Source organism: Nomascus leucogenys, chromosome 7b (assembly GCF_006542625.1).
Source record: "Nomascus leucogenys isolate Asia chromosome 7b, Asia_NLE_v1, whole genome shotgun sequence".
NCBI classification, from domain to species: Eukaryota; Metazoa; Chordata; class Mammalia; order Primates; family Hylobatidae; genus Nomascus; species Nomascus leucogenys.
This window is the reverse complement of record NC_044387.1, coordinates 36,991,701-37,228,340: the sequence shown is the minus strand read 5'-3', so window position 1 is coordinate 37,228,340 and position 236,640 is coordinate 36,991,701. Positions and strand designations below refer to the sequence as shown.

Here is a 236,640-nt window from a genome sequence, read left to right as displayed (position 1 = left end):
ACTCCTCGCCCCGCTCCCGCAGGCTCCAAAAAACTGTTGGCTTAGAATTAAAAAAAAAAAAAAAAAAAAAAAGTCACTGGAGCTGGATGTTTTAGTATTTTGCCTTTCAGTTGTTTCTGACTATGCTACCAAAGTTTGTCAAGGAAAAGGAAGCCCGTAAAGAAGGCAACATTTTATTTTCTGACATGATCATGTTTCATTGTGAAAAAGCAATGCTGTCTCATATATAATGTACCCTGAAGAAAACTTGAACAAAATTCAAATGTTTATTGTTAAAACCTAGGGTTCAATTAGGAACTGAATTAATTCACTGCTAGCTTTAAATAAGCCATCTTTAGCCGGGCGAGGTGGCTCACACCTGTAATCCCAGCAGTTTGGGAGGCCTAGACAGGCGGATCACATGAGGCCAGGAGTTCAAGAACGGCGTCGCCAACACGGTGAAACCCCCCCTTTACTAAAAATACAAAAAGCCGGGGGAGTGTTGAAGCGCGCCTGTAATTCCAGCTACTTGGGAGGCTGAGCCAAGAGAATCGCTTGAACCTGGGAGCAGAGGTTGCAGTGAGCTGAGATCGTGCCACTGCACTCCAGCCTGGGCGACAGAGGGAGACGTTGTCTCAAGAAAAAAAAAAAAATCCATCTTTAATTTTTGTGGGTCGTTTTATTGTTTTTTTGTTTCACTCTTATTAATGAAATATTTGATTTTACTTCAGAGAGAATTGGGTAAAAGAAATGATATTAAGAGTCCAGGGGTGTATTTGTCAAATCTTTATTCAAGATGTTTTTATTCCAATTGTTTTTACCCATTTTTTTTTTTACTAATACTTTTCTGGCTCCAAAAGCATAGTTAAATCTATACTTGTGGGAAGACAATGAAAGATAAAATATGTATCTGGAGTAATCTGTTTGTTCATTTTAGTGAGGGTTGGCAGAGTTCACCAATCACAGATTTTTGAAATAATAGGTGACAGTTCTATCAGGGGTCAGCCCTTTTTCTTTCTGACTGTCTCTTCCACCTCAGGTTACACACCTGATGGCCCAGGGAAGGCTCATTTTAGGACTGTGGGGAGGCTGTTTGGACCCTGCTCCCGTCCCTTCCCACATTGACCCCTACAATCATTGCTTCCATGCTTCCTAGGGGTCCAGAAGCAGACCCAATTTCCATGCATCTACATACCTTGCAGACAGGAAAATAATGAGAGAGAAGTGAATAAAACAGAAGACTGTTAGATCTGAGCTCCAGAGAGGAGCATAGCCTCAGGCAGTCTGGCCTCTCCTCCACTTCCCTGTACTCTGAGGCCACTTAACATTTAACAGACTATAAAATTGACATACACAAAGTGGAGTTACCCACAGAAAATTCCACATCCGGATTTCATCGTTCATCGTTCAAGTTTTAAAACATACTTTTCTTAGAAAATATAAGGGCATTTATGTAATTATGATCTGAGGGCCTCAGCATGGGTTTTGCCTTCTATTTGACAAGAGAAGTGTGTCTTAAGTAGCTCTCTTCTTGACATGTTAGTCCCCTCCTCTGCTAATATTTTCTCTTCCTCTCCTCTTTCATTTCTCCTTGCTGCTACCAACATACAGATGTTTAGAATTTCCAATTCCCAGTTCAGTCCCTGAAATGCATTTCTCCCTCTTCTACCTGTCACATCACAGCGTGTGTGGAGTTGGGGGGAGTTAAGAGTACAGGGGTTTGCAGGAAGAAATCTTTTCCTTCTACCTGTATTAAGGCACTACTTAGTCAAAGCTCCCTCCCAGGATTTTCATCACCCTCTATTATAGATAACAATGCCAAAGGAGAGGGGAGGCAATTCCATCTTGTTACAACTGTAAGAATCCTCGTCATGTGCAGTGGCTTAAGCCTATAATCCCAGCAGCTTGGGAGGCCGAGGTGGGAGGAGTGCTTGAGCTCAAGAGTTCAATACCAGCCTGGGAAACATAGTGGGACTCCGTCTCTCTAAAAAACATTTTTTTAACTACAAGGAGGCTGAGGCAGGAGAATTGCTTGAGCTCAGGAGTTTAAGGTTGCAGGGAGATGTGATCACGCCACTGCACTCCAGCTTGGATAGCAGACTGAGACCCTGCCAAAAAAAAAAAAAAATCCCCCAGCTGATCCTCTGCTTTCCCTTCCTTTCAGCAGCAACAAAGGAGCAAGGAAAGGGACAAAAAGAAACAAATGACATCTTGCAGGCATTCCTCATCTCAAGACTTGGAAGTCCCAGGGAGGCCCCCATAATGGGACTCTGTCACCTCCATCACCTCTGATTTCATCAATCCTCTGTCATTGATTTGGGACCCAAGAATTCAACTCTCCTTTGCCACACAGCCTATTCTGGTAAGGCCTAGATCCAGAACAACAACTGGAAACCTAGGGAAGTGAAGGGAAGAGTTGCCCTGCACACACAATGGCAGGGAGGGTGGGCAGTCGTGGGGGTGAGGGTGCGGTGCACATACATCTGCATATCTGTACTTTCCCACAGCAACTATGTTATACATGAACATTTGGTTTTGTGGTAGTTTAGGGGATCATCTTACTTCACCTGAGTGATGGGCTGAATAGTTCTTGTGTAGTTTGATTTGGAAACATAGCTGATATGTATATTATTTTTAGAGAGTTCCAAAAACCAATATACAAAATAACTTTTGGAAAAGGCCCATTTACAATTTAGATAATGCCTGTATTCAGAAAAGCTAAGAACTTTTAAACAGATGGCTAAGAACAGTATTTACTTTGACAATTCCAATGGCAAAAAAAATTGTCAAAAGAACACTGAGCATTGCTCTTTCACATCAAAGGAAAAAAAAGTCAAATAATATGAGGGACTGTCTAGGGACTGCAGGGGACTCAAAATTATAGAACATTGTCCAGCCTATAGAGAGGTGAAAAGAAAATTAGATGACAATATAATATTTTATGCAAAATTCAAAAAAAATAAGAGAAACATCCAGAAAATAAATGATGAATTGCCAAATGAATGGCACAAGGCTTTGGGGTCAGAAGTCCCTGTTAGTAGGCAGTCTCTGGCAATACAGGGAAAGTCTCTACCTATGCCTTGCATTAGTCACACTCTTCTCTGCCCGCCCCAAACCATGAAGACATCTGAGGGCCAATGATTGCAACAGTAGTACCATAGGAGTCATTTGATCTTGATTTTTCTCATGGTTTAAGGTTGAATTTCATAAACAGAACAAAATTATTTTTAAGTTTAGATTGATGTTTAAAATTCACGTAAACTTGATATAATTCCTATGCAGAAATTAGTTCTACAGACTCATTTTCAGGGTTACCCAAATTATATATACTAATAGGTAAGGAGTGTGTGTGTGTGTGTGTGTGTGTCTGTGTGCCTCACACTATATAGTTCCTAAACTTGGTTACTTTGGCCTTGGCATCAAACCTGTGCTTGATCTGCACGCTAATCAGTACGGAAATTCAGACGAGTTTCCTTACCTCCTAAGCCCAAGGCTCCTCATCTGTGAAAAGGGGAGAGTGACAGTACTTGCATGCTAGATCTCTGTGAGGGGTAATTGAGATAATGCATGTAAACTGTTGAACAGCGTACTCCATATTGTACGGTGGAATAGCATCAGTAACTGCCATTGAATTCTTAACCCCTCAAACTAAGTCACCCAGTGAAAATCTACATCAGTGATGCAGGAAATTTGTCTAGATTTTCCCTCCCCATCATGCTCTGCCTCGTACTGCACCTCAGCAATTTCCCCTTTAAGATTGATGGCAGTCATGAGGCTGCTGTAGCTCTGCTCACTTGAGCGCTTGTTCTCTTTGTATGTTCTCTCTCTTCCTCTCCACAAGTTTTGTCCTTGAAAGCCAATGAAATACTAAGTATCTCAAGTTAAAACACTTTTCCAGAGAAGTTTGCCTAAGTATAATGAGTGGCTTTCATATCCCTCAGCCTTCTAGTTGCAAGTGGGCTGTGATCACAGAGGAAAAGAGTAAACAGATTGAAAGAAACACAGCACCAGAACTGCTTGCCAATGATCTGAGAATCACAGAATCTTAGTGTGGAAAAGGGCTTAAAGCTCCAACTTTCTGTCAAATGCAGGAATCCTTCCAGAACTTTCTGACAAACGGACATCCATCTATTTCTTTCTTTCTTTTTTCTTTCTTTTTTTTTTCTTTCTTTTTGAAATGGAGTCTTATTCTGTCACCCAGGCTAGAGTGCAGTGGCATGATCTCGGCTTACTGCAACCTCTGCCTCCCAGGTGCAAGTGATTCTCCTGCCTCAGCCCCTGAGTAGCTGCGATTACAGGCATGCACCACCACTCCTGGCTAATATTTGTATTTTTAGTAGAGGCCGGGTTTCACCATGTTGACTGACTAATCTCGAACTCCTGACCTCAACTAATTCGCCTGTCTTGGCCTCCCAAAGTGCTAGGATTACAGCCGTAAGCCACCATGCCCGGCCCCATCTATTTCTTTGAAACTAATCATGGGAGAAATTCCTACTTGGGAGCCTGCATACTCTTATCTCTAGAAAATCCAAATTGTTCAGAAAATCTTCCCTTCCACAAAGCCAGAAGTTCCCTACAGGTAGAAACCTACTTTATCTAGCTGTAATTCTGTTTCTATCCTCCTACTGATTTGGGGGAATAGAGGTTATTGGAGTGTGCAGTAACAGTTGTGGAATCCACCCCACCTGGGTTCAAATCCCTGTTAAATTATGCATTAACTTCTTGGCCTCCAGGGGATGCCAAAGACTCTTTTCTTCCCCATTTCTCTCTATCCTCAAGAAAGAGGAGATGTGTTGACTTGGGGGAGGGCAGATCCAAGAGCAGTAATTAGTCCACATTACTAGGGTCCATTAGTAGTATTATCATGTGAGGTATAAATAAGTCTGTATATGGCTGGGAGCAGTGGCTCATGCCTGTAATTCCAGCATTTTGGGAGGCCAAGGTAGGAGGATCATTTGTGCCCAGGCATTCAAGACCAGCCCAGGCAACATAGCAAGACCCTATCTCTATAAAAAATAAAAATAAATAAATCTGCATAAGCATAAGTAATCAATTTCCTATTTTCTCTCCTTTTGCTTATTGTGTTTTTCTTTATCATTGGAATCATAAGAACCATAAAGCTGAGGTTTGGGTAACAGTTGTAGTAAAAGGTAGGAAAAGGTGCTGTTTAGCTATTTGGCCTAGATACTAGTAAACTGCTTTGCGGTTTGGGGGCAAAATTCCAGTTAATTTTAAAAGCTTGCATTTGGCTAAGCTTGTCCTCTACATATAGATGTCTCCCGGGGAATTCACTGGGAGTGGAGAGGCATGAAGATCGTGTCAGAAGTGTTTAAACCAGAGCAACTCCATCTTGAATAGGGGCTGGTTTCTTGGAGGACGAGACCTGCATTCCCTAGAGGTTAGGCATTCTTAGTCACAGGATGAGACAGGAGGTCAGCAGGACTGGCTCCAAAAGATGCAGGTCACAAAGACCCAGCTGATAAAACGAGATGTGATAAAGAAGCCAGTGAAAATCCACCAACAGCAAGATGGCGATGAAAGCAACCTCTGGTCATCCTGGCTGCTCATTATACGCCAATTATAATGCATTAGCGTGCTAAAAGACACTCCCACCAGTGCCATGGTAGTTTGCAATGTCCAAAAGTTACCCTGTGTAGTCTAAAAAGGGGAGAAACCCTCAGTTTCAGGCACTCCCAACCCATTTCCCAGAAAACATAGGAATAACCCACCCTTTGTTTAGCGAATAATCAAGGAATGCCCATAAGTATACTTAAGCAGCCCATGCTGCTGCTCTACCTGTGGAATAACCACCCTGTTATTCCTTTACTTTTCTTAATAAACTTGCTTTCACTTTACTTTGTTGGCTCACTCTTGAATTCCTTCCTACATAAAGCCAAGAACTCACATGGCCTCCCAGTTTTGGGGTTCACCCTGTGACAACATGATTTCAGGATCCTAGCTTCCCAGTAATCTATCAGTTACTGATAACCTCTCAAAATACAGTTTGCCATCCATAATATGGAGGTAACAATTCTACTCTACAAGATTAAAAATATTATGTTGGACACTAAGCAAATGACTATCACTTAAGTATGTGAAAACAATTATCAGGGCTTTTCTGCTTTTTCTAGACTAAATATACTATTTTTCCTTCTACCACTTCTTATTTTGATGCCTTGTGCTGGAACCCTTTCTCTGGTTAAGCCCAAGTGCAGCAATATCCTCATTAAACTGTAGCTCATAGAATGAAAAAACAATACTTTAGATATTATTTGACCACAGCAGATTTCAAGTGAATAAAAATGTTCCTCTTGTTTCAAATATCATACTATGATTATATTAACTTGTTTACAGCCACATAACATTTGATTCTTATACAATAAGCACAACGTTACTTAAATTCTTGTCAGCCTGAAAATTGTCAACAGCCCTGTTCAAACTGTGAAATCTTCCCTAACCAAATTCTTCTCTCAAAATATGTGTTAACCTGGCACGCTATACACACAGAATTTCACAATCATAATCACATTAATCCAGAGCTGTCTTCATTATAAGCTCTTTAATGGAAAGAATTATGCATTCCACAGTGATTGGTCCTTAACTGGCAGCCAATGAACAGTCATTGAACAAATGAGGTTTTTAAGTAAAGTGCAAATGAGTCTTTTCCTTTTTTTTTTTTATAATATGGTAGTGTAGTGTCTACAAAAGACATCACAAACCAGAAGCCAGCAAAATGCATATGCCATCCAGATATGTTTTATGTGCTACCAACTCATTTTATTTTTTTTATTTTTTTATTTTTTTTGAGACCAAGTTTCACTCTTCTTGTCCAGGCGCAAGTACAATGGCATGATCTCGGCTCACTGTAACTTTCGCCTCCTGGCTTCAAGTGATTCTCCTGCCTCAGCCTCCTAAGCAGCTGGGATTACAGGTGCCAGCCACCACGCCTGGCTAATTTTGTATTTTTAGTAGAGATGGGTTTCACCATGTTGGCCAGGCTTTTCTTGAGCTCCTAACCTCAGGTGATCCATTTGCCTCGACCTCCCAAAGTGCTAGGATTACAGGCATAAGCCACAGTGCCCAGCCCCAACTCATTTTAAAAATTAAATTTCATTCATGAGTTTAAGATGAGTAGCTCACACATAAAATTATTGATTTCTAGCTTCTCTTATGTAACTGTTAGAATACTTTTGGCTGCAAGTAAAATAAACCTCAAGCTGCCTTACAATAAGGTTTTTTAAGGACCATATAGGTCTCATAAAATAGGAAGCATCAAATTCCCCAGGGTTAATTCCTTCAATGTCTAACTAACTATGCTCTTGAGGTCCCAGGCTCCTTGTCTTCTTCTGCCTGCTCATCTTACTGTTAGCTTCACCTTCATACTGCCAGCAGATGGCAAGACATCATATTCAGATAGAGCCTGTGTTTAGAGGAAGAAGAGAGACTTGTTATTTCTGTACCTCCTTTTTAGGAGCAAAGAAATCTTTCCCAGAAGCCTCCTTGGAGATTTTTCCTCTAATGCTGTTGACCAGAATTGGGTCACATACTTGTTTAATAAACATTCTCTGGCAGGGAGGATAAACATCCTAGGATCAGCTTGGACTAATTATCTGGGGTATAATGGATGCTTGGGAAGAGATTAATCCAACCTGTGTGTACTACCTTGAAAAATCAAAAGATCTGGCAACACTGCAATCCAAATTCTCACATGGCAACAAATGTCTGGAGCTGTTTCTACCCTTACAGAGACCTAGAAAATGGTCCTCAGTTCCCCATGGTCCCCACTTGCCTGGCCTTTGTAACCATTTGAGTTTTACCACACCTAGTTTATACTTCTTTATCTGGCAGGAATTTTATGCTACGTTATAATGTTTCATGGGTATTTTAGTCTATGGATTTTTCACAGTAAATGATGTGTAGGTAATTGTGTGAGTTATCTATAGCACATAACAAATTGTTCCACAACTCAGTGTTTTAAAACAACAAGCGTTTATTATCTCACAGAGTCCTGAGGATCAGAGATATGGGAGTGGCTAATCTGCAGCTCAGGGTTATGAAGTTGCAGTAAAAATGCTATTGGGACTGCAGTCATCTGAAGGCTTGACTGAGATAGAGGAACTGTTTCCCAGATCACTCATGTGGCTGTTGGCTGGAGGCCTCAGTTCCTTATTGCATGGACTTCTCCAAGGTGGTGCTTAAAACGTAACGTTAGCTTCCCCATTGCAAATGATCCAAAAGAACAAGCAAGACAGAAGACACAAAGACTTTCATAACTTAATCTCAGAAATGGTATATCATCACTTCTATTACTCACACAGTAAATTAGCCCTGGTACAGGGCAGGAGAAGACTATGAAATGATGTCAATTCTAGGAGATAGGGATTGTTGGGGGCCATCTTTGAGGCTGGTTAACAGTTATGTTCTGCAAAATTGCTCTAAAACAGAGAATTTAAAAATACTGTGTTTATAATGTGGCCATATGTATTTTCTAAATGCTAAATAAGTAAGTGCATTTTCAATGAAACAAGCATTTTAAACAAAACATAGGGTCAGTTCCAAGCAAAAGTGTTTTAATTTCCCTACAATTGCATCGCCCACTATACTTTATGAGTAGGCTCATTCTTGGTCTATTATTTTTCTCGTTAGAAGAAAGCAAAAGATTTTATCCATGAATTTAGGTATCCAGACTCACAGTAGGACTCCAGAGTGTACCAGCTTCCTGATAAGACTTAATATGTCAATCAGCCTCGAGTTATTAATATCTTAATAGAGACAAAAGAATGCATGAAACTGACAAGGGAACTATAGGATTTCAGGCACCCTCTGAACTGAGTCCCGAGGAGCAGAAATTTAGGTAAGAAAGATGCTTCCTGGAAAGCTATCACTTGTAAGGCCTCTCATATTACAATACGGCTAAAGACAAAGAATTGTAAAACAAAACCAAAACAACCATGGTTTAATTTGACAAAAAGATTACCAAAGTTTTTCAGTTAAATTATATTCACTATCTGCAAAACAAACAACTCTGAGTATTTTGTAATGCATCAGAATTTCCTGTCCAATAAATTAAGCTACACACATTTCTATTGCCTCCCAATACACTCTCAGCCAAACAAAAAACCCCAAAGCATCAAAAAGTTTATATGCATGATGCAGCTATAACAACTAGAAACAAAATTTGCTGGTACAGCTAAATCAGAAAGAATTTCTCCCCCTACCCTTTCATAAAACAGCTACATTGTGAAGGACATATGTCCTCATTTTGGTGCTGAAAGATTGACACAGTTTTGAAACAGAGACTCATTGGCAGTATTAACAGCTGAGCTGTGTAATAAAACAAACTCAGGGCATTAAAAATATGACGCTACCCTAGACTAGTCTTTATTTTTAGAAGGCTTAGAAACCTCTACCCAGTGTAAAAGGCTTTTTCGTATGACTTAATGTTCTTTGCTATCGAATGGTCATTTAAAAGATGAAATGTGGTCATTAAACAAGTAAGACAGTATTTGGCACATAGCATTAGTTAGTTATGTTGCAGCCCACAGCTGAGGCTGAGCAGACAACTTTATATAAGTCGCTAGGTTCCATCAGGATTCTAAAATAAGACATGGTAACGGTTAGACTTTGTTCTGTGAAACAATGCCTATTAATGCAATGCATATGTCTTGTGGAATGTTCGTCTTCAGAAATATTTTAAGTAAATTATTTCAGAGAATCAACAATAACTTTGGATAACATTAACCTTTGGACCTTAATTAGCTCAAGGCATATAATGATTAAAGCAGAAGGAGACGACCTGTTAAAAAATAGATCTCTAGAAGGGAGGAATTTAAAATGTTTAAACATTGAAAACACACAAAAAACAGATAAATGACATGAGTTTAAGAAGACAAACATCATGATTTTCATTTTTGATTGTGATACACAGTGTCTTTGGAAGCTATGATTTTATACTTTATAATTTTCTATATTGTTTTATTTTCTAAATATGTTTGATAAAGATCTTTAAAGAGAGAGTGCAAGCAGAGTAAAAATATCTTTAATGTACACCCATCTAGTAGCATCCATTTGATTACTTAAAGATATACTGACTTATTCATAATAAAGAAGAATTTTTCTCAAGTGGTTGGATGGATTTGTGTTGACTGTAAGTAAGCTTTTGAGGGAGATATTGGATCTTATTCATTTCCAGATCCTCATTTAGTAAAAGCTGCTCAATAAATATTTTTCACTGATTCTATCTCCAGTCTCTTACGTAGTTCTCTTTATGGTCAGTGGATTAGATTATCTTTGTGAGATGGCTGGCTGGAGGTAAATGCATAGAATGCAGTGAATACGGGGTTACAAGGTTGTTGTTACTGTTTCCTGCAAATTTAATAGATTTTACGGGAAATGTTAATAAAAACTTACTTTGTTTAGAATATTTTGCTAAAAATATACATTTTTCACTACACTTTCTTTCTAATTCTCTCAGAAAATGGATTGGATTATCCATTCCAGAGGCTTTGAACTAGATGGACTGTAACCCACACAATTTATAAAAGCATCTGGATATGAATTTGGAGCAACAATAATTTTTAAAGTGCTTTAAGCAGTCAGACATATGCTAAATCAATCAGGCAACACGCAACCACCTACATCTCTCTTTTGCAAATACAGAACACTGGGATTTTACTGTTTTTCATATAGCTTCACTCTAGCCCATGGGGCTCATGAAGTTGCAGTATATTAAACAATCTAAAAACATTTCTGCATGCAGTATAAATTACTGTATTTAAATCGGCAAAAATAAAGCATATGCTATAATCAGGAAAAATAAATGAATAGATCAGATACTTTTGGGAAGTTAAAAAACTGATAGAAGAGATGTAATTAACGATACTGTTTTATTTCAAACAGAAACTCTCATTATCTACACTTGATGATTCATAAGCCTAAGTTACTCTGAGGAGGTTGAGAATATTTACCTTTGCTTGCTTTTTATTTGCAAGGATTAAAGCCAGATTATTTTTTCTTTTTGTATACCTAAGTATCTAGCAAGGTTTGTTCCAAACTACACTATGTTGTTAATGCCAAATCAAATTTTAGGTGAAATAAAAAGGGACAAACTATAAAGAAGAATTATAAACAGTAAATCTAATAAATAAACATTAAATTTTATTTTTTTATTTTTTATTTTTTGAGATGGAGTTTCATTCTTGTTGCCCAGGCTGGAGTGCAATGGCGCGATCTTGGCTCACCGCAATCTCCGCCTCCTGGTTTCAAGCGATTCTCCTGCCTCAGCCTCCCGAGTAGCTGGGATTACAGGCATGCACCATCATGCCCAGCTAATTTTGTATCTTTAGTAGAGACAGGGTTTCTCCATGTTGGTTAGGCTGGACTCGAACTCCTGACCTCAGGTGATCCGCCTGCCTTGGCCTCCCAAAGTTCTGGGATTACAGGCCTGAGTCACCATGCCCGGCCATAAACATTAAATTTTAAAATCTATCCTTATTCTTTCAGATTTGACTGTTTGTTGAACTCTAGCTCATGTTCAAAGCTTGCTTTAACAGCATACAAACTATAGACAGGGGAAGAGTCAAAGCGAATATCTTGACAATTTAGGTAAAATAATAAGAGTTGGCATTAAGTGAACACTTACTCTGTTCAAGACCCCACAATAAGCATATCGTCAATCATATCAATCATTCATTTTATGTATGTTCACTAATTCTTCCCAAAGCCTATAATATAGGCAGACAGGCATTATTATCCAACGGGGAAAAAATAATAATAAAAGAAAAGAAAACTGAAGCTCAGAGAGTTTAATCAACTTGCCTAAATCTATACAGGTAGTAAGTGATTAAGATGAGATACGCAGGCAGGACCATAACCACTTCATTGCAGAACAGAAAATAAGCTTCTTTTTCTTTTTTTCTTTTCTTTTTTTTTTTTTTTGAAACAGAGTTTCGCTCTGTTGCCCAGGATGGAGTACAGTGGCCTGATCTTGGCTCACTGCAACCTCCACCTCCCGGGTTCAAGTGATTCTCCTGCCTCAGCCTCCTGAGTAGCTGAGACTACAGGTACCCGCCACCATGCCCAGCTAATTTTTGTATTTTTAGTAGAGAAGGGGTTTCACCATGTTGGCCAGGCTGATCTTGAACTCCTGACCTCAGGTAATCCACCTGCCTTGGCCTCTCAAAGTGCTAGGATTACAGGTAAGCCACTGTGCCCAGCCAATAAGCTTTATTTGCAACTAAATTATCCTAATCGTTATCTTCAACTATAAAATTCAGTACAGATGCTCAATTCATGATTTCTCAAAAGCAAAGATGAAGATCCTAGTAGACTTCATTAATCTACAAAGTTATATTAGACTGAAGTCTTACATCGGGTTTTAGGAATTGTAGCCATGCAGCCATCCAATTTAGAAAAGTAGATTTAAAGAACTTAAAATCTTCAGGTCTCTGGTGACTGAGTTTATCAGGCAAGTTTTCACACTTGAGCACCAGCTGAATATAAAGATCTGGACTTTGAAAAGCTGAAAAACCAAATGGGAATATTATAGCTAATGAGGGTCCACCACTTGCCACTGAGCTGAATGCCTGACCTGGTTATGATTTTGTCACATAGGTGAGTTTCTGTGGCATAATTTGGCAGTTACCAACCCAAGCTATGGGCTCACATAGCTTGGGTTCAAATTCATCTCAGCTGCTTATAATCAATTTGAGCATTTTGGCAAGTTATATAACTGCATTGAGCCTTTTAAAATTGTTATAAGAATTAAATGGGATAATTTTTGTATATTTTGGTATAACACTTACTTTAGGTCTGACTTTTTTTTTTTTTTGAAATGGAGTTTTGCTCTTGTTGCCCAGGCTGGAGTGCAGTGGCACCATCTCGGCTCACTGCAACCTCTGCCTCCTGGGTTCAAGCGATTCTTCTGTCTCAGCCTCCTGAGAAGCTGGGATTACAGGTGTGCGCCACCACACCCGGCTAATTTTTTGTATTTTTAGTAGAGACAGGGTTTCACCATGTTGGCCAGGCTGGTCTCTTACTCCTGACCTCAAGTGATCCACCCACCTTGGCCTCCCAAATGCTGAGATTACAGGCGTGAGCTACCATACCCAGCCAGGTCTGACTTTTCAAAAAAAAAAATATATATATATACAGAAGTATTAATTTAAGGAGAAAGTGAGAAATATTTAGTTCATACACTGCTCTTATTGAAAATAATAGGTTGGACACAGTGGCTTACGTCTGTAATCCCAGCACTTTGGGAGGCTGAGGCAGAAGGATCACTTGAGGCCAGGAGTTGGAGACCATCCTGGGCAACAAGGTAAGACCCCATCTCTACAAAAAAAAAATTTGTTTTTAAATAGCTGGGGTTGGTGGTCCATGCCTGTAGTCCCAACTACTCAGGATACTAAGGCAGAAAGATTGCTTGCGCCCAGGAGTTCAAGACTGCAGTGAGCTATTATTGTGCCACTGCACTCCAGCCTGGGGGACAGAATGAGACCATATCTCTTGAAAGAAAGAAAGAAAATAACAAAAATAGTTATTTGAAAACTACTGGCCACTAACACACAATTTAAAAGAAATTTTGTATATATTATGTTATATTATGTAACGTAGCAATTAAGGACTGGCGTTCAAGAGGAGTCAGAAAAAGTTTGTGTTCAAAATTTAACTCTGCTTCTTACTTAACTCGGATGACATCAGGCAAGTTACTTAACTTCCTTTAGCTCAGTTTACTTGTCTATAAAATAAGGATAACTCTAATACTTCAGCAGTATTTTTTTTAATTTTAATTTTTTTGTACAGACAGGGTCTCCCTATGTAGCCCAGGCTGGTCTCAAACTCCTGGTTTCAAATGATCCTCCCACCTTGGACTCTCGACCCACTGGGATTACAGGTGTGAGCAACTGTACCCAGCTGGTAATCATTATTTGATGAATAAATAATGAAATAACAGCATGGTACCTGGCATATAATACACTTTAGATAAATGTCTGTTAATAATGTTAATAAAATTATTATTGTTAAGGTATAAGTACAAAATAAGAAATCTAAAGCTCAAGTAAAGGGAAGTGAAAAGAAATTTGGCTTTTTCTCCCTGTTGCTTGCAATTCGATTTGGCCACACACTGGGCCACTAGACTGTCTTCTGAGAAAAGAGGTAGGAGAGGGAAATGTTAGACATGGTTTAATGAAGTCACATGTTCGAGGACAGTTGAGACTCAGCCTGCCCAGGAGCTGGGTAAACATTAGGCTCTCTGGCCTCAAGTAGTTGGTGCTTAAGAGCAGGCATAACAATCTTCTGCCAAGGGAAAACATTGATCAATAAACATAAACGTTACCTGAAAGAGTTCTTAACATTTCAGTGATTACTTTGTTAAGAAAGAAAAAACAAAGATTGTTTGTTTCAGAAATTTTTAAGGTGCCCAGCCTAGGCTTCTGTGTGAATTCCTGAATAATAACAGGCCAAAAGAATTCAAGGCTGGGTGCAATGGCTCATACCTGTAATCCCAACACCTTGGGAAGACAGGGTGGGAGGATGGCTCAAGGCCAGCTGTTGGAGACCATCCTGGGCAACATAGTGAGACCTCTCATCTACAAAAAATTTTTAAAAATTAGCCAGGTGTGGTGGTGCACCTCTGCAGTCCTAGCTAGTTGGGAGGCTGAGGTAGGAGGATTACTTGAGCCCAGGAAGCCAAGACTGCAGTGAGCTGTCATCACGCCACTGTACTCCAGCCTGGACAACAGAATGAAACCCTGTCTCCTAAAAAAATAAAATTAAAATAAAAAAAAGAATTCAAGAAAATTCCTCTTCCTTAATCACAGATGGATAATGCTTCTAGGGCTTCCATGCAGGCTATAGTTAGCCTCAAATGATTTTATTCTTCCTTCTTTCCCCAAGCATCCAACATCACAAGCTCTCTTTGAAATATAACCTTGATCTTTAGCAGGTTTCTAACCATTAACTTTCTATCAGAAGAAGGGAATATTACAATAAAGGTGATCATTCAAAAGATGGATTTACTTATTTTTTCTTAACATTAAATTATTCTTTATATTTATTGTTATATTTAAATAAGGAGATACTATGTTGCCTAGTGGATAGCACATAGATTGGCAATCAATGGACATTATGTCAAATTCTACTTGGCTATTTTATACCTCAGACTTGCGGTTTTTGATTGAGTTGCATCTGTAGATGACAATGTCACCTCATAGTAATGTTTTGCAGAGATGCTTAAAAAAATGCTGTTTGCTACTTCATATGCACTCAACAGGTGGTATGTTTTTTGTTCCTTTTTTTTTTTTGGTATAAGAGGCAGGAGAATTGCTTGAACTGGGGAGGCAGAGGCTGCAGTAAGCCGAGTTTGTGCCACTGCACTCTAGCCTGGGCAACGGAGCGAGATTTCGTCTCAAAAAGAAAAGAAAAAAAGAAGAAAAGATCAATGCTCATTCAATATTATTAGAGGATTCAATGTTTGTTCCTTTCCAAAGCGTGTGTCAAGAAGCAGTTTTGCAATCCAGACTGAAATGAAACTAGTCAGGAAAAGTTGTTAAAAACCCTTGAGAACACACTAACCTTTAGAAAAAAAAACTCACCCAGTGTTTATTTGGGACCCTGAAGTCCAGTAAATAATGTGTACTTAATTAAAATCTCAGCTTCTTTGGGAAGGAAGTGAACTTTCTTTGTCGTTCAAATTGGTAGGCAAAGGAATTTAGACCAAATTAAAGTGTCGTTGAGCCTTCAAAATACAAAACAAACGAAATAATACTTCTAAGGACTAAATTATATGCTGATTTTTTTGTCTTCCCACACTGACATTTTAACTCTTTTACTGTATTAAAAATATAAAGTGGCCAGGCGCAGTGGCTCACGCTTGTAATCCCAGCACTTTGGGAAGCCGAGGCAGGCGGATTGCCTGAGCTCAGGAGTTCGAGACCAGCCTGGGCAACATGCTGAAATCCCATCTCTACTAAAATACAAAAAGTTAGCTGGGTGTGGTGGCGTATGCCTGTAGTCCCAGCTACTCAGGAGGCTGAGGCAGAAGAATTGCTTGAATCCAAGAGACGGAGGTTGCAGTGAGCTGAGATCGCGCCACTGCACTCCAGCCTGGGCTACAGAGCGCAACACTGTCTCCAAAAAAAAAAAAGAAAAGAAAAAAGAAAAACTATAAAGCATTTAGGCCATTGAACTTTATCTGTGATGCAGTTTCGTAAATATTTCTTGAAGGAATAAGTAAATGAATCAGTGATTGTCTTTACTCTGTTCTCCACCTATCTAAATCTTATTAATCAAGCTCCATTTTTTCCCCTATAAATGTCCTTCCAGAGGATTCCAGCCCAAAATGTAGATTAAAACAAGTGCCCTCATTTTCAAAAGTACTAGACTACCTTTTAGAATTCACTAACTCTCTGCCCTAAGTTTCAGTTGCTAGTCAACTCTGACCCAAATGATCACCTCTGAGTTTAGGTTAGACCCAATCAATTACCTTCTCATAATCAGTTCTCAGAGACTATTCAACGAGTACGTAATCTCAAAGCATTAGTCCCAAAATTGAACTCGGGACTCTTAAGGGTGCCACCATGCTATTCCAGACAGCCAATTTTAGGAGGAAGAACAGTGTAATCCCTGACTTTTCATGCAAGTCTGCTCAAGACACTGAGGAACCCCATCCAGGCCCATTCTAGTCCTGGCTGTCAACAGACATCAAACCAAAGTAAGCCCTATGTAAAACAGATATTTTTAAAAAGTGGCCAGGAGCAGTGGCTCACACCTGTAATCCCAGCACTTTGGGAGGCTGAGGCGGGTGGATCACCTGATGTCAGGAGTTCGAGACCAGCCTGACCAACATAGTGAAACCCTGTCTCTACTAAAAATACAAAATTAGCTGGGCATGGTGGCGCATGCCTGTAATCTCAGCTACTTGGGAGGCTGAGGCAGGAGAATCGTTTGAACCTGGGAGGCAGAGGTTGCAGTGAGCTGAGATGGTGCCATTGCACTCCAGCCTGGGCAACAACAGCGAAACTCTGTCTGAAAAAAAAAAAAGAAATCTGTACTTCTTGCTTTTCCATAGTCTTCACTTTGGTTACTCTTGCCCTCTCTAAGAGTGTGCTTCCTGAATCAGATCCCAGGGCCTACTTTCCTAGGTGTGGTGCTTTCTAGAGACTCCTACTTAGAAGGCAGCCTTAGGAGTACAATCGTTGAGTTACAATCTTTCCTGTTTCTGTAATTCCCTCAGTGCAAACACTTTATTGTGGACCATATCAGGTTCTTGGTATTTTCAAATAGTACCAGTGAATCTGATAAATTCCATTGTGCTACGCTAAAATAACCTTCAGGGCCTCTTCCCTATCTCAGAAAGTCTTAATGATGGTTTTTTAATGATACTTTGGTTTGCCATCCAACGGAATGAGAGAAGAGGTTAAAATTCTAGACCAGGTGAGAGGTGAAGGTGAACAGGTTGAGACAGATACTTTCTATGAGTAGCTTGCTGAGGAGCTTGATTCTTCTGAGTATGTGGCCAACAGCTTTTTCCCAGCTTTCCAGTGCCTGCTAAAGAATGAGCTTGGCCGGGCACGGTGGCTCACGCCTGTAATCCCAGCACTTTGGGAGGCCAATGCAGGTAGATCACAAGGTCAGGAGTTCCTGACCAGCCTGACCAACATGATGAAACCCTATCTCTACTAAAAATACAAAAATTAGCTGGGCGTGGCGGTGTGTGCCTGTAATCCTAGCTACTCGGGAGGCTGAGGCAGGAGAATCACTTGAACCCTGGAGGTGGAGGTTGCAGTGAGCTGAGATTGCACCATTGCACTCCAGCCTGGGCATCAGACATCTCAAAAACAAACAAACAAGAAAACAGAATGAATTTGAGCAAGTCATTTGGGGAAAAGGAAAGTTTTCCACTCGATGTTTGTTATTTTCTATGGTGATTTCTAAACATCTCCATTCCCTATTGTCCTTCCCTCTTTTTCTCAGCCATTTTTCCTCCTGAATGCTCTTTGTCTCTTCCCACACCCATTTCAGTGGTATTTTTTTCTGCACAGCTTACTAAGCCTTAAGTTCTCCCACTTCCTTTGTTTCTATCTTCCTCTTCCATGTACATGTTCTATCATTCTTTAAGATTCTTCTTTTTTTTGAGATGGAGTCTCGTTCTATTGCCCAGGCTGGATGGGGTGTGCAGTGGCGTAATCTCGGCTCACTGTAAACTCCGCCTCTTGGGTTCGAGCAATTCTCCAACCTCCGCCTTCCGAGTAGCTAGGATTACAGGCGTCCACCACAATGCCCAGCTAATTTTTTTTGTATCTTTAGTAGAGACAGGGTTTCACCATGTTGGCCAGGCTATTCTTGAACTCCTGACCTCAAGTGATCCACGTGCCTCGGCCTCCCAAAGTGCTAGGATTACAGGCATGAGCCACTGCACCCAGCCTCAAAATTCTTCTTTTGAAATCTGTTACTTGCATAATGGACATGCCAGCTCTGAAATTTTCCTCTTGGGACTGGAATAAAGGGAAAAACGGGAAAAAAGATGAAAGAAGCATTAGCTCTGTTTCTCATCTTCCTCTGTGGGACTAAAGAGAGAGAGAAACCAGGCTCTCCCTCTCTGTGAAAAACGCAAGAACCTTGGAGGTTTCTTCATCTCCCTTGACAGATTGAAGCCTTAAATATCTGTCTAAAGTCATTAGACTCTTAAAGTGTTTACATTTTATTTATGCACTATTCTGTTAATATTATCATTACTATGATTGATCATATTAAGAGAAACAATGCTATTTCCCTTTTTATGATATTTAATCTTCTCGAATCTGGTATAATTTGTTGATATCATTAAAACAGAATAGTGTTAAAATGTCAACATGTTAAAAGACTCATAAAATGATTACATATTTCAGTGAGGCATCCAATTGATATTTTAACATTGTAGACATAATAAAAGAGTTCCTATGACAATTATTTATCACAAGATAACTTTTGCCACAAACTCATAAGAAAATTCATGATATCAGCTTTCAGAGAGAAAAAATACCTTGAAATTTAAATTCTAAAATACATGAGTTGTGATTGTGAGATTTTATCTCAGTTTTTCTAGAAAGCATGCAAAAATGAAGCATTTTTACCACTGTGACATTATAGTCACTTGTCTGCTGAAATTACAATGAAGAAGTCTTTTGTCTTAATCTATAATGAGTTCTGTAGAATGGCTGCATATTTTCTCAAGCTGTTGAGCATCAGCTTGTTGCTAAAGAGATTTACGTTACTGTCTAGTGAGGTTTAGTTAGTGTGATAATGAGGGCACAAGGGAAATTTTCAAAAAACAGTTGGGTTTTAAATAAATAATGTGAATTTAGCTACAAAGAGGCATAGATCACAAATATCAAAAGATAAGAGCTACTACTGTGTCCTAACAGCACACTGGTTAAAGGTAGTAGGAAATGAATTAACATAAATGTGAAATAATTCAACCTAGAATACCAAAATGGTACTCAAATTTCCCCACTTAAGATATCATATAGAGGGCTGGGTGTGGTGGCTCACATCTATAATCCCAGCACTTTGGGAGACTGAGGAGGGCAGATCATCTGAGGTCAGGAGTTCAGGACTAGGGCTAACAGGTGAAATCCTGTTTCTACTAAAAATACAAAAAATTAGCTGGGCATGGTGGCGTGCACCTGTAATCCCAGCTATTCAGGAGGCTGAGGCAGGAGAATCGCTTGAACCCGGGAGGTGGAGGTTGCAGTGAGCTGAGATCGCGCTGTTGCACTCCAGGTTGGGCAACAAGAGCCAAACTCTGTCTCAAAAAAAAAAAAAGATATCACATAGGATGTGATATGTTATCACTTAATTAAGGTATCACATAGAATGATAGAGAATTGCATATTTTAGAAAAGTACTGACTATAAATATATAAATAAATAATTCTAGTGGAAAAATCATCAAGCGTATCCTGACCAATGGCTCAAAGTCTGGTTTTGTTTTTGTGCTATTTGGATAGTAACAGTGGCCATTGCTTGATTAATTACTGGCAATGATAAATCAACTTAATATATGTTACCTCACTCAATCAACCCAGTAACCTGTACAAGACAGACATTTTCACATAAGCATACTGAGGTTTAGTGAGGTTGAATAATGTGCTGCGTCTTAAAAGGTGAAACCAGGACTGAAGCACTTGTCCTTCACCACTAGGACACCTGTATGCAGGGAAACTTACAGGCAGTGAGATGGTCACAAGATTTCTGCCCATCTTCGAACAGATGCATACAGTACTTTGTGAACTCACTAGTGAAAAGCTAAATGAAAGCAAAAATATGAGTGCACTGAGGTTTAAAATAAACCTAAACAAAGCCAATGGATTTCATAGTCTGAGCTTTGTCTGGTTTCCTGATTGGTGATGAAATATAGTTGAACTTATGAGCCTCTCAGAAAAATGGAGACATTTGTGGGGGAAAATATGCAAAACATGATAATCCTTTGGACTGTTGTTCTCATAAAATATAGACATCTCTCTCAGACAGCAACAACATTAGCCATGACCTACACATTCTTTTTAAAATACATCATTGAGTCCGTTTAAAGGTACAAAATGTGTTACTCAGTGCACAAATAGAATAACAGTTGTTCAAACCAAATTAAGGGCTCCCCTCAGATATCTCTTTTATTGACAGTATATTGGTACACAGGAACTACAGCCATTAAATAAGTACTGTATTCTCAACCTAGAAGATTTGGTGGGAAATAACTTCTGAAATTGATGTTGAACAGAACAAGTGGCTTTCTAGTTAATGTTTACAGATAGTTTGGTTCTTCCTGAATGACTTGTGAGTTTTATCACATTCCTGCAATTACTTGTTTACATCTTTCTGTTTTACTAAACTGCGAACCACTGGAGTGTGGGCTCTGGGTGTGATTCCTCTTTGTATACCCAGATTATAAAAATAATTCATAAGTTTATAGTGATACTAAAAAAGAAAAAAAGGGAGAAAGTGAAGCTACTCTTCAGAGAAGAATGTTAGATAACGAACATAGAAAAGATGATAGAATTAGTAAATCACCATTTTCCAGACACCAACATAATACCATTCAGAAAAGTATCATTAATAGATGCTAAAACTATTGAGTGGTTAAAATACTGTTGGAGAATGAGATATTTACTGTCAAAGAATCAACCACACATTCATTATAAACTATTCAGGAATAAACATTTCCTTTACAACTGGAAAAAGATAGTAGACACCTAAATCGAGTGACAATAATTAATATTAACAATAACTGGAGAGATTCCTTCTTCCTCTTCTCCTTTGATATGTTTTGGCTGTGTCCCCACCCAGATCTCATCTTGAGTTCTAGCTCTCACAATTCTGATGTGTCACAGGAGGGACCCAGTGGGAGTTAATTGAATCATGGGGGGCAGGTCTTTCCTGTGCTGTTCTGGTGATAATGAATAAGCCTCATGAGATCTGATGGTTTTATAAAGGGGATTTCCCCTGCCCAAGCTCTCTCTTGCCTGCCACAATATAAGACATCCCTTGCTCTTCTGCTATGATTGTGAGGCCTCTCCAGCCACGTGGAACTGCAAGTCAATTAAATGTCTTTCGTTTTTAAATTACCCAGTTTCAGATACGTATTTATTAGCAACATGAGAACAGACTAATACATCTTGACAGAGCTTTCTTCACGTGCCAGGCTTGGTGTGCCTGAAGCTATGTTTTCTAAATGGACTTTTCTGCTGCTTCTTTCCTATGTTGTCCTCCTTGTTTTCTTCTTCTTCCTTCTTCATCAGGCTGAGATACTTCAAATAGGAAGGCCCAGGAATTTGGTTACATATAAAGAAAATTGGAAATAATGGGAGCAAAGGAAAAAGGAGTACTAATATAGAAAAAGGAAATGCTGGAATTAATTCTGTGCTGTTGGATTGGAACTGGAGATATCTGTGTAAACTCATTGTTTCAAACAAATTGATAGCTTAAAGTATAGATAGATATGGATATAGAAATAGATAAAATAACAGAAACAAGGTCGGGCACTGTGACTCATGCCTGTAATCCCAGCACTTTGGGAGGCCAAAGCAGGTGGATTTGTTGAGCTCAGGAGTTCAAGACCAGCCTGTGCAACATGGCAAGACCTTGCATCTACAAAATATTTGAAAGTTAGCAGGGTGTGGCGGTGCACATCTACAGTCCCAGCTACTCAGGAGGCTGAGGTGGGAGGATCGTTTGAGCCTGGGAGGATAGTTTGAGGCCAGGAAGTTGAGACTGCAGTGAGCTGTGATCATGCCACTGCACTGGGCGACAGAGTGAGGCCTTATCTTAAAAAACAAAAACAGCAACAACAACAACAACAACAACAACAAAAGCCAAAGGAAACAACCAAAAAAATAGAAACAGGAATAAACGTATGTATGTGTGGTTGTACATACAGCTGTATGTCCAAATATGTACACATAGATTTCATAACTCAATACCCTGAGAAGTCCAAGAAGTAAAGAAATCACTTTAGCAACAAGCATACCTAGTGCCTAGATCTAGTTTTCTAGAAATAATTCCACTAGAAGGAACCTTGTTCTTCTCCAAGGGGGTCCTTGGAGAAATGGCTGATCCCAGGGATAGAGCAGGCATGCCTTGTTGGGCTAGAGAATAAGGAAAGAGCAAAGAATAATGGGGACATATCAAAAGGACACAGAAACCAGTTGGAAGGGGCTTCACTGGCCAAGGGTGAGACAATTCAAGCAGCAAAATAAAGGGGGTGAAATCTGACTTCAATTTCCCTGAGTAGCTGGTGTATGATAGGGTAGGATAGACAACTCTAAAAGGACCAAACCACAGCTGTCCTCCTCAAGCAGCTCTGGCAGAGCTTCAGCCTCTTAAGCACAGAGGCCTCATGCTGCTCTCCAACAGCTAGAATAGTGGAGATGTGCTTGAGGCAGAAGAGGAAACTAGAAGAGATGGCATCAGGAAGTGAGGTCCAAAACAAACAAATAAATAATGATGGTAATGGATGAAAACTCTTTGAGTAAAGTAGAAAGCCATGAATCTATAATGAGGTTAACTAACTAATTAGGTTCACTGGCACAAAGCATAATCTCAACAGTGTTGTCGAATGTCACAGTCCATATTCAGGCAAGAATAATAAAAAAAATACTAAAACTGATGGGTGAATGTATTAGTCTGTTCTCATGCTGCTAATAAAGACATACCCAAGACTGGGTAATTTATAAAGGAAAGAGGTTTAATTGACACACAGTTCCACATGGCTGGGGAGGCCTGACAATCATGATGGAAAGCAAAAGAGGACCAAAGGCATGTCTTACATGGTGGCAAGAAAAAGACCATGTGCGGGAGAACTCCCCTTTATAAAACTATCAGATCTCATGAGACTTATTCACTATCATGAGAACAGCACAAGAAAAACTGCCCCCATGGCTTAATTACCTCCCACCAGGTCCCTCCTGCAACACATGGAGATTATAGGAGCCACAATTCAAGATGAGATTTGGGTGGGGACACAGCCAAATCATATCAGTGAAGTATCATGAGGAACAGGATATTCACATAGCCTCAGAGCGTTTTGTTAATTACTTATTAATTAATAACGACAACATATTTAACCAATTTTCAAGTAGAGAAAACTGGAAGACACCATCTTAACCAAGTTTTCAAAGTTAACATCATCAGATAAAGGACAAATTGATACCTTGTGGGTCTTGATATGATGCACTGAGGAGACCACATCATTTATGTGGTATTTCTGTCAAAAATGCACAAATCATGAGAAATCAGACAAAACCAATTTGGGGGACTTTCTACAAAGTAACTGTTCAAAAGTAACAAGAGCAGAAAAGAGAAAGACAGGAAATGTTTCAGACTGAAGGGATCTAAAAAAGCACGTCAACTAAATGTGTCATGTGATCCTGGATTACATCTAGGACCTATGATGGACATCATTGGACGATCGGTAAAATTTGAATGGGGCCTATGGATTAGACGGTAATTTACAATGCTAATTTCCTGGTCCTAGTGTGATTTCGTAGTAGATTGTCCTTGTATACACGAAACAAACACGGAAATATTAAGAGATAACATGGTATAATGTCTGCAACTTATTCTCAAATGGCTCAGAAATATTATCAGACGATCTGGGTGATAAAAACAAAGGGGAAACTTTTGTTTGAGATGTCAAAACACATATCTATATAATTTATGATTTCAAAAGGTAACCACAATGGAAGCTGATATTTAGGACTGAATGAAAATGAATTTACTTATGCAAATTTGTAGAATATAGCTATGATGGTAGTCGAAAGGAATTATAGCACTTGAAATACTTATATTAGAAAAAAATATATATGTCATTTGTGACAACATGGATGAACCTGGAGGACATAAGTTAGGTGAAATAATTCAGGTTCAGAAAGATAAATGCCATATGATCCCATCTGTGAAACATGAAAAAGTGAAACTTTATCAGAACAAGGTGTAAAATGGTGATTATCAGACTTGGGAATAAGGGAACTGGGGAGATGTTGATCAAAGGACACAAAATTTCAGTTAGACAGGAGGAATAAATTCAAGAGATCTATAAAAAATAGCACATCATGGTGACTGCAGTTAATAACAATATATTGTATATTTGAAATGTGCTGCTGGGAACAGTGGCTCACACTTGTGATCCCAGCCCTTTGGGAGGCCAAGGTGGGCAGATCATTTGAGGTCAGGAGTTCGAGACCAGCCTGGCCAACATGGTGAAACCCCTCTTACTAAAAATACAAAAATTAGCCAGGCATGATGGTGTATGCCTGCAATCCCAGCTACTTGGGAGGCTGAGGCAGGAGAATTGCTTGAACCCAGGAGGTGGAGGTTGCAGTGAGCTGAGATTGCACCACTGCACTCAAGCCTGGGCAACCGAGCAAGATTCCATCTCAAAAATAAATAAACAAATAAATAAACAAGAAATGTGCTAAGAGAGTAAATTTTGTGTCCTCACCATAAGAAAATAAGTATGTGAGATAATTCATATGCTAAATAGCTTGAATTTGCCATTTCACAATGTATGCATATACCAAAACATCATGTTGTATACCATAACCACACAATTTTTATTTGTGAATTAAAATAAATAAATGAACTTTTTGAAAGAAAATAAGAACATAAATAGGACAAAATGATATTATGTACTTTCCAGTAATGTCATTTGAGAAAGACATTATATCATCATTGTAATATTTTTGGCAAAAATATTTCAACGGATTCTAATCATGAGGAAACAATCAGACAAATTGAAACTGTGGGACATGCTATCAAACACCTGGCCCAAATGCTTCAAAAATGTCAGTCTCATGGAAGTCAAAGAAAAATAACAAAAACAAAAACAGAATACTCCTAGAATAAAAGCTAGAGGAACTCATGATCTAAATGCAATGCCTGTCTGGTCCTTGTTTTGCCCTGGATTTTTTTTTTAAAGCTATAAATGTTAATGCTATTATTTAGACAATTGGGGACACTTGAACATAACGTAATAGTACTACATAGTAGTACACAACAGGTGATGTGTCATGACATCAGCAATGATAAACAGATAATAAATCTGACAAATGTTAATACTTGGAAAATCTAGGGGATGAGTACTATGATAGTTGGATGTTCATTGTATTGTGAGGTTATTTTCAACGTTGCTTGAGGTTTTACATTGAAGAAGCATTTGTTAAGCACTATGTGCTGGAAATACAAATAAACAAGACCCTTCCCCAAGGAAATCCCTGTTTTATGAAAGATGTGACATGATGAAATTGCTGTAGTCTATGCTGATAGGTGCATGAATACAGACGTAAAAAAATGCACATTGAATGGAGAGTAAATTTTGTTAATAAAAACATCTGAAATAAAGCTTAGAAAATTAAAATTCTCATATGCCATAGTCCAGAGATAATTATTGTTAACACTTACATATGTTCTGTCTTTCCTCTCCCTTCCTCTCCCTTCTCTTCTCTTGCTCTCTACTCCTGGGAGATGGGAGTAGTAAATGGAAGTCACATGGAATTTTCAGTTCTGTTCTCTGACTTTTTCACTCATTATATCATTGCAGAGTATTTTCCTTGCCATTAACATTTTTTTGAAAGTTCCATTTTGGCTGCACGATATTTAATTATACTCACCCATTGTTAAAGATTTTGACCATTTCCAAATATTCTCTATTATAAATGATTATAATAAGGAAATGATTCATAAAAAGGGGGTTTGGATAGCAAGAGAAAATGCTGGTCATAGTATGAAAGTAAGTAAATTTTTAATATATTCCTTTTGATATATTCCTTTCACTCATTTTATAACAGGAGATGCTACCCCTTATCTAATTTTCCAGTTAGTTTATATAATGATTTTGCTGAAGTAGCTCATAGTGGTATCTTATATTGAAGTAACAATACAGCAATATCAGGTTATATGTTAATATTAAATATTTGTAATGTGAAATTATAATTCTTCATTTGATTTTTCTACTTCTGAAAGAAGTTTTAATATAAAATGCAATTTAAAGGAAACACTTTATTGTATTAAAAATAATTTTCCTTATTTAATATCCCTCTCCCTTTAACCTTCCCCCTTAAACTTCTCTGTGGATTTTATTATCTCTAGAAATGAAAATGTCTTTGGGCATTTATATAGCTGAAAGATAAAATGCCTAACACACTAACAGTTAAAGATAATTTTTCACCTACTCTGTTGAGGAAAAAATTTCAGTGTTGGGTTATTTAGTTTTTGTTTGTGAGACAGTCTTGTTCTGTTGCCCAGGCTGGAGTGCAGTGGGGGTGATCATGGCTCACTGCAGCCTCAGCCTCTTGGGCTCAAGCAATCCTCCCATGTCAGCCTCTCAAGCAGCTGGGACCACAGGCACACACCATCACATTCAGCTGTTTCTTTTTTTTTGTATACACTGGTCTCCCTATGTTGTCCAGACTGGTCTCAAACTCCTGGCCTCCCAATGTGTTGCGACTACAGGCGTGAGCCATTGCACTGGGCTACAGTGTTGTTTGGAGAAGTTTAAAGGGGAAAGGCACTCTCACATACCATTTATGGGAGTGCAATTTGATATAACTTTTTTGTAGGATAATATATTTAAAATGCTAATATGCATAACCATGTTTTTATCCTTATTTTAAGGTCTTAAAAACATATACAGACAACTTTTAATTGTCCTTGGGAGAGAGAGACTAATATATAGACTAATATAGCTAACGGAAACATTAAAATCCACTGACAGTCACTTTACACAGGCACTTCAGTCCCCTCTTTCCTCAAAGATTTTATTAAATCCTCTAATAAATAGCAAAATGATGGACAACATGATCCCCTGCTTCCCTCTATCTCCAGACTACTCTTGGCAGATGTATTAGTGATTAGTGAAATAGCTAAATAGCCACAGTGAGACAAAGTAAAGGCCAAATGCTTGTATAATCCCCAAACAGGATAGGTAGCCACTGAATAATTAAGGTTTGACTATGCAGTAGATATAAATTATGCCTAACAAATCCCTTCTGCTCAGCCCTTTCATTATATAGTACAAAATGGATTGTATAGAGTAAGTCTTTCCACAAATGGTTCATAGCAGAGGATGTTTCAATGAGGATTCTAAATTAGTTAAATGGTCTAAGTACAGAGGAGACAAAAAGGATAATCAGAAACATGCTAAATTGTTGGCCAGTACTAAAGTCTCTAATATCTCTTCGGAGACTCCTTTATGTTATCATTATTCCTATAAAGAAATGGTAACAAATCAAATAGATTATATCCACAGAAGGCATTTTACAATCGTACAAGTGTCCCTAAATGGCAACTTAACTGGAAATAAATAAAAATTTTACCTTATATGGTTATAACCCACAATTTTCTTAATGAGCAGAGCTGCCTATTGGGTTTTTATAGCTAGTCTTTCCCACTTTCAAACTCTGAAGACATGAAATGTTCTTTTGGTTATAGCCCAGAAGCTTTTTTGTACTCTAAATGTACCAAAAATATTTTTATTTATGTGTGTGTGCACACTGTGTATCTCAACACAAATGTGACGGGTCCTCCAGTGATGGGTCAGGAAGCTTGGAAAGTAAAGCTACCTTACGTGCTAAGGTCTATTTCTTCCAATGTATGACAGTTGTTTACATTTAAGATCTTAAAAGGTTAAGTGAAGCATCAGTATTGTCCTCTCGATGTTACTCTTTATATTTAGATTAATGTCTTTTATATTGAAATGCAATTGCCACTTATTTTATCAAGATCATAGAGTCTGAAAATACTTCTTTTTCTCCTTAACCTATTATTATATTATTTTAGTTGTTATATTAAAATTCAACTCCTTGATTTAGTGTTATTTATACACTTTATAATGTAATCAATTACATCCAATCTATAAGTAGCAGCAGGATTACTGACAACATTCAGCACAAGCAATGAGGTTGATTTTTAGATTTTAGATACTAGGTTGGCTGCTAAATAAAAACAGCAGTTTTGGCCAGGTGCGGTGGCTCACACCTATAATCCCAGCACTTTGGGAAGCCGAGGTGGGAGTTTGAGACCAGCATGAGATCAGGAGTTTGAGACCAGCCTGGCAAACATGGAGAAAACCTGTCTCTACTAAAAATACAAAAATTAGCCAGGTTGGGTGACAAGCGCCTGTAATCCCAGCTACTCCGGAGGCTGAGGCAGGAAAATGGCTTGAACCTGTGAGGCAGAGGTTGCAGTGAACCTAGATTGTGCCACAGCACTCCAGCCTGGGCTACGAAGTGAGATTCTGTGAAAAAATAAATAAAAATTTAAAAAAACCCAGCAGTTTTAAATTGCCAAGTTAATGATGTATCCTTTTAACTCATTTCCTTTTATTTCACTAGGTCTAGTTTTTTTTATTTTTTTAAATAATTAATTAATTAATTTTTTAAAAATAGAGACAGGAGTCTCATTGCCCAGGCTGGTCTCAAACTCCTAGAGTCAAGAGATCCTCCCACCTTGGCCTCCCAAAGTGCTGGGATTACAGGTGTGAGCCACCATGCCTGGCCTAGGTCCAGTTTTATTTATTTTTTCTTAAAAATTGATTATGCTATATTATCTTTGCTCTCCTGTTGGTAGACTCAAGATAAAAATACAACAAACATTTAATAAGAGTCAACTACTCATCTTGCCTAGGGTAGGAAAAATTTCATGAAGTTCAGTCCTGGAAATGCCATTATAAAGTGGAAATGTGTGAAGCAGACTGTGTTCCAATTGGTAGATACAATATTGTAAGTGGATTATTAATGACTCATCAAAGAACTTGGCATTTAAAAATCTAGAAATGTATTATGAATATCTAACAATTAAAAAATTTATCTCAAACCCATAAAATTGAGCTGTAAGTTATGAAATTATAGATTAGATTGCTAGAAGGTACTTGTCAACTAATCTAATTTAATATCTTCATTTTACAAATGAGGAAACCAAGCTACAGATAAGTTAAATAATTTTTTTTTTTTTGAGACAGAGTCACACTCTGTCACCCAGGCTGGAGTGCAGTGGCACGATCTTACCTCACTGCAACCACTGCCTCCTGGGTTCAAGCGATTCTCCTGCCTCAGCCTCCCAAGTAGCTGGGATTACAAGTGCATGCCACCACACTCAGCTAATTTTTTGTATTTTTAGTACAGATGGGGTTTCGCCATGATGGCCAGGCTGGTCTCGAATTCCAGACCTCAAGTGATCCACCCGCCTCAGCTTCCCAAAGTGCTGGGATTACAGGCATGAGCCACTGCACCTGGCCGAAGTTAAATAATTGTAATCAAAATCATACAATTATATTGTAGCAAAGATGGGGCTACAAACTAACATATGAAATTCTCAGTTTGATGCTCATTTTAGTGCCACATATTGACCTCCTTATATGAGTAGTGTATATTTGTAGTCTAAAATCCATTAGCCTCAAAAATGAATGGAAGAATCTGTAAATAGGTAGATGCTGATTCTAAAGATGCCCTATAACACAGTAATTATTATATTACTAAAGCATATTAGTAATTATTTTGATTACTAATGTCTTAAAATTTATTTTCTCTTTCTTTCTCTTTCTCTCCCTTCCTTTCTTCCTTCCCTTCCCCTTCCTTCCTTCCTTTTCTTTTTCTTTTCTCTTTTCTTTATCCTTCCTTCCCTCCTTCCTTCCCTCCTTCCTTCCCTCCTTCCTTCCTTCCTTCCTGCCTGCCTGCCTGCCTTCCTTCCTTCCTTCGTTCCTTCCTTCCTTTCTCTTTCTTTCTTTCTCTCTCTGTCTCTTTCTTTCTGTCTCTCTCTCTCTTTCTTTCTTTTTCAGAGACAGAGTCTTGCTTTGTCACCCAGGATAGAGTACACTGACACAATCGTGCTCATTGTGACCTTCAACTCCTGGGCTCAATTGATCGTCTCGTCTCAGCCTCCCAAGTAGCTAGGACTACAGGTGCACACCACCACACCCGAATTAAAAAAAAAAATTGTAGAAATGAGGTTTCACTATGTTGCCCAGACTAGTCTTCAATTCCTGACCTCAGGTAATCCTCCCATCTCAGGCTTCCAAAGTGCTTGGATTAAAGATGTAAGATACTGCATCTAGCCTCATCTTAAAATCTAAAACTACTTCTTTCTCAGTAATCTCCTTGGAGCAAGGTGTAATACATTTTTCAGCCAATCATTCCTTTTTCACAATAATAGCCTTTGCAACATCTTAGAGGAATCAACAAATATTTATTGAGCATCTTTTAATTTTGAACCAGGGACTGTTCTAGGCAGTTGGGATGCAGTGGTTGAACCAGACAGAGAAGGTTCCTGTTATTACAGAGCTTACATTCTAATATGTGTGCATGCACACGTTTGTGTGTGTGTACATGCATGTAGTAGTCATAGGGAGCAAACAAAATGAAATAAGAAAATATCACTGACATTGTTTCAATGCTTGCCCCCTCCAAATGTCATGTTGAAATGTGTTCCCCAATGTTGCAGCTGGAGCCTACTGGAAGGTGTTTGGGTCATGGGGGTGGATCTCTTATGAATGGCTTGGTGCCCTCCCCATGGTAATTAGTGATTTCACATTCTATTAGTTCACACGAGAGCTGGTTGTTTAAAAGAGCCTGGCATCTCCTCCTCTCTCTCTTGCTCCCTCTCTTGCCATGTGATACACTGGCTGCCTGTTTGCCTTCTGCCATGATGGTAAGCTTCCTGAAGCTTTGCCAGAAGCTGAGCACATGCTGGTGCCATGCTTGTACAGCCCGCAGAACTGTGAGCCAAATAAACTTCTTTTTATAAATTACCCAGTCTAAGGTATTCCTTTATAGCGATGCAAAATGGGCTAATGGAATCACAAAGTAATAAAGGCTCTGAGGAATAAAAGGGTGATGGAGAATAACTGCAAGCTACTCTAGTGTGGAAAATAAAGGTTTCCTGAGGAATTGAATACTAAAGTAAAGAATGACTGTAATCCCAGCACTTTAAGAGGCTGAGGTGAGAGGATCACTTCAGGCCAGGAGTTCAAAACCAGCTGGGTAACATAGCGAGACCCCTGTCTCTATTAAATAAATAAATAAATAAATAAATAAATAAATAAATAAATAATTGGGCTGGGCATGGTCACTCATGCCTGTAATCCCAGCAATTTGGGAGGCCGAGGCAGGTGGATCACCTGAGGTTGGGAGTTTGAGACCAGCCTGATCAACATGGAGAAACCCCATGTCTACTAAAAATACTCAATTAGCCGGGTGTGGTGGCGCACGCCTGTAATCCCAGCTACTTGGGAGGCTGAGGCAGGAGAATCACCTGAATCTGGGAGGCAGAGGTTGCAGTGAGCCAAGATCACGCCATTGCACTCCAGCCTGGGTAAAAAGAGCAAAACTCTGTCTCAATAAATAAATAAACAAGCCGGGCATGGTGGTGCAAACCTGTAGTCCTAGCTACTTGGGAGGCTGAGGTAGGAGGATCACTTGTGCCCAGGAGTTTAAAGTTAAAGTGAGCTATGATCATGCTACTGCACTCCAGCCTGGGTGACAGAGTAAGACACTGTCAAAGAAAGAGAGAAAGAGAAAGAGAAAGAAAGAAAAGAAAGAAAGAAAAGAAAGAAAAGAAAAAGAAAGAAAGAAAGAAAAAGAAAGAGAGAAAGAAAGAAAGAAAGAAAGAAAGAAAGAAAGAGAGAGAGAGAAAGGAAGGAACGAGCCAACTAGAAAATAGCTGTTAAAGAACACCCCAAGCAAAGAAGAAAGCTAATGTAAAGATAGGGGATAAAGTTGGCCCACTCAAGAAACGGTAAAAGAAAGAAATAATACTGATTAAAACAGAGATAAATAAAATAGAATAGGCCAGGAATGATGGGTCATGCTTAATCCCAACACTTTAGGAGGCTGAGGTGGGAGGATTGCTTGAACCCAGGAGTTTGAGACCAGCTTGGGCAACATAGACCCCTGTCTCTATAAAGAAATAAGTAAATAAAAATTAGCTGGGTGTGGGGTGTGGTGGCACACACTTGTAATCCAAGCTTCTTGGGAGGCTAAGGTGGGAGGATCGGTTGAGCCCAAAAGGTCAAGGGTGCGGTGAACCATGATCATGCCACTGTACTCCAGCCTGGGTGACAGAGCAAGACCCTATCTCAAATAAACAAACAAACATAAATAAATAAATAAAATAACATAGAAAGACAATAGAGAAAATAAATAAAACCCAAAGTTGTTTCTTCAAAAAGATTAACAAAATGAGAAATGATTAGGGTGACAAAGAAAAAAACAGAGAAGACTCAAATTACTAAAATCAGAAATGAAAATGGAGGCATACCAATTTTACAGAAATAAAGAGATTATAAAAGAATGAAACATGAAGACTGAAACACAAAGAAATAGAAAATCTGAATAGACTCATCACTAGTAAGAAGATTGAATTAGTAATCAAAAACCTCCCAACAACAACAAAAAAAGCCCTGAACCTGAAGTTTGCCACCTCCACTGGCAAATTCTATCAAACATTTAAAGAAGAACCAACAACAATCCTTCTTCAGCTCTTCCAAAAAAACTAAAGAAACATCTTCTAATTCATTCTGTGAGGCCAACAACACCCTAATACCAAAGCCAGACAAAAACTACAAGAAAAGTACAGACCAATATCCCTTATGAACACTGTTGCAAAAATTATCAACAAAATACTAGCAAACAGAATTCAACAGCATATTAAAAGGATTATACACCATGACCAAGTAGAATTTATTCCTAGAATGCAAGGATGGTTCAACATATGAGAATTAATTAACATAATTAATTAACATTAATTATTTAACATTAATTAGCATTAATTATTTAACATTAATTATCATTAATTAACATTAATTAACATTAACAGAATGAAGGAGAAAACCCACATGATCATCTTAATTGATGCAGAAAAAAGCATTTTACAAAATTTAATACCCTTTCATGATAAAAATGTACAACAGGCCGGGCGTGGTGGCTCATGCTTGTAATCCCAGCACTTTGGGAGGCCGAGGTGGGTGGATCGCGAGGTCAGGAGATCGAGAGCACGGTGAAATCCCGTCTCTACTAAAAATACAAAAAATTATCCAGGCGTGGTGGTGGGCGCCTGTAGTCCCAGCTACTCAGAGAGGCTGAGGCAGGAGAATGGCATGAACCCGGGAGGCGGAGCTTGCAGTGAGCCAAGATTGTGCCACTGCACTCCAGCCTGGGTGACAGAGCGAGACTCCGTCTCAAAAAAAAAAAAAAAAATGTACAACAAACCAGAAATAGAAAAAAAGCCACCTCCATGTAAAAACTATATATGAAAACCCCACAGCTAACATAATACTCAGTTTGCCTTTTCATGGTAGTAGTTTTGAATGAAGTTTTAAAACAAATAAGATTTTCCCAATATTGTTCTATTCCACTTGCATTCTGTTGGTCAAATCTCATCAAACATACAACCCTGATCCAAAGGGAGGGAGCTGAAAATTTACATGACAAAGGATGTGGATACAGGGGTATAAAAAGTTGTGGGGATTTGGCAATATATCACAGCCATCTTCATGTTTGTAATGGATATTTTTTTTTCAGGCCACACACCATATATTCAGCCTATTTTCACCAGTTGTATTCCAATTTCTTTTTGGTGAACTATTTCTTCCCCAGTCTATGCACTCTTAGTAAATTAAGGTATTTTGTGCTCCTATGTAATCTAAGCTAGGGGTGGCAGAGCAGGACCAGAACTAGATTAAGGCAAGTGCTAATTGTGCCGAGCAGGACAAGAACTAGGTTAAGGCAAGTGAAGTTCTTAGGGTGCAAAATTTAAGGAGCACATGCATTTATATAACATTGAGTGTATTAATCGTTTTTTTCTTTTTTGAGACAGGGTCTCACTCTGTCACCCAGGCTGGAGTGCAGTGGCACCATCTCGGCTCACTGCAACCTCCACCTCCCCAGTTCAAGCCATTTTCCTGCCTCAGCCTCCTGAGTAGCTGGGATTACAGGTATGCAACAGCGTGACTGGTTTATTTTTGTATTTTTAGTAGAGATGGGGTTTCACCATGTTGGCCAGGCTGGTCTCGAACTCCTGACCTCAAATGATCTGCCCACCTCAGCCTCCCAAAGTGCTGGGATTACAGGTGTGAGTCGTCACACCCAGCCAGTATTAGTCTATTTTCATACTGCTATAAAGAAATACCCAAGACTGGGTAATTTATAAAGGAAAGAGGTTTAATTGACTCACAGTTCTGCATGGCTGGGGAGGCCTCAGGAAACTTACAATCATGGCAGAAGGTGTAGGGAAAGCAAGGCATGTATTACATGGCGGCAGGAGAGAAGAGAGCAGGGGGGATCTGCCAAACACTTTTTAAAACCACCAGATCTCATGAGAACTCATTCACTATCATAAGCACAGCATGGGGTAAACTGCCCCCATAATCCAATCACCTCCCACCAGGTCCCTCCCTTGACACGTGGGGATTACAATTCAAGATGAGATTTGAGTGGGGACACAGAAACAAACCTTATCTCTGCAAGTATCTCCTTAAATTTTGCACCTTAGGCAATATATTTGCTTCATCCTAGTCTTTGCTGTGGTCCCCAGCATTCACTCTCCTCTCCCATTTTTTAGCAGTAGAATATTTTCAAGTTTTAGTTTGGAGACCACATTTCTAACTTTACTTCCAGATCTGTGTATGTGTGTCTAGCATTCAGGAAATGGGAAATGAACAGAAATATTATATTCAACTTCTAGGTGGCAGCATCTTTTAAAAGAATTAAGCTGCTTATCCACTAAGCTCTGTATCCCCATTTCACGTGAGCCGTCTATGGTTATCTGGCTAGTCGACAGTCCCTAAGGGATGACAGTACATTGAAACAAAAGGGACCACATGGTCTTTGAATGACATGGTGGGACAGATTATCTGCCTTGAACTGTAATCTGGAGTGTTACATGAGAGATAAGTAAATTTATGTTTATTTTTGATCCACTGTATTTTGGAGTGTTCGTTGCTTTAAAACACAAAGTCAATCAGTCTTCTGGGTTTTTAATCTTAAACTCAGTGAAACCAAGACAGAAAAAGCAGTTGGAGCTAATTCCAGTAGCAGCTTATTGACAAGATATTTTAGGGATTTCTGTAGCCTGGACGATCTACACTATAGCTATATTTTAACTCCTGTTCAATCCTGAACTTGTTTTAGAAATGTTTCATTAATTTTGTGACTTCTCTGTTATCTTTTCTACGAATACAATTTGCTGAATTTTGCCAGAATTAATTGTGTTACTTGTAACAATAATCACATTCATACTTTCCCATATTTTGGAATATTTTCTAATGATAGATTTGCTAGCATTGGGATTATTGAGTCAACATTCTTGACAGTTTTTCTAGACTTTGATATAAATACCTGTCTATGTGATTCCAGAGGTCAAACTAAATTTAAAAAATATTCTTTTTACTTGCAGGAGATGACAAAAGTAAAGTAATTGCTTTCTTTACAAGGTAGGTATTTTAGAAAAAGAAAAGGGAATAACTTTTTTCCATATGACCTTCTGTGACAATGTGTGGCTATTGCTGTAATTGTGCTAATGATATAATTATGTCTAGGTCCTTTAGTAAAGGCAACATGCTAACATTAAACTTTAGGCATACAATAGCTTTATACCAAAGACATAGCTTGGTATGTGTATAGTATGTAGTTTGACTGTGTTGTGAGAGGAGGGAAGGGGTCTGAAAAGGGAAGGCTAGAGTGAAAAAGACACGTGGAGAAAAGAGATTTAATAAAAATGTGCAGGGCGTTAGTATATTAACTGGTTCACCTCCTAGTGAATCAGAAAGCAAAGGCTTTGGTTGTAAGGATAACTAATGTTAACGATTCTTTGCCTATTGTTTACAATCTAACTTGTAGTTTCTTTTATAAATGAAAAAAAATTATGTGATTGTATATTCAATTACTCTGCTTTGGAGGTCCAGTACCAAAAATGAACACAGTTGTGGGTTTTAATAAACATTTGTTTAGAATCCATCCCATTCCTGGCCGGGTGCAGTGGCTCATGCCTTTAATCCCAAAGTGCTGGGATTACAGGCACGAGCCACTGCACCCGGCCCTCATTATTTATTTGTAGACTTGCCCCTCTAAAAAAGAAACTGGACAGTTTATCTTTGAATTGCTGAGAATTCTTACTTTTCAAAAATTTAGATTACATATTATTCAGTACCAGGGGTAATTTTTATGATGTGGGAGGTTTAATTTATGTATTAAAAATTTAGCAAATGAAGTCTGTGTTAAATGAAAAACAGGTTTGTGACTTTCCATGAAGGTCAGGGCAAACACATTTTGAAATCATTAGCAATGCTACTTGGTTTAGAGAGTTAGTTTATCGCACATTTTTAAGGCAAAACTCTTTAATTTACTTGGGAAAAAAAAGACATTTTTTCTCTGAAATTCATATTTCTTTCCTGAACAGATTTAGCCAAGGAATTGACACATTAAAATTTTAAAAGGATAATAAAAACATGACACTTGAAAGTTTTCAAAACTTGGCTTATTTACAAATTTTTCAATATTTTATTAGACGTTATTTCTGTTCTATTAAATCTGAAAACAAAGAATCTTCACTGTTTATTCAAGTAATATTCACTCATTCAAATAAGACACATTTTTAATTTTTTTAATTTTTTTTTTTTTTTTGAGACAGAGTCTCACTCTGTCACCCAGGCTGGAGTGCAGTGTCGTGATCTCAGGTCACTGCAACTTCTGCCTCCTGGGTTCAAGCAATTCTCCTGCCTCAGCCTCCCAAGTAGCTGGGACTACAGACGTGCGGCACCACGCTGGCTAATTTTTGTATTTTTAGTAGAGATGGGGTTTCACCATGTTGGCCAGGCTGGTCTCAAACTCCTGACCTCAGTTGATCTGTCTGCTTCAGCCTCCCAAAATGCTGGGATTACAGGCGTTAGCCACTGCACCTGGCCAAATAAGACACATTTATTGAGCACCTTCTATGTACCAGGGAGTGAATAAAGCAGAGAATGAAAGAAATGTCCTGCTCTCATTGTACTTAGAGTCTAGTGAAATATGCATACAATAAATATGAAAACATATACATATAAGCCAGGTGGTGATAAATGTTATGAAGAAAAATAAAGCCGGGCAAAGGGACAGCAAGCAACGGAGGTGACTGATATTTTATATAGCTTGTCCAGGATCTTCACTCTTATGGTTTATAATCTCATTTTGGAGATCAATGTAATTTAAGGGTCATGCTAATAATTCCAATGCCCAGGTCCTACAAAGATTCTACCATATCTAATATATAATACATGCACATACACAAATCTTTTAGAAAAGACAGTATTCAGCCAGGTGTGGTGGTATGTGTCTGTAATCCCAGCTACTTGGGAGGCTGAGGCAGGAGGATCACTTGAGCCCAGGAATTCCAGGCTGTAGTGAGCTATGACTACATCACTGTACTCCAGCCTGGATAACAGAGTGAGACCCTATCTCGCTATCTCAAAAACAAGCAAAAAGAGGGCTGGGTACATTGGCTCAATGCCTGTATTCCCAGCACTTTGGGAGGCCAAGTCTAGAGGACTGCTTGAACCCAGGAGTTCAAAACCAGCCTGGGCAACATAGCAAGACCCCGTCTCTACAAAAAATAAAAAATAAAAAAAATTAGCTGGGCATGGTAGTACATACCTGTGCTCCCAGCTACTTAGGAGGGTAAAGGTGGGATGATTGCTTGATCCCAGGAGGTTGAGGCTGCACTGAGCCATGTTCGCACCACTGCACTCCAGCCTGGGTGACAGAGTTAGACTCTGTCTCCAAAAAAAAAAGCTAAAACAAAAAGAAAATATTAATATTTGACCTGATGATTAATTATATATCTAAGCACAGTGTTATTTGGCAATATAGGAATTATGAAATATGAGGCTAAGTGAATACGGTTTAATTTTTGAGATACTGAAAATCCTTTATTTATAAGCAAATTGTGTTTTTAGAAGTTCATTTGTAAATATGTATTTGAATCTATGAACATTTTCTCATAGAAACAATATTAAGTATAAGGATATATATCCAAGTTTATTATTGACCTGAAATGCTGTTAATAACAATTGAAGAAATAGTAGAAAATAATATTGTTTCTGATTACAGTCTCTAAACAAGTGGAGTATCTATACAAAAGAATCAGATTTTTTTCCTAAGGGATAATACTGAAAAAGATTGAGTTCATTTAGAGGAAAACAGAGAGAGAGAAAAAAAGAAAGAGACTGTTGAGGGGACTTAGGAATACTTTAAGGTCTTTAGAGGTTGCTGGGATCATTCATTATGTCTAATTGCTTTTTATATTGCTTATTCCTCTATTTTTGAGAAATCATGTTATTTAACACTACTCATATTAAATCATGATTGAAGCTGATTTTTTTCTCTTTTCACAAATCTAATTAAGAAGAGAGGCAAAAAGAGAGAGTAAGTTTTTTGGGTTTTTTTTGGCTTGGAAATAAGCAAAAAGGAAAAATAAAGTTTATTTATAAGAATATTACAGGCTGGGCGTGGTGGCTCACACCCTGTAGTACCAGTGACAGGTGAAGCCAACTGGACTGCCTGGGTAGAATGGGGACTTGGAGAACTTTTCTGTCTAGCTAAAGGATTGTAAACGCACCAATCAGTGCTCTGTTTCTAGCTAAAGGATTGTAAACACACCAGTCAGCACTCTGTAAAAATGCACCAATCAGCACTCTGTGTCTAGCTAAAGGATTGTAAACGCACCAATCAGCACTATGTAAAATGGACCAATCAGCACTCTGTAAAATGGATCAATCAGTGCTCTGTAAAATGGACCAATCAGCAGGATGGGGGTGGGGCCAAATAAGGGAATAAAAGCTGGCCACCCCAGCCATCAGCCACAACCTGCTCGTGTGCCCTTCTATGCTGTGGAAGCTTTGTTCTTTTGCTCTTCACAATAAATCTTGCTGCTGCTCACTCTTTGGGTCTGCACTACCTTTATGAGCTGTGACACTCACCACAAAGTTCTGCAGCTTTACTCCTCAAGTCAGTGACACCAAGAACCCACCAGAAGGAAGAAACTCCGGACACATCTGAATATCTGAAGGAACAAACTCCAGACACACTATCTTTAAGAACTGTAACACTCACTGCGAGGGTCTGCAGCTTCATTCTTGAAGTCAGTGAGACCAAGAACCCACAAGAAGGAATAAATTCTGGACACACCAGCACTTTGGGAGGCTGAGCTGGGTGAATCGTTTGAGCCTAGGAGTTCAAGAGCAGTCTTGCCAACATGGCAAAACCCCATCTCTACAAAAAATACAAAAAATTAGCTAGGTATGGTGGTGTGCTCCTGTAGTTCCAGCTACTCAGGAGGGTGAGGTGGGAGGTTGAGGCTACAGTGAGCTGTGAGGTTGCTTGAGCCTGGGAAGTTGAGGCTACAGTCAGCTGTGACTCTGCCACAGCACTCCAGCCTAGGTGTTACTCAAATCCTGCTTCAACGCAATATTGCAATGCAATATTGAAGCGCAATTTGAAATAATGAAGAGTTGAAAAGAAACTTAACGTCCACTAGTAGGAAAATAAGAAAGAAATTTAGACTTAGAATATATTGAGAAAGCCACTAAAGAGAATGCTTCTGAAGAATATGTAATGAAGAAGGAAGAAAACAAAGTATGTTTACTGCAAAAGAAAAGGAAAAAAACCTGGTGACAAGAATGTCTGATTCCATACAGATTTTTCTAGAAGCTTTTAAACCAAAAAACTTCAAGTGTTATTTCTAGGTGATAAAATAACTGGTAGTTTAAAGCTTTTTCTCTATATTTTTTAGATTTCTAAAATGAACATTACTGATTTTATAATTTTAAACATAGTTTTCTGAGTAATAGTAATAAATGCAACCCATACTTTTCTGAGTATGAGTTGCATAGGAAAAGTAAATAAGAAAAGGATTTACAGTAACTATACTAAAACTATATATAAACTATATATAAATATATAAACTACACTTTAATGAATCTATATGAAGAATAAAATTTCTAAGAAGAAAGCAACTGAAAAGAAAATTTTCATTTACTTCATTCTTTTTTAAATGAAAGAAACAGCCTGGGGGTAAAGATTCTGTTGACAGAAAATCATGCTGGCCCCAGACTTCAGGACCTTTGTAACAGGTCTCTATACTAAATTACCTCTATTGAACTACCTTGTGAGGGCTCTATTTTTCTGACTGGATGCTGATTAACAATAGTATTTTTCTTCTAAGTAGTACTCCTGAATAACAAAAATTAGATGTGCAAAATCATTCTACATATTGCATACCGAGCACTTTTCTCTGTCTTCTGCGTGTTCGAACATAGTCAGCACACTCCTTTGTGCAACGTGTGCGCCTCTCATCTTCCACGAGCTATCCTCAGCCAGAAACCAGGTGGCTCTGGCCATGAGTAAAATCTGGATTGGGATCAAAAAAGGGGTTTAAATCCTTTTTTTGGATTAGCAGAATCCAAAGATTACGGAAGCAGAATCCTTGCTTAAAATATTGTTTTAAAAATTCAAAAAACGAGTAGTATATTCCAGAACATAGTGCATATTCTGACATGCTATTTATTGCCAGTGTAATAGATCATCAGGACCATCTAATCTAGGGTCTGTGTTTCCTCCAGGCAGCAAATTTTTTTTTACTGGTGCTCAGACCTTAAATGAATCTCACTGTATTGCAGGAATCCTCAGATAATTCTCATGAATGTCCTTCTTTTTAAAGTTTTTAAAAATGAGCCTTAAGAAGCAGCAGGCCAGGCATGGTGGCTCACTCCTGTAATCCCAGTGTTTTGGGAGGTGAAGGCAGGAGAATCACTTCAGCTCAGGAGTTTGAAATCACAATGAGACCTGTGACTGTGTGACTGTGCCACTGCACTCCACTTTAGACAACAGAGTAAGACCGTGTCTCTATTTAAAAAAACAAAAAACAAAAAACAAAACAAACAAAAGAAAAAGCAGCAGCAAACTTTTTTTTCCCTGTGGGTGAGTTTTCTAAAAAATGTCAAAGACTCAATAGATTGTTTTGTTCAAAATATTGAAACTGAAACGTAGTTTCCCTGTAACTATTTCTCTTATTATCCTTTTAAATTGAAAAGAAAGGCAATACAGTAGTAACAAACTGTTACAGTAAAGATAAAAGTTTTAAGGCACCCTCCTTCATTCTGTTCCACAAGTACATAAAGGACTAAATGTTTCCCTTTGTGGACCAGTGTAAGAGAGCTGGGATTCAAAGCCACTCATGCATCCAAAAAATTCCTGCTTCGAGGTTATCAGATATTTCCTTTTATGCCTTGGGTGGTAAAATTTCAACAATTACATGAATGTTAAAGTGATGTAGAACAAGATACAATAATTTCTAAAACTGATACAAAAAAGAAGCATGCTTAGTGACCTTGCATCTTTGAACTAAAGTGGAACAATAAAGGGCCTGGTCCCAGCAAATGCAAGCAGGAGAACCTCCTCCACCACCATTGAATGTTGATGTATGGAAAACGCAGACAGAGGTTTGAAAGAGGCAGGCTGGAGACTCACTGTTTCATCAGAGCTGCTGTGGATTATTTTAGAATTTTCACTTTTTACAGTTTCCCTCAGGGTTTCCCTAACTTTAATGCACCAAAGATTAAGCTGATTGTATCAGTGGCAAAACATTGCTTTATTTGTATAATTAAGTTACCAAATTTGGAGATTTTCAAAGAGCTATTGTCTTCATGCAGTCACATCTTTAGTTGAGGCTTCCAGAAAACAGTATTTTCCTATTTTAAATTCCTGTGAGATAGGCATATTACTATTCTAATTTTATGGAAGAGGCTTAGAGTGGGTCTGTGACTTGTCTAAGGTTCCATGGTAGGTAACAGAGACAGGATCTGACCCAGAACTGACTCTAAAACCCTTGGTGTCTTTACACCTAGGACTTGCTGCCTCACTTTGGATGCTGACACTTTTTCACCATTATAATCCAAGTTACAATCAAAATATTTTTAGTAACATGTTTGATTATTTATCCTTAGAAGAAATTCCTAGAAACAGAAGTATCATTCAGAAGGCCCTCACCTCTTACTACACCGAAAGAGATCAGAGCCCGGTTCAAATCTTGACCTCCAAAGCTAAGCTGCCTGTACTTAGAGCTTCACTAGCTGTACATCCTTGGATTAGTTAATTCATCTGAGTTCCCCATCTATATGATAGAGTTAATATTAATACTTAACTCAGGACTATTGAGAAAACCAAATGAGTGAATATATTTAAAGTCTGGTTATAACTATGTCACCAAATTACCCGTGAGACAGTTGATATGCATTTGCACTCCCTAATAGCAAGTGTTTTTATTATGTTAAGCCACTAAAATTTTGCATTTGAATTTACTTCTCTGGCTCATATGACCGCAGGTGTGCATCCCCAATTTCTGACCTGTTTCTGGTTCTTAGGTTCCTAACTCTTGTCCCAAAAAGCCTCCTTCTTTTAATGTTCTCAGAGCTAATCACTCTTTACCATTCTAAAACTACCACCCCCTGCCCATAGCCTTCCATCACAGTTGTACAGGTTGTCTGCAATAAGGCTTTGAATGGTTTTCAGGCTTTTGATCAGTTTCTACCCTCTGAAGACCTTAGAGCAGTCTGAAGGATGTCTTCAGTTTTAGTCTTGTCACAGAGTTCACTTGTGACTTTTTTTGGAGGTCACTCCCCAAATCAGCAGTGACCTCCAAAAGTTCCGTCTGTAACCACGTGTACTAGGCTTCATTCTGCATTTATCTGGCATTTATTTAGCATGTGTTTACTGAGTATCTCTTACGTGCTAGCACTGTGCTAAGTGTTGGGAATAGAGAATGAGGTAAGCACAGTCCCAGTCTTCCAGGAGCTTGCAATGTAGTCTAACCATGTCCCCACCATTGTCTTTAACATGTCAGTTGGAGCACACAGACAATGCACCAGGATATAACGTTGCTCCGTCAGGCTCCAAAAGGAACCTGAATTTCACAAAGCCATTCCAGGATAGAGGTGGAATGATAGGTTCACAATAACATTTCTCTGTCTTCAACCTGTTTACAAGCCTCAGACATTTCCTCACATTTCCAGAGGGCTTCTCATTTGGTCTCATGACCTCAGACATCTCACTGATCATATCTTGCCCTCCTCCTCCTCCTCTGGGTTAGTGCCCTGAGGAAGCTATCCCTAAGCCCTTAAAGGAGAAGTCCTAGTGTATTCCTGCTGAAGTTGTAGAAATCACTCTTTCCTCACTTTAGTGATAAACTCTGATATCTGGATTTCAAACAGTAATAAAATTAGGTTTTCATTTGCTGGTTGGTTGGTAGGAAGAGGTTTTCATATCCATTCACTGTCCTCTCTCCCCAGAACTCATATGTGGGTCTGTGTGGCTGGCATGAATCCCAACTGGGAGCCCCACTCCACCTCACAATTCTCTCCCCTGGCAGACCTCAGCAAGACCTTGAGATATACCCAGACATGTCTGAGTTCTAGTGTGAGCCTAGTTTATTCTGAAACTAGGAACTTTGCTCTACATGTTTATAAAAATGACTGTACATTAAAAACTTTATAGGAATAATTATACCAAACTTTTTAAAGGAATTGTGTTGTGTGTAGTGGTATTATGTGTGAAATTTGTCCTTATTTTCTACATTTTCTAATGTTGTGTCATGTAATTATGGCTTTTATCATGCAAAAAAAAATGTATAGCCATACTGAAGAAAGACATTGTGCTTCTGGAAAATCATGCCCTCTCTGGCAAGGCTTCAGCTGTTCTGGGCAGATGTGAGTCTGTATTCTAGCATTGGAGCTGACACAATATCAGCAATCCAGCCCATCTGTTACAGGTTGAGGTTTTGGATAGAATTCCAGTTGTTCTAGTGAGGAAAAGGAGTGCTAGACAGGGAAACAGAGGCAGAAAACCAATTTTACATGTTCTGGGCACATATCTCTGATGAAGGAAACCAAAATATTCCTCTCTAAAATACTGGGGATTGTTGAGCTAAAATTAAGGTTGAAATGCAGGAGTACACTGTGCCCCTCCCCTCTGCCTTTCCTACCTGAAGATGGGCTCCTTTGTTTATCAGCTCAGAAACAGAACGCAGAGATACTGGTGCCAGAGGATCTAGGAGCAGACTTTCCTTTTCCCATAAATTTACCTTCCTACATTTTTTTGCCTTTTGGAAACCTGAACATACTCTTCTCTATTACATCATGGTTAGCCTAAAGCTGCCTCCTTACATATTTTAAGTTCAGCCTAAAGGTTTCTCTGCACATAGTGAACTATAACTTAAATGGAGGTATACACTAAAGCCTATGCTTGTGCAGTCACTGAGTTTTGGCCAAAGGAGGCCAACTGTTGAAACCATGTTCAGTAAGGTAAATGCCAAGCTGTAACAAACTCAGCTGTTTCCTATTGCACTTCCGTTTTCTGTATGTCACTTTCCTTTTCCGTCTGTAAATCTTCTTCCACCACATGGTTGCACTGGAGTCTCCCTGGCTCAGGAGGCTGCCTGATTTGTGAATTGTTCTTTGATCAATTAAACTCTGCTAAATTTAATTTGGCTAAGGTTTTTCTTTTAACATTTCTTTGTCTTGTCACTACATAGGATTTATGGGCCATTGTTAAAATACCATTTCAGGCCGGGCGCGGTGGCTCACGCTTGTAATCCCAGCACTTTGGGAGGCCGAGGCGGGCGGATCACGAGGTCAGGAGATCGAGACCACGGTGAAACCCCGTCTCTACTAAAAATACAAAAAAAAATTAGCCGGGCGTGGTGGCGGGCGCCTGTAGTCCCAGCTACTTGGAGAGGCTGAGGCAGGAGAATGGCGTGAACCCGGGAGGCGGAGCTTGCAGTGAGCCGAGATTGCGCCACTGCACTCCAGCCTGGGTGACAGAGCGAGACTCCGTCTCAAAAAAAAAAAAAAAAAAAAAAAAATACCATTTCAGCAAGGCCCCTAAAACACTACCTTGAAAGATAAATATGTTTGCCCTGAGGCCTCTCCCACATAATGGATACAAGTGTTAGTGAACTTCTGCTTATTTTTCTTTTGTTAATCTGACTTCAGGAAAGTGTCTCAACCAAGAACCTAAGAAAAAGAAAAGAAATTATGATTTCTCCCCTACAATAGCATGCCAAGTACTAGGTCAATTAGAAAAGAACTAATTCCAACTCTCATCAGCCAGTGGGATGTATTTCTTGACTGGTTAAGAGTGGCTTGAGACTTGCCGGTGGTAACTTTTAGAGACTCTAGCCTGTGGAAAGAGTCTCATTTTCACTCTTGAATAAGAAGCCCTAGTTATTTCCTGATCCCTTTACAACTCAACCTGTTACATAGAGACAAAAGCACTGGGAAGCACAGTGTTTGCTGAGTTTCCCTGTCCTCTGAACATGTTTTAAGCCATCTTTCAACGGTTGCTTTGTCAGAAAAAGCAATTTTTATTATTTTTTTGAACAGGATTTTGCTTTGTCACCCAGGCTGGAGTGCAGTGGCACAATCACGGCTCACTGCAGCCTCACCCTCCCAAGTTCAAGCGATCCTCCCCCCTCAGCCTCCCGAGTAGCTGGGATTACAGGCGCACACCACCACGCCCAGCTGATTTTTGTTTTTTTGGTTTTTTTTTGTAGAAACGGGGCCTTGCCATGGCCCCGTTTGAGACCAGGCTAGTCTCAAACTCCTGGGCTCAAATGATCCTCCTTCCTCAGCCTCTCAAAGTGCTGGGATCAGGTATGAGCCATTGTGCCTGGCCCAGAAAAAAAATTCTTATTTACTCCAGTCTAATTTTTTTTCATTTTAATTCCCCCTCTATTTACCTGTACTAGAACTTCAGACAAGAAATAAGGATACTACTAGCAGCCTGTGTTAAATGTGGTAGTAGGATGACTTGATAATTTTACTATATTTTAGAATGATCCACAATTACAGTGTTTTTAATATGTCTATTATCTCATTTATGTTGGAATAGGAATGACTATACCAAACATCTTAAAGGGATTGAGTTGGGAGTAGTGGTATTATGTGTGAAATTTATCCTTCTTTTTTACATTTTCTAATTTTATAAATTATTATCGAATTTATGTATTAAGCCTTTATCATTTATATCAATTTTTTTCTTTTTATGAAGAGTAGCTGTATATGTTAATTTCATATGAGTCATTTTATTTTTTTCTTTTCTGTTTGTAACTTTCCCAGTCTATGCAGGTTGTTTTGAAATTCTGAAAAATTAATTATAAAGCAAAACCTAATTATTGCAGAAAAGTTAATAAGTGCAGAACAACATTAACAATTCAAATAATCCATAATTCTACCACAATGGAAAATCATTTATGTATTTGTGCATCATTCAGTTTAGTGTTTTGTTTTTTTTTTGTTTTTTTTTTTTTTAGGATGGAGCAATCCTTTATTTTTACACATTTTGACAAGGAGGTTTTCTGTAAACAACCTTTCCAGTGGAGAACAGAGAACATCAAATCAGCCCCCAGACATCAGCAGCTGCTCTGCTCAGGGCTGAGGCTCCCCCTTGCCCACATGGTGAGGTGGAGGGGTGCACTTCCCTTCCTTTATCAGCTTATCCCACTGCTTCCTGATAGTACTCACATGTCTCATCGTTTTCTGCCAAAGTATACTCTCTATGAAATCATCATATTCTATCTTGCACTCTTTCTCTGCCCAGATACTACTGATTCCATGTGCACATTCTATCCATTCTTTTTCAAAAGCATGATATCGGCCAGGAATCTTGTAGGGTTGTTCAGCACTTTGGATTGTCAACCATTGATCTACATTAAGGCCGAACGTTTTCTGCACGTCTAAGGAAGGCATGGCGATCTGATGCTCATGCCCTTGTCTCTTCTCTAATTTAGTGGTTTTTAAAAATCACAATATAATTACTAGATTTACTGGCTAAGCAAGGCTCAGCATGCTCGCCATGCTCATAACATTCTTCTAAGTGATTTCTTTCGCCTAAATTACTCTCCTGCTACTGTATGACCTGCTCGTTAGCTAGATTTGTTTGGTCAGAAAAGGTACTGCCCTCAAAAGCGAGGGGGTAGGCATAATAATGGTCCCTTCATAGATCTCCACATCTGAATCCCCGGAACCTGTTAATATGTTATGTTACATGCAAAGGGGAATTAAGATTGCAGACAGAATTAACGTTGCTGATCAGTTGACAGATTATCCTGGATTATCCAGGTAGATTCAATGTATCCACAAGGTTCCTTAAAAGTGGAAGGGAGAGGCCAAAAATGAGACTCAGAAAGAGACATGATGCTGAAAGCAGGGTCAGAGAGTTGCTGTGTTGCTGGCTTTGGAGTTGGAGAAGGGAAGCCATGAGTCAAGGGATGCAGGTGACTTCTAGCAGTTGAAAAGGCAAAGAAACAGATTTTCTCCTATGACCTCCAGAAAGGAATGCTGCCCTGTTCACACCTCAATTTTAGCAGAGAGAGCCCCATGTGAGACTTCTGAACTACAGAACTGTAATTGTTTTAAACCACTAAGTTTGTGGTATTTAGTTACAAAAGTAATAGGAAACTGAATTCCTTCTTTCCTTCTACTCTCTCAAAAAGTAAGGGCTCCTGAATGCCAGGCACTGTATTAGGTGCTGGGGCATTATGCTAGATGCAAGAAATAGCAGCGAAGGAACTAATAGAAGGAAACAGAGCAGAGAAAAAAAAGAATTAATGCCACCCTTAATTCCACAGTCTAGCAATCTATCGGAATAGCTGTGGCCTCTCTGCCTCTTGCTTTACTGTAAGGAGAGAGTTCTCTACATAGCTCACATTTCTTTACATCTTTCAAGAAGAAGCACCTGATTGCCTTTGTTCAAGACTGTATTTTCAAGGATGTTTCTAGGGCAGACATCAGAATATACAGAACAACAAGTAAAATATAGGCCAGAAAAAAATAACATTGATATAATGGCAAAAAAAATGAATTTCACAATGGAATAGTTCATTTTATATGTATAAAAGCAAGTTAGGTGGGGTGTGGTAATCCTAGGACTTTGTGAGGCTAAGGTGGGTGGATCACTTGAGGTCAGGAGCTTGAGACCAGTCTGGTCAACATAGTGAAACCCTATCACTATTAAAAATACAAAAATTAGCCAGGCATGGTGGCGCATGCTTGTAATCCCAGCTACTTGGGAGGCTGAAGTGGGAAGATTGCTTAAATCCAGGAAGTATAGGTTGCAGTGAGCCAAGATCATGCCACTGCACTCCAGCCTGGGCAACAGAGCAAGACTCCATCTCAAAATAAATAAATAAAAGCAAGTTAGATGAATTTAAAATCTTGATTATAAAATGTGAGAATAAGTTTAGTAAAGATAAAAATAGGAAAAACTAGAAATGTTAACTAAGCTATTGTATTAGTCTATTCTCATGCTGCTAATAAAAACATACCTGAGACTGGGTAATTTATAAAGGAAAGAGGTTTAATTGACTCACAGTTCAGCATGGCTGGGGAGGCCTCAGGAAATTTACAGTCATGGTGGAAGGCCAAGGGAAAGCAAGGCATCTTCTTTACAAGGCAGCAGTAAGGAGAAATCCAAGCAGGGGAAATGGCAGACACTTATAAAACCATCACATCTGTGAGACTCACTCATTATTATGAGAACAACATGGGGGAACCTCCCCCATGATTCAATTACCTCCACCAGGTTCTGCCCTTGACATGTGGGTATTATGGGGATTATAATTCAAGGTGAGATTTGGGTGGGGACACAGAGCCAAACCATATCAGAAAGTTGAGGAATTATCTGGTTTTTGGAGTTTGCTCTGAAAATACTTTCTGGTTGGAAAACCAAGTAGAATGCAAGTTTATATACCGTGATTATATTTCTATTTAATATTTCTTCAGAGCTAAAACATTGGCATTGAAATGGTGGGATCAAAACTGACGATGTATGTGTCTTACAAAAGTAAGAAAAATACCTAACTAAAATACTTGGGTAAAACTTTTGAAATGTCATACTGAAATTATGACTTCTCATGTATTTGACAAATTACTTTTAAACAAAGTAATTCCTGAAGCACTGAAAGAAGCCATGCCTTTGGTGTTTGACTATGTTTATTTATCTACTTTCAGATGTAAAATCTGTAAGTTTTCAGAAAAATAATCATTGAAAGATATCAAGTAATAAACATCTACCAAATAAAGCAGAAAAGAATTTTAGAGTGCTTTTTGTTTCTTTACATTGATTCCACAAGTGTGATGTTCATCTGATTTCCTCTTAAGTGTTCCTACATCAGTAAGTGAAATAAAACAGTTCAGAACATTTACTCTGGTTTGTTTAAACAAAAGATTTGCAAATATAAAGTTAAGCTTAAAAGGCATTTTTCCTTATTTATCCAAGAAATTTATGCATTCTTAAAATTTTCCCCATGATCATCATAGGAAACAAAAGAAATAAAAAATCACATGAAATTCCACCATCCCGAGATAAACAGTGTTATATTTTGCACATTTCCTTCTAGTTTTTTGAGATCATATATTTTATATGGTATCATATAGCAAAATACAATACACAGCCTGATTTTTCACTGTAAAAACAGTATATTCTATTGTAGAAAATTTAGGAAAATTGTAACACAGATAAAAATTATTAAAATATGTAATTAGGTTAATGACTTAAATAGAATTTACTATAACTATGAAAAGTTCGGTGGGTGGGTTCCAAGATGGCTGAATAGGAAAAGCTCCAGTCTACAGCTCCCAGTGTGAGTGACGCAGAAGACGGGTGATTTCTGCATTTCCAACTGAGGTACCGGGTTCATCTCACTGGGGCTTGTCAGATAGTGGGTGCAGGATAGTGGGTGCAGTGCACCAAGCATGAGCTGAAGCAGGGCGGGGCATCGCCTCACCCGGGAAGTGCAAGGGGTCAGAGAATTCCCTTTCCTAGCCAAGCAAAGCTGTGACAGAAAGCACCTGGAAAATCGGGTCACTCCCACCCTAATACTGCACTTTTCCAATGGTCTTAGCAAATGGCACACCAGGAGATTATATCCCGTGCCTGGCTCGGAGGGTCCCACGCCCACTGAGCCTTGCTCATTGCTAGCACGGCAGTCTGAGATCAAACTGCAAGGTGGCAGCAAGGCTGGGGGAGGGGCATCTGCCATTGCTGAGGCTTGAGTAGGTAGACAAAGCAGCTGGGAAGCTCGAACTGGGTGGAGCCCACAGCAGCTCAAGAGGCCTGCCTGCCTCTGTAGACTCCACCTCTGGGGGCAGGGCATAGCCGAACAAAAGGCAGTAGAAACCTCTGCAGACTTAAATGTCCCTGTCTGACAGCTTTGAAGAGAGTAGTGGTTCTCCCAGCATGGAGTTTGAGATCTGAGAACAGACAGAGTGCCTCCTCAAGTGGGTACCTGACCCCTGAGTAACCTAACTGGGAGGCACCCCCCAGTACGGGCAGATTGACACCTCACACGGCCAGGTATCCCTCTGAGATGAAACCTCCAGAGGAACGATCAGGCAGCAACATTTGCTGTTCAGCAAGATTTGCTGTTCTGCAGCCTCCGATGCTGATACCCAGGCAAACAGGGTCTGGAGTGGGCCTCCAGCAAACTCCAACAGCCCTGCAGCTGACAATCCTGACTGTTAGAAGGAAAACTAACAAACAGAAAGGACATACACATCAAAATCCCATCTGTACATCACCATCATCAAAGACCAAAGGTAGATAAAACCACAAAGATGGGGAAAAAACAGAGCAGAAAAACTGAAAATTCTAAAAATCAGAGTGCCTCTTCTCCTCCAAAGGAACGCAGCTCCTCACCAGCAACAGAATAAAGCTGGATGGGGAATGACTTTGACAAGTGGAGAGAAGAAGGCTACAGATGATAAAACTTCTCCAAGCTAAAGGAGGAAGTTCAAACCCAATGCAAAGAAATTAAAAACCTTGAAAAAAAGATTAGATGAATGGCTAACTATAATAACCAATGCAGAGAAGTCCTTAAAGGATCTGATGGAGCTGAAAACCATGGCACAAGAACTACATGAAGAATGCACAAGCTTCAGTAACCGATTCGATCAACTGGAAGAAAGGGTATCAGTGATGGAAGATCAAATGAATGAAATGAAGTGAGAAGTTTAGAGAAAAAAAGAATAAAAAGAAACGAACAAAGCCTCCAAGAAATATGGGACTATGTGAAAAGACCAAATCTACGTCTGATTGGTGTACCTGAAAGTGACGGGGAGAATGGAAGTTGGAAAACACTCTGCAGGATATTATCCGGGAGAACTTCCCCAACCTAGCAACCTAACATTCAAATTCAGGAAATACAGAGAACACCACAAAGACACTCCTCGAGAAGTGCAACCCCAAGACACATAATTGTCAGATTCACCAAAGTTGAAATGAAGGAAAAAATGTTAAAGGCAGCCAGAGAGAAGGGTCAGGTTACCCACAAAGGGATGCCCATCCAACTAACAGATGATCTCTCGGCAGAAACTCTACAAGCCAGAAGAGAGTGGAGGCCAATATTCAACATTCTTAAAGAAAAGAATTTTCAACCCAGAATTTCATATCCAGCCAAACTAAGCTTCATAAATGAAGGAGAAATAAAATCCTTTACAGACAAGCAAATGCTGAGAGATTTTGTCACCACCAGGCCTGCCCTACAAGAGCTCCTGAATGAAGCACTAAACATGGAAAGGAACAACTGCTACCAGCCACTGCAAAAACAAGCCAAATTGTAAAGACCATCGATGCTAGGAAGAAACTGAATCAACTAACGAGCAAAATAACCAGCTAACATCATAATGACAGGATCAAATTCATACATAACAATATTAACCTTAAATGTAAATGGGCTAAATCCTCCAATTAAAAGACACAGACTGGCAAATTGGATAAAGAATCAAGACCCATCAGGGTGCTGTATTCAGGAAATCCATCTCACATGCAGAGACACACATAAGCTCAAAATAAAGGGATGGAGGAAGATCTACCAAGCAAATGGAAAACACAAAAAGCAGGGGTTGCAATCCTAGTCTCTGATGAAATGGGTTTTAAACCAACAAAGATCAAAAGAGACAAAGTCGGCCATTACATAATGGTAAAGGGATCAATCCAACAAGAAGAGCTAACTATCCTAAATATATATGCACCCAATACAGGAGCACCCAGATTCATAAAGCAAGTCCTTAGAGACCTACAAAGAGACTTAGACTCCCACTTAATAATAATGGGAGACTTTAACACCCCACTGTCAACATTAGACAGATCAACGAGACAGAAAATTAACAACAATATCCAGGAATTGAACTCAGCTCTGCACCAAGCAGACCAAATAGACATCCACAGAACTCTCCACCACAAATCAACAAAATATACATTCTTCTCAGCACCACACCACACTTATTCCAAAATTGACCACATAGTTGGAAGTAAAGCACTCCTCAGCAAATGTAAAAGAACAGAAGTGATAACAAACTGTCTCTCAGACCATAGTGTAATGAAACTAGAACTCAGGATTAAGAAACTCACTCAAAACCATTCAACTACATGGAAACAGAACATCCTGCTCCTGAATGACTACTGGGTACATAATGAAATGAAGGCAGAAGAAAAGATGTTCTTTGAAACCAATGAGAACAAAGACACAACATACCAGAATCTCTGGGACATATTTAAAGCAGCGTGTAGAGGGAAATTTATAGCACTAAATGTCCACAAGAGAAAGCAGGAAAGATCTAAAATCGACACCCTAACATCACAATTAAAAGAACTAGAGAAGCAAGAGAAAACACATTCAAAAGCTAGCAGAACGCAAGAAATAACTAAGATTAGAGCAGAACTGAAGGAAATAGAGACACAAAAAACCCTTCAAAAAATAAATGAATCCAGAAGCTGGTGTTTTGAAAAAATCAACAAAATTGATAGACTGCTAGCAAGACTAATAAAGAAGAAAATAGAGAAGAATCAAATAGACGCAATAAAAAATGATAAAGGGGCTATCACCACTGATCCCATAGAAATACAAACTACCATCAGAGAATACTATAAACACCTCTACGCAAATAAACTAGAAAATCTAGAAGAAATGGATAAATTCCTCAACACATACACCCTCCCAAGACTAAACCAGGAAGAAGTTGAATCTCTGAATAGACCAATAAAAGGCTCTGAAATTAAGGCAATAATTAATAGCTTACCAACCAAAAAAAGTCCAGGACCAGATGGATTCACAGCCGAATTCTACCTGAGGTACAAGGAGGAGGTGGTACCATTCCTTCCAAAACTATTCCAATCAATAGTAAAAGAGGGAATCCTCCCTAACTGATTTTATGAGGTCAGCATCATCCTGATACCAAAGCCTGGCAAAGACACAACAAAAAAAAGAGAATTTTAGGCCAATATCCCTGATGAACATCGATGCAAAAATTCTCAATAAAATACTGGCAAACTGAATCCAGCAGCACATCAAAAAGCGTATCCACCATGATCAAGTGGGCTTCATCCCAGGGATACAAGGCTGGTTCAACATATGCAAATCAATAAACATAATCCAGCATATAAACAGAACCAAAGACAAAAACCACATGATTATCTCAATAGATGCAGAAAAGGCCTTTGACAAAATTCAACAGCCCTTCACGCTAAAAACTCTCAATAAATTAGGTATTGATGGGACATATCTCAAAATAATGAGAGCTACTTATGACAATCCCACAGCCAATATCATACTGAATGGGCAAAAACTGGAAGCATTCCCTTTGAAAACTGGCACAAGACAGAGATGCCCTCTCTCACCACTTCTATTCAACATAGTGTTGGAAGTTCTGGCCACGGCAATCAGGCAGGAGAAAGAAATAATGGGTATTCAGTTAGGAAAAGAGGAAGTCAAATTGTCCCTGTTTGCAGATGACATGATTATATATCTAGAAAACCCCATCATTTCAGCCCAAAATCTCCTTAAGCTGGATAAGCAACTTCAGCAAAGTCTCAGGATACAAAATCAATGTGCAAAAATCACAAGCATTCTTATACACCAACAACAGACAGACAGCCAAATCGTGAGTGAATTCCAATTCACAGTTGCTTCAAAGATAATAAAATACCTAGGAATCCAACTTACAAGGGATGTGAAGGACCTCTTCAAGGAGAACTACAAACCACTGCTCAACGAAATAAAAGAGGATACAAACAAATGGAAGAATATTCCATGCTCATGGATAGGAAGAATCAATATTGTGAAAATGGCCGTACTGCTCAAGGTAATTTATAGATTCAATGCCATCCCCATCAAGCTACCAATGACTTTCCTCACAGAATTGGAAAAAACTACTTTAACGTTCATATGGAACCAAAAAAGGGCCTGCATTGCCAAGTTAATCCTAAGCCAAAGAACAAAGCTGGAGGCATCACGCTTCCTGACTTCAAACTATACTACAAGGCTACAGTAACAAAAACAGCATGGTACTGGTACCAAAACAGAGATATAGAACAATGGAACAGAACAGAGCCCTCAGAAATAATACCACACATCTATAACCATCTGATCTTTGACAAACCTGACAAAAATAAGAAATGGGGAAAGGATTCCCTATTCAACAAATGGTGCTGGGAAAACTGGCTAGCCATATGTAGAAAGCTGAAACTGGATCCCTTCCTTAAACCTTATACAAAAATTAATTCAAGATGGATTAAAGACTTAAATGTTAGACCTAAAACCATAAAAACCCTAGAAGAAAACCTAGGCAATACCATTCAGGACATAAGCGTGGGCAAGGACTTCATGTCTAAAACACCAAAAGCAATGGCAACAAAAGCCAAAATTGACAAATGAGATCTAATTAAACTAAAGAGCTTCTGCACAGCAAAAGAAACTACCATCAGAGTGAAAAGGCAACTTACAGAATGGGAGAACATTTTTGCAATCTACTCATCTGACAAAGGGCTAATATCCAGAATCTACAAAGAACTCAAATAAATTTACAAGGAAAAAATAACCCCATCAACAAGTGGGAGAAGGATATGAACAGACACTTCTCAAAAGAAGACATTTATGCAGCCAAAAGACGCATGAAAAAATGCTCATCATCACTGGCCATCAGAGAAATGCAAATCAAAACCACAGTGAGATACCATCTCACACCAATTAGAATGGACATCATTAAAAATTCAGGAAACAACAGGTGCTGGAGAGGATGTGGAGAAATAGGAACACTTTTACACTGTTGGTGGGACTATAAACTAGTTCAACCATTGTGGAAGTCAGTGTGGCGATTCCTCAAGGATCTAGAACTAGAAATACCATTTGACCCAGCCATCCCATTACTGGGTATATACCTAAAGGAATATAAATCATGCTGCTATAAAGACACATGCACACATATGTTTACTGTGGCACTATTCACAATAGTAAAGACTTGGAACCAACCCAAATGTCCAACAATGATAGACTGGATTAAGAAAATGTGGCACATGTACACCATGGAATACCATGCAGCCATAATAAAGGAGGCATTCATGTCCTTTGTAGGGACATGGATGAAGCTGGAAACCATCACTCTCAGCAAACTATCACAAGGACAAAAAGCCAAACACTGCATGTTCTCACTCACAGGTGGGAATTGAACACTGAGAACACTTGAACACAGGAAGGGGAACATCACACACCAGGGCCTGTTGTGGAGTGGGGGAGGGGGAAGGGATAGCATTAGGAGATATACCTAATGTAAATGATGAGTTAATGGGTGCAGCACACCAACATGGCACATGTATACATATGTAACAAACCTGCACGTTGTGCACATTTAGCCTATAACTTTAAGTATAATCATAATAAAAAAAACTATGAAAAGTTCACCAAGTAAATTAATCAGTTTCGCTAATTTGTAATTCTCTACATTTTCCTTATTAGAAAAAATTAAATAAGTAACATTGGAAGGCTATAAAAGCCATATGTAATTTTCCATCAACTTTTCCCAAGAGTGGGAAAAAGTCCTAACTACTAGAAAGATTGATTGGATTGTCAAAAATATACAAAACTCAGCTATATAAACTGAGAAAATTATGTCACAAATAGATTTGTATTACAATAGTGTTCATTTTCAAAATATTGAAACAAGATAGAACAAAAGTAAAAGTAAACAAAGAAAAAGCACTTCCATTGAACTAGTGTAAGGACAGATTGCTACTACCAAACAGTGTAGGCTTCAAAGTTGGCATATATCTTTCCTAATAGTATACCTTAAGGCAGTAAGGTAGATCTGCTCTTATCTTAGGAAAAACCATTGCATCCTCACAGAAATTAATAGGTGTTTTGAGAAAAAATAAAGTGTATGTGGCCAAACATGTTTGAGAAAAGTTTTCTATTTTTGTTTCCTCCTAGAAGGACTAAGAATGATAGCATATTAAAGACTGAAAAATTAAGTATCAAGTGTAATTTTATTTCAGAATTTCTCAGATTTATTTGATAAAGGGATTCATTTTTTTTCCCTGTAAAGATGATGATCTTACAAAGATAAAATCCTGGAGAATCCAGTTTGGGAAATTCACGCAGCCCAATAGATACCTACTCAGGGTCTCATCCAATTATCTTGGATTTTTAAAGATTGTCTGAGTAGTTTGTGATTCATTGCTCTGGAATAATCTCTTGTTTGACCTCTAATTTAATGTCCTATAGGTCACCCCATAGTTACTTCCAAGTATTCTCTTCTGCTTACCTGTCACCTTTCTATGTCTCCCTGACTCCTGGCATGATTTAAGTACTAATAAATCCAGACAGACATTTCAGAATTCCAAACATAAATCATATTTACTGATAATAATAATAATATAATAATAATAATAATAATAATGTCATAAGAAAATCTCCAGAGATCTTCCCTGAGTCTTCCCTACTTTTTGAAGAGCCATACCACTTTATCTTCTTTTATTCCTTCTCAATTTTTTCATAAAAGAGGAAATCTCACTATGTTCTAGAACTAATTTCACCTCTAGAGGCTGGAAAAGTTCTTTCTTTTGAAAAATTACAAAGCATTAATTCAGAGCTTTTTAATCATGCTTTTGAGGCACAGATAGTTGTTAAGTGTGTTAGAGATAGCATCTTCCTCATCCCTTAGTGGGTCGTAGAAGATCTATAAGCAGAGCACTTGCCTCTGGCTACAGGCAACTTCACTGGATTTTCTCAGGGTGCCTTAGAAATATCATATGATGTTGCAAGGGTATGAGAAATGGTGGAAAGACATACATTATTATGCTCAAAACATTTGTATACTGACCCACTTTCCCTTAAGCTGGAAAAGGACTAGAATTCATTGAATAAAGAAATCACAAAATTCATAAACAAGAAATATATTATATATATATTTATATAATAGGAACAATTTTGATAGGCTCTCAAATATTTCAATATAGCTATTAAACTATGACTTAAAGGACATTGTTCAAAATATTGGTAATGAAAATAATATTGTTCCTAAAATATAAAAACACCATAGAAAAATGTAGTTATAGTGAATCTTTCTTTTTAAAACAAGAGAAAAATCCACGAAAACTTCTATATGAAACTTGATATAAAAAAGTAGTATCAGGAATATTGTAGTTCACAGGATTCAACCTTCATTTAACTGTACAGTTAAATTGCTAAGATTTATTAAGTACAATATGTGCAGATATGACATAATATCTAAAAGACTTATTATTTTCAAAGAGCCTAAGATTAACACCAAGAACACAAAACAGTCAAATAATGCAGTATGTTAGGCATGGCAGAGCAGCATTTAATAGCTATGCAGTAATTTGTGGTATATTGCTTGCATAACAATTAATAATAGGGAACATTTTATTGATAAATAAAAGGTTTTGTCAGTGAGTACATGCAATGAAATAATGCCAGAACAAAAAACCTGATACTTTTTAAACTACTGCCTGACAGATTACATGAAACTAAATAAAAAGCAAGCTTTTTTCAGGATGTTTGTGTTTTCCAGATTTACAGAGCCATTCTCTTTGAATATTAAATAACCATAGTTTTAAATTTCTACTCCTCTCCTAGACTGATTGCTGGAGGCAAATTAATTTCAGATTAATTTCCAACACTTTTGATGGAGGAAAATACCTAAAGCAAGAATTTTTATTAATCACAAATCCATCTGTCTTCTACATAAGGCCATTCAAATCCTCCCAGAATCTGTCTTAAAACCAGTGCTTCCTTTTGCTGAGAACATTACTTAAATATTCCTCCCCAAATTAGGACACACATGCATTATCTGTGAGTCATACAGCTCTCAAATACACAGATTTCAGATTCCATCATCATTATGAGTCCATATAATGCCCCTGTTTTATTTCATTATTCTTTCCCCTTTGTCCGATTCATTCTCATATACATCATCTTTCCCATCAGAGATATTCACATTAATATATCCAATATGTTTCCTTAGGTATCTGAAAATACAGCCCTGAGATATAACATATGGTTGTTTTCTGCGTATATATGTATTTTGAATAAATAAAAATTGTTTTGTTCTATAGAATTCATTCCATATTTCCAAGATCCATCTACATTCCTATATATAAAAATGGTTAACTACTTCTTCCTGTATTTTATCCCATTGTGTGTACATGCTATGTATTCTGATTAGCCGTTTCCCTAGGGATGGACATTAAGCTACCTCTAACTTCTTGCTAACACTAATAATGATAGGATACCACACTCAAAAATATCCCCTTAAGGATCTGTACACAATATAAACCCAGGTGAGGGAATGATAAGTATACAGAATTATATGAATAATTAATTTCACTAGGTATTGTTACACTCCCATCAATAGTGCATGAGGTTTCTGATTTCTTGACATCCTAGCCAGAACTTAGTATTAGCTGACTTTGTAATTTTTAGCGATTCTTGGTTGACTTAATTTGAATTTCTCTGATTACAAGTGAAGTTGAACATCTCTTCATATACATTTTGGCTATTTAGAATTCCCCTCCCATGAATTGTCTATTTTAGTCCTTGTTCAATTTTTGAGTTTCCTTGTAGATTTTAGTAGTTCCTTATATGGTATATATGTTAATCATTTTTTAGTGTTACACTTTAAAAATATCTCCTGCTAATGTGTCTGCAACCAGCCTGTTAAGTTTGTCTATCATATCTTCTTTGTATAGAAATACTCAGTTTTAACATGATCACATCCATCAATTTCCACCACCCACCCTTAAGGTTTGTACTTTTTGGGTCTTGTTTAAAAATCCTTTCCCAGCCCAAGTTCACAAAGAAAGCTTCATGTATTTTGCTAACTTCGTAGTGTTGCCTTTTATAGTTAGGTTTTTAATCCATTCAAAATTTATTTTTGTATTTGGAGTGTGGTAAGAATCTAAGTTTATTTTTTTCTATGTGTTGAGCCACATACTAAATAATCTGTCTTTCCTCTATGAGTTATGATGCTAATTGCTATTATATTCCTCATTCTCATATATAACATAGGCTTGTTTACTGGTTTTCTATTCTATCAATTTTTTTGTCCATTTCTATACTGTATCATACTATCTTTATTGCTATGGTTTTATATGTCTTAATATATTCAACAAGACAAGTTCCCTCTCTTTGCTCTTCTTTTTAAAAAATTCTTCTTATTTATTTGTGGTCTATTATTATTCTATGCACATTTTATAAGCTAATTAATTGTCTAGTTCTTCACAAAATCCTGATGAAATTTTCATTAAAATTGCATTGAATTTATAGATTAATTTAGGGAGAATGATATTTTTACAGTATTCATTTGTCCCATTCATGAACGTGGTACTTTTCTCTTTTTACTTAGATCTTGTTTTATGTCCTTTAATAGAGCTTGAAAAACTCTGTTTTAAAGGATGGGTTCATTCATTAGTTTACATCCTATATACTTTGTAGTTTTTATTGCTATTGTGAATGAAATTGCATTTTATACTAATTTCCAGTTGGTCACTGCTGATACAGAAGAATGTTACTGATTTTTATATGGAATTTAAATGAATTAATATACATAAAATATTTATAAAATTTCTTATATATGAATTAAGTAAATGCTATATGTGTTCACTATTGTTTTGTTGCCTATTACCAATCTTGCATCTCCACAGCATTTCTGAGCTCTCCTATTAGTTCTATAGTTTGTCTATTAATTCAATTGGGTCCTCTGGTATAAGATCTAATAATCTGCAGACTGTGAAAGGGTTGGGTTGTCCATTCTATCCGATCCTTATACTTCCCATTTTTTGGAAGGAAAAAATACTATGTTGACTGAGAACCCCTCACCATATTCAATGGAAGCCATGCAAGACTCTTTCTTGTCCCTAAAGATGATATGTCACAATTTTTTCCCCTAAGTTTGCTAATAGATATTTATTAAAAACTTTTGTTAAGGCCAGGAGCAGTGGCTCATGCCCGTAATCCCAGCATTTTGGGAGGCCGAGGTGGGTGGATCACCTGAGGTCGGGGGTTCGAGACCAGCCTGACCAACATGGTGGAACCCCGTCTCTACTGAAAATACAAAAATTAGCCAGAAGTGGTGGCGGGTGCCTGTAGTTCCAGCTACTCTGGTGGCTGAGGCAGGAGAATCGCTTGAACCCAGGAGGTGGAGGTTGCAGTGAGCTGAGATTGAGCCACTGAGCTCCAGCCTGGGTGATAGAGCGAGACGCCATCTCAAAAAAAACCTTTTGTCAAATTAAAAAATTATCTTTTATTCATAGTTTTTTCTAACACTTTAAAATATCTCATAATTAGATGTTAAACATTATCAAATGGTCTTTCTGCATATGTTGAGTCATTTTCCCCCCTTTATTCTACTAACATGATAAATTATATTAATATCTTTTCTGGTGATGAACCAACTTACATTTCTGGAATAAAATTTACATTGCCGTATTTTATTAAAACGTGGTTGAAATAAGCTAGTATTTATTTAGAATTTCACATTTTTGCTCAAAAGTGAGCTAATAACTCACTTATGGCTAACAAGTAGCTAATAACTTTCTTTTCTTGTACTGTCCTAATCCAGTGGTTGTCTGAAGATTATAATTAACTTCTTAAAATGAGTTGAGAGTTGAAGATTTAAAATGAGTTGTGCAGCTGTCCTTCACTTTCTTTTTTCTGGAACACTTTGTATAAACTAGACTTAGCTCTTCTGGGAAAGTTTTGAAGAACCTATCTTTAAAACAATCTCATCCTGTAGATTATTTTTTCAATCTTGTTCCAACTGCTTTGTAACACATAGAGACTGAAAGTAAAATCTACATGTTTTAGATTCTCTAGCAGTTAGGATTCTGAATGTAATTTAGGTTCTGTTAATAATATTCACTTGTGGGAGATTTTGATTCAAGATTGAATTATGTGGAAACAGGGTACAGTACATTTGGTTTTATAGTATAGATTGGGCAGTGGCAGTGTGATACTAAAACCAGTACTGCTGGTGGCAAATTCCTGATCCTAATAGTGGCTGCAGTTCTCTTAGTTGTCCAGTTCTGCTGGGTTTTGGAGGTCATTTTGGAAACTAAGTCAGAGTCCGTTACTTAAGTCTTTCTAGTACTTCTGTGATCTATATACATTTCCTTTTTAAAATTTATTTATTTGTTTATTTTCTTTTGAGACAGGGTCTCACTCTGTCACCCAGGAGTGCAGTGGCACTGATCACAGCTCACTGCCACCTCCGATCCGCGAGCTCAAGCCATCCTCCCACCTCAGTCCCCGAGTAGCTGGGACTACAGGTGCACACCAGCACGCCTGCCTAATGTTTTGTGTGCATTTTCTGTAGAGATGGGGTTTTGCCATGTTGCCCAGGTGGGTTTCAAACTCTTGAGCTCAAATGATCCGCCCTTCTAGGCCTCCCAAAGTGCTGGAATTATAGGTATGAGCCACCATGCTGGGCCTCATACATTTCTTAATAAAGTATTTTCAGATTATAATAGTTAGAGTGGATTTGCTTAACTAGAATAAAGAACTTTGACCATAACAAACATTACCTGCACCAGAGGCCTGATGGGTGATTAGAAATCAATTTCATAGCTAACAGGCAATTCAAGTTTTCTACTTCTTCTCAGGCAAATTATTCCTGGAAATTTGTTTCTTTTTCATTTAAGTTTTTCAATATTATTGCTATATAGTTCATTATTATTTTTGAAATCACTACTATTTCTATAGGCGATTCTCTTTTGGGGGTTGAATTTTAATTTTTTAGTCTCTTATATTCTTTGTATTAATCAGGATGAGAGAGAGAGAGAGAGTTTTTTGTTTTATGTAGGCCCCAAGCTGATTGGATGGTGCCTGTCCACATTGAGGGCAGACCTTTCTCGCTTGGTCCCTGACTCACATGCCAGTATCCTCTGGAAACATCTGTGAGCAGACACACCAGAGGTAGGTAACACTTTACCAGCATTCTAAGTATTCCTTAATCCAGTCAAGCTGACACCTAAAATTAACCATCACAATTTGTTTGATCAACTTTGTCAGATACGTGTACATTTAAAAAATCTCTTCAAAGAAATAGGGTTTTGATTGTTAAATTATATGTACTAATTTTTTCTTTACCATTTTATTTATTTTCTCTTACTTGTATAATCTTGTCTCATGTTGTTTCTATATATTTATTCCTTTGTTTTCTAGCTCTTTGAGCTTTATATTTGCTTTATTTTTCTCAATCTTTCTTGTTTTTTGATAAATGTATTCATTCAGCCTAAAGAATTTTTTAATTTCCCCCTTTTAATCCAAGGGATATTAACTACTTTCAATTCCTAGAGTTATGAGATTTTAAAAAATCCACCTTTTTAGTGTTTATTCTTTTCTTTTTTTGCGACAGTTTTGCTCTTGTCACCCAGGCTGGAGTGCAATGGCACGATATTGGCTCTCTACAGCTTCTGCCTCCCGGGTTCAAGCGATTCTCCTGTCTCAGTCTCCTGAGTTGCTGGGATTACAGACATGCAACACCACGCCCAGCTAATTCTTGTATTTTTAGTAGAGATGAGGTTTCACCATGTTGGCCAGGCTGGTCTCAAACTCCTGACCTCAAGTGATCTACCTGCCTCGGCCTCCCAAAGTCCTGGTATTACAGGCATGAGCCACTGTGCCTGGCTTTAGTGTTTATTCTTAATTAAATCATATAATGATGAAATAACATAATCTCCATTTTATGAATTCTTTGAAATATATGAAATTTTCTTTATGACTTCATTCATGGTGATTTTTGTGGATGTTCCATATGTGTTTTAAAAAATATGTATTCTCTGTTAAGATTCTATACCTTCCTTTATTAATTTTAGTTTATTAATCAGATAATGTTATATAGTTTTGATTACATTTTTTGGTAGGCTTGTTCCTTCAGTATTTAAGAGGGGTGGGTTAAAATCATTAACTTTAATTGACTTGTTGGCTTCTTCCCATAGTTTTGTCTGCTGCCTCCTCTTATCACTCAGCAGTGGTATACTAAAGGATGGCATAATCTCTATTAGTCTCTTCAAGCCATTCCCAACATGTTATTCTTTGATATGGATATTTTTTTCAATCTTAATATAAAAAATTTATTGCTATGTTTCAGATTTCACAAAGCAACTAGGCTTTAAGACATTACTACATGTGAAATTTTCATGTAGTATTAAAAAGAAATCAGGGACCAGGCGCGGTAGCTCATGCCTATAATCCTAGCACTTTGGAAGGCCAAGGCAGGCAGATCACCTGAGGTCAGGAGTTTGAGACCAGCCTGACCAAGATGGTGAAAACCTGTCTCTACTAAAAATACAAAATTAGCTGAGCGTGGTGGCACATGCCTGTAATTCCAGCTACTCTGGGGGCTGAGGCAGAAGAATTGCTCAAACTTGGGAGGCAGAGGTTGCAGGGAGCCAAGATTGCACCACTGCACTCTAGCCTGGGCATTAAGAACAAAACTCTGTCTCAAAAAAAAGAAAGAAAGAAAAAAGAAACCAGGCACTCCCTAGACAAGCATTACTGAGCTGAGTAAGACCTCTTCTCTTATTCTAAAAGCAGCAGCCCAAGATGCTATTAACCACCCTTTTGCACATCTTCCTTTTGATGATATAAGCATATTAGCAACAAACAATTATCTGAAATGAATATTAAAGTTTTAAAGGCATAAATCCCTTTCCAAATATATATTGTTTGCGACCAAATTTTCTTCATAATACTTCTACCAAAACAACATGAATAAATGCAAAATGCGAAACATGAATAAATGCACAGTAGAATGAATGCAGAAAAAGATATATGAATCCAGCCACCTTTTATTAAGCTAGACATTAAACAGGTTTGAAAAAATGTAAAACAATGTCACTCTCCTCAAAAAAAAAGCTATCTTTGGAAAATGTAGTTTTTTTATAAAATATACTGCTTACGATAACATGTAATAGAATATTTACTTATTTTTAAATGAATTAATCAGTATCTCAGTTTTTATCTTAATGATAGCTTTAATTTCTAATATGGTAAATAATGATTGATATAATCCACATAAACATAAATTAAGCTCTTTGAGGTCCTCAGTTTTTAAGAGGGTAAAGGTGTCCTTGACTCAGATGTTTGAGAATCACTGAATTATTTCATTTCCTTTGAATTGCAATTGAGGAATCTCTGATACAGTGTGGTTAGATGACTCAATTCAAGTCAGAAAGCTAATTCATTTTGATGACTTCAGAATTTTAAAAGCCTATTTTATATTTGTAAAAAAAAATTTAATTTTATAAATTAAATTAAATGATTGATTTTGCTGAATTCTATTGCAGTATTATGGCTACTTATAGTAAAGTAATTATAAGGCTCTTTTGACATTTTAAAATCTTTGAGAAAACGCTACATAATGCATCCTATCAAACTATATTTATTGCAAGTCCCAGTTTCTTTGAGAAAGATGGATAGTATCTATTCAGAATCAGAACTATATCTTGGATAAGTTAGCAATCCTTTCTCCAGCTCTATTGTTTTGTTGAGTTCCACAGGGTCTTAAGTAAATGAATACTAATATCAGAAAGTTTTTTCATTTCAAAATAAGGAATGTGTCTGCAATGCTCTATTTGTATAATACATAAAACACATAAATTTTATAACTTTATAAGCTTATAAGGCATATTTCCCTGATTTTCTACTGAAGTTTTGAGGCTATCCTGAGATATTTAAGTGTCATATTCTAAAAACACAATTTAAAATGATTTGAGACAATTCTTCAGCCTAAATTCCAAATTTGTCTTTAGATGTAACTGCAACACCATCCCCAAAATTAGTCATATGCACTATAATCCCTCTAGTATCTCCAAGAATTTGGCATCCTTTGTGGCACAAAATTTTTGATGCCATCATGTAATGAGTGTGTTGTTCCACACCAACAGACATAAAAATCATAGAGTACTTGCAATAAATAGAAACTGTTTTACGTAGCATCTTGGTGAGGTAAGCTTGTATTAAATCCTTTTAACAAAACAAGAAACTAAGCTGTAGAGACCTGTTCAGGCTTGCCTAGGGTAAGTCATCGAATTACTGCTGGAGCTGAGGATACAAATTTACATAGTTTTTGGAGTTTGTGACTACACAATAATGGTATCCTCTTGCGGTTAGAATCAAGATATACTTGAAATATATTTTACTCTACATTATATTTGTGTACCTCAGGTAACAGGAGTAAAGGACATGACTTAGTAGCATGAGTTAATTTATTCAGAAACTAGAATTCTCTTACCTTTTTTCCTCTAATTAATTAGCGTGATTACAAATAGTTTCTTTTGAGGACATGTTTAATCTACCAGTAGCTGAATACTCAAAAGGAAATTTGCTTTTTGAAAAAGAAAGAAGTGTTCAATATTTAATAAATATTAACTGAGTGACCACCATGTGCTGGGAGTTTGAGATGTAGGGCTGAACATGACAGGCAAGGTCACTGCTCTGATAGCTTACATTTGACTAGGGGTATGCAGAGTAAACAAATAAATAACTTCAGCTAATAAAGTGCTATATAAAAATAAGAGTCATAATACAAAGTGATGAGAAAGATAAGCTACTTTACATATGGTGATGAGTGAAGGCTTCTTGGGGAAGTTGATATTTGAACTGAGTCCTGAATGAGGAGAAGCTAGTCCTGCAAACGTTGGGGAGGGGCCTGCATATACAAGGACCCAAAGTGAGAGGGAGCTGGTTGTGTTTGAGTTGGGTGAAAACATAAACAGAAAGGAGTGTAGCTGTAGTTTAGTGCACTACAGTGAGATGGAGGGAGGTGGGAGTTAGTGTACCAAGGTGAGTACAGATGGGGCAGGTTCTTGTAGACTGTGGTAGAGTTTGGACTTCAAGTGTGAATGGGAAACCTTTAGGAGATTTTAAGTTACGAGGTCACATGACATAAGGGAGCCCAACTGAGTGAGAGATGATGGTGGTTTAAAGCTTGGTGATAGCTATAAAAATGGAGAAAGGTACACACATTTAGGTTGTATCTTGGAGATGGTGCTGACAGGACCTGCCAATGGATTGGACATGGGAGGAGAGGGAATGAGAGAATGTACATATTTCCACACATAAAATGTTAACTATTATGTCATACCAAATGCATGATCCAAAAAGTAAAATCTAAACTTCATCAAAATTAAAATTCATTCTGTGAGGCTGGGCGCGGTGGCTCCCCCTGTAAACCCAGCACTTTGGGAGGCTGAGGTGGGCAGATCTCCTGAAGTCAGGAGTTTGAGACTAGCCTGGCCAATATGGTGAGACCCTGTCTCTTCTAAAAATACAAAAATTAGCCAGGTGGGGTGGTGGGCGCCTGTAATCCCAGCTACTTGGAAGGCTGAAGCAGGAGAATTACTTGAACCCGGGAAGCAGAAGTTGCAGTGAGCCAAGATCACACCACTGCATTCCAGCTTGGGTGACAGACTGAGACTCTGTTTCAAAAAACAAACAAAACAAAACTTCATTTTGTGAATGACTCTGTTAAGAGGGCAAAAAGGCAAGCTACAGACTGGGAGAAAATACTTGAAAACCACATATCCAACAAAGGACTAGTATGTGGAATATATAAAAAATTTTCAAAACTCAACAGTATGAGAAAATCCAATTAGAACATGGACAAAAGACATGAAGACATATTTCATGCACACAGTAACACAGATGGCAAATAAACACATGAAATGATGCTCAACATCATTATTCATTGGGGACATGCAAATTAAAACCACAAGCTATCAGTTTGGTAATGAATTCCTATAATTTTATATTGCTTTGGCATCCACTTTAAATATAAGCTGGGCTTTCTCACACCAGAGGCAGGACTCCGTCACCTTGGACACAGTTTTCAGTTTGATGCTCCCTTCCCCCAGTTCCTCAATGTGGTAGATCCAGATATCTGCCTTATACAACTGCTCTCTGGTGACTACTTCCCTAGATGGTGGCTAGATGTAGGCTGCTTGATTGGCCCTGCTGATCCTCACACACGGAACGAACTATGCAGACATGCCATAGTGACTACCTCTCCATCATAATGTGGCCCCCTGGAACTCATGCCTGCTTGCTTTAAATCCACCAATTAAACTCCCTGATAGAAACTTGTTTGGATAACTCTCTGGACCCAATAAGGGTACTGGCCCACAGGTCCCTTTCTCTCCCTGACCTCTGTGTATATGGCCGCCAAGAGTGTCATGTGCCCTCAACCTTTAAGTAATAAAATCTTTATTTCCATCTTTGTCTCTCCTAATCATTGAAAGTGTGCTCTCTGTCTTAAAAATCCTAAATTGAAACAAACTTACATCTATTAAAATGAGTAAAATAGGCCAGGCACACGTCTGTAATCTCAGCACTTTGGGAGGCTGAGGCGGGAGGATGACTTGAGCCCAGGAGTTTGAGACTAGCTTCTCCAACATAGTAAAACCCCATCTCTGCAAAAACAAAAAAGAAAAATCAGCCAGGCATGGTGGCAGATGCCTATAGTCCTGCTACTGGTGGCTGGTGCCCCACCCTACTTCCAGCACTGAGGTGGGCAGTTCACTTCAGCCGGGAGGTCAGGCTTCAGTGAGCCTTGACTACTCTACTGAACTCCAGCCTGGGCAACAGAGAAAGACCCTGTCTCAAAACAAACAAACAAAGTAAAATAAAAAAACAAAGACAATTAAGGCTAGAAAGGATTTAGGGAAACTAGGTCATTGATACGTTGCAGGTGAGAATATAAAATGATACAGATGCTCTGAAAAACAGTTTGGCAGTTTCTTTAAAAAAGAAATATGCAACTGCCATGTAACCCAGTAACTGAACTTCAGTCATCTCTTCCAAAGAAATGAAGACTTGCATTAATACAAAAACCTGTACATGAATGTTTATAGTAGCTTTATTCATAACAGCAAAAACTGGAAACTATTAATATATGTCCTTCATTGAGCAAATAGTTAAACAATCGTATATACATACAATGGAATACTGTTCAGCAGTAAAAAAGGAATGAACTATTGATACATGCAACAACCTGGATTAATCTCCAGAGAATCATGCCGAGTGTAAAAAAGATAAGCCGTAAAATACATACTGTATTATTCCATTTCTACAGGATTCTTGAAATGACAAAATTACAAAAATAGAGAACAGATAAGTGGTTGTTATGGGTAAAGGAGAGGGTGGCAGCAGGAGGGAAATGAGTGTGGCTATAAAAGGGCAACATGAGGGATGTTTGTGGTGATGGAAGTGATCTATCAATGCCAGTATCTTGGTTGTGATATTGGACTACAGTTTTGCCAGATATTATCACTGGGGAAACTGGATAAAGGCTACATGGGATTTTTCTGTGTTATTTCTTACAAGTGTACGAGAATCTATAATTATCTCAATATAAAAAATTTACCTTTTTAAAAAAGTTAACCATTTGCCATGGTTCTAATATACATCTATATCTATATCTATATCTATGTCTATCTATCTGTCTATCTGTCTATCTGTCTGTCTATCTATCTATCTATCTATCAATCAATCAAATAATATCTTTCACTTAAATGCACCACAGAATTTGTTGTGGAAGTTTTGGCTAGGGCACAAGGTGAGTAAATGCAATATTCGCAAGTGAGGATTGAGACCACCTGGTTGCAGGACTTGTAGAAGAAGTAGAGCGTAACTGACTGTAAGGCTTTAAATTACCCACTTAGAAAGTCTAAACTGGTTGAGAATTAGAGGCTGGAGGAGAAAATTTTTGGAAATTATTGTTAGGCTGCGATACCACCCCTCTCCTCAAGAGGAGGGGGTCGCAGGCAGTCCCTTTTCACCATAATTCAAGAGAGGAAGCTTAAAGAGACCACTAGAAGAACTTAAGGTCTTGGAGACATCGAAATGTTGACCTCTCATTTAGAAAATCCAAAGAGCTAGAGTTGGCTAGTTCCTCAGGGGGCAGAGACAAAAAGGGGTAATGTGAATGTTTAGAGGAGCCATTTTGTAATAGGGTTTTTGGTTTTCCTTAATTCCAGCAGTAAAATAAATATTACTTCCAAAGTTTGTTGGGGACAAACTATGTGGTTTTCCCATGAACCAAATGTGGACCACTCACTTAAAGCCAGCATGAGTCTTGTTAGGTTATGTTCAAAAGGATGGCCCATAAGGGTGAACAGTCCCTAGAGAAAGAAGTCAGGTAAATAAAGGTCCAGAAGAAACAGAGAGGCATTAATTCTTGTCATGGGAACCCACAGGTTGGGTAATGTGGATCTCAGAAGAACCCATGAAAATGCTGATGAGAAAAAAGAGTTAATTTTAAATATCTGTCAAGTCTGGAAAGTTTCAATGCTAGATCATGAAGAAAGTATCAGTTTAGTTTGAGCATTTCCCTTAAGCTGCTTCCATTAAATCTTCTCCTTCCCCACACTCCAAACCTGGGAAGCACTGTAGGCCCGGTGAAACCAAAGTTGGCACATAACCATGGGGAAAGGGGGGAGCAGCAGAGATGTGTCCTCTTGTCTCTACCTCCCAGTAGAGGCCTGGAAGTGCGGCAGGAGAGAGAGGCCTTAATTCTGTAGCCAGAATTAAATTTTAACCTCATATTTTGGTTATTAAACTGAGACTAAAGGCTAAATAATCAAATAACTATTTCTAATATTTAGGAATGAACACAAAATGCATAGAAGACTGCTTAAGTTTACATTCGGGGCAGAGGAAGAACCAAATCCATAGGAAGGGCAGTAGAAGAAAAATATTTTTTCTTAATTTTACACTATGAGTCCTACTTGCTCAATATTCTGAACAAAAAGTTTCTCTTCCTGTATATCTTAGCAAAATTTTTCCAGATTATACACTAGCATATATGTGTGTGCACACATGTGTATACATACATACATTATGTGTTTCCCACCATAGTATGAATACAATATCTGTTTCCAGCAGCTGTGAATGTAGACTTAGACATGGATGTGGTAGAGGTGCTTCTTCATAGTACAATTTCCAGTTTTCCTGAATACAGTACTACCAATGTGAAACTATATTTTTGCTTGAGGTAAGTATTGCCATACACAAGGTTCAGACTTCAGAGAAACAGCAAAACTATTACAGTTGGAAGGTTAAGTTGGAATCCAGTTCATATCTAGGATGAGAAGATATCCAATTTATTTCTTTTTAGTAAAGCTTTTCAAGTTTCTGTGGCCACTAGCTGAAGCTGTTTTTCTCTGCTAAATTTCACCAGAATCAACATGTTTTGGCTTATTGTACATTTGGCCAATAAATGGATGGGAGAAAAAAACAGTAGATGTAATTCAAATCAGAGGGAATTCTAAATAATCAATGTCTGACCGGTGAATACTAATTCTGCATCACGCATAAGTTATCTGATATAAACGCCCAGAGGAGAATGCTGGGAAGCCCACAATGAACAGTGACTCCAGTGATTACTTTTGGATGCACTCATTCATAATCTGAGACAGTTTTAGTGTGTTTGCCATAATTTAGTTTTATTATCTTTCTTTTGAGCATATGTACAAAGATTCTCTTTCATATTCACTCAAAACTTAATTCTTTGGGGTAAAAATTACAGTATTTGTATTGGCTATAATAATGTGACATACACTTTAAAGAATGTATACAACTAAATCCATTTTTATGGTCATCTAGTATAAAGTAAAAAAAAAATTTAGTAATTTTCTAATTTATAATAACATATTTTTTAATGGCACAAAGTTTACCATTTACAAATAGTAGTTTGTAAATTTTTAGACCAGGTCTTTTATTGTTCTGGGTTATAAAATGATATAAATATTTAAAATCCCAAACATATCATTAATAAAAATAAGTAGGACTTAATGATATTATATTTTCAGTGTCTTTGAATGCAAGCTCTATTTTTGATTCATCATAGAATGCACTTCATTTTTCTAATTGTTTTTACCATTTCAAATTTAACTTAGGGAGAAAATACTCAACTTCAGGGAAAGAATTAAGTTGTAAAAACAAACAAACAAAAAACACAGTGTTAAAGTATTCAGACAGTTTGAATAAGCTACATCACAGAATTTCACATTCTTTAACCACCACAAAGTTAATGCCAAGAATTATTTGCCTGATAAACAATTTCATTTCTTATGTAAGTATGGTAACTTATTAGAGAGATCCCGACAAGCAATTTATACATACAGCTATTTCACTTACCTTGACAAGTTTTTAACTAGCCATTTTCTGTAATGCATAGAGATACAGTGACCTGCTAAAGAAAATAAATTACAAAAGAGATAAATTACAAATTACAAATAAATTACTTTTTTTTTTTTTTTTTTTTTTTGAGACGGAGTTTTGCTCTTTTGGCCAGGCTGGAATGAGTGCAGTGGCACGATTTCGGCTCACTGCAACCTCCACCTCCTGGGTTCAAGTAATTCTCCTGCCTCAGTCTCCCGAGTAGCTGGGATTACAGGTACGTGCCACCATCCCCAGCTAACTTTCGTATTTTTAGTAGAGATGGGGTTTTGCCATGTTGGCCAGGCTGGTCTCGAACTCCTGACCTCAGGTGATCCACCCGCCTCGGCCTTCCAAAGTGCTGGGATTACAGGTGTAAGCTACCATGCCTGGCCTACTTTCATTTTAAAGGTATATTTCATTTTACTAAATTTTTTATCCCACAAATATTTAAGATAGGTGCATTATTAATATTTTTTTAGATAGGAATAAATATACAGGGAATGTTTCAGTAATTTTATATAAATAATAAAACTTTTATCAAAAGTAGTATTTTATATGCATTTCCTTCCTAGTTATAGGTATTTTTAAAGCCTATTACTTTTCTGTCTTTAAAAATGTAGTAAACTTTTTTTTTTTTTTACAAACTTGTAATGCTATGTAGCATGAATTAAAAGAAATTCAGGATAGGCCAGGTGCAGTGGCTCATACCTGTAATCCTAGCACTTTAGGAGACCAAGGCAGGAGGATTGCTTGAGGCCAGGGAGTTTGAGACCATCCTGCATCACATAGTGAGACCCCTGTCTCTAGAAAAAATAAAATAAAAAATTAGCTGGGTGTGGTGATGTGCACCTGTTGTCCTAGCTACTCGGGAGGCTGAAGTGAGAGGATTACTTGAACCCAGGAGTTTGAGATTATAGTGAGCTATGATCACACCACTGTACTCCAACCTGGGCAGCAGAGCAAGAGATTCTTTTTGAAAAAAAAAAATAAGAAAGAAAAGGAAAGAAAAAAAGAAAAAGAGAGAGAGAGACACAGAGAGAAAGAAAGAAAGAGAGAGAGAGAGGAAGGAAGGAAGGAAGGAAGGAAGGAAGAAAAGAAAGAGAAAGAGAAGGAGGAAAGGAAAGAAGGAAAGAAAGAAAAGGAGGAGGAGGAAGAAGAAGAAAGGAGGAGGAGGAGGAAGAAATTCAGGGATAAGTCCACTTGTTGGACCTTGTCGTATTTACCTCTGAAACTGTTATTTTGGTCTCAGAAATAAAGTAGAATTGGTATCAATGACATTTATACATTGCCCAAACCATGTCTTTCTTGTCTCATTCCTTTTTCTATAAATCAATTTAGAAAAAAATCTTTTCCACACTTTGTCTTTTGGTTTGTCCTTTACTTTTTTGGTCTTTCAGTCTATTAATGACACAATTTGTGACTACCTGTCTTTCTCCTCTTCAGATTGCTTTCCTTTATGCTATACAATGCTATGTTCTTATTTTCTAAGTTTTTTGTAGTTGTCATGAGAAATTACCTTGATGCGATGGTGACCTCCAAGTACACAAGGCAAGCTATCCCGGAAGTCACAAAACAGGCTCAAAGATCAAATGAAGATGTTTGAATCACATAGTTTATTAAATCACTTTAAAGCACATAATCTGAAGCAAGAGGAAAGAGATGGGGTAACTTTCCACGCTTAGGACAGGGTTCAAGTGGGAAGGACCACACGAGGTGAATCTTGAGTTATGTTATATTCATATATCCTGTGTCTCTCTCCATCTGCGGCATCAGCCTTCTTCACTGATGGTCAGATTGAAGTTTAAGCCAGGTCAACAGACAGAAGGTGCTTGGGGCCACACTTGCTCTATTAAAGAGAGACAGTGACAAGTACGCCTGGCCACAGCCATAACTTGTCAATTAGCCTGCAAAAAGCTATGGGTACTATAAGGATTTCTTAGGTAGAGCACATGTGGGCCCAGAGTAGGACTGTTAAGTGGCTGGGTCTTTCCATCCCTTTCCATCTATAAATAATATAGTAATATAGTAAATATATTTAATATAGTAAATATAATAATATAGTAATATAGTAAATATAGTAATATAGTACATATATCAGTCTATATTTAGTATATTATGAATTCTACCTATGTCTCACAAGCTACTCGCTTACTCATTATCTGTGCTGAGCACATCCTATGGGATTAATCCACCTCATTCTGTGCTCTACAACAGAACTGAACTTTCTCAATTAATAGAGCAAACTCATGTTACACTAATCAACCTTTAAATATTTTCTCATGTATGCAGTTAAATGTATGACATTACTTGTAACATTTTTGTATTATTTTATTCTATTTACCTTGTCATTTCTCACTTTCCTTACAGTTTTTGTCATTTTGAAGAAACCAACAGGGATGTTTGGTGCAAATTCCCAAAATAATTCAATTCAATTCAATTCTCCACATTTCCATTTGACATTGACAATAGAGATATATTTTACAGGCTGTGAAATATATCTCTTCTTACTTTACGTTCCAGAAAATCAAGCCTTTAAAATTATTTTTACATGGCTGGGTGTGGTGGCTCACACCTACAATCTGAGCACTTTGGGAGGCTGAGGCGGGCAGATCACCTGAGGTCAGGAGTTTGAGACCAGCCTAGCCAATGTGGTGAAACCCCATCTCTACTAAAAATACAAAAATTAGCCAGGCGTGGTGGCTGGTGCCTGTAATCCCAGCTACTTGGGAGGCTGAGGCAGGAGAATTGCTTGAACCTGGGAGGTGGAGGTTGCAATGAGCCAATATCATGCCATTGCAGTCCAGCCTGTGTGACAACAACGAAACTCCATCTCAAAATAAATAAATAAATAAATAAATAAAATAAAATTATTTTTATGTAATCGCAGTATCCTTTAAAAATGTATTGACAAGTGATGAGAAAAACAATCTTCATCTCTGTTTCTTATGTAGTTCATTAATTTGACATATGAGGCTTGATAAACATTTTCTCGTGCCACACGTGCACTAGAACTCAGCGGTTGTCCTGTTGAGCACAATAAATCCATGAACTGGGGAGTCTTCTGCATTTAATGACTATAAATAAAGCTCCAAGAATGATGTAAAATGCTAGGGGCTCTCTTCCAATTTCTACCCAACATAGGTACTCACAGTTTTTCCAACAAAGCTCAGAAAAGTTAGCGAGTTATCCTCAACCAACAGGTTCATCAATAAGCATCTACTGAGTGTCCATTCTTCACAAGGCACTGGAAGAAAACAGAACTTATCACCGGATTCTGACACTCATTATATTTTATGTGCATTCTTGAAAAAAACTTTCTGCTTACAAAATGTATTTTTAGAAAAGTCACTTTGGAGCCCATCTCTTCATTGTGGGAGAATTTTCTCTTACTCAATTATAAATTTACAACAAGTACAAGAAAAAAGGCATGTTTAGGAAAAAAGATAAAACTTTAATGTGCTTATAAGATTGGGTAGATAAAGGAGAATAGAGCAGGCTGAGTGTTTTAGGCCATTCTTGCATTGTTATAAGGAAATACCCGAGACTGGATAATATATAAAGAGAAGAGATTTAACTGGCTTATGGTTCTTCAGGCTGTACAGGAAGCACGGTTTTGGCATCTGCTTGGCTTCTGGGGAAGCCTCAGGAAGCTTACAACCATGGCAAAGGCAAAGAGGGAGCAGGCATGTCACATAGCCAGAGCAGGAGCAAGAGAGACAGAGAGTGGGGCAGGGGGAGGTGCCACACACTTTTAAACCACAAGATCTCAAGTGAACTCAGATAGAGAGCTCTTATTACCAAGGGAATGGCCCAAGCCATTCATGAGGGATCTGCTCCCTTGATCCAAACACCTACCACCAGGCCCTACCTCCAACATCGGGGATTACAATTCAACATGAGATTTGGTGGGGACATAACATTTAAACTCTATTAATGAGGCAGCAAATTATTGTATAAAATGCTAAGTGGTTTAGAAATTTATCCCCTCAAACCCAGACATATGCTATCTAATATGGTAGCTACTAGCCAATACAACAAATTACATTTAATTAATTACAATTAAAGATTCAATAATCTTTATTTTAAAATAATAGTACACTAGCCACATTTTAAGTGTTCAGTAGACACATATGGCCGGTGGCTACCATATTGATTAGTATAGAAATAAATGTTAGTAGAACATTTCTATTATTACAGAAAGTTTTATTGGATAGTGCTGTCCTAGATATTGAGGAAATACAAACAAATTTTGAGCAGAGTTTAAAATGATAAAATTACAATTTTCCACAAATATCTAGGAAAAATTGGATAGACTGGAAAAAGATAAGACAATTAGGATACGAATCAGAATACATGTCATCCACAGGTTGTGGTTATAGAAATGAAGAGTGGTATGTGTCAATGGTGCAACCAGAAGCAGAACTACAGTCACAGAGCAGATATGGAGGCTGAAGGAGAGGTGGAATGCTTCTTGTTTAGGAAAATGGGTGGATATTGACCCTATTTTCTGAAACAGGAAATGCTAGAGGAGTGAAATTGATTTTTTTTAGTGGATGATAAATTTAGGTTTTATTCATGTTAAGTTTGAGATTGTCTTAGTCCAGTTGTGCTGCTGTAATAAAATACCACAGACTGGGTAATTTATGGAGAACAAAAACGTATTTCGAACAGTTTTGGAGTCTGGGAAGTCCAGGATCAAGTTGCCAGCAGGTTTGTTGTCTGGTGAAGGTCCAGTTTCTGCTTTCAAGATGGCATCTTGAATGCTGCAACCTCCAGAGGGGAGGAATGCTATTCTACATGGTAGAGGGTAGAAGGGCAGAGGAGGAACTCTCTCCACCAAACCCTTTTTATAAGAGTACCTAATCCCATTCATGAAGGCAGAGCCTGTTATAACTCAATCACCTTCCATACACCACACCTCCCAATATTGTTGTATTGGGGATTAAGTTTCAATATGAATTTTTGGAGAAGACAAAAACCTACTGCCAGCCTCCACCTCCAAATTGGGGATTACAATTCAACATGAGATTGGGCAGGGACTTACATTCAAACTGTATCAGAGAGGCAGCAAAGTATTGTATAAAATGCTAAGTGGTTTAGGTATTTATACTCTTGAACCCAGACATGTGCTGACTAGTACAGTAGCTACTAGCTATGTAAACCATAGCAGAGATTGTGGAGGGCATTCTAGTAAGATGTATAATAGGCAACTAGCTACACAGGCAGTCCCTAACTAACATAGGTTCCACTTACGATTTTTTTTTTTTTTTTTTCTTGAGATGCAGTTTCACTCCTGTCGCCCAGGCTGGAGTGCAATGGTGCCATCTCAGCTCACTGCAGCGTCCGCCTCTCTGGTTCAAGCGATTCTCCTGCCTCAGCCTCCCAAGTAGCTGGGATTACAGGCGCCCAACACCTCGCCTGGCTAATTTTTGTATTTTTAGTAGAGACGGGGTTTCACCATGTTGGCCAGGCTGACCTCCTGACCTCTGTTGATTCACTGGCCTTGGCCTGCCAAAGTGCTGGGATTACAGGCGTGAGCCACCGCGCCTGGCCCACCAAACGATTTTTTGACTTACAATGGATTTATTGGGACATAGCCCCATCATAAGTTGGGAAGCATCATGAGTTGTAGAGTATAGGTTTGGAGGAGTCAGTCTCCAGGAGCTTGGGGAGAGATGCGTAAGTTATAATGTGGATCTCTCTTTACTTCCTCAAATTAAGTGCCTAGAAGTAAATTGCTTCTTCAAAAAGTATGAATTTTATGTGACGACTTTCCAAATTTCTTCCCCCTCTCCCTGCCACACACACTCCCTAGTGGCCTTTATGTTGTCATAATGAACAGATGTTACTGATGGGCATGTAAAATTCTCTACAAGTGTGCTGATGTGGTCTGGTGTTTTAAAATTCATTAGTTGGGAGAGAGATTTCAAAATTATATCCCCTTCTTTGTAAAAACTGCAACAACCCTCTGTCCAACTCCAAGTTTTGTAAATATTACATGGAAGTACATATCTGCATCAGTACAGTTCCAGGCAGGAAAATAAATCATTAAAAGTATTTTAAACAGACACCATTCACTATGGAGAAATAGTTAAGCAGATATTGAAGGCTAGAAGAGCAACAAGGGAGAAGTAAGATTAAATCAGAAATTTTAAACTGCAGGATGGCTACCAGTCCCTGAGCTGGTGGAACAGAAGGTAGAAGTAGTATTATCATAGCACAAGAGCAAACTCACTCATTGTTAAGGGTGTCACTTTCTTAAGGTAAGGAAAGGAGGGGCTACTCCAACTGGCTCTAGACTTTGTAAGGGACATAGCGATTGTTCTAGATGCCAGAAGCAGTGAGTAAAATACATGGACGACAACTTTCGCATGTTCCACCTTTTGATTTCCTGCCTGTACCTCCTGTGGGCAGAGTCTTACAGGAAGCCATCTAACAAGGAAGGCTGGGAAATGTAGTTTGCGGACTCCCTGCCTAGCCATCAACTCGAAGCAGAGGGTAGGTGAGTATGGGGTTCAAAGATTACAGGCAAGTAACCTGCATAGCACCTTATCAGGAAAAAAAAAACTCCTCCATTAGACAGTAAACTCCATAAAGAGAAACTGACTTTAGTTTTTAATCTTTGACAGACTTTATAGACTCTAGGGCCTATCACAGTGCTTGCCATATAAAATGCTCAATCAATATCAACAGATATTTAAGTGAATAAATGCCTATTCTCACCATTGGTAAAATTTAAATCAGTATTCAACTTAAATGATTGCCAGATAATACAACTGATTTTTAAACAAATACACTTTAACTCATGTGAACATAAATATTTTACAGTATCCAAGTAGTGCTGACATTACTCAAGGAATTGTTTAGGACTACTCGTTGAAAATTGTCTTTCAGATCTAGTTCTTGGGAAATACATTATAATTATTTCTATAAAAGTGGGCATGACTAGTGGAATCTAGTCTTGCCCACTTTTGGCCCAGCCTGACTCAACTGGTTTTGATCTGGATGACTTAATATTATTTCTGAAAATTAAATCCACTCTGAAAGAACAGACTTATTACTAATTTTGTTAAGTACTTACCGCGATTTCTAATTAAACTTGAGGCAACATGATGTCTTAGTCCACTTCCGCCACTGTAAGTTTGAAATAAGATGGCAAATGTGGTGAATAATAATGGTAATAACTCAAATAAGACTTCGGCCTTTGCTGCCATCCTATGAAGACAGAATCACCACCCCTCAGCCCTCACCCCTCACCCCCACAATCTGAGTAATTTCAGGAAGCTATTTGTTTCCTTATCCTTGGGTTATTTTCAGTTAAGACAAATGTACAAGCACAAAAGGGAGTCCCTTAGCTTCTGACTCCTAGGACATAAACCAAGACACACTTTACTATCACACACTCATTTCCCTAAAGGCAAGAAGCCAAAAAATGCATACTATAGTAAAATGAGAAACATTTCAAGGGACAGTAAGGTGTGGGGAAGAGTGGGCAGATGTTGTGGCTGTTACCTGCGTGAAGGTAAATAAAATATTAACAATAATAAGCACTTCTACACCGCTATGTGCCAGGTGCTATTTATCCTTTCAATCACAGCTCTGTGAGGTAGACACTTATGACTCCCATTTTACAGATAAGAAAACTGAGGGTCACGAAGGTGGTTAACTAGCCAAGGGCACTAGGCTAGGAAGTGTGAGGCCAAGGTTCAATCCTAGGCAATCTGGCTTAAGTTTGTGTTCTGTTAAAAAAAAAAAAAAAAAGGTATCTGGCAATTTTTTAAACGTCAGGATCTGTGGAATCAATTGAAAAGGGAATAAACACTTCAGAAACTGTAATACACCAAGGGAACCTGCTATCCTGGGAAAAGAGAGATAAAGGAGAAGTCAGCTGACTGTCCTCCTTCAGACTAGCTCAGACCACCCCAACCCGCGAGGGCCCTGGAGACCCCTGTGGCGTAACAGACCCCTTACTGAGTCCCTTCCAAGTGGCGTCACATAGCAAGCGTCCAGAAGGAGGCGGGACTTCCGGGCCAAGTGAGCCAATTCCGGCCGCGCCGGAAGTCTCTACTGCGGAAAGCTGTGAGGTTACTCTGTTCGTAAGCTCCCAGTGACTATTGCGTTTCACAGGCTCGGAAGAAAGGTTGGACAAGGGTTTACTGGCGATTGACAAGTACTTGGGGTAGTGAAAAGCAGGATTTGGAACATGGATAGCCGCTTGCAGGAGATCCGGGAGCGGCAGAAGTTACGGCGACAGCTCCTCGCGCAGCAGGTCCGCGGCCTTGGGGGCCCCTGTGGGAGGGATCGAGAATGCAAGTGCGCGGCCGCCTCCTCCCTCCACACCCCGCCTTTTTCTGTCCCCTCTCTACCTGCTGCTGTTAAGGCCTTTCTGGTCCTGCGATCCTGATCCCTAGTTCTCCCTTTGTAGTTCTCAATTTTCGCGGAGATTCGAATGTTTTTCCAGTTCCTTCCGCGGTCTTTGTGGTGCTAACCGAATGCCAGGATTAGCCTTTAAGCTTTGTGGAACTCCCACCGAGTGTCTGGCATGTTCACGCCAGGATGTCATGTTATCCCCTACATTTCTCTTCACTGTTTAAATGGTCATCTATTTCTTACTTTTTCTTCGTCGTCAGCCCCAAATTCTTGAGATTGTGGTTTCATTATGAAATACGTTTACAGTATTTTCTTTGACATCTTTCTGAAGACAACACGGGAAGTAGCCTGAGTGTAAATTTTAGATTCTATAGAGTATCCTTGTCACATCCACAGTTAGTATTTGAAATCTTACTCTGTGTTAGTCACAATAATCTCCTGAAACAGGTGTTATTACCTTCACTTATCAAGTAATGAAATAGGCTCCATAGGTTAAGGAATTTTACTCCTGGTCGCTCACTTCTCTGCTGGGAAATAGAACCTAGGTTTGTCTCCCCAAAGCTTGCCTTCTAAACCATTGTCCGTCACTTCTTTCTTGTGTATGAGTAAGTTAACATTTGCTGATTAGTAGAGTGCACATGCAGAAAATACAGATTGTGCACAGTTCTACTTAAAATCGAGGCTGTATTTTCCATTCTAGTATTCAGATCAGTAAAAGTGATAGGAGCAATGCTATGTCATAGACTGTAGTTAGTCATCTTGCTGTTATTTTTCAGTAATGAAACTTGGTTTTAGTAAATGGACTTCTGAAACCTATCCTCTTTATGATCTGATGAACAGATTTGTGGAATACGGCTAAAACCGTGGGAACTTGGAATCAGATTTGTTCCTTTGTTCCTTATCCTGCTGGCATTACGATCTTGGGCAAATCAAGTATCCTTTCTAAGTCTTCTTTTCCCCAACTTCTTTTATCGTATTATCTTCAAAAATGTTCAGTAGCTCTTTGTTGCTACCACAGAAGATGTTTTACTCCTTAATATTGAATTCACACTTCTATTTGACTCAAGATACATTCATAGGACAATTATTTGTTGAGTGTTTTACACTCAACAGATGCCAGGGGCTCTAGCTTTTAAAGTCTTTTATGAATTGGTTGCACTTTAGTTAGCCAGCCTTATAACCATTATTTGTTTACATTTGTTTGTATTTTGCAAAATTTTCCCAACTGCCAAACAAAATTATGTTACCATTTTAAGGTAGTAAAGTTCAGCCTTGTGTCTATAAATAGTAAGATTTAGCTTGAGGAGAACTGGATAGATTTTTATTAGAGCATAGGATAAATAAGTTACATTATATAAGCTGATGCCTACAAAATGTTTAACATGGTACCCACAACCCTGTGCAAACACTGTCTTATCTGCTTTTTTTAGTTATTGCTATTGCAGGTTGAATATCTCTTATCTGAAATGCTTGGGCCAGAAGTGTTTTGGATTTCAGATTTTTTTCAGGATTTGGAATATTTGCATATTACTTACTGGTTGAGCATGCCAAATACCAAAACTCAAAATCTGAATGCTTCAGTGACCATTTCCTTTGAATGTCATGTCGGTACTCAAAAAGTTCCAGATTTTGGAGCATTTTGGATTTTGGATTTTCAGATTTGGAATGCTCAATTTGTATTAAATTGTGTATATTACTTCACAGGAAATTGGCTAAAGTGTGTTATTTTCAAATACAGATGGTTCCAGACTTACTATCATTTGACTTAACAATTGACTTTATGATGGTTTGAGAGTGATAGGCATCCAGGCTGCTCATTGACTTACGATGGAGTTATGTCCTGATAAACCCATCATAAGTGGAAAATATTGTAAGTTGGAAACGCATTTACAACATTTATTTTGAAACAGATTTACTTTCAACTTACAGTGGGTTTATCAGGACATAACCTCATCATAAATCAAGGAGCAGCTGTATAACTGAAAGCATAAAATGTTTTGCCAGCTGTCAAACTCATTCTTAATTAATGCAGTTTTTTTCCAGGGTTTTTCCAGTTTGTCTTGCAAGCTGATTAATTCATTGTTGTGTGTGTGTGTGTGTGTGTGTGTGTGTGTGAATTAAGGTGTTTTTGTTTTTTAAGTAATATATTAAATGCTGCTACAAATGCCCAGAAAGGCTATCCAATGCATTGTAATCTAATTTCTGATTTTGCCTTTTCTCAGTTGGGAGCTGAAAGTGCCGACAGCATTGGTGCCGTGTTAAATAGCAAAGATGAGCAGAGAGAAATTGCTGAAACCAGAGAAACTTGCAGGTCAGTCAAATAATTTTTTTTTTTTTTTTTTTTTTTGTGGGGGCAGGGTTTCACTCTGTTGCTTAGGCTGGCTAGGCTGGAGTACAGTAGCATGATTATGGCTCACTGCAGCCTCGACTTCCTGGGCTCAAGTGGTACACCTGCCTTGGCCTCCCAAAGTGCTGAGATTACAGGTATGAGCCACTGTGCCGAGGCAGGTGGATCACTTAAGCCCAGGAAGTCAGGAGTTCGAGGCCAGTCTGGCCAACATGGTGAAACCCCACCTCTACTAAAAATACAAAAATTAGCCAGACGTGATGGCAGGCTCCTGTAATCCCAGCTACTCGGGAGGCTGAGGCACCCCAATTGCTTGAAACCGGGAGGCGGAGATTGTAGCAAGCTGAGCCAAGATTGTGCCACTGCACTCCAGCCTGGGAGACAGACTGAGACTCCGTCTCAAAAAAAAAAAAAAAAAAAAACTGTGAAAGGATTACTGTTTTAATAAATAACCCTAGGTAGGTATGTAGTGTATTAAGAAAAGCATCAAAATAATGATTTTAGACACAATGGTTTTTATTGTCAGTTCATTAATTATGAAATATTTATTTTCTGAGGATAGTAAGTTCCCATTTGTAAAGTACTTAGAAAATGGAATGTTAGACTAAGAATTAGCATATATACTATAAATAAACAAATGTATTTAAAAATTTTTTTTTGGAGATGGAGTCTCACTCTGTCACCAGGCTTGAGTGCAGTGGCACAATCTCGGCTCACTGCAACCTCCGCCTCCAGGGTTGAAGCGATTCTCCTGCCTCAGCCTCCCAAGTAGCTGGGACTACAGGTGCGTGCCACCACCCCCAGCTAATTTTTGTATTTTTAGTAAACATGGGGTTTCATCATGTTAGCTAGGCTGGTCTCGATCTCTTGACTTTTTGATTCGCCTGCCTCGGCCTCCCAAAGTGCTGGGATTACAGGCATGAGCCACCATGCCCGGCCTAAAAATTTTTATAAAAGAAAATATACTTTATCCTAAAAGTGGTATTTATTTGGTAGTTCAGAAAGCATTTCAAAATTTTTTCGTTATTCTAGTTTTCAATTTGGACATCTGTTTTGCTCAAAACAGATTAAAATAATACATACTATATAAATTTATTTTCAATATGTCCCTTATGGCAGCTTCTTTTCTCATTTGGTTGATTTCTCATAAAAATGAAACACAGAATTATCAATCAGGTTATTTGACTTTTTGGATGACCTATAAACTGCATAGATAGATATTCTTTAATCAGGAAAAGTTTGTCTTATTCTGTTTTTATAACCTGTTTATTATTATTAATAGATACATTTATACATCTTGTATATATTTGTGGGTGATATTTCTGTTTATTTTTCAGGGCTTCCTATGATACCTCTGCTCCAAATGCAAAACGTAAGTATCTGGATGAAGGAGAGACAGATGAAGACAAAATGGAAGAATATAAGGCAAGTAGAGAGTGAAATAAGTTTATGGTCAAAGAAAACATAAATCCAAATGATAGATTCATATCCAGGAAAACGAATTTGATGGAAAGCCTAATTTTAAGATGTGCTAAAATAATTGTCAGTGGCATATGTTATCACCAGTTACATTAAGACCATTTTATCAGTTTTCTTATCTTTTCTTTTTTTTTTTTTTTTTGAGACGGAGTCTCGGTCTGTCACCAGGCTGGAGTGTAATGGCACAATCTTGGCTCACTGCAGCCTCCACCTCCTGGATTCTAAGGGATTCTTCTGCCTCAGCCTCCCAAGTAGCTGGGACTACAGGCGTGCACCACCATGCCCAGCTAATTTTTGTATTTTTAGTAGAGTTGAGGATTCACCATGTTGGCCAGGATGGTCTTGATCACTTTACCTGGTGATCCACCTGCCTTGGCCTCCCAGAGTGCTGGGATTATAGGTGTGAGCCACCATGCCCTGCCAGTTTTCTTATCTTAATGCAAGAGTTGTGTGGATTAAATTAGGTTATATATATGAGGCACTTAGCATGTCTGGTAAGAACTAGGTAATAATATTCTTTTTTTTTTTTGTGAGACGGAGTCTCACTCTGTCACCCAGGCTGGAGTGCAGTGGCGTGATCTCAGCTCAGTGCAACTTCCGCCTCCCGGTTTCAAGCTATTCTTCTTTCTTCTGTCTCAGCCTCCCGAGTGGCTGGGACTACAGGCACGCACCACCACGCCTGGCTATTTTTGTATTTTTAGTAGAGACAGGGTTTCACCATATTGGCCAGGCTCGTCTCTAACTCCTGACCTCGTGATCCACCCGCCTTGGCCTCCCAAAGTGCTGGGATTATAGGCGTGAGCCACCATGCCTGGCCAGCAGTAGGCAATAATATTCTTAAAGATGACTGAGGATATAAGTGTATCATAAACTTTGGGCCCAGTGTGGTGCCTCACGCTTGTAATCCCAGCACTTTGGGAGGCCAAGACGTGCAGATCACTTGAGGTCAGGAGTTTAAGACCCTCCTGGCTAACATGGTGAAACCCTGTCTCTACTAAAAATACAAAAAATTAGCTGGGCATGGTGGCACACTCCTATAATCCCAGCTATTCAGGTGGCTGAGGCAGGAGAATTGCTTGAACCCGGGAGGCAGAGGTTGCAGTGAGCTGAGACCATGCCACTGCACTCCAGCCTGGGCAACAGAGTGACTCTGTCTCCCAAAAAAAGAAAAACCACAAAACTTTGGATAATTGATTGGATCAGATTTTGAGAAGCTGCAGTCATCTTTTTTGAGGAGTTGTTATTCCATGTTAACAATATTGGATAGTACAATCAAGATATTTTTAAGATTTATGGCCTAGACTACATTGTAGAAATATTTCTGAAAGAGGCGCAGGAAAAACCCAACTTCTAACTTGTAATTGCAATATTTAGTTGAAATAGTTGAAAGTATTATGGTCCAAAAAACTTACTTTTGTTTTTTCAAGTTAATTGTATATAATAGAGATAAGAATGTATAGTTTCAATAAAATCTCTTGAAAGTTCAGTGAAATAATACCTAATCCTGTGAATATTGTCTTATATGTTGCAGTTCTGATAATATGTAACTTAAATGTTTGAGACTTTTTTTATTAATTAAAATGTTAGTGATTATTTTAGGTGGAACTATATGCAGTTGCTGATATTCTAACCTTTTTGACCTTTAAGCTTAGCAGTTTCATATTGCAACATTGGTGGTCATATCTTTCATGACTCAAACTAGACTCTAACACTTATATAGTATTGTATATGAGATAATTAGTTTTAGACAAATCAACCAACAAAATAGTACTTACAGTAATTATTATTTATGATAGTGAGGAAATTTTTTTATGAAAATAATCAACTGGCTAGATCTAATGATGGGAAAGCAAAGACTTCAATGTTTGACTTTAATGCTAATTTAAAACATTTATTAAATCTTAAGGAAATAGAATATGTTGAGTTTTAATCAGGATGTGATAATTAGAGAAATAGCCCTTATTTGTAAAATATTTACTTAATCTTATGTTTTTCAAGGATGAACTAGAAATGCAACAGGATGAAGAAAATTTGCCATATGAAGAAGAGATTTACAAAGATTCTAGTACTTTTCTTAAGGTAAAATAAATAACTTTCAAATTTTGTAATTCTTCATATTTAAGCTTATACCTGAAAAGATTTTAAATACCTGTTTGTCTTCAAGATATTTTTCAATTACTGAGGGATCATTGTTATAAAATAAAGATTATTTAAAATTACTTATGAAATAGTCTTCTGGTATTTGGTTATTTAGTGTGAGATAACAGTATATTAATATCAGTAGCTACTGAAAAGTAATAATTTTAGTTGTATTTTCAAATATTACTAATTTTTAAATCTATCAATTGATTGCATTTTATATGACCTTGTAATAGAAAACAGTACAGAGATAATTTATCTGCCATTACAATGCATGTTACGAATTTAATTTTGTTTTTTAATTTAGGGAACACAGAGCTTAAATCCCCATAATGATTACTGCCAACATTTTGTAGACACTGGACATAGACCTCAGAATTTCATCAGGGATGTAGGTATGTCAGATTTGTCAGATTTATTTGGAATACGCTATTGCTGACTCTCAATTACATGCATGTAATTTATCCAATTTGTGGATATTTCTAACAAAATTATTTTTCCAGCTTGACATCTTTTTTTTGTTCTCAGTGCTTCTGGTATACCTTCTTTTTCTTTCTTTTTTTTTTTTTTTTTTTGAGACAGAGCCTTGCTGTGTTGCTCAGGCTGGAGTGCAGTGGGGTGATCTCTCTTGGCTCACTGCAACCTTTGCCTCCCAGATTCAAGCGATTCTCCTGCCTCAGCCTCCCAAGTAGCTGGGATTACAGGCACCCACCACAGTGCCTGGATAATTTTTGTGTTTTTAGTAGAGATGAGGTTTCACCATGTTGGCCAGGCTGGTCTCGAACTCCTGAGACCTCAGGTGATCTGCCTGCCTCGGCCTCCCAAAGTGCTGAGATTACAGGCGTGAGCCACCATGCCGGGCCCTACAGGGCCTGTATTTTCTATAATCGATATTACTATTTTTTTGTTCGTTTCTTTTTGGCTCCATTTGGTACTATGCCTATTCTTGCATTTTAGACAGATTTATTGAGATAATACTTATATACTGTACAATTCACTCACTTAAAGAGTTTTTTTTTTAATGTATCCACAGAATTGTGCAACTGTTTTCATAATCTATACTAGAACATTTGCATCTCCCCTAAGGAAGCCCTGTACCCATTAGCAGTCAGTCCCCATTTCCTGTCTCTCATCTACCCCTTCTCAGCCTTAAGTATCTGCTGATGTACTTTCTATTTCTACACATTTGCCTATTTTGGACATTTCATATAAATGAAATTATACAGTGTGTGGTGGTTTGTCACTGGCTTCTTTCACTTAGCGTATTTTTAAGGGTCATCGATGTTGAAGCATGTGCCCGTACTTCATGTTTTTAAATTGCCAAGTAATATGCTATTGTATATGTTTACCTTTCTGACAACTACTCACATGTGTTTCCAAGCAGCTGCATGATTTTACATTTTTACTAACAATATATGATGGTTCCAATTTCTTCACATCTTGGGCACTTACTATTATCTATTTTTTATTGTAGCCATCCTAGTAAGTGTGAAGTGGTATTTTATTGTGGTTTTGATTTGCATTTGCCTAGTGACTAATGATATTAAGCATCTTTTCTTTATGCTTATTGGCCATTTAAATATCTTTTTTAGAGAAATATCCTAATACTTTGTGTATTTTTAAATTATTTCTCTTTCTTTTTACTATTGAATAACAAGAGTCTTTTATATATTCTCTTTGTGTGTGGGTGTGGGCGTGTATTTTTTACATATTCTGAGTACAAGTCTCTTACCTGATGAATAATTTGCAAATATTTTCTCGCATTCTGTGGGTCACTTTCTTGATAGTATATTTTGTAGCACAAACACTCTTTTTGATATAATCAAATTTAGTTTTTCCTTTGTTACTTGTAAGCAACATTACTCTTGAAATAGACTAATTTTAATGTTTTTATAAGCAAAATGTAGATGTAGCATAAAAATTTATGGTTAAATTGTATAACCAAATTTAGATATAAACTGCTCTGCTCTTAGGATACCTGCCTCCCCAAGGCAAAGAAAACATACTTAGAAAACTATTACAGATTGAGGAAAAGTTGTACCTTCTGTTTTATAGATGATTAGAAGCTGACTCTGCTGTCTTGAAACTTGACTGTAATAAAATCTTCAAATTCATTTTATTTGAAATGTGATCTGCAACCACTGATTGAGGAAGCTTTACAAAATCGTTTTCTTTTTTTCTTTGATATTAAAGTTACTAATATTTGTACTTCTGGTTTTTAAATTAGGAAGTTCATATAATTTATGTTGTTATAAATATGCTTCCTGTTTGGGAAGAAAAGAAACACTCATTTTCTTTGCTTCGAATAACTATCCAAGAAATTAAGTAAAAATCTTAACAATCAGGTTCTTTAGGATAAGGAATTCTTTTTTTTTAGCTAAGAGGAAGGGGGAAAAGAATCACACAAGAAAGGTAGTTGTTTTTTTCTTTTTTCCTGAATGTTAAACTGGATGCTAGGGGCGATTGTTTAACTTAATAAATATGTGATATTAAGTGGCTTATTGACTCGGACTGGGTTTTAGAACATCTGGGTTTGTTTTTTTTTCTTTTTTTTTTTTTTTTTTTTTTTCGAGATGGAGTCTCGCTCTGCCGCCCAGGCTGGAGTGCAGTGGTGCGATCTCAGCTCACTGCAAGCTCCGCCTCCTGGGTTCACGCCATTCTCCTGCCTCAGCCTCCCAAGTAGCTGGGACCACAGGCGCCCGCCACCACGCCTGGCTAATTTTTTGTATTTTTAGTAGAGACGGAGTTTCACCGTGTCTGCCAGGATGGTCTCGATCTCCTGACCTCGTGATCCGCCCGCCTCAGCCTCCCAAAGTGCTGAGATTACAGGCGTGAGCCACCGCGCCCGGCGAACATCTGGGTTTTTACTTGCATGTCATTAGTTATGAAATCTGCATACATATTATTTAAAATTATTAGAAATTAAGCCTCCTTAAAGATATGAGTCAAGTGGCATGTGTATTATTTTGTTTTCTTGAGAGGGCTCATAACTTTTGAATTACTGATACTAACTTCAATTGAGTTGAATTCGGAATTTACTGTTTTTTCTGCTCAGGTTTAGCTGACAGATTTGAAGAATATCCTAAACTGAGGGAGCTCATCAGGCTAAAGGATGAGTTAATAGCTAAATCTAACACTCCTCCTATGTAAGTGTTTTTATTCAATTACTGTTTATTCCCAACTCAGGCTTAAAGTATCAGTTTGTTTATCCTGTAACCTTTTTTCTTTTTCCTAAATTTGGCACTTATGTTAACATGCTTTATTACTCTGTTTCTTCTCTCTGCCTTTTTGTTTTTTGAAGGCTGGTGCTCAGTATGTTGCCCAGGCTTGTGTCCATCTCCTGGGCTCAAGCAATCCTCCCACCTCAGCTGGACTACAGGCATTTCAGCCATCACTCCTGGCTCTTTCTTTCTTTCTTTTCTTTCTTTCTTTTTTTTTTTGAGATGGAGTCTCGCTCTGTTGTCCAGGTTGGAGCGTGGAGTGTAGTGGCGCGATCTCGGCTCACTGCAGCCCCTACTTCCCGGGTTCAAGTGATTCTCATGCCTCAGCCTTCTGAAGAGCTAGGATTACAGGCACACACCACCATGCCTGGCTAATTTTTGGCACACACACCATGCCTGGCTAATTTTTGTATTTTTAGTAGAGACGGGGTTTCACCATGCTGCTCAGGCTGGTCTCAAACTCCTGACCTTGGGTGATTTGCCCCCCTCAGCCTCAAAATGCTGGGATTACAGGCATGAGCCACTGCACTGAGCCCTATTTCTTCATTATAGCAAAAACGTTAATTTGAAACTCTGGTGCTGAGTTCACATGGGCTCTCAGTTTTTTTTCAGCTGTTCAGATAATTTGCTTAAAGTGCCTCTAAATATTTTTTCTTCTTAAAAGTCATCCAAGTCGGGCATGGTGGCTCACCCCTCTAATCCCAGCACTTTGGGAGGCTGAGGCAGGTGGATCACCTGAGGTCAGGAGTTTGAGACCAACATGCCCAACGTGCTGAAACCCCATCTCTACTAAAAATACAAAAATTAGCTGGGCATGGTGGCGCGTGCCTGTAATCCCAGCTACTTGGGAGGCTGAGGCAGCAGAATCGTTTGAACCTGGGAGGCAGAGGTTACAGTGAGCCGAGATCGCACCATTGCACTTTAGCCTGGGTGACAGACTGAGACTCCATATTCTTGATAGCTTACTTAAAATGCCTTTAAATGACTTCTTGTCAAGTAATTTGTTTGTTAAAGGAAGCTTAGAAAACTTAGATTCAGGAAAGGAAGAAAACAAATATTAATTACAGCTTAGCATTCTAAGATACTATTCTTAACAATTTGGAATATGATAATTCATTTCAACCGTTGCTAAACAGAATAATGTTTTCCTCAGAAATGTATATGAGATCTCTGAAATTGGAGAATTTAGCTTTGAATGTTTTGTACATTTAATGATATGATAAAATGTATTTTGGGCCGGGTGTGGTGGCTCACACCTGTAATCCCAGCACTTTGGGAGTCTGAGGTGGGCGGATCATTAGATCAACAGATCAAGACCGTCTTAGCCAACATGGTGAAACCCTGTCTCTATTACAAATACAAAAATTAGCTGGGTGTGGTGGCGCACACCTGTAGTCCCAGCTATTCGGGAGGCAGAGGCTGAGACAGAATCGCTTGAACCCAGGAGGTGGAGTTTGCAGTGAGCCGAGATTGTGCCACTGCACTCCAGCCTGGTGACAGAGTGAGACTCTGTCTCAAAAAAAAAAAAAAAAAATGTATTCTGTAAGTCATTAGAAGCACCACAGAATGTTTTAGTATGTGGAGAGGAAGTCTAAGTATACTGTAATATTCATCGTATTTTAAAATACACCTTTACTTGCTTCCTTATTTGCTTATTTATTTATTTAAATAGAGACGGGGTCTCACTGTGTTGCCTAGGCTGGTCTCAAACTCCTGGGGTCAATTGATTCTCCCACATTGGCCTCCCAAAGTGTTGGTATTATAGGCATGAGCCACCATGCCTGGCCTAAAATACACCTGTAATAAGATGTTGAGGTGGGAAGATCACTTGAGCCCAGGAGTTTGAGATTGTAGTACTCTATAATCAGGCCTGTGAATAGCCACTGCATTCAGCCTGAGCAATATAGTGAGACCTTGTCTAACAACAACAACAAAAAAAACACCCATTTACATTTAAAGTATTTTAAATTTAAAATATTTTCATGCTATGTGAAAATAACTTTTCAGCAAAGGCCAGTACTAACTTATATTAGGTAGCATGAAAAGACTCTTTAGAAACATTTTTACTAATAAAAAAACTAATAAAAGAAAACTATATGAAAACTGTGTTTTAGGGGGAAGAATTTAAAGCTTACAGAGAAATGGGTTTTCTAGCTAAACAATTAAGAATAAAACAATGTGATATTCCTTAGAAAATTCAGCTGAGGATGGAAAGGGTTTCAGAGACACATCTGAGTATGGATTTTTAATATTGAGAGAAGAATATATTCTGGGTGTACATGGGGAATAATAGGACTTTTACTATGTAGTTTAATTACGTTCATGTCTTAAGAAAGATCACTGGTAGGTGGTTTAAGTCAATACTGAAGAAAGACTCAATAAAAAGGCCTTTAGTAATTAGCTTACTGATTACTTTGTAAATAGTGTTTAGTAATAATGTTTAGTGATATCTAAGACATTTCTTTCATTACCATCTGTTAAGGTACTTGAAAATCTTATTTAAAAAGCATTTTTAAAAAAACCTCATTTTTAATGCTTTAATCAAATAGGTACTTACAAGCCGATATAGAAGCCTTTGACATCAGAGAACTAACACCCAAATTTGATGTGATTCTTCTGGAACCCCCTTTAGAAGAATATTACAGAGAAACTGGCATCACTGCTAATGAAAAATGCTGGACTTGGGATGATGTATGATCAAACTTTCTACATTGTAATGAATTATTTATTTTCAAATGAATATGTGTATTTGGTCAGAAAGTGAGATAATAAATATCATCCCTACTTTTGTAGGGATTATAAATACAGATTTATAGTGTAAATTATAGCTGAAGGACCAAGGTACATTGACTAATATTACATTATCTTTAATTTGATTCTTCTTTTCGAGGCAAAAATTGAGCAGATAGCAAGTGAATAGGCTGTAGAAGACTCAAAATTTTGGTCTTAGAGTCCTTGGCTATATAGTTAGAGGAGTTTAAAAACAGAATGATTCATAATTCATTCTGCATTTGATTAGTTTCAGTAAACATCAGAGTTTTTTTATACATATAAAAACATGATTTCTACTCTTTAAACAGCTTACCGTGTAGTAAAGTATGGATAAATAGCCTGTATGGACACATAATTACAATTTTGTTGATTAAACGATGGAGTCCTGCATAAGATGACATAAGAACAACTGACCAAACCAGGGTAGATGGGACATAGGAACATAGAGGAGGTGACACCTGAACAATATAAATAGATTAGTTGGAATTAGCCAAGAAAGATGTGGGACTGGGGTTACAAGCAGAAGGAACAACAAGAACAGAAGGGATGGAGGCAAACGACTATCTGGTTGTGGGGTGGAGGTCCTGTATGTAGGTTGGTATTGTTGGAACACGATTGGGACTATCTTGAGGTGATGTGTTAGGAGTTTGGACTTTTATTCTGAAGACATTAATAAGTCTTTGAAGAGTTTTAACCAGTTTAGTGAAAAGGTCAGATTGGTGTTTGGAAGCTGGGCTAGAGTCTGGGAAAGAATTCTGGAAAAATGGCAGGCTGTGGTGGCTCACGCCTGTAATCCAGCACTTTGGGAGGCCGAGGCGGGCGGATCACAAGGTCAGGAGTTTGAGACCAGACTGACCAACATGGTGAAACCCTGTCTCTACTAAAAATACAAAAATTAGCTGGGTGTGGTGGCACGCATCTGTAATCCCAGCTACTCGGGAGGCTGAGGCAGGATAATAGCTTGAACCCGGGAAGCAGAGGTTGCAGTGAGCTGAGATTACACCATTGCACTCCAGCCTGGGCGACACAGCAAGACTCCGTCTCAAAAAAAAAAAAAAAAAAAAAATTCTGGAAAAAGGAGAATAATTAGAAGACTCTTTTCTTAGAGTAACCTAATGCTGAGATGAAGGCACGCTGAATTAGGGTAATAGTAGGAATGGAAAGAAGGTGATACATTCAGTAATGTTTAGGAGGTAGATTTGGTAAGTTTGAGTGATTGGGATGAGGGGAAGAGTTAAGGATAACTCAGGGTTTCTATCTTGGGATAGGTGGATTGAATTATCACCAACAGAGTGAGTTTCAGAAGATGAGCAGGATTAGAGAGGTTAAATAATACTGAACAAGTTGATTTCTAGGTATATCTGAGACATTCAAATGGAAGAGGTCATAGGAGTAAAATATGAAACTCTAAGGACAGGCAGATCTGGTTTCAAAATACATATTTTAGAGGATTATCACATAAAATCCATGTAAATAGATGAGTTTATCCTGGGATCGTGTCTCAGGATAAAAATGTGGACTGACAGTAAAGCCTGGGAAAACATTTACATTTAAAGACTACATATAAAAGAAATTTAAAAATGAGTTGTTCAGTGATGAATGAAGAGAACCAGGAGAGTATGAATGTAATGGAAACCAAGGGAACAGTGAGTTTCAAGGAGAGTGTAATCAGGAGCGTCCTGCACTTCTAGAAAAGATGTGGGGCAAGGAAAGGACTGAAACTGGAAGACATGTTTCTTAGGAAATGGATTGGAATCTTTGCATGTCCCTTTTTGAGTTAATGGTAGTTACTACTCTTGGTAATATCTATTTTTCCAAGATTTACCTCTAATTCTTCCTCTTCCTTGAAGCTTTTCCTATTAGCTTTAATATTCCTAGCACTTTTATTTACATTTGTATGGCTCCTATAATGTAAAAGTTTTTCCCCTTCCCTGTTTAAAGTGTTATCTGTGTTTATTGTTGAAAAATCAGAAAAGTGCACAGAATGTAGTATTTCTAAGACTTAAGATTAAAGACTTAATGCTCTTGTATTTATTGCAGAGAAGTTTTCCAGATGGGTATAAATTTACATTCCTTTCAGTAGAGTTTAAGAATGTCTAGTTAGCCATATCCTCATTAAAGTTGAATATTAATATTAAAAACCGTTTTTTAGCAGTTTGATCAAAAGAAAAAATTTAAACAATGAATCTGATTATGTCCTTTATTAATAATTAGGCAGAATTTTGTTTTCTCTAGCCAATCCGTGAGGTTTCAGCAGTGAAGGTACAAGAGTTTCAATTATATACAATAAACTAATACAGTTTTTAAAATAAAGAAATTCTATTTTATATGCAAATTCTTGATTTCAGTTTAATTTCACTGTACTTCAACTCTGGCTGGCATACTGAAAAATTTTGTCTGGCCCCAGAGCTCTAAGCTCTTTAACTTTTATGAGATACTGTCCTAAAGAAAGTGCCAGTAGTTAATGTAATAAACAAAATGTAAATAAGAAAAGTGGGTTTCACAGGTATTCTTTTTCATGTTAGAGTCAGTAGTGGTCATTGTGTTTTACTTAAGAACACAAGCATTAAAGTATCAACACTTAACTTTTAGAATTAGTGTCAAAAGAGAATTTTTTTTTTTTGGCATTTCAGACTTAAAGTAGTAATCGTAGCAAAATATGTATATTGATTTATTGAGAAGTTCTTCTGTAGACGCTGAATATCACAGTCCTCCCAAAACACTTATTGTTATATTTTATTTTAATTTTGTCCCTAACATTGGGCTCAGTTAAGTGCTTCGTTCTTTTTCAGTAAATGATAAAACATTGCTGGAGAATCTGTCTCAAGCTCCATCTTAAAAGATTCCATAAGTCTATAGCTATTGTTTCCTATAAGCTCTTTCCATATAAAAGCAAGTGTATATATGTATATATGTGCACACATGTGTGTGTTGTTTGTATATAAAGTAACAAAACAATAGAACAAGTAATTTTAAGGATAACATTTATTTTCTATTATAGTTCCTAATGGAAACTAATACACTTAAGGAACACATCTATCCTAATAAATCTTAATTGTTGTTCTTTTGGATTTAGGATGAATGGGAAACAAAATACTTTCATGCAATATTGTTTTGATTTCTTACAGATTATGAAGTTAGAAATTGATGAGATTGCAGCACCTCGATCATTTATTTTTCTCTGGTGTGGTTCTGGGGAGGGGTTGGACCTTGGAAGAGTGGTAAGATGGTGCTTCTATAAAGTGGATTTTTAAATTAATAAGAAAAAAATGTAACAGTATGTTGCATAGGATGTTTGAAAGTGGATGTTATTTTGTCCTTTGTTTCTTAAATAATTCTAAAATAGTGAGAAAAAAACTGTCCAGAAAAGAACATAAGAAAGGCAATACTTGTAAGTTAGTTTACCAGCACTGGGGATGAATGTGTAGCTCTTTCAAAAGACACTTCATTACAAGTACAGGAAGAGAACAGCTTAAAGATTTGAAACTCCAAATTATACCTCAAAAATGAACTGCTTGGTATCATTTACAATTCTTTATGAGTAGCTAAAAAGTTTTCTACGAGTAGCTAAAAGTATTCAGGAGCATTGGCTCCTGAAATCCAAATGGAAGTCAAATAAAATTGGAAAAGTAACACAGCATATAGAAGACATGAATGAATGAGAAAGAAGTTATAATACCTGAACTTATTTTAAGTATCTAGCATTTAATTGTATTTCACAGCTTTTTTATTTTTTATTTTTTTATTGGAGTGTTTTTTTTTTTTTTTTTTTTTTTGAGACAAGGTACCAACTGTATTGCCCAGGCTGGAGTACAGTGGCACAGTTGTGGCTTACTGCAGCCTCGACCTCCTGGACTCAAGCAGTTTTCCCACCTCAGCCTCTTAATAGTTGGGACCACAGGCACACCACCACCCCTGGCTAATTTTTTTAGTATTTGTAGAGATGAGGTCTTGTTATGTTTCCCAGGCTGGCCCCAAACTCCTGGGCTCAAGGGATCCTCCCACCTCAGCCTCCCAAAGTGTTAGGATTACGGGCATGAGCCACCACCTCTGGCCCTGATTGGCCTTCGCCAAAAGGAACAAAATAATATATATGCTGTTTTAAACAAGAATAACAACAGTATTATGACTAGGTATCAGAAGTCTTAATTTTGCTCTCAATTCAGCTGCTATGCAACAGTAAGACTTTGGGCAGAAAGATACTCACTCTTGAGGGTCTCAATTTCATCACATTTTATTGGTTGACACTTTACGTTTTTATGACATATTAGTTATTATACACCAAACTATCTCATTTAATGATTCCAATTTGGGGAGGTATCCATTTGACAATTGAGAAATTTAAGTAGGATTATATGAGATAATAAGTATGATTATACGGAAGTATGATTATGTGCCCAAATTCTGAAATTCTACAATTACTTTATATTCTTTATATAAATAGTAAGGCTGTTGGGTAACATCATTGCTGCCATCATTTATTAACTCCACGGTAGACTATAACTGTATTTCAGTTGGATATCTCCATTTTTTTCGTGGTGGCTCTTCAAGATGCCATAGAAAAGTAAGAGCGAAACATACATGTTTTTATAGGTATATTGGTATTTACTTTGTTTTAACTTTAATATCTGACTTTGATCTTTCCTCTCATTCCCCAAATTAGATTGAAAATGATTAGGAGGTTTTTATCTTTTTTTTTTTTTTTTTTTTTTTTTTTGAGACAGAGCCTTGCTCTGTCGCCCATGCTGGAGTGCAGTGGTGTGATCTTGGCTCACTGCAAAACTCTGCTTCCCAGTTGAAGCAATTCTCCTACTTCAGCCTCCTGAGTAGCCATCCAGGAGGTTTTTATCTTATTTGCTTATGTAGCAGTTTATCACACTGGTGAGAGTTTGGCGAAAAATGATTTAAAAAAATAATTCAGCATGAGAAATACTCATAATCTTTTGATAAATTAGTGGATTAGGACATGTAGAATTTAGGTCATAGTGATGTTAATGACACCTGGTGCAAAATAAATATTTAGTAACAGGAACAGATATTGATCTTGATTTTGGAGATTTTAAAATAAAATTCTGGTGGGCACAGTGGCTCATGTCTGTCATCCCAGCACTTTGAGAGACAGAGGCGGCAGATCACTTGAGGCCAGGAGTTTAAGACCAGCCTGGCCAACATGGTGAAACCCCATCTCTACTAAAAATGCAAAAATTAGCATGGCATGGTGGCACGTGCTTGTGGTCCCAGCCACTTGGGAAGCTGAGGCATGAGAATCGCTTGAACCTGAGAGGTGGAGGTTGCAGTGAGCCAAGACTACCACACTGAACTCCAGCCTAGGTGAGACTCTGTCAAAAAATAAAATAAAATAAAATTCTAAGTTTCATTTTGAGGTGTTATCTTACATTACCCAATAAGCATTCCTGAAAAGTGTATGTTTTATACTCTACTATATCTTTTTTTTTTTTTGGTTCAGGGGGAACTCCCAACAGGATTTCCTGTAGTGGAAAGGAAGCTTGTTGGAAGGTTTTATTACTATTATTATTATTATACTTAAAGTTCTGGGATACATGTGCAGAACGTGCAGGTTTGTTACGTAGGCATACACGTGCCATGGTGGTTTGCTGCACCCATCAACCCGTAATCTACATTAGGTATTTCTCCTAATGCTGTCCCTCCCCTAGCCCCCAACCCACCTCTACTATATCTTTATATGTACTTGATCATCATACCAGCAATACCATACGTATTTATTTATTTTTCCCTCCTTTACTCTTAAGTTGATGGGGATAGGGACTGTGTCTTATTCATGTTTTTATTTCCAGCAGCTAACCAGCACTGGCATATGGTAGACTTTCAGATGTCACTGTGAGCAATCATTTAGCTGGTATTTGTTTTATGTTAATGTATAACAGCTTCTAGGACATTAAGGTTCACATCTCTTATTTTCTAGATTATATAGAGATGAAAGTACCATTTTACCCAACAAAGAGATACACGTAACAATTTTAAGTTTGAACATTTTTACAGTTGTATTAAATATAGAAATAAGGTTTTATAAGACTCTCATTTGAAGTTAGCATTTAGAAAATTTTCAACAGTATATAGCTTTGTCAGAGAATAGAATATTGAGGTGGCAGGAATCAAATTGTGTTTTGGATTATTTTGTGATTACAGAAGGTCTGAGTGCTTACAATTTAAAACCCCGTGTCCATTGATGACAACAGAATGTAGAATTGGGAGATGATGTAATCCTTTCTATGTTTTGATATTTAACTATATATGTGACATTGATATCCAAAAGATATATATGCATTCCGTATTATGGCTATATATTTAAAGACTGGCATTTCTTTTTATATTCTACACTGAAACAAAATTACCTGGAAACCTTGGAATATAGTGTCTGAAACCTCTAGAAAGTTTTTTTTAATGCTGGCGGTTATTGTAAGTATTGTTTATTTCTTTAAGTTAAGGATTTGTGTTTAAAATTCTTTTGTTTCTAGTGTTTACGAAAATGGGGTTACAGAAGGTGTGAAGATATTTGTTGGATTAAAACCAATAAAAACAATCCTGGGAAGACTAAGACTTTAGATCCAAAGGCTGTCTTTCAGAGAACAAAGGTATTGCCTTTACTGATTTGCTTTTTTTAAATTTTCATGATTTTCTCTCAAGCTTTTCCAAATCACTATATACTGTTTAACTTTAGTGAAAAGGTCCTTTTCTTAGACTTGTAAAGACAGCATTGAGCATTACAGGAATACATCCAAATTAGTTTTAAAATGTTTTATTCATTATCTTAGATCAACCCCACCATGCTAGAAAGGGGAGTATATATTCCTCCATGTCCTAAATGCCGTATTTCTAAGTTAGGTAAAGGCTTTTGATCACACTGACCCACAGAATTTTTCCAGGCTCAGAAAGAAGAGATAGCAAGACTCTAGCTGGCCAGCTTAGAGACGTATTTCTCTCTTCTTTCCTTCTTTTTCCTTTACAAGAACTCCTGAGAACTTCTGTTTCTTGTGACTCTACCCTGCTAGTATCAGGCTTTAACAGTTTTTGTTCTTACTTTTTAGGGAGCCACTGGTGGGAGGGTCTTTCTTATTAAATCTTTTTTGGACTGGAATCATGCCTAGGTAATGAAGCCTCCGTAAAATCCCAAGACAGGAGTTGGAGAGCTTCTGGGTTGGTGAACCTGTGGAGTTTCTGGGACAGTGGTCTGCTTGGAGAGGGCACAGCAGCTCCATGCCCCATGCCTCATGCCCCATACTTTTCACTATGTGTCTCTTCCATCTGGCTGTTTTTGAGTTGTATCCTTTTATAATAAATAGGTCATAATAAGTAAAGAGCTTTCCTGAATTCCTCAAGCTGTTTTAGCAAATGATCTAACCTGAGGAAGAGGTCATGGGAACCTCTGATTTATAGGCAGTTGGTCAGAAGCACAGGTGACAATCTGGACTTGTGATTGGTATCTGAAGGTGGGGCATTCATGTGGTTCTCAGCCCTTGACCTGTGGGGTCTGTACTAACTAGGTAGGTAGTGTCAGAATTGAATTGAATTATAGTGTTGATGGAGAAGTGGAGAATTGGCTTGGTATGGGAAAAACCCACACATCTGGAATCAGAAATGAAGTATTCTGAAAATACTGAGTGTTGTAAGTGAGTGCGTAGAAAAGAGTTTGTTTTTCTTATTTACATGGCAGTCTTTCCTCATCCAGAGATCAGGTTTTCCTGTTGTTTTGTTGCCCATAGAACTGTATCTCACCAGAAATGGTGGCTCACTTCTGTAATCCCAGCACTTTGGGAGGCCAAGGTAGGTAGATCACTTGAGCCCAGGAATTTGAGACCAGCCTGAGCAACATGGCGAGACCCTGTCTTTATGAAAATTTAAAAATTAGCCAGGTGTGGTGGCTATTCCTGTGGTCCCAGCTACTTGGGAGGCTGAGGTGGGGGGATCACTTGAGCCCGGGAGGTCAAGGCTGCAGTGAGCTGAGATCATGTCACTGTACTCCAGCCTGGGTGACAGAGCGAGACCCAGTCTCAAAAAAGAAGAGAAATAACTGTATCCCAAAGATTCGGAGAAATGAGGATTGTTTTAGAATTGAGGACATCAGAAATGTGAAAGGTTTTGGAATGACCGTTGATGAAAACAGATTAATTGGTCTGCTCTTGTTATTTAGGAACACTGCCTCATGGGGATCAAAGGAACTGTGAAGCGTAGCACAGACGGGGACTTCATTCATGCTAATGTTGACATTGACTTAATTATCACAGAAGAACCTGAAATTGGCAATATAGAAAAACCTGTAGAAATTTTTCATATAATTGAGCATTTTTGTCTTGGTAGAAGACGCCTTCATCTGTTTGGAAGAGATAGTACAATTCGACCAGGTAGGACCTCAGTTAACAACTTTATGATTCTTTGGGTTATGCATGTCAAGAAATAGGACATGGTGCTGTGTAAAATAAAGTTCTTATGCATTTGATTCCTTTTCTTGCTGTACTTTAAATTTGAACAGTTTCAGGTCCACAGCAAAATTGAGAGGAAGGCACAGAGACTTTCCATATACCTGCTGCCCCCACACATGCAGAACCTTTCTAGTTATCAATATCTCCCAACTGAGTGGTACATTTGTTACAAATGATGAACCTACATTGACACATCATAATCACTCAAAGTCCACAGTCTACATTAGGATTCACTCTTGGTGTAGTAATTCTGTGAGTTTAGACAAATGTATAATGACATCTATCCACCATTATAGGATCATACTCAATAGTTTCACTGCCCTAAAAATCCTCTGTGCTCCACTTATTCATTCCTACCCACAACTCTTGACAACCACTATCTTTTTACTGTCTCCATAATTTGCCTTTGTCAGAATGTTATATAGTTGGAATTATATAGTATGTAGCCTTTTTGGATTGGCTTCTTTCATTTGGTAATTGGCATTTAAGATTTCTCCATTCCTTTTCATGGTTTGATAGGTCATTTCTTTTTAGTGCCGAATAATATTCCACTGGATGTACCACAGTTTTTGTATCCATTTACCTACTGAAGGACATCTTCCAAGTTTTGACAATTATGAGTAAGCTACAATGGAAATCTGTGTACAGGTTTTTGTGTGGTCATAAGTTTTCAGCTCCTTTGGGTAAATACCAAGGAGCACAAATGCTGGATTGTATGGTAAGAATATGTTTAATTTTGTAAGAAACTGCCAAGACTGTCTTCTGAAGTGCCTGTACCATTTTGCATTTCCACCGGCAGTGAGAGTTCCTGTTGCTCCACATCCTCACCAGCATTTGGTGTTGTCAGTGTTCAGGATTTTGGCAATTTTAGTGTGTGTGTAGTGGTATCACATTGTTGTTTTAATTTGCATTTTTCTAATGACATATGATGTAGAACATCTTTTCATATGCTTATGTGCTATCTGTATGCCTTTTTTGGTGAAATGTCTTTTAAGGTCTTTGGCCCATTTTTTATTTGGCTGTTTGTTTTCTTATTGTTGAGGTTTAAGAGTTACTTGTATATTTTGGAGAATAGTACTTTATCAGATTTGTTTTTTGCAAATATTTTCTCTTATTCGGTGACTGTCTTCTCATTGCCTTGTTGCATGTTTATTTTCATTTAATTTCTGCTTTTTTATTTTGTTTCTACTTTCTTTGGATTTACTTGCTATCTTTCTATCTGAAGTATTTTTAGATTGATATTCAGGTTAGGGGTACAGGTTTAATTTTGTACTTGTAAACTACTAGTACAAAAAGAAAGAAAGAAATTGAATAGGCAAGAGTTTCAAGAAAGAAACTCTTGCAAAAATTTAGTATTAGCTACATGCAAATAAGGAAGAAAAATTTGATTGATCAAAGTGTAGATGTTTGGGAGTTAGCCATATAAATAATAGTATGTGCAATTGAGAGTCTGTTCAAGAGACCTTAATTTATGGCCAGGCACTGTGACTCACGTCTGTAATCCCAGCACTTTGGGAGGCCAGGGTGGGCGGATCACTTGAGGTCAGAGTTCGAGACCAGCCTGGGCAACATGGTGAAACCCTGTCTCTACTAAAAATACAAAAATTAGCTGGGTGTGGTGGTGTGTGCCTGTAATCCCAGCTACTTGGGAGGCTGAGGCAGAAGAATCGCTTGAACCTGGGAGGCAGAGGTTGCAGTGAGCCGAGATTGTGCCACTGTACTCCAGCCAGGGTGACAGAGTAAGACCCTGTCTCAAAAAAAAAAAAAAAAAAAAGACCTTAGTTTATTAAGTTGCTCCTCAAATACACTTCTTCCTCAAGGAAATAGCCTAAGGTATTTCACATATACCTTAGGAATACAATTTACCATTGCTTTAAAATAAAATTTACAGATAACTATGTGAGTCAAATACACTCTGAAGCCAGACAATTTTTTTTTTTTTTTTGAGACCGGTTCTCACTCTTGTCCAGGCTGGAGTGCAGTGGCACGATCTTGGCTCACTGCAACCCCCACCTCCCAGGTTCAAGTGATTCAGCCTCCTGAGTAGCTGGGACTGCAGGCGTGTGCCACCACGCCTGGCTAATTTTTTGTATTTTTAGTAGAGATGAGGTTTCACCATGTTGGACAAGCTGGTCTCGAACTCCTGACCCCAAGTGATCGCCTGCCTCGGCCTCCAAATTGCTGAGATTACAAGTGTGAGCCACCACACACCCAAGCCAGACTATTTTAAACTTACTGTGTTCTTAGTAATACCTTTAGAATTTCTAGTAAAACAAAATGTTGCCATGCAGAATTTGGAGGAGAGGGGAATCCCTTGGACTTCTATAGCCAGTGTACTCTGCAAAGATTTCCATGTTTTGTGTAAGAGACAATATAGCAAGGGAGACAGAGTATTAGTTATTTTTATTATATCTTTAAATTTTCTGTTTCTTATTCCTTGTTTGTGGTGTTCCACATATATTGAATATTATCTTCCATAATACCACAGACATGCCAAAAAACAAACTAGAAGGCAGCAAATAAGAATCTCATGGATTTAATAGTCAGTGAGAGCCCATAGGTGTGGAATGTGCTCTTGATCATGGTATCTGCCAGGTAATACATAAAAGACACATTATAATTGACCTTTTTTTCTTCAACTATTACAAATCTTACTGTATTCGTGCACTTTTAGAAACTAAGAATGTTTTTAAAAACAATGAACTAAGTATTGTACAGAAATGGCTACTGTATTTTAGAATGTGATCCTAGTGAAATATTTTTCATTTTATAGCTTTTTATGATGCATCTACTTTTCTAAGAAATAACCTAAGGATGATGGGGCAGATACATTATAAACCTAATTTTGCAGATAACCTAATTCTTACAGATAATTGGACCTGCCCCAAATAATGCTGTGTCTCTTGTAATGCTCCAGAGGCATATTTTCAGGGTCCCCTGCAAAGGGCATGTCTGTAAGAGTCACCACACCCAAAGAACCCCAGAGCATGGTGTCTGTATTGGGTATTTGTATTTCCTTCCATTCTAAAGACAGTTTAATCAATCAGAAAATATCCTTATTACAAGCAAAGTTGTCTAGCAATATAATTGGCAAAATACCTTTTTACCTACGGAAGTATAATGTGCAGTGGAGATTCTGAGATAGAAGAAATACTTTTCATTTCATGTAAGAAATATATTTGAATTGGATGTTGAAGGGTGGGATTTTTAACAGGTTGACAGGATAGAAAAGAAAATAATATGGGCACAAAAATCGGGGTTAGTATAGAAACAGTTACTATAGTAGTTCATTGTTTTACTTAGAGGTTCATGAAAAGCATTAATGAGAAGTGTTATTGGAAAGTTCATTCAGCCATCATTGTAAAAGATCTTAGATTTCATATTTATGAATTTGGGCTTTGTGGAAACAGTTGGAACGTTTTTGAGCAGAGAAGTGACATGTTTTAAGCTTTGCTTTAGGCTTTCCACTTTTAGAGGGAGAAGAAGCTATAGGTTGGGAGATCATTACAGTACATATGTGTGTCTGTTACACATGTGTTACGTGGTAGGGTATTGACCTTGTAAAAAACAATAAAGGCTTAAATTTGAGGGTGGCAGTAGAAATGGAAAGATAGGAATGAGTGGGAATAAGATCGTAGTGGTTGAATTTCTCAGACCTATCAACTGAGAATATTTTCTAGTTAGCAAGTGTAGAGCAAAGGTTGGTTCCAAGATTTTAATCAGAAAATGGCACCATTTACATAAATAGGAAGATTAATTTATTACAGTTTCACTAAACCCAAACTCAGTGTAATGTAAGGGATTTTTTTTCTCTAAGTTCTATTCTCACAAAAGATAGTACGTGGATGAGGAGGATATTTTACAAAAGTTACAATCCAGGAGGAGAAACAAGACATATACCTGTGAAATCTTTAAAACATGACCACAGTTAAGTGCCATTCTGTAAAAGAGATCAGTATTGGATGAATGATCGGGACATCTTTAAGAATGCATTGGGGATTTGAACTAGCTTCTAAAGAATTAATAAGAGAGGAGAGAATTGCAAATAAAAAGTACAACCTTTGTTTCCTCCATTTCAGGCTGGCTCACCGTTGGACCAACGCTTACAAATAGCAACTACAATGCAGAAACATATGCATCCTATTTCAGTGCTCCTAATTCGTACTTGACTGGTTGTACAGAAGAAATTGAGAGACTTCGACCAAAATCACCTCCTCCCAAATCTAAATCTGACCGAGGAGGTGGAGCTCCCAGAGGTGGAGGAAGAGGTGGAACTTCTGCTGGCCGTGGACGAGAAAGAAATCGATCTAACTTCCGAGGAGAAAGAGGTGGCTTTAGAGGGGGCCGTGGAGGAGCACACAGAGGTGGCTTTCCACCTCGATAATTGTTGAAGACATTGAACCTATTCATCCTCCTCTAACCTTCTTTATTGCAATTAAATTTCAAGTGGGAGACTTAACTTTAGAACTCACTTCCAGCTTGCACTTTGCTTTAATTTCTCTGAGCTGCAGGGTCTTAGCCAGCCTCGCTTGCAGTTGTCACACACACTGTCTAGTTTTTTTCAGGATAAATGAATGATTCTGCCTTTTGTTATGTGCATGAACAGAATGGAACAACTCAAGTAGCGTCATCTTCAGAGACTGAATTTATTCTGATAGATTTCAACTAATTACAAAGGATTTTGCTAATTTTGGGGAATAAATAATGGAAAAAGATCCAGTCTGTGGTATCATGCTAGTGCTGACAGGAGCTGGTAATGCACATCCCGTCACTGCTGCTATAGCAAATGGGGAGCTGTTTGGGTCCTTGATAGAATAGGGTTGGAAAAGATGGTAAGCTTCTGTCAGGGTTTTAATGTTTTCTTGATGAAACAATAAAAAGAGGTAAGCTTTTTTCTTCTTTTTTTTAAGTTTTAAATAAACTCAGATATAATTTGAATACTGAGGAAATTAAGAGACTTTGAACAAAATCACCTCTTCCCAAATCTAAATCTGATAGGGGAGGTGGAGATTCCAGGGGTGGGTGAAAGAAGAGATAGAACTTAGTAGGCAGACTTAAAAAAAAAAAAAAGTTCATCATCATAATCTCAATTTTGGGGCTATGACTCCTAATCACGCTTCCTAAGAAGCAAAGGAGGACACATTCATGTGCTAGATAGCACTGTGGTGTGGACTTGAACTTGGATTGACCTTAAGTTTTATATTCCTCAAATAAAAGAGAGGCAGCAACAAGATACCTCATTATCAGATGCTTGGTTTAAACATTTTGGGACTAAAATACTTGGTGATGAAATGACATACACCTTTAAACTTGTTATGGAGATAGTTTAATGTAAAACCAACTACAGAAAACCCTCAACTTAAGGATACAGCTTGGAAATTGGAACTACAATTGCCTTTTATTAAAACCATATGGTGTGATGTTTGTTTTTAAAATTATATAAGACTTTATGCTGTCACTTCTCTTGCTGTACTGTAATTCATGTTTTAAATGAATTTGATAATGAAATTATACTATTATTCTTGATGAATACTTTTCTTATTTTTATGATTTTTCTAATGAAACTTTAAACTTTTGAGATTTGAGAGTCTGTTTTCTATAAGTAGAATTGCTGTTGTTACCAAATGAAAAAGGACTGACCTAAAATCAGTCTCTTCTTTTGGTCTGTGATGGATTTTAATGGCCGTTCTGTGCTCATATATACCTAAGATGAGATTATATTACATCCACCAAAGACTCAGTTTGAAGATAAGGAATGAGTGATAGAAGAAATAAGGCTGAGATCCTTAAAAGCCTAATTAACTTGCTTAACCCATTAGTACTATCTAGTACAAGACAGCATTTTTTTTGCTGAAATTATGGTTTTTGCTGAAATTGCGGTATATTTTCAACTTCACTAATTACAAATTATCTAGATTTAGAACTCTATATGTCAGCGTTGACCTGGGAATGAAGTCAGGATAGAGAAATTCCACTTGCCTGTGATGGGTCCTTAGAAGTATCAGCTAAGGAGTGACCCTGTCCTATACACAGGGCTCTCTATTATGTTCCATACCCTGGGCCTACCCAAGGTGACATTCCTGGAGGAGGTGACATTCCTGCTGTTTACATGGCATAGGCACCTGTGAGATCGGTGTCACAATTTCATCTTAGAAAGAGGTAGGTATGGCTGCTTTGTTGGTTGAAAGTTAAGGGGAGCCATGATCTACCATATTTAGGAAAAAGTTATTTAAAAAAGAGTAGATGGTGGAAAAAGAATGTAAGACCTAGAATTTATCCCTTTGACAATGAATCTGGCCTTTTTAATCGTAGGATGGAATTGATTCACTAGTTTTTGCTAACTTTCACTTTCAGTAAAGCTTGAGGTATTGTTTTTGCAATGACTATATATTCATTGAGGAAGGGTTTCCAATGAAATTTCATTACTCTGACCTCTTCTAATTTTTGATCTTCTTTATATTTACATGTATTACATTCCACAAAATTATGTAGAAATGCTGGGCATGGTGGCTCATGCCTGTAATCCCAGCACTTTGGGAGGCCGATGTGGGTGGATCACTTGAGGTCAGGAGTTTGAGACCAGCCTGACCAATATGGAGAAACCCCATCTCTACTAAAAATACAAAATTAGCCAGGCGTGGTGTCGTGTGCACGCCTGTAATCCCCGCTACTTGGGAGGCAGTGGCAGGAGAATTGTCTGAACCCAGGAGGTGGAGGTTGCAGTGAGCCGAGATTGTGCCACTGCACTCCAGCCTGGGTGACAGAGTGAGACTCTGTCTCCAAAAAAAAAAAAAAATTGTGTAGAAATAAATTTTTAGTTGCTTTATGCACTAATTCCTTACTGGGAATAGAAGCTAATTATTGTGAAATAACCTCAGCATGTCTGAGTTTTTATAGAATTATAATTCATGGTATTCCAAACCAACTGTTGATATTTATTTCCAGTGAGAACCATTTTCCCACTGACCTTCCTCCTTTCAGAGGATGGGGATTAGGAGGCCCAAAGTACTGACTGAGTAGGAATACTTTTTTATTCTTCTTCACTGTGGAGAAACAAGAGGGCAGGTAGTTGATGATGTCAGGTAGAACAGATTTTATGGTGTGGAATACCATACCCAAACACAAACGAATCAGATTAGACCACAGAATTGTGGTGATGGCAGTCAGAATGTAATACGGTCATCATGAAACAGCACAGTGTGAGAGGTGAAGGTGTCAACCTGGGAAGTGAGAATCAAGCAGGAGTGTGGCATGGCAACCAGCTCACAGATTCAGAGTTGAGAGGGATCACTACTGCGGCAGCTCTGCTCTGATACTCTGGCAAGTAGTAGAGCCACTTTATGAGCCCTTATTTCCTATCTCCCTTATTCTGAGGCCAGGTCAGTGATATGCTATAGTTTCATTTAAGTTAATAGAGTATAAAGATGGGATTCTTGGGAGCTACATTGTGCATCAGGGTGTCACAGCTGCTACTAGGAGTTACTCCTTTTCATGTCTTTTAAAGTACTTTCTACCCATCTTAATTGCTAAATTATCTTTCAGTTAGTTACAGCAGCTTATTTTAAAACCTGTACTGTTTTCATCCTGAATTTAGAACATAAGATTTAGCCTTTGAAGTATAGTTTCAGACTTTACTAATTTGTTTAATATAATCCTTATTAACGTGACAAAATGAAAGCCCAGTTGGGACTTAGTCTAAACAGTAGTCTTTGATCTGAAAGTGTCTCGTATTTTGTGATCTATTAAAAACATAAACCTTTTTTTTATGCGAAAGGTGTTTCTTAGAACAATCCTGTAATCTTAGGGTTCATGTGTTACTTTAGCGTTATCCTCTCTTTGATGTTGGGTAATAGGGGCTGAACTTTTGCTGGGTTCTCGTGTATATGTAGTCAGTTTTGAGGCTATAAATCTAGGACTTCTCAAAAGATTAGAACATTTATCCAGCAAACTGACTCCATTGAAGACCTCATTTCTGGAAATACCACATTGCTTCTGCTCTCAATAACTCTTATCATTTACTCATATAAATATTGTTAGCTATAATGCACAGAGAAAATCTACCTCATTCAATCTAGATAATTGGGACATCCTTTTCCAGTAAACCCTTTTTCCACTATTGGACAAAATATTAAAATGATCAGTTTGAGTGTATGTTAGAGTTCGTGTTTCTGTAACTAAAGGTGCTAATAAACTGAAATCAGATAAGGTAGGTTTTTCCAAAAATACTTCTAAATAATTGAGAACCTAGAAGTCAACAATGTAAAATGCATATGGGACTCTAGTATATTAATAGAGAAGCAGGCCAAGAACTTTTTAATGGGATAATTGTCTTCTTTAGTCACATTGTTTGCATATTAACGACATGGAAATATTTTCACTCATTTACTTTCATCCATTTATCTGTGCTTTTTCTCACTTTGATGAGTTTTCTCAACTCCTTTCTAAGAAAAGCAGAGCAGAGCAGCATAGAGTGCCTTAGTAAATGGCCACTGACTCTTGGTCTCAGGCCATAGCGACTATAGAGAGAAGAGTGGGGCTGGAGACGTCATACCCTGGGTAAAGTGGACATCACTTGTCAGCTCCAGTTAATTGTCACCACAGAGAGAAGAGGGTAAGTTGTTCATGTGGCATTTCCCTACATTTTAGAGGTTGACAAAATAGTTTGTGATTTTTGCTTACATTTGCATTCATAGAACTAAAAAAAATTTAATTTGGCTAGCAAAATACCACATGCATATTTTCTTTTTTCTTTTTATTTTTTGAGACAGAGTCTCGCTCTGTTACCCAGGCTGGAGGGCAGTGGTGAGATCTTGGCTCACTGCAACCTCCGCCTCCAGGGTTGAAGCGATTCTCCTGCTTCAGCCTCCTGAGTAGCTGGAATTACAGGTGCCCACCGCCACACTCAGCTAATTTTAGTATTCTTAGTAGAGACAGGATTTCACCATGTTGGCCAGGCTGGTCTCAAACTCCCAACCTCAACTGATCCACCCACCCTGGCCTCCCAAAGTGTCAGGATTACAGGTGTGAGCCTCTGCGACCGGCCAACATTGCATATTTAAATTATGCATGCATTATAGCTGTATACTGTGTGACCACATTTACTTAAAAAAGAGGAAAAAAGGTTACTTGCTTGAGACGGGAAACTATCACCTTTGAAAGCATATTAAGTAGTTGGCTTACTTTGGAACACACAGTAGATTGAAAATGTGAACTAATACTTTAAAATTGCTGTATAATGATGTCACTGCAAGCCATTCATCTATCCAATGGGAGAAAATGTAGAGGTCTAGGCTTGTGTTGTCACAAAATACACCTTTTAAGTAATCGTATACCTGTGCAGATTTTTATAACTGTTGTTATCATAAGAGAATGGCTACATCATTATCCTGCCTGCTCTGTGTGTTTATTTTGTTGTTGTTTTTGAAAGCAGTGGACAAAACCTCAAAACAGAATTTTGTTCAGATATATCCAGTTTAGTAGTTGATGCTGGTTAAATGATCAAAGTAATTGCTTAAATGTCTTGTGGAATTAGCTGTCACTTTATAGTTTATGTATTGTGGTGGGTACCTTAATAATACAAAGATTTTTAATGTAATAATATTGCTCATAATTCATGTAAGCTACACAGGTAGTTGGGTTATTGTTTTGTCTAAGAAGCTAGGTTTATAGCATGGTAAATAAAAGCTCAAGTTTATAGCTTTCTTTTCTACTATTAAGCTCAATTAAAGGATAATGCATGATTAAAAATATATTTATAAAAATAATTCCAAAGCAAAATTTAGAAAAATGTAAACACAAATGTAAGCCCATCAGCCAACTAGCTCCTTGAATCTTAACTCCATATCCTTTGTCAGATGGTGCTGACAAGATAGTGGATCAGGATGGCACCAGCACCTCTTTGGGGACCTTTCCCAGTTCTGATTGCTTTCTTTTACCCTGATTCAAACAGAAAGCTTGCCTTTTCATCTACCTGCATTTGTCTACTCACCTAGTCCTGAGCTTTTACCCTGCTGCTTGGGCTCTTATGACTTAGTTTTTGTCATTAGCTTTATAAGGGCAGTGGTATGCTTTCTCAGCTTCTAATGTATGGCATATAATAAGTGCTCAATAAATAGTCCCTTTCCCTTGCTGCTTGCTTAATAATTGGAAATAACTCCCAGGAGATTTTTCATAACCTTCCCTTGTCAGCTCTTTTCCCTTCTGCTGATGCTTTCTTGCTGCGTTTAAGAGGACTGTTTTTCTAATAAAGACTTTCTCTGTCTCAAATAAAAGAACATTATCTTTGGGGATAAAGAAAACAAAGCAATTTCCACTGAATTACCATTTATCAGAGGTCTTGAACAGAACAAACTTCCCCTGGTCTGACTTTAAAGGAACCTGACTCCTTCCTTAGAATGTAAATTTTCAATTACTTCTCTGCCAAGGGCAACATGTTAAAATAAGGAGAGTGATTTAACTACACCTGTGTCACCTTGTTTAATTATAGCCTAAGTGGAAAAAGTAGATTATATTTCTCCTGTGAGTAATAGGGACAGTAGATTGCCTGAGTGAGGGGGGCGGACAGGATGGTGGAGGATGGGTGTGGGGTGGCACCCAGGAGTCTTAGGAAACTGCTGCTGGTCAGCAACAATGGCCCTAGGAGAGAGAGCCTCATGGGGAAAGAGCTCAGTGGCACGGAGCTCCACTGGGAAAGTAGCTCAGTCCAGACCACACATTCAGTTTCCCCAAGCATGGTGTTGAAAGCAGAGAGCCCCGGACTTCAGGAGGCCATGGGGCACTTTGACACTAGTCATCAGTGTGGATGAAAGAGAGTAAAGATTCCCTTTCAGTCCTGTGGGATAGAGATTCAGATTCAGTTAGGTTGATTTTAAAAACATGACATTTTTTGCACACCAAAGTTCACAGTTGCAATTCATATCTGCTTGAAACTTCCCTAATTCATAAAGGTAATAACCTTTTTGACACATAGGCATATGAGGTGGGGTCCCTAAAATATTGATTGGGTAACATTAAACCCCATTGGGTATCCTAAAATGGTATTCTTCAAACATGAATAATGTGTGTTTAAACAGTTTTTCATGGACCCAAGGAATACCTCAGATGGAAAAATACCGACTAAAAAACTAGAGTCTCGTTCTTCAGAAGGTCTTAAAATTGCAAATCTCACTGCAAAAGAGTGGTTTTTATAACTGGTAAGAGAACTTTTTCAACTTTTATTTTAAATTCAGGGGACACACGTGCAGATATTTTACCTGGGTATATTGCATGATGCTGAGGTTTGGGGTACGAATGATCGTCACTCAGGTACTGAGCACAGTACCCAAGTTTTTCTTTTTCTTTTCTTTTTTTTTTTGTTTTTTGGTGGAGCAATCAGAACACCTACAACATTTATTGATTAGCGTTTGCCATCTTATATGGGTGCGGTTTGTGGCACCCCCAAAACAATTATGATAGTAACATCCAAGATCACTGATCACACATCACCATGACAGACATAATAATAAACAGGTTTGAAATATTGTGATAATTACCAAAAGGTGACACAGAAACACAAAGTGAGCACACACTGTTGGATCAACAGTTTTTGAATCCTTGCCCCACTCCCTCCCTCCCACCTCAAATAGTCCTGTGTCTATTGTTGCCATTTTTATGGGTAGCAAATGTTTAGCTCCCACTTACGAGAACATGTATTTGGTTTTCTGTTCCTTTGTTAATTTGCTTAGGATAATGGCCTCCAGCTGCATCTATGTTGCTGCAAAGAACATGCTTTCATTCTTTTACATGGCTGTGAAGTATTCCCATGGTGTACGTGTACCACATTTTCTTTATCCAGTCCACCATTGATGGGTACCTAGGTTGATTCCATGTCTTTGCTATTGTGAATAGTGCTGCTATGAACATGTGTCTTTTTGGTAGAATGATTTATTTTCTTTCTTACTCAGTAATAGGTTGAATGGTAATTCTGTGATATAATTTTTTTAAAAAGTATTAAAGCCAGGCATGATGGCCTGTAATCCTAGCTATGTGGGAGGCTGAGATGGACGGATTACTTGAGCCTGGAAGCTGGAGACCAGCCTGGGTGACATAGTGAGACTTCATCTCAAATAATAAAGTGGAAAAATAAAATAAAAAAGCAGTCCCTAAAAATTCTTACACAACTCAGCCGGGCGCAGTGGCTCACGCCTATAATCCTAGCACTTTGGGAGGCTGAGGCGGGCGGATTGCCTGAGCTTAGGAGTTCGAGACCGGCCTGGGCAACAATGGTGAAGCCCCGTCTCTACTAAAATACAAAAAATTAGCCAGGCGTGGCGGCATGCGCCTGTAGTCCCAGCTACTTGTGAGGCTGAGGCAGGAGAATCGCTTGAACCTGGGAGGCGGAGGTTGCAGTGAGCTGAGATCGCGCCACTGCACTCCAGCCTGGGCAACAGAGCAAGACTCTGTCTCCAAAAAAAGAAAATTCTTACACAACTCACGTATTCTTGAGACTGCATCTGTAATCCACTTATAGTTTCCTTAATGAAACACTAGTAATTTGTCTCCCCAAATTGACTTTGTTCTTTATGTGATTGAAAACTAGATTCTCATGTATTAAGTTTGGATAACAATGGCTCTGGAAATGTTTATGAGGGTACATTTTGGAAATTGAGGGAGTTTAGCCTGCACAAGAAACATGATAGGGATACGTCTTTGAACTATCTGAAAACTGCTATTCATTGGAGGAGGAATTCCCCTTGGGAGGCTGAGGTGGGAGGATTGCTTGAGCCCAGGAGTTTGTGACTATTGTGGGAAACATGGTGAAACCACATCTCTACAAAAAAATTAGCCAGGCACATGCCTATAGTCCCAGATACTCAGGAGGCCAAGGCAGGAGGATCACTTGAACCCAGGACGTTGAGGCTGCAGTGAGTCGTGATCTTGCCACTGCACTCCAGCCTGGGCAACAAACTGAGACCCTGTCTCAAAAAACAACAACAAAAAAAGTGATGAGAAGATTACTTTCCCAAACAACCATTTATGAACAGTTCTGTTAGAAAATGGTATTTGGTGGACTTTCCCTAAAACTTCTCATTTTGGTACAAGTACTCGCTTGTTTTTTGAGGCCAAAGGTAGATTGAGATCATATCTGCTTTCCATACTAGTAGTGATTCATAATGGCAAACTCCCTAAGTTCTTTTTCTAACATGTATTGTTTCCAAGAACGATATCCTGCATATGCATTTGTTTTTTGGACACAAGTCTAGATGAGTAATTATTCTCAGTCTACTACCGTTATGTTAGACTTTTAGAAGTGAACCTTCTAGGAAAGTTGCCATTTGGTAACCTCAAAGATGTGCCTTCAAAAAGTCAGTGAACTCATTTCTTTTTTTTTAATAAAGGTTCCGTAACATTTGAAATACAAGTTCTTGTCTTTGGTTTATATATTATTGAGGTTTTGGTTTTTAGCATTTAAAGTAGTTTAAGCTGCAAGTTTCTCATATGGCAAATTTAATCTCTGAAACCATCTGTTAATTGGAATTTCTATAGCATTTAAAGATAGCTTGATTTGGAGGATGTCAATTATGATACTGGTGGCATAGTAGCAAATCCAATTAGGAGTCAGATTAGTCCTAGTTTTTATGATCCTTAGCAAGTTTAGTAAAAAACTTACTTAATAAAACAATAACAGCAATGAACACTTAAATAGCAGCACTATGTGTCAGACACTGTTCGAGGCCCTTTATAAACTTTAATTCTTGAAAAAACTGGAGGAAACAGACACAGAAAATTTTCTAACTTGCCCTGGATCACACAGCTAGTGGTGGAACTAGTATAGAAACCCATGTCGCTGGGTCCAGAGCAACATGGGTCTGAGCCGTTGTGCTCCACCAGCTCTTCCAGTCTGGGGAGGGGGAGCACTGTTTCAGAGCAGCACTTACACCATTTTTGGCAAGTGGTCATTCAGGACTCACTGGAGCATTTCCATTACATATTGGGTTTCTTTTACCATGAAAGCTAACCTCACCATTTATATTATGTTCCCTCTGTTTTCCAAGGGTCTTGCTCTTTTGAATATTTTTTCTCTGTCTTCAGTCTTCAACATTCTTTGTAGTACAGTATCGTCACTGTATTTTTTCAACATAAAATACTGGCTGCTTCCCACCAGCATTTAAATGGCAAATCCCTTAAAATTTAAAAAAAAACTTAAAATTTAAAAAATTCTCCCCTTTCTGTGACCCACCCGCTCGTCACCTCGAGTTGCCTCAATTCTGCCTCCCCTTCTTCAACCTGTTCTAATCTAGCCTTTAGCCTCACTGATTTAGAGAAACTGCTCTTCACTAGTCACCCATGACCTTTTACTAATCCCAACAAACATTTTTGTCTTTGTCTTTTGGAAGCCTGTAACTTGGCTGCCCACTCTCCTCATGCACCCCCTCTTTTACCTTGAGGTTTGTGACATCTAGCCAAGTTCCCTTCCTACCTCTCTGGCCCTTCCCAGTTTCAAGGTTTCTAGTGACTGTCCGCTCTAGGGATTTGCTTCCTTCACACTCTACAGAGTCATCCTAAGTTTTTTCAGCCACTTGTGTGGCTTCCTTTTCTTGATATACATGTAGATGGTTTGCAAATCTTTAGTTCACAGCTCTCTGCTGAGCTTCACACCCATATTTTTAGGTCCTATAGTTTATCTCACTTGGATAGCTTGCAAGCTACCTTAAATATGTACCATCTGAACTATACCCTTTACATACACACTGACATACACAAGTTGTTTTTATTTCTGTTTCCTCTCAGAGAATCATCTGTCTACCCAGTTGCTCAAAACAAATCATTTTCTTATACTTTCTCTTCCCTTACATCACCTCTCCCCCAGTTCCCCCACCCCCAACTAAATACCATTATTTTAATTCAGGCCATCGTGAACTCAAAGGAACTATTCTGATAGCCTCCCAAATGGTCTGTCTGCTGCAAGTTACATCACCTTACAACCCCAGAGTGATCTTTCTAGAGTGATCCTGCTGCTTCTGCTTAAATTACTTTGAAGGTCTTCATTTTGTCATTAGGATTAAGTCCAAACTCTTCCTTGGCTAAGTCTCACTCTACTTGCTTTTCCAACTTTATCTTTTACGAATTTGTCTCTCCTTGATAGTTCCAGCCAAGTTTAAGTTCTTTAGTTTACTGAAAGGGTGATGTGTGCCCTCTCCACTCTGAGCCTTCATGCTTATTTTCTCTTCTGCTGGCATATTTACCAATACTGCCAATTACCTGGCAAATGTTTACAATTTTTCAGGTCTCATCTTCAATGTAACTTCCTCTGGAAAATCTTTACTGACTACACCTTGCCCACCAGCTAGACCAGGTCAGATATCCCTGTTGTGTGCTTACTGGAGCATTTCATGGCATTTCTGAAACTTTCCTGTAATTGTAGAGATGGCAGGGACTTTGCTTGTGCTGCTCACTGTTGTCTCTCCAGTGTAGTGCCTAGTGTTTGGCACCTAGAAAATGTGCAGTCAGTATTTGTTAAATGAGAAGATACTACTTCCAATGGCATATTCTTTGAGCACCTAATTATTTAGAAGTTTCTTGTGTTAAGTGGCACTTTGTAACTTTTTTTTTTTTTTTTTTTTTGAGTCTAGCTCTGTCTTCCAGGCTGGAGTGCAATGGTGCGATCTCAGCTCACTGCAACCTCTGCCTCCCGGGTTCAAGCAGTTCTCCTGCCTCAGCCTCCCAAGTAGCTGGGATTACAGGTGCCTGCCATCACGCCCAGCTAATTTTTTGTATTTTCAGTAGAGACGGGGTTTCACCATGTTGGCCAGGCTGGTCTCAAACTGCTGACCTCACGTGATCCACTCGCCTCAGCCACCCAAAGTGCTGGTATTACAGGCATGAGCCACCGCACCCGGCCTGTCACTTCTATTTAATGGTTCTGGTTCTATACCCTAAAGAACACAAAGAACAAATCATTAGCCTTCAAATGCATAAAGGAATGTGCTCTGTGCTTCTATTTCACATAGGGCATGGTGCCTAGAATTGAACCTAGGTGTGGCCTGACCTCAGAGTAGAGTGGAACCATCACTATGCTCATTTGACAGCCTATCCTTGTAATAAGGTAGATTGAGATCATATCTGCTTTCATTCCACTAGTGATTCATAACGGCAAACTCCCTAAGTTCTTTTTCTAACGTGTTGTTTCCAAGAATGATCTCCTGCATATGCACTTGTTTTTTGGACACAAGTCTAGGAGCTTACATTTCTTCTTGTTAAACTCATCCAAGTTGATGATAAACTCATCCAAGTTGATGTTGAAGCAAAATGCCAGTTGGCTAACATGGGGGGATTTTAGTTCTGTCACTGTATTTGTTTTTCTACCTACTTCATGACATCTAATTTATAAATAAACCTTACTAGCCATATAATCAGAGACAAGGTACTTAAGCCTGTTTCTTCATGTGTAAATGGGGCTGATAACAGGATCAGGGTTGCTATGAAGAATACATGTGCATATGTTTGTTCACAAAAAACAGTGCAGTTCTTGGGACACGATATGTACTCAATATATTTTAGCTATTATTATTCATATAATTGATAACAAAGTTGAATAGGGCAGGTAGAGGCAGATGCCTTTGTGACATCACTCAAAATCATTCTCCTAGGTTTAGAAATATTCATTAATAATGGTTTCATGTAGCCCATTTCTATTTATTTTGCCCACAAAAACATTTTAGAGAACTTTGAAATGCCTTTCTCAAGTATAATATGATGTTTCTTAGATTTATTGCCTGGTACTCCTCAACCCTCAGAAAAAAAGAGAAAATTTTGTTTTCCTGATTTGTTCTTAGTGAGCTACCCAAACAACTTTTTGCCAAGACATTTTGAATACTACCCTTATTTCTTTTTAAGACCTAAAAATACATAATAAATAAATCAATCTACCTACTAAGATTATATGAAGTGATTTATTGATACTGGTTAAGATCCATTATATACAGGTAGAAACTTTCAAAATTGTACAAAGAACCATTAAGCATATTGATAAACACAGTTTTACAGACAAAACAACTGGAAAATAGTTTTAACATACACAATATATAATTATGAAAAAAATGTAGAACACATACTGTTCTACCAGATAAATCCCAAGGTTATTAAAAGTCTGCTATGCAAACCTTAAGTTGAAAAATGTGTTCAATGGAGTTACATGGTTTTAAAAAATTAAGTATAATGTAAAAATTAAGCTTTTTTTTTTCTCATTGCAATTGGGAGAGGAACTGAGACAACTTTTTACCCCAAATCTACACAGTTTGAAAAATAATTTATATGTCTAGCATAAAGAAAATTGAGAATGTTTATGGTTCTGTAAACTTTGCCTTTTATGAAATGCAAACCACATCAGTTTTAAAAATTAGAAACTGTGCAATCAGAAACAGATTGTTCCCTTTATGGCACAATTGTACCTTAATTGGCTTTATACCTGAGCACCAAAGCTGAAGTTCTAAATGCCATCTCTTCCTGGAAAGTTACTCTGAAAATGAGCAAGAAATCAAAACTAGCCTATTATCATCTAGAAAATTAGGCACCAAGAAGGAGATTACCTCCTTAGAAATGCAACATCAATGACAGAGAAGTTTCAATTAATTAAGCAGCTGACAGATCTCCTTGTGAACACAACAAAGGAAATCCACATAAGAAGAGCCTCCATAAAGTCCTTTGTCTTCTACCAGGAACTGTCGGAAAACCATTTCTGGCTGTTCTCGCTGCTTTACGATTGTGAGCTAGGAAAAAAAAAAACAAAACAGTAACAGCCCCTGGTTATAAACATTATTTGAAAATGGCTCAATTTTGTCTATTTCAATTTCGGCAAACATTATTGAATGTCCATTATGTGTGAGGCTATGGAGGATGATGGGAAAGTGGAAAGAGGCATGGACCCTGAAACCCCAAAACCTAAGACATACAATTTTAAGTGGCAAAAATGAAACCTAAGCAGAGTGTTACAGGAAAGGCTTCACAATGATAGTAACTGTCCCCTGAGCCTTAAAGGATAGGGGTAGGGCTAGAGAGTGTTTCATACTGGAATACATGTGCCATGTACCAGAGATATAATTATGGCTGGCATGTAAATTATCACAGGCTTCTAAAAGGGACAAATTATCATCATAATGAGTTTGGGTTTCTGTAGGAAATGTGATCCAGTGAAGGTGCAGAAGAATGAAATGAGACAGTTAAGTGGCAGCAGTATGTACAATACATTCGTGAGATGAGGGACACTAGATAGGAAGTGGTTTAAAGTGTCTGGGTCGGAGATGATCAGGTTCTGAATTAGAGCAGTGGAGGTGGAAAGGGGGTAGATTGGAGAGATGCTAGAGAGGTTAACACACAGGGAAAACGGGAGAACTCCTGTCCTTTGCTCATCACGATTCTCTAGACCTGTGCTGTCCAGTACAACAGCCAGACACACATACTATTGAGCACTTAAAATGTGGCTCATCCAAATTGAGATGTGCTGTAAATATAAGACACACAATAGACTTCTAGACTTAGTATGAAAAATAAAATATGAAAATATCAATAATTGATACAGATTACATATAGAAATTATATTTTGGATATACTGGGTTAAATTCATTTAAATGAATTTTTTCTTTTTAAATGTGGTCATCAGAAAACATAGAATTGCATATGCATTTGCATTACTGGAGAGTGCTGCTCTAAGAAGAAACCCACAGGGAAGAAGCCCAGAAGAGAGGCAGTTTTGTCATGAACACTTTGAGCCCTTCTTTCTACACCTGTATTCCTACTTGAGGAAGTCAAGGTAGATGATCTGAATTGTCATAATTTCATATTTATTGTGCCACAGTGGGGTTAACTGAGCCATACATGCACAACAATGCCTCTCCACCTGCCTCCTATATAATTAAGAGGAGCCAGGGTATTTCTCACTTCTTCCTCTCAGGAGGTAAACCCACCAGAAAGGCCTGCAATAGGGAAGCACATGCAGTGAGCCGCTTCACCAGCTGCAGCGGGGAAGGTATGTGCAATTTTGGCTAGGAGGGCAGGGCCCTCCCTACTTTTGCATTCTATGCTTTTTAGTATAGTGGAGAGTAATTCTGTCAATACCACTTGCTTTTTTTTTCCTTTTTAACGTTTTGGCCTGGATCCAAGTCTGTTAAGTTTTAAGTTGCCCCGACCTAGTAAAAATAATAATATATAAGAACAACTGCTGCTGCCACAACTCAGCTAATTCCATGTGGATACAGGTATGTGTGATGCCTTGGCTTTTGGGTGTCAGCTCTAGGTACTGGGAGTTGGCACTAGAATAGCTGTGTGCATAGGCAGATTCCACTCCTACATGGGGAAGCAAAACTAACCCTTAAAGAGATTTCTCCAAAGAAGTTTAAGATTTGCCTCCTGATGAACCTGAAGTCAGGATTCTTTTCATTTTATGTTTTATCCACCCTCTCCCACATGCCGCTACGACTTTACTATTGTCCGTGATTGGTAGAGGCAGTGTGGGTCTAGCCTCTGACACAACTCAGGCTGAGGCTGGGCAGGATAAGACATTGAAGGAGGAAAGACTTGAAGTTCCAATTTCTTTAGAATTTACTTTCTTTATGGAAATTAATGGAAAGAAATTCAGGTTGCTCATCTGAGGTATTTTCTATTGCTGCCATTCACTTGGGGTTTTTTTTTTGTTTTCGTGTGGTGCTCATTGTACAACCTCCTCTGACAAAGTGTCTCGCTATGAGCTGAGGTGGTAAGTAGAACAGGGAATGAATTACAGCCTTGGGAGAAACTTAACTTTAAGCTACAGTGATTCATATCCTATCCTACCATTTGATTATCTACAGGTGTCAGGATGACACAGAAAGTATAGTGAGTGGAAGGTCTCAGGGGAGTGGAGTCATGGAAGTGGTATTGGCCTGTCTTGACACAGTGATGGTCGTCTCTTCAAGGGGCACACCCACACCAATAAAAGGAAAGCATACTGGTATGGATTGGTAGATCCGTCTTTATTTCCCTGCTTTACATTTCTAAAGGGAGGGGGATGGCCCTATAGAGTAGGAGGAGAACATTAAAATAATCACTGCTTGTCACCTCCTTGCTTCTTGTGTGCCTTCTCCAAGGGAAGACTGGCTAACTCTGAATGTGACATTCTCTGGGTCACCTTACCACAGGTCTTAAAGAATTAATGTGCTTCAAAAGCCAATCTCATCTTTCATTGGCTGACTCACAGGGAATCGCTAAAGCATGGGAGTGATTAGGAAGGCCCAGGTAGAACATGTTGAGCGAGAAGAGAGCCATGATACAACCTTCAGAGAATACCAACTCTTAAGTAGCAGATGAATGAAGAGAAGCCAATGAAAAAGAGTCACTGAGAAAGAAGAATCAGGAGCAGGGGATGTTTTGAAAGCTGACAGGAGATAATTTGAGGAAGTAGTCAACCTTGTAAATGCATAAAAGGATTGAGAATCAATTGTCTTTATCAATTTGGCAGTTTACAGAGAACTGGAGAGATAAGAAGAAGGAAAGAGCAGTTAATACAGACTTTTTCAAGGAGCTTGGTTGTAGAATGTTTGGTATGTTGCTGGTGTTCAATAAATATTTGTAGAATGAATGAGGAAAGGGCAGCAGAATCTTGGAGAAGTGGCAGCTTCTATGAAGGTAAATTTGAACAGCTTGTAAACTGTGGAAAAGGGCCAATGGGAAAGGAATAATCTAGAAAATACAAGTGGAAGGAGAGAGAATAAAAAACATTTGGAGCACAGAGAACCGTGCAGGGCAGGACTAGAATTTCTCAGGAAGGCACTTGGTTTTGGTCATCTGTAGATATACTGTGGTAGAAATCTTTTTTTGTTGTTGTTCCCCACATATATGAGAATAATCTGACAATAAGGTCTAAGAGGACTGAGTTTTTGAAAAAGTAATTAGCATAACCTGGAAGGTAGCAGTTCCTTCTAGATTTGATTTTGTTATTCTTGATCCTTCCATACCAACTCTTTTCTCCTACCTAATCTTAACCCTTTAAAAGTATGTTTTCATTTCCTTTTCAAGTGTCAGAGAAACGGTGGAATGCTAAGTGCACTGGGACTAAGCAGCTAGTACAAGCCCTGTATCTGCTATGATCCAGTTGTGAGACCCAGACCAAGCGAGTGAGCTCCTTTGAGCCTCACTTTCATGTCTGTGATGTGCAGGTATAGGAAGCCAGGTATCTCCCAGATTCCTTTCAACTCTGACATCTGTAGATTTTAGATATTTCTAATTCTTTATAGAGATAGCATTCTATGAACAGACAGATACATTTGCAGGTAGTACATAAGAAAATCTGATTCTTTAAGTATTCAAGCTAAAATTGTTTTATCACAGAGGTGCTTAATATTTTATTCACATATAGTATTTGAAGCTCACCCCCAGATGGTTTTATAACCAAAGCTGACATAACTTTGATAAGAGGTTGGAACAGGTGGGAGAAAGCAGAGGAAAGTTTAATGTTTTTCCCTGAAGAAGGAACTACTGAGCACAAGGATGATCTCCATGCTTAGTCCTGCCTCTTCTCTGCAAATGCCCAGTTGGAGGGATGCAGTTGCTGCAGCCGGGATGAAGGTGAATCATTATTGCTGTGCATTCTAAATACCAGTGGCTTTCAATTTGCATTTCATGAGCTCAATATTTGGTTACATGTTTCTAGGGCATTCAGAGAGAATGCCCTAGAAAAACGTGTAACCAAATCTTAAGAGAATGTGTTTAGTTTGAGCCTTGTCTGTCTTCTCTAGGTCCTGCCCTTAAACTGAACCATAGGTGCTGTGTGGTGTGAAAACTGTTCTAGAAAAGTTGTATATTCATCCAGATGTCATTAGTTCAATTTACCTAAGCTCTACCTAAAGTTGATGTTTGCATGCATGAGTTACTTTCACAGTTACGAATGTTGGTTTAGATTGACATCACATTTACATTTCAGGAGACAACTGGCCCCATAAATACCCTGGCACTTGTAGACACGTGCCTCCAGGTGAGTGTCTTATAGCTCTTCAGTAAGCAGTGTTACACAGCACATCATCATCTATACATTCTAGATCCCAGGAGACTCTAATATTGAGCTTGGGAAGGAAAACAGGTAAGTATCTGGAACGTGGCAACAAGATACAATTTTCTTGGGTTCTAGACATATTAAATTTTTTTACTCAAACTCAGAAAAGGCTAGAAGGGCTTGAAAGGACGAGAATAACAAAACTTTTCAGAGATTATAAATTAAACATTGTAATAAATCAAATTTTACAAATGTTCTAAATGATACTTTTATAACTAAGTAATTTTAGGCACCAGAAGAAAAGTCATTTCAAAGTCTGTTAATGATACCAATTGCTATTAAATCATGAAGTTAATACTGACTTAAGATACCCTATAGTTAACCCATGGTAATAGCCGTTTATGTTTGTGACTGATAAGTAGGTAGATGTACTTAGAGGTTAATGTAAGGTTTTTTTAACTTTTATTTTAGATTTGTGATGGTGTGAGTTCTTAAAATCCAAGATCATGTCATAAAAATATAGGGTGTGCATTTTAAGTCTTTAATGAAATTTTTAACATTTGAATAAAGGGAAAAATAAAATCGCTTTCTTACCTTCATTGAATATGGCCTCTTTTGCTGGATAATACCCATTATCATTCTGAGTTGTTGAGAGTATGGGTTTCCCACTTCAGGCAGCAATGTCTTAAATTTAAGAAAATCAAAGTTTTAGTACAGCTTATAACATTTAGATAGAAGTAGCAATATAAGATTATCATAATGTTAAAAATATCCTTCTGAAACCATGTACTTGAACATTGGTGTAGTTCATTACCTGAAAACCAAAACTGTGGGGAAAATGCACTAAAAATTATTGGCACCCACTCCCATAATTGACAGAAGACAATTATTTCTGTCTTTTGAAAAAAACTCTGGAATTTGACACATGTACATCACTGAAATGACACAGCACAGATGTAGTCAGCCCTCTGTATCCATGGGTTCTGCATCCATGGATTCAACCAACCACAGACAAAAATATCATTTGTAAAAAATGCATCTGTACTGAAAAGGCATGGATTTTGGGTTTTTTTTGTCATTATTCTGTAAACAATATAGTTTAACAAGTATTTACATAGCGTTTTATATTGTATTAGGTGTTATAAGTAATCTTTTTTTTTTTTTTTGATAGAGAGAGGGTCTCACTATGTTGCCCAGGCTGGTCTTGAACACCTGCACTCAAGCAATCCTCCCGCTTCAGCCTCCCAAAGTGCTGGGATTATAGGTGTAAGCCACCATGCCCAGCTGGTGTTATAAGTAATCTAGAGATGATTTAAAATATATGGGGGTATGTGCACAAGTTATATGCAAATACCATGCCATTTTATATCAGGGACTTCAGCATCTGTGAATTTATCTGTTCTGGAACCAATTCCCCATGGATACCAAGAGACAATAGCATATGTTTTATGCAAACAACTTCCTGTGAAAGTTTGATCCCTTTTCAAGATTCAAGGCTATGTTGTGAGAGAAAAGAATGTACTTTATTCCTTCAATGGATGGAAAATTCCATCCAAGTACTACTGTTCCAGCATTAAAACAAACTACCAAATGTTGATTTCTCAAAGGGAATGCAGCCTCTTAGACAGCCCAGAAATCTGGTTAGTGGTCTACAGGCCAATCCAGCTGCACATGGCATCCAGGAGATATGAAGGATTTTGACTTACATTTCTTCCATTAAGACAGAGTAAAATGCTAATGTTTGCTTCTCAGCAAGAAGATGCCAAGAGCCAATGCATCATTGTGAGTTAGCCAGAGAACATGTGAGTTAGAGTGTTTCACCATAAACCTCAAGTGTCAGGAAAAATTTATGGTCAATATTTTTCACAGGAGTAAGGAAAGCAAAAAATTCATTATTTATATTCACACTCCCATCCCCTATATGCATTATGTGGCATATTATAGTAGATCTATTTATTCAACAAACAACGTAAGTATTCTTCATGTATATGTTTTAAAGTGCCAGCTGCCTCTAAAAAGAAAGTAGCTTACATTTGGTTTTTAACTTTGTTTCATTTTGTTGATGAAAGTCAAGGAAATACCGGTATACTGATATAAGCACAGACCTACCAATCTGCTGCCTTGTGGTAGAGACACTGGCTATTTCCTGCGGATGTTCAGTTCAGCAACTATGCATTCAGCATTTACTATGTCAATATATTACAAGAGGAAGCTTCCTTAACTTTTACATAAACATTCTTCAGACTCATAGTTCTTTGCCTACTGAATTTTATTTTTTTAATTGCATTTATAATCATTTCTTAATTTCAAACATGCAGATATCAATTTCTAAATCTTCATCTTAAAACCAATTCTAACTGGAATATTGATACCCTTGAATTCTCTTAAAAATACACTTTTGACATTCCTAATGAATATGCGGCTCTCTAAACTGATCACCTGTCATGGCCTTGAATTTTAATCCTGCCTCTTTCTGCAAGATGCTATATATATTGATAAACTGTACTTCATACAATTGGGTTCAACAACTAGACTTAAGCCATCTTGCCACAACGTAAGTGAGGCTTCAGGAAACTAGCTATCTGCTGAGCTCTACTGGCATCCACTATCAGAGTCAAACAATAGCCATCGGCAGTGATGCTCACACAACAATGGTCTACAAATAAGGTTTGCTATAAATGTTGACTCTTGTACAAATTATAAGCTGGGTTTTCCTAAGATACTTTAAAATAGTCATTTGTATTAATTTAACATCAAACTCACAATTTCTTTTGTTGTTATTGCAACAGAGGGGTGTATAGTCTCTTTTTATGGAATTATTTGTTAACTCAGTAATCTGATTTAGTCTGTAGCCAAACACCTATGAAAGATTTCTACATTCTTCTGAGTATGCAGTGCAGCACCAGAGATGAGTACAGAGCATAAGAACTGAATTCAATTCCCATCTCTGCCACTTTACTACCTGAAGGAACTTGTCTCCAAGCCTCAACTGATTCCTCTGTAAAATGTTGAGACCATATCCATCTCACTGATTTGTTAGGACAATTAACTGAAATGGTATATTTAAGTATTTAGAGTACAGAGACTGGCACATAGTTAATGATCTGGAAGTGTTAGCATTTTCTATTAAAGTCACATATTTTAGTTGTTTGAAAGTACTCTATACAAATAACTTTATACCAGCTAATTGATATTGATCAAAAGATGAAATTCTTTCGTATACAGAAATATATGCCTTATTACTTTTCTTTCTGTAATATTTGCACATAAATAAAAACATTTAATAATTGATATTTTTCATATTACCACAAAAGCAATTAAAATAATACTTACCATATCTGTGTTGATATGTGCAAAAGATGGCACATTAAATATTCCTTGGATCAGTTCTGGTGGGCTGCTTACTCCCAACCACAGGAACATGTGTAGGCCATTAGCCAGTAAGAACATTCCTTCTTCTGAAAGACGGGACTCAGAGCAACGAATAGCAGCAGGTAACACTGTACTCTTGACATCTAACGTGTGCTGGGCAGGCACAGACAAAAGAGTTAGAAACTCCTTTCTTCCCCTTCCTTTCCCTCCTTCCTCTTTTCCTTTCCTTTTTTCCTCCCTCCCCTCCCTCAATGCATATTTAGTGAGTACCTATTATGTGCCAGACTTTATTCCAGTCATTAGAAAACAATCCCTACCTTGTGCAGCAAATGGTTTTGTGCAGGGAGGAAGAGACAACACATAAAATAAGTAAAATATACAGAATATAGATGGTGTTAAGAGTTATGAAGAAAAGATGCACGAAAGTGGGATAGGGTGTGTCGCTGGTAAAGGTGGGGACAAATTTTAACTAGGGTAGTCCAGGGAGCACACAAACTTTTAAGAAGGTAACCTGAGGAGGTAAGAGAAGGTGCCATGGGAGCAACTGGAGAAGACCATTTCAGATGGAAGGAAAAGCTAGTGCACAGGTCCTAAAGCAAGGGCCCAAATGGAGTGTTTGAGGATCAGCACGAAGCCCAGTGTGGCTGAAGTGGGATGGGGAAAGGGAGAGTAACAGAAGATTTCTAGAAGGGAGGGGAGGGTGGGGCACACAGCACTGGGCCAGGGTGGTAGGAACTTTGGCTTTTACTGAGATGGGAAATCCTGGAGTGTTTTGAGCGAAGGAGTAATACAAGCTGACAATTTTTTTTTTTTTTTTTTTTTTTTGAGACGGAGTCTTGCTCTTTCGCCCAGGCTGGAGGCACTATCTCGGCTCACTGCAACCTCCACCTCCCTGGTTCAAGCAATTCCCCTGCCTCAGCCCCCCACGAGTAGCTGGGATTACAGGCACATACCACCACGCCTGGCTAATTTTTTTGTATTTTTTTAGTAGAGATGGGGTTTCACCATGTTGGCCAGACTGGTCTCAAACTCCTGACCTTAGGAAATCGGCCCGCCTTGGCCTCCCAAAGTGCTGGGATTACAGACGTGAGCCACTGCACCTGGCCAGAGCTGACAATTATTTTAACAGGATGCCCTAACTTCTGTGCTGAAAACAGACCGAAGGAGACACAGAACTCCTCAGATTCCCTCCCCTCACCACAGTGAGCACATACGCACATAAGCAAGATGTGCGCACATAAGCGTATGTACGTATGTGCGCACATAAGCACATACGCACATAACAAGATGCACATAAGCAACTTGAAGAAAGAGTCCCTGCTCGAAATCCCACACTATATATTTTGAAGGCATTTGTGACTTTAACTTTCCTCTTAAGAACAACATATTTCAGATATAACATATGGGAAAGCACAAAATATGATTCCCTTCCAGCCTCCTCTGGGGAATGCACCACCCCAGCATGCTTACTATGGGCAGAAGTTGTGGGTAGAAGAAAAGCTGAGAGTCAGCCACACCCATGGTCATGACCAGCTGTCTCTGGTATGCTCGTTCATCAGTTGAGATCTCTGGTCTGCTGAGTAGCACACAGTTTTTCAACAAGCAATTCATGTACACTGGCAATACTTTCATGGAATCTGGTAGAATAAGCTGAAAAAGACAACTTTTTGTTTCATACCCTTGATCTTTACTGAGAACAATCCCCTGAGCTTCATCTGTAAGACTGAAACATCATGTGCTTTTGAACTTGTAAGGATGTAAGGATTAACTGGTAACCCATGTAAAGCACCTAGAGCACACAGTAACTGGCACAGAGTAGGCATTCAAAGAGCAGCGTTGTTTTTATTTTATCTAGTGCTACAGCAGCCTGGTGTAGCTGTTAGCAGCACTACCCACTCACTGCTTGGGAAGCAATCCCAGCGCTATCTTTTAGCAGGTGTGTGACCCTGGGCAAATTACTTACCCTGTCTTTTTCTCAGTGTTTTTTTTTTTTTAGCTGAATATGGAATAATAGTATATCTACTTCATGATAATTGGGTTATGATAATTAAATGATTTGTAAAGCACAACAGTGCCTAGCACACAGGATATACCATATATATGTATGTTTAGATATATACATATGTTTAATAAAATTTTTTAAAAAGTGATTTCATAACCTATATTTCCACTTCAAGAATAGCATTTCTAACTGCCCACAGGATATCTCTTCCGTTATGCTTTTCATGCATCTTAAACTCATCAAACAAATATTAAATGCCATTGTGTCATAGGTTCTGTGCAAAGTGTCAAGGATATAAAAAGGAATAAGCCATAGTCCACGTCATAAGATGCCTGAAGTTCGCTGGGGATAGACATATAAATACATAAAACATAATAAAGAGATTGCAGTACTATAGATTAAAAAAGGAAATGCTTCATGCATTTAGATGTGTCACTACTGAATTGTAACCTGCAAAATCAAACTCCTACAATTCCAAAAACATGTTCTTCCTCCCATGTTTCCTATTCAGTGTAGAACTTCCAGATGAACCCTAATTCATTTATTTCATTACCTTCAATTAATAAACAAATCCTTTTAATTCTACCTTCATAATCTACCTGTACCTTCTCTCCATCCTCACTTTGGCTCACAGGACCTCATTCTAACTGCCCCAAAGTACATGCCCTTGTGAGATACTACAACCTAACACAATGCAGCAATTCTAGGAACACAACCTGATGATTTAAGAAATTATAATGTCCTATATTGTTTAACTTCCTCCTAAATCAATATTGTAAGAATAGCGGGCCAGGCGCGGTGGCTCACACCTGTAATCCCAGCACTTTGGGAAGCCGAGGCGGGTGGATCATGAGGTCAGGAGATCGAAACCATCCTGGCTAACACGGTGAAACCCTGTCTCTACTAAAAGTACAAAAAATTAGCCGGGCGTGGTGGCGGGCACCTGTAGTTCCAGCTACTTGGGAGGCTGAGGCAGGAGAATGGCTTGAACCCGGTAGGCAGAGGTTGCAGTGAGCCAAGATCACGCCACTGCACTCCAGCCTGGGCAACAACAAAGCTCCATCTCAAAAAAATTAAAAAAAAAAAAAAGGCCGGGCGCAGTGGCTCATGCCTGTAATCCCAGCACTTTGGGAGGCAGAGGTGGGCGGATCACCTGAGGTTGGGAGTTCGAGACCAGCCTGACTAACATGGAGAAACCTCATCTTTACTAAAAATACAAAATTAGCCAGGCATGGTGGTACATGCTTGTAATCCCAGCTTCTCGGGGGGCTGAGGCAGGAGAATCGCTTGAACCCAGGAGGCGGAGGTTGTGGTGAGCCGAGATCGTGCCATTGCACTCCAGCCTGGGCAACGAGCAAAACTCCATCTCAAAAAAAAAAAATGAATAGCTAATAATCAAGTTTGACTGATCTGAATGTCACTTCCTTCCACTTAATAGCACAAGTCAGTGAACAAGGACATATCCAAAAGAAAAATTATACATACGAGATAATAACTTGCAAACAGATAAATGAAATATCTGATCTATAAATTAATGGTTTCTTTTTAGCTTTCTCTCTTTTTTATTTTTTATTTTTATTTTTTGAGATGGAGTCTCACTCTCTTGCCCAGGCTGGAGTGCAGCAGCACAATCTCGGCTCACTGCAACCTCGCCTCCTGGGTTCAAGTGATTCTCCTGCCTCAGCCTCCTGAGTACCTGGGATTACAGGCATGTACCACCACACCCAGCTAACTTTTGTTTTTTTAGTAGAGATGGGGTTTCGCCATGTTGGCCAGGCTGGTCTCAAACTCCTGACCTCAAGCAGTCCACCCACCTCAGCCTCCCAAACTGCTGGGATTGCAGGCGTGAGCCACCATGCCTGGCTTAGCTTTCTATCTTGATGATGAAAATGGATATACAGTTATCAGAATCCACACTGAAAAGAAAATGTCCCTGAGGGTCTGTTAGAATTTATTCTGCATCTTAAATTTATATCGCAAGTCTCTTCTCATGATGTACTAAGTAAGGAATTTGCGGGACTGAACTTTCTAACTGGCTCAGGCAAACATATTTCAGAATGATTCTACTTTGTAGTTTGTTTCCCCTGTCGACTTCTAATCTCCTTTCAAAGAACCAAGGACAGTTAAATATATGTTTATTCATAAGAGTAGAACACTCTCTTCTAATTTTTTCTCTAGCATAATATATCTTCATTTAACAACATTTGGTACTGGATTACTTTCTCAGCCAAGGAAAACTATGATAAAAAGATGTAGGAACCAGATAGATCATGGTCATATTCCAGAGCCGTGTGGCCCCGATGCTATTTCTGGTCTAGTTACTAGTTAGGCATTTTACATGTTATCAAGATCAAGGATCAAGAATGTTCTTAGATTCCTGTATAAAGCATGTCCATTTGGTTTTAAAATATCAGATTGAAATTTCACTGGTTGCTTCTAATTAATGAGGTCATATTAAGAGTTCAGAAATCTGTGATCCTAAATACTACAAAGGGGTGAGGTTGGCCCACAATGACACTACTGAGACTAAAAAGTCTAATCAGAGGAGGTTGGATTATAGGAGACAGAGGGAAGAAAAACAGGTGGTAAATGAGAAGGAAAATCTAATCATGAAAACAACAAAAAAAATGGAGTTAAAGAATGAAAGAAAACAAGAAGACAGTCTTATTCAATGTTTTTGAGGTGAGGAAGAAAATGTGGCCACAGATTACCACTATAAAATCTCCCCACCCCACTGACCCCCTCCATAAATAACTAAATTATTCTTTGGGAGTAAAGTATGAGAGTGAGGTGGGAGCAGTAATTCATATAAGTCGAGCTTGCTTGAATTTGGAAAATTCTTTCCTTCTTTAGGTTTTAAAGTGACAGAAGTGGTAATGAGATTTTTTGTTTGTTTTTGTGTTTTTTTTTTAAAAAGCTTATTTTGCAGTTAAGGTCATTTGACTTGCCTTTTGAAATGAATGCACTCCCATATAATATCAATATATTTAAGCTCAGAACAGTGAGCTATTAGATTTAATTATTGCTTATGTAAGGCTTATAAGCCTTAAAGTTTGCTTTTTTTAAAAAAAAAAAAGATACAGGGTCTCACTTTGTCATCCAGGCTAGAATATGGTGGCACAATCATAGCTCGTTGCATCCTCAAGCTCCTGCTCTTGCCTCGGCCTCCTGAGTGGCTGGGATTATAGGCATGTACCACTACACCTGGCTAAGTTTTTATTTTTAGTAGAGGTAGAGGTTTCGATATGTTGCCCAGGCTGGCCTTCAACTGCTGGCCTCAAGCAATCCTCCTGTCTTGGCCTTCCAAAGTGCTAGGATTACAGGTGTGAGCCACTGCACCCAGCCTAATTTATCTTCTTTCTAGTTTATAGTTATATGTCTTTTTTTTTTTTTTTTTGGCCCAGGCTGGAGTGGAGTGGCATGATCTCGGCTCACTGCAATGTCCGCCTCCTGGGTTCAAGCCATTCTCCTGCCTCAGCCTCCTAACTGGGATTAGAGGTCCATGCCACGCCCAGCTGTTTTTGTATTTTTAGTAGATGTGGGGTCTCACCATGCTGCCCAGGCTGGTCTTGAACTCCTGACCTCAAGTGATCCACCTGCCTTGGCCTCTCAAAGGGCTGGGATTACAGGCATGAGCCACCATGCCCAGCCATATGTCTTAACCCAGCATCTATCATATGATCCTCAGAATGACAGCTTCCTTAGATTTTGTACCCTAATTGCCTTCTCTTGCTGCAGCCTAGTTTTGGCTCCAGCAATTCAGTAAAAGTAGTTCTACTGAGGTCCAGTATCATATAATCCAAATAGCTCCTTGATGGTCTTGCTTGGGTCAGGGAAACTTTGGGCTCTATAGTAAAATAGTGGAATTCCTTTAGGAATCTCTCCATCTTCATAGATATTATTTTTCACAAGTGAACTGTAGGAAAGTACCAAGTTTACAGTAGATTTTCTGAAGAGAACATTAAGTCCAACTATTCTATGTTTTCAGACAATACTGTTTTAGAATCTCCACATTTTCTAGACTCCATGATGGTTAATCATGAGGTACTTAAGTTACATTATTTTTTAAAAACATATCATTGGTTGAACGGCACACTTGAAAAGTGCTAATGGAAAAACCTCATTATAAGAACAGGAATAATCTCTTATCAACTTATTCAGAGAAAATTTATAATCATAATGTTTTAACTCCAGAAATAATTTAATTGTGCAAACAGGTTATCCAGTGGTAGAGACAATGCTTTAATCTTTTAAACCAGAATAAAATGACAGGTTTTATTTTCTTCCATAAATAGGCAATAAGTTTGTTTTTAACTTAAGGTCTTTGAATCCAGTTGTTTCAAAGTTAACAAATGAATGTCCAGAAAGGACACTAACTGTATCTGTACTGCTTCAACTAATGCTCCTGAAGTGTGAGATACTCCAGAAACAGAATAATGTTTCCATAGCTCTAAGACAAATAGTGAAATGAGGTAAATGTTTAAAGTGCTCATGATTGGACTACATTCTGGCTAGATTCCAGGTGTACCTGGTGGGCTTTGTGTAACTTGAACAAGCATGCTATGAAATAGTACTGATATTTGAGTTGACTAAAATGGCAAATCTTCTGAATAATAAAGAAGACTGAATACTCATATAGATTCAGGAGTTGCTTATATGATTATCAACACAGGAGATAAAAGAATGGATGACTAATTTAATCACTTTGGACGGCATGGAAAGGAACTTTTATGAAAAATCCATTTAGTAAATGTGTTTGTTTTGTTTTCTTTCTTTGCCCAGATTAAGAATTTGGACCCAAAATTTATCTGCATTATCTTTCCTGCTGAGGATTTACTTTTAGGTGGGGCTTCAGATGTCCTCTCAGCACTCACTTTTGACAATGAACGAACTGGAAAGTTTTCCCATCTATTGCTAGTTTAGTTGAAATTCTATATTCACATATTTGATATATAGCTATAAAAAATGCCATCTAACTTTTATTGACATAGAGAAGAATGTGAACAAGAGAGCAGATGCAAAAATAAATGCGAACTTGAGGTTCTGCTTTTCCTTTTATAGGAGAGAGATTAAATGAGGTTTATTCAAAGAATCTTCTAAAATTTCAAATTACTAGATGATGGAGAGAGTCAATTCTTTGAAAACTCTTCACACCTATTAATAACTTTTAAATGTAAAGAATTCCTGTATTTATATTTATAAATTATATTTGTTTATAAAATGTTATTACTGCCATCAGCTCATGTCAACTGTGTTAATATGCCTAAAATGTTTTTAAGCATACACATTTCATAACAAAATACCCATCTCTGGATACAAAAGAGAATCCTGTTTATATTAGGACACTTCTTAAATATAACATTCTTTTGTTTATACATACCGTAGTGACTGTCAACTGAATATGCACATCCATTTTTTTTTTTGTTCAAATTTTTAGATGTTGGCTATAAAAAACAAACAAAAAAAAAACACAGCCTCCCAAATTGCATCCTTCTTCTCATCTACATTGTTTACTATAATAGGATCTAAGTGCCTGCAATATCATAAGCCTTCTATAGCTATGTGCTGAAGAAATGAGTAGTCGTTTGTAACACTTTAACATCTATGTACAATAGGTAGCTCACCTGGCTTGCTGCAGAAGGACTTGCACAATTCTTCCGGTAACATGCCAACATATGGGCAGTCTGATTAACTAGAATTTCCCGGATGACCTTCAAAGGCTGGTGGAGAACTGCTTTAAAAGCTACGTGCACAAAACAATGAAAAGGACATGAGTTTTAACTCAGACACTGATCTCTTCAAATAATCAAACAAAAAAGAACAAGTTGCTATTATCTTCAGACCACCCAGCAAGAATAATAGCATTTAAATCTGTTCAAGTCATTTGCCAATGGTCTCCTCTTGACTAAATATGAAGATCTAACTAATGGAGAACATTGGCCTACCTACAGCAAAAGGTTATACTGGCCAGATTTACCTTCAGAATATTAGAATTGTACACACAGAAAAAAAGACAGGCCAATTTGTCATTTTTTGATGTCCTGAATTCTTACGGGCTGGATTGCTACCTTTTCCAAACCTTAGTGTAGAATTTCTGAAGGAAAGCCAAAGAAAATTCCACCTTGGGCCTATTCTATTTCATAGTTATCATGGTATGGATAAGCAAGTTTAGTCTTACATTAGAGATGGTCTCCGTCCATTAACCCAATGTGTCAGAGGGCATGATCACGTACCATAATAAGGGTCTAAGCATCATATTCCTAAATTTCAACTCAGACTGCCACCCCAGAAGTTAACTTTAAGTAAGTCTGTATAGCCAGGCCCTGAACTGAGTTATCTCACTTATTAATTTAGAGTTAGGAATGCTGACCATTCTCTCTCAGCCTTTGCTTTTATTAGTTCTGAATTTACCCACCAAAAGGTTGCAAAACTACAGTGCTTTTTAGCTACTGACATATCTTGACTGAATTACTAAGCAAGGTTTACTGAACCTCAGGATTGGCAAAGTGTTACCTGACTTGGCAAAGAAGTTGATAAGAGCATCTGTCTCACAGCTCTTATAAAGATCAGCTAGCTGGGAGCTGCAGTTTAAGCCAAGATTGTGAATCCGAAGTCTTCTTTGACCATTGATTGTTGTGTAAAGCACAGCACACTGTAGAAGCAACATTGAGGTCACATGTTTTTCTGATTAACATATCCACCCAAGCTAACTTGATCTTACTTGCATTTACAAAACACTGTGTACAGATAGATAAAAGACCTCTAACTATTTTCCACAGTTTTTTTTCTATTATTGTTAAAGAATGAACAAGAGGAAGTATGGGAGAATAATGACCCATTCATTTGCTGGGTTTCAATGTAGCACTTCACTGGTTTAAATTGTTGAGTGATTCACATGTAAATATCTATTCACATTTCTACAACTAGTCTGCATTTTTCATAGCTCATGTTTTATTACCAGGGATCCAGGTCCAGAAACAATACCTTCACGTGCTCAGAGCCCTACTCAAGGCTCACTTTCTTAAAAACATACAACTAGCTTTCACAATGGACTTAGGTCTTATGCTGATGATATATATTTGAAGAATGCATAGATAGAAGCACTTCCCCAAATATATGTGATTAAAAAATAAACTTTAATTAAAAGTTCTTCCTTAACCTAATGCCAGCCTCTCTTCATCCTTTAAAGATGATGCTAATGTTTGGAAACTATGACCATGTATATCTAGTGGTCATAGTTTTTCTTGTTTTAATTCAAAGTCTCCATGGCTTCTAGTTAGTTTCACTTTAAACAAAGCCAAATCCTATGCCACTTGCTTAACATGGTATTATGGGCTGAACTGTGGCTCCTCAAATGTCCTAACCCCCTAGTACCTAAGTATTTGGAGATGAGGTCTTTAAAGAGGTAAATTAATTAAAATGAGTTCATTAGCATGCACCCTAATTCATTATGACTGGTGTCCTTATAAGAGGAAAAACTTTGGATATAGACATGTAACAGAGGGAAGATGATGTGAAGACACAGGGAGAAGAAAACCATCTACAAACCAAGGACAGGGGCCTGGAACAGATCTTTCCCTCTAGGCCCTCAGAAACCTTGATCTTGGAATTCCAGCCTCCAGAACTGTGAGAAAATAAATCTCTGTTGTTTAAGCTGCTCATTCGTAGTGTTTGTTATAGCAGCCCTGGCAAATTAATATACATATGGTAGATGTGAATAGGTGCTGAAGCCTAACAGAAGTGAATACCGTTGGAAGTCAGTTTGCTGATGCCTGTTTTACTTACCACAAGTTTGCTGGACTTGCATGCAATGACACATAATTGTCACTTCATATAAGTAGCAAATATGAATGAGTATGGAGAAACCTCCCAACTGAGTGCTCTGATCTACTGACTTTTGACTTTGAAGAAAGAGAGTTGAATTTTTTTATGAAGAGACTAACACATTTGATGGTATTTCAGTCTCCCCACTGATCACTGTCGGCAACAAACTAAAATAATGAAAGGTGGGAATAAACTTTCAATCACCTGGATTAAGGCTCCACTGTCTTCACTGAGTTTGTCATCGTGCTTGAACTCCACGGTCACTGCCTTGTCACAATCGATGGCAGCCATTTCTACATCAGTGGTGTTGTTCATCAAGATTCCACCAAAGAAATCAGTGGCTCTGAAACCTAAAGATAAGGGAAAAAGGAAAATTTTGCTTCTCTTTATTTTACTGTTATTTTCTTTGTTGGCTTGTTATTAATTTGAAAAAGAAACAATTATTCAAGAGAGACCCGAAGAATTGTATAAATGATAATTACCTGTGCTGGTACGAACCCTCATAATAGCATCAAAGCCTATTTTCTTTTCAATATCATTTCTGAGGTCGTTCAAAAATTGTTGTCTATCCAAGTGCATCTAAAAAATAAAGTCTGATCAATGTCCACCAGATGGCAGTAAAATACTTAAAATAACGTTCTCATTTTAATCCTGAGTTAAAATAATTATTTTTAAAATCCCGATTTAGCATATTTTTGTATGTATATTACGCTTCTTTGGTTAAAGAAAATATAGCATTTTTGGACAGTGTTTCTTAACTTTTGAAACTAAAATCTCATCTATTATTTTCTTTCATTTTAACACTTGGATGAGAAAATCGGTTATTAATTGCAATGGGAAAATTAAGAGAGCATAAGTGATCCACTCAGTGGCTTAGGGTTAGAGACAAGGTTAAGACCCAATGTATAATACCCGTTTAATGAGGCTAGGGAAAGGCCTTGCAATTGGGGCTTTTTAAAAGTCTGACCACATTCAGAGCTTTGTGAAGCTATGTCAGGGAAAGTAGAAACCCCCTCTCCTAGCCCTGTTAACTACTCTATGATCACCGTATTTCTGAAAACTGTCCACATTCCACAACTAAGCAACATTTATATAATATGCACATGTGCACAATACTGAGCTCAGAGGTCACCCAAGAGAGTAAACAAACTAGCTGAGCTTCTAAAGCTTCTCATCTGTCAGTGAAACTCTTTAGGAAATTCTCACTACTACTTGACACGTAGGACAGACACTGACACACGCATCTCATCCCTTCCCCCCAGTCCCAAACACAAAGGGAATGAAGGAGGAAAGGAAAGAGGGAGATCATAGACACAATCTTTACAATAATCCCTTTAGTTGCTTACATACAACTGGGTGGTACCTGCACAGTTCTTGACCATCATTTTTATCTTATAATGTTATTGAATGGAAAAGACTATTAAAATTTGTATTGTTGAAGATGAGAAAGAAATGCTACAGTAGGATTCAGTTTTGCAACAACTGGAGTGAACACAAACAACTGAATAGCAGCATAGGCAACATTAACACTCTTTTATTATAAAATATTTTACTGCCTATTTACATCTTATTGGCTTTTCCTCTGCTGCATCGTAACATTTCATTTTTAGTGACATTGAAAGAATCAGTAATAATTATGGATACACTGAGGTACAAGTAAATATCCTTTATTATATCAGAAACGACATGGGGTTGGCACATAACTCAAAAACTTAAAGAAATAGAAAAAAAAAGTAATAAGCCTGGATGATTACACCGCAGAGCACCCCCTGCCTACACATTACTTGGTAGGCTGCTCTTTGAAGCCAACTCACTACCATGTAGATGATCACACCAGTACATAGCAAAGGACCTAGCAAGAACCCCCGTACAATTCACATATGCCAGGAATGGAAGATGATAAAGTCCTTTTTGGAAAAGTGGGGGGTGGGGGGGAAGCTTCTGATGAAATTTATCCCCCTAGCTGGAAAAGGAGCTAAAATTGATTAGCACAGTAGGCTTCATGTACCTCAATACCCAGAATGTGGGTAGAATGAGTAAGGGTTAGAATTCTGTATGATTATTAAGAGTTTATTTTCTAGAGTGTACCTGAAAAAACATACTTTTATCCAGAAGTCTTAGAAAGAGTTGTTAAAGCTTTTTCAATTTTATTTCATTTACAATCTTTGGTCTTATCAAGTCCCTTAGTTTATAATATAAATATGTAGTCTCTATTCATAATTTTATTGATGATTAATAAAAATAGATGATGATTAACGTTTGTCATTTGTGTTGGAGAATACACCTTCCCGGTCCATGCCTCCATGCCTGCCCAGGCACACACATTAGAGGCACACCCCTGACCCCTTCTCCTTAGGTAAGGGGGAGTGACTCATCTGATTAAGTTTGGGAAAAGGAACTGGGTGGGCACAGCTCAGCCTCTTCTGGGTCCTCTTCATAGGAAGGCAGCTTGCCTGCAGGAGGCACATATTTTCTTTCCCTCAATACAGTGTTTTTTCAAGGCACAGGGGTCCGCAGGAGAAACTCAAATTGCACCCACTCTGTGCCGGGATGTATAAGTTTGTCAAATTCAGGGGTGAATCAGCAAGCCCACTTGCCTGCAGACTCAGGTCCATTACAGTGCTGACATTTTGATTGTCTCTTGAATATCTCTCTCAATCAGGCTTGGAAAAGAGAAGTGTAATGAATTGACCCCTAAAATCCCAATAATTTAAAACAAATATGCAGTCACTTTTAAAAATATTATCTTAAGTATATTTTACATAAAATATATTTTTCCCCATTATGAAAGCTCACATTGATATTTAACTCTGAGGATGAATGAGCTCATTCTATCACCAAACACTTAGGAAGTATGGAATTGCTGAACCATAAATATATATGGTTCCTATATATACACACACACACATACACACACGCAGTCGTCTCTCGTTATCTGTGAGAGATTTGTTCCAGAACCTCCCACAGATACCAAAATCCACCAGATGCTCAAGTTCCTGACATAAAATGGCATATTTGCATATAACCTACACACATTTTACATATCCCTTAAATCACCTCTAGGTTACTTATTTTTAAATTTTTTGTAGAGACAGGGTCTTGCTATGTAGCCCAGGCTGATTTTGAACTCCCGCCCTCATGTGATCTTCCCACCCCAACCTCTCAAAGCACTGGGATTACAAGCATTGGGCCACTGTGCCCAGCCTACATTACTTGTAATACCCAATACAATGTGAATGTTATGTAAATAATTGTTATACTATAGGGGATAATGACAAGAAAAAAGTTTGTACATATTCAGTATAATGCAATGTTTTGTTCTGACTATTTTTGATCTGAGGTTGGTTGAAGCCAAGATGCAGAACTCTCCTGATAAAAAGGACCAACAGTATAATTTGTTTTCCATCTGCTCTTGAATTTATATGTGTCATCTACCCACCAGGGAACAGAGCTTTTTAAACCTATAATCTAAACAACAAAATTAAAATGGGAGTAGAAGACCGAGGTGAACAAATTGCTGGCATTTACCTGGAAATTGTTGTATTTGTAAAGGGTTCCTCCAGTGAGCTGAGGAACCAGCCCCAGCGAGGCCACGTCCACATACTGACTAGGAAAGAGGAAGAGTGTCACAGAGCAGCCGTGAGCCACGCAGTCCTTGGCCAATGAGTCATAGACATTTGTTTGGGGCTGGAAAAGTATCTGGAAAAAAGATGCAAAAAAAGAAAAAATAAAAATTACAAAATGTTTTTGGTTTAAATTTTAAATTTCTATTGAATTCTTATTGAATTTTCAAAATGGAAAAATAGACATTTTCCTGTTAAGTGAACTGGGCTGAAGAAACACACTGTGGTCATCATCAGTGCAGTGGCCACCTGCTGAGCACCCAGTCTGTGCCAGGTCTGTGCTGTGTGAAATAATTGTGTGTTCAATTTTATTTGATACCCCATCAATCCTAATGGAGCTGATACTGCAGCCCTTACTTTACAGACTTAGATGAGGCAACTTGTGTGTTGCCGTGTAACCACTAGTTGGGTCCCTATATCCATAGCCTTATCCTTCCCACAGACATTCCCCTCACTGCTACACTGTCAGAGGTTTTAGGTGAAGGCATATTTTGAGAACCCCACACCTGTGCTTCATGCCTCAGGCCTCTGCCTCCAAGGGAAGATGGTAGTCTACATTCTCCCTCTACCCTTTATCTTCAATCTGCTGTTTTCCCCACTTCCTCCATTTCTATAATAGTCTTATCATTCAGTCTCTCTTGTGCTGATTATCCATGAAAAAGTTTGGGACCCTTTATTTTTTTAGATGGAGTCTCGCTCTGTCACCCAGGCTGGAAGTGCAGTGGCACGATCTTGGCTCACTGCAACCTCCACTTCCCGGGTTCAAGGGATTCCCCTGCCTCTGCCTCCCGAGTAGCTGGGATTATAGGCACTCGCCACCACTCCTGGCTAATTTTTGTATTTTTAGTAGCGACGGGGTTTCACCATATTGGCCAGGATGGTCTCGAACTCCTGACCTCGTAATCCACCTACCTTGGCCTCCCAAAGTGCTGGGATTACAGGCATGAGCCACCGCGCCCAGCCTGGGGCCTTATTTTAATTTACATATTTCAGACATCAGTTTTTCTAGGAATATAAAATATTTTAAGTTGTCTGTAATCCAAAATATTCCTGTAATATGCAGTGCTCTGGACTTAATTTATGAGATTTAGTTTCTCCCCTTTTTTCTTACATGAAGAACCCACTGCCTCTTTAACTCCTCTTAATAATTGACATATGGATACTCAAAGAGTTACAAAGTACCTTCTCTTTGTCTGTATTAACCAGTTTTTTGTCATCTCTGTTTTTGAGCTTCCCTGGTGCTTCAGCAGTTGGCAAGGAAGAATGGAAGATGAACAGCTTCCCAGGACAGTCTGCTGCCTAAAAAAAAACCCCCAAAAACCCACAGAAAATGCCTTGAGTAGGAACATTTTAAGAGAATCAGAAAATAAAATATAAGTTCTTTCTATGAGCTAAGCACTATATTCATTTAATTTAATCCTCATAATAACCTTTGTGTCCTTGGGCAGGTACTATTCTATTTTACAGATTAGAAAACTGAGGCTGAGAGAGGACAAGCCAAAAGTCATAAAATTTGTAAATGAAAGAGAGCCAACATTTAAAGATAGGTCTGTGTATTGTGACGCTTTAAAAAAACTATTAAAATGATGTGTTACGATGAAATACTTTCTTATTTAGCCTACAGTATAGTCTTTCACAACCAGGTAAATCCCATAATGTAAAGTAGATGGTAGAATTCCCAGGATGATGATGCAAGAGCAGCTCTTATTTCAAATCTTCAGTAAACATGGATTAAAGCTACAGTGGTATTTTGAGGAAGAATGCATAAGAATGTAGTGGTGGTGTGGCAACAGTAGACAACAGGAACCAGCTATGAGGCATGATGCCAAAAGGAAAAGTGTGGGATCAAGATTATGTATCTGTAGTCTCTGGAAAGCAACAAAAAGAAGAGTCAAAGCTCCATGACAGTCAAGTCAGCATTAAGAATCAAGATTTAAAATTTTATTTAAGGAGCTAAGAAGTAACCTACTAAGCAAAATTTCCTGGAATTAAGTATGATTCAATATATTGTCCTTCCAACCCCTGCCTTTTTCCAAGCCATATGCACACTGCTCCAGAGCACTGCCTCTGAAGTGAAGACAATAGCTCTGATCAGGTATGTGGCTTTTATCCTTACAAATCCTGAAGAGCTGAGCACAGTAGCTCACGCCTGTAATCCCAGCACCTTGGGAGGCCAATGCAGGAGGACTGCTTGAACCCAGGAGTTTGAGACCAGCCCAGGCAACATGGTGAGACTCTTGTCTCTACAAAAATAAAAAGATTAGCTGAGCATGGTGGTGCATGCTTGTAGTCTCAGCTACTCAGGAGGCTGAGGTGAGAGGATTGCTTAAACCTAGCAGTTTGAGGCTGCAGTGAGCTACGATCATGCCACTGCACTCCAGCCTAGGTGACAGCAAGATCCTGTCTCAAACAAAGGAAGGAAAGGAGGAAAGAAGGAAGGAAGGAAGGAGGGAGGGAGGGGGGAGGGGAGGGGAGGGAGCGAGGGAGGGAAGACATCCCGAAGGCTTTCTAGTACAGGATAACGTCCACAGTCCTTTATCTGGGTGGGAGCAGGAAGGGTGAGAAACAGCGAGATGAGCTGCTACCAACATTTATTGCATGCAGCTCTGTGCCAGGCTCTTTACATGTATTTTCTTTAACACAACCTTGTTCAGCAGGTACTATTGTTTGCGGGCGGATCACGAGGTCAGGAGATCGAGACCACGGTGAAACCCCGTCCCTACTAAAAATACAAAAAATTAGCTGGGCGTGGTGGCGGGCGCCTGTAGTCCCAGCTACTCGGAGAGGCTGAGGCAGGAGAATGGCGTGAACCCAGGAGGCGGAGCTTGCAGTGAGCCGAGATCGCGCCACTGCACTCCAGCCTGGGTGAAAGAGTGAGACTCCGTCTCAAAAAAAAAAAAAAGAATAGGAAAACTGAGACTCATCCAATTTGCCCCAGGTCACACAAACAGTAAATGATAGCTTTAAAGGCCCTTTGAAGTTGAGTCTGAATCTATCTTTCCAGTCTTATTTCCAACATGTCCTTACCCCTGACATCTGCTTGCACTGGAAGTTTTCGCCACACAAGCTTCTTGCTTTCCTGGGATACACCACATGTTTTACACACCTCCATATCTGTGCACATTCTGTTCCCTTGGCCTGGAATCCATTTCTCCAGCTATCTGCCTGCAGCTGTTATTTGCAAAGGCACAGTATGCCTGGCTCAGTTGCAAGATGTGCAGTAAATGCTACTAATAATAAGGTACTTAGGTTTGTGAATAGCTCTCTTAAAAACAAAGAGAGAGAATTCAAGGTCAGTCCTGTCCCAATGTCTCTCTCAGTGAGTGAGAAAAAATTTGTGTGCTGTGATCTTATTGTTGCATATGTCTTCCACCGAAAATTATTGATAGATGTAGCATTAATAAGAACACAAGGATAAATGAAGAAGCACATGTACGAATCTACAGGTATATGTACACTGCATAGGAGAAAGAGACTAGCAAGGTTTTGGCCAGTAAAGACACATGAGCTCCAATGACCAAATCAGAGTAAAATTCACAATAATATTGATTATAAAATGTTAAGCATGTTGAAAACTCTGAAATTCTATGACTGTGAATTTATCATTTCTGTAGCTTTTTTTTTTTTTTGAGATGAAGTTTCGCTCTTGTTGCCCCAGGCTGGAGTGCAATGGTGCGATCTCGGCTCACCACAACCTCTGCCTCCTGGGTTCAAGCGATTCTTCTGCCTCAGCCTCCCAAGTAACTGGGATTACAGACATGCGCCACCACGCCCGGCTAATTTTGTATTTTTAGTAGAGATGGGGCTTCTCCATGTTGGTCAGGCTGGTCTCGAACTCCCAACCTCAGGTGATCCGCCCACCTTGGCCTCCCAAAGTGCTAGGATTACAGGTGTAAGCCACCACGCCCAAGCCTGTAGCTTTTATTATTATAAAAATACTTTTAAAAAAATTCAAATATCAAAGAGGGTATAAAGCTTTAAAAAAAAGTCTACCTTCTCAACTTTTCTTGCCTGGCCTACCCAATTTCCCTAAGGCATTCACTGTCAAAAATTCTATTCATTTAGATATTCTTTACTTATATTAATATTGCCATTTTATACTATAGCAGTAAAGAACATGGGTCCCACCTGCCATGATCAGAATCAGCCATTTTATTATCCGAATGACATTGGACAAATTATTTAACTTCTCTAATTCTCAGTTATCCCATGACATAGGCAATACATTAAACTACACAAAATATTGTTGGGAGAATTCCATCATCCAGTACACAGTATTAATCATAATTAAACATACTTGTCTTGTTAACATTACCTATAGTAGGCCGGGCGTGATGGCTCATGCCTGTAATCCCAGCACTTTGGGAGGCCCAGGCTGGCAGATCACAAGGTCAGGAGATCGAGACCATCCTGCCTAACACGGTGAAACCCCGTCTCTACTAAAAATACAAAAAATTAGCCAGGCATGGTGGCACATGTCTATAGTCCCAGCTACTTAGGAGGGTGAGGCAGGAGAATCACTTGAACCTAGGAGGTGGAGGTTGCGGTGAGCCGAGATCATGTCACTGCACTCCAGCCTGGGTGACAGAATGAGACTCCATCTCAAAAAACAAAAGAAAATTACCTATAGTAAAACTCTGAGGGAAAAAAAAAATCAAGGCCCACTAGGAAAAAAGGTCTATATTGTTTAAAAAAAGTCATATTTATTTTTTCCTTATAAAATGGTTAATTCTAGATCCATAATTTCATAAACACACAATTATATAGTCTTTTATAAGTAGCAAATTAATAAAAGATAAAGCTCCTATGTATTAAATGTTTTATTCCCTACAAAAATTTATGTTTTCACCAAAGCCTGACTCTGCCTACAGGAGCGAGTCATACAGAATTAATGAATGCCATATATCATTCTTAACATGGCAGAAAAGAGGTTGAGAGAGGCTGGCTTGGAGAACTCAGTCTGAAATTCAGCTCTGACACCCTTTCCTCTGAGAGACAAGTTATTAACACCCTCGACAGAACTTATTATCTCTATCTGCTTTTTTTTTTATAGAAAAGACTATCCTAGAATTAATGACATTTGTATCACAACTTTAAGTATCCTACTGTCTTCTCTGGTAGATCAAGGGCTCCCTGAAAAGGAAGGACCTTCACCTTCCATTCTATGGTGCTCCATAAACCTTTGTGCAAAGAGCATTGTTTGTGATGCATTCCCCTGCAATCACACTTAGGTACGTATTATGGATAATTTACAGATAAATTTCCCCCAATTTATCATGTATTTTAAGCATAACCACTAAAGGTCATTTTCTTCCAAATTTTTTTTCTTCTTTTTTTTTTTTTTGCCAAATCTTACCCCCAATTTTATGGTGGAAATAATAGCTAACTCAGAAAACTGTTCTTTGGCCAAGTTAAAAGACAATGCCAGCAATTCATGTATAGTTGAGTTATGAAGGTCAGATTTTGAAATAAATGCAGATTTTGAAAGACTATGTGGGGAAAAAAGTGCTATGAGTACAAGATGCTGTGGACATGGAAGCATTTACAACAGAAAAGAGTGCACTGAAGCCTTTAGCTGGATATTTCAAGGACTTTTCAAAAGGACGCATAAGAACTTTCCAAACAGTTGCTGTTTATCTTCATGACAAATTAGCACAATTTTTGGTTAGTTTTTGTCTACTCTGTTTGCTTCAAGAAGTTTACTACTACTGATTATATATAGATTTTACCTGGCATCTAGCTGATAGAAAATAAAGCTATAATTCAAATAGGGGAGTACTGTTCTGAAATGTTTTCACTTGAATACACAATAAGAAAGCTTTCACTTTATGTTCTTTCCATTTCTACTCCCTGTGCACAGGGGATTAGACTCTCATCTCTGGTCTTCTGGGCAGAATATCCTGAGTTATCTGGCTGACCAGCCACAGTCCTGGGCTTTCCAGGACTCTCTGCCCTTCTCCCATCCCCATTTAAAAAAATATAACCAACGAACATTATGTTTTGTATTACAGAGTTACATCTCTTCCAGCACACTGTAAGCAGCCTAGGGGCAGGGACAGCAGTGGAGCATCACGCAGCCTCTGCATGAAACTGGCATTGGGGAGAACAATGTTTACTTTGCCAGCAGGGACAGTAGTAACTGCCATTGACATTACATCCAACAGTGTCACTTTGTAAAGATGGTTCCTTATCTATTTATAAAGAGTTATTTATCTTTTATAAAGATAGTTCATTCTACTTTGTAAGAACACTATTATGCTACTCATTAAGTTTGTATTTATGAAGTTATCCTGAGTTGTTATATATTTAGATATTAGTTTCTTCTCATTTTTAAACGTCAAGGTAAAAATATGCATTACTGTAACAATAAAATTGCAAATATAACAAAAAATAAGATGCAAAAGATATGAAGATACATCACATCAGCTGAAATGAGCTGGACTCTAGTAAACTGGCTGATGGCTGACTATACTGATTGCTGCAGTCATTGTACTGCATGAGCAACCTTGGAGAACATGGCTATTAAGAACACAGTGATTTTCATAATGCATCATAATTAGTATCAAATTTCAGATACATAGAATGCATGTACACAATTTGCTTTATATATTTTTTCTTTCCAAGCTGCCAAGCAGTCTCTAGACCTCTTGTGGACTGCCAATGTGGAAACCATTGTTGTAAGATAGCATTGCTCCCTTTTAGAAATGAAATATGGGGTTGAGCTGGAACTCTATGCTCAGATCCTCTGGAACCTTGGCTGTACAACTCTACTATGCTCTCTTAATTGGTGAAATATTAGCTAATGAATATCTACTCATCCTTCCTTTCACACACAAATCCATGAATGTAATATTATTCCCAGTCCTAACTTCTTAGAGTAGAAAGACTTGTAGGGTGATGTATGACTTACTGTGTACAGGAACATTTACATATGGATTTCTAGATACCTTACTGGAGGAGAGAAAAACAAAAACAACCCTTTCAAACTGAAATAGAAGATATTTGTTTGTAGTAACGTGGAATAAAACAAATTCCTTTCTTTCTGAAGACCAACCAATTATTATTTGTTTGCTTCTGTTAGGTGAGCCCTAATATCTTCAAGTTGCTTTATAATATTTGTTATTAATTTTATGTTAAATTAACATATATTCTGAGACTTTCTGAGTGATATCCACAATAGTCTTTGATCCCATAAATGAATACTCTTGCAGATTAAAAAAATCCAAGCAAGAATCACTGTCTTAGAATCAAGTTATACATTTAGATATAAAATTATGTGGGAAGTGTTTCATAAACTCAGTTCTGTAATACAGTTGTTGCTGTTTTTGTTATTATTACTAAGCATTTTATGTTAAAAGTTAATTTAACTTTAATAACAACATTTTAAAATTAATTTTAGAAACTAGCTGTCAGGGCCAAAGTGGTTTAACTCTTGTGTTAAGGTAATAATGATGATTTAGAGTGAGGGCTTTTTTTTTTTTTGAGATGTAGTTTCGCTCTTGTTGCCCAGGCTGGAGTGCAGTGGCACGATCTCGGCTCGCCACAACCTCTGCCTCCCGGGTTCAAGTGATTCTCCCACCTCAGCCTCCTAAGTAGCTGGGATTACAGGTACGTGCCACCATGCATGGCTAATTTTGTATTTTTAGTAGAGATGGGGTTTCTCTATGTTGGTGAGGCTGGTCTCAAACTCCCAACCTCAGGTGGTCCACCTGCCTCGGCCTCCCAAAGTGCTGGGATTACAGGCGTGAGAGTGAGTGCTTTTTAATCATTATGGCTTCTTCAATTTACTGTCTTCATTACTATGAGAATGATCAGAGTCATTTTGGACTCAGCTTCCCAACTGGAGACATGGCCAACCTCTCATCTACTTCTGGCAATCAGCATTCACATCTCTGTCACCGACTGTCACAAGGCCTTGGCCTGGCATGTTTGAAAATCCCATGGCTGGGGAGGGTGATATGGGAATCTGGTAGTTCTGATATTGTTGGACTAATTTTAAAATAGACCATATAAAGTTCATATAAAAGCCAGAGGGAGGAGCTAAACTGGAAATCCTGGCAAAATGAGTTGCTCAGATGCTAACAGTGCTGGAATGGACACACTGGGAGCAATCTGTGGTTTTGGCCATTTCCTCCTGAGATTTGAGTGGAAGTTTGGAATAGCCTCTAGTGACCCACATGTTTTAATGAAGACTGTATTTTCTTTCATAAATGAAACTTTCTTTTTGTCTCTCTGTTTTTAAAATTTATTTACTAGCAATTAGAAGTGGCTTCTTCTCACCTTTAGTGCTTCCATGCCAGCCTGGATGACAGGAGCAAAGACAGTCTCATTTTCATTAGAGTCTGCAAACATGTCTGGAATCTGGTCCAACAAACTATAAGACATGAGTAAGCAAAAGGTTTGAAATGTTTAGCATATTTTAATAAACTTCAAGCAATAAATCACTGACATTTCAAGCCTAAACACATATGGTATTTATTTGACACCAACACCTATAGGTAATTTTTCCTTAGGAAATGATATCTTAGTGTGGCTTGGCACCAAAATCTATGATTTGAATGGAACATTTACAAAATCATTCTTTGTAGATATTTTTTCTATTCACTGCATTACTGATCTCTTAGACCATAAATTATTGGAACAGTGGCTACATCTTCAGTTATTACCATCATCACTGAATACATTCATCCATATATAGGAAATAGCTGCCTTGAGATACCTTTCCAGAAAAAGAGGAAGAACCGATAGGTCTGAATATGAGTATTTTAAAAATTCTTTCTCTTAGATACTGGTCTATATTTTAAAAAGACAGACTTAACATAAATGATAGAGTTTTATAATCCATGTCTTGAAACCCCCTTGCTAATGATAAAACAATGTATGATTGAATCAAAACACAGTGCAATTAAAGACAGACACCTGATTTACTTTTAAATTATAAAACACTTGATATTTACTTATGAATCACAGATTGGGATTCTTGATAGTTGACAAGGAAACCATCCAACAAAGGAACAAAGACTTCTCCAACATCAGTCACCACCATCATCTGAGGCTGGGCCAGATTACTCTTCACATTAAAGAAATGGAGAACTTTGTTATACGTGATAAAACCCACTCGAATTGCAGACGTCTCTTCTTGCTCTTCCCTGTAAGGAAAAAAAAAAGCAAAATGTGTTTGAGATGCTTTATAAATTTAGATGAAAAGGAGGTTTCTATCTGAAATTCAGTAAGTGTGTCTTCTATAAAATACATAAAAACATGTTTAAAGTTTTTGTCTTACTTTCTGTTACCAAGTGTAAACAATACTAGTCACGGCAATGGGGGATAGGAGTTACTACAAAAATAAACAAACTGATAAGGAAAAAAATCCTCAAAATTCTAGGTAAAAATCAAGTAAATACTTGTTCATATTTCTGTAACATATTTATTTTCAGTCTATAGAAAACAATAATGCTTTTTTCATGAATAAGCTAGGCTTATTACATTCCTTATAAACAAGGCTCTCTCAAAAGTCACCAGAAGGTCAGAAGAACAAATGGAATATTTGAAGCAAGGGATGAGGAAGCCACACTCATATTACTAACAGGACAGCTGCTTTTATTGAGAAAACACTTGCTCCTCTTCTCTGATTCTTTTCTTATATATCAGATAATCTCAACAGAAAACAGGCTAGATTTGGGGAACTATATACCTTATAAACACGTAGTATAAATATATAAAATGTTACATTTATAAAATGACAGTGTAATTGTTATTAGGTGACCATTTATGATGGTCATGGCAAAGCACTAAAAAGCTCCAAAGCTCCAAAACTGTAACAAAAAGTAGATTTTTTTTTTAAAGGAATTCCAAAATGAGGCCTTAGTATTCCTGTAAGTATAAAGGCATGAATGTTCTCATTCCAGTCTATAGTCTATAGTAAGTACCTTCAGAATTTCATGGTCTAAACTTTAGTTCCATGTTTGTTGAGTGCATCGTACAGTCTATTTTTCTCTCCTCTAAAAGAAAACACGTAGATACTATTGATGCTCTTACTAATTTTTAATGGAGAATATTACATAGTGCTCAATGGTTAAGGGAAAGACACAAAACATACATGCCACTTTCTTTGACCATTAGATTTCAGCATAACTTATTTTGATTAAAGGACAACTTTTTTGAAAAGGAACCTGGTTTGCCCAGCTTCTAAATTTTGCATATGGCCTAAAGAGTTACTTGAGTACAAGGGAGAGGAAAATGGAAGTATCTAGATGGAAGTATCTCAAGTTCAAATTGCTGATTCTGCTGCAGACTTACCAATTTCTTTGATATGTCAACAGAGTACAGGCTGATAAGGTACTGACTCTGAACTGTGTTTTCTTCTCTACTTCCTTCACTAACTGAGGGTATTTGTTCTTCACTGGGCAGTTTAAATAGATTCTCATAATCCCTTCCAAAAGCACTTGGAAACTGTTTATATTCTGAACACTTGCAAAGCTTTCAGAAATGAGAATCCCTATTCTTTCTAACTACACATACACAGACACTCACACACACCTCAATTATCCTAAATGGTGCAACTTTATGCAACTAACCACTATGCTATACTGCATCCATACTCACCCCAACCCCCACCCGATTCATTTGAATCTTACTCTTCAAAACCAAGTGCAAATTCTTCCTCCTCTGTGAAATCTCCCTGATGCTACCAATTAGAAGTAATTTCCTCTTCTAAACACTTATAAATCATTCTCATTGGGCTCTTAGCATAAGGTACCTTTTAGTTACAAGTCCTTAACTACATGCTAATAAAAGGCAGGACCCAAAGCTTACGTTATCTGTTCCCTGCGGATCGAGTACAATGTGGGGAATTCGATATTTTATTGAGGATGATTATCATGATGGTGAAAAACTGGATTTGGGATGTCAAGTTAGAGCCCCAACTGATAACCCAATAGTATACATTTCTTCCCAACTCCAGTTTAGTGATGTCACCCTGATAGTTTAGAACCAGCCTGGCTAGAAGCACTGACACCATGGATTGAGCTAACACTACAAATTAAGGCTTTATTTTTTTGAGAGCTTACCAGCACACCACTAGTTAAGCTCTCATTTCCCAGTAAAACTTTTTATGACATTAAGTGAAAAATATCCCAGCAAATCACAAAGGGCTTTTATTCTCTTTTAATAGTTAATTTAGAAATAACTAAGGCAAAAGACACAAAAGAAAATCTACAGAGGAAAATCTAGATTACTATTTCCCATTGGATTTGGACATTTTCAAGTGACAGGAAAGGAGTATCCTGGGATTCACAGGGTTCACTTAAGATCTAAATTAACATTTTCTAAAAGCATCTAATCAGAACATCCTACATTATTGCAAAATATTAGCACTGGTCTCCATGGGAACTTTTTTTTTTTATTTGTTTGAGAAACAGAACTGTCCTAAAATTTTCTTCAATGGTATAACTGCCTTATTAAATCATATCCAAAAGAAAACTAATTTTCAGCCTCTCCTTCCTATTAATTCTAGACAAGTTTTGTGAAGTTATATAAGAGATTTCATAAAGATTAATACGTTGATGTTCTTTTTTTCAATGATTACTTCTCTCAATGCTTGCCCCATCATCATTTTAATGGAATGAACCTGACAGAGCAATACTGATGACATTAGTAACTAGATGAACCAGAAAATTTTAAGATCAAGCATTTGGAACATTTTAGTTACAGCAGCATTAAAAACAAACAGACAAAAAAAAAAAAGGCAAAATAACTAAAGAGCTTGATCTGAATAACAGATGAAACATTTCAAAACTTTTCTTTCCTGTTCCAGAGAAGTCAGAAAAGTCTGGTGACCTTGAGAGGCCAAAGGTATAAATTCAAAGTTAAATAGTAAAGAATGAGGCCTTCCTTTTTCAAAAGATCAGCTAAGAGATTAACACACCCTAAGATGTTAATCAAGACTTCAGACTGTGCTTTTTAAAAAGCTGTTTGGCAAGTAGATCAAATTGATGACAATCTTACAAAAAAATAAAGTTACACATATGCACAGCACAAAATAAATTTCAGGGGAGAAGAAACAACCAGATTTGTTTTAAAAGATAAAGGAGAAAAAGGTAATTGGCTTGAATAAAATCTTTTAAAAGAGAGATCGGAATAGTGGCAGAGAATAACCAACAGTATCCTTTTATTTTTTCCTCCTATCTTTTGCCAAAGTCACACACTTGTGCTCCAATGGGACATAAAGTTATAATGACACCAAAGGAAAGAGTGTGATTTCATAACTTATATCAACAGGCTGTTAGCTTCATATCACCAGCGTTGATAAGGAACAAGGGACTGGTGAAGTAACTGTTTAGGGTAATAGATTAGCCTAAGTTGAACCAGTTTGAGAGAAGGAAAAGAGAGAAAGACCATTTCCAGAAATTAGAGTAGTTTTCTTTCATGCTAGTCAAGTTCAAATTCAGATTAAACCAACCCTGTGAGAAAGTTCTGTAATAAAATACATCATATTCAGCAGAAAATTCATACTTCTCAAATTTCCTTAAGAATAGGGTAAGGGAAACTACAGTCACAAACACATCTGCAGGCATCAGACGCCTTTCTTATGCCACCATCTTCAACTTGCTCCCAGCTCATTCTTCATTTTAGAATTTAGTTTGAAATTGCCTTGGTGTTTTTTAAACATCCCCACTGCTTTTCCAAACCATCTTCGAAAATATTATGACTTCAGCTTCACAGATACAAACAAAAGTACTCCTGGGAGGTCCAGAGTTCATTTGTCTGAGCCTCACATCTCCCAAAGCACCAGTCATATGTGCAAAGAATACAGAGGAATGGGCACCCAAAGATTCATGGAGCTCTAAGGGCTGAAGCCAACACCCCACCCTCCGGAAAAACATCCTTTTCCAGAACAAGGATTGTTGATGTTCAGGGAGACAGGTTGGGGGTGGGATACGTAGGGACTAGGTTACAGACAACATTTCCCAGCCTGTTCATATTTCCTTGCATGAGGGATGGCATTCTCCGTGCTCATGAATCTCCTTACTAGATGTTATTCCTCATCCTAAACAACTAGTTTTTATAAGATAATTTTAAAATAGCCACGTTTGATATTAGTTTTAGGAGAGGCAATAAGAGAGAAAAATAAAAGGATAGTGCTAGTTATTCCCTGCTAGTTTCCAAATACCTCTCTTAAAAGCTTTTATTCAAGCCAAGATACATTTTTTCCCCTTTATTTTTCAAAACAAATCTGATTGTTTTTTCTCCCCTGAAATTTGTTTTGGGCTGTGTATATGTGTAACTTTACATTTCTTATGGTAAGACTGCCATCAGTTTGATTTACTTCTTTGTATTAAAGCAGGTAATATACCCAACAGCCTTTTTAAAGCATAGTCTGAAGTCTTGACTAAGGTCTAAGGTATGTTCATCTGCTAGCTATTAGAATTAGTTTTTCACCTTTCCTTGCTGCCCTCTTGCAATGGCAAGGAATGTGGTGCACCTCAGGCTGTTAAGTTACAGGACACAGAGGCAGTAAAGCTGCAAATGGGTTGGACAGCTTATCATAAGGGCAAAAGGAAACTGCTTAAAAATCTACCATCTCTGCCATAAGACAACAGTTCAGTTTCCTGTCATCCCTTTGAACTCTGCCATGCTCAGCAACTACTAGTTTCCACTGGAAAATCAATGCTTTGAAAAGTGAATAACACATCCAAAGTCTTTCCCACCACACTGTTGGGATTCTTCTTATAATTTATAATGTACTTTGAATGTCTTTTACCATAGCATTTTTTTTATCAGTTTGTTTCTTTTGCTTTGTACAAATGATCACTCTAACTTTCTAAGGACTCAAAACAATGGTGCTGTTTGATTTATGACTAATTACCCAATGTCCTCATTAGCAAAAAATATCAATTGGTCATTCAGCACTTATCTTCTGGCCAATAAATTAATTAGGCAATAATGTATAAGTTGTAAAAAGAATGACAATTCCCTTACTTTGGAATTTTTTCCAGCATGGTCTTCAATTCTTCACATATGAGCTTGACAAGTCCATTCTTTATGTTGCTATACGAAACATCAATCATGAAGATAAAGGCTGGTGGGTTGGGAGGCTTATTCTTCTATAGGGAAGCAAACACATCACATAAATAGATACAAAGTAAATACATTGCATAATCAAATGTCAATACTCATTAGAAACTCTTGAAAGTTATCAGATGTTTCATTTAATATTTAGGATATACCATCTGTGGAATTAAATCATTTTTCCAGAATATCTGAGCATCTGGTTTCAGATGCTATTAAAAAGATAAAAGAAGTTGTTTATTTTCCAGGGTATGACCTGGGTCAGTATTGAATTAGACACCATTATGACATCTAGCACAGAAGGTTCACTTTTGCAAAGCTTTACTTTTACAGTTGCTGAAGGGAAAGTACAGAATTATGGCCAGACTTGCTTGTAACACTCTGCCTTACAGGTCGAAATATGTTTGGCACACTAACAAATTATGCTAAAAAAGAATACATATAATAGTGTTTGTTTTTGAAACTGTAATAAAACTTCATTAACTTGGATGTCACTGTTTTAGACTCTCTTCTTCTATCAGCTCTTTCCATTTTAAAGATATGAAATTGTTTATGAAAATATAACTGTATACTTTTTTAAAAACTGTACTATATTTTTAAGTACTGACCTAGTTTTTTACATGTTTGTGGTAACACAGAATGTCAGGCCTTTTCTTTATCTGTTTAAAATAATCACTGTGACATAAAGCAGCTGCTATGAACATGTTTTTTAGTTGTTGGTCCCTTTACTGGCTGGTGTTCAAACAGCTTTTAGGAAGTGATCCTTCAGTTGTATCTTACAAAATATTTAGAAAAGAGAGCCACAGGCAAACAACTTTAGTGACCTACATACAGAATAAAGAATTTAGACCAACTTAATTTTTAACTTTATAATAAATCACAAAAATTTTCTAAAATTGCATTTTAATTATTTTAAAATTAGATGACAATGTCTGTAAATTATCTTACTGATTCATTCTATATCCACTACAAGGCTAGAGATAACTTTTAAAAATAAAATCCTTCATTTTAAATAAAAACAAATTATAGGACTTAAAAATCATCATCCTGAAAACTTCAAGCCTTTGCCAAAATCAGACCAACAAAGAAATGAAGGAATTCTGCTATGTGAATAATTTTTATTGCAAATCATTCCTGATTCACACCTACTTTAATTCACAGCATAGACTTATGCTGATTTACAATGGATGAAAATAACAACCATTTCCATTAGTTAAACCAAAACCTCTTTGTGACAAACCCAAGTGTGCTGTACCATTCTTTTAATCTCTTCTATCAGCATTACCAATTCCTCATGGAATATTTTCCATATCTCCAATTTGCACATTTCTACAGCAGTGCTTCACTATAACTGGTTTTTGAAATATTCAAAATTAATTCATTGTTCCTCTAAATCACATTCTCTTCCCATTTCTCTATATGGGAATAACGTCACTCAAGGCTTCAAAGTGTGAAATTAGATTTGGCTGTTCCTTTTCCTTCAATAACTGAGTCCCATTGTTTTCACTTTCAGAGTGATTCTTTAACGATGTTTTGGCCCATCCCTACTCTTAACCATCTGAAAGCTTGTCATCTTGTGCCTAGATAACTGTCATGGCTTCATCATTAGCTTTCTTAATCTATTTCTCTACCCATTCAATCCAGCTGGCTTTGTCTAGCCAAGCTTAACATGTATGTACTCTATAAAATGCTGGTTTTCCATGCCACCTTACTAAAACTGCTCTCTTAAAGGTCAATGAACCATCCAGATTGCAAACTACAGTGACTTGAAATAAAAATCCAGCTCTTATCCTAGATCTCTTCTATCTCTTTGCAACTTTAGGCACACCAGACCACTTTGGCTCTCTTAGCTGCCAGGACACTGAAGCATCATTTCCTCTCCCAGTTCTCTAACTGTTGCTTCTGTTTTTCATTTTCTCATCTTTATCCAACTTCTCTCCTCCCACCCATGTCCATCACAGAAATCTCGTTCATTTGCTCAGTTTTAACCAGCACCTCTATATAGGCAACTCTTCAAATTCTCTCTCATCATGATTTCTCTTGAGCTCAAGACCAGCATTCCAATTAACCTACAGCACACATCCACATAAAAGTTCTGCCAGCACATTAGACTCAAAATTTTAAGAGATTATGACAACATCTCTCCAACTATACTGGTCTTTCCTACAAGAAACTTATTAAAAAAACACAATAAGCTAAAATAACCTGGGCTTGAAATCTCACTGTCACCATGGACTTGTCCACCTCACTTAGCATCCACAACCAGTTAAGTGTGAAGGCCCATGTGGCTCTTCTAGTTCCAGTAGCCAAATTTAGATCCTCAATTTCTCTCTTTTTCTATTATTTTTAATTGTGGCAAAGAAAACATAAAAATTGCCATCTTAACCATTTCAGATGTACAGTTCAGTGGCATTAAGTGCACTCACAGTGCTGTGCAACCATTACCACCATCCATCACAGAATGCTTTTCAGCTTGCAAAACTGAAACTATAACCATTAAACAACCTCTGTTTCCTCTCTCCAGCACCTGGCAATGACCATCCCACGTTCTGTCTCTATGAATTTGACTACTCTACATACCTCATATAGAATCATTCCATATTTATCCTTTTTGTGGCTGGCTCATTTTACTTAGTATAACATCCTCAACATTCATTCATGTTGTAGCATGGGTCAGACCTTTCTTCCTTTTTGAGGCTGAGTGATATTCCATTGTACGTATATACCACATTTTGCTTATCCATTCTTCTTCCATAGACACCTGGTTGCTTCCTCCTTTTGGCTATTGTGAATACCACTGCTATGAACATGGGTATGCAAATATCTTTTTGAGACTCTGCTTTCAATTATTTTGGGTATATACACAGAAGTGAAACTGCTAGGTCATATGGTAATTCAATATTTTTTGTTGTTTAAAGAAGTCTCGCACTGTCACCTGGGCTGGAGTGCAGTGCTGCGATCTCGGCTCAGTGCAACCTCCGCCTCCCGGGTTCAAGTGATTCTCCTGCCTCAGCATCCCAAATAGCTGGGATTACAGGTGCTCACCACCAATGCCAGCTAATTTTTTTTTTTTATTTTTAGTAGAGATTTTAGTTGGCCAGGCTGGTCTCAAACTCCCGACCTCGTGATCTGCCCGCCTTGGCCTCCTGAAGTGCTGGGATTACAGGCATGAGCCACCGTGCCTGACCGGTAATTCTATTTTTAATTTTTGGGGGAATTATCATACTACCCTCATTTTCTCATAGTTGGACAACTACATTAATTTCTAATGCTCCCTTGCCTCTAATCTCTCCTCTCATTATACAGACTGCTATCAGAATAAACTGTCTGATGCTCAATACAGATCACAATGCTTCCTTCTCTGAGAATAGGAAATTTACTGAGTCCTCAGAGCCAAGCACAGAGCATGGCACCACAAAGAGTGCTCATTAACTGTTGGCTGAGTGAATGAACGCATGGATGAATGAATGGAACAACTCCACCTTCACCTTTAATTGTCCTCATGGCCTACTGAATTAACGTAAGTTCTTCAATGGCCTGACATTCAAGACTTACCATGATACTCATTTAACAAACATGTATAAAAACCTAAGCAATCAAAGATACAATGCTGGACCCAGGGGAAAATAAAAAGATAGACTGTGTCTCAAAACAATGTCCCAGCTTTACTTCCCATTATTCCCAATACACATTCTCCCAACAATTTAAATAGTTTACATTTCCAAAATATCTCCTGTCCAAAAGTCACAGACTAGCGGGCCTAAGCCAAGAATTTGGCTGGAAAAGTGTTTTGTTTGGCATAGTGTTTGAAAAAATATTTGAATTTGAATATGTTTTGAGGGAAGGGGGAATATACTCTCTAATTATCCTGGTCCACGTCACTTCATCTACAATGTATGCCTAGCCCCCTAAAGAAATCTGAGTAAATTGTCAATATGTTTGTGAAACTGTTTCTGCTCACTGTCCTAGTTCCCATGTCCAGGCTCATAGTTTAATCAGCTCAAATGTCACTTCCTCTATGAAGCCTTCCCAATCCTGTTTTCTTATGGCACTATGATTATTCTATTCTTACGGCATTTATCATATTTGAGTTTATATGAAAACTATAGACATTTCTTATCAGGTCTATACATTGTAAGTACCTTGAGAGCAGGTTTATTATCTTGCTAATTTTGTTATGCCTTACAGCACACAGAGAAGTACCTTAGACATGTTAGGCATCTGGTAATGTCAAAGTGAATTAAAATTAAGTGAAGAGACTACATTTTTGTTCAGAAAAAAAAAAAAGCTGACTTGGATGGAGACTTCACATTTCAAGTACACTTTACATGCAGATCTATTCCATAAACTTATTAATGATAAACTCTCAGTTATATGACAAAGCTGAGGCCTTTTTTTTCCGAGGGAACTCCAGGATGATTGTGTTAATACTTGCTCATGTTTACACAGTGTACTGATTAGAGAATAGGGCTTCTGTGATCACACAGATATGGTTTTCAGTCTGGCTCCATTACTTTCTGGATGTATGGCCTGAAGCTGGCACTTACGCAGTCTCTAAGCCTAAGTTTCCTCAAGTAATGATGGTACGCACCACATGGGTTCACCGTGAGGACTAAATGATTCAACACATAGAAAGAATTTAGCCTACAGCTTGGCACATGGTAAATGTTCAATAAAGTTAATTTTACTATCTAAAATCAACGTTAAGATGAACCAAGATGAATAGGAAAATGTGATTTTGTAATTCCTCTTTGCAAGTGCATGGTGTAAAAAATACATGTACAAATTAAATAAGCTTTTCATTGTCTGAATAGCTAAGCCAACTCATTATTATACTTTATTTACATTTTAAATTATAATTAAATTTGAAGATGTTTACAGCATATTTATTATGAACTCTACTCTACTTGGAATAATAAACGGAAGATTATGCTTACAAAAAGTTCTTCAAAATGCACAATTTTTATTTGGTTCCTTGCCTGGCTGGGTGAGATTTCCCATCAATTAGACTTCTGGAATATTTCCAGATAACAGAGTTTGAAGATACTAAGACTTTTGTTCCCAGAAACAGATTTGACTCTCTGCCTAAGTTACTACTAAAAAAGCATATAATCAAGATCATGTTGCTTTTTTGGCAGAGAACTAGAAACTGAGAGCAGGGTTAGATTTATACTACGGTTGCAAAGACTGGCGAATAAATTTTCCATCATTAGTTACAATGGCTTTCTTACATTTAATTAAAACATTAAATGTTTGCATGTTGCCCAGTGATTCTCCTTCAGTTAACAGCAGTTAGGAACAAATAAACTGTCCAAAAATCACTGTATTTTAGGACATGCTTCTTGCCTAAAATAAAGCATTTGTACCAAAAATATTCCTAAATTTCCCCAAGTATGTTCAGATGTTGCAACATCTTAAACTAAAAAAGCATCACGTTTTCTTTAACAACTAGTTCTATGTAATATATTGCAAAATAATCATATAAAGCAGTAAAATAAATGCAATAAGTTATGTTAATGGAAAAAATTTTAAGAGCCAGTCAATTGAAAAAAATTCTAGTTAGGAAAAATGTTCATTATCATCTATACTCAATACATGACTGCTCCCCTTGCAAACGTCTATGAAAGAAATCTGTGGGTCAGAAGCTGTTTTCTGGGAATTGGGCATTAGCAGGCACTCATTTTTAGAAGAGAAAATAAGAAAATAAGTTAGAATGACCCTGTTTCTTCAGGTCCACACATGGTGCTTCAGATATGCGCTGAAATCTGAATGATACGCAAGAAGTCGTGATTTTCAAATCAGTGAAGAATTTTAAAGCCTTGCAAGGTACCCATAATGGTGTCATTGTGACACTGGACAAGGGAAATGGTTAGTCCTGGGAATAGTAATACCCGCAAATTCATTGTTTTATTCATTCCACATACACTGATCAACTACCTATCCCATGGCAGATAGTGTGGTAAATGTCACAATGATGACTAGATATCAGAATCTAAGAAGACAGCAGACATGTAGAAGGTTTAAATTACATGGGGATAAATGCTAAAATAGAGATATAGACCAAATTCCATGAAAAAACAGAAGCTATAGTAAATAATTACCATGATAAAGACAGAGAAAGTTGCAAATGCATATACACAATTAAAATTTCAGCCAGGCATTACAGAATAGGGAGGGGTTTGCCAGTTGGGGTATGTATAGATGTGACAGGAGAATGGAAAGATACTCTGGTCAAATGAACATCTGGTATAAAGGCATGGAGTTGTCAAAGGGGCTGAGTTCAGAGTATGTGGTGAAAAGTTTTGTATAACTGAAGATACAGCTGAGGTGATAGTTTGGGGGGCAATGCTTAATGGCCTTATAAAGAAAGCTAAATTTTTTTTAATTTAATTTTTTAGAAAAGAAATAACCAATAGAGGTTTATGGGAGGCAGTGAGTGTAGGGGCATGTCTCACGGTGACATTATAGAGCAGGAAAATCAAAGGCCAGGATCTCAGCCTGCTGAGATCGACAGAGTAAGGGGGATTCTGAGAGTCCAAACCATCGTGGTAGCAACAGGAGTGAAGGTAGGTACAGAAACACGTCAATAGTCCTACTAACCATTTTGGTTGAGCTTTTCTCTTGGAAGGGAAGTTTTTCTGAGACTCTTTACAAAATAAGGGAGGCAAAGGCACTGTACGGAACTACTGCATTAAGAACCAGGTATATTCTGTCTGGCAAGGACATAACAAATTATTGTTTTCTATTTCTGACACCACATTTCAGTTTTTAAAAATAATTCCTCCAGTAGATGGTTTGGCAGTTGAATCATGTTAACAACCTAGGAGATGGGATCTGTGTCTTAGGCATTTCTACCACTCCATGGTACCACCAAAATGCTTTGTTTGTGAATCAAGAGTCAGTTCTTTACATATGAAAGTTATTCACTTGAATTTAACATCAATGTATAAACACTTGAAGTTCTGGGAACACTTACTCTGCAATAATCCAAAGTGGCAACATATTCATAAGATCCTAGAGATAACTCTGGTTTCTCATAGTGATCCAGTCTTCTTCCAATGTGGTCCAGATGTTGGAAATAGAATGGTGGAACTAATAAAAACAAAATAGGAAAGAAAATATTTTGTTTTCATAAACACAGACAATTTAATAAGTTCTCAAAATTTATTATGAGAGGAAAGGAGTATCTGGAAAAATGTATTTTAAAGCTGGAATGTAGTATATCGTAAATACCTACTATTTTAAAAACATGTCATGGAAAAGAGGAGGGTTCTTATTCTATAATTTATTGATGACAAAGAACATTTATGATTTAGACCATCCTAGAGAAACAGAGTATAAAAGTATTGGTGTTTTTAAGTTGTCACAACCCAAATTCAATTGTCCCCATTTTATTACCTCTTTTAAAAATAATTCTGACTTTTCTAACTATTTGAATTTTTAATATACCTAACAGAAATAAACATTCGTTATCTGAACTATACTATGAACTACAATATTTATTATGCTTTAATTAAGAGATGTCTTCACCCATGTGGAGTTTGCACGGTAATCTTTTAATGTTTGGGCTTAAGAGTGGAGAGGATTACTGTATTAGGGAAAGACTACACCACTAAGATCTCAGCTAAGGAACTTTAATTTGATTCAAATGTCGAAGAAGGTTAGTTCTGGCAAAGATCTGGAAGTCATCCAATAGCACAGGAACACTTATGAGTCACATACTGAACACTTGGACAAATATGGCCTGGTATCTCTGTAAAAACGAACTCCTGTTGCCTTGAGATTAATAGGGCTGGCTACTAAACCACTGCCAATAAAATATTTAGAAAAACTACCAATGCTCTGGTTTTAAACTTTTTGTAAAGAACAACATTACCATTTGTAAAAACCATACAAATAATGCTTCTTGTTTTTAAGCCAACAATTTGGCATTATTTCTTTTTAGCTGTGAAACTGACATAAGAATAACAAGACTGTTTTCTGAGGTTGTTCTTTTTAAAAACAAAAACCCCACTGAGGCTTGATTGTTCTACGTTGTTACTGTATCATGGCCATTTCTTTTAAAGTAAATTTTATAAGGTTCTTATGCACATATGGATCTCTGAATCTGGAAAATTCAACTTCTTGAAAAGATTACAGAAGTAGAAACTGACAGGCTCAGCTGTGGTAAGTAAACTTTGAGGGTCTTAAATTGCTATTTTGTTACATTTAGATGAGATGGAGGATGCTGCCTTGGCTATCTTAGAATGCATAGTACAGTAGTTTCCACATAGTATAACATACAATTCATTCACATCTACACACAGAAACGTAATATGTGAAATGTTTTCCCTTTAAATTTTATTTTATATTCATTACCATTTAATATTGTCTATCATCTTTTGTAAGCCAACATTCAAGTCATACCATAAATCATGTACTACCCTTTGGCCCCTGTCTTCCTGCATGTCTCTGACCACACATACTCCCTACTGGACAATCTCTGGACACTTTGCTAGGAAATAAGAGTGGAACCACTAAAGCAAGCTTGCTGGGTTCTTTCTAACTCCAACAAACCTCTGTCTTTGTTAAACCTAAAAGAAGACAGGTGTCAACATACATCTATGGGAGTCTGGCTTCCTTGTAGGGACACATATTTAAGCCTAGTATGAATAATTCTATTGGAAAATAAACATGGCAGCTTCCTAGGAATGGATACCTGAGGGAACATGATCTGCTGTGTTGAGACACAAGAATTTTGAGTTGTTTTTCTCTTCCTGGAAGTGGCTGGGCCTTTTAAGGCCCTGAGCCGACACTTTGGGTAGGAGGCGAAAGAGTCACAGCAAAGTGAAGATCCTTGCTGCTCTTCGTGGTGGGTATGATTTTGGTCACCTTTCTAAGAAAGCTGGGGGCTTGGGTGAAGACATCTGAGGAGCTGGTGGGCTCGCTGGAGGACTTTGTCCAAATGCTTTGGGAGAAGCCTCCGTCCCTTCTCAGGAATTTTTCCTCTAAAACTAAAGCACAGAGAAATGAATTGCTACAGTGTTCCTGAAATCCAGGTCCCAAGACTGAATGATAGCCATGAATTTGGTTGCAGATTTCACCCAGGTTGAGAGAGGAAACAACATCTTCCTTAGAAAGAGAAGTAAGGGTAAAGAACTAACAGAATCTGGTCTCAATGGGATATCCAATTTGCCCTGAGTGGAAACCATAGTTAATGCAAGGAGAGAGATGTACCAAGAGGCTTAGGCCATAGTCTGGGATGAGTCTGGAAGCCAATGATTCAACTCCACAGCAAGATGCGTTTTAAGAACTGACCAAAGGTCTGCATGAGAAGCAATCACAAGGTCAGTCTCTGGAGCCCTAAGCTGGGTAAAGCCATGGACTGTGTGTGTGCGAGATAAGGTGGCAGGGAAATAAGAAGGCAAGCAGCGCTCTCCCACCAGAGAATGCTCACAGAGCCAAGATGCCATGAATGCAATGATGTAGGAGGAATACTGTCCCCAGCTCAGTTGGCATTAGGGAGTAGCCAGCACCTATGGGTAGAACCATGCGTTCACAGGCAGACAGTACTATATGTTCTTCAGATCTAATTACCTGCAGGGAAGCCTGTCTACAAAGATAAGAAACAGAAAAGAAAACTCATACTCTAACAATCATTACATGGTTCAAAAAAGTCAATGAATATGGGAATGTTCTCAGCCTCAGTATGTACCTCATTTAACAACAAATAATTAAAAGTACAGAGACATGTTATAAATGTGAAAACACTTTCAGCAACTTAGCAGTTTTCTTCAAAATCAGTAAATTCATAGTGGAATAAAACAAAATATAATGAATATGGGAAAGCCCTTTTTAATAACGTTCTTTCCTCCTTAAACAATACAACATTTACATCACAGTGAAAAAAAAAATCTATATAAGTGTTAAAGCCCTTGGTTATACCTAAGCTTTTCCTAAGTATCAATGAACTCATTTTCAAGAATAACCTTGAGAAGTGACAAAAGAGGAAAAGTCTCCCAAGTTTATCATCTGTAATCATAAGAGGTAAAAATCTTATTTTGTTTCCCACTGAGGCTTTGTGGAAGGGGATTAAGAAATAAAATTTTTCCCCCTACATTTGAGTTTTCTAAGAAACATTTCAACTTCCATGTGGGGCTCATGTAGTTACCTAAGGTTAAAAGGGGCTTAAATTTCCCAAATAGAGCCTGTCATAGTTGGTTTCCTTCTAGAGAATTATAAAGAAGGTACTGCTATATAGAAAAAAGAATGTATGCTTTTCCTAAACTAAGAAGTATAATACATTTTACTTAATAAAGAATTTCACAAAGAGCTTTTAATGGCACTGCTTACCATCATTCACACAGTTGCAAAATCCACACTGATATCTCCTTCCTCCTTCAATGAACTGCATAAATGGGCACATGTAGGCCTTGCACCTGTTGCATCTGACTGGTCCACTCTCGCCGTGATTTACCAAGTAAAGGGGACTCTGGAGAAGCAAGAAAAATTAAATGAACAGGTGAGTATAGGATTTCTAGGTACTATAATTTGGAAAGTCTTTTAATGGCACTTTTTTTTTTTTGAGACAGAGTCTTGCTCTGTCACCCAGGCTAGAGTGCAATGGCATGTTTGCTCACTGCAACCTCCGCCTATAGGGTTCAAGCGATTCTCCCGCCTCAGCCTCCCGAGTGGCTGTGATTATAGGTGCCTGCCACCATGCCTGGCTAATTTTTGTATTTTTAGTAGAGAAGAGGTTTCGCCACGTTGGCCAGGCTTGTCTCGACTCCTGACCGCAGGTGATCCACCCACCCTGGCCTCCCAAAGTGCTGGGATTACAGGCACAAGCCACTGCACCTGGCCTAGTGGCAATTTTTAAGGAACTCAGCTCTTAGCTTTTGCCCCAGGACAGTAAAGATGTCTTTATTGGTAACATATGAATTCAAAGCCATAAGATGTTGTCCAGAATACCCAAACAAAAGTTAATTTGAGTTTATCTCATTTATAAGGATGTATCAATATATGTATATTTATGTCTATGTGCGTAAGCATGTTTGCCAATATGTGTGTGGAGAGAGAACGTATAGTGATGGTAATAACACCTAATTATTCTTACGTTAAAAACATTCTAGACAACTTGTGTCACACATTTTGCTAAGTTTCTTCATAGATTATAAATAAAGAGAGTTGGGTCTGATTTTAAAAGTTCCAGTTTGCATAGCAGTATGCTGTCTACGTAGTTCCCCCAAAGCACATTGACTATTTCTTCAAAAATGCAGCTATTTGAAGAAATATGCAATAATGTTCATTTATTTAGGCAAGGAGGTCGATTCTACCTTTTCTGTTAGTTTATCAGAAAAAAATGTTTTACAGAATACTCACAGTGTAGCTGGCCATGCTTTGCCAGAACTGAAAAAATAAATCATTCAATTGCTTCTTCCTCATAAACATACATAGAAAGCATGATACATCTTTTACAGTTTAAAAGTAAAAAAGTTCAGCGTTAAGTCTGCCTTCCCAACTCTTCTGGCTTTCGGGAGAAAGCCACAGAGGTACTTGTTTTTGTAAATCTCCTTAAAGATAACATTTAAAGAAAAGCTTGAGAATTGCAGGCTTCGGCATGTCAATTAAATTTTTCTTTACTGAAAAAGATATAAATAAAGCAGACTGCTTTTGAACCGAGGCCTGAAGAGCAGGAGGTCAGTGGGGTAGGGGCATCAGGCCATTTTCTGCTTCAGTCTTAGAAAACCGAGATCCCCCATTGTCCCTGCCCAGATGTTCAACGTGAAAGCTGAGGTTTCAGAAATCAGTTGGGAAGTCTCAGAGCAGGAAAAAACAGGTTTAACACAATACTCAAAAGAATCAGGGGAAGGATTTAATTTTTTTCTTTAATCATTCCCCTCTATTTCTGCACTGCCCTCTTCCCCACCTCTTGCCTCAAGAAAGCCAGAAGATGGATTGGATTTTCTTGTTTATGGTCGCTCTGATCCACAGCATGGGCCTGGCTCTGGTGCCCCACAGGTAGGGGTTGTGACAAGGATTAAGTGAGTAATACATGTGCAGTGCACAGCATTGTGCCTGGCAAAAAGTAGTTGGAAAATTTTTATCCATAACAGCCTTTCCTCTCTCAAAACCACTCAGCTCAGGACAGAGTCATCTTTGACAGGAGGGCAAGTATGAGATGGGCTTCAGGTCCTGAAGGCTACCTGGTCAGTTACTGTAAAAACATTATTGTAAAAATGATCTAGAAGACAGAGAATAAACTTTCAGGGGACTCTGATATACTCTAATGGTTAAAAGTTGAGAGGCAGAATGGATTTTTACAACACTCTAGGAATTTTATTTAAATACATAGTCACACATACAAATTCATATATCTGATGTATACACCACTCTTTCACACAAACTTTTTGTTAGAAAGGTATATAGTGACAAATGTTTGTTCTTTTCAGCTGGTAATAGGAAGAAATTATTTGAGGAGGCAAGAGAGAAGCAAAAGCGTGCAGGTACAAAAAAAAAGACATTCTTAGAACAATAAATGGAAAGCTAGAAGAGTAAGAAGCGGAAGACAACAAATATGTGCTGTTCAGGTAGCTTCCTCTGGATTAAAAGTACAATTACCAATCATGACTCCAGTTACTGCTCTGTTCCACAACTCCAACCTCTGAGATCAGGAGATGCTTTCAGAAGTTAAAACTGGGAGAAATTCTACAGTTTCCATTCACTCAGCCAAGTTTACTTTTCTCATCCTTTTATTTTCAAAAAGTCCAAAGGCTGTAACAAATCCCCTGATTTTAGAAACCAAATATGATCCAATTATATGCTAGACAAGCCAAAAGTAATGGAAGCAAATTTGACCTTATTATCACTGATATCATTTGCTCAAAGCCAGACCCAGACTAAAATTACTGTGAAAACTATCGGCAACGAACACCTATGCATTAGTCCTGGCAGATTCAAACTTGCAGGACTGAAAATGAATGTCTAACAAGAAACTGGAGTCAAGTCATGACTGTGTCTAGGCTATTAAATACACTTACAGTTTTTTCAATTTTCACTTTTTTAGAAACCAGATGATGGATAGGTAAGTAAGGTCTTCAGAAAACTGAGGTGACAGTAAAGAATGTTAAAAGCTTTTTAACTGTTTACATTTTATTTTCAGGCAACAGGGCAAGGGCTTCTAAATTACACTGGCTTGTTTCATCTCTCTCAGGCCATGTTGAAAAGCATCAAAGATTTCCCTTTGCACTCTCCAGATGTCAGCTTATCTGCACCACAGTAGTGTGCATGAGCTCATAAATAGCTAACCTTACTTTTATTTTGGGTTCGATCTTGGTGTGCATGGCTTTAAAAAAAAATCAAATTACTTTTCAAAAAATTGCCTAAGTTATCTTTTTTCCTTACCAAGGGAATTATATTTACTCAGAAATGTTGTCAGATTTTAAAAATTTTGTTTACAAATATAGTTTAATATTTAGCTCTTAGTATATCCCTGTCTGCCCTTTGTTTTCTGTTCTTAAGTGGAAAAGTGAAAGGATAGAAAGACTGGCTATAAAAACCTCACCTGGCTATTGTTTGGTTCTGGCTCTGTGTGGCACGAGTTTACACAACATGAAAGTGATAGGGAGGCTGAGGAAAAATGTGAACCTTTTCCTTGTATTTTTGGATTAAGAGGGGTGTGCCAAATACTATGCTGATACTAATTTTAATAAAATTGCTTTAATTGAATAAAATGTATCTCTTGTGTATGTATGTAAACACTGGTTGATTTTGAACCACAAGTGAGAATATCATTCTAAGAAATGAGGCTTAGTACTAAAATGATATCCAACAATTAAGAAACAAAATGAAACAACTTTTGATTATTTTTCCATGTAAAAGAAGCAGACATCAAGATGTATCCACCAATGCCTTCTTAATACCACTAGTAAAATTTTAAAAGTCTTCTTATTTGAATACATTATCAGTTTTCCAAGTATTCTTGCCATTCTCTTGGGTAACTTTAACATTTGTACCACAGGTACCTTTGAGGGACTTACAGTGTAGCAGGGTAGAAAGACAGTTAACAAAAAAGTACACACAAATGCAATGAAAAACACAGAGTATGAGGAGAAACAATACTTGGCAGAACATCATAAACAAGAGCACTTTTTAAAGCTCTTTTCAGCTCAGAAAGGCGATGTTAAACTATTCACAGATTGTATTTCCAAAACAAACACAGATGCTCAAAGAAAATAAAGTACAGTGTAGAAAGACCCATCATGAAAAATCTGTATCAAGTTTGTAGGCTGTGTGTATTTTTGTTTTGGCATCTATATTATTAAGAAAAATTTGAATACCCAAGCCTGGCTACAGTATTTCTGTTTTAGGAAAGTAATGAACTGCAGTGTGGAATTAAAGAAAGCAGCTAAATACCAAAGTGTTTTTATCCCATAGATCCAACAGGTGGCACTGTGCAACTAAAAATTAAAGCTGTATTTACCTTATCAGCAGGCAAGAAAACAACCAAGATAATCATGCTACATTCATTACATGTAACTCTAATAACTTTTAACTGAACTTGCTTTTCTCAAAGAAACTTCTGATAATGGTTTAAAAATATTCTGGGCCAAACAAAATACAAATAAACATGGAATACAAGACTATTTTATGCATACATTGTATAGAAACTGCAGAATGTGCCATATTTACTAATAGCCAAGAAAAACTTATTTTTAAAGTTCCTAATCCTCTGCCGACTTCCCTTGAGTATATGTAGGGAAACAGAGGTGCGGTTGGGATAGGGAGCCACAAAGTGGAGCAGGCAACCTAATGACGGCCTGGGAAGCAAAGAGAACAACGACGCGAATGCCCTGCTGCCAGCGTCCAAGCCTACTCTCCACATTAGCCACCGTGGTGCAAAATAAAAAAGCAACAGTGACATCTGGTGCGTCCTGGCACACGGCAGTACAGTGTGATGAAGAAAAATGATTTTCTAAAGCAAACGCCTAGCTTCCTGTTGGAACATCCTATCACAGGCATGGCTCTGGTACAGGGCAGAGACAGAGTGGCCAAAGCCCAGATTTCAGGAATACTCTGAATGAGTAATGTCATATCTGCCCACACCCAGGACACTGTTGGGTGAAACTGGCCCCATCTCTCCTTTCTTCTCTCATTTGTCCACTACCCACTCTCCTTATCTTTCAGCACCAGAGTTCATGTAAGTTCTAATAAACACACACAAACTCTTCAACCACCTACTTTCTCCTCTCTTCTAACACTCACTAATTTTTTTTAAAAAACTTATTTTACATTTTCAATGCATACTTCTTCCTCCCCCTCTTTTTTTTCTCTCTTTATTTCCTTCATTAGAAGTCTTCAGGAAAGTAATCAGCGTCCTGGGACTCTACAGTTGTCCCCACAACACCAATATTCTACTTTACAAAGTGCCTGAAGGAAATACCTTGGTTAAGCAGTTACTGGTCATGGGAAAGAAATTTTTGCCTACAATGGGACCTAAATGAGAAGATTTAAAATAAGACCTGCCAAAATGTTATACAGTTTTCCAGCCTGATTAAGGATCATATTCAGCATCAACTTGTATTTCCCAGGAAATCACTGTAAATGTATCTCTCTAGCAGCAGTGATTTCCTATTGTCAATGTAACTTTGGCAAGCGGCTACTTCTTGGAATTGGAGTGCTGCTTATTCTTTGGAACTGTCTCAAGAGGAGGTCAGTTGGTAATTTGGATTAATTGGAGGATATAAGTAGAAGCATGGAAATGGTATGTAAAAAGATAATCCAGAACCTGTGATGAACAACTACCCTTTAAAAATGTTAAACATTCAGACTATTAGGCATGCTGCAAGATGAGCAGAGTCAGTCAGATTCCCAAAGGATTATGCCCAGAGACTAAAAGGAAAAGAGTCTGTATCAACTGCATTTATTAAAGACATTTCCATGTGAAAGAGAAATGAGAAGCAGCTTATATGTGCTTTCTACTTTTGGCTTTACCATATATGACATTCACTTGGCCTATACGGACAAAAAAGGTATAGTTCAATAGGCTATTTACTGAACAAGTGCTTTTTAGAGAGCAATACTATTCTACCTAGACTTTTTAAAATACATGTGAAATGAAAGAATATTTTCTGAATTAAAAAATAAAATCCTATCATGTGTCTTCTAAAAAGAAACAGAGCTTGAGGATAAGACACTTAATACATTGCATTAGTTCTAAGACTATATTTTTATGAATAATGTTTCTTAAAAATTTTTAATGCTTTTAGTTGGCTCTTCTTAACCTAAAACTTTGCTTTTTTAGCATTTTCAGAAGATTTTAGTTTTCTTAGTTTGTTAGTGACACTTGGGAGATTGTTTTCCCTTTTTCCTTTGAACAATACTATCAGAGAGTCTATTTATTCTGTCTTTACTATATCTATAGCTTGTATTAGATTTGGAGACCTCTTTAATTTGGAAGTCAGTTTTTTATTTTTAGGTTTCTTTTCATTGAAAAATACTGAAAAATTTTACTGATTGACTTTTCATAATAAATGTAAGAGCATAACTATTATCTTTATGGTCTTATGGTCATTTGTAGTTTAAAATGTTCTCATTTATAAAATCTCAATTTGATATTGAGGGGCTAACAACCCAGGGAGTGGGGAATTCCCATCCACATTGTTCAGAGGAATGCAAGGTCAGTGATAGGAAGCGACTTGTGCAACAAATTGCAGAGCTGTAGCTTGAATTCTGATTTATTCCAGCTATTTATGTCCTCTATGCTATATGTGCAAGAAACAGCTTGCAGACTGGATCTGTAGAAAAGCATATAGTTTCAGAGAAAGATACCATTCTCGCTGGTCTGTGACTTGAATCAAGCCCTTAAACCATGCTCCCTGGTAAGCATTCTAATTGTCTCTGGTCATTTCTCTCTCCCATTCTCTACAGAAGCTGCCATATACCTTTGCATCTTGATTAAGCTCCTTCCCATAAGCTCCTTTTCCACCTCCCTTGGCAGTTACATTTACATTCTTCTTCACAAAGAAAATAGAAAACCTCAGGTAAGAACTCTCTTGACTTTCCCCCACTAATTTACTAGCATCTATCCAACACTTTCCTTTCTCTCCTTCTCCTGTTACAATGGAAGGGGTGGTCCCCTCTCTTCTGACTTCTCAGAGGCTTTGTCTAACCCTGGACCATGTCTAACTCTAGCCCCTCAAGATCCTTTCATCCACAAGGGAGAATTATACTTTGTTGTCTAATTCCAGGCCACTTGCAGGAGACATATTTAATTGTCATATGTTCACATATAACCTTGTACCTGAAAGCACTTATCACACTATTTTACTTTTCAAAACCACGACTACATTCTCAAATCCATGACTCACAGGTCCAGCCTGTTTACCGTTGTGTCTCCTGTAGCACAATACCTGAGACAGGGGTCGGTCAATGGTTTCTGAATGAACAAACACAATAGCTCAGGTACCCACAAATACACACTCAGGATAACTTGTGATAGGTGTTAAAGCAAAAGGTCAAAAAAAAAAAAAAAATCTTCAGAGGGGTCAGTAAAGCCTTCATTCAAGGAAGATATGGGCACTTACGAGGAGCTGTTTGTCCACTGAGAGAGAGAGAGAGAAAGAATTTCAACCAGTGAGAACAGCTTAACACAGGAGGAAAAGCCCATGGTTTGTTGGTGGCCAGCAGGCAAGTAGCCTTGAACAGCTGGGATAAAGGGAGATAAAGAGAAAGGCTGGAGTGATTTTAAGGAGAGCCTTCAAAGCCAGGTAGGGTAGTAGTATACTGACTCAGCAGGTTTCAGACAGACAGACAGACGCACACACACCCCTACCTAAAATCTGTTGTTACTACATGGTAGGAATTCTGATAGAAGTTAGTAAGATATTTCACCATTCACTAAAATGATATCCTTGGGAAAACAGTACATTTGGTATAAATTTTGAAACCTGCTTATAAATTAGCAAATTCTATCACGTTTTACCATTATCATGAAGGGTTTTTAGAATTTTTGTTTGTTTCATCATCTCATATTTCACTCAATTCATTAAATTCCTGGGTTTATGTTTAAAATAAACTCAAAATATGTTTGAATACTGTGAACAATTTTTAAATTGAATTTCTAGCTAAAAAACTTCACCCTTTAACAGCAGTATGTTAGCTTCACGTTCACCACTGATCCCAAGGGCCTACATTACAGAGTAAATTCTCAATAAATATTTGAGTGGATAACAAGGAAGAGAGATAGGGAAGGAGTGAGGGAGGGGAAAACTGAAGGAAGGGAAGGGGAGGGGAGAGGAGGGGAAGGGGGAGGGGAGCGGAAGGGGAGGGAGACAGAGAAGTCTCCTCTGGAATTGAGGATATCTGCCAGTTCTATCACAGAAGATCTGGGTGTGATGAACCCTAATGTGCTTTCATCCCAAAATATACACTGATAACTATACTAGAAGATTCGTCTCTTGGAATGGCCAAAAATGCTTTAAAGCAAGCACAGCTGTGACCTTTCTACCCAGGCCTCTAATGCCAAGAGGGCTTTTTGGCGGGAAGGTCACATTAAACTGTACACTGAAGTCTATGAAAGGGCGGCTCCTGGTGAGAGGGCATTTTTAGTTTCAGAAGGGAAAATAAATACCAATGCAGTTAAGAGAGCACCTTAATCGGTTTTCGTGTCCTAATTCATAACTAAACTATCAATGGTAGGTAATGATTCTTCAGCAAAAAATGGTCTGTTTGGATTGGGTTATGCTGACACAATGTTTCAGGTTATGGGCATATTTGCAAAGATCAGCATTATTTTTCTTGCTAGAACAGATGTTTAAAACTTTTGAGTAAGATACTATCTCTCCAGAATTTTAGGCTTGAGCAACATTTTGCCACATTTCTTACAATCTTTGACCTATTGTAACTTATCTTTTATCTCTATGGGAAAATTATATGTTGTCTAGTTACAGGCCACTAGCAGAAAACACACTTCATTGTTACAACAATGCACAATGTTCTACAAATGATTAATATATCTTAGACTTAAAACCCTTCTATAGCTAGTGTTTTTCTTCTATGACAGAACAATTGGCGGCTTTCCACTCCTCAAAGGAAAGTTGTGAAATACTCTAAAGATAAAAAGGGTTAAAAATAATAAGCCCAGAGGCAAACTATCTTTGTCTCTCTGGCAGAATTATAAATTAGTCAAAGTATTCCCTGCATTAGTCTTACTTCTTTATAAGGCCATAAAAAGAGATTTCCCTCTATGTGAGGGTCTGAATTTATTTATTTATTTATTTATTTATTTATTTATTTATTTATTTATTTTATTATACTTTAAGTTAGAGGGTACATGTGCACAACGTGCAGGTTTGTTTACATAGGCTTACATGTGCCATGTTGGTTTGCTGCACCCATTAACTCATCATTTACACTAGGTATTTCTCCTAATGCTATCCCTCCCCCAGCCCTCCACCCCCCAAAAGACCCCCGTGTGTGATGTTCCCCACCCTGTGTCCAAGTGTTCTCATTGTTCAATTCCCATCTATGAGTGAGAACATGCGGTGTTTGGTTTTCCGTCCTTGTGACAGTTTGCTCAGAATGATGGTTTCCAGCTTCATCCATGACCCTAAAAAGGATATAAACTCATCCTTTTTTATGGCTGCATAGTATTCCATGGTGTAGCCACATTTTCTTAATCCAGTCTAACATTGATGGACATTTGGGTTGGTTCCAAGTCTTTGCTGTTGTGAACAGTGCCACAATAAACATACAGGTGCATGTGTCTTCATAGTAGCATGATTTATAATCCTTTGGGTATATACCCAGTAATGGGACGGCTGGGTCAAATGGTATTTCTAGTTCTAGATCCTTGAGGAATCATCACACTGTCTTCCACAATGGTTGAACTAGTTTACACTCCCACCAACAGTGTAAAAGCATTCCTATATCCCCACAACCTCTCCAGCATCTGTTGTTTCCTGACTTTTTAATGATTGCCATTCTAACTGGCGTGAGATGGTATCTCATTGTGGTTTTGATTTGCATTTCTTTGATGACCCGTGATGATGAGCATTTTTTCATGTGTCTGTTGGCTCCATAAATGTCCTCTTTTGAGAAGTGTCTGTTCATATCCTTTGCCCACTTTTTGATGGGGTTGTTTTTTTCTTGTAAATTTGTTTAAGTTCTTTGTAGATTCTGGATATTAGCCCTTTGTCGGATGGGTAGATTGCAAAAATTTTGTCCCATTTTGTAGGTTGCCTGTTCACTCTGATGGTAGTTTCTTTTGCTGTGCAGAAGCTCTTTAGTTTAATGAGATCACATTTGTCTGTTTTGGCTTTTGTTGCCATCACTTTTGGTGTTTTACTCATGAAGTCCTTGCCCATGCCTATGTCCTGAATGGTATTGCCTAGGTTTTCTTCTAGGGTTTTTATGGTTTTAGGTCTAACATTTAAGTCTTTAATCTATCTTGTATTAATTTTTGTATAAGGTGTAAGGAAGGGGTTCAGTTTCAGCTTTCTACATATGGCTAGCCAGTTTTCCCAGCACCATTTATTACACAGGGAATCCTTACCCCATTTCTTGTTTTTGTCAGGTTTGTCAAAGATCAGATGGTTCTAGATGTGTGGTGTTATTTCTGAGGCCTCTGTTTTGTTCCACTGGTCTATATCTCTGTTTTGGTACCAGTACCATGATGTTTTGGTTACTGTAGCCTTGTAGTATAGTTTGAAGTCAGGTAGCGTGATGCCTCCAGCTTTGTTCTTTTGGCTTAGGATTGTTTTGGCAATGCAGGCTCTTTTTTGGTTCCATAGGAACTTTAGTTTTTTCCAATTCCGTGAAGAAAGTCACTGGTAGCTTGATGGGGATGGCACTGAATCTATAAATTACCTTGGGCAGTATGGCCATTTTCACTATATTGATTCTTCCTACCCATGAGCATGGAATGTTCTTCCATTTGTTTGTGTCCTCTTTTATTTCGTTGAGCAGTGGTTTGTAGTTCTCCTTGAAGAGGTCCTTCACATCCCTTGTAAGTTGGATTCCTAGGTATTTTATTCTCTTTGTAGCAACTGTGAATGGGAGTTCACTCATGATTTGACTCTCTGTTTGTCTGTTATTGGTGTATAGGAATGCTTGTGACTTTTGCACATTGATTTTGTATCCTGAGACTTTGCTGAAATTGCTTATCAGCTTAAGGAGATTTGGGGCTGAGATGATAGTTTTCTAAATATACAATCATGTCATCTGCAAACAGGGACAATTTGACTTCTTCTTTTCCTAATTGAATACGCTTTATTTCTTTCCCTTGCCTGATTGCCCTGGCCAGAACTTCCAACACTATGCTGAATAGGAGTGGTGAGAAAGGGCATCCCTGTCTTGTGCCAGTTTTCAAAGGGAATGCTTCCAGTTTTTGCCCATTCAGTATGATATTGGCTGTGGGTTTGTCATGAATAGCTCTTATTATTTTGAGATACATTCCATCAATACCTAGCTTATTAAGAGTTTTTAGCATGAAGTGCTGTTGAATTTTGTCAAAGGCCTTTTCTGCATCTATTGAGATAATCATGTGGTTTTTGTCATGGGTTCTGTTTATGTGATGGATTAAATTTACTGATTTGCGTATGTTGAACAAGCCTTGCATCCCAGGGATGAAGCTGACTTGAATGTGATGGATAAGCTTTTTGATGTGCTGCTGGATTCAGTTTGCCAGTATTTTATTGAGGATTTTTGCATCGATGTTCATAAGGGATATTGGTCTAAAATTCTCTTTTTTTGTTGTATCTCTGCCAGGCTTTGATATCAGGATGATGCTGGCCTCATAAAATGAGTTAGGGAGGATTCCCTCTTTTTCTATTGATTGGAATAGTTTCAGAAGGAATGGTACCAGCTTCTGTTGGTACCTCTGGTAGAATTCGGCTGTGAATCCATCTGGTCCTGGAATTTTTTTGGTTGGTAGGCTATTGATTATTGCCTCAATTTCAGAGCCTTTTATTGGTCTATTCAGAGGTTCAACTTCTTCCTGGTTTAGTCTTGGGAGGGTGTATGTGTTGAGGAATTTATCCATTTCTTCTAGATTTTCTAGTTTATTTGCATAGATGTGTTTATAGTATTCTCTGATGGTAGTTTGTATTTCTGTGGGATCGGTGGTGATATCCCTTTTATGATTTTTTATTGTATCTGTTTGATTCTTCTCTCTTTTCTTCTTTATTAGTCTTGCTAGCGGTCTATCAATTTTGTTGATCTTTTCAAAAAACAAGCTCCTGGATTCATTGATTTTTTGAAGGGTTTTTTGTGTCTCTATCTCCTTCAGTTCTGCTTTGATCTTAGTTATTTCTTGCCTTCTGCTAGCTTTTGAATGTGTTTGCTCTTGCTTCTCTAGTTCTTTTAATTGTGATGTTAGGGTGTTGATTTTAGATCTTTCCTGCTTTCTCTTGTGGCATTTAGTGCTATAAATTTCCCTCCACACAGTGCTTTAAATGTGTCCCAGAGATTCTGGTACGTTGTGTCTTTGTTCTCATTGGTTTCAAAGAACATCGTTATTTTTGCCTTCATTTCGTTATGTACCCAGTAGTCATTCAGGAGCAGGATGTTCAGTTTCCATGTAGTTGTGTGGTTTTTAGTGAGTTTCTTAATCCTGAGTTCTAATTTGATTGCACTGTGGTCTCAGAGACAGTTTATTGTGATTTGTGTTCTTTTACATTTGCTGAGGAGTACTTTACTTCCAACTATGTGGTCAATTTTGGAATAAGTGTGATGTGGTGCTGAGATGAATATATATTCTGTTGATTTGGGGTGGAGAGTTCTGTAGATGTCTATTAGGTCTGCTTGGTGCGGAGCTGAGTTCAAGTCCTGGATATCCTTGTTAACTTTCTGTCTCATTGATCTGTCTAAAAAGTCTCCCATTATTATTGTGTGGGAGTCTAAGTCTCTTTTTAGGTGTCTAAGGACTTGCTTTATGAATCTGGGTGCTCCTGCATTGGGTGCATATATATTTAGGATACTTAGTTCTTCTTGTTGAGTTGATCCCTTTACCATTATGTAATGGCCTTGTCTCTTTTGATCTTTGTTGTTTTAAAGTCTGTTTTATCAGAGACTAGGAATGCAACCCCTGCTCTTTTTTTTGCTTTCCATTTGCTTGGTAGATCTTCCTCCATCCCTTTATTTTGAGCCTATGTGTGTCTCTGCAGGTGAAATGGGTCTCCTGAATACAGCACACTGATGTATCTTGACTCTTTATCCAATTTGCCAGTCTGTGTCTTTTAATTGTGTCATTTACATTTAAGGTTAATATTGTTATGTGTGAATTTCATCCTGACGTTATGATGTTAGCTGGTTATTTTGCCTGTTAGTTGATGCAGTTTCTTCCTAGCATTGATGGTCTTTACAATTTGGCATGTTTTTGCAGTGGCTGATATCTGTTGTCCCTTTCCATGTTTAGTGCTTCCTTCAGGAGCTCTTGTAAGGCAGGCCTGGTGGTGACAAAATCTCTCAGCATTTGCTTGTCTGTAAAGGATTTTATTTCTCCTTCACTTATGAAGCTTAGTTTCACTGGATATGAAATTCTGGGTTGAAAGTTCTTTTCTTTAAGAATGTTGAATATTGGCCCCCACTCTCTTCTGGCTTGTAGAGTTTTTGCCAAGAGGTCTGCCGTTAGTCTGATGGGCTTCCCTTTGTGGGTAACCCGACCTCTTTGGCTGCCCTGAACATTTTTTCCTTCATTTCAGCCTTGGTGAATCTGACAATTATGTGTCTTGGGGTTACTCTTCTCGAGGAGTATCTTTGTGGTGTTCTCTGTATTTCCTGAATTTGAATGTTAGCCTGTCTTGCTAGGTTGGGGGAAGTTCTCCTGGATAATATCCTAAAGAGTGTTTTCCAACTTGGTTCCATTCTCCCTGTCATTTTCAGGTACACCAATCAAATGTAGATTTGGTCTTTTCACATAGTCCCATATTTCTTGGAGGCTTTGTTCATTTCCTTTTACTCTTTTTTCTCTAAACTTCTCACTTTATTTCATTAATTTGATCTTCAATCACTGATACCCTTTCTTCCACTTGATGGAATCGGCTACTGAAGCTTGTGCATGTGTCACGTAGTTTTCGTACCATGGTTTTTAGTTCCATCAGGTCATTTAAGGTCTTCTCTTCACTGTTTATTCTAGTTAGCCATTCGTCTAATCTTTTTTCAAGGTCTTTAGCTTCCTTGCGATGGGTTTGATCATCTTCCTTTAGCTCGGAGAAGTTTGTTATTACTGACCTTCTAAAACCTACTTCTGTCAATTCGTCAAAGTCATTCTCCATCTAGCTTTGTCTCGTTGTTGGCGAGGAGCTGCAATCCTTTGGAGGAGAAGAGGCACTCTGGTTTTTAGAATTTTCAGCTTTTCTGCTCTGGTTTCTTCCCATCTTTGTGGTTTTATCTACCTTTGGTCTTTGATGTTAGTGACCTACAGATGGGGTTTTGGTGTGGATGTCCTTTTTGTTGATGTTGATGCTATTCCTTTCTGCTTGTTAGTTTTCCTTCTAACAGGTCCCTCAGCAGCAGGTCTGTAGGAGTTTGCTGGAGGTCCACTCCAGACCCTGTTTGCCTGGGTTATCACCAGTGGAGGCTCCAGAACAGCAAATATTGCAGAACAGCAAATATTGCTGCCTGATCCTTCCTCAGGAAGCTTTGTTCCAGAGGGGCACCCACCTGTATGAGGTGTCAGTCAGTCCCAGTAGGTATCTCCCCAGTTAGGCTACATGGGGGTCAGGGACCCACTTGAGGAGGCAGTCTGTCCATTCTCAGAGCTCAAACGCTGTGCAGGGAGAACCACTGCTCTCTTCAGAGCTGTCAGACAGGGATGTTTAAGTCTGCAGAAGTTTCTGCTGCCTTTTGTTCAGCTATGCCCTGGCCCCAGAGGTGGAGTCAACAGAGGCAGCAGGCCTTGCTGAGCTGCAGTGGGCTCTGCCCAGTTCAAGCTTCCCTGGCTGCTTTGTTTACCTCAAGCCTCAGTGATGGGGTATACCCCTCCCCCTGCCGGGCTGCTGCCTCACAGGTCGATCTCAGACTGCTGCACTAGCAGTGAGCAAGACTCCTTGGGCGTGGGACCCGCCGAGTCAGGCATGGGATATAATCTCCTGGTATGCCATTTGCTAAGACCATTGGAAAAGCGCAGTATTTCGGTGGGGATGTTCCGTTTTCTCCAGGTACAGTCTGTCACGGCTTCCCTTGGCTAGGAAAGGGAAATCACCTGACCCCTTGTGCTTCCCGGGTGAGGCAACGCCCCACCCTGCTTTGGCTCCCCCTCTATGGGCTGCACCCACTGTCCAACCAGTCCTAATAAGATGAACCAGGTACCTCAGTTGGAAATGCAGAAATCACCCGTCTTCTGCATCAATCACGCTGGGAGCTGCAGATTGGAGCTCTTCCTATTCGACCATCTTGGAACAGACCCCTGAGGGTCTGAATTTAAATGACACTTTCTCAATCAGGCCTGCCCTGAATACCCTATTTAATCTACAAAACCCACACTCCACCTCCTCCCAGGCAGATGTCATGCCCCAAGTCTGCTCTACTTTTTCCTTCCTCCGCAGACTTAGATAACCTTCTCACCAGGTTCACTGTCTAGTCTCCATTAGAATGTAAGCTCCATGAGGGCAGAGATCTTTGTCCGCTCTGTTCACTGACATATCTCAAGTGCCAAGAACAGTATCTGGCACATACTGGGAGAACAATGAGTATTCATTGAATTGAATTGGTTATTCTTAAATCCTTTTTGAAATAAGGTGACATAAAGTCTTTCATAAAATGGTCATAGTTTATAAACTATCGTATCAAATAACAATGGATTATTGTCCAGATTATGGTATATGAGATGACTGAAAACATCGCTAAAATCCCAGGAGTGATTATACAAGTATAAATACGAGTATAAAAGTGTTTCTGTAAAGAAGCTTAAGAGAACTCAAACCAAATGATCAATTCCCTTTAGAGTAGACACCTATGGAAGCGATGCATTTGTCCAAATATGTCTAAAACTTTCTCTACAAATTCCTTTCAGAGTGGAAAAAAATATAGGGCTCTAAGGGTCACACAGTTCAATCTGTTATTGACATAAACACTGAAGACTGGCCAGGCATAGTGGTTCATGCCTGTAATCCGAGCAATTTGGGAGGCTGAGGCGGGCAGATCACTTGAGCTCAGCAGATCAAGACCAGCCTGGCCAACATGGCAAAACCTTGTCTCTATTTAAACAGAAGAAAACACTGGTGACTAACCATCCCCCGTGCTCTGGCTGGGCTACTTCCAGTAATACAGCAAATCATCTTTGGTGAGTTAATTTGATTTGGGCACACAGCCAAAAATCATTTGAAGGAGAGCATTTTTGAAAACAGGAATTTAAAAGGTTGAGAAAAAAATTTAATTTAAAAAACGGATGATCAATTCAAAAGCATTCAGAGAAATAAATACATTTATATATTTATTCTATATCAATAAACTGAAATAAGAGGAAAGATGACTTGTTATCAGAAATAAAAGTTGATAAATATGAAACATTTTCTATGCTTTTCTGTAAGAAAGAAGAAATGTAGACAAAATTATGTTTGAACTATTTAAAGAATTTTTCAAAACTTTTCAAACTACAGAGGACAAGGGAGTATGGGATGTAGTAAACCAAAAAAAACTTAAATCTCATTCCATGTTAGACTACAATATACTTTAATTTACAGTTTAGGATAAAGGAAAGTGATCTTTGTGGTAGATGAACTCCAAGATACCTACAGACACTAGATTTAATAATTATGGCTCTTCTATTTTACCTGCATTTTACAGAAATATTTTTCAAAAAAGTAAATGATGGTTGAATTTCCCAAACAACAAATAACATTTTAAAGATTTTTAAATGTTCTTTTTTGTTACACATACTGCCCATAAGATCCTTCCCTGCCCCCACCCCGCCCACCAAATACACACAAACACACACTCACAAATACTATATACCTTCCTCTGTGAGATGATATTGAGAGAAACACTGGAGTAGGGGGAGAATAAAAGTGAAACCTAAGCTAAACTTCATGTAGAATTTTACTGTCCTGGAAATTCCTTATGCAATTGTTATTCTAGTCAGTGCAGCTGTTTTTATCTGCTGGCAATACTAAAGCAATCATAATTTGTAGTGCGTCCCCAAATGGCTTTTTTAAATAAGAACATGTGTGGGAAATAAAATATTTTCATTGATACAGACCATGGAAACTGAATTCAAGCAGACACTAGGATAAAGAGATGACTCCTAAATACAAGATCCTTGCCTTAGTTTGGCATTTAAATTGTCAATTCCTTTCTTATCTACTTTGTAACAGTTTTAGTATCAAATATGGCATTTGAATACAACAAGCTCAATAAATGTTTGAGCACAGGCAGACCTCTATGGTAAAAATGTCACCAAATTACTTGGCATCAAAATTCTACTATACTTCTATATATAAATGATAATGTATAATTAAAATATCATAGTTAAATATTATTTAGCTAAAAATGTTCCATGTACTGTTTTAGGTCCTAGAAATGCAATAGTGAAAAAAATCAGATGTGGTCCCTACCCTTGTGAACCCAGCAGGAAAAAGATGTTAGTCAAATCTACATATCAAAATTGCAAACTGGGATTCATGGTATGAGTTGAGCTACAGGGGAGAATGGGGCTGGGGAAGTATCCCAAAAACTCTCCCCAGGAAGTGACTAAAAGGACAGAATAGTGTGAAGGAGTTGAGGAAAAATTATTCCAGCAAATGCTCATGAAACACCTTATGAAAAACTAAAGTCTATACAAATGTTTATGTTATGGTGATGCTTATAATTCGAATAATAAGAAACGGAGAAAATAGTGATCTAATATCAAATGACAGATACCATGCAACATTCCTTTAAAATCAGAGTAATTAAGCCTCTTTCCCATTTACATATGGATATAAATTGTGGAGTCTAACTCAGTCTCCTCCTTCTTATATAATAGCTAGAACCACTGAAGGGGTTTGATGACATCCCTCTTAAATGTATACACTTTAAGTAAATATAAATTGCCTGAAGTTCTCATACTTCTCTTTCTTGTATATAGCAGACACCCAAAATCAACATTGTAAGATTAAAATAAAATTTTCCATGGCAAAATTTGATATTGTATAGCAAATAATCATAATACTGATGAAGATAAGACTGGTTTATTTTTAAACAACTACAGGTTAAGGGGTGTTATTGTAATTTTACTTATGAAACAAATAAGGCTCAAAAAAGTAAATGTTTCAAGGTCATACTGCTAAAATAGAGTCAATTTATGCACCTAACTCCATCTAACTCCTAAATTCCTGCCCTAGTCACCACATTCATGACAATGCTATATTCCTGACAAAAAAAATCACTTCAGAAATAATCTGTGCTTCAAACTTGGGAGTCACTTTCAAACATTTCAAGAAACAATGCCAAATTAAAAGTTTAGACACGGTTTTCTTTTCCTACATTTTTCTCTTTCTTCTTCTTTCTTTTTTTTTTTTTTTTTTTTTTTTTTTTTTTTTTTTTTGAGACGGGAGTCTGGCTCTGTCACCCAGGCTGGAGTGCAGTGGTGCAATCTCGGCTCACTGCAAGCTCCACCTCCCGGGTTCACGCCATTCTCCTGCCTCAGCCTCTCCGAGTAGCTGGGACTACAGGCGCCCGCCACCACGCCCGGCTAATTTTCTGTATTTTTAGTAGAGACGGGGTTTCATCGTGGTCTCGATCTCCTGACCTCGTGATCCGCCTGCCTCGGCCTCCCAAAGTGCTGGGATTACAAGCGTGAGCCACCGCGCCTGGCTTCTTTCTTAAAAGTATAATTTTGTTTATTTTTTAGCCTTTTATTCAATGGGAACTTGATTTCTATGAAGCTTTCTAATATAAACATTAAAATATTTGACTTTCTTGTACTTGATCAGCAAAGACTCACAGCTGCACACATTGTAGACCCTGGTACTCTTGAATTATCTAAATATCCACAAAATTTGACAGAAGTTAGAAGCATGAAGCAAGGTATAGATAGTACATTTCATTGATTCTAAAATCCCTTCAATTCTAAGAGACACCAAACCTTCCAGGTGAACATGACACATGGCTAAGAAGCCTTTGTTAATAAGGCATATTCCTATTTTTAAAATGTTAAAATATGAGAAAATATGGGTCTTAGAATTTAGAGAAATAGCAGCAAAAAGGCTCTAACACAGTTTCTTGTCTGTGGTGGCTTCTCAATCCTCCCCACCGTTCTACATCAAGAAAGGCTGATTTGGGTCCTCAATCACTAGGGCAAGGAAGATCATCAAACCCACACTTTCTGAAAATTCACTGAAAATTAAATCATGTCAGAATGTTTTCTTTATATTGTTTCTCCTGAAGTTGTTCCCCATTTAATAAAAGAATAAAGACTTACAGGAATAATTCTGTGATTAAGAAAATAAGCTTGGTGCATTTAGCTTCTAAAATGTAACTTAAAAAGAATTCAAATGATCTTTGCCCTGACAAATGTGACTCCCTACACATGTGCTATAAGGCTAGAACACTGTTCTAAAAAGGGATAATATTCTGTTCTTCAGCTGCCAAACTTTTTCATAGCACTATACAAACAGTGACCAAAAATCTTAAGAGATGAGATTCAGTTTCGAAAGTAACTTGATAAAACAAAGGTATTTTAAATGTTATATTCATCATTTTATTTCTAAATACATGCATTTTATATGTCCAAGTTTTTATGTTGACACTTTAAAAATAATTAAAGCAGACAAGATGATACACAACTTAAAAAATAAATTCTGGCTTTTGAAGTTTTCATTTAAAAATAAATAATTTAAGTATTCTTTAAGTTCTTTACAGGCCATGATACCATACAGTAATCAGTTTAATTTCAGAGCATACTTATCACTAAACTAGCTAAATTTAGGCTATATGTGAAAATGCATAGTCTCCCAATCTTCATGTGTTCTTTTTATTTTTAAAGTTGAGGCTGGATGTGGTGGCTCAAGTCTGTAATCCCAGCACTTTGGGAGGCCGAGGCAGGTGGATTGCTTGAGCTAGGAGTTTGAGACCAGCCTAGGCAATATAGTGAGACCCTGTCTTTACAAAAAATACAGAAATTAGCCAGGTGTGGTGCACATGGCCGTGGTCCCTATTTGGGTGGCTGAGGTGTGAGGATCGCTTGAGCCTGGGAGGTGAAGGTTGCCGTGAACAGAGATTGCACACCGTACTCCAGCCTGGGTCACAGAGTGAAACCCTGTCTCAATAAATAAATAATGAAATAAACAAAATTAAAGTCGAGGTCTCACTCTGACACCAGGCTAGAGTAGAGTGACACTATGATAGCTCACTGCAGTCTCACACTCCTGAGCTCAAGTGATTCTCCTGCCTCAGCCTCCTGAGTAGCTGGGACTACAGGCATGCATCACTGTACTTGGCTACTTAAAAAAATATTTATTTTGGTAGACATGGGGTCTCACTATGTTGCCCAGGCTGGTCTCAATCTCCTGGCCTCAAGTGATTCTCTGACCGCAGCCTCCCAAGGAGCTGAGATTACAAGTGTCAGCCATCATGCCTGGCCATGTGTTTCTTTTTAAATGAATAATATAATACACTCCAGACTTACACTGAAAGTGCTATACATATGAAATCACTTTGGGTTGGGTTGTGAAATTTGTTCACATTAATTTCTAATAACATATAGGACTTCATAAATGGCATCTATGGTGAATGTCCAATAAAACTGGAAAAGTAAGACAGACACTATCAGCTTTCTGGATTTATGAGATAACAGAACCAGGCTTCCCCCTCTTAGAAACGGAGGACCAAGGTCACAATACAAGGCACAGGGGAGGCCTGAAATAATTTCCTGGCTCCTAATCCAGTGTTCCACCATTTGGCTACTGTGCTTTGGAAAAAGTAGCCAGTTTTTATTGGTTCCTAAAATATCTTGGTCCAAAATTCATCCAATTGTTTTACTGTTCTGTCCTTTATAGTGAAATAGAACCTCTCTCATTAATATGTGATAGAGGAAACTGAGTTAATTCTCCCACAGTGTTGAGGAACTTGTAAAAAAAATACATTGTCTTTCAAATACAGAGTTTGTTAGAGAGGTGAACAGGGTTATAAATGAAGTTTGTAGTCATTTAAAAGACATGAAATATCCAAAGTAGGATTTAAAAAAATGTTTATTTCATTAGCAACATGTTTATCAGTAGACCCAACTGCTGCCAAGGAACAACTAAGATTCGCTGTGCTAAAAAAAAAAAATAGATGCCTAAAATACCTACAAATCGACCACCATTCTGTGATATGGTTTATTTTTGTCTTTTAAATGTCTCTACAACCCTGAGAGGAGTGCATTTATTCAACTAAGACCTCTATGCCCAGCCCACTGCTGAACTCTGCATAGTCTTTGCCTACAAGGAGTACTAAGCAGAGGCTTAAAGTCAAAAAGACTTTAAGAAATCTAAAATGATTATTTCAAGATAACTCATAAGCTTCTAGGAAGAGCAAGAGGCTCATTGCTAAAACTTTAGCCAGCAAGAAAAATATATACTGTTTTATTGAAATTTGGAATCTTGAGTTCCAGCAGTATCACTTACCAGCTGGTAACTTTAATAGCCCCAGAACCTTTGGAGCTTCACCATCTATAAAAGTGGGATTACACCTACTACATAAGCTGCTATCTTCCTAAAAGAAGGGATGACATGGTCATCGTGAATAAACTACTACAGTGAGGCACTATAAGTTCTGCCAAAACTATGTCAACCCATGCAAGCAAGATTAGCTGAAAAGTCGAAGGCATGACCAGCAATTCCTTTTGCAGGTGACATGTAAAGACCATCACTGAAATAATGTATTGGTGCTGGGCTTATTCTCTAACAGAGAATTTTCCTTTCTTGTTAACTCCATTAATCGGTTCCTTGACATCCACTCCTTTTTCCCCCATATGGGTCTTCTTTAGACCTACTGAATCTATCAAAATATAAACAATCATTAACAAGAAAGATTTAAACAGCATGTATTACTTATTTATTTATTTTTATTTTTTTGAGATGGAGTCTTACCCTGTCGCCTAAGCTAGAGTGCAGTGGCACAACCTTAGCTCACTGCAACCTCTGCCTCCCGGGTTTAAGTGATTCTTCTGCCTCAGCCTCCCGAGTAGCTGGGACTACAGGCATGTGCCACCATGCCAGGCTAATTTTTTGTATTTTTAGTAGAGATGCGGTTTCACCATGTTAGCCAGGATGGTCTTGATCTCCTGACCTCGTGATCCGCCCGCCTCAGCCTCCCAAAGTGCTGAGATTACAGGCGTGAGCCACCGCGCCCTGCCTAAGCAGCATTTATTAATAGGACAAAGTCCTTATTTATTTGTTAAGTCATAATTCAGGTAAAATTTTCCTGGAAACTAAGCTCCATATAACAGTGAAGCTATCCTCATCAGAGCCTTTTTCACATTGTACGAAAGTTAGCTGCATCCACGAAAAATTTTTATTAAGTCCTAAGCAAGAGTAACTGATCTTGTTTTTCTTGTTTTCCAAATCCCTAAAGTTCAGCAGAGTTCCTAGCACAGAGTAAGGAGGGGATTAAAATGCAACTGAAATGTTGCGTCTTGGATGAAAGTTTATCCTTGCTAATTCAATAAGAAAGGAAATTACTTTGACTATTATATCCATTTACAACTGAAAAATATACACAGATATTCCTGAATCTAGTCACAGATGGAGTAAAAGCTTCTACCATCTGGTTTATAGGTGAAATTACTTAATTGCATGTATAATTAGACTATGCACTTGTCCAAAAGATAAACATTTCCTATTTTAGAGAAAAAAATGCAAAATTAAATTAGTTATAATCTCCAATCCTTTTGCACTGGACTTCTATACCATACTACCTCAGTTCCTAAAATACAGCATCAAAAATTAAAACACAGTTCACTAAACAAAAGGGTTTTTATGGCATAACTAATTACTTTTGCTAAATATATACCTCAGAGTTAATTATACTGGCTGTGGGGAAGGGTTTCACTTAAAAGACATAAAAAATTAAAACGTATGGTAAGGAATACGAAATTTAAACAGTGACAACAAAGATATGCCCCTGGAAATAGCAAACACCTCCAAAGCAAATGTTCCTAAGGAACATCCTCTCGTCCAAACCGCTTGTGTTAGGTTTATTTTTATAGGCTGTTGCTAACACAATAGCATGCTTAGAAATGTTGGAACCTGTCAAACAATGGAACCAATTTTAAAAAACACTGTACTAAATAAATACTTTGGTAGATGCCAAAGCAGATTATCTCTAAGGAAAGATTTTAAAATTGCAGTAATGATGGCAATACTAGACAAGCAAACAAAACATAAAATTTTACTAACACCGAAATAAATCATTTATAGTAGAGGAAGCTAATTAAAGATGACTTTATATGTAAAATAACAGTATTCAAGTAATACATTTGCTTAGAAAAGATACTTTAAAACAGTTATTTCCTTGATTATAGATTACAAATATCTAAAATCAGTATGTCCCTCATTTTCTATTATTAACTATAATTGTTTAGTTTTTTATTTTTGTCTCACACAATTAGATAAACGATAGTGCCACTTATTGATATGTGGTAAAATAAACAGGTTTGGGGAGCAGAGATCAGAAGTTCATTTTTGGACACGTTAAGTTTGAGGTTTCTATGAAGCACCCAAGGAGAGATTTCAGAGAGGTGTTTGGATATATGAGTATGGGACTGAAAATGTAAAAACAAATGAATGAATGAGTAACAGCGCAATGCTTTTAGAGTACTGTGGACAGCAGAGTCTGTGTGGTTTTGCATCCTAGCTCTGCTATTTAGCAGCTGTTGACCTTAACAAGTTATCTAACTCTGTGCCTCAGTTTACTTATATCTAAAATGGGGATAAGTAGGTTAATGTGAGCAGTAAATAAATATTTTTAAAACTTATAATTTTGCTTGTTATAAATTTTGACTTATTATTCCCATCAGTAGCAGCAGCAGCTGTTACAGATGATATTTAGTCTTTGGAGGGGATAGGGTATCTAAGGAGAGTGGAAAGAAGATCCCAAGTTCAAGCCTTGACTAACCCCCAAATTAGAGATCAGGAAAACAATAAGGGAACTTAAATGTTCCCTGCTTGTGATGTAGGAAAAATTAGGTCAGGACAGTGTCACGGAAGCCAAAAGAGGAGAATCTGTCAAGAAGGCCCCAACACTTGGTAGCATACAGACTTGCATCTAGCTAGCTGGTGTAGTAGAGCAGCAATAATTCCCTAATGTTGATGGCTCTCCAAGTTTAGGTCCAGCTACAGGCCCAAAAAGGAAGACATTTTTTGGGCACATGCCCCTGAGGAACTTCTTCCTGGTGTTGCAGCATCCCTTTCACAGTCATTATTTTTTGACTTCTAAGTCTATTTCAACAAATAAAAATAAAAGTACTCCTTTAAATAGAGAGTGTCTTCATTCAAACCAGGAAGCACTGCTATATAGGGGAAAGTAATTCTTAAATATATTCAGAGTAATTCTATTCTTGAATGTCTATGGGAAAAGAAAGGGCTTTGTGTAGAGAGAGCCTAAGTAGAGAAAACAGTACTGTCAAATACATTTACATGGTCAGTATTCAGAGTCTCCAACAACATTAAAGGAATAGAGTGCGTTATATTCACAAGTAGAGTGTCTCCCTAAGTGAGATTCCAGAAATAAGCTACCATTCTAACCTCCTCTGTTTAATACTTTGGAAAGCGCAGAGATGAAAATGCAGCACGTCCTTACTGAAAGATCCTATGTTAGTGGGTAGGTAGTATTTGGTTAAAACAAACAACTTTGGAAAATAGAAACCATACCCACTCAGTTTATGTATAAAATGCGTATATGCATTTTTTAGAAGGCTTAAACTAATGTTTGAAAGATTTTTTTCACCAGCACTGAAATGCCAGTTTTATTTTCCAGAAGACATTAGTGAATAATTTTATAATTAATACTAAATGATGATAACAAGAAGGTTCCAGACTCTAGTTTTGGGTGTGAACAATTGCTGAGTTTTGTTCCATTTCATGCATATTTGACCTGGGTCAGCTTTATCACGAGGAAGGGGCAAGAAGGAGGTTTTTGCTAGTAGATAATTGAAAACCATGCAAACTCATTGCCATTAACAAGGTGCAGCCAAAACTGACACTATTCATGGGCATAAATCCTATGTAGCCACAATACTGATATACAATAGAATTGCTTCCTATGATATTTTGTTATTTATATATGCTGCAGGTTTCCGTCAAGGTAGAAATGTTATCTTCTGTTTATGAAAATAAAAGATCTCTTTGATAAGGTTCAGATAGCAAAGGAACAAATAAGTCAGAGGCTGCACAAGTGTAGCAACCCCATCCCCCTGAGAAAAGCTGCGGGGATGGTTCTTGTAGGCACACTGATGGCAATACATTTCCTCAATTGTAGGATTCATAAAAGCTTCACATTTTTGACAGTATGCATCTCAAAATTGATTTTGTATGTACAGTTATAATATTTCTCATATTAATATATTACCCAGCTGTTTTAAAGAAGGAGGTAGCTCTGTAGGCAATAATATAAAATCAGCGCCAGATATATTAATTTTAAAAAGTACAGAACAATGTGTGTACCATTCTATCATTTACATTTACATACTTTTTTTTTGAAGGATAGATACTTATAAATTGTTATATGCATATTTTATTTCTAGAAGGAATCACAAAGAATAGGTAAGGGCTACATGAAAAGGGAGGAAGCAGAGGTAGGCAGAGGCCTATTTTTCATTGTATACCCTTTTCATCTTTTGATTGTTTATGTTTTACTTATTTAAAAGTATAGTAATTGACTTTCAAAAGAAAAGACCAATACTACATATTGTTATAGATACCGCATATGAAGTCAACATATAAAAACTTTTTTTTTTTTTTTTTTGTCTCCAATCTTGTGAGCCAAGATTATCACGTAATCTTGGCTCACTGCAACCTCCGCCTCCTGGGTTCAAGCAATTCTCCTGCCTCAGCCTCCCGAGTAGCTGGGACTACAGGCACACGCCACCATACCCGGCTAATTTTTGTATTTTTAGTAGAGATGGGTTTCACCATATTGGTCAGGCTGTTCTCAAACTCCTGACCTCTGGTGATCCACCCGCCTCAGCCTTCCAAAGTCCTGGAATTACAGGTGTGAGCCACCGTGCCCAGCCTAAAACCTCTTATAGTAGGGCAAGGTGTGGCGGTATGCTCATACAATGAATTACACTATTCAGCAATAAAAAAGAAACAGACTATTGATACATGCAACATCACAATGGCTCTTTAAAATATTATGCTGAGTAAGAGAACCTTTGTACAAAATAGGGCATACTTTATCATTCAATTTACATAAAGTCCTAGAATAGGCTAAATAAATCTATCACAGAAAACAATCACAATTGTGGCTGCCAGGGAAGGGAGGTTATATGAAGGGGTGGGGGTTGCCTAGGAAAGGGCATGAGATAACTTTCTGGGGTGGCAATTATGTTCTATGTTTTGATAGGTGTCTCGGCTACATAGGTATATACAGTTGTCAAAACTCAATAAACGTTCACTTAAGACATGTATATTTTATTGTAAATGAATTTTGCCTCAAATGAGAAAATAATTCGTAAGCAAATTTTGAACACTACCTAATGATATGCATTCTGGAGTATTTGGTATTTAGTATTAAGTGTCTAAATGTCTGAAATTTACTTTGAAATTGATCAGAATAAAAAAGATGGGTTGATGGACAGATGAACATCATGATATGTGACAAAACAAGTGTAGTTACATGTTAATGGTAATATCCAGGTGGCAGGGATATAGGTGTTCACTATGAAATCCTTTTAGTTTTCTGTATGTTTGAAAATTTTCAAAACAAAATGTTGAAAATAGCTTTGAAAATACTTCTAGTTAAGTTTTTCTTTAAAATGCATGCATTGTACATAGCAGCATCTCTTTGTCAATACATATTGGTCTACCTCATACACACTAAGCATAGTGAGTTTAATGAGGTGTTTATAAATATTATATTAAATTTCTAGAACCATCATGGAAGAGATTATGGTTAAAATATGTAAAGGAAATACTGAATGTACATCTTGATTTGCAAATATGAAACCATACCACATGTAAGTTTGGCTTCTTACAACAGTTCAATGCCTCTCCCATGACCTACTCTAAGCCAGTTCACTCTATTCCCAAAAAGAAATGTTGGCAGCACTACATTACATTCATAAGGACAGTGAGTGAAGATCCCAAAGGGTAGTAAAGCCACTGCACACATCACACATCTCTCTTTTCTCTCTTCTTTCCCTTAGTGGACATAAAGTAAGCCCCACTCACCACAGCTTCCTCCTCCCCTTCCCCACACTGCTTTACTCTTCATACCAGCTGGTGTGGTGAGCCCAAGAAAGGGAATGAATCTGTTTTCTCTTGCAGATGCTCTGCGTCTTGCTTAGATGCTGCTAGGTGTACATTACATCAGCCTACTTCAAAGGGCCATTAGATCCAAGACTGAGGTTTATGCTGGGAGGGAATGCTGGGGCTCTGGCCTTTAGTGCAGCAAGAGGAATCTGTGGTTCGGCCTAGCTTACCCGGATACTACAATGGGTTATGGTCACAGCTCCAGCTGGAAGTCAAGCTTTTCTTCCCCTGTGTGACTTGCTCTGCTATAGTGCCTGTGTTTCTGTGCGCATGTGGGCATCCATCACTCAGGGGCGTCAAAACAAGGAATGGCAGCAGTGTAGGTTGGAATTGGGTTATTTCTGGAAGTCTAGATCAAATACCCACTGGCAGCATCCTGACACTGCAGATTTTCAATGTAAACCACTTATCTTTTTTTCCCACTCAACTATATGTTGAGCACATATTTTCAAATAAATATATATGGATTTATCTACCCCATGCTTTCTAATCTTTAAGTACCAGTTGATGAGTATCCTGGCCCAGTGATGTAGTAAGATCTGCTGTAATAGATCAAGGACTATAGGATCTATCATCTTCCCTCAACAGAACACCCACAATGTAAGGGCTCTAAACTAGGGTATCAGGGCCTTGTAACAAGTCACAATACTTTTACTGTGTGACATTCTATATTTTCTGTATATGTGCATTACTACAATAAGCCAAAAAGTGACGTAGTCCATCTGTATTTGGTGTACAGGATGCCAAAAACCATAGCTTATTGGATTGTTTTCCTGATGAATTCAATTACTAGATGTTTTGCATTATAAAAAATATATTCCAGTTCCCTGTTTATATTATAGAATAATGTATAAGAAAATTGTGAGAAAAGAGTAATTTTGGAATTGATAATTTATTAATTGCTATTATATATCATTCCTACCTCATTTGAAGGAATGGCGGCAAAGGGTTTGATGACAGCAGCTAATGGAATCTGAGCTTGCTTAGCCATGTCTGACGTGCATGGAAAACAGTATGTTGTACAACGGATGAATCGAGGACTGGCATTTCCTGAAACATTCAAAAGGATACACTTATAATTTGTTTAGAAAAAAGCCTTCCCTAAGATATTCAAATATTTATAAAGGTACTTCTAGATAATGCATTGCATTATTTCTTATTTGTAAAACTCTCTTCATGATTTGTTTTTTAAAAAAGTAGTATTGTGCAATTTTACAATCTATATTCTAGGCACACTATAATTTCTTACAAAATAAAAATAATCTGAATCCTACTGCAAAGATATAAAAGAAGTATCTTAGTTATTATTATTTTCCATAAGCAGAGTCTTAATATAGCCTTACTATGTATTTGAGAGGCACTTAGATTCAATGGAAAAAATAAAACAAAGAGACACACAAATATGACAGAACAAAATTTTTGAATCACAATCATTTCTTCTTCATCCTCTTCTATCTGCTTATGGGAAAGGTAAGCATTTGTATACCATTTCATATTAGCAAGTGATACTTTATCAAATATGATTCCATTTGACTATTTTTTTCTAAATTTGGAAATTGAATTTCAAAATGAAAATTCTGCTTATAATAGAAATATTACTTTCAAAAACACCCTAATCTATTTTTAATAGATGTTAGGCTTCCTGACCAAATATCTTTACTTCATGGCATATCTGAGTGTTAAAACAATATCTATGACATAAAGAATATTTTTATCACTAGAATAACTTATCTAAGATAAATTTTGAAATAAAATATTATGACTAAAACAATGTAATCATCAATCAAATGTTCACTGAGTGTCTAAGACATTTCAGGCCCTGTCCTAGGTGCTTGCAGAGCTTATGTTCTTGCAGAGGACACAGACAATGAATATTACGCCTAATAAAAGTAAATTATATAGGACATTAGAAGGTGATAAATGCTGTGAAAAAAGCATATCTAGTGAAAGGGTAGCAGGAAGTGGCAGGCAGATTGCAATTTTAAATACTTACAAGGTAGGCCTTATTTAAAAGGTAACATCCGAGCAAAGAGTCATAGGAGATAAGCGATTTACCCAAGCGGGTATCTGGGGAAGGACATGCCCGGAGTAGAGTGACAGCAGGAGGCCCATGGAGCTGGAATGGAGCCACTGTGGGGGGCACCAACTGGTGTGGAGTTCAGCGAAGCAACGGGCCAGATGAGGTAGACTCTTGAGACCATTTTAAGCCCTCTGGCTTTTCTCCCAATGAGATGGAGAGCTACTGATGGCTTTAGAGCAGAACAGTGTCATGCTGTAATGTAGGTTCCTCTGCCTGCATTTTCAGAATGGATTGCAGTGGGGAAGAGTAGAACCAGGGAGACCATGTGGAGGCTGCTGCAGTACCAGCCTGACAGCAGTAGAAGTGCTGAGATGTGGCTAAATTCTGGATATATTTCAAAGGTACAGTGACTTATTTGTTAAGGGCATATAAGGTGTGAAGATGTGAGTGTGAGAGAGCGTGATGGTCAAGAACAACTCTAAGGTTGCTGGCCTGAGAAACTAGAAGCATAAAATTGCCACCAACTGCCAAAGTAAAGGCTGCAGAAAAGGAAGGGAAGTTTTAACGGGTGTGCGGGTGGAGATCAGGAATCTAGTCAGGTTCATGTCCAATTTGGGAAATCTATTACACAGTCAAACAGCAATGCTGAGTAGACAATTAGATATGTACATCTGGAGACTGGGCTAAAGTCTGGGGTGGAGATACACATTTGGGAATTCTTAGCATATAGATGGTATTTGAAACCATGAAACCAGGTTAAAACCACCAAGGGAATAATTATGGCCAAAGAAGAGAAGATGACCAAGTACTGAGCCCTGGGGTCCTCCAAGATAAGGAGGTCAGAGGAGGAGGAGAAAGCAGCCAAAGGATTGAGAAGGATGAAACGAAGAGCCTAGCATCCTGAAGTGAAGTGTAGGATGTATATCATGCGGAGGCACAATCATCTGTGCCAGATGGTGCTGCTGGAGATCCTAAAGAGGCAGTTTTGGTGGAATGCTGGGGAAAAATCTGCTCAGAGTGAGTTTAAGAGATAACAGAAGGAGAAGAATTGGCAATAGTCCTTTTAAGTTTTGCTGTAGAAGGGTGGAAAGAAAAGAGTGCTAGCTGGTAAGGGAAGTGGATCAAGAAAACATTTTTATATTTTAAGATGAGAGAAGGTTTTTTTTAAAAAAAGATGGGCATCATTCTGTAGAAAGAAAAATACTGATGATTTAAGAGGAAGAGGGGAAACTTACTGTGGAAATATACTTGAGTAGTGCACAGGGAGAGAGGCTGGCTTTCGAGTGGAGCACAGATTGCTCACTGAGGGCCAAATGCAGGCGGGCACAGTGGGAGGATGCGCTGAGACTGGGGGTCCATGTGGTGGTGGGGTGCATGGAATTTCCTTTCTGAAAGGAAGATGTAAAGCAGCTAAAAGAAAGATGGGAGAGAAGGTGCTGCAGGTTTGAAGAAGTATGAAATAGTCACTAAGGAGAGTGGAAAAGTGAAAGGACTTGAGAATACAGTATGTTGGGAAGTTTATGGTCCTGAGCTTAAACAAAGATTGTGGCGGGGTTGTGAGCCTTTCTCTGGCCATGTTTTGCTGCGCAGATGCAGGCATGAAATGAATGGAAGGTTGGACTTAAAAAAGCTTTTATTCTGTTCATTTCCAAGCTACTAGTGCCAGATTTCACAGTTTTTAGGACAAACTGGAAATCCGGATTTTTATATAACGTATTCTGATTTTTAAATAATGACAATTAATTCAAATAGAAACAAAAGAAATTACTGTGTAGGACAAATTAACATGACTGCAGGCTGAATCCAGTCCTTGGGCTGCTCTGCAGAGCATCTGAGAAAAGTGGAAGACATAGCACTAACAACAAGGATAATAATAATAATAGCAGCCAATGCGCTAGACATCATTCTAAGACTGTTACATGTAAACTCATTTAGCCCCACAATAACTCTATGGATTAATATATTTATAATCTACTTTACTGAGGAGGAAACTGAGACACCGGGAGGTTATGTGACTTTCCAAAAGTCAAAGAGTTAGTAAGTGGCAAAAGTGGGATTAGAACCAATTATAATTTTCTACAACATCCCAGAAAAATTGAGTCCAGGTTGTCCAGGCCTGGAATGCTGGATGAGGAGTTGAGACCAACCCTGTCTGCCCATGGGCAACAGTGACATTTTTTTAGCAAGGGTTAAAAAAAGGCCAGGCACGGTAGCTCACGCCTGTAATCCTAGCACTTTGGGAGGCTGAGACGGGTGGATCACAAGGTCAGGAGATTGAGACCATCTTGGCTAACACGGTGAAACCCCGTCTCTACTAAAAACACAAAAAAATTAGCCGGGCGTGGTGGCGGGCGCCTGTAGTCCCAGCTACTCGGGAGGCTGAGGCAGGAGAATGGCGTGAACCTGGGAGGCAGAGCTTGCAGTGAGCTGAGATCACGCCATTGCACTCCAGCCTGGGCGACAGAGCAAGACTCCATCTCAAAAAAAAAAAAAAAAAAAAAATAACCGAACTTTTTTTGGCAAGGGTAAAATGATCAAATAAGTAATTGAAGAAAATCAATCTGCCCAAAGTTAGATAGCTTCTAGGAACAGAAAAAGAATACAGACAGGTAAACTGGTCCATTGCTTTAAGAGCCCAGGTAAGCAGTAACAGAGGAGGAAACCAGACTTTTGGCAGCAGGAATAAAAGTAAAGGCACTCTTAGGTAATATTAATATATGTCAATATGCTTGAATGCTTAATAGTGTTTGTTTCATATTTAAACAAAACTTTCCTTATTATCATCATTACACAATGTTATACAGACCATGAACTAAGAATTTTAAAAGTATTTTAAAGTTTATTTTAATTTTCCATTGCACTCAATTATACTCGTTAAAATTACCAATAAAATACTGAAGCTGGATATTTGTTACCTTTAAAGGGTTTATTTTTTGACAGTGAATTATGCATAAATGAATGAGCTCTAAAGGTGACTAAACAAATGCTTCGTTCAGGAAGATAATGTGCACAAATAATAAAATTTGAAAAAGCAATTGAGAATTTGTTTCTATAAACAGGTATACAACAGTGGGGCACAAAAGGTCTGGCTACTGTGGATAATTTAACAACCACAGGAACTAAGATTCGACACTTTTTGAGATGCTTAATAAAGAGCATTATGGGATAATTTTACTGAAAACATTCAATAAATTCATTCCACAAACATTTACTAAGCTAAGCTCCAGGCAAGGGCTTAGAAACAGAATACAGTAAAGTCCCTGGCTTCACAATCTAGTTGGAAAGAGTGACAGTAAAAATAGATCATTGCAACATAGCATGGTAAGCATCACAGAAGAGCAAACAGATTAAGAAATAGAAGAAGGGAGACAATGACTCTGTCACTTGGACCAGAATTGACCACACAAAGGATGAGGTGCTTGAACAGGGTCTTAAACGATGGGAACCAAAGGACAAGTGGAATCTTAAAATAAGATCCTAGAGCCAAAGGCAAAGGAATAATATTTTAAAGTTTAAGAATATTTTAAACTTTTCTTTATTGGCTCTGATCGTAACCAGCTGTACGGCCTTGGGCAAGCCACTTAACCTCCCTGGGCCTTATCCTTACATCTGTAAAGTGAGAGAGCTAAGCAAATAAAGTCCAAAGTTCCTTCCAGCTCTATATTCTACTTATGTCTGTGAATTTCTGTACATGTCTGAGAATCTTGAGCTACATCCTAAAAAACTTATTACTATTGGCAAATAAGCCAGGTCAGACAAAGGGGCTTCATAGCAAAAGGGTATGACTGGGCTAACTTTGGGGCTCCATACCAGGGCAGCTCTCTCTTCTTGCCAAGGGCTAGGCTGCAGGCTAAGGAGAGAGAATGATGACTGAGACCCTGCCACCTTACTAGTCCTGCCTGCTCACCCACTCCTTCCTTCATACTCTTTCCATACTATACGATCCAGCAATTTCACTTCTAGGTACAGTGTATACTCCAAAGAAGTGAAAGCAGGGACTCGCATAGATACTTGTACATAAATATTCACAGCAGCATTACTCACAAGAGCCAAAAGGCGGAAACAACTCAAATGTCCTTCAACAGATGAATGGAAAACAAAATGTGGTATGTATAAAAAATGGAAAGTTACATAGCCTTAAAAAGGAATGAAATTCTGATATATGCTACAAGGTAGATGAACCTTGAAAATATTATACTAAGTAAAGTACACCAGACAGAAAAGGACAAATATTGTATGATTCACTCAAATGAGGAGCCTAGAGTAGACAAACTCATAGAGACAGAATGTAGAATAGAGTCTACCAGGGGCTGGGTGGGGTGGAAGAATGGGGAGTTATTGTTTAATGGGTACAGAGTTTCAGAGTGGGATGATTTTTTTAAAGTTCTAGAAATAGGTAATAAGAATGATTTGGTTGCACAACATTGTGAATGTAATTAAGGCCACTGAATTATACACTTAAAAATGGTTAAAATAATAAATTTTATGTTATATATATAGATTTGACCACAATTTAAAAATTACCCACAAGTCCCTCAAAAAACAAAAAACTATGCACATGCTGTTACTTGACATGTACTATGCTCTCTCCCACTACCATACTTTAGCACATCCACCTCCTCTGCCTGGCAACCCTCCCCTCCCCCATCTCCCTAGTCTTATGAGTTACACTTGCTCACTGAAGACAGTTTGGGTGTCCCCGACTTCAGCAAGACAGGCTGGGTCAATTATCTGGTTGGTGACCTCACATTTAAGTTCCCATGGCAACATGTTTCTTATCTTTCTATTGTAACATTTATCTCACTGAATTAATATTTAGTTATCTTTTTCCTTGCCAGATTGTCCACTCATTTAAAAAAAGAGCTGTGTCTTTTATTTCTGAATAGAGGCAGTAAAGTTAAGAACATAGGCACTTGTATCAGAATGCTTGAGTTCAAATTCTAGCTTTGCCTCCTACTAGCTACATTTCTTAGGTAAATTACCTAAGCATTCTGTGCCTCAGTTTTCCACTCTGTAATATAAGAATGATATTAATGCCTATCTCATAATATTACAGGGGATTAAATGAATTATTCCATATAAAGTGGTTAGAAAATTGTCTTGATACATACTAAGTACTTGCAATTATTAGCTATAATAATAATGTTAATTTGTATTTTTTTATTATATTATTAACCTCAGGTTTAGCACAGAGGCCTGGCACATAACAGGTACTGAATAAACATTTTCTGGACGTATGCATGAATGAGTGAAGTTCTGAACAAGTGGAATTCTGATCCCAGATAGCTCCAAGATTTGTGGGAGAGACCTATCTAAACCACAGTAAAATTTAATGTGATAGGGGTGAAATATATATGAAGCATTATGGGAAAAGACACTGGAGAAAACTTGAAAAAGAAAATTTAAATTAAGTTTGGAAGAACTAAATATTTCCCAATTAAAGGGGTGAGAGTCATATATTCCAAGTACATGTGTCCGATAAATATTTATTAGTCAACTAGTATGTTCTAGATACCAGGTGAATTTCTAAGGATACAGTGGTAAACAAAAAACCATCCTCAGGCTGTTGCAGAGAAAACAGTATAATGTGAGAATCAGAGGCATGAGGAGAAAGAGGATGAGTTTGGTATATGAAGGCAGTTGTGAAGGAAGAAACAGGTGGGAGATGAGGCTGGTCAGGAATATTCTTTAGGTTGAAAAAAGCCCCATATATTTTTTTATAATTATTTTAAATATTAAATAAATAGATATTAAAACACTTATCATTAGGTTGAAATGAAACTGCCACCTTTTATAGGTCACAGTAATAGAAAAAAATCAACAATTTCATATTGCTCAACCGATTATCTACAAAACCCTAAATCCTTTACAAATATGAACTCATCTAACTAGTTGGAATGAGTTCTATAAGTAATGAGGAAGAAACAAATTATTTTTACACTTGATCTTAGCCAAAAGGCCGAGAAGGACAAATTATTTTTAGAATAATAAATGAAGTCATCTGAATTGTTTTAATATTAATATCTACAACACCTATAATTCACATGAAACCCTTCTGTGTATTGAGCCCTCTATACACATATAAGCATACTTATGTGTGTGCGTGTATACACACACACACATACAAAGACTCATGCACACAGTCACCTCTAATTCTTACATTGGCTCTGCAGGGCCGGTCTTAGTCTCCACATATTACTGAGGGTGATGCTGAGGTTGAGAGAGAGGTGAAATGGACAAAGCTCACTTGGGCAGTACGGAGTGGAGTCGGAATTCTCCCAATCAAATCTTTTTCTACCTCACTGTGCTACCCACTCTATAAGGTTAGCTCTGAAGGCAGCACAGAGGATAGAGAAAGGATCCCCAACTAGAACTTGGCTAGCTCAACAACTCTGGGATGAGACAAAATGCTTGTTTGTATACTGATGTTATGCTTCTAGGATTGAGTACACAATCCATTAAAATGGTATATTCAGAATCTCAGACATCACATTTCATCCGGCTATATTCTTAACTTGTCATAAACAATAGGGTAATATATTCTTGAGCTGAGAGGCATGGAACAGTAGAGATGCAGCTCAGCTTCTCCACTTCCCAGTTTAAATGTGGGAAAACAGAACCCAAAATGTTAAAAAGATCTGCTTAGAAAGTGTTGTTGGGGCTAGAACCAGGTCTGCTGACATCTCAAACAGTCTAATTCCTTACTGCTTTGCTTGTGTCAGCCTTCCAACATAGTGAATAAATTAAACCAAAGTAGGGTATAAACTAATTTAAACCCATAAATTAAAATAAATAATTGTTTTAAGCAGATATATTGCTCTGTACCTCACTGGAAAATCTCCAGACTTCTATACGCAGAAAATAAAATTCAGTTGATAGCACCCTCTTGGTACTTGTGGGATTAATGGAGAACTGATTCATTATCAGCTATAATAGGGTTTTCCATTATTAAGAGCATTATTGAAGAGTGTCAGTGTATTTGCTTTAAAAACGGCGAGAAATTTTAAAACCTTAATAAATGGCCTAATTAAAAACAAATACCTTGGTCTTGTATCATACAATCTGTAGTGACCAGGGGAGGGATCTGGCCTCTGGTGTTGGTGGCATAAACTTGTCCTCCTCTGCTGGCTCTATCATTCTCGATCACCTGGATCTGATAAATAAGACATCAAGAGCCTGTTAAAGTAGGTTCAGGTTCTTCCCAACATTCCATTTACAGAGTACCCTTGCTCTCTCCCCCCTCCTTTTCCCTTCCCTCTCAATATTCACACACACAGAGACACACCCACAGTCTCACACACTCACACAAACTGGCATTTTCTAAATCCTTTCTGTTCATTTCAGATCAAATTGTCATGGAAAAACCCACCCTGTCTTCAGTTAAAACGGTTACAATTTTAGAATAGTAGTTTCCAATTCTATTCTGTAATTCTTTAGCTTCAAATCTGACAATGTGACCCTTCAGAGAACTTTATTTTTATCTAATTTGTTTATTAGGAACATAGGTAAGCATTTTTTTTCTTTTTCTTTCTTTCTTTTTTTTTTTTTTCTCATTTTTTGAGACAGGGTCTCACTCTGTCACCAAGGCTGGAGTGCTGTGGTGCAATCACAGCTCACTGCAGCCCTCACCTCCCTGACTCAAGCCATTCCGAGTAGCTGGGACCACAGGTGGGTGCCACCACACCTGGCTAATTTTTTCTTCATCTTTTTGTAGAGACAGGGTCTCCTTTCCCTATGTTGCCCAGGCTGGTCTCAAACTCCTGGGCAGAGGCAATCCTCCTGCCTTGGCATCTCAAAGTGTTGGTGTTACAGGTGTGAGCCACTGCACCTGGCCAGCATTTTCTTAAAAAAAAAAAAAAAAATCTGGTAAGAAAAGAAATTGAAAACAACTATTTAAAGGAAATACTGGTCTGGCACAATGGCTCATGTCTGTAATCCCAGTACTTTGGGAGTCCAAGGCAGGAGGACCACTTGAGCTCAGGAGTTTGAGAATAGCCTGGGCAACAGAGTGAGCCCTCATCTTTACTAAAAAGGTTTAAAAATTTAGCCAGGCATGGTGGCATCTGCCTGTAGTCCCAGCTGCTTTGGAGGCTGAGGTAGGAGGATTGCTTAAGCTCAGGAGTTCAAGGCCGCAATAAGCTATGATCATGACACTGCATTCCAGCCTGGGCAACAGAACAAGACCCTATCTCAAAATAAACAAATAAAGGAAATACTTTTTCAAATAAAAGAAACTTCCAAAAGGCTAAAAATTATCTCAGAAGAAATGATTTATAATATACAACCTATAAAAACCTTAACTTTCTCCTCAAATGTCTTTTGATCTTCAATTTGCTTTTCAAGTTTCCCCAACTGCATCCCTGGCTCCTTGAGATGTAAGACACAAATGGTTTTTAAAGCAATCCCATGTGGTTTTTGCCCACTGTAGAGAAGTCAACAGCAGCAAAAGTCTGTAAGTTCTGTCATCTAATGTGGAAACATCTGATATTTCTCTACTAAAAACAATTGTTATTGATGAAGAATATAAGAGATACAAAATATCTTTCTGTTCTAGTTATGTAGGGGTGAAAATTATGAGCAAAATCTAGTAGTATGGAGTTAAAAAGAGAACAAGAATCCTAATAATTATCTTCCTCTTTATCTTCTCCCTTCCCTCACTTCTTTCTTCATAAGAGAAACAAGGAGGAATAAAAGGAAAAAAAAAAGGAGAGGGTGTAAGAAGAGGAAAAAAAAATGGAGAAACAGGAAGTGTGCCCAGACTGGAATAGCGTGTCCAAAGTTTTTAATATTCTTAAAACCATTAACAATATGAAAATTGCCTTCTGCCAAACTCTGAAATGTTGCTTTCTCTACTCTTCCCTCCCATTCCATCCAATCCAGCCCCCAGCTGGTACTGACAACATTGGTTTTTGAAATGTTGATGACAGATTTAGCCTGCCTTTAAGTCTACAGGTCTTCCCTCCTAATTTCATAGGATGTGAATTGTTATTAGATTAAAATATAAAATGGCTCCAAACATAACTGCTGTCAGACACAGATAAGACTAAAGCTACCATGAGCAGAGACAAAAAGCAGAGAAATCGAAACACTATAATTATATTCTGTATTTTGACCACAAAGTTAATCGGATTCATTAAAAATACAGTTGTTTTTTATTTTTTTGAGACAGGGTCTTGCTCTGACGCCCAGGCTGGAGTGCAGTGGCATGAAGAGGGCTCACTACAGCCTCAATCTCCTGGGCTCAAGCCATTCTCTTGCCTCAGCCTCTGGGACTACAGGTGTGCACCACTATACCCAGTTAATTTTAAAATTTTTTGTAGAGATGGGGTCTAACTTTGTTGACCAGGCTTGCCTCAAATTCTTGGGCTCAAGCTTTCCTCCTACCTTAGCCACCAAAAGTGCTGGGATTACAGGCGTGAGCCACCGCACCTGGCTTAGAGTCATTTTTATATTATTAATATTTATTGCAATCATTTCAACCAACAAAGAGTCAAATATGAAAGTGAGGTAAAAGCCATGATAATGTATTAGTGTGCATAATATACAGAACATATTGAATATAGTCTTCAATAGACTGTATATCCAAAAAGTTTATTTTTAAATTATCCATTTGCAATTTACAAAGCCCTGCCTCCAAAGAAACAGTGTTATCAGTAGTAATTACATTTCTAAATTAATTCACATCTTGGATGGAATACTACAAAGAAAAGAATGGGAGATTAAAGTCGTTCTGATAATTGCTAAAAAATACTATACCTTTTTTATTTATCTCAAATGCATGTTCTTGAAAAACAGGCTTAGAGATAGAAGCTTCAATAGCAATTTTGACTGTGACTCAGTACTTGAAGGGTTTAGATTTAATGACAGTGATCCTTGATAACTCCAAAACTATTTCAAAAGGTATAGACTTATTTTTCCTTCAGAAGATGTGCTGCTAGAATTACAATTATATTTATCTGCTATGAGTGGAGCATTCCAGGTTCATAACACAGAATTGGAAAAGAGAAAAAAAAGAAAGTGATTATCTTGAGATAAATGAACAAGGATAAGGGAAAAACAAGAAGATGTGCGTGCCATGCAAGAAAGGCTGCTTAGCAGGATCATGTGAATTTTGGAGCAGTAAGATAAAGTGGAGTAGAAAGCACCCAACTTCTTTTTTTTTTTTTGAGATGGAGTCTTGCTCTGTCACCCAGGCTGGAGTGCAGTGGCACGATCTCGGCTCACTGCAAGCTCTGCCTCCCAGGTTCATGCCATTCTCCTGCCTCAGCCTCCCGAGTAGCTGGGACTACAGGCACATGCCACCACGCCCGGCTATTTTTTGTATTTTTAGTAGAGACGGGGTTTCACCACGTTAGCCAGGATGGTCTCGATCTCCTGACCTCGTGATCCGCCCACCTCAGCCTCCCAAAGTGCTGGGATTACAGGTGTGAGCCACTGCGCCCGGCCTATAGAAAGCACCCAGCTTCTGAATAATCCTCTTATGGACACAGAAAAGGAGGGAGGAAGAGTTTTGATGATGATACATTTCCTTACTTTCAAAATTTGTTTAAAACCACCACCAAAAGGGTTGTAATAAGCACTTCGCTCAGGACTGGGGCATAGCAGAAGCTCAGTAAATGTGACTTTACATCTTTCTTTCCAGAAGGAAAAATTTATTTTGTTAGCAAAAGTATGTTCCTTTGGTAATAGGAACACAAACAGGCTCCATCTGACCATCACTATTTCATTAGTTTTAAGATAAAAATAAATACTGGACAGATTTGTCTGTATGTATTATAAGGGTCCTGGATGAGTCACAGCATCTACTCCTTCTTGCTTTTGTTGCCCATTCATTCATTCATTCATTCAAGGAATATGTGGAATATACTATGTATCAGGCTCTGTTCTAAGTGTTAAAGACACACCAGTGAACAACACCATCATGGAGTGGACATTCTTGTGCGGAAGACAGGCAATAAGTAAACAAATGTACAAATAACACACCCAACATCAGGCAGTAATTCAGTGCTGTGGATATGGAGTGGTACGGATGGGGTGCCAGGGAGGCTGAGGATGAGCAATGAGGACATTAAGGAAATGAGGACATGAGCTGCACCCTGCATACATCTAGGCGAAGAGTATCTAAGCAGAATAAAGGCAAAGGCCTTGAGGCAGGGCCATGCTTGGCCTGCCAAGGAACAACAAAGAGGCTGGTGTTGCTGGTCAAAGGGGGTGGAGAAGAGTGGTAAGAGACCAGGTCAGAGGTAGCTGTGTGTGTGAGTGTGTGTGTGGCAGGGGGTATAGGGGAGCCAGGGGTGGCAAATAATGTAGGGTCCTGCAGACTATTGTAAGAACTTTGGTTTTTAATCAGAGTATTGATTTCCGTAGCCATGACCTGATCTGACTTAGAATTTGAATGGATGACTCTGGCTGCTCTGTGCAGACTGAAAGGGCAGGGAGACCAATTAGGAGGCTCTTAAAAAAACCTAGGAAGGTAGACAGTAGAGGCTTGGAACAGGCTGAGTAGACAAGGTAGGACCAAGAGAATTAGCTAAAGAACTAAATATAAGATGTGCAAGAAAGGAAGAATCAGAGATGATTCCCAGGTTTTTGGCCTGAGGAGCTAGAAGAATGGAATTGGATCTGGATTTCAGGGAAAAGGTCTTTACTAGGATTATCTGCATTCTCATTCAAAGCCATGAAAATAGATGGAATTACCTAGAGTGCTGCTTTGCACACTTTAGTGTGCCTAGGAATCATCTGAAGAGCTTGTTGAAACACAGATTCCAGGGCCTTACCCTTAGAGATTCTGATTCTGTAGGTTTGGGCTGAGGCCTGAGAACATGAATTTTTAATAAGCTCCCAGATGATGCTGATGGTGCTGTCCTGCGAGCACATTTTGAGAAGTGTTATTCAGAGAGTAAATGCCAGTGGAGAAAGGAAAGGTCCAAAGACTAAGACTAAGTCTTTGGAAAGGTCCAAAGACTAAGCCTTAGGACACTTCTAACACTAGGTGGTCAGAGAGATGAGGAGACATTAACAAAGGAGACACAGCCTCCAGTGGGGTAGGCAGAGATATAAGCAAATGGGTGGAATCCCAGAAGCAAAATGTAAGTTTCATTTCAAGGAGAACGGAGTAAACAGATGTGTCAAATTACTGCTGATGTCAAATCACATGAAAGCTGAGAATTGACCATTAGATTTGGTAACAGGAAGTCATTGGTAATTGGACTAGCACAGTATTGTGGGGTTGTGGTGATGAAATCTAAACTGGAATAGGATCAGGAGAGTGGGAGAAGATGAACTGAAAACAGCAGATATAGGCAACTCTTTGGGAGATTTCTTGCTTTAAAAGAAAGCCAGGAGATGGGTGGAAACTGAATCCTGGTTTGGGGAGAGGCCAAGGAAAACTTCTTTTATTAATGATGGGAGGCATCATAGGATATTTATATTCTGACGAGAATGATCTAGACACAGAAAAATTTAAGTTCGTTTTCAAAGAAGTGCAGATGATGCAAGAGAAAGGAGATATGACGGTTAATTTTATGTGTCAACTTGGCTAGGCCATTTTTGGGACAAACATCAGTCTAAGTCTAGATGGTGCTGTGAAGGTATTTTAAAAGTATTTTTAAAGATCTAATTAACATTTAAACAGGCAGGCTTTGAGTAAAGCAGATTACTTTCCATAATGTGGGTGGGCTTAATCTAATCAGTGGATGGCCTTAGGAGAAAAAGGTTCCCTGAGAAAGAGGAAAATTCTGCTTCCAGATGCCTTTAGACTTGAGCTGCAATATCAGCTCTTCCCTGGGTCTCCAGCCTGCTGTCCTAACTTTCCCATTCAGTCCCCATAATGAAGTAAAACCATTACTTAAAATAAATCTCCCTCCTTCTTTCTTTTAAGCCATAAAAGTAATGACTGGCAATATGATTATCAATAAATGCACTAAGAATTGTCAAAATTTAATTTCTAACATGTTATAGCAGTAGACAGTATTACAAATCTTCAACTTTAAAGTCAAATAAACATAGAATAAGTGACAGATTACAAAAATAGCCAAAATTATCTACACTTCCCTGTATCAATGCTCTTTTCAATGTTGCCTTGCCCCTCCTCCCATCAAGAGGCAAAGTCCATTTTTGAATCTGAGGCAGTCTTGTGACTTGCTTTGGCCAAGAAAATGTAGAAGTAGCGATGTGCCAGTTCCAAGCCTAAGCCTCAAAAGGCCACGCACACTCTTACCTTCCCTTTTGGATGTCTGCCACCCCATGAACAAACCCAGTATATCCTACTTGACCATGTGGCCTGGTCATTCCCCATCAACAGATGGGTACCAAACACAAGACACACAAATGACACTATCTATGATGGGCAGAGTGGTGGCCCTCAGAAAGATACGTCCATGTCCTAATCTCTGAAATCTGTGAATACTACTGATACGGGAGGGGGGGCAGGGAAGTGCTAGGTAGAAAAAGGTGGGTCCCTGGTTAGGGCTCTACTCCCACGGACCTAGGTGAGGACAGGCACTCCTGCTTCCGTGCCCAAATGCTGCATTTTCCAAAACCACCCTGGCCTGCCATGCCCCGATCCTGGGCCTATGAAAACCCGACTTCCTAGTGAGCAGACACACAGGCAGCCAGACGTGGAGAGGAGCACATCAGTGGATAAAGATACAAGCAGCTGGATGGCGAGAGGACGTGGAGGGAGAACGCCAGCGGAAGAGCACACTGACAGACACGGGAAGAGGCGGAGTTTGGCCGGGGCAGTCGGAGGAGAGCCAAGGCCACTGAGTGGTGGGACTCGAGAGGAAAACCATCTCCCTCTGGCTCCCCAACCTGCTGAAAGCTAATTCTACTCAATAAAACCTTGCACTCATTCTCCAAGCCCATGTGTGATCCAATTCTTCCAGTACATCAAGGCAAAAACCTGGGATACAGAAATCCCTCTGTCCTTGTGATAAGGAAGGGGTCTAATTGAGCTGGTTAATACAAGTCGCCTATAGACGGCAAACCAAAAGAGCACCCTGTAACACACGCCCACTGGGACTTCAGCTGTAAACATTCACCCCTAGACACTGCCATGGGAGTCGGAGCCCCACAGCCTGCCCATCTGTAACCTCCCCTAGAGATTTGAGCTTTGGAGCACTGAAGAAGCGAGCCACACCCCCACTGCATGCTCTCCAAGGGGAACAAGGGAACCTTTTCCATTTCATTACCTCATATGACAAAATAATTTTATTAAGTTAATGATCTTGAGAGGAGGAGCTTATCCTGGCCCTGAATGGAATCACATGTATAAGAAAGAGGCAGAGGAATTTTGAGACAGACATCCAGAGAAGAAGACACAAAGAGAAGGAGGATTCAATGTGACCACAGAAGCAGAGACTGGAGTCATATGGTCACAAGCCAAGGAAGACCTGGAGCCACCAGAAGCTGAAAGAGCCTAGGAACAGATTCTTCTCTACAGCCTTCAGGGGCAGCACAGCCCTGCTTAGTCCGTTTTTCATTGCTTATAACACCTGAAACAGTAATTTATAAAGAAAAGACATTTATTTCTTATAGTTATGGAGGCTAAGAAGTCCCAGGTTGAGGGGCTACGTGTGGTGACAGCCTTCTTCTGGTGGAGACTCTGCAGAATCCCAAAGCGGCACAGAGCATGACATGGCAAAGGGGCTGAGCGTGCTAGCTCAGGTCTCTTTTCTTCTTTTTATAAGGCCACCAGTTCCACTCCCATGATAACCTATTAATCCATTAACCCACTAATCCATGAACGGATTAATCCATTCACAAGGGCAGAGCCCGTACGACCCAATCTTCTCTCAACACTGCCACATTGGAGATTAAGTTTCAACATGAGTTTGAACAAATGTTCAAACCACAGCACTTGCCAACACATTGATTTTGGACTTTTGGTCCCCAGAACTGTGAGAGAATACATTTCTGTCATTTTAAGTCACCTGATTTGTGGTAATTTGTCACAAATTTGTTACAGCAGCCACAGGAAACTAATACATTATCCTAAACCATCCACACCCTAGCCAAGCCTCCAGCTGACCCCAGATCCATGAGCAAGCCCAGCCAAAATCAGATGAGCCTGGCCCAGATTAGCAAAACTGGGAACCCACTGGGTCATGGGTATTAATAAATAGTAGTGCTAAGCTACTGTTTTGTAGCAGTTGGTTACACAGCATAAGTTAGCTAATATGGTAGCTTTTCCTGCTCCTTTATTTCTAACTTCTTCAAGTACTTATGTTTATAGAACCTATTCAAAGACACAAAATTAACTGTAGCCAATTTTATTATTATTCCAAAAGGATTCTACATCCCAATGCCATAAGATTGGCAGCTTCCCTGCCTCAGTGACATTGGGTTTTGTTTTATGACTTGCTTCAGCCAAGGGCACATGAGTGGTTATGACACATGCCACACATGAGTGGAAGCTTTAAGAGCTGTTGCACATTTTGGCCAGCTCTGTTTCCTCCCTCTGCCACAAAATAGCATGTCCTCAGTAGTGTTTGCCTCTTCACGCTGGATTCTGGAATGATAAGGACGGATGAGGCAGAGCCTAAAGCCAATCTGCAGCTGCTGCAGCCTACATGTAAACCGAGTGATAAATACATCTTTGCAGTTGTAAGCAAAGTTGGGGATTGTCTGCTATGCAGAATAGCCTTGCAAAGCTTGACTGATAAAATTATCAAAGAGTAACCCTCCAAAGAAATCACTTGAGTGAAGAGTTTAGTTCTAACTTTACATTAAAAAATTTTTGTTTTTTTAATGTGCAAGATGTAAAATATACTTTCAGTCTCTATGGGTTTCTCTTATTGAAAAGGATCCTTTAGTTATCTAAAATAGCATATTTCTATAGGATATAGTCTGTTAATTACTCATTAGATAGCAATAGATACTGCCAAAATATGTCAATGTAAACATTATAGACACTGCCAAGTTTATATGACACCAAAAAAAAAGAAAAAAAAATCAGCATAGGCTGCTCTTTCATGGAGACCTTTAGTATGCCCATAACCCTAGCATGCTTTCCCCCATACATGCATATAAGGAAGGAAGCCTTCCCTCTATGTGATGAGTATCTCATAACTTCTATGATAATGAACAAGATAAATGCTAACAAACTGACGAGTTGCTGAGAAAAATGAATGCTCCTTTGTGAGTGAGACTGTGAGAGTGAGAAGAGCACTTACTGGGCTAGGGATAGAGTCAGGATCCAGCTTCTTCTGGGGCTGTGGCGGACCAGCCATCTGTGCAGGACCTCCGGGGAAGCCTCCTGGGTAAGAGAGTTGTGCGCCTGCCATCTGGGGACCAGAGTTGGCTGCTTGGAAAAAATTTAAAGAGAAATGACTATCATCCCAAATCCAGCATGTAAGACTTGTTGACGATATTATGCTGTTCAGTCAAGCATGTTTTATTTTTCATCTTATTAAAAAAGGCAAGGAGTCAAGTATGAATGTGGTTCCCCATTTCTTTGCTCTTGCCAAAACTCTTCAAAAACTACCATTTCTTAAAAGTGATAGATACCTAGTAACATAGGAACAAAGCTGATTTTCAGTTAAGGGTTCCCCTGGGTAACACAAAGCTTCCCCTGCACCCTGTCTGCCTTACCCTGCTGCAGAGGATATCCAGCACCCAAGGTCTGGCCTGGAAGAGGTGGGGGCTGGTACTGGGCATTTGGAGGAGGAGGCCCAGAAAGCCCATCTGGCCTGTACATTGGTAGAGGCAAAGGTGAGGCACCAGGACCATTGAGTGTGGTGGGTGGTGGTGGAAGAACTTGAGATCCAGGCTGCAAAATGGACGGCTGTGGAGGTCGTGGAGGAGTCTGCAATGATGTGGCTGACAGAGGGCCAGGGGTTCCCTGGCTTGGAGGAGCCATGCCTGAACCTGTGTGAGAAAGAAGACCAGCCCACTTAAATACCACATTTCTCAACTCTCTGACTTCTGCAAAGTACATGACAGAGATGTCTGAAAGCAAGAGGACACCCTCAGAAACACGTTTGGGTTTTTTGCCACAAATTGAAATCTTCATTCAGAAAACAGAACAAATGCTATTTTACACAACTGGGATTTTTTTTTTTTTTTTTAGGACAGGGTCTTGCTCTGTCACTGAGGCTGCAATACAATGGCAAGATAATGGATCACTGTAGCCTCAACATCCTGGGCTCCAGTGATCCTCCCACCTCAGCCTCCCAAGTAACTGAGACTACAGGCACACACCACCACCATGCCAAGTTCATTTTTTTTTTTTTTTTTTTGTAGAGATGGGGTCTCGTGATACTGCTCAGGCTGGTCTCAAACTCCTGGGCTCAAGCAATACTTCCTCCTTGGCTTCCTAAAGTGCTGGGATTATAGGTATGAGCCACCATGCCTGGCCTGGAAAATTTTTAAAAGGTAAAAGCAATATTTGTAATTTAAGTGGGGAATTCATAGAATAAATTTTAACACAGTTGTGTAATTACATGATATATGCATTAATTAAAGCATCTGTATCTGGTACAAATCTAGAAAATCATATAAAAATTCTATTACATAACAAGCATTACTCAGGTAAATTGCACATTCAATAAATTATTTGCATCCTGTGCGTGACTTGACCAAACAAATTTCAGAATTAGGTAGAAATAACCAGACAGAAGAGAAGGGCCACCAACATGCTCTCCAATCATATTGGAAATAGCTGTAAAACCAGATTATGTTTTCCTTTCTCTGATTATGGGAAATTGGGTTGCTTCTTTGGAGACTTATCCATTTTGAAATGAGTAAAAGACAGAAAATAGAGGGGTTTTAATGATACTTCAGAAAACTAATTTTAAGTAACATGGAAACATTCTTCATCTAGATAAGTGGCCAACTGTGCTGTCATTACAGTGGGGCTTTCCATGACTCACAGGATATACAGCATTTCTGTTGATGTAAATCTCAGTACTGTGACTCTTTCCTCTCCTATTCTTCTCTTTTCTGCCTCACAACATCTGAGCTTCCATTCTTTCCATGATCTAAACACATAATTAAAATGCACTGTGAAACAATGAGTACTATATTTCTGATTTGGGGGCCCCATCATAAACAATACAAGGTTTAAATTATCCTTATTTTATTTCTTAAAGTAATTTCACTATTCTAATGTTTGTTAAGTCAGCATTTTTTGTCTTTTTTTATTGTTCAATCATTGAATGGAAGGTATTCTGAGGGTCCTTCAATTACCTTGAAATAAGTGGCAGCAAGATCAAGAAAACAATTAACTATAGCCATACATAAGATAGATGCTTTATTATTAAAAATGTCCAAATACTACTTCAACACAGTATGCCCTAGTTACATCTATTTTAAAAATGAAGAAAACCTCTCTCATTAAAAATAACTAGGACACAAGGCAGTCAACAAACACTAATAATAAAACTATTACCATAGCTGTTGATTTGCATAGCACTGAGCTGGCTGCCCAGCTGGGTGACAGATGAAGTGGATATAGGACTTGGATAAGATGATTGTGCAGCGGGTTGGTATGGTGCATATGAGGATGCCACATTGTTGACAGGTGGAGGGCCTGGAAATCTGAGAGAGGAAAACAAGATGTTAAACAATACCACAGCATCTCAAGCAAATGGCAAATAATAATGTTAATAGCTTGTAAAATTAAATAAGCCTGTCTAGTAGGCCTAGGAAAATGACTGATATTATATACTAAATCTTTAATTAAGCTTGACATGAACTCAATATGATCACGTAGCATCATCTTATATTTATGCTCACATGCTGAACACGCCAAGACAGAAAAAAAATCCTAATGTGAGCATAAAACCAGTTCTGGAAATCAATTTGGGAAACTGAGCCCATCAGAGCCTTATCTATACTAAAGTTAATCATCAGTAGAATGAAAATCAAGAAAATAATACAGCCAGGAACAGCGGCTCATGCCTATAATCCTAGCACTTTGGGAGGCTGAGGTGGGAGGACAACTTGAGCCCAGGAATTCAAGACCAGCCTGGGCAATATAGTGAGACCCTGTCTCTACAAAAAATAAAAGAAAATAAAAAATTAGCCAGGAGTGGTGGCGCTACTTGGGTGGTTGAAGTAAGAGGATCACTTGAGCCCGGGAGGTCAAGGCTACAGTGAGCTGAGACTGCGCCACTGCACTCTAGCCTGGGCAACAGAGCCAGATCCTGTCCCAAAGAGAAAAAAAAAAAATCTAAAAATTACATCATGCTTTACCTTGAACTTATTAGACGTTTATTTTTTCTTGTTCTGCATTAAACAATGGCCGCTATCTGGACAATGTACCTAGTAAGGTTAATCTGCCAAATGCGATTAAAGCCTGCCTGAGAGTCACATTATAAATTCTTATTTTAAATTTTAAGTAAAATTAAGTTTTCCCAAATGGTATACTCTGATTTCAATTTCTCTATCTGAAAACTGGAAACTATTTCCCCATGGCCCATGTCTTGCCGTCTGCCCCCTACTGCCATTGAGAGGTTAGGAGCAGAACCTGAGGGAAGCCAGTGCTTGCCTGAAGTCCCACAATTTATTTGTGACAACACTAGGACCAGTGTTTTTCCAGGTCTTCAGTGAGTGCACTTTTCAAAAGCATCACACTAATTTTATCTTGTCATTTTTCTCCATACGTTTAAATTGAATAATTGTTATAAACAAGACAGAAAATTAACCTTCCAACCATTACTCTGAGTGCATGACATTAAGCATATTTGCAGAATAATATCTCACACTTTGAGATAAATAGGTGAGTGATGAAAATGCTCTTTTCCGCTCATACCTCTGAACAGCTTATTTCTGCAGAGTCTATGTTTTATCGGCAGCCGGAATTGATTTATAATTTAGGACTCTTCTGTAATGATACAGAAAAGGCTGCCTAATAAAATACATGTTGCAAGAAAAAAAAAAAGAAAAGAAAATGCTCTTTCCATTCTTTCCATTGTACACACAAGTACAAGCTATCCTATAGCAGAAAATTGGCTAGAAATAATTGAATGAATAACATTGTAACCCAAAAATATTGTTAAACAAAACTATCCAATTTCTCTCCTGTCAAATTTTTCAAAAAGCCCAACACAGTTAGGCTAAGCACCCTTTGACTTAAACACTTTTTGGAAGAAAATGAATAAAAGATAGAAAATACAAACATTAGCTTTTCACAGTAAAAGTTTTCTTTATATCTCTAATCAATTAATGACACTGGTGAAACACAAGCACAAAAAATATAATTCTAGTCTTGCATGACACATTTAAAATATGTTGTGATCACTAAAAAATGATTTCAAGAATTACATTAAAGGTCTGTTTTGTAAATCCATTGTTTCCTAAGACGAAAACATTTCTTCTTTTTAAGAAATAATACTTTTTCGTCTTTTAAAAAAACTTTGTCGGCGGGGCGTGGTGGCTCATGCTTGTAATCCCAGCACTTTGGGAGGCCAAGGAGGGCGGATCACGAGGTCAGGAGATCGAGACCATCCTGGCTAACACAGTGAAACCCCATCTCTACTAAAAATACAAAAAGCCAGGCGTGATGACGGGTGCCTGTAGTCCCAGCTAATTGGGAGCCTGAGGCAGGAGAATGGCGTGAACCGGGAGGCAGAGCTTGCAGTGAGCCAAGATCATGCCACCGTACTCCAGCCTGGGCGACACAGGGAGACACCGTCTCAAAAAAAAAAAAAAAAAAAGTTTGTCATAGGGAATAAATGAAGTAATTACACTCAGGCAGAATATACATGTACTATAGAATATATTCACGGATGCAATGAGGTATGGTTACAGACGTTGGATTTGATAAGCAGAAACGGGGGATGTTGCATTTACATGGAGAAAAAGCCCCCCAAAACATTTTCACAGGTGTTTCATAAATGTTAATACTTTTAAATAAACAATTCTGTGAACCATTTTTTGTTTTACAGTACAGGTAGGACAAAATATATTTCAAACAGGACTTATAACACAAGCAGCTTCAAGTATTTTTTTTAACTTAACATAGGTTAAGGATTTAAAATAGAGAATGAGAGTCTATATAACCATCAGTTATTACTTTCAACCCATAAATGCTTACTTATGATTCAGTGCCTAACATATACCCCAGGAGTTAGGTTTCAGAAATTCACAATTATTTCTATCTGACCAACTTAAATATGGTAACTCTTAAATAGATTTGGTTTTTAAAAGCAATTATTATCAATTTTAAAATAAATAGAATAGTATTAAATGGCTAACAAACCCCTCACATAAATGAGGGAAGAGATGAAAGAACATCTTAAACACACAAATTAGTTTATTTTTTTTTTATTTTTTTTATTTTTGAGATGGAGTTTCGCTCTTGTTGCCCAGGCTGGAGTGCAATGGCGGGATCTTGGCTCACTGCAACCTCCACCTCCCGGGTTCAAGTGATTCTCCTACCTCAGCCTCCCGAGTAGCTGGGATTACAGGTACACACCACCACGCCCAGCTAATTTTTGTATTTTTAGTAGAGACAGGGTTTCACCATGTTGGCCAGGATGGTCTCAATCTCTTGACCTTGTGATCCGCCCGCCTTGGCCTCCCAAAGTGCTGGGATTACAGGCATGAGCCACCGCACCTGGCCAATATTTTTTAATTTCATTACTTTATTCAAAGTCACATAGCATGTCATACAAAGCTGAGGTGTGAATTCAGGTCCTCCTGCCCTAGTGTAGAAACCTGGTGTGTAACTATAGGTAAGCCACTTAATCTCTGTAGCTCTCAGCTTTCAAATTCTGAAAAAGAGCAAGTGAAATGGAGTGATCCTTTTTTTTTTTTTGCTATAAATAGAATGTTAAAATTAAGAACCATACAGAATTAAATAAATGTTTCTCATGTTGACTGCCTTTATTTAACATGGCTCTGGACTGAAAAACATTCAATTATATATTTTAATTTATGGTTTCATTGAATGTCAAGTATATATTTTAATTTCACTGTTTCACTGAATGTCAGAGAAGGGCAGATTCACCATAAGAAAGAATTCAATAAAGAATTACTACCAGATGATTAACAAAACATGAAAACTCAGCCTCGATTTAATCCTAATCCTCTGTAGAGTTGACTCAGTTTTCTGTGGCCTGTTCAACTTCAAACACTCCCCATTTTCAAGTTTGCAATAAATTGCTCAAGAAATGAGATGTATGCTGAAGTTTGTATGCGGAATTAAGATGCCAAATTTTTCAAGATTTGATTGAAACAAAATCAGAATTTTGAATACCTAGCCCATAGAGAAAAAATGAAAGTTCTACCAAATCCTAGCATCGTTCTCCACACTAAATAAAATTGAAGAAAAAACAACTACTTCTCTTATTTTTATTGCTCCTTCCTTCGACTTTTGTTGAAATCAATTTCTTAGTAGATTCATATATATCAGCTTCAATTTGGGAAGATGGGTCCACTGTTCCCTCAAATTAACTGTTTCTTCATCAGAATACATCACTTACAATTGATTGATTGAATTTTTATTTTATAATGAAAAACACTGATTTTTAGGTTGCAGATTTTATTTAATATCCTACCCAGTAGTAACTCTATGTAGATAACTTTAGCACTGCTTGCAAGTTTAAGACATTTATTCTTCCTCAGTCAAATCAAAAAGACAAATAACTAGGTATGATTTTTAAATTTTATAAAACATTATACTTAAAATAGCAGTATTTTAAAGATAAAAATTTTACATGTTAAATTCAAATCAACATAGTAACTTATTTATATCTTGTTTTTATTTGATAATTTAGATACAGTAAAATTAAAATATTTCTTTGGTATACTAAGTAAAAATGACACAGATAAAATGCTAGAATCCACAAAGAAAAGTCATATGCCATCTATGCTATTTGACAGCCTCTGTCATCAGACTGGTGTGATTCACCTGCACAAGCACGGTGCACTTTACCCTTGCATTGCACTACATTCACAGAAGCATGTCCCATGAGGGCAAGGCAGCATGGTAACCAGGAAGGCTCAGCCTGAAATACTATACTTTTCCCTGATTTTTTCACTTTTTAACCCTAATTCTAACCTTCAATCCAGTATGCAAGTTGTAGCAAGTGAACAGTACAAGAGAAGGAGTAAAATTTGTCAGTACTTCCCTAAGAATCACCACAAAAGCAGATTCTTTAAGCTTTCAAGAGATTCCTGAGCTGTCATGAGTAACCAGATTGAGCTCTAAGGACAGACAAGCTATAAACAGTGGACTTTTCAGATCCAATGGAAATGATACTGACAAATGCTAAGGTGTTGAGTCCACGGGCACAGTGCACTGTGTAAGGTACTCTGCATGTATTAATCATTAAAATCCTCACAACCACATACTATTGTTAAAATCATCATGAGCAAACAGAGGCACACAGAGGTTAGGTAACTTATCTAGCTAGTAATTGTCTGGGCCAAGATTAGCAAACATGTCCTGACTCTACAGTCCTCTGCTCTTCAGTGGGCCAAACCCTGTGCTGGGCTCACAATTACAAAGTTAGGGCCTGCTTGATGGTAAAGTCCATGGTATACTCACTCCTAAGCAACCTGATCAAGTGAAATAAATGGCAATAAACCAAAAAGATCAATCAATTCCAGGCTAATACCAGTGACCAAAACATTTTTCTAAACTTGAAACCAGCTGTTCAATCTTTGCATTTCTTTCTTTAAAAAAAAAAAATCTGGAGGCTGGGCACAGTGGCTCAAGCCTGTAATCCCAGCACTTTGGGAGGCCGAGGCGGGCGGATCACGAGGTCAGGAGATCGAGACCATCCTGGCTAACACGGTGAAACCCCGTCTCTACTAAAAATACAAAAAATTAGCCGGGCGTGGTGGTGGGCGCCTGTAGTCCCAGCTACTCGGGAGGCTGAGGCAGGAGAATGGCGTGAACCCGGGAGCCGGAGCTTGCAGTGAGCCGAGATCGCGCCACTGCACTCCGGCCTGGGCGACAGAGCGAGACTCCGTCTCAAAAAAAAAAAAAAAAAAAAAAAATCTGAGATGCCTGGAAGTTTACAACAATAATTTTTTTTTTTTTTTTGCCTTGAGACACGGTCTCCCTCTGTTGCCCAGGCTGGAGTATAATAGCATGAACACAGCTCACTGCAGCCTGGACCTCCTGGGCTCAAGCAATCCTCCCACCTCAGCCTCTGAAGTAGCTGGGACCACAGGTGCATGCCACTATGCTTGGCTAATTTTTTATTTTTTTTGTAGAGATGGGGTCTCATCATGTTGCCCAGGCTGTCTCGAACTCCTGGGCTCAGGCGATCCTCTTGTGTCAGCCTCCCAAAGTGTTGGGATTACAGATGTGAGCCACCACACCTGGCAACCATGAATTTTTCTAGGTCTTCTCCCCTTTACTTCTGGACTGAGAATTCTATATTCTCATTTTACAAGTGAGTCTGTGAGCCACCACGCCCGGCAACAATGAATTTTTCCAGATCTTCTCCCCTTTACTTCTAGACTGAGAATTCTATATTCTCATTTTACAAGTGAAAATGAGGACGGGCATGGCCAAGGAACTTCACTAGTGTCCAGTTAGTAAACTGCTTGAACCAGAAAAGGCATTTTGGTTCTCCGTCTTTTTGCTCTTCCTCTCTTGCCTTTCTGTCACTCTTTTGAGACTCAGGGTAGTAGGATCAGGTCCCGAGTAAGACCCTTTGACTTCTTGCTCCAAGCTTAAACCACAATCACACTTAATGACCTACCCTCTGCATCCCATAGCTACCATTTCAACTGGCAAATGTCACATTACCATGACAAACAAGAGCCAGCAAGTGCCAAGCTCACAAATGCCCTGTAGGAGAATTAACCTGATGACTTTAAAAAATCCCAGAGGGAGTTTTCCTATTATGGAGGACTATAGACTTCGTGAAAGGCCATGACTAAAAGGCTTCACCATTAGGAGGGTCTAGAGTCATATCTAGGGGGTACTGCCCACGCCTCCCCACCCCCAAACCTTTCTACCTGGGAAGGAACCTGAGAAATGAAGCCTCTGGGTAATCCTTGGAGAAACTCCAAAGCAAACACTGCATGCGGCTTGGCACTGGCTTGGCACAGGTTCTCAGCAGCTACACCTCACCGGATAAACAATAATGGGATTTCTAACAGGGAAGGTGTGATGCTGGCTTCTTTCCCAGGGATTAGTCCCTAGTGGGCTGCAGGCTCTAAATATTTCATATATCTTGGCTTCTCCAGGCCTGCTTCCAGCTTTTCCCTTCCCCAATTTACTATAAACACAAACACAAGATTTATTTCCTGTGTTGTTTTTACTATAGCTCTGCCTTTTGAGAATCCCTCACTGGCATCTGTGTGCCTTCCACATCAAGCTCACAGACCCATTGGTGACAATCTCATTTAATTTTAAAATATTTATTAAGCACCCACTGGCACTAAGCTCAGTTCTGTGAAGGATCCAAGAAAATAGAATGATTTAAAGTTTTATTCAAGAATAAAGGCCATGGGCATCTAAAGGAATTAAAATTGATATAAAATTCTAAAATAAACTGAATATAACTCAAAACTAAAATGTATGGTATTGATACAAGTAATTTTTGATACATTTTTAAATATCTACTAATACTGTCTTTTTCTTCATAACTTTTCTTGTTTTCTTTTTAAGACAGGGTCTCACTGTGTTGCCCAGGCTGGTGTGCAATGGCACAATCATAGCTCACTGCAGCCTTGACTTCCCGGGCTTACAGGATCCTCCCACCTCAGCCTCTCCAGTAGCTAGGACTACAAATGTGCGCCACCAGGCCAGTTAATTTTTTCTATTTTTGTAGACACGGGGTCTCACTATGTTGCCTAGGCTGGTCTCAAACTCCTCAGCTCAAGCCATCTGCCCAACTCGACCTCTCAAAGTGCTGGGATTAAAGCCATGAACCATCATGCCCAGCCATAACTTTTCTTATTGCTGTTTCCTAGGGCAGTTATCTAACAGATCCTTTCAGGGGTATAACATTATCAAAAGGTCAAACTTTCAACCAATAAACATACAAGCTCAGAAGGTATTTCTGAAATCATTTTAGGAGAATATACAAACGAAGGTTGGAATCTACCTAGCTCACCTTTGGGGAGGGTGACTAGTGGCATGAGCTCCATTCTGACCAAATTGATGGGGTCCAGGAGGTGGAGGACCCGGAGGCAACATTCCCCCAGTGGCAGCGGCCCCCAAAGGCCCTGCTGGCTTCATCATACCTGCAAGAGAGGGGCACGAATTTAGAAGTGTATTAAAGTACAAAGAGAGATGAGGCAAAGTCATTAGGTTAAAAATGAAAACTAGGTGGAGGAGGAGGGAAAAAAATGGATTAGAACAAAATCTCTTTCAAGCTTAACCATCACCTACAGACCTGTCAATACCAGGCTCTGGCATGAGTATTTGACTATCACAATGATGAAAGAGCAGAAAAGAAGGGAATCATTTTATCACTAAACAGAAACTAAAACAGAAAAAAATAAATTTGCATATGACAGAGGCACCTTGATAAAGTACATTACCACGCAAAGAATACTAGAACACGCAATGAAAAATGGCAGTTAGATATCAGAAAATAAACCTGGAAAAAGCAGGAAGGGTCATGGTAAAGCATTCTAACTGTAACTAAATGGGGCATGGGGAAGAACACTAGAAATGCCTTTGACTTACAGCACAACAAAAGCGGATGGGGAGTAGGGTCTATCTTTCTAAAAATCCTGAGCACTTCCTTCAGAGCTTAAAAATCTTTCCAGGATCCTAAATAGCTGGATGATAAACAGCTGGAGGACTGCTCACTCAGAGTCAGATTCATCATGCTTGCTCAGACAAAATATGGGACCACATGCAATTAACGGATGCTTCTGGGAATGTCTGTGTTTTCATTTATTAGCAGCTCTTCTCAAATAGAGACCTTTAAAGACTTCTCTTTGGAACTGTCTTCAGATTTCTCTCTTTTCTTCTTGAGAAATTGCAGTACAGGAGAGAAATCACTGGGCTTGGGTTAGAGTAGTTCAAGACCCCACATAGTTACTTATTAGTTGTATGACCCTGGGCAAGAAGCTTATCTTTAAGGACCTGTTTTCTTCCTGCAAAATGAAAGGCTTAGACTAGATTACCTGAGACCTCTTCCAGCTTCTAGAAAGAAAAAAAGAGAAAAGAAAAAAAGAGAAGAACTTCAGTTCTTCTATCTGCTGTCTCCACTTGCTTGTTTTCGCCCAATCGATTTACTTTTGACCATACCCTGCTCTCTGGCAAGGTCATCGATGACCACCTAGCTGCCTGCTGTGCACTCCTCCTTTGATTTTATCATGGTATTTCATATGAACATTTCCTTTATTCTGTTATATTCTTCCAGAAAGTTTATTCCCTCAGATAGAAAGGAATTGACTGATGATGTGTAGTCACCCAGGAAGAGTTTCTTGTATTGTCATCATAATTGCTTTCGAGAGAATGCTTTCAGATGTTTACGTAACCTAAAATGACAGGTATCTAGTGAAGTGCCAGCCTTTATGAATATCATTGAAACTTTTATAGGGTTTCTTCTCTTAAAATAGGATTCCTTAAACTGAGGACATTTTTATATTAATTCTACATAGTTTTACTTAGCAAATTCACATAACACTATTTTCAATAAATATTATCCTTATAACACTACATTTTAATACAAAGTTCTAAACCCCAAACCCAGCAAAGTTAGAAAAACATGAGACTTGCAGTCACAGACAAGTTTGAATTTGTGACTCCGATAAGATACTATATTTTTCAGAGCTTCAACTTGTAATCCCATGTCATGGCAATAATATTCCCTAGCTCCAAGGACTGTTCTGAGAATTAAATGAACCAATGGATATGACAGTTTTTAAAACAGCTGTTTCATCTTCCCTGGCCATAGCCCCTGCTCTCCGTTCTTAAGCATTTTTATTCTAACAAAGCATATGCACCATAATTATAAGCACATTTATATTTTCATTTTAAAAACATTATTTTGGGCAAAAGTAGGCAATTCACAACAGTAGCATTAATATATTTTCAACTTAAATAATTACATCCACTACGAGAAGTCAAAAATATTCTTTTTTTTTTTGGTCTTTTTTTTTTTCCTTTTTTTTTCTTTTTTTAAATTTGCCTCATGGCTCTCCAAAAATATTCCCCTTTTTAAAAAATAAGTAGGATAGTAGCAATTTTCATGAAAACCCCTATAGACATGTCTAGAGAATTAAAAAAAAAACAGCTCTGATATATGCAAGCAGAACTTTATACATCAATCTTACTGTGCTCTCCCTTTTGCTTGGGAATCAACTCTATGGTAATGATCCAAATCATTCTGTGGCATTCTCAAATCGTTCTCATTATTATTCAACATACATTTAAGGTGCCTTTGAGCCATTTGAGAGAAGAGACAACCATGTAAACAAATCATTACAATGTCTTGTGATGACTGTTACAATATGCAGAGAGACTACCTAACTCTTCCTGGGGGAATTGAGAAGAGTTCAAAGAAGGAGGACTGCTTGAGCTGAATCCTGAAGGACAAGCAGGAGTTTTCTTCACATAGAAGACAGGATAAGGGATTCCAGTTAGAAGGCAAAGCTTGAGAAAAGACATGAGAGAGGATGGCACGATCAGGACAGGGGAAAGCCTTGGTGTGGAGAGGCTGGGAGGGAAAGCAGCCAGAGTGGAAGCTGTCCAGGTTGGCTGGGGTCAGACTGCAAAGTCCTATGTGTCACTTGCACTCCACCCTCAGGGCAAAGGGAAGTCAGTATCATTGGTATCTGCAAAGTCATAGTCTTCCCCCAGCCATATTATTGGCATTTTCAAAAGTACTCAAACACAAACAGAATCAGGTTCTTTATAGAGCAGTATGAGAATCTTAACAGGAAAGGAACACCGTGCAATGAGAATGAACTGTTCTTAAACACCCCCCACCAAAAAAAATCTAAGATCACAAGTTGGTCTCTCATACAGTGGCAGATACCACAGACCAGTAAACTCAACAATTCCAATCCCTTTCTGACTTGCTTTTCTATTAATATTAATATATGGTCTTGAGGTGGAAAAGTGAAAATTCCTAGACTACCTTACAATTTGTTTTGCCATGTGCTCTAAATTCAGCAAAGCAGCACACCTCTGGGAGACTCTGGCCAGCGTGGTGGCAGAGATGATTCTCCTGGGAGAGAAAGGTGGTGACTTCTGGTGGAATGGTCCTGCATGGGAATGTTCATCTTCATGTACCACATACTCCCAAGTCTGGTTCTCTGCCTTTTTCTGATGTTTTATTTGCTTCCTGATACCCTTTAACAAATCCCTTTCCACTAGAGGGGACTGTTATCAGCAAAAGAACACTGACCAAACCACATCACAGAATAGCATGCCTTGAATTTGGTCCCGGACCTGACAAACTAAAACCAAAATTAAAAGCCATTTGTTGGGGGGAAAATGTTTACCTAAAATAAACAAAGATAAGCTCCCTATTATATGGGTAGAATTGTAATGACTATGGTCCCTAAAGCACCGTGCTTGGGTGGTACACCTATATAAGCTCACTATTAGGAGCCCTATCACCACCCCACAGCCCCTGTCCTAGTTTCAGGACATTAATACTTTTTTTTTTTTTTGAGACAGAATCGCGCTCAGTCGCCCAGGCTGGAGTGCAGTGGCGCGATCTTGGCTCACTGCAAGCTCCACCTCCCAGGTTCACACCATTCTCCTGCCTCAGCCTCCCGAGTAGCTGGAACCACAGGCGCCTGCCACTACGCCCGGCTAGTTTTTTTTGTATTTTTAGTAGAGACGGCATTTCACCATGTTAGCCGGGGTGGTCTTGATCTCCTGACCTTGTGATCTGCCCATCTTGGCCTCCCAAAGTGCTGGGATTACAGGCATGAGCCACCGTGCCCAGCCTGACCTTAATACTTCTTAACTCTCAGTCTCCAGACCAGTGTCCTCAAGCAAGGGCAATCTTGCCCCTAAAATAGGACATCTGGCAATGTTTGGGACATTTTTGGTTGCCACAACTCCCAGAAGGTTGGCGGAGGTACCACTGGCATCCAGTAGAGAGAGACTAAAGATGCTACTAAATATCCCACAATGCACAGGATGGCACTCTGCTACCCTCCCCCAACAAAGAATTAGTTGGCCCCAAATGTCAATAGTGCTGAAGTTGAAAAACCCTGCTGCAGAGAGCAGTATGCCCAGCTGTAATTCCTTCTCCACACTTACTAATGTGCTGTGTAGCTTTCTAAAATGTACATACATTGGATTGTGACCCTTCCCAGATTAAATCACTTCAGTGGTACTCTACTGCCCTTACAATAAAGTCTAAATTCCTTAAAATGATCCCACATTCCCCCGCCAGTGGCATCTCTCACCGTTCCCATGCTACTCCCCAGACATGCCAAATGTCCTGCAGGTCCTGAAAAGTACCGCCTTCTAATACCAGCAAACTGCTTCCTGACCTGGCCAATTCTCACTCATGTTTCAGGGCATTCCCTCCGGGAAGGAGCCCTTCCACCCTAAGTCTTGTTTAGGTGCCCCTGCCACGTGCTTCCATACCACCCTCTACTTCCTTTACAATAGTACTTCCCCCCAAAATTGTCACTGTTAATTTATTCAGTGCATTTCTCACTAGCTAAGTAAATACTATGAGGACTGAGATTAGGCTTATTTTATTAAGTGTCATATTACCACAATTATTTTGTTCATCAAATTGTTAAATTTGTGGCTGGGTGCAGTGGCTCATGTCTGTAATTTCAGCACTTTGGGAGGCCAAGGCAGGAGGATGGCTTGAGGCCAGGAGATCGAGACAGAACTGGGCAACATAGTGAGACCCCATCTCTACAAAAAATTTTAAAATTAGCTGGGCATGGTGGGCACACCTATAATCCTAGCCACTTGGGAAGCTGGGGCAGGAGGATCATTTGAGCCCAGGAGTTCAAGGCTGCAGTGAGCTATAATTTCATCACTGCAATCCAGCCTGAGTAACAGAGCAAGACCTTGTCTCTTTAAAAAAAAAAAAGTGTTAGGGGCCAGGCATGGTGGCTCACGCCTATAATCCCAGCATTCTGGGGGGCCGAGGCGGGCAGATTACCTGAGGTCGGAAGTTTGAGACCAGCCTGACCAACACAGAGAAACCCCGTCTCTACTAAAAATACAAAATTAGCTGGGTGTGGTGGCGCATGCCTGTAATCCCAGCTACTTGGGAGGCTGAGGCAGGAAAATTGCTTGAACCTGGGAGGCGGAGGTTGCAGCGAGCCGAGATCGTGGCATTGCCCTCCAGCCTGGGCAATAAGAGCGAAACTCCATCTCAAAAAAAAAAAAAAAAAGTGTTAGTATACAGCACTAGCTTTACAAAAACACAATGAATAGGCATAAACGGAGATATGATAATGTGAGCAACACAAAGCAAGAGTTAGCACTGGCCAGATCTATAGTGGAATAGATACTTCAAAGAACCAAAAGTTTGCTTGTGTCTGTCAGGAGACCAATAAAAGGGTCACTAAAAGGCTAGACAACAAGACACAGGAAGACTGAAGATTAAGGTATCTAAGGTTATTCAGCAGAATATAATCAGAGATACAAGAGCTGGAGTAATTTAGTGAAAGTCTTAAATAATCAAACCAAAACACCATAATACGCATAGAAAGATGTATTTGCAGAGAGTATAATAGCCTGGTTATTCACCTGATATTTAGTATCCATTAAGTAAGGAGAAAGCAGTTTAAATTAAGGCATGAAGGATTTAATCCAACAAAAACAGCTTTTAAAAACACTGGTAAGGCCAGGTGCCGAGGCTAACACCTATAATCTCAGCACTTTGTGAGGCCAAGGCGAGAGGATCACTTGAGCTGAGGAGTTCAAGACCAGCCTGGGAAACATAGGGAGATCCCATCTCTACCAGCTACTTGGAAGCTAGGCAACAGAGCAAAACCCTGTCTCAAATAAATAAATTAATTTAATTAAATTAAATATTGGTAAATACCAGAGTGTTTTGCTAATGAGTGCTAAAGTTTTTTATTCACTTCATTGAATAAACATTTATAATTAGCTCAATTTAACCATTCCACAGTGTATACATATTTCAAAACAATATGTTGTACATAATACATATATGTATATACAATTTTTTAGTTGCCAATTAAAAATTTTTTTTTTAAACAGCCATGAGTGCCTTCTCTGCTCCAGGAACATCTACTACAGGAACATCTATTATAACACAGTATGGCAAATAGTATAGAGGCCTGAAAAAGTATTAGAATGCAAAAGGAGAATTCAAATTAGATTTTCATGGTAAATCTAAAAAAATCCCTCTGGCTCAGGAGTTGATGGTTTGGAAAAAGGCAGTATTGGAGAGAGGGATAATAGTTACAAGATCATTTTAGTAATCCATGTGAGAGATGGATGGATTGAACAAAAAGAGTGACAGGAGAATGGAAAGGAGAAAGCAGGTAGGAAAGCTGTTTACAATCTCTCCAAAAAGATTTGGGAGACCAATTACATTGGAGGAGATAAAAAGGAGGGAGAGGTTTTTTTGCTTGTTTTTTTGAGAGAGTCTCACTCTGTTCCCCAGGCTGGAGTGCAGTGGCGTGATCTTGGCTCACTGCAACCTCCATCTCCCTGGTTCAAGCGATTCTCATGCCTTAGCCTCCCAAATAGCTGAGATTACATGCATGTGCCACCATGCCCAGCTAATTTTATTTTTTTCTATTTTTTTAGTAGAGACCGGGATTCACCATGTTGGCCAGGCTGGTCTCAAACTCCGGGCATCAAGTGATCCATTTGTCTTGGTCTCCCAAAGTGCTAGGATTACAGGCGTGAGCCACCACACCCCACCAAGTTTTGTTTTTTTTGTTTTTTTTTTAATAAAGTTTCTGGTATGGATCACCAAAAAAATGATGCTAATGAGCGAGATTTGAAATGCCAGAAAACATAGGCTTCCCTGATGAATATGGAATTGCTTTGGGCTTGGTGACTGTGATGTGCCTCAACAAAGGTGGGCAACAGGAAATATGGGTCTAGAGCAAGCTTTTCCAACCCACGGCCCACACGCAGCCTAGGACAGCTTTGAATGTGGCCCAACACAAATTTGAAAACTTTTTTAAACCATTATGAGATTTTTTCGATTTTTTTTTTTTTTTTAGCTCATCAGCTATTGTTGGTGTATTTTGTGTGTGGCCCATGACAATTCTTCTCCCAGTGTGGCCCAGGAAAGCCAAAAGACTGGATACCCCGGTCTAAAGCTTAGGAGAGGTATCTGAGCTGGAGAAATAGATCTGAGAGACAAGCACTTTCTGTGAATGATCCAGCTTAGGGAAAAATCTACAGAGTGGGAGAATAGTGGTGAAGATGGAACATGGAGGGAGAAACAGCAACACTTAAGAGTCATGCAGAAGAATTCCTTCAAAAGAAATGTCCAGAAAGCAACAACAAAAAAACGGGCACAATGGCTCACACCTATAATCCCAGCACTTTGGGAGGCGGAGGCAGGTGGATCACTTGAGGTCAGGAGTTCGAGACCAGCCTGGCCAACATGGTGAAACCCCGTCTCTACTAAAAATACAAAAATTACCCAGGCATGGTGGTGGGTGCCTGTAATCCCAGCTACTCAGGAGGCTGAGGCAGGAGAATCACTAGAACCCAGGAGGCGGAGGTTGCAGTGGGCTGAGATCGCAAAACTGCACCCCAACCTGGTCGACAGAGGGAGACTCCACCTCAAAAAACAACAACAAAAGGATAGTGTCATTGAAACCAAAGGAGAAAAGAGTTTTGTAAAAATGAGAGTGGTAAACAGTGTCAAATACAAAAGAGGACAGACAGCACAATGTCTACTGCATTGAGAAATAGGACACTGATAGTCCTGGTGAGGTAAGCGGAAGTGTGGATGGGGTGGCAAACTATGGAGGGTAAACTATGCTGAGCCATGGAGGGAAGGAGAGGTAAAGGTGGAGATCACCAAGCACAATGAGTACTTTCTCAAGAAGATGCCTGTGAAGAGGGAAGGGTGAATAATATAGAGTGTTATACTTAGGTGTGTATGCAATTTGTTTTTTGCCTTCTTGAGAGATCTGGGTATGAATCCTGGTGCTACTACTTGCTATCTGTGACCTTAGGTCACATGACACCAGATATTCAGTTTTCTTAGCTGCAAAAATAACTTACTGCATAGCATTGTATGAGGATTAAATAAGACAATACAGGAAAAGCTTTTAGGGCCAGATTTCGATACATCATAAAAAGGAGTAATTTATAATTATCATTATAAATAAATGCTGAGGAGAAATGAACCACCAGATAGAACCTGGAGTGGTTAATGGTTTCTACAGGATCCAGTAAGGCAAGATTATAAACATTCTGGAGAGGATGGTCCTGAACAAGAAGAGGGATGCTTCATCTGGACATCTTTAAAATCTCGGGAAGAATAAATCATAAGACTGACTTTCCACAGGAAATTCATAATCTCAGAGCATCTTCTGCAGCATACTGTGTGTGGCTGCTAACATCAAGCCCCACTACAGGGAGTCCTCACCCCTTGCTGACTCTGCACTATATACATTCTACCTAGCACAGCCTGGATCCCAGATATCTGAGCTAGTTCCAGTGAGCCCTGAGAGTTACTCATTGATTTATACATGGTCCATTTGTACAAAGAATTGTACAAAGAATTATCCTCACATATAACTGATGTATAGATTTATCTAGGGCCAATCCTAGATAAGGATACATAAGTTTAATTCATTTATAAATTTAATTCATTTTTTATTCAATGTTTACAATAGCCTTACACCACTAATTAACAGCAAGAACAAGACTCACAGTAAAAATAAAACAGGAAGTGTTTGTTTTAGTCTATATTTAAAAACCAAACTTGTATTCCATGCAATAACCAAACTAGTGATGTAGAGTTCTGCTACGAGAACCTTTTCCAAATGATCCTGTAATCTCAAGCCATTTCATTATATAATGATCATTCAATACTTTCAAATCTCCTCTTTCAGAACATCTTATGTCTCTGAGCCTGAGAACTGAATAATCACATACAAGTCAAAATAACACACTTTACCTGTTGGAGATGCTGTGTGCGATAGATCCCCATAGTGCCCATAATGAGGTGGAGAAAGGCCTATTCCAGGCTGAGGCTGAGAATATGGAGGTGTAGCCACATAACCTTGTTGACTCATTATGAAAATATCATTCCATAGGATAATTCTACAAAAGAAGTCTGCAACAGAGAAACAAGAAACATGTTACCAAGAGAGTTTTAATCACTTAAAGCTATTAAAAATATAAACACTGTTATTACATGTTTATGATGGTTTGAGGAAAAGTACAAATATCAGGTACATGAGAAATCTTTGTATTATACAATATACCATTATCCCCTAAAAAAGGTCTAACCATAGCTCTCTGAAACTCAGTAAATCACTTCAATAATCCTGGGCAAATTCTCAAGCATGAGACCTGAATAACAACTCGCAACCACTTTTTTAATGGAAGCCTGAAGCATCTCGCAGATAGTCTCTCATAGTGTTCCTATGATTTTATGCTTTTCGTTTCCATGGTCACATTTCAGCACAGAGCACACCATGCCATTCAATTGACTGACCACCGTAACTGCCAGTAGCCTGCAATCAGATGTTTTATGACTTATGTCTTTTTAGTGCTCCTCTAATTAATTAATCTAGTCATTAGGACAAAGAGAAATCATAGTCCAACAAAGATAGCAACAGGTAACGTTGATAATGGGCTTATTTTATGAGTCATAATTTGACCAAGCCAGGTGGTCACTATAACCACTTGAGTGTTGTCAGTGGTTTTTCAAAGGTGACAGAATTTCTTTCTAATTTAAATGATATCACATCTCTAAGAACATATGCACCTATATTTAAGGGACTAAGGAAAAAAAGTGTAATTTTGTAAGTGTGTAGGCACACACATTACAAATATAACAGACTCATCTTGATTTTTTTAATCTTGATTCTAATCAGAACCCAAATTTGCTTTAAATTTTCCATTTTTTCCAGGTTTTAACAAAATAAGAGGTATTTCATAGGACTGATGATTTAAAAAAAAATTTAAATACGACAGAAAATGCTTTGAATGCAAGAGAAGTGGGTTTTCATTCTATATCTGTCATACTTAACTGTGTGACATGGAATGAGCTGAAGAACCTCTCTGAGCCTCAGTTCCTTCTTTTAGAAAACGAAGCCTTTCCAGATTTCCACTGATTCTACAATTTATCTCCAGTTTATTTGCCCCATACAGGCATATTCTTCCTTTTGTTCTTTTATTTGCTACAATTTAAGATAAGAGATCAGTGATACCTGCTAAGACTTAGAATCTGTCTATATTCAAGAAATAACATTTCAAATTAAAAATCTGAAGCCTAAAATTTGTGATTTGGTTTTGTTTCCATATTAAACTATAAGTTTCCAAAATAAAAGCAACCATGTAAAAATATTATGAGATCATTTCCTTCTCCTGGGAAGGGGAGAACTGAAAAAGAGGAGAGAGGCAGGCAAAGGCCTTCTGGTCCACTTTGTTCCTGACAACCCTTTTTTCCTCCTCCCACTTAGCAGAGAGAGACGTGGCAGCCTGAGCTTTGGTCAAGCTCATCCAACCAAGAGCACTTAGAAAGTCGGCACGAACACACCTAAGTAGCAGCCTGTTGCTGAGTGACAGAAAAGAGAGGCTGAGATGGTCACTCCAAAGAACAGGAAGCAGCCAGGTCCCTCTGAACCGGTCCTCAGAGGAATCAGCTTCCTCACGCAACCCAGTTTGCCACGTCAAACTTCCTCACACAGAGCACCAAGTTAAGGAAACCTGACTCAGCTTCAAGCGGCGACATGGCAGAAAGCCACTTGGTATGAGCAGGCCTAGGATCAAAATCTGGGGAGCCCCAGCCCCAGAACGGCCCCCTGGCTCACTGTCACCCAGCAACTCTAGCCAAGGTGCACTTCTAACCCTGGAACAAGTTCGTATTTGGCCAGATCAGTTTCACTATTCGGATGTCCCGAAGCTTCAGATATAGTTGCCATTTTTACCATTAATATTTCCAACATTCCCTTCCTTCAAAAAAGCAAATTAAGTTGATAAGGAGAAGAGAAAACCGCTGGCAATGACACTCGGATGGTGGCCAATGAGGATCCTAACTAGGCAGTTCCTGCATCCCAAGGCAAAAGGTGGGGGCGGGTAAAAAATGCCCACGCCCACCTTCTTCTCCCCCATCCCGCCGGCCCCACTATTAAACTGCACTAAAAGGCTAAAGAACAAAGAATGAGTTCTCCTCCCGCCGCCCCTGCCTCAGGGGAGCACCCGGCCTCCCGCCGCGTCCCCGGGCCGGGCGCCGCAAGCCGCCCCGCGGTGCCTGGGCAGGGGCTGTCCCGCCTGAAGGCGTCCGCGGGTGGGAGGCTTTACCTGCTCCCGCTCCCGCACCCCGCGGGCTTCCGAGCGCTGGCGGCTCTGCGCCTAGTGCCGGCAGCCCTCGGTGGCCGGGCTCCCGCTGCGGTCGCTTCTCCCGCCGCGCCTCTTCCCCGGCCGGCGTCCCCTCAGCCTGGACTCACGCTCTGAGTTGCAGCTGGGCTGGGAACTGCCACGTCAAACCCTCTCTCGGCTGCGCACCCCTAGCGCCGGGCTTGGACCCGCCGCCGCGCTCCCGCCTGCGCACGCGCACAGCCACCGGCCGCCGCGGGGCGGGGCGGGGCCCCCGGGCTGAGCCAGCGAGCGGCAGAGCGACCTCCCCCTTTTCGCTTTTTGCCTTTTTCCGGTTTTTTGTTTTTTGGTTTTCTTTTTCCCGTCTTTTCTTTCCCCTCCTCCTACAGGTCAAAGCCTTTAACGTCGTGGCTAAATCAGAACCGTATTTTCTCGGCGCAGCCCCGTAGGAAGGAGGGGAGGGCGTTCATTCATTCTTCCATCAACAGGTTGCAGTTTCAGCTCTTCATTCATTACGTATTACTTAAATAACTAATAGTTCAGGTACTGCACTACCATTACATACAGGAAAGTACACGATCTGGACCTAGGAGAAATTACCGTTTAAAGGCGAATCTGGCACGTGTACACGCACATTTGATGACGTACCCGTGCAACGCACTACAGAGGAAGGAACGCCCAAAGTAGCCTGGCAACGTGTAATGCAGGAGGAGTGGGGGGTGGGGGAGATGTCCCAAAGGAAAAGTGTGGGAAGTGGGGTTTCCATTGATATTGGCGTTGTTGGCGTTGTTAGCGTTGTGTATACTCCTTCGTCCGCATATTCCTTGTTTGTGAAGTAGGATGGCTGATCCCAGCCCCAAACAGGAATCTCTGCATGTAAAAGCACCCAGCGTTTAGCTCACCGTCCTGTGAGAAACCGCTCAGAAATAAAGGCAACCTATATGAGATCTGGAGCTTACCTCTCTATCTCACCCTAAAATCAGGACCAAATGGCTGGTTTCCCATCATCTTTCACTGCTAAATAGAAAGACATTCAGCCACTCCCAGGTTTGGTATAGCTACCACTTTGCTCAAACTTACAAAGTAAAAACCAGCCCGGTGTTGTTGTTTTTAACATTCACTTTCTTCCGGGCTACAAGAAAACTACTTGACAAATACCTTTACTGATGAACTGCCTAGGTAAAAACGTATATGGGGATGTTGCTACTCCTGAAATGCTACATGAATTGTGCAGGAATTTTAAGTCATTTTAGCAGTAAAGATTTATGGTCCATTTTTCCCACTCTTAGAAGTTTTTAAGGCATGGGGCAAGGCACAGTGGCTCACACCTGTCATCCCAGCACTTTGGGAGGCCAAGCAGGGAGGACTGCTTGAGGCCAGGAGGCAGTGAGCTATGGTCACACCACTGCGTTCCAGCCTGGGCAACAGAGTGAGACCCTGTCTCAAGAAAAAGAAAAAAAGATTTTAAGGTGAGATATCCGGCCTACATCCAGCTTCAACACTGATCAGGTTTGAAAAACCACATTGAAAATTTTGTTTTAAATTGTTTCTTGTATTCTCAATGTGATGAAAATGTTTGGTGGAAGTTTAGGAAGTTTTGGCCGGTGTTGAAACAGTACAGCTTGTAAAAGCAGTGAAAGAAGTTGTCATGTAACAGCTACATTACAAGGAGCTAGTGAAGCTATGATACAAAGATAGGAGAGAGTAAAGTCAGAAACAGTCACACTATGTGATGACCCGCTTGACTTGTTACCCCTACAAAACCACTACATTTGAATTGTAAATACATCCTCACCTCCTGCTCAGGTACCAAACTTGTCTGAAACGAGGACAATTTGTGGTTTCAATTCTAAAACAGTTTTTAATTCCTAAATGTCAAAGCTGGAAGGGACTTGACCAGGCGCGGTGGCTCACGCCTGTAATCCCAGCACTTTGGGAGGCCGAGGCGGGCGGATCACGAGGTCAGGAGATTGAGACTATCCTAGCTAACACGGTGAAACCCCATCTCCACTAAAAATACAAAAAATTAGCCGGGCATGGTGGCGGGCGCCTGTAGTCCCAGCTACTTGGGAGGCTGAGGCAGGAGAATGGCGTGAACTCGGGAGGCGGAGCTTGCTGTGAGCCGAGATAGCGCCACTGCACTCCAGCCTGGGCGACACAGCTAGACTCCGTCTCAAAAAAAAAAAAAAAAAAAAAAATCTGGAAGGGACTTTAGAGATATGAGTATTCAACTCAATATTCAGTGAGAACTGAATTCAATTTAATCATCTAATGGATTAATAGATTTATTGAGAAAATTTAAAAGACTTACTAGTCATTTATAGCTAGTTGGAAGTCATCCCTTCCAATTCCAAAGCTCTCTTCACCTCCCTATGCTTTTTACCTTCTGATACTCTGATTTGCTGTTCTCTTTTAACTGGTTCTGCCTTTTTCTCCCATGACTGCCTTGTATTCAAGTTCTCAAATAACTATTAACTGACTGCATAGTTCCACCAACAATTGGAGTTACTCATCACGAATCTCTTTTTTAAATGAAATGGGCTTCTGGTTTGTGTCCTGCTTCTCTTGTCCTGTCCCCAAGTGCCCATGCCTTAGGTGACTAACTCCTAACCTTGTTCCTGTGATTGAGTCCCTGGCCTTCACCAGCCTTGAAGGGTTGGCCCGGAGTCTCAGTCTTCCTTGATCTGACCCATCCTGTTGCCACCTGAGCTTAGCCTCTGATGTTCCATATGTAATAAACTTAGTTTCCCAGGTAACCATATCCTATTTGAAAGGTGAGGTCACAAGGACCTCACAATGCCCATGTACTGGGGTTTTATGTTCTATGTTCCAACTTTAAAAAGGAAAGAAAGCAGAGAGTCAACTATGCATAAGGCTACATATAGAGAGAAGGAATTTCCTGACAATGCTTAAGATTTCTTTTAATTGGCAACCTTTTGAAGGTTATGATGCTCTAAGCATTTGTGTAACTTACAAAGTTTGGAGGTTTCTGGTTCCAAAGCTGAAAACAGCTTGAAGAAGCTTTATTTAAAAAAAAAAAAAAATTGAAGTGGCCAAATCCTGGACTATTTTAAATACCTGGAAATGGAGTAAATAAGGTCAAGTTAAACGGGGGTGATGGGAAGGCTACATGGTAGGGTAGGCTGAGTAGCAACTAACAAGAGTAATGATAGAGTTCAAGTAATACCCAAGGTGCTTCTGGAATTACTCTTTTGATATCTCAAATATCATGCTGTAAGTATACTACATCACATACAGCTTCAATCACAAAATGGACAGTGGGATATCACACTGCTAACTCGGATTGACTCAGGTTTGAATCCTGACACTATCACTTACTACTAGCTGTGGAAGTTTTACTTATTCAACAAATGTTTATTAAGCACCTACTATAAACTGGATACTGTACTAAGAACTTGAATACAAAGTCAGATGAGACACTGCCCTGGCTGTGAGAAGCTCATGGAATAGAGCAAGGATCAGCCAGTGGCAGCCAATATGCTACATTTGGCCTACCCACCTGTTTTTGTACAGCCTTCGAGCTAAGAATGGCATTTACAGTTTTACATGGTTGAAATTTTTTTAAATATTTTGTGACACATGAAAATTATATGAAATTCAAATTTCAGTGGCCATAAATAAGTTCTCTTGGAACACAGCCATGCTTTTCTATTATCATATATTCTGTGGTTGTTTTTGTACTATAAAGGTAGAGTTAAGTAGTTGTGACAGAGACCACAAGGCCTGCAAAACCTAAAATATATACTATCTGGCCATTTACAGAAAAAAGTTTGCTGCCCCCTGGTCTGGCAGGATGTACAATTACAATATAGTTCATTTTCATTCTATGAAGAGACGCAGGTTGCCATAAGAACATGTAAGAAGGGACACTTAACCCAGATTTGGAAAGTGAGTGACATCTCCCTGGTGGAGGTGGCACCTGAGCTGAGGACCTGAGGACAGTAATAAGGCCAAAAAAAAAAAGGGTGAAGGGCAGCAGGGAATAGCATGAATGAGTTGAGGAAGATGAGGAACATAGGGCATTCAGAGATGCTAGAAGTCCTGTACAGCTTGGACATGGGTTTCTAAAGGAAATGAGATTAGGCAGGTAGGCTAGGGTAGCTCATGGATCCCTCAAAGGCACTGGAAAGGCAATGAAACAATTTAAGCATGGGAATGACACAGTGGATTATTTTTTTCTTTCCAGCAAAATCAGTCTGGAGTTAGTGAAAGAGTGGAAGAGAGGAAAAGGCAAGACTGGTGAGGTAAAGAAGAGTTAGGACACCGTCAGCAATAATCCAGATGAGAATATGGTGGCCTAAGCAAAGGCAGTGGAGATGTGGGTAGAGAAGACAGACAGGTGGGAAAGAGGTTTAGAAGGCGTATCAATGGGACTGGGTACAGAAATCGGGAAAGTGAGGCAGAATACGGACAAACACTCAGATTTTTGATCTGCAAGAATTAGTGGATGAATGGTAGAGCTATATAAGGGGTGAGGGAAACAAAAACAAGAGCTGATATGGGGAGGGGATGTGTTCAGTTTTGGAGAAGTTCATTTTGAGCTATCCGTGGGACATCTACGTGGAGGTGTCCAGTCACCTGTCAGATACGTGTGTCTGCAGCTAGGAGACAAATCTGAACTGGAGGTAATATAAGGCAGCCAGCAATGAAAATTTAAAAATCAATCTGGCAGGCAAGAGATCAATCGGGGTCTGCAGTCAGACCAAGTCATGACTTCTGGTTCTGTCCCTTATAAGCTGTGTGTACCCTCCCTAAACCTCAGTATTTTTATCTTTAAAAATTGAAGGAATAATAATAATAATCTCAAAGGCCGTTGTGGGGATTAAATGAGATAATACAAGTAAATCACTCAGCACAATGTTTGGCACATAACAACCGATCAATAATGTTACCATTGTGGCATCATCATCCCAATCATTATTAATAACATGTAAGTGATAATCGAAGCCATATGAGTAAAGTCAAAGGATGAAACCCCTGGGAACCTAGACTAGATGCATGTTCTAAGTTTACTAAACCTTGGTTTACTCATTGTAAATTAGGAATATTACATTTCTCTCATTGTCATGGAGTAAAAAGGGTTACGGAACAAAGTAAAAGTAGACCAGGGTAAAAAGCACTGGGAATGCTGAGCTGGTGATCAGTCGTAGTATATGGGGTAGGTAGGCAGGGCTCTTGGGGCCAGGAAGTAGTGCCGCTCAGCATTCCTTTCAATATAACCTGCTCTGAGGAATATAAGTGGCTGACAACCTTCAGCTGCTACCCCTTTGGAGCTTCTAAGGCACTTAGCCCAAAGCCACTCTCTCAGCAGCCCCTAGCCAAAGACTGCACTTGGTGGGGTTAATGAAGTCAGCATTTTTGCCTAACATGGGACACCTCTAGAGGGAAATCTTTTCTCTGGGGTTCTCTTTGCCCTGGCCAAGACTTTCTCAGAGCTGCACTGCAATCTGAGGTTCTTCCTACCTCATCCTCCTTCCTGCCCTCTCTTTTTCACAGGTATCAGATCTGCATGCACCAGAAGGCTCTCACTCCTCCTCTTGCTCCCTAGCTCATCTGTTCTTATAGGTGTTCCTCTCAATAAATCTCTTACATATCTCATTCCATGTTGTTGTCTGCTTTTCTTTTTTTCTTTTTTTTTTTTGAGATGGAGTTTCGCTCTTGTTGCCCAGGCTGGAGTGCAATGGTGCGATCTCGGCTCACCGCAACCTCTGCCTCCTGGGTTCAAGCAATTCTCCTGCCTCAGCCTCCCGAGTAGCTGGGATTACAGGCATGCGCCACCATGCTCGGCTAATTTTGTATTTTTAGTAGAGACGGGGTTTCTGCATGTTGAGGCTGGTCTCGAACTCCTGACCTCAGGTGATCCGCCCGCCTCGGCCTCCCAAAGTCCTGGGACTACAGGCGTGAGCCACCACGCCCGGCCTGTTGTCTGCTTTTCATCTGACCTGGCCTGACGGCCTCATGGAGAAGGTGAGATTTGAACAAAGCTTTGGAGGAGGTAAAGGAGTTAGCAATGCAGATCATCTGGGGCGGGGAAGGGAATTCAGGCAGAAGAGAGAGCCCCCAAAAGTTCCTATGTCAGGAAGTAGGTGTCTGGCATGTTTCAGGAGTAGA

The 236,640-nt window shown here is 38.5% G+C and overlaps 3 protein-coding genes and 1 long non-coding RNA gene across 6 annotated transcripts; 1 reads left to right on the top strand and 3 right to left on the bottom strand.

The window, feature by feature from the left end:
* Nucleotides 1–46,956: 46,956 nt before the first annotated feature.
* On the bottom strand, nucleotides 46,957–47,277 carry LOC100607157 (NADH dehydrogenase [ubiquinone] iron-sulfur protein 5-like). The gene has a single exon (XM_004088448.2). The coding sequence runs from the start codon at nucleotides 47,275–47,277 to the stop codon at nucleotides 46,957–46,959; it is 321 nt and encodes a 106-aa protein (XP_004088496.1).
* Nucleotides 47,278–71,831: 24,554 nt separating this feature from the next.
* On the bottom strand, nucleotides 71,832–80,095 carry LOC115835963. Its single transcript, XR_004030941.1, has 4 exons — nucleotides 80,013–80,095; nucleotides 79,123–79,175; nucleotides 75,191–75,285; nucleotides 71,832–72,072 (listed from the first exon to the last, which is right to left on the bottom strand). It is a non-coding gene; the product is annotated as an uncharacterized LOC115835963 (long non-coding RNA).
* METTL14 (methyltransferase like 14) lies at nucleotides 80,078–105,541 on the top strand. The gene is made up of 11 exons (XM_012507801.2): nucleotides 80,078–80,310; nucleotides 82,634–82,722; nucleotides 84,096–84,183; nucleotides 86,236–86,316; nucleotides 86,684–86,771; nucleotides 89,432–89,522; nucleotides 92,147–92,288; nucleotides 95,498–95,590; nucleotides 98,867–98,983; nucleotides 100,540–100,750; nucleotides 104,908–105,541. Exons 1-11 carry the CDS (start codon nucleotides 80,245–80,247, stop codon nucleotides 105,210–105,212), a joined length of 1,371 nt encoding a protein of 456 aa, XP_012363255.1. The 5' UTR covers nucleotides 80,078–80,244; the 3' UTR covers nucleotides 105,213–105,541.
* A 12,199-nt stretch (nucleotides 105,542–117,740) lies between these two features.
* SEC24D (SEC24 homolog D, COPII coat complex component) lies at nucleotides 117,741–230,749 on the bottom strand. 3 transcript variants are annotated; one of them, XM_012507799.2, is made up of 23 exons: nucleotides 230,494–230,749; nucleotides 228,140–228,298; nucleotides 219,179–219,308; nucleotides 211,543–211,691; nucleotides 209,745–210,020; nucleotides 209,327–209,457; nucleotides 200,193–200,304; nucleotides 192,054–192,181; nucleotides 164,052–164,190; nucleotides 160,696–160,811; nucleotides 153,630–153,754; nucleotides 148,607–148,798; nucleotides 147,930–148,023; nucleotides 140,832–140,948; nucleotides 139,555–139,725; nucleotides 136,509–136,605; nucleotides 136,231–136,376; nucleotides 134,716–134,854; nucleotides 133,827–133,945; nucleotides 127,671–127,850; nucleotides 126,162–126,353; nucleotides 123,423–123,512; nucleotides 117,741–118,575 (listed from the first exon to the last, which is right to left on the bottom strand). In XM_012507799.2, the coding sequence occupies exons 2-23, from the start codon at nucleotides 228,255–228,257 to the stop codon at nucleotides 118,435–118,437; spliced, it is 3,102 nt and encodes a 1,033-aa protein (XP_012363253.1). In that variant the 5' UTR covers nucleotides 228,258–228,298; nucleotides 230,494–230,749; the 3' UTR covers nucleotides 117,741–118,434. The 3 variants fall into 3 exon arrangements, with proteins under 3 accessions (XP_012363253.1, XP_003271359.1, XP_030671613.1); XM_003271311.4 differs by having other exon boundaries at nucleotides 209,327–209,454; nucleotides 230,494–230,679; XM_030815753.1 differs by lacking the exons at nucleotides 228,140–228,298; nucleotides 230,494–230,749 and having other exon boundaries at nucleotides 117,742–118,575; nucleotides 209,327–209,454; nucleotides 219,170–219,236.
* Nucleotides 230,750–236,640: the final 5,891 nt, after the last annotated feature.

Bases quoted from the DNA above. Each gene is read 5' to 3' on its own strand.
- SEC24D (XM_012507799.2), bottom strand. From the start codon at position 228,257: ATGAGTCAACAAGGTTATGTGGCTACACCTCCATATTCTCAGCCTCAG. The intron at 160,812-164,051 runs GTAAGCAGTGCC...TGTTTTTATTAG, and splicing joins TTGCAACTGTGTGAATGATG to TTCCACCATTCTATTTCCAA. The intron at 127,851-133,826 runs GTGAGCTACCTA...TGTCTTTTTCAG, and splicing joins GTCCTTCTGCAGCAAGCCAG to CTTATTCTACCAGATTCCAT.
- METTL14 (XM_012507801.2), top strand. From the start codon at position 80,245: ATGGATAGCCGCTTGCAGGAGATCCGGGAGCGGCAGAAGTTACGGCGA. The intron at 89,523-92,146 runs GTAAGTGTTTTT...TTAATCAAATAG, and splicing joins AAATCTAACACTCCTCCTAT to GTACTTACAAGCCGATATAG. The intron at 92,289-95,497 runs GTATGATCAAAC...GATTTCTTACAG, and splicing joins AATGCTGGACTTGGGATGAT to ATTATGAAGTTAGAAATTGA.
- LOC100607157 (XM_004088448.2), bottom strand. From the start codon at position 47,277: ATGCCTTCCTTAGACGTGCAGAAAACGTTCGGCCTTAATGTAGATCAA.